The sequence below is a fragment of the Rhinoraja longicauda genome, chromosome 12 (assembly GCF_053455715.1).
Source record: "Rhinoraja longicauda isolate Sanriku21f chromosome 12, sRhiLon1.1, whole genome shotgun sequence".
NCBI lineage: Eukaryota > Metazoa > Chordata > Chondrichthyes > Rajiformes > Arhynchobatidae > Rhinoraja > Rhinoraja longicauda.
Genome location: NC_135964.1, coordinates 9,577,603 through 9,865,960, shown reverse-complemented (window position 1 = coordinate 9,865,960; position 288,358 = coordinate 9,577,603). Strand labels below are relative to the sequence as shown.

Sequence of the window (288,358 nt, the reverse complement as noted above, 5' to 3'; positions counted from 1 at the left end):
AAAAAAAAAGAAGAAGGCTATAGTGGTCACTTGACATACACAGATCAGGAGGACGGGCCCAACGGGCACACTTGGAGAGTAAGAGTGGGGCTGGGGGAGGAGAGAATGGGGGGTGTGGGGACGGGCCCAACGGGCCCTCCCCAACGGGCACACTTGGAGAGTAAGAGTGGGGCTGGGGGAGGAGAGAATGGGGGGTGTGGGGACGGGCCCAACGGGCCCTCTTTTCTAGTATAATACTAAAACTCTGCGTTCGTATGTAGGGATGTATGTGTGTATGTACGGAAGATTCCGAAGTTTAACTTACAAACCCTACTCCTCCAAGACGGTACACCAAAGCGCTACGATTTTTGTACCGCCGTATTCACCATTAACCTGGGCAACTATTGTAAGTACTTTCGTTCAAATTGAAGCTACCTTTTTAAAGCTAGAGAGATATTAAAGTTTACATTTTCATTTCTAACCCTTTTCTTCAAGGGGCTACATTTGTTTCCAAAAGTTTCCAGAAAAGGATTTAGTTTTCAGCAAGGATTTAGTTTTCAGCTTGTGACGGCTACATTGTTTCGAAAAGCTTCCAAGAAGTCTTTTTTGTTATTGCAAGTCAAGTCAAGTCAAGTCAAGTCAGTTTTATTTGTATAGCACATTTAAAAACAACCCACGTTGACCAAAGTGCTGCACATCTGATTAGGAAAAAAAAAACAGACATCTGATTAGGAAAAAAAAAAAAAAAAGAAGGCTATAGTGGTCACTTGACATACACAGATCAGGAGGACGGGCCCAACGGGCACACTTGGAGAGTAAGAGTGGGGCTGGGGGAGGAGAGAATGGGGGGTGTGGGGACGGGCCCAACGGGCCCTCTTTTCTAGTCTATCTATATAATACTAAAACTCTGCGTTCGTATGTAGGGATGTATGTGTGTATGTACGGAAGTTTAACTTACAAACCCTACTCCTCAAGACGGTACACCAAAGCGCTACGATTTTTGTACCGCCGTATTCACAATTAACCTGGGCAACTATTGTAAGTACTTTCGTTCAAATTGAAGCTACCTTTTTAAAGCTAGAGAGATATTAAAGTTTAAATTTTCATTTCTAACCCTTTTCTTCAAGGGGCTACATTTGTTTCCAAAAGTTTCCAGAAAAGGATTTAGTTTTCAGCAAGGATTTAGTTTTCAGCTTGTGACGGCTACATTGTTTCGAAAAGCTTCCAAGAAGTCTTTTTTGTTATTGCAAGTCAAGTCAAGTCAAGTCAAGTCACTTTTATTTGTATAGCACATTTAAAAACAACCCACGTTGACCAAAGTACTGCACATCTGATTAGGAAAAAAAAAAAAAAACATCTTGGAGAGTAAGAGTGGGGCTGGGGGAGGAGAGAATGGGGGGTGTGGGGACGGGCCCAACGGGCCCTCCCCAACGGGCACACTTGGAGAGTAAGGGTGGGGCTGGGGGAGGAGAGAATGGGGGGTGTGGGGACGGGCCCAACGCACATTTAAAAACAACCCACGTTGACCAAAGTGCTGCACATCTGATTAGGAAAAAAAAAAAAAACATCTGATTAGGAAAAAAAAAAAAAAAAGAAGGCTATAGTGGTCACTTGACATACACAGATCAGGAGGACGGGCCCAACGGGCACACTTGGAGAGTAAGAGTGGGGCTGGGGGAGGAGAGAATGGGGGGGTGTGGGGACGGGCCCAACGGGCCCTCTTTTCTAGTATAATACTAAAACTCTGCGTTCGTATGTAGGGATGTATGTGTGTATGTACGGAAGTTTAACTTACAAACCCTACTCCTCCAAGACGGTACACCAAAGCGCTACGATTTTTGTACCGCCGTATTCACAATTAACCTGGGCAACTATTGTAAGTACTTTCGTTCAAATTGAAGCTACCTTTTTAAAGCTAGAGAGATATTAAAGTTTAAATTTTCATTTCTAACCCTTTTCTTCAAGGGGCTACATTTGTTTCCAAAAGTTTCCAGAAAAGGATTTAGTTTTCAGCAAGGATTTAGTTTTCAGCTTGTGACGGCTACATTGTTTCGAAAAGCTTCCAAGAAGTCTTTTTTGTTATTGCAAGTCAAGTCAAGTCAAGTCAAGTCACTTTTATTTGTATAGCACATTTAAAAACAACCCACGTTGACCAAAGTACTGCACATCTGATTAGGAAAAAAAAAAAAAAAAAACATCTTGGAGAGTAAGAGTGGGGCTGGGGGAGGAGAGAATGGGGGGTGTGGGGACGGGCCCAACGGGCCCTCCCCAACGGGCACACTTGGAGAGTAAGGGTGGGGGCTGGGGGAGGAGAGAATGGGGGGTGTGGGGACGGGCCCAACGGGCCCTCTTTTCTAGTATAATACTAAAACTCTGCGTTCGTATGTATGTATGTATGTGTGTATGTACGGAAGTTAACTTACAAACCCTACTCCTCCAAGACGGTACACACCAAAGCGCAACGATTTTTGTACCGCCGTATTCACCATTAACCTGGGCAACTATTGTAAGTACTTTCGTTCAAATTGAAGCTACCTTTTTAAAGCTAGAGAGATATTAAACTTTAAATTTTCATTTCTAACCCTTTTCTTGAAGGGGCTACATTTGTTTCCAAAAGTTTCCAGAAAAGGATTTAGTTTTCAGCAAGGATTTAGTTTTCAGCTTGTGACGGCTACATTGTTTCAAAAAGCTTCCAAGAAGTCTTTTTTGTTATTGCAAGTCAAGTCAAGTCAAGTCAGTTTTATTTGTATAGCACATTTAAAAACAACCCACGTTGACCAAAGTGCTGCACATCTGATTAGGAAAAAACAAACAAACATCTGATTAGGAAAAAAAAAGAAAAAAAGAAGGCTATAGTGGTCACTTGACATACACAGATCAGGAGGACGGGCCCAACGGGCACACTTGGAGAGTAAGAGTGGGGCTGGGGGAGGAGAGAATGGGGGGTGTGGGGACGGGCCCAACGGGCCCTCTTTTCTAGTATACTATTAAAACTCAGATCTTGTTTATAAATTTTTTTGGGGTTTGACCTGAATATATCGTATATTTATATGTAACAGCGATTGCAGCAAAACGGCGGACCGTAGCACGACGGTTTTTGCACCGCCTCAATCGCCAATCTCGCGCTCTCTCGGCCGTGATATTTTCATTTAATTTGGTCGCGTGTTTTTTAAGTTACAGAGGTTTTAAAGCGCTGCCCCCCCCCCCCATTTTTCAGGGGGGCGCTGCGGTGCAGATTTAGTTTTCAGCTTGTGGCTTGTGACGGCTACATTTGTTTCCAAAAGTTTCCAGAAAAGGATTTAGTTTTCAGCTTGTGACGGCTACATTGTTTCGAAAAGCTTCCAAGTAGTCTTTTTTGTTATTGCAAGTCAAGTCAAGTCAAGTCAAGTCAGTTTTATTTGTATAGCACATTTAAAAACAACCCACGTTGACCAAAGTGCTGCACATCTGATTAGGAAAAGAAAAAAAAAGACAGTTATAGTGGTCACTTGACAGACAGAAAAGGATTTAGTTTTCAGCTTGTGACGGCTACATTGTTTCGAAAAGTTTCCAGAAAAGCTCTGATTGTTTTGTTATTGCAAGTCAAGTCAAGTCAAGTCAAGTCAATTATATTTGTATAGCGCATTTAAAAACAACCCATGTTGACCAAAGTGCTGCACATCTGATTAGGAAAAAAAAAAAAAAAAGAAGGCTATAGTGGTCACTTGACATACACAGATCAGGAGGACGGGCCCAACGGGCACACTTGGAGAGTAAGAGTGGGGCTGGGGGAGGAGAGAATGGGGGGTGTGGGGACGGGCCCAACGGGCCCTCTTTTCTAGTCTATATACTATTAAAACTCAGATCTTGTGAATTTATATATATATATTTTTTGGGTTTGACCTGAATATATCGTATATTTATACGTAACAGCGATTGCAGCAAAACGGCGGACCGTAGCACGACGGTTTTCGCATCGCCTCAATCCCCAATCTCGCGCTCGCTCGGCCGTGATATTTTCATTTACTTTGGTCGCGTATTTTTTCAGTTTCAAAGGTTTTAAAGCGCTGCCCCCCCCCCCCCCTTTTTCAGGGGGGCGCTGCGGTGCGGATTTAGTCTTCAGCCTGTGATGACACAATGCCCCTGTGAGATGAGCTCGAGCTGACCCCCCTTCCCCCCCCTTCAGTGTGTGATGTCACAATGGACAAGCAGCTGCTATTGGGTGTCTACTCTTTACAAATTTACATCTTTTTATTTTTAACCTTTTTTTTCAAGGTCTTCAGCTTGTGGCGTCACAATGCTTGTGTGAGATGGGTTCAACATTGTTGCGAAAAGCAGCTGATTGTTTTTTAAAGTTGTGTTTTTTATTGCAAGTCACTTAACATACACAGATCAGCATGGGGCCCCTATGCTCGTGGGCCACCGGGGCAAGTGGGGAGGGGGACAACAGGGGTCGTTGCAGAGGGGGCTTGGTGGTTTGGGACCCCGTCCCCCTTCCCCCCTCAACCCCTTCCTCCCCCTTCCTTCATCCCCACTCCCTCCCCCCCCTCCCCAACTCCCTCCCCACTCCCCCCCCCCCTCCCTCCACCCTTCCACCCTCCCTCCCCCCCCTTCCGGTTACAATGGAAACCCTACGGGGACGGACCCAAAGGGGAAAGAGGGGTACTGCGAAAAGGGGTGGTCCCCCTCCCTCCACCTTCCCCCCTCCCCTCCCTCCTCCCTCCCCCCCACTCCCCTCCCGGTTACAATGGAAATCCTACGGGGACGGGCCCAACGGGGAAAGAGGGGTACTGGGAAAAGGGGAGGTCCCCCTCCCTCCCCGTTCCCCCCTCCCTCACCCTCCCCCCCTACCCACCTCCCTCCCCTCTCCCTCCCCCTCCCCCCCTTCCCCCCTCCACCCCCCTCCCCTCCCTCCCCCTCCCCTCCTCCCTCCACACATCCCTCCTCCCTCCCTCCCTCCCCCTTCCCTCCCTCCCCTCCCGGTTACAATGGAAACCCTATGAGGACGGGCCCAACGGGGAAAGAGGGGTACTGGGAAAAGGGGAGGTCCCCCTCCCTCCCCTCCACCCCACCCTCCCCCTCCCCCCTACCCCTCTCCCTCCCCCCTTCCCCCCTCCCTCCCCCTCCCCTCCTCCCTCCACACCTCCCTCCTCCCTCCCTCACCCTTCCCCCCCTCCCCCTCCCCTCCTCCATCCACACTTCCCTCCTCCCTCCCTCCCCCTTCCCTCCCTCCCCTCCTCCCGGTTACAATGGAAACCCTACGAAGACGGGCCCAACGGGGAAAGAGGGGTACTGGGAAAAGGGGAGGTCCCCATCCCTCCCCCCTTCCGCCCCTCCCCTCCCCCCTCCCTCCCCCCCTACCCGCCTCCCTCCCCTCTCCCTCCCCTCTCCCCCCTTCCCCCCCTCACCCCCCCTCCTTCCCCTCCTCCCTCCACACCTCCCTCCTCCCTCCCTCCCTCCCCCTTCCCTCCCTCCCCTCCTCCCGGTTACAATGGAAACCCTACGAGGACGGGCCCAACGGGGAAAGAGGGGTACTGGGAAAAGGGGAGGTCCTCCTCCCTCCCCCTTCCCCCCTCCCCTCCCCCTCCCTCTCCCCCTATCCCTCTCCCTCCCCCTCCCCCCCTTCCCCCCTCCCCTCCCCCCTCCCTCCCCCCCTACCCGCCTCCCTCCCCTCTCCCTCCCCTCTCCCCCCTTCCACCCCTCACCCCCCCTCCTTCCCCTCCTCCCTCCACACCTCCCTCCTCCCTCCCTCCCCTTCCCTCCCTCCCCTCCTCCCGGTTACAATGGAAACCCTACGAGGACGGGCCCAATGGGGAAAGAGGGGTACTGGGAAAAGGGGAGGTCCCCCTCCCTCCCCCTCCCTCCCCCCTCCCCTCCCCTCCCCCCCTCCCCCCTCCCTCTCTCCCCCCTCCCTCCCCCACCCCCCCTCCCTCCCCCTACCCCCCCTCCCTCCCCTCTCCCTCCCCCTTCCCCCCTCCCCTCCCCCCTTCCCCCCTCCCCTCCCCCCCTCTCCCCTCCTCCCTCCCTCCCCTTCCCTCCCCCCCACTCCCCTCCCGGTTACAATGGAAACCCTACGAGGACGGGCCCAACGGGCACACTCGTGCTAGTATACTATTAAAACTCAGATCTTGTGTAAATTTTTGGGAATGACCTGAACCGTACGTAACATCGATTGCGGAAAAAAGGCGAACCGTAGCGCCACGGTTTTCGCACCGCCTCAATCGCCAATCTCGCGCTCGCTCGGCCGTGATATTTTCACTTAATTTGGTCGCGTATTTTTTAAGTTACAGAGGTTTTAAAGCGCTGCCCCCCCCCCCTTTTCAGGGGGGCGCTGCGGTGCGGATTTAGTCTTCAGCGTGTGATGTCACAATGCCCCTGTGAGATGAGCTCGAGCTGACCCCCCTTCCCCCCCCCTTCAGCGTGTGATGTCACAATGGACAAGCAGCTGCTATTGGGTGTCTACTCTTTACAAATTTACATCTTTTTATTTTTAACCTTTTTTTTCAAGGTCTTCAGCTTGTGACGTCACAATGCTTGTGTGAGATGGGTTCAACATTGTTGCGAAAAGCAGCTGATTGTTTTTTAAAGTTGTGTTTTTTATTGCAAGTCACTTAACATACACAGATCAGCATGGGGCCCCTATGCTCGTGGGCCACCGGGGCAAGTGGGGAGGCGGACAACAGGGGTCGTTGCAGAGGGGGCTTGGTGGTTTGGGACCCCGTCCCCCTTCCCCCCTCAACCCCTTCCTCCCCCTTCCTTCATCCCCACTCCCTCCCCCCCTCCCCAACTCCCTCCCCACTCCCCCCCCCCTCCCTCCACCCTTCCACCCTCCCTCCCCCCCTTCCGGTTACAATGGAAACCCTACGGGGACGGACCCAAAGGGGAAAGAGGGGTACTGGGAAAAGGGGTGGTCCCCCTCCCTCCACCTTCCCCCCTCCCCTCCCCCCTCCCTCCCCTTCCCTCCACCTCCCCTCTTCCCCCCTCCCCCCCTTCCCCTCCCACCCCCTCCCCTCCCACCCCTCCATCCCCCTCCCCTCCTCCATCCCTCCCCCCACTTCCCCACCTCCCGGTTACAATGGAAACCCTACGAGGACGGGCCCAACGGGGAAAGAGGGGTACTGGGAAAAGGGGAGGTCCCCCTCCCGCCTCCCTTCCCCCCTCCCTCCCCTCTCCCTCCACCTCCCCCTCTTCCCCCCTCCCCTTCACCCCTCCCCTCCCCCTTCCCTCCCCTCCTCCCTCCACACCTCCCTCCTCCCTCCCTCCCCCCTCCCTCCCCGCCTCCCGGTTACAATGGAAACCCTACGAGGACGGGCCCAACGGGGAAGAGGGGTACTGGGAAAACGGGTGGTCCCCCTCCCTCCCCCCTTCCCCCTCCCTCCCCCCTCCCTCCACCTCCCCCCCCTTCCCCCCTCCCCTCCCCCCCTTCCCTCCCCTCCTCCCTCCACACCTCCCTCCCTCCCCCCACCCTCCCCGCCTCCCGGTTACAATGGAAACCCTACGACGATGGGCCCAACGGGGAAAGAGGGGTACTGGGAAAACGGGTGGTCCCCCTCCCTCCCCCCTTCCCCCCTCCCTACCCCCTCCCTCCCCTCTCCCTCCTCCTTCCCCCTTCCCCCCTCCCCCTCCCCTCCACCCTCCACACCTCCCTCCTCCCTTCCCTCCCCCCACTCCCCTCCCGGTTACAATGGAAACCTTACGAGGACGGGCACAACGGGGAAAGAGGGGTACTGGGAAAAGGGGAGGTCCCCCTCCCTCCCCCTTCCACCCTCCCTCCCTCCCCCCTTCCCCCCACCCCTCCCCCTCTCCCTCCCCCCTCCCTCCACCTCCCCCCCTTCCCCCTCCCCCTCCCTCTCCTCCCCTCCTCCCTCCACAACTCCCTCTTCCCTCCCTCCCCCCTCCCTCCCTGCCTCACGGTTACAATGGAAACCCTACGAGGACGGGCCCAACGGGGAAAGGGGTGTGCTGGGGAAAGGGGGGGGAGAGTAAGAGTGTATCTGGGGGAGAGAGAATGGGGGGGTCTGAGAATGGGGACTGGGGAGGGGGACAACAGGGGGCTTGGTGGTTTGGGAAAGAAGAGTACTGGGAAAAGGGGAGGTACCCCTCCCTCCCCACTCTCCTCCCTCCCTCATCCCTCCCTCCCTCCCATCCCAGCAGCGCTGACCGCCGGGAGGTGTAGTCGCCGTCGCCTCTCCCGCTGTTTGATTTCATTTATAACAAAGACATTTATTTAAAATGAGGAATGTGATTTTCATTAAGTTTGATTTTATTTATTTAAAAAAAGCTGATGCTCTATAGATAAGTTTATTTCCTTTTCAACAAAGAACGCTGTTTATTTTAAAGTAAAATAGACCCTCCCCCCCACCCCCCTCCCTCCCCTCTCCCTCCCCCTCCCCCCTTCCCCCTCCCCTCCCCCCTCCACTCCACCCTCCCCTCCCCCCCTCCCTCCCACTTCCCTCCCTCCCATCCTCCCGGTTACAATGGAAACCCTACGAGGACGGGCCCAACGGGCACACTCGTGCTAGTATAATACTAAAACTCAGATCTTGTGTATATTTTTGAGAATGACCTGAACCGTACGTAACATCGATTGCAGAAAAAAGGCGGACCGTAGCGCGACGATTTTTGCACCGCCTCAATCGCCAATCTCGCGCTCGCTCGGCCGTGATATTTTCATTTACTTTGGTCGCGTGATTTTTAAGTTACAGAGGTTTTAAAGCGCTGCCCCCCCCCCCTTTTCAGGGGGGCGCTGCAGTGCAGATTTGGTCTTCAGCTTGTGACGGCTACATTGTTTCCAACATTGTTTCGAAAAGTTTCCAGGATTGTTTTAAAGTGCTGTTTTTTGTTATTGCAAGTCAAGTCAAGTCAAGTCAAGTCAAGTCAAGTCAATTATATTTGTATAGCACATTTAAAAACAACCCACGTTGACCAAAGTGCTGCACATCTGATTAGGAAATATAGTGGTCACTTGACATACACAGATCAGGAGGACGGGCCCAACGGGTAAGAGTGGGGCTGGGGGAGGAGAGAATGGGGGGTGTGGGGACGGGCCCAACGGGCCCGCTTTGAACGGGCACACTTGTTCTAGTCTATCTATCTATATATTACTAAAACTCAGATCTTGTGTTATATATATATATATGCGCGTAACAGCGGTTTCTCTGATTTCGTCAAAACGGTGAACCGTAGCGCCACGATTTTTGCACCGCCTTAATCACCACGCGGTTATCTGCTGCAAAATTGTTTTTTATTTAATTCGGTCGCATGTTTTTTAAGTTACAGAGGTTTTAAAGCGCTCCCCCCCCCCCCTAAATTATAGGGGGCGCTGCGGTGCAGATTTAGTTTTCAGCTTGTGGCTTGTGACGGCTACATTTGTTTCGAAAAATTTCCAGAAAAGGATTTAGTTTTCAGCTTGGGCCGGCTACATTGTTTCGAAAAGTTTCCAGAAAAGCACTGATTGTTTTGTTATTGCAAGTCAAGTCAAGTCAAGTCAATTATATTTGTATAGCACATTTAAAAACAACCCATGTTGACCAAAGTGCTGCACATCTGATTAGGAAAAAAAAAAAAAAGAAGGTTATAGTGCTCACTTGACATACACAGATCAGGAGGACGGGCCCAACGGGCACACTTGGAGAGTAAGAGTGGGGCTGGGGGAGGAGAGAATGGGGGGTGTGGGGACGGGCCCAACGGGCCCGCTTTGAACGGGCACACTTGTTCTAGTATACTACTAAAACTCAGATCTTGTGTGCGTTTTATTTATATGTATGTATATTTGATTTCGCCGATTTCTCAAAAACGGTACACCGTAGCGCCACGATTTTTGCACACCATTAATCACCACTCGGACAGCTGCTGGAAAATGATGTTTTTATTTAATTCGGTCGCGTATTTTTTGACTTACAGAGGTTTTAAAGCGCTGCCCCCCCTTTTGAGGTTTCCATAGGTGGCGCTGCGGTGCGGCTGTGCTCAGTACGCATGCGCGGAATCTCCTCACTGTACTCAGCACGCATGCGCGGCATCTCCTCACTCGCACCAAAAAAATGGACGCCGTTAGCGGCGCCAGCCCGCGATCACCGGCTCACCTCTCATCTCTCCCCTTGCTTCTCTCCTCTCTCCCACACCCGGGAGAACATCTCCCCGCTATCCCCCCCCCCCCCCGGGCCTTTGAATGATGCGATCTCCCGCACCCCCCTCCCCCCCCCCCGGGCCTTTAACTGATGCTAAGAGTGTGTCTGCGGGAGAGAAAGGTGTGAGGTCAAAAAACTCGCCAAACCCCCCTCCTACTGATTTATTGAAGGCTTTCAGCGTGGCACCTCTCCTCTCTCCCCTTGCTTCTCTCCTCTCTCCCAAAATGATGCTAAGAGTATGTCTGGGGGAGAGAAAATGGGGGGGGGGACTGAGAATGGGGACCGGGGAGTGGGACTCCGCCCAAGGGGAGGGTGTGGGGAGAGTAAGAGTGGGGCTGGGGGAGGAGAAAATGGGGGGTGTGGGGACGGGCCCAACGGGCCCGCTTTGAACGGGCACACTTGTTCTAGTATATTACTAAAACTCTCATCTTGCATTCGTACATATGTTGGTTTACATGTCAGTTTGATCCCGAAATACAGCCACAACAGCGCAACAATTGTAGGCCCACCCGACTCAGCATTCGCCTGCGGTCTCGATAAAATTAAGTTTTGTAACATTTTAAAAGCAATGACCTTAATAAACTTTTTAAAAAGCGCTCCCCCACGCCCCGCCGGGAGGACCAGCATCCGTCCCAGCGTGCCCCGTGCCTGACCTTCCTCCCATGGTGCAGCGCGGCGGCAGAGGGTCAAAAAAGATGGCCGTCTCCGTCGAGCTGCCGCTGCAGGAGAGGTTTGCACCCAACAGGTCCACGGCTGATGAAATGGGCGCCTGGGGCTGGGGTGAGTGGCTCCCTCTCCCCTCTCCTCTCTCCCCCTCGCCTGCCCATGGCCCCGGGGTAGACTCCCCAGCCGGCAACGGGTCGTCAGTTGGGGGAGGGTTGCCGGGCCCGTGGGAGGGGTTTAGACCCAATGGGGGTTGCCGAGAGGTTTGGACCCGATGGGTCCACGCCCGTCTAGTGTTCTATAGATTCAGGATCAGTTCCTGTGGATTGGAGGTTAGCAAATGTTATCCCACTTTTTAAGAAAGGAGGGAGAGAGAAAACGGGTGATTATAGACCAGTTAGTCTGACATCAGTGGTGGGGAAGATGCTGGAGTCAATTATAAAAGACGAAATTGCTGAGCATTTGGATAGCAGTAACAGGATCATTCCGAGTCAGTATGGATTTACGAAGGGGAAATCATGCTTGACAAATCTACTGGAATTTTTTGAGGATGTAACTTGGAAAATTGACAGGGGAGAGTCAGTGGATGTGGTGTACCTCGACTTTCAGAAAGCCTTCGACAAGGTCCCACATAGGAGATTAGTGGGGAAAATTAGAGCACATGGTATTGGGGGTAGGGTACTGACATGGATAGAAAATTGGTTGACAGACAGAAAGCAAAGAGTGGGGATAAATGGGTCCCTTTCGGAATGGCAGGCAGTGACCAGTGGGGTACCGCAAGGTTCGGTGCTGGGACCCCAGCTATTTACGATATACATTAATGACTTAGATGAAGGGATTAAAAGTACCATTAGCAAATTTGCAGATGATACTAAGCTGGGGGGTAGTGTGAATTGTGAGGAAGATGCAATAAGGCTGCAGGGTGACTTGGACAGGTTATGTGAGTGGGCAGATACATGGCAGATGCAGTTTAATGTAGATAAGTGTGAGGTTATTCACTTTGGAAGTAAGAATAGAAAGGCAGATTATTATCTGAATGGTGTTAAGTTAGGAAGAGGGGATGTTCAACGAGATCTGGGTGTCCTAGTGCATCAGTCACTGAAAGGAAGCATGCAGGTACAGCAGGCAGTGAAGAAAGCCAATGGAATGTTGGCCTTCATAACAAGAGGAGTTGAGTATAGGAGCAAAGAGGTCCATCTATAGTTGTACCGGGCCCTGGTGAGACCGCACCTGGAGTACTGTGTGCAGTTTTGGTCTCCAAATTTGAGGAAGGATATTCTTGCTATTGAGGGCGTGCAGCGTAGGTTCACTAGGTTAATTCCCGGAATGGCGGGACTGTCGTATGTTGAAAGGCTGGAGCAATTAGGCTTGTATACACTGGAATTTAGAAGGATGAGGGGATCTTATTGAAACATATAAGATAATTAGGGGATTGGACACATTAGAGGCAGGAAACATGTTCCCAATGTTGGGGGAGTCCAGAACCAGGGGCCACAGTTTAAGAATAAGGGGTAGGCCATTTAGAACGGAGATGAGGAAGAACTTTTTCAGTCAGAGAGTGGTGAAGGTGTGGAATTCTCTGCCTCAGAAGGCAGTGGAGGCCAGTTCGTTGGATGTTTTCAAGAGAGAGCTGGATAGAGCTCTTAAGAATAGCGGAATGAGGGGGTATGGGGAGAAGGCAGGAACGGGGTACTGATTGAGAGTGATCAGCCATGATCGCATTGAATGGCGGTGCTGGCTCGAAGGGCTGAATGGCCTACTCCTGCACCTATTGTCTATTGTCTATTGTCATCCATGTACGCCCTGATTGGAGGAAGACGCAGCCCACTCTTCAAGCGTTCCCCTCCAACTACCCATCGTGATGCTCGAATGATTAGCTCCATTGCCATGGTAAACATCAGAGGAGAGATGGTACAGCCCGCCATTATGCCTATCTCAAGGTGCTGCCAGGCGGTGGTGTTAACCTGTGTTGTGATGCAGAACTGGAGGTCCTGGAAGTAAGCTTTTACCAGCTTTGTGGTGACCTCTGGGACCTGGAAGAAGTTAAAAGCTGCCCAAAGAGTCTCATGGGGCACCGAACCAAAGGCATTGGCAAGATCTAAGAAAACCACTTGCAGATCTCTCTTTTCTTTCTTGGCAGTTTGTATCTGGTGCCAGATGACGTCTGCATGTTCCAGACATCCTGAGAAACCACATACCCCTGCTTTCTGCACTGACGTGTCAATGAAGTTGTTGCTCAGCAAAAACGCTGAGATTCTTTGGGCCACAACACCAAAGAAGATCTTTCCTTCTACATTCAGAAGGCTGATCTGGCGGAATTGGCTAATGGTTGAGGAGTTCTTTTTTTGGGAATTAGGATCACTCCTGCCCTTCGCCAAGAGAGTCTCTAGAGAGTCTCTAGAGCAAGACTGACAAATGTGGGTTCCTTGAAGACAGAAACAGGTGAATTTATGATGGGCAACAAGGAAATGGCAGATGAGTTGATTCTGTCTTCACTAAGGAAGACAAACAATCTCCCAGATGTACTAGTGGACAGAGGTCCTCGGGTAACGGAGGAACTGAAGGAAATTCACATTGGTCAGGAAATGGTGTTGGATAGACTGATGTGACTTACGGATGATAAATCCCCAGGGCCTGATGGAGATGTGGATTGCAATGGAATGACACAGCTGACGATTGTCCAAGGAGCGGGGAGGGGGGGGGGGTTTCCTCTTGTAGCTGGTGATTTCTTGCAAGCCCTTTCAAACTGAAGTCATTAGCTGAGAACTTGCTCCTCAGTTTCTCAGCATTCCTTTCCTTGGCAGCGCCGATTCCTCTTCTCGGCTTGTACTTGGCCTGCCTGTACAGGTCTGTATCCCTGCTCCTGTAGGCCTCATCTTTTGACTGGCGGAGCTGTCTGACTTTTGCTGTGAATCAGAGCTTGTTGTTGAACCAGATCTGGGTCTTCGTGGGAATGAAACTGTCCTCGCTGACATAGGATGTCACAGTGTGTGTACTCATCGAGGCTTGTGGTTGCTTCCCTGAACATATTCCAATCAGTGCAGTCAAAGCAGGACTGTAGTTTTTCAATGCCCTCACTTGTCCACCTTTTCGTTGTTCTGACCACAGGTTTAGCAGATTTTAGTTTCTGCCTGCAGGTCGGAATAAGGTGAACTAAACAATGATCGGAGAGACCCAGAGCTGCACGAGGAACAGAGCGATATGCGTTCTTGATTGAAGTGTAGCAATGATCAAGTGTCCTCTCCCCTCTGATGGGGCAGGTAACATGAAGTTCATGCACCTATCTCTGCCTATCCTTCCTTTAAGACTGACTCATCATAACCTCCAATTTCACATGAGCCATTTGCTGACCTCCTGCTCTGGTTACCACCCAGTGGCATTCTAGTGTAAACCCTGTTGAGCAGCATTAGCAAACCTCCCTGCAAGAATGTCAGTGCCCCGCCAATTCAGGTGCAACACCTCCATCTTGTGTAGATCACCTCTGCCCCAGAAGAAATGGTCCAAAAATCTGAATCTCTGTCCCCTGCACCATCTCCTCAGCCACACATTCATCTCCTCTATTTTATTGTTCCTACCCTCACTAGCACGTGGCACCAGTAGCAATGCAGAGAGCACTACCTCAAAGTCCTGCATTTTAACCTTTTGCCCAACTCCCTAAATTCACTCCGCTGGACCTCATCCCTTTTCCTACCCATGTAATTTGTGCTGACATGCAAAACAATTGGCTGCTCCCCTCCCTCTTGAGAATATTCTGCAGCCCTCTGGGATATCCAGGACCTTGGCATCAGGGAGGCAATAGACCATCCTGGAGTCCTGTTTGTTGCCACAGAATTCTCTGTCTGTCCCACTAACTATTGAGTCTCCTATCATTATTGCCCCGCCCGACTTCTCCCTACCAATAGACAATAGGTGCAGGAGTAGGCCATTCGGCCCTTCGAGCCAGCACCGCCATTCAATGTGATCGTGGCTGATCATTCACAATCAGTACCCCGTTCCTGCCTTCTCCCCTTACCCCCTGACTCCGCTATCTTTAAGAGCTCTATCTAGCTCTCTCTGGAAAGCAGCCAGAGAATTGGCCTCCACTGCCTTCTGAGACAGAGAATTCCACAGATAATCTACCTGCTCTGCCTCAGAGCCAGGCCTGGTGCCACAGACCTGACTGCTGCTGCTCTCCCCTAAACAGTCATCCCTCCCAACAGCACCCAAAACTGATTCAGATTTTTGGACCATTTCTTCTGGGGCAGAGGTGATCTACACAAGAGGGAGGTGTTGCACCTGAATTGGCGGGGCACTGACATTCTTGCAGGGAGGTTTGCTAGTGCTGCTCAACAGGGTTTACACTAGAATGCCACTGGGTATACCTGTTTTGCAGGGGAGTGACCTCATTGAGTAACCCGTACACCCTTGCTTTTCACATTGCCAATATTGTGAAATGCACAAGCTACCAGATAAAATGCACAGGCTACCAGGTAAAATACACAAGCTACCTTTGAGTATAGCAGTAACAAGGTTCTTCTGCATTTGTACAGGACTCTGGTGAGACCACATCTTGAGTATTGTGTGCAGTTTTGGTCTCCTAATTTAAGGAAGGACATTCTTGCTATCGGGGCAGTGCAGGGATTTTTCTCTGCTCGGCGGGGGCTTCAATGTCGAGAGCCATGACAGCGGCAGCGTCTTCGCCCGCCCCAGATCGCGGGGCTGGGGTCAGCCCGCTGCGGACCTTTCGCCGTCCGATGCGGCCTGGAACGTGGCAACGGCACCAGCCTGACCGCGGGAGAAGACGGCAGGGGAAGGGAAAAGAAATTCTGGCCTTCCATCACAGTGAGGAGGGGACTGGAGGAGACTCACTGTGATGCATGTTTCTTTTTTTTCTTTTTTTGTGTTGGTTGAGGTTGTGTAATTTGCTTATTTTACTGCTTTTACTGTTGGACTGGGTGACTACATTTCATCCAAAAAACTTGTTTTTTGGATGACAAATAAAGATATCCTGAATCCTGAGTAGGTTCACGAGGTTAATCCCCGGGATAGCGGGACTGTCATATGAGTAAAGATTGGAAAGACTGGGCTTGTATTCACTGGAATTTAGAAGGATGAGAGGGGATCTTATAGAAATGTATAAAATTCTAAAAGGACTGAACAAGCTAGATGCAGGAAAAATGTTCCCAATGTTGGGGGAGTCTAGAACCAGGGGCAACAGTCTAAGAATAAAGGGGAGGCCATTTAAAACTGAGATGAGAAAAAACTTTTTCAACCAGAGAGTTGTGAAGGCAGCAGAGGCCAATTCACTGGATGAATTTAAAAGAGAGTTAGATAGAGCTCTAGGGGATAGCGTAATGAAGGTATATGGGGAGAAGGCAGGCACGGGTTACTGATTGTGGATGATCAGGCATGATCACAATGAATGGTGGTGCTAGCTCGAAGGGCCAAATGGCCTACTGCACCTATTTTCTATGTTTCTCTGTAAAATGCACAAGCTACCAGGTGAAATGCACAAGCTACCAGGTAAAATGGGGAGCTGGACAATTGTGAGGCAATCTGAAAATCTGTGGCAAATTGTTCTGGTAGGGCGTTTGAAATCAGTAGCTGCACAGGTTTGTTGTAGGAGTCAAAACTGGGTAGAGTGCTAGGTTAATCAGGAAATGGCAATAGAGAAAGGAAGGACTTTGAAAGAAATCAAGAAAAAAATTGCCAATATGCGATCAACATTCAGAGAAATTAATTAATTTCATGTCAATGTCCAATGAGAAAGATTATGTTGCATTCTTAACAGCACTTGATTTTTCTTTTTCTCAGAGAGTGGTGATTTTTCTATCTTGGATCAAATGTTAGCAGGATCAGGAAGGCAAAAATCCATATACAAATAATTATATATAGATTCTAGACAGAATAGTGCTAGAAGGGACAAAAACATATTTTGAAATGGTTTGCTGAACACCTCCACTCAGTCCGCCTAAACCTGCCTGATCTCCCGGTTGCCAAACTTTAATTCCCCTTCCCATTCCCACACTAACCTTTCTGTCCTGGGCCCCCTCCATTGTCAGAGTGAGGCCCAGCGCAAATTGGAGGAACAACACCTCATATTTTGCTTGGGTAGCTTACACCCCAGTGGTATGAATATTGACTTCTCTAACCAAGTAATCCTTGCCTTCCCTCTCTCTCCATCCCTCCCCCCATCCCAGTTCTCTGATTTGTCTGACTGTTCTCGTTTACATGTTTGCTCTGTTTGATTTATTGTTACCTTCTCCTAGCTAACAATGATCTATTCTACATTTTCCTTGATTTGCATCCTCTTTGATTCGTTTTCACACCTTACACTTCCTTATCTCTGTATCTCCCTCTCCCCTGACTCAGTCTGAAGAAGAGTCTCGACCCAAAATATCACCCATTCCTTCTCTCCTGAGAAGCTGCCTGAACCGCTGAGTTACTCCAGCATTTTGTGTCTAATTTCAATTTAAACAAGCATCTGCAGTTCCTTCCTACAACATTTCATCTACTTCTTTAGAAGGCTTAGGAAGTTCTGCATGTCCCCAACAACCCAAGCTGACTTCTACCAATGCGCCGTAGAAAGCATTTTATCAGGATGCATCATGGCATGGTCCAGCCAAAATGACAAAAAACTGCAGAGAGTTGTGGACATAGCTCAGACCATCACGCAAACCAACCTCCCTTCCTTTGACTCCATTTATACCTTATGCTGCCTCGGCAAAGCCAGCAGCATAATCAAGGACCAGTTTCAACCTGGTCACTTTTCTCCCCTCTCCCATCAGGTACAGAAGTTTGAAAACGCATACCTCCAGATTCAGGGACGGTTTCTTCCCAGGTGTTATCAGGCAACTGAATCATCCTATCACCAGTTAGAGTGCAGTCCTGAATCTCTCATTTACCTCATTGGAAATCTTCAAACTAACTTTAATCAGATTTTATTGGACTTAATCTTACACTAAATGTTATATCCTTGATCCTGCATCTGCAGACTATGGACGGTTAATTGTCATAAGATCATAAGTGATAAGAGTAGAATTAGGCCATTTGGCCCATCAAGTTTACTCCGCCATTCAATCATGGCTGATCAATCTCTCCTTCCTAACCCCATTCTCCTGCCTTCTCCCCATAACTCCTGACACCGATACGAATCAATGTTTGTTTTTTTTTTTCTTTTTGTTTTTTTTCCATATTTCAGATACAGCACGGAAACAGGCCTTTTCGGCCCACCAAGTCCGCGCCGCCCAGCGATCCCCGCACATTAACACTATCCTACACACACTAGGGACAATTTTTACATTTACCCAGTCAAATTAACCTACATACCTGTACGTCTTTGGAGTGTGGGAGGAAACCGAAGATCTCGGAGAAAACCCACGCAGGTCACGGGGAGAACGTACAAACTCTTTACAGTACAGCACCCGTAGTCAGGATCGAACCTGAGTCTCCGGCGCTGCATTCGCTGTAAAGCAGCAACTCTACCGTTGCGCCACCGTGCCGCCCTTGTATTGATTGTAATCATGTTTAGTCTTTTCGCTGATTGGAGAGCATGCAACGAAAAGCTTTTCACTGCACCTCAGCACGCGTGACAATCTATATACTAAAACTCTCGTTTGTTTGTTTGTTCCTGAACTACAGCCAAAACGGTACATGATAGCGCGACAATTTTAGGCCCATCTTACCGTCGTCCCTTTGGTGCTAATGGAAGAAGTTTCATTGAAATTGGTGTTATATTTTTAAAGTTATTCACATTTTAAAGTTTAAATCTGTCTCCGAGGGAGGGAGGGAGGGAGGGAAGGGGAGGAGGGAGGATAAGGGGGGGTTGAGGGGGATGGAGTGGGGAGGGGAGGGGAAGGGGGGGAGGGGAACAGGGGTAGGGGAGGGGAAGCGGGAGGGAGGAAGGGAGGAGGGGGGAGGAGAGGGTGCTGCACCAATGCAGGAGAGGCTTGGGCCCAAAGGGTCCACATGGTCTAGTAATAAACTAAATTAAACTAAACTATATAATATATAACACATATAATTACAGCTTTAACAATTTGCAATGATAAGTATATCTTTTGACTTTTCTTGGAATTAGCTTACAGCTAAAATTAGAAATAAATTACTTCTCATTTATCGGAAAGATAAATTTTCTCAACGAAAGTGAAGTTTAAATAAAGGACACCACCCTCCTGTGTTGATAGTGAAAAACTGTAATATTGTGGCAATAAATTAAGTAGATTTGCATCACAATGATTCATTAACAATGCATTCAGGAGTCCCAGTAAGATACTGACGAATTTTTCCTGCCATCATTTTTTTCTTTGCAATACATTAAGATTTGATTCAGTCCATAATTATAATTAGACGTGGTAGACTTTAACTATATTTACAATAGAACGCAGCAAAAATCATATTTTGCCCAATCTAATTCAAGTATAGTTAAAGAAAAATTATGGTATTTCGTGCTGAAATGTATGCTTATAACTCCTTTTTTTTGCCCTACAACTCCTTGAAAGTGGTGTCACAGGTAGATCAATAAATTGAGCTTCATCAGTTAGGGTATTGAGTATAGAAGTGGGAATGTTATGCTACAGTTGTAAAAGACATTGATGATGAGTATTCTATTCATTTCTGGTCATCCTGCTCTAGGAAGGATGTTGGTCAGCCAGAAAGAGTGCAGAGAAAATATAGAAGAATGTGGACACGAATGAACTATGGACTTGAGGGTGTAAGCTACAGGCAGAGGTTAGGACTTGAGGTTATAAGCTATAGAGAGAGGTTAGGACTTGAGGGTCTAAGGTGTAGGGAGAAGTTAGGACTTAAGGGAGAACTATAGGGAGAGGTAAGGCAGGCTAGGACTTGATCACTTTAATTGCAGGAGGCTCAGGGGTAATTTTATAAAGGTGGGTAAGGTTATGGGGGGAATAGATAGGGGCACATAATCTTTTACCCAGAGTAAGGGAATCAAGAACCAAAGCACATAGGTTTAAGATGAGAGGGGAAAGAGTTAATATGAACCTGGGTGGCAACTTTTTCACACGGAGGATGGTGGGTGTTTGAATTGAGCTGCCAGAAGGGGTAGTTGAGATCGGTGCTGTATAAACATTATTTTTTTCTTCTTTTGTTTTCAGAGATGCAGCTTCGTCCCACCGAGTCCACGCCAACCATTGATCACCTGCACATTAGGTCCATGTTATCCCACTTTCGCATTCTCCACACTAAGAGCAATTTACAGAAGCCAATTAACGACAAGCCTGCACATCTTTGGAATGTGGCAGGAAACTGGAGCACCCAGAGAAAGCCCACATGGTCACGGGGAGAACATACAAGCTCCGCACAGACAGCGCCCTTTGTCAGGATCCAACCTGGGTCTCTAGCGCAGCAAGGCAACAGCTCTCCAGCAACACCACTGCGCCGCCGGGGAAAACATTTGGATAGGAACATGGATAGGAAAGGTTTAAAGAGAGATGGAACAAATACGGGCAGGTGGGACTCTTCTATATTCAAAAGGCAAACCAAAATGTATTAATGTAATATTATATAATAAAAGCTTTTGTAAGAAGCCAAATTTCTTTTCAAATTTCAAATTTCGAGACCCTTCTTCAGACCCGAAACATCACCCATTCCTTGTTCTCCAGAGATGCTGCCTGTCCCGCTGAGTTACTCCAGCATCTTGTGTCTACCTTCGGTTTAAACCAACACCTGCAGTTCCTTCCGACGCATTTATTTTCAATATGTTATATACAGATATCGAAGCGAACAAGGGACTGCCAATATCATATTATTCGAAGTGACTTTAATAGTTGTCCATCTTGTTACATTCTCTTGAATGATGCAACAACGTATATAAACTTTGTTCACAACTATTCCTGTTTAGACTATCATAAATAATATGAACTAACATTTTATTTTCAAATGAAATGATTGTTTATTAGAGAATTGTTGACTAGAGAATTGAATACTTCGGGAGGTCAAATGTAAGGGGAAAGTTATGGCGAGTCCGGAAACTTGTTCTTTGTGGAAGAAGTTTATTGCGACAGCAATATTCGCATACAAAGGTTTAACAACAAGATAACGGACAACCATCAAAAACTCACTGTCTTCTTCGAAGACGTCTCCGAACTAACTCTTTTCGGGCGCCAAAAGCGCACATGACAACGCTGTCCAATCAGCGATGTCGCTCTCTGGACCAATCCCTACGGTCGCGCCCACACGTGACCTTGCTGGCCAATCTGAGGGTTCGACGACCAGGACCACTCTCTATGGTCGCTACATGACCCCCCCCCCAGAACCCGAGGTACGGAACCTAGCAGGGAGCCGGATTTCGCGACCATAACGAGTAAGGAGAGGGGCCGCCTGAACCACAGGAGCCGGAGATTCCGGACTTGGAGGAACAGCCGGAGCGGGGGGTCCTGGACTGATCGGAACTGACGGAGGCCGGCCTCTCCTAGGGGGTTGGCCGACCAGGACAGGTTGGTCCGGATCCAAGTGTGCAGGTTTAAGCCTGGACACCGAGACGAGCTCACTCCTGCCGCCCACGTCTAAGGTGAAGGTAACCGTCCCCTTACGCAAAACCCGGAACGGCCCTTCATAGACCCTCTGCAACGGGGCACGATGGGAATCCTTTCGCAAAAACACAAACTCACAGTCCTTCAGGGAAGGCGGTTCATGTACCATGGGACACCCATGACGTGAAGTCGGAACTGGGGCCAGGGAACCCACCCGTGCCCGGAGCGATGCTAAGACTGATGGGACTGGAGGCAGCTGGTCTGAGGGGTCCGGAAACAAATCCCCGGGTACTCGAAGTGGCGAGCCATACACTAGCTCCGCGGACGAAGCACCGAGATCTTGCTTAGGAGCCGTCTGGATGCCCAGAAGGACCCAGGGGAGTTGGTCTACCCAGTCCGGGCCGTCAAGCCTCGCACTGAGGGCGGCCTTGAGTTGACGGTGGAACTTCTCCACAAGCCCATTCGCCTGGGGGTGGTATGCTGTAGTGTGTTGTAACCGGGAACCGTACAGCTCAGCTAGCGTGGTCCAGAGGGACGAAGTGAACTGCGGCCCCCTGTCGGTGGTAATAACCGCCGGAACCCCGAAACGTGCTCCCAATTGAGAGCCAAAGTCCTGGCACAAGAGGCTGCCGAGGTATCGGACAATGGGAAAGCCTCTGGCCACCGGGTGAACCGATCCACCACCGTGAGGAGATGGGTGTAGCCCTGGGAGGAAGGCAAGAGCCCGACTAAATCCACGTGAATGTGGAAAAAACTAACTGCTGGGACCTCAAACTCCTGTACGGGGGGCTGGACATGGCGCTGGACTTTAGCGGTCTGGCAGGGAACGCAGGAACGTGCCCAACCAGCTACCTGTTTACGTAGGCCATGCCAGACAAACCGAGCGGCTACTAACGCAGAGGTGGAGCGGATGGACGGGTGCGCCAGCCCGTGAATGGCATCGAAAACCCGGCGCTGAAGGGAGGGTGGCACTACCGGCCTGGGACGGGAAAGGGAAACATCACACCAGACTTTTGTGCCTTCCGACCCGCAGGCTACCTGAGCCAACTTCAACCCCGAAGTGGTGGACTGGTATGCCGAGGCGGTATCCGCCAGAAGCTGTGCCTCCGCAAGCTCCTGGGGATCCACCTCGCAGTCCACCGCCGAAATGGGGGAACAAGCAGGTCTAGACAGGGCGTCAGCAACGGCATTAAGCTTACCCGCAACATGACGGACATCGGTGGTAAATTCGGAGATGGCAGTCAGGTGCCGCTGCTGGCGGGTCGACCATGGGTCAGACAATTTGAAAAATGCAAATGTTAATGGTTTATGGTCCGTAAAGGCCACAAATAGGCGGCCCTCAAGGAAATACCTGAAATGACGAACAGCTAAATAGAGGGCCAGAAGCTCTCGGTCAAATGCGCTATACTTCAGCTCAGCCGAATTCAGTTGCCGGCTGAAAAACGCCAAGGGCTGCCAACGGCCACCGACCTGCTGCTCCAAAACCCCACCCACCGCCACGTCAGACGCATCAACCGTCAGGGCCGTGGGGTCGGAGGGGCTCGGGTGGACCAACATGGTGGCGTCTGCCAAGGCTGCCTTAGCTGCTGTAAAAGCCGACTCTGCGGCCGGGGACCATATCAACTCTACCGGTTTACCCGCAAGGCACTGGAAGAGCGGACGCATGACTCGCGCAGCTGCCGGAACGAACCTATGGTAGAAGTTAACCATACCTATGAACTCCTGCAGCCCTTTCACTGTGGTGGGCCTGGGAAATGCCCGGATAGCCTCCACCTTCTCGGGCAAAGGGGTGGCGCCGGCAGGGGTGATTCTGTGCCCTAAAAAATCAAGAGAAGGGAGGCCGAATTGACACTTGGAGGGTTGGATAATGAGCCCGTGGTCTTGGAGCCGCTGGAACACAGTCCGCAAGTGGACCTGGTGTTCCTGCACTGAGGGACTGGCGACCAGGATGTCGTCTAAATAAATAAACACAAAGGGTAAACCCCGACCCACACGGTCCATCAGTCGCTGGAAAGCCTGTGCCGCGTTCTTTAAACCGAAAGGCATGCGCAACCATTCGAACAACCCGAACGGAGTAATCGTGGCAGTTTTCTGTATGTCCTCCGGCCGCACCGGAATCTGGTGGTATCCTCGCACCAAATCGATTTTGGAGAACACCACCGCCCCTTCCAGCCCAGACGAAAAGTCCTGCAGGTGCGGTATGGGGTAGCGATCAGCCGTGGTGACAGCATTGAGACGCCAATAATCGCCACATGGTCTCCACCCCCCAGATGCCTTGGAGACCATATGCAACGGCGAGGCCCATGGGCTGTCGGACTGACGGACAATGCCCATTTCCTCCATCTTCCTAAATTCCGCCCGTGCCACCACCAGTTTGTCTGGCGGTAGTCTCCTGGCCCGAGCGAAAACGGGAGGGCCCTCGGTGCGAATGTGGTGGACCACGCCATGCTTGGCCGAAGGGGCGTCAAAACGTTGGATGAGCAGCTCTGGAAACTCCGCCAGGACCTCAGCATACGAGTCAGGGGCCGCGACGACGGCCTGGACAGTAGGGCTGAGCGGGGAGGCGATTGTCGGAGCGACAGTCTCCTCGCTGGCGGAGGGTCGGAGGTCGTTACCGCGGACATCAGGGACCAGTGAAAAGGCCCAGAGAAAATCTGCGCCTAGGATCGCTTGTCTGACGTCTGCTATAATGAATGGCCATTCATACGCGCGGAGGCCTAACACAAGGGACATCTTCCGCGTACCGAACGTGCGGATGGGGCTGCCATTAACCGCAATGAGGGTAGGACCTGTCTTACCCGATCTGGTCTCAAGGTCGGTCGGCGGCACTATACTGACAATGGCTCCCATGTCCACTAAAAATTCTGTGTCCGTTAATCGATCTCGGACGTAGAGGCGTCGGTTCTGGCCAATCGCAACTGCCCCTATGTACGATCGGCCGAGGCATTTCCCGCGAAAGTACAAGGTGAGCGGCAGTTGCGGGATTCTCTACCCCATCGTAGATGATAATAGCACCAGCCGCGCTTGTGTGGATCTTTTTGGCGGGCTTTTGGAGGACTGGCGGGAGACGCAGCGCCATCTTGATGTCGCTGTGGCGTGGTCACTGATGTCGAGACCTTGTTGATCGAACCACTTCCCTTCGATTTGGCCGCTATGAGCGCATCAGCTTTTTCTGCATATGCTTCTGGGTCCTTAAAAGAACAATCCGTGAGCAGGTCGGACATCTTCGGGAAGCTTCTCTCGGAATGCCTGCTCGAACATGAGGCAATCCGTATGTTCACCGGCTAGCATCATCATCTCGGCCATGAGAACGGACGGCAGTCGATCTCCGAGATCCGGTAGGTGCAGAAGTTTTTTGGCGCGATCATGCCTATGGAACCCGAAGGTTCATAGTAACAGTGCCTTCATGGCCTCGTACTTGCTTTCCGCAGGAGGATTTACGATGAACCGCATCACTCGTGTGGTCGTCTCCGGTGATAGAGCGCTGACGAGGTAGTAATACTTCGTCGCGTCTGTCGATATGTTTCTTAAATGAAATTGGGCTTCGGTGTGGACAAACCAAGATTGTGGTTGATGTGTCCAAAACGACGGAAGGTGAACGCTTACTGCGTTTAACTCCGGTGTGCCAGGCGCAGCATCCAGGGGCGTCGTGTTCGTTCATGGTCGGTGATCGCCCAGATCACGTCGGGGTCACCAATATGGCGAGTCCGGAAACTTGTTCTTTGTGGAAGAAGTTTATTGCGACAGCAATATTCGCATACAAAGGTTTAACAACAAGATAACGGACAACCATCAAAAACTCACTGTCTTCTTCGAAGACGTCTCCGAACTAACTCTTTTCGGGCGCCAAAAGCGCACATGACAACGCTGTCCAATCAGCGATGTCGCTCTCTGGACCAATCCCTACGGTCGCGCCCACACGTGACCTTGCTGGCCAATCTGAGGGTTCGACGACCAGGACCATTCTCTATGGTCGCTACAAAGTATATAATTAATGGCAAGTGTGCATGAGAGAGCAAGGGTGTATGAGAGTGCAAGCAAGAGCGTATGAGAGTGGTTATGTGTTTATATGTGTGTGTGCGCATGTGAGAAAGAGTATGTGTGCTCGAGAGCTTGTGTGTGACAGACAGAAAGTGTGTATAGATGTGCAAATGGGAGCAAGTGTGTGTGATAGTGTGAGTTGGAAAGAGAGAGTGGTTTTGTGTGTGTGCATATGTATGTGTGTGAGAGAGTGCCCATGTGAGCTTGTGTGTATGTAAATATGTGCACAGTGAGAATGTGTGTTGGAGAAAGTGAGTGTGTAATACTGTAGATTGATTAGTAGGACTAGATGTTACAATCCCTAAGGTTTGCACTACAATTGACTGGTGTTGTTCTTGGGGGTGACCACTAGGTAATGTTGCTACCATTCAGACACATCTTCAGTTGTGTACCTCAACGTCACTGGGTGTTTTGGCCTTTTATCACAAGACACCCTCAGTCGAGGCAGGCCCACCGCAGGGTGATCAGACCTGGGTGTGTGTCTTATGGTTAGCCTCAAGATGGTCATGTGGCAGCCCAGACAGTATCTTTTCTTTTCAGCCACAGCCAGTGACTGCTCCGTTTGGCGGCATTTGCAAATGGGAGCAAGTGTGTGTGATAGAGTGTGAGTTGGAAAGAGAGAGTGGTTTTGTGTGTGTGCATATGTATGTGTGTGAGAGAGAGTGCCCATGTGAGCTAGTGTGTATGTAAATATGTGCACAGTGAGAATGTGTGTTGGAGAAAGTGAGTGTGTAATACTGTATGTTAATATATGAATAAGCTGGCTCTATTCAGGATTGGGAACAGAATGTTGATAGAATGCCATAACCAGAAGCAGATGGACTGGGCAAACCCAAGGAAATGGGCAGGGCACATTATTTTGTATGTTTGGTATTTGTTTGTTTTGTATGTCTATTTATAAATGTCAACCAATTTATTATTATTATTTGCTTTTGATGGAAATGATTGGCCTATTGGGCGGCACGGTGACACAGCCGTAGAGTTGCTGTCTTACAGCGCCAGAGACCCGGGTTCGATCCTGACTACGGGTGCTTGTCTGCAGGGAGTTTGTACGTTCTCCCCGTGACCTGCGTGGGTTTTCTCCGAGAACTTCGGTTTCCTCCCACACTCCAAAGTACAGGTTTGTAGGTGAATTGGCTTGGTGTAAATATAAATTGTCCTGAGTGTGTGGAGGATAGTGTTAGCGCGCGGGGATCGCTGGTCAGCACGGACTCGGTGGGACAAAGGGCCTGTTTCCACACTGTATCTCTAAACTAAACTAAACTGTTATAATACTATATGCTATTTAACTATTTTTAATCACGATCATCCAGGTATTTCCAGATACGTTTATAATTTGAACAGCAAATATTTCTCAATAGGATCCTGTCACAGATAGTTATTTAGTAATAAGATGATTGGTTTGGTATGAATGATCGCTGATCCTTGGAATTTCAATAGGATTTATTGAAATCTAAAAGTAGTTTGCACTGAATGGCAAAGTATTTTAGCGATGCTACATAGAGGCGCTTGGCATTAATAACTGAGTACTTGCTCTCCCAATGGGTAGCTTTGAAAATCTCTGTAGCTTTGGAATTTGGGGGAATTAGCATTGGGTGTACGGAACGAGCTGTCAGAGGAGGAAGTTGAGGCAGGGACTATCCCAACCTTTAAGAAACAGTTAGACAGGTACATGGATAGGACAGGTTTTGAAGGATATGGGCCAAACGCAGGCAAGTGGGACTAGTGTGGCTAGGACATATTGGTCGGTGTGGGCAAGTTGGGCCAAAGGGCCTGTTTCCATGCTGTATCACTCTATGATTCTATGACTAAGTATTCAAAATGACAAATCATTATCTCCAAAGTGTTCTCCAACTACTTGCCCACCTATGTTCCCTAAGATGAGGACCAATGCTGCCCCTTCTCTTGTTGAACAAACTGCAGCTGGAGGCACTCAGCAGTTCAAAAGTATCTCCTCGATTTTACTTTAAAAATTCTATTCCACCTGAGCCTTTCACACTAAAATGGTCCCAGTCAAGAGTGGAGAAATCCCTTGCCACTATAATTCTATCACTCTTATATTTCACAGTGCATAACTATCCATGCGTCTGCTCCACCATTTCATGCTGACTGCTAGGAGGACCGTAATATCACCTCAACAATGTCATTGTGGGTGTGTTGGGCCAAAGGGCCTGTTTCCACGTTGTATCTCTCTATGACTCTGTGACTAGGAGAATAGAAGGCCGTGATTACCTATTCTGTCATTCAATTAGATCTTGGCTTCAGTTCTACTTTCCTGCTTGATCCCTCTCAACTTTGATTCCACTACTATTTATCCCAGTCTTGAATATGCTTAACAAATTGTCCAGAGAAGAGAATTGTAAAGATTCATCATAGACTGAGGGAATGAATTCCTCATCTCTGTCTGAGGATGGCCACATTTTATTCTGGAATAGTGTCACCCTTCAGTCCAAAGTGAGGAGTAATTGTCTCTTAGTGTCTACCCCCTCAGAATCTTATACATCGGTTGGATCATGAAGGTAAGTTGTTGGGCAACATCCTTCTATGAACTATTGCGGTGGGACTCTGTGCATTGATCAAGAAGCTAAAATAAAATGGCTAACTGTAACCTGGATTGCCCTGCTCTCTTCTAAGAGGAGCACAATATAAACATATAGTCAAGGAAGGAGAGAGAAAGAAGGAAAAGTATTTTGATGGAAATTTTGAAAATGCTTATTGGTTTGTGAATTGCAATCCTTTTGAGTTCAGGAGCAATTTGTGAATGGTTCAAACAACGCAGTCGCACACTCCTCCTCGCTTAATCAAGCTGTCAGAGACTATTAAGCTCCAAACGTTCTTCTGTGCTGCTTCAGCCTCATTGCTAAAGACCTCACCGAGCTCCCGTCACTGTCAAATTGCTTCTGGCAGCCTTCATTCATCAAATAAATAGGTTGTGAGGTATTTCATTACTAAATAATGCATCTTGTGACACAAGGTGGTAGTCATGCATTGTTCAGAAATAGCCTGGGTTAACTCATCTACTGCTGTAGCTGGAGGCTGCTGGATTCTGAATCTCATAAAATTAGATACTTAATCATTAAAACATGTGTTCAAAACAGTTTAGGCAATGTATTTACACAGCCTAATACCCGATAGTTGATTATTATTTTCATTGATAGAATGACGTTATGTAGTTTTCAACACGCAAATGGTGATGGGAATAGAAATTAAAGAAAACTTGGGGAGAGCAAGCAGGGAAAGGAAACAAAAGATTGGGAATGCAATAGGACAGCAAAAAGAAGAGGCAGATTTTTCATGCGTAGTTTTTAAGAACTGGAAAATTAACAGCTCAGAAAACGCGAATGAAAAAGATAGAGGTAGAAAGGGAAAGGTAGAGCAAAGACTATTTCAATCACGGAAAGGGAATTAATTAATTGATTTATGCTTATTTTATGAATACAGATTACGGACAAATTTGGCATAGTCAAGTCAAGGCTAGTCAAAAAGTGTTTAATTGTCATATCCACTGACAATGAAATTCTTACGTCCAGCTGCTTTACTGAAGCATTAGAGCTTTACTGAACGACAGCAAACTGCTGGAGTCCCTGATGACTACAGGCAGGGGAATTATGCCCAGACGGCCTTAGATAACTGGAGCTATGGCTGGATGACCTGAGGGATCGTCCAGGCGAAGGAGAGCTTCATAGATAGGAGTTGGAGCGAGATGGTCACTGTGAACAGAAACATAGAAAATAGATGCAGGAGGAGGCCATTTGGCCCTTCGAGCCAGCACAGCCATTCATTGTGATCATGGCTGATCATCCACAATCAGTAACCTGTGCCTGCCTTCTCCCCATATCCCTTGATTCCACTCGCCCCCTAGAGCTCTATCTAACTCTCTTTTAAATTCAACCAGTGAATTGGCCTCCACTGTCTTCTGTGCCAGAGAGTTCCACAAATTTACAACTCTGGGTGAAAAAGTTTCTTCTTACCTCAGTTTTAAATGGCCTCCCCTTTATTCTCAGACTGTGGCCCCTGGTTCTGGACTCCCCTAACATTGGGGACATTTTTCCTGCATCTAGTTTGTCCAGTCCTTTTATAATTTTATACGTCTCTATAAGATTCCCTCTCATCCTTCTAAACTCCAGTGAATACAAGCCCAGTCTTTCCAATCTTTCCTCATATGACAGTCCCTCCATCCCAGGGATTAACCTCGTGAACCAATGCTGCACTGCCTCAATAGCAAGGATGTCCTTCCTCAAATTAGGAGACCAAAACTGCACACAATACTCCCGGTGTGGTCTCACCAGGGCCCTGTACAACTGTAGAAGGACCTCTTTGCTCCTATACTCAAATCCTCTCGTTATGAAGGCCAACATGCCATTAGCGTTCTTCACTGCCTGCTGGACCTGCACGCTTACTTTCAGAAGAGAGGAGATTGGTGGCCGCAGGAAAGGGAATAGGCAGAAAGTGTAAGTGATCACTGTGGCCACTCCCCTTCAAAACAACAACATCCTTTTGGAAACTGTTGAGAGTTATGGGATGGGCAGGAGTCAGGGATGGGCAGCTGAGAGTCAGGGATGGGCAGCAGGAGCTCAGGTCTGTTACAGCAGGTCTGGGCTCTGTGACACCGTGAGGAAGGGTAATTTCAGACCTAGCCCTCATGATAGATTTCTTAGCTAGGGGGACAGATAGGAGATTCCACGGCTGCAATCCAGGATGATATGTTGCCCGCCTGGTGCCAGGGTCCCGGATGTCACAAAGCAGCTGCGCGACATTCTCAAGGGGGAGGGGGAGCAGCCGGAAGTCATTGTGCAAGGTGGTATAAATGGCATGGGTAGGAAAAAGGATGAGGTCCTGCAAAATCATTGTGGGGAGTTAGGCAAAGGTTAAAAAGCAGGGCCTCCAGGGTAGTGATCTCTGGATTACACCTGGTGCCACGTGCTAGTGAGGGTAGGAACAGGAAGAGAGGACAGGTGAAAGCATGGCCGACGGGTTGGTGCAGGGGGCAGGGATTCAGATTGTTAGACCATTTGGATCTCTTCGAGGGGAGAGGGCACCTGTACAAGAGGGGTGGGTTGCACCTGAACTGAAGGGGAAACAATTTCCTGGCAGGCAGGTTTGTTAATGCCATTTTGGTGGGTTTAAACGGGATTGGCAGGGAGCCAGGATCCAATGCAGGACTGAGGCAGCTGAGAGGCTGTAAGTCAGTATGGAAGGCGATGAAAGAAACTTCAGTGGACAGGATAAGCACGGGCATGGCAGGGAGCGAGGAAAGACTGCTGGATTGAACCACTTTCATGCTTTAGCCTAATTCAGCATTATGGATGGACTGGGCAAACAGATATGATTCACATAGAGCACGTTTGAGGGCTTGCATATTTTGGTAGCAAAGTACCACAAACATATTTGGAAAGATCAGAAGTATTCAAAAATTATTTGGAAAAATTTGGGGGAAGAAAACCTTATATTAAGGGACGAGGGATTGCTTTATAGATAGGGTAGTTGGAACTTGTAAAGTGATTTAGTTTAGTTTAATTTATTATTATGTGTACTGGAAGTACCTGCTCAATCTTCCTAATGACTTGTATACTTTAAATCTGTCACGACTGCTGCGTCCGACATTGAAATTTCTGCTATTGGGATTATCTATTATTTCCTGCATTTATTGTCAACAGCAAGAAATAGCATGCCATTTTCTGTGGATCAGTGGCAATTATTTATATGTATAGCCAGAGGCAATTTAAATAATATGTAGGAAAGAACTGCAGATGCTGGTTTAAATCGAAGGTAGACACAAAATGCTGTAGTAACTCAGCGGGCCAGGCAGCATCTCCGGAGTGAAGGAATGGGTGACGTTTCGGGTCGAGACCCTTCTTCAGACTTATGTCATGGGAGGGGGCGGGGACAAAGATAGAATGTTGTCAGAGACAATAAGACTGGTGGGAGAACTGGGGAAGGGATAGAGAGGGACTGGTGTGTAAACTAACCAAGCGAAATATGAGGTGCCGTTCCTCCAATTTGCGCTGAGCCTCAATCTGAGAATGGAGGAGGCCCAGGACAGAAAGGTCAGATTGGAAATGGGAGGGGGAGTTGAAGTGCTGAGCCACCGGGAGATCAGGTTGGTTAAGACGGACTGAGCGGAGGTGTTCAGCGAAACGATCGCCGAGCCTGCACTTGGTCTCGCCAATGTAGCGAAGTTGACACCTGAAACAGCAGAAACAGCAGATGAGGTTGGAGGAGGAGCAAGTGAACCTCTGCCTCACCTGGAAAGATTGTTTGGGTCCTTGGATGGAGTTGAGGGGGGAGGTAAAGGGACAGGTGTTGCATCTCCTGCGGTTGCAGGGGAAAGTACCTGGGGAGGGGGTGGTTTGGGTGGGAAGGAACGAGTTGACCAGGGAGTGGTGGGAAGGGACGAGTTGACCAAGGAGTCATTGTCCATTGTCAGAGTGAGGCCCAGCACAAATTGGAGGTACAGCACCTCCTATTTTGCTTGGGTAGTTTACACCCCAGCAGTATGAACATTAACTTTTCTAAGTTCAGATATCCCTTGCTTTCCCTCTCTATCCCCTCCCTCTTCCCAGTTCTCCCACTAGACTTACTGTCTCCGACTACATTCTATCTTTGTCCCGCCCCCTCCCCTGACATCAGTCTGAAGAAGGATCTTGACCCGAAACGTCACCCATTCCTTTGGTCCAGAGATGCTGCCTGACCCGCTGATTTACTCCAGCATTTTGTCTACCGGCAATTTAAATAATGTCAATTAAGACTGGTGGTTTGGTATATGTCTCTAAAGAGCACAGATAAATTTATACATACAAAAATTGAAGCATGCTTCAGGTGTACAGGTTCTTTAATCACTTGATTATAAGAAATGGAGTCTTGTCCCAAGAAATGTAAGATAGCACTGAACAATATGTAAAATACTTAAAACATTCTTCCTTCTAATGAACTGCTGCCGATGCATCTCAGAGCTAGATTACATTAGATTGGTTAGATTAGATTAGTTTACAACCAGGATGCAATGAAATTCCTTGTTTGCATTAAGCTCCACAGAGTAAACAGTTGGGGTAGCGCAGTGGTAGAGCTACTGCCTTACAGCACCAGAGACCCGGATTCGATCCTGACTACGGGTCTGAACGCTGTTTGCATATTTACCCTGTGACCCGCGTGGGTTTTCTCCGCAGCCATAAAACACAAAATACATGCAACATGAAATAAAAGTGGCGAGTGAAAAGGAATGGGGATGTGCAAAGATTGGCAGTGGGGGGGGGGGGAGGGGAGTCAGTTTACCCCACGACAGAAGGGGGAGGAGTTGTACATTTTCAGAGCCACATGGAAGAAGGATCTCCTGTGGCGTTCTGTGCTGCATCTGTTGAGGTTTGGGAGAATCCACATGGACCTGCTGTCCCTGAAGAAGGGTCTCGACCCGAAACAACACCTATTCCTTCTCTCCAGAGATGCTGCCTGTCCCGCTGAGTTATTCCAGCATTTTGTGCTCGTCTAAGGACGTGCTGAACCTCCCTGGAAATCTAAAAGTAAAGACAACAATGTGCTCTCAGGCCACCAGATTATTGTGAAGGCATAAGTCTAGGTTGCTGTTGATTTGGATGCCTTGGAACTTGAAGCTGTCAGCCATCTCTGCAGAAGCTGTTTTCGAGTCACGCAGTGTATAAACAGGTCATCTGGCCCTACTTTCCCATGCCACAAAAATCAAACACTAGTCCTAGCTGCCTGCATTTGGCCCAAAGCTTCCTGTAGCTAATATCTGCTAATCCAGGCATCATACTGGATTAGTACAGACCACACCCATAGTCAGAATTGAATCTGGGTCTCTGGCACTGTCAGGCAGCACGTTTACCACTTTGCTGCCCATACAATCGGCTGGGCTTGTTTTCCTTAGAGTGCAGGTGGCTGATGGTGACCTGACTGTGGGATACAACATTCTGAGGGGCATAAACAAGGTAGATAATGAGGTATTTGTAACTACAGAGCCCATTGTGGGGTAAGAAGTAGGGGAATGCGAAGGCATTTAAGATTTATTTTTTCGAAGTGTGGTAAAAATCTGGAATAAATTGCTGGAGAGGACAGTGAGGCAGATACTCATAACATTTCAAGGCTGTCTAGACAAGCCCATTGCAGCGGCTTTTATTACATTTGGCCATTGATGAAACTATAAATTTCTTATGAAGGATGGAGTCTGGGAATAGGCCAAAGTTACTGACTTTGCACTGAATAGCCTTGCCTATTTTTTGATTTCATTAATACATTTTGTACAGTTTGGGACTTCATAGTCTCATTACATTAGCATCTTCTTGCTGATGGAGATTTAATTTGATGGAATCAGAGACAAACTGAAGACTTTATTTATGTAGTAAATATTACTTATGCTAATGGCATGAACATCATGGAAAGAGATCCAGACAGGCTTTTATTTTGTCCTGAATTTGTTTTCCTTGAAGTTATTGGTTTAGTAATGAAATAGACAAAGAATGCATTCCACCAATTTAACGGAATAAATTATTTCAGGCAATGAACACTGCAGTACATTCATACATTAAGATTTACATCAGCATGTTGAATTATATCATTGAAGTGAGCACTCCAGTGCTCACCACAATATTCAACCTCTCCTTGGCCAAGTCCGTGGTCCCTGCATGCTTCAAAAGATCCATCATTGTACCGGTGCCAAAGAATGCCTCTCCAGCGTGTTTAAATGACTACCGACCGGTTGTCATGAAATGCTTCGAGAGGCTAATCAAGAAGCACATCTGTGCCCTCCTTCCTCGCAACATGGACCCACTACAGTTCGCATACCGTCCGAACAGGTCCACGGATGATGTGGTCTCCCAGGTTCTGCACACCGCTCTCTCTCATCTGGACAGCCAGGGGGGCTTTGTGAGGATGCTGTTCATTGACTTTAGTTCAGCTTTCAACACAATAGTCCCCAGCAGACAGGCTGAGAAGCTGTTGGAACTGGGGCTTAGCACCCCTCTGTGTGCCTGGGTCCTGGACTTTCTCACCGTAAGGCCCCAAGTGGTCAGGATGGGGGAACACACATCTAGCTCCCTCACCCTGAACATAGGATCCCCCCAGGGCTGCATCCTTAGCCCCCTACTGTACTCCCTGTACACACATGACTGTGGGGCCAGGTTCAGCTCAAACTCCATCATCAAGTTTGCTGATGACACTGTGGTGGTGGGCCGGATCTCTGACAACGATGAGAAGGCCTACCGGGAGGAGGTGGCTGATCTGGCACTCTGGTGTCAGGACAATAGCCTCCTCTTGAATGTCACTAAAACTAAGGAGCTGATTGTGGACTTTAGAAGGGCTCAACATCCAAGGACGTACATGCCACTGGAGATAAATGGGTCTACTGTGGATAGGGTGAGCAGTTTTAAATACTTGGGAGTCCGCATCACAGAGGATCTGACATGGGCAACGCACATTGCCGCACTGGTGGGTAAGGCAAAGCAGCGCCTTTACCACCTTAGACAGCTGAGGAAATTCAGAGTGTCTCTGAGGATCCTTCATTGCTTCTACTCTGGGGCTGTAGAGAGCATCCTGTCCGGCAACATTACAGTCTGGTTTGGGAACAGCTCTGCCCAGGACAGGGTGGCCCTGCAGAGAGTAGTGCGTTCGGCAGAACGCACCATGGGAACTACACTCGCCCCCCTGTAGGACCTATACATCAGGAGGTGCAGATCCAGAGCAAGCAAGATTATGAGGCACCCCTGCCACTCCAGTAACGGACTGTTCCAGATGCTACGGTCAGGCAAATGCCTCCGCTGTCACGCTGTGAAAACGGAGAGGATGAGACGGAGTTTCTTCCCACAGGCCATCAGGACTGTCAACTTTTATAACTCCAGGGACTACATTTTGTCTTCTCCATATTAACTTTATTAACTTTATTTATATACTGTAGCTGTAATTCTTTTTTGTGCACAATCCGCAGGCATTGCCACTTTCATTTCACTGCACATCGTGCATGTGTATGTGACAAATAAACTTGACTTGACTTGACTTGACTTTAGGTTTACACTCAAACACTATTTAGGCAAATGGTACCATAACAACATTTAAAAGACATTTGCTGGACTCAAAAAGCTGGCGTAGCTCAGCGGGACAGGCAACATCTCTGGAGAAGGAAAGGGTGATGTTTTGGTTACTTCAGCTTTTTGTGTCCATCTTCAGTTTGCAGTTACTTCCTACACATTGAAAAAACATTTGGACTGCTACATGGATTGGAAATGTTTAGAGGGATATGGACCAAATGCAGGCAGGTGGGACTAGCATAGATAGGGCACCTCGGTTGACATGGACAAGTTGGGGCAAAGGGTCTGTTTCCGTGTAGTATGACACTTTGATCCTATGATTATAAATTCAACCAGGGAGAAGAGAAAGGCTGGAAATATGAGGTATTTCAGTGAGCGTATTGGTGATATAATCTCTTCCTGATGCATATCCTTCCTACCTGTTCGGAAAATTAAGCCTGGTGCAGAAGAAAAATAATTTAAATAATTTAAAGTACTTTGTAAAATTGAAAATAAACTATTTATATGTACATGATTAAAAATAAAATAGTTGTGAATATAGAAGGAAGCAACAATCTCTCCGTTGAAAATGTATTTTTTTCAAAATATTTAATTATCAATGGACATTAAAGTGAAAGACTGTTGTATAGGTCATTGAATTTCATGCCTTCTTAAGAGTCTTCATGAGGTGAAAAAATTGACAACTGCCATTATAAATTGAACTGTTATTTATTTTTTACCTTGCTGTAAATCAGCTCAAAATACTTAAGAACTGGTACAAATCTTTCCTAAAAGGTAACGTGCCAATAGCAATAATTTTTCAGAGGACAAACATATGTGTAATTACTCACAGTTGCTGGCTTGCATGTATGAAGGGGGCACGTTGGTTAAAGGAGAGGAAAAGAGCAGAGGCATTTTCGGCTCCTCAGTGGAAAGCCAAAACCAGACGTTCAATGGTTCAATGATTCAATGGCTTCTTTATTGTCAGGTGTACCGGGTAGAGTGAAAGACATTTGTTGCAGACACCTCAGCAAGACTGTCCCCATATATAGGCACAATCACACCTGTCAGTACATTACGCACAGAGCAGCCCACTGAGTCCATATGCAAGAGGTACCATTGTGGCACCATTTTACAGTCCCATCTGCAGCTGCCACAAAGGGCCATTGTAGCCGTTGCCTCCATTCCGGTCGTCCCGCGATCCGATGGCCCTCTGCACGTCTGGCCCTCTCCAGCCCTCGTTCCCCCAGGGGAGGTGTCTCCAGCAGCCGAACTCGAGGGCGCGGAAGGTAAGACTCACCGGCCCCTTTGTCCAGCGACCGTCGCCGTCTCCCTCCACCTCCTCTCCAATTCCCAGTCCACGGGGTGAGCAGGGGCCAGGCTCGAAGGGCTTCCCTCTCCGAGTGAGCCGGGCCTGTGGTTGGGATGCAGCCGTGACTCGCCAGGCTGCTGGGTCGCGCCCCAAGCTGCTGCAGGGCCTCCAGCGGTCCTCTCCACTGCGGTTCACAGACTCCCCAGCCGCCTGCCACTTTTGCGGGCGGGAAGAGTCTGTTTAACATATACATGGAGTGTGTGAGGCTGCAGCCCCTGTTCCAATATCTAATGGGGCTGCTCCTTGCCTTCTGGCTGAACTTCACACCCACCATCCTCATCTTTGGACACCCTGTGTGTAGGGGAGAGGGTAGGGCTGAAGATGTCCTGGTTGGGTTGCTCCTGGGCTTGGCCAAGCTGGCCATCTGCGAGTCACGGCGCCAGGCGGGAAGAGGGATCTGCCCGAGCCAGTTGCCTGCCCCTTTTCTGGAGTTAAGTCCGTGCCCGGGTGGTTTTAGAGAGGGACCATGTGCTGTCCACGGGCACCCTGGGGGATTTCCGGGACCGCTGGGCACCACAGGGGTTGGAATGTATCCTTAATAAGGACTGGGAAATGGTTATTTAATATTCAGAATTTAAGAATATTTGTTTTACTTTGTATTATGGTGGCGGGTTTGTTTGTATTGTTTTGTATTGTGCATATCATTTTTGTAAATAATTGATTAAAATTATTTTTGGGTTAAAAAAAAACCTGTCGAGGCCCCAGGCTGCTGCAGGGCCTCCAGCGGCCCACTCCACTGTCGAGGCCCTGCACTGCTCCTCTCAGCTGCTCCACCTACCGACCCTCTGGTCTGACTCCCTCATCTCTAGTCCATGGGGGTGATCAGAGGCCGAGCTCGGCGGCAACCTCTTCGGGCTGGTTTTCGTTGCCGCGGCAGCGAGCCAGGCCTGTTGTCAGTGGCTGAGTGGCTGCAGCCATGGCCCATCAGGAAGCGACCTCCTTTGGGAAGTGGACGCACAGCAGAGGCTCTGACATGGTAGGATGCCTGGACATCATTAGAATTAAGCCAGTTAGCTGACCAAGCAAAATGAGGTTCTAGACATAGCAGGTCCAATAACTTTGGGTTAACAAACTTCAGGTCACCATGTCCCCTTTTCCCCACCAATGTCTCCAGCCCAGTAACCAGGTGAGTCAACACAAATACTCTTTGGGAAAGACTGCAATCTGAACTGCTGCCATCACTGGACACTAAGACCTGAGACCTGTGCCACACATGAATGGCATTTATGTTTCATACATAAGATGTATTTTTTGATTGATCTATGAATGAAATACTATGAATGTAGAGACTGGACGATACTGTGAACATAAAACTATGTATTGTATACGAAGGAACTGCAGATGCTGGTTTAAACCAAAGATAGACACAAAGATAGTCTGAAGATGGGTCTCGACCCAAAACACCATCTATTCCTTCTCTCCAGAGATGCTGTCTGACCCGCTGAGTTATTCCAGCGTTTTGTGTCTTTAAAGCTATGTATTCTTTTGCATTTCTTCTACATACTTTATGAACAATGTTATTTTTTAAATAAAAAGGCCAGGTATGTTTAATTTCCTGGAGAAATGCATTCACATGCAAAAGAGTGGTACACACACCCTGATATACATTGATGGCACCGAAGTAGAGATGGTTGAAATCTTCAAATTCCTAGGAGTAAATATCACCAGCAACTTGTCCTGGACCGGACACATTGAAGAAATGGTCAAGAAACTACACCAACACCTCTACTTCATTAGAAGGCTTAGGATGTTTGGTACGTTCCCAAAACTCTCACCAACTTCTACAGAGGCACCGTAGAAAGCATTTTATCGGGATGCATCACAACATTGTTTGGGAACAGCTCCATCCAAGACCGCAAAGAAATTGCAGAGAATTGGGGACACAGCCGAGATCATCACGCAAACCAACCTTCCTTCCATTGACTGCATTTATATCTCACGCTGCCTCGGCAAGGCCAGCAGCATAATCAAGGACGGGTCACACTTCCTCTTCTCCCCTCTCCATCAGGGTAAGAGGGACAGAGGTGTGAAAACGCATGCTTTCAGACTCAGGGACAGTTTCTTCCCAGCTGTTATCAGGCAACTGAATCATTCTATCACCAACTAGAGAGCGGTCATGACCTACCTCATTGGAGACCCATGGACTATCGTTAATCAGACTTTACGGGACTTTATCTTGCACTAAACACTATTCCTTTATGCTGTACAGTACACTGTGGACGGCGTGACTGTAATCATATATAGTCTTTCTGTTGACTGAATAGCACACAACAAAAAGTTTTTCACTGTACCTCAGTACACGTGATAATGAACTAAACTGAACTAAAACTAAATTAAACTAAACTAGACTAAACTCTATCCATTAAAAAATAAGCTCGGCCAAGATATTCTGCAGAACAGCAGGCCAGTTAGTTTGGTCTTGTGGTAGTATGGGTTGGTTATATAGTGATCTGCTCTTTTTCGACCAGAAGCATGATGGTAGGCAGAGAATTTCCGGACCATTATCTCTTCAACTGTACACTCACTCTTCCCCTCCGGCAGCTTATTTGCCTCCACCCTTTGCAGAATGAACATTGACTGTGAGAGGAGTGTCATCAATTTCAAGTTTTGCAAAATAATGCAAACAATAAATAAATATCAACTCTTCCTTAGCTTAGGACACAACATTGCGATAAAAATCAATGGACACAAAATGCTGGATTAACGCAGCGGGATAGGCAGCATCTCTGGAGAGAAGGATGTTTCGGGTCGAAATCCAGAAATCCCAAAATCCCAAAACGTCCCCCATTCCTTCTCTCCAGAGATACTGCCTGCCCCGCTGAGTTACTCTAGCATTTTGTGCCTATCTTCGGCGTAAACCACAATCTGCAAAATGAATGGCTCTGGGATAAATGAATACAACCAGGCCTCTGGTTAGGCAAGAACTTTGAGTGTTATCATTGGTATTAGGATTTAGTGCTTCACTTCACAAGGAAACATGACAACAATGAAATCCTTGTGCCTTCAGATAAACAACACAGGTTTGACATTAACATTTCGCAATATGTGTGTGCAGCTTCTGTGAATAAATAATACTGTGACTGCTCTGATCTTGTATGTTTATCAGTGAAGTAAAAGATTGAGATGATTTCATTGAAGTAAAGGGTTGAGAACAGCAAGCATTGAGGGCAAAACATGTCATGTGCTTTGTTTTTAGATCTGTGTGAATGAATATAACTTCCCACAATATACTGTTTTATTCTAATGCTCTTCTTTCCCTGGGGCACATATTACCCATAGTTGTGTGACTGAGCAGAGGACAGACTCGGACTATGTTCCGTTATGTATTCTGAAAGGCAGTGTGACAGAATAGATCACGTTGTGCTGTAAAGGCTGCATTCGAGGGCATGCATATTAACAGACCACCTATCTATAAACAGGCTCTTGTAGCGACCATAGAGAATGGTCCAGGTCGTCGAACCCTCGGATTGGCCAGCGAGGTCACGTGGGAACGCGACCATGGGGATTGGTCCAGGGAACGACATCGCTGATTGGCCAGCGATGTCAGGTGCGCGTTTGGCGCCCGTTTTAGTCAGTTCAGCGAAGTCTTCAAGGACAGTAAGTTTGTATTGGTTGTCCTGTACCTTGTTGTTTAACTCTGTATTCGTGTATTGCGGCTGCAATAAACTTTGTCTACAACCAACAAGTTTCGGACTCGCCATATTGGTGACCCCGACGTGATCTGGACGATCACCAACTGAGCAGGAACCCGACGCCTCGTTGACGATGAGCGAGCAGGGCACACCGGAGTCAAGCGCGGCGGGCGTCCATCTTCCGTTATTTTGGACGTACGCACCGCAAGCTTGGTTTATCCACGCCGAGGCTCAATTCCATATAAAGAAGGTGTCGGACGAATCCACAAAGTACTTCTACCTCGTCAGCGCTCTATCGCCGGACACAACCAAGCGCGTGATGCGGTTCATCGTAAATTCACCTGCGGAAGACAAGTACGAGGCCATGAAGAAGGTATTACTGCGAACCTTCGGGTTTAATAAGCATGGTGGTGCGGCAAAACTTCTGCACCTACCGGATCTTGGAGACCAACTGCCTTCCGTCCTCATGGCCGAAATGATGATGCTAGCTGGTGAGCATACGGATTGCCCGATGTTTGAACAGGCATTCCGCGAGAAACTTCCCGAGGATGTCCGACTGCTGCTCACGGATTGTTCTTTTAAGGACCCCGAAGCATATGCAGCGAAAGCGGACGCGCTCATAGCGGCAAAAAACAAGGCAAGTGGTTCAATCAACAAAGTCTCGACATCGGTGACCACGCCACAGCGACGGCAAGATGGCGCCACGTCTCCTGCCAATTCTTCGAAAGCCCGCCAAAATGATCCGCACAAGCGCGGCTGGTGCTATTATCACCTACGATGGGGTAACGAATCCCGCAACTGTCGTTTGCCTTGTACCTTCGCGGGAAATGCCTCAGCCGATCGTACATAGGGGCAGTTACGATTGGCCAGAACCGGCGCCTCTATGTCCATGATCGATTCACGGACACAGAATTTTTGGTAGACACGGGAGCCATCGTCAGCATAGTGCCGCCGACCGACCTCGAAACCAGATCGGGTAAGACAGGTCCCACCCTCATCGCGGTTAATGGCAGCCCAATTCGCACTTTCGGTACACGGAAGATGTCCCTTGTGTTAGGCCTCCGCACGTACGAATGGCCATTCATCATAGCCGACGTCAAGCAAGCGATCCTGGGCGCAGATTTTCTCTGGGCTTTTTCACTGGTTCCTGATGTCCGCGGTAACGACCTCCGACCCTCTGCCGAAGATGAGCACGTCGCTCCGACAATCGCCTCCTCGCCCAGCCCTACTGTCCAGACCTTCGTCGCGGCCCCCGACTCGTATGCTGCGATTCTGGCAGAGTTCCCAGAGCTGCTCGTCCAACGTTTTGACGCACCTTCGGCTAAGCACGGTGTGGTCCATCACATCCGCACCGAAGGCCCTCCCGTTTTCGCTCGGGCCAGGAGACTACCGCCAGATAAACTGGTGGTGGCAAGGGCGGAGTTCAGGAAGATGGAGGAAATGGGAATTGTCCGTCAGTCTGACAGCCCGTGGGCCTCGCCGTTACACATGGTCTCCAAGGCATCTGGGGGGTGGAGGCCATGTGGCGATTATCGGCGTCTCAATGCTGTCACCACGGCTGATCGCTACCCCATACCGCACTTACAGGACTTTTCATCTGGGCTGGAAGGAGCGGTGGTGTTTTCCAAAATCGTTTTGGTGCGAGGATACCATCAGATTCCGGTGCGACCGGAGGACATACAGAAAACTGCAACTATTACTCCGTTCGGGTTGTTTGAATGGTTGCGTATGCCTTTCGGTTTAAAGAACGCGGCACAGGCTTTCCAGCGACTGATGGACCGCGTGGGCCGGGGTTTACCCTTTTTGTTTATTTATTTGGACGACATCCTGGTCGCCAGCCCCTCAGTGCAGGAACACCAGGTCCATTTGCGGACCGTGTTCCAGCGGCTCCAAGACCACGGGCTCATTATCCAACCCTCCAAATGTCAATTCGGCCTGCCTGCTCTCGATTTTCTAGGGCACAGAATTACTCCTGCCGGCGCCGCCCCTTTGCCCGAGAAGGTAGAGGCTATCCGGGCTTTTCCCAGGCCCACCACAGTAAAAGGGCTGCAGGAGTTCGTAGGCATGGTTAATTTCTACCATAGATTTGTTCCGGCAGCGGCGCGAGTCCTGCGCCCGCTTTTCCAATGCCTTGCGGGGAATCCGGTAGAGTTGTTGTGGTCCCCGACTGCAGAGTCGGCTTTTACAGCAGCTAAGGCAGCCTTGGCAGACGCCACCATGTTGGTCCATCCGAGCCCCTCCGCCCCCACGGCCCTGACGGTTGACGCCTCTGACGTGGCGGTGGGCGGGGTTCTGGAGCAGCAGGTCGGTGGCCGTTGGCAGCCTTTAGCGTTTTTCAGCCGGCAACTAAATTCGGCCGAGATGAAATATAGCGCGTTTGACCGAGAGCTTCTAGCTCTCTATTTAGCTGTCCGTCATTTCAGGTACTTCCTCGAGGGCCGCCCATTTGTGGCATTTACGGACCACAAGCCATTAACATTTGCTTTTTTGAAATTGTCTGACCCATGGTCGGCCCGCCAGCAGCGGCATCTGACTGCTATCTCCGAATTTACCACAGATGTCCGTCATGTCGCGGGTAAGCTTAATGCCGTTGCTGACGCCCTGTCTAGACCTGCTTTTCCCCCTATTTCGGCGGTGGACTGCGAAGTGGATCCCCAGGAGCTTGCGGAGGCACAGCTCCTAGCGGATACCGTTTCGGCTTACCGGTCCACCACTTCGGGATTGAAGTTGGCCCAGGTAGCTTGTGGGTCGGAGGGCACGAAAGTCTGGTGCGATGTTTCTCTTCCTCGTCCCAGGCCGGTAGTACCGCCCTCCCTTCAGCGCCGGGTTTTCGATGCCATTCATGGGCTGGCGCACCCGTCCATCCGCTCCACCTCTGCCTTGGTAGCAGCGAGGTTTGTCTGGCATGGCCTGCGGAAACAGGTAGCGGGGAGGGCACGTTCCTGCGTGCCCTGTCAGACCGCTAAAGTCCAGCGCCACGTCCAGCCCCCCGTACAGGATTTCGAGGTCCCGGCTTGTCGTTTTTTCCACATCCACGTGGATTTGGTCGGGCCTTTGCCTTCCTCCCGGGGCTACACCCACCTCCTCACGGTGGTGGATCGGTTCACCCGGTGGCCAGAGGCTTTCCCATTGTTTGATATCTCGTCAGCGTCTTGTGCTAGGACTTTGGCCCTTCATTGGGTAGCTCGTTTCGGGGTCCCGGCAGTTATTACAACTGACAGAGGGCCACAGTTCACTTCGTCCCTCTGGGCCGCGCTGGCGGAACTGTACGGGTCCAAGTTACAACCCACAACTGCATATCACCCCCAGGCAAATGGACTCATAGAAAGGTTCCACCGCCAACTTAAGGCGTCCCTCAGTGCAAGGCTTGAAGGCCCGGACTGGGTAGACCAACTCCCTTGGGTTCTTTTGGGCATCCGGACTGCTCCTAAGCCAGATCTCGGTGCGTCGTCCGCAGAGCTAGTATATGGCTCGACACTTTGAGTACCCGGAGATCTGTTTCCGGACCCTTCAGCCCTGCTCCCTACAGTCCCATCAGCGTTAGCATCTCTCCGGGAACGGGTGGGCTCCCTGGCTCCAGTGCCGACTTCACGTCATGGGTGTCCCATGGTACATGAACCGTCTTCCCTGAAGGACTGTGAGTTTGTTTTTCTGCGTAAAGATGCCCATCGCGCCCCGTTGCAGAAGGTCTATCAAGGGCCGTTCCGGGTTTTACGTAAGGGAACGGCTACTTTCACCTTAGACATGGGCGGCAAGAGTGAACTCGTCTCGGTGTCCCGGCTCAAACCTGCCCATTTGGACCCGGATCAACCAGTCCTGGTCGGTCAAACCCCTAGGAGAGGCCGACCTCCGTTAGTTCCGCCCAGTCCAGAAACCCCCGTTCCGACAGTTCCTCCAGGACCCCCCGTTTCGGCAGTTCCTCCAGAACCCCCCGTGCCGGTAGTTCCTCCAGAACCTCTCGTTCCGGCTGTTCCTCCAAGTCCGGAACCTCCGGCTCCTGTGGTTCAGGCTGTCCCTCTCCGTACTCGTTATGGTCGCGAAATCCGGCTCCCAGCTAGGTTCCGCACCTCGGGTTCTGGGGGGGGGGTCATGTAGCGACCATAGAGAATGGTCCAGGTCGTCGAACCCTCGGATTGGCCAGCGAGGTCACGTGGGAACGCGACCATGGGGATTGGTCCAGGGAACGACATCGCTGATTGGCCAGCGATGTCAGGTGCGCGTTTGGCGCCCGTTTTAGTCAGTTCGGCGAAGTCTTCAAGGAAGACAGTAAGTTTGTATTGGTTGTCCTGTACCTTGTTGTTTAACTCTGTATTCGTGTATTGCGGCTGCAATAAACTTCGTCTACAACCAACAAGTTTCGGACTCGCCATACTCTTGTCTTAAGTGACATTATTATTAATGGACTATAAATCTACCTCCCCAGTCGCTCCAGTTTCTTTCTCTTCTCTAATTCAGGAATGGTTGTTTCTTATCTCATAAGCTGTTTCAAATGCAGTAAATAAATGTGCTTGCTTATATCTGAGCAAATGGCCTGGTCTTCTTGTTAATGCCACATTCAATACTCATCAAGTACAATGGAACTGCAAGTCTGCTAAGTTTCAAATATCCAGAGACTTGAATGCCCAAAAGAGATGTGGCAGTGGTGGCTTGTTTAGTGGCAGTGCATTCCTCATTGTGGTGACATTTACATTTACAACTATTGACTCCATTATGTTAGCAATGCATTTGAGTGAAGAGTGAAGGCATCACGTCACGGTGGCTCAGCGGTAGAGTTGCTGCCTTACAAGCGTTTGCAGTGCCGGAGACCCAGGTACGATCCCGACTACGGGCGCTGTCTGTACGGAATTTGTACGTTCTCCCCTTGACCGCGTGGGTTTTCTTCGAGATCTTCGGTTTCCTCCCACACTCCAAAGACGTACAGGTATGTAGTCAAATTGGCTTGGTAAATGTAAAAATTGTTCCTAGTGTGTGTATATGGTAGTGTTAATATGCAGGGATCGCTGGTCGCCGCGGACCCGGTGGGCCGAAGGGCCTGTTTTCATGCTGTATCTCTAAACTAAACTAAACTAAACTAAACTAAACTAAACTAAACTAAACTAAACTAAACTAAACTAAATAGGAGAGTCCATGAATGTAGCAGGGAGCTGACAAATATGATCCTAACCATCAAATAAAACTAGCCCTCCAAACACTGAAGAAGGGTCTCGACCCGAAATGTCACCCATTCCTTCTCTCTAGAGATGCTGCCTGTCCTGCTGAGTTACTCCAGCATTTTGTGCCTATCTTTGGTTTAAACCAGCATCTGCAGTTGCTTCCTACACATTAAAATCAGCCTGTGCCTTATCTACCAACCGCAGCAAGATCCCAGCAAAAGTCATGATATCTCTTTCAGTTTTCCTGTTGGTTATCTTTAAACCTGGCTCCTGGACATCGAGTTTCTTCCTGCAAGTCATTAATGTATGTTGGAAAGGTCCATCCAGTTTTTTGACACCACTACACTACACTTGTGCACTGCTGTTTGGAGACTGACTGAAGACTCAATATGAATTTGAGCAGCCCATCTGATCTGAAACTTGAATATGGATTTCAACAAGGCACTCGACAAGGTTCCAAATGGTAGACTTAAGTGCCTGCAACGTGAAACAACGCATCAAAGGGAGATTCTGTATGTAAGGAGCAGATGAATCTTTGTTCAGGGAGCAACCTGCTCCCAGCCATTGCTCTATTTGACCCTCTTAAATAAAGTCTTGGCCACCTTGCCCGATCTTTGTGATGTGTTTTAAAGTTTTCTTTAACACTGCTCCAGGACTGCCGGGGGATGGGAAATGAAGCTCCGCTGTCTCTGTAAAAGGTCCAGCCACTCTTCACCCTTCCCACCCTTCCCACCCTTCCCACCCAGAAGCAAAGTGTGATTCATGGTGGACATGTTCAACCCACATATGCCGCTCGTGGATGGTCTCATCTTCTTGGCCCATTACAGTGAGGGAGCAGGAAGTTGTTCAGACATACGGGTGGCACGGTGGCGCAGCGGTAAGTTGCTGCCTTACAGCGCTTGCAGCACCAGAGACCCGTGTTCGATCGCGAACATGGGCGCTGTCTGTACAGAGTTTGTACGTTCTCCCTGTGACCACGAGGGTTTTCTCAGAGATCTCCGGTTTCCTCCCACACTCCAGAGACGTACAAGTTTGTAGGTTAATTGGCTTGGTACATGTGTAAATTGTCCCTAGTGGGTGTAGGATAGTGTTAATGTGTGCGGGGATCGCTGGTCGGCACGGACCCGGTGGACCGAAGGGTGTGTTTCCATGCTGTATCTCTAAGCTAAACTAAAAATACAGGATCTGTTTGGGATCTGGACCAGCAAGCTTCAGGTCAAGATAAAGCTGAGTCTGGATGACAAAAGAGTCATCATCCACCCCTTCGATGTTTGCTCTCGGAGGGAACATATGGTACAACGTGCAGGCAGGACAGCCCAGGGCGTGATATAACGGCAACAAAACCGGACATGTTGGGGCCAAATGCAGCATTGTCATCCGCAAGAACAACAAGCAAGAAGGCCACCAGACCGAGAACTGCAAGGAAATCAAGTGTTGCAGCCTGTGCAGGGAAGCAGACCATATCTACAGGGCCTGCCCCAAATGAGCCGGCACCTATGTGCAGGCAATAAGAGGTGCAGTTGGCAACAACAGCCCAAGGAATGTGATGCACCCCCTAGAGATGCTGGAAGACACCAAGTAAAGTAGGAGTGAGGATAGGCTGACCACTCCAGCCATGTACCTCCAGCCTGCTCGAGACTGTTGACAGTGCATGTTGGCGAGCCATGAACTCCAAGAAAATAGTGGAGATAAAACTGGCATCACTAAAACCCACTGTGCGATGAGTCAATGCGTTGCAGTACCTTCGACTTTGCGTGGCCACACCTCTGCAGCTGCTGCATGTACTTGCCACGGACTGTCGACATGGCTGCGGGGCAATAACTGTCCAGTTTGGAGTGTGTCTGCTCGTGGTGGATATAATGCACTGTAACACTTCGCTCCGGCAGATCAATGAGTGTGCCTCGCCCAAGAGGAGCGGATAGCTGGCGTCCTCCAGTAGTTTCACCACTGCTAGAGATGTCTCGGCTGGTCATTCTGGCTGGTTACTTTGACAGTATTATTGATGTGGCTGGACTGATCATAAAGCCAAAGCAGACACAAGAAGCTGGAGTAACTCAGCGGGACAGGCAGCATCTCTGGAGAGAAGGAATGGGCGATGTTTCGTCACCCATTCCGTCTGTCCAGAGATGCTGCCTGTTCTGCTGAGTTACTTCAGCTTTTTGTGTCTATCTTCAGTTTAAACTAACATCTGAAGTTCCTTCCTACACATAAAGCCAAAGCACGTGGGCTCCAAGTGTCATTACCTGTATCTGTGTCCAGTGTTGTTAAGCAACACATCAGTCTGCTGGACATTGCCAGACTACCTATCCTTTGTAGTCCAGACGAGCACCTTTGACCACAGGCTCATTAGGCAGTGGTCAGCACTGAACATCCTCCCAACACTGCAGGACAAGGTACTGATGGATCCTGTGGGATTTTTCCATGAGCAGACTGCCCAGATTGTCCATTTAAATGCTTCATGGCCAGAACTCACCAACAAGCACCAGGACCTATATTGTCAAGCTTGAAAGGGTTCAGAAAAGATTTTCGAGGATGTTGCCAGGTCTAGAGGGTTCGAGCTATAAGGACAGGTTGAGTAGGCTAGGTCTCTATTCCATGGAGCGTAGGAGGATGAGGGGAGATCTTATAGAGGTATACAAAATCATGTGAGGAATAGATCGGGTAGATGCACAGAGTCTTATGCCCAGAGTAGGAGAATCGAGGACCAGAGGACATAGGTTCAAGGTGAAGGGGAAAAGATTTAATTGGAATCTGAGGGGTAATCTTTTCACACAGAGGGTGGGGGTGTCTGGAGCAAGCTGCCAGAGGAGGTAGTTGAGGCTGGGACTATCCCATTGTTTAAGAAACAGTTAGATGGGTACATGGATAGGACAGGTTTGGAGGGATATGGACCAAGCGCAGGCAAGTGGGACTAGTGTAGCTGGGACATTGTTGGCCAGTTTGGGCAAGTTGGGCCGAAGGGCCTGTTTCCACACTATATCACTCTATGACTCTATGACTCTATGACCTTGCTTGGCTGGCAAAGAGTTGTGCCCTCACAATCCAATCCTTCCTGTACCCAACGGAGTCCCACACCCAATGCCCGCTGCCGTCAGACGATTGGCAGTGCGAGGAAACAGTTGCCCACCTCAATGGTCAGGAGGAAGATGCAATGGTCTTGTCACGGTTCAGTTTCAGTTTAGTTTATTGTCACATCTACCGAGGAACAGTGCAAAGCTTTCGTTGCGTGCAAACCAGTCAGTGGAAAGACAATACATGATTACAATCGAGCCATTCACAGTGTACAGATACATGATAAGGGAATAACGTTTAGTGCAAGCTAAAGCAAGCAAAGTCCGACCGAAGAGTGCGAGAGTCATCAATGAGGTAGATAATGGTTCTGGACTGCCCTCTAGTTGTGGTAGGATGATTCATGGAAGATAGACACAAAATGCTGGAGTGTCTATGCTCAGCGGGACAGGCAGCATCTCTGGAATGAAGGAATGGGTGACGTTTTGGGTGGAGACCCTTCTTCTGAGTTGGGGGAGAGGGAGACATAGAGAAATGGAAGGGTAATGTGCGTAAATGACAGATCAAAACAGACAATGCTCAAGGAAATGTAGAGTGGTTGATTGTTGGCCGAGGGGAAGGTGACAACGAGGCACACAATCAGTAAAATTAATCAGGAGAGTGAAACTAGTTGGATAATTAGGGTGGGGAGGAATGGAGAGAGAGGGAAAGCAAGGGTTACTTGAAGTTAGAGAAGTCAATATTCATACCGCTGGGGTTGTAAGCTGCCCAAATGAAATATAAGGTGCATTTCACGCGCCGGAGGTACCTCGGCAAGCTGCAGCCTAAAGGCCCTGTCCCAGTTAGGCGTGTTTTAAGGCGACTGCCGGCGACTGTCATAGTCGTAGCAGGTCGCCGAAAAAATCGCCGACTGGATCCCCCTTAGGACTACGTCTATGTCAAGCTACAACAACCTACCACCTAGTCGACGGCAAGCTACGGCAAGCTACCGACAACCGGCGACCCAATTGTCGCAAGTAGAATGTCCACCTACGACCGCACCTACAACAACCTACCACCTCAGAGACGTCAACCTCCGACAACCGAAGTCAATCTAAGTCCACCCGCAACAAGCTACGACAAGCTATGACCCTGAAGACTGAAGACGACTGAAGACAATTCACGTTTCACCCACTTTCCCTATAAAAGAGGATGTACAGTAGGGTTTCCAATCATTCTGCATCGTGACTATTTGAAAGTGATGCCATGAGAAACTACTCTGAAATACAATAACCTCATACATCAATTTTCCGTCAAAATGTCAAGAATTTCCTTTGTTGATATTCAAACAAAAAAATTTTTAAATGTTGATAAGAGCATACAACAGTGCATACAAAAATATTGTAATAAACTTCAATAAATTTCAATAAACTTCGAACTTCAAACTTTAAAATTCAAACTTTAAACAGAATACAAGTGCAAAAACATACAAAACCTAACATCATTTATGGACACATTACACTGATGGACGATCAGATCAAGTCCACACTTGGAATTCGCCAAAGTCAGTACCGGCGACAACCTACATCACCTGGCGACAACCTATGACAGCGCCCACGTCAGGAGACGTCAAGCTACGCTCATTGGCTTGCCTGCTGCGGACCGGGACTTGCCCGTAGTGCCGGCTCGCCCACCGCGGGCCATGCGCTCGGCCTTGAGCCACCAGCGCCAATGGGACCAATGCCGCCGGGAGTGAAGAGGGACCCGCGAGCAACCGCCCAGAGTGAGATGGGCCATCGAGGGCAAGCGGGACCGTCAAGAGCAAGGGGGGGGGGGGGAGGACCCTTGCCACTGAGAGCTAGGGGGGCTGCCGAGATTGAAGGGGGGGTCCCGGCAAAGGGGCTGGCTGCTGTCACGTGCGGCGGCAGGCCTGGGTCACTGCTGCGAGGGAAGACAAGTCTGCTCGATGAACTTTATGTGACTTCGTCGGCGCCAGAAATGCGGCGACCAGAACTGTGCCAATAATGTTTTAATGATTAATTGAATCATTGATTCAAAAACCAGAATAGGTTAAGAAAGGAGTGAAAGCATTCGTTTCTGAGGTATTTTTTCTCATTTTGCGACTTGGTTTTCAACAGCAGGGGGCGACACTGTGGCGCAGCAGTAGAGTTGCTGCCTTACAGTGCCAGAGACACGAGTTCGATCCTGACTACAGCTGCAGTCTGTATGGAGTTTGTACGTTCACCCCGTGATCTGCGTGAGTTTTCTCTTGGATCTCCGGTTTCGTCCCACACTCCAAAGACGTACAGGTTGGTAGGATAATTGGCTTGGTATAATTGTAAGTTCTCTCTTGTGTGTATAGGATAGTGTTAGTGTATGGGGATCGCTGGTTGGCGTGGACTCGGTGTGCCAATGGGCCTGTTTTCCTGCCATATCTCTATCTCTAAACTAGCACTCAGTGCCCAGAGTAAATGACTAAAATAATATTTCTTTTTCGAGTCTGTCATTTCATATTATCAGAGAATCTCATTCATTAAATAATGTACCAACATGCAAATCTTGATTAAAAATATTCTTAACTCGACATTTATTTGTTCCATATCCATTGACAATCCTACCTATTGATCTGTATCCTTCATCTTATAGTGATGAGCCACAATCTTATGGTGCAAAAGTGCCCCCAGATTTTCCTATGTGTAAAAAGATTGAATTTAACTCTAAATTTTGGATTTTCTTGTTTTATTCTTGGTTCGTCCAGCAGAAACAAAAACAATTGTTCTGCTATGTAGCCTGAAGAACACTTGCAGCATTATTTTATCACCATGATCATGTCATTCCTCATTCTTGTGTACTCAAGGGAACTTCTCATTCCCTTTCACGCCTCACGGTCCCATAATCACTCAGCCAGCCTCGGCGATCATTTCGCTGACCTCCTATATATCGACGAGACCAAGCGCAGGCTCGGCGATCGTTTCGCTGACCTCCTATATATCGACGAGACCAAGCGCAGGCTCGGCGATCGTTTTGCTGAACACCCCCGCTGAGATGTGAGCTGAGGTGTGAGATGTGAGCGAAACCTACCTGATCTCCCGGTTGCTAAACACTAACTCCCCCTCCCATTCCCACACCGACCTTTCTGTCCTGGGCCTCCTCCACTGACAGGGTGAGGCCCAGCGCGAATTGGGGGAACAGCACCTCATATTTCGCTTGGGCAGCTTACACCCCAGCGGTATGAATATTGACTTCTATAACTTCAAGTGACCCTTGCTGTCCCTCTCTCTCCATCCCTCCCCCTTCCCGGTTCTCTGACCGGTTTGACTGTCCCCAAATACATTTTATCTCTGTTTACTTTGCTGTTACCTTCTCCTAGCTAACAATGATCTATTCGACATTTTCCTTCATCTCATCCCCTTTGATGTCTCGTTCTCACACTTCCTTATATCCGTGTCTCTCTCTCTCCTGACGTTCAGTCTGAAGAAGGGTCTCGACCTGAAATGTCACCCATTCCGTCTCGCCAGAGATGCTGCCTGTCCCATTGAGTTATTCCAGCATTTTGTCTCTATCTTCAAAGAAACCAAATGCAGACTGGGTGACTGATTTGCAGAGCATTTTTGTTCAGACCATAGGAAGGACCTTGAACTGCCAGTTTCCTGTCACTTTACTTCTCCATCCCATTCTGATCTTTAGTGTAGGAAAATAACTGCAGATGCTGGTTTAAATCGAAGGAAGACACAAAATGCTGGAGTAACTCAGCGGGTCAGGCAGCATTTCAGCAGAGAAGGAATGGATGACGTTTCGGGTCAAGACCCTTCTTCAGACTGATGTCAGGGGAGGGGGTGGGACAAAGACAGAATGTAGTAGGAGACAGAAAGACTTGTGGGGGAACTGGGAAGGGGGAGGGGGAAGAGAGGGACAGAGGAAGTTAGAGAAGTCAATGTTCATACCGCTGGGCTGTTAGCTGCCCAAGCCAAATATGAGATGCTGTTTCTCCAATTTGCGCTGGGTCTCACTATGACAATGGAGGAGGCCCATGACAGAAAGGTCAGACTGGGAGTGGGAGGGGGAGTTGAAGTGCTGAGCCACCGGGAGATCAGGTTGGTTAACTGAGCGTAGGAGTTGAGCGAAACGATCGCCGAGCCTGCGTTTGGTCTCGCCGAAGTAGAGAAGTTGACATGTGGAACAGCGGATACAATAGATGAGGTTGGAGGAGGTGCAGGTGAACCTCTGCCTCACCTGGAAAGACTGTTTGGGTCCTTGCTGCTTGTAGCTTCCTTGCTTCTCCAACCAGGGCCCATTTCAAGCACGAGAAACAGTGCCTCACTTTTGCTGGGCCACGATGAATCCTTTGGGATTCAAGATCAAATCCGACAATTTCATGTAACCCAATTCCTTTGTTTGTGCCGCTTCTGCAGTAGTTTATCCATTTGTAATATTGCCTTATTTATTCTTCCCTCCACACTGACATTGCCTGACTTCCTGGGCACATCTTCGGTTCTGTCCTGCATTTCACCATTTTTATGTGTTGTTAGTTTCCTTTCTAATTTCACTGATCAATCTATCAACCAGATGGATCCATGAAAAGCCTACCACCATGACAATACCATCCCATCAGAAGTATTTCCTTTGTCACCTCCCTCACCCTCACTGAAAACTAAAACGAATTTTAGATTTTAGATCTAGAGATACAGCGCAGAAACAGGCCCTTCGGCCCACCGGGTCCGTGCCGCCCAGCGATCCCCGCACATTAACACTATCCTACACCCACTAGGGACAATTTTTAAAAAACATTTTTTGCCCAGCCAATTAACCGACAAACCTTTGGAGTGTGGGAGGAAACCGAAGATCTCCGAGAAAACCCACGCAGGTCACGGGGAGAACGTACAAACTCCGTACAGTGCAGCACCCGTAGTCAGGATTGAACCTGAGTCTCCGGCGCTGCATTCGCTGTAAAGCAGCAACCCTACCGCTGCGCCACCGTATATACATTCTCTTTTCCCTGACCATTCCAACCTGAACTGTTTACTCTGTTCTCTTTCCACTGATGTTGCCTAAGTGTTTCCAGCCTATTCTGGATTTACTTTAGCTAGTTCAGAGCCTCAGAGATCATCGTAATCTGTCGGAGAGCAGATTGCTAAAACGTTACAACTTCCCCAAAGTCCCTGAGAACAGTGGGATCTATCTCGGTGCGGGCAGGGGCCTGAGCTTGCACTGCAGATGCCCAAGCCTCCAGTGGGACACTGCAAGGTCAGGTGGAATGGAAGGGGCAACACCAACTACTTCACAAGTTTTCAAATGGTACGAGCCAATGCTTCCATCTCATAGAGGATGGGCTGCCAGATCTGATGGTGACATATGGTGATGCATGGCTAGTGCTGGGATCATCCATGCTCCTATCATTTCATGCAGGCTTCATTGCACACCTCACTCCCATAACCTATTCCTGATGGTTTTCCAGTATATCCTCAGGTGTACATCAGGCGTCCATGATCTGCATTTATAGATCAATAGACAATAGACAATACCCAATAGGTGCAGGAGGAGGCCATTCGGCCCTTCGAGCCAGCACCGCCATTCAATGTGATCATGGCTGATCATTCTCAATCAGTACCCCGTTCCTGCCTTCTCCCCATACCCCCTGACTCCGCTATCCTTAAGAGCTCTATCCAGCTCTCTCTTGAATGCATTCAGAGAATTGGCCTCCACTGCCTTCTGAGGCAGAGAATTCCACAGATTCACAACTCTCTGACTGAAAAAGTTTTTCCTCATCCCCGTTCTAAATGGCCTACCCCTTATTCTTAAACTGTGGCCCCTTGTTCTGGACTCCCCCAACATTGGGAACATGTTTCCTGCCTCTAACGTGTCCAACCCCTTAATAATCTTATACGTTTCGATAAGATCCCCTCTCATCCTTCTAAATTCCAGACAGCAAGAAAAGGCGATGGGCTGTTCAGAAGTCACTGAGTCTATTGAAGCCCATTTAGTCATGGTCTACACTTTCTCTTACAGGGAGTTAACATTTGTTTCCCCCACTTTGGGGCGGCATGGTGGCGCAGTGGTGTATGGTGGCCTTACAGCGCCAAAGACCCGGGTTTGATCCTGACGAGGGGTTCTTGCATTATGGTGTATGGTGCTGTATGGTGTTTGTACGTTGTCCTCATGACCTGTGTGGATTTTCTCCATGATCTTTGGTTTCCTCCGAGTCCAGGTTTGTAGGTTAATTTTCATGGTAAAATTGTAAATTGTCCCTAGTATGTGTAGGATAGTGTTCGTGTGCGGGGATCGCTGGTCGGCGCGGACTCGGTGGGCCCAAGGGCCTGTTTCCGCGCCGTATCTCGAAACAAAACCAAACTAAACTAAATTAAACTTTCCCGTGTCTTTCAGTCTGAAGAAGGGTCTCGACCCAAAATGTTACCTGTTCCTCTCTCCAGAAATGCTTCCTGTCCCACTGAGTTACTTCAGCATTCTGTGTCTATCTTAAATTAAGCTAAACGCTGGTCTGCTGACACCACCTTTGGCGTTGTGCCATCCTGTCCTACAAGGGAGAGAGAAGCATGTTTGCAAGCGCCAGACTATACATCTGCATTAAGTAACCTTCAATGATAAATTACTGGTTAGTTCTGTTCATGTTGGTGAGTTTGTCCACTGAGCAACATCTCTGGGCATTTAATGGATTTGACTACAGTTGGAACAAGACAGTCAGATCCATGGGACTGCCCTAATTTCATTTGTGTTCACAATGTCCTCTCTTACTGCCACTTCAGCCTGTGCCAGGAGAACATCCTGGCTCTCCGAGGGGGATCTCTCCAGTTTTCCACCTCGTTGATCAAAGCCTCCAGGGCTGCACCAGTAAAGCATGCTACCAGCTTGCACCTGCCACCTTCCCCAGCAGCCGGCAAAGCTCTCTGGCATAACTCCCATTGCTTGTTGCAGTTACAATGCGCCTCTACTTTCATCGGCGTCAACAGGACTTAAATAGCACCAATGTACTTAATCTAGACCAGGAGACTCGCCAAACTGGAGCATTGCAGATATTCTGAGGCAATCGGTGGCATGTTTGGTGCTTATGGGTTTTGATGTCGTGAGATTAAACACACAGCATGGATTTTGTTTGAAGCCTTCCACTGAGGAGAATGGGCTTGGACTCGTCAGATGTTAGGGGCCTTTGCAGGACCACTGCAAAGACCAAACAATGACTGTCTCTGGCAGAAACGTTTCTCTTTGCCTGCACATTGCACCTGCAACCTGCACATACATTTCTTTGAACAGTAGAGAATCTCTTGCATTATTCTTTGCCAAGTGACACTGCAGTCAATCTTAGTATTAACTCAGTATAAGACCACGTACATTAAAAACACATCATTTTCCATGCGGTGCTTTTCAAGTGGGATTGGGGTGCAATTCTGGTAGTGGAATGATCTACATGGTAGTGTGATCAGGTCCTGATGGACAGCAAGCTTGAATTCACAGAGGGCCCTGGACACATTGCAAGTGTGAAGCCCAGCTTACATTTTCCAATATATTCTAACTTATTCTTCTGGTTCTAGTCACAAGCTCAAAACCTGCAACATGGCGGAGCAGACAGACGACGAAGAAGGGTCTCGACCCGAAACGTCACCCATTCCTTCTCTCCAGAGATGCTGCCTGTCCCGCTGAGTTACTCCAGCATTTTGTGTCTATCTTCGGAGCAGACAGACAACTCGACGCTCAATTGGCACAGTGGATCAGGTTTGGGGCACATAGAAACAAAATGTTTTCAGTTTCATTTGGAAATGAAAAAATCATTCAGCTTTACTGCTAAGGCCAAAGAGCCAAAGAACCATCATCATTATGGGCCCAAAATCTTCAACTCAATAATTTGGATGGCTGATTGACCATTAAGTCAGAATCATAAAGTCATACAGCATGAAAACAGGCCCTTCTATCCTGCCTACCCATGCTGCCAAAGATGCCCCATCTACACTTGTTCCACATGCCTTTATTAGGTCCATATCCCTCTAAACCTTTCCTGTCCATGTACCTATCCAAATATCTTTTAAATGTTTTTATAAATGGAACACAGCTACCAGCCCTGGAAGGCATCTACAACACACGATGCCTCAGAAAAGCCACCAGTATTCACAAAGACTCTTCACACCCCTGCAACAGTCTGTTTGAACTTCTACCATCGGGCAGACGATACAAGGCCTTCTACGCCCGCACCTCCAGACTCAGGAACAGCTTCATCCCCAGGGCCATAGCTGCTATGAACCGGTCCTGCTGAGCCGGATGGTCACATCGCACAGTGAACCGGCACATATCTACTTGCACTTTATTCTGTTTTAAAACTGTTTCTAATTTGTTTCATTGGGTTGTTTAAATTAATACTGATTAGCTAATTGATTTATTGCATCGTATGGGAGGCGCATTCCCAATCTCGTTGTACCCCTGTACAATGACAATAAAGATATATTGTATTGTATTGTAATACCTTCCACCTCTGGCAGCTCATTCCATATCCTCGCCCTGGCAGCCCAATCATCCAAGTCACCAAGATCTTGCTGCAATGTTTGAGAACTGGCACAGTGGTAGAGTTGTTGCATAACAGCATCAGAGACCTGGGTTCAGTCCTGACTCAGGGTGCTGCCTGTACAGAGTTTGCAATCTCTCTGTGACCATGTGGGTTTGGTCTAGGTGCTGCGGTTTCCTCCCACATTCCAAAGACGTGCAGGGTTGTAAATGAATTGGCTTCTGTAAATTGCCCCCAGTGTGTCGGATGTAAGACTAGGATAACAAAGAACCAGTGTATGGGTGATCATTGGTTGGCGCGGACATGGTGGGCAGATGGGCCTGCTTCCATGCTGTATCTCTAAACTAAACTAAACTGAACATCATAGAGTCGTAAAGTCAGGCAGCGTGGAAACAGACTCTTCCGAGGTGCAAAGGGACTTGGGAATGCTGGTGCAGGATTAACCAGAAAGTTAATTCAAATCGGTAGTAAGGAAGGCAAACACAATACGAGCAGTTATTTTGAGAGGATTAGAATAGAGAATGATTCCAGGAATGAGTGGGTTAACATATGATAACACATAGAGGCACTGGGCCTGTACTCGCTGGAGTTTAGAAGGATGAGGGGGACCTCATTGAAACTTCCTAAATAGTGAAAGGCCTGGATAGAATGGATGTGGAGAGGATGTTTCTACTAGTGGGAGAGTCTAGGGCCAATGGTCATAGTCTCAGAGTTAAAGAACATTCCTTTAGGAAGGAGATGAGGAGGAATTGTCAGGGGGTGGTGAATATGTGGATTTCATTGCCACAGAAGGCTGTGGAGGCCGTCAATTGATATTTTTAAGGCAGAGATAGATAGATTCTTGATTAATAAGGGTGTCAGGGATTATGGTGAGAAGGCAGGAGAATGGGGTTAAGAGGGAAAGATAGATCAGCCATGATTGAATGGCATTGTAGACTTGATGGGCAGAATGGCCTAATTCTGCTCCTCTCACTTATGCCCTTATGAACTTGCCCACATCAACAAACATGTTCCATCTACACTGGTCCCACCTGCCTGCATTTGGCCCATATCCTTCTCAACCTATCCGATCCATGTACCTGTCTAAATGTTTCTTAAACATTGGCATAGTACCTTCCTCAAGTACCTCCTCCGGCAGCTTGTTCTACACACTCACCACTCTTTGTGTGAAAATGTTACCTGTCGGGATCCTATTAAATCTTTTCCCCCTCATCTTAAACCTATGTCCTCTGTTTCTCAATTCCCCTACTCTGAGCAAGAGGCTCTGCATCTACCGATGTATTCCTCTCATGAATTTGTACACCTCTCTAAGATGAGTCCTCATCCTCCTGCGCTCCATATAATACAGTCCACCCCTGCTCAAATTCTCCCTATAGCTCAGGCCCTCAAGTCCTGGCAACATCCTTGTAAATTTTCTCTGCACCCTTTCTAGTTTGACAACATCTTTCTTGTAACATGGTGCCCAAAACTGGACACAATACTTTAAATGCATCTTAAATAGCTGCAGCATGACCAACCAACTTCTACACTCAACACTCTGACTGAAGGACAATGTGCCAAAAGCTTTTTGGACCACCCTATCTATCTGTGACATCACGTGCAACGAACTATGTACCTGCACTCCTAGACCCCCCTGCTCTACAACACTCCCCAGAGGCCTACCATTCACTGTGTAGGTCCTGCCCATGTTAGATTTTCCAAAATGCAACACCTCACATTTCTCTGTATTAAATTCCATCAACCATTTCTCAGCCCACTTGCCCAACTGATCAAGATCCTGCTGCAATTTTTGCCAATCATCTTCACTATCTACAATACAACTGGGTGGCGCTGTACATGGGCAGCCTCGCCAACAGCCTGTCTCGCCCCTTTCTTCTTTTGACGTTTTTAGTCTACATTTCGTTTATGTGGGGGTGGGAGGGGGGTTGGGGGAAACTGTTTTTTAATCTCTTCCCTTGAAGGAGATGCGACCTTTTCCGTATCGTATCTCCGGCCTTAACATCGTGGAGCTGGCGGTCCCTTTGTTAAGGATCGACCGCCCCGATCGCGGGAGCCTCGATCGCCCCGATGCGGAGGCTTCGATTGCCGACTGCGGGAGCTTCGATCTTCTCGACTGCGGATGTTTCAATTGCACCGACCGCGGGAGAAAAGGAGGAAAGAAGGTACAAGTTATTTGCCTTCCGTCACAGTGGGGAATGGATATAGATCTGAACAGATTGTCGAAAAACAAGATGGACGTGCTGCCTGCGCTGGTGAGGACGGAGGGAGTGCGGTGAGTGCAGTGATCTCAGAGTTTGGGGGACATCGCGCCATGAGGACATCTCGGAGTCTTCAGACCCGAAGAAATCTGAATTTGGGATCATACAAAATCTTCTTCAGTCTGAAGAAGGGTCCCGACCCAAAACGTCACCTATTCCTTTTCTCCAGATTTGCTGTTTGACCCGCTGAGTTACTCCAACTTCTTGTGTCTATCCAATGTCTCTAGTACTTATTTGAAACCAACACATATTTCCCTCAGTTCCTCATTCACTTGGTATTTCTGGCAGGTTTTCTGTGTCTTCCATGAAGACAGGTGCAAGGTGGGTATTTAATTTATCTAGCATGTCTTTATTTCCCATTTAAAATTCTCTAGTCTCTTGCTGTAAAGGACCCACATTCCCCCTCAACAATCTTTTTCACTTTGCAGAAATTTATAAGCTCTTGCAGTTTGCTTTTATATCTTCTGGCAATGATCACTCATATTCCTTCTACCCCCTTCCTATCTATTTTGTGGCCCTCCTTTGACATTCAAATAAAGAAATATTAGAAGCAGAATAAAATATTCTGACATGAAATGCACTATAAACTGAGGATGAATTTCTAAGTACTAATGTTTAATAGTTCAGTATAGATAGAAGCTGTATGGGAAAAATAAATCACTACTCTCTCCGTTCAATAAAATATCACAACTTCTTAAATAATTCCCTCTTTTTCCACTCACCAATACATTATGCTGCTTGTATTATATTGGAGAACCACAAACATTTTATATCAGAGGCAGATTAAACAAGGAATAAGTTAGAAGAGTTTAATATTCTTTGACACAATAACCAATCTAAATGCTACTTGTTTCTCCTATACTAACATAAAAAGCTACAGTGTTAAGATCTATACATTGATAGACTGAGCTACACTATTTAGGAAACAACAATCTTATTAAATATACATTAGTGCAAGTTGCACAACATGGAATCTACAGTTTGGTACCTTGAAATGCAGGTGAAGCAAGCAACAGAATCTTTTAAAGTCATGGGGATCTTCCTAGATATTCAAATAATAAGTGATTACAATCTGACTTTGTGCCATTAAATAAATCACATGACATGAAACATAGTTTTAATATCTTAGTTCAATTATTAATTTTCTTTCTGGTGTGAAAAATATTAAAATGTTCCACTAGAATATCAAAGTATTAATTTTGTTTTCATACATATAAATGTAGAAAGAATGCTTAAAATCACAAAATGGGCCTGGTGACCACTAATGTCTACAAGGAATGGAATGCAGCTCAGTTGGATATTGTTTTAATATAAAGGCAGTGGTTTTCTGTAAAATTTTGGTCCGCTCTTGATTCATTGTACTGGAAGCATTGTAAACATACCAATCTTTGAAAAAAAAGTGATATCTTGTTACCATTGCATATCCATAAAAACTACCACTCCTTAAAAATACCAATCAACCTTCTACTTGCTTTCTTCTCCTGGACCCACTTCCTCTATTCCTCTTCCCTCTCCCCACCCATCCCTCCACCCCCTCCCACCCCCCCCCCCCCCAAACCTCTGTCCACTAAGGTCATACAGGCTCAGTTATCTGAGTCTTCCAGAATTGGCAATGGGCAAGTTTACAGAGAAAAATAATTCCGTCAAGGGCAGACATTGGAAGAAGACGTCTCGAAGGTTAATGCAGTACATTACGCCCTTATTTTAGTATTTTAAAGTTTTGCATTCTATTGCTATCCCAACTGAATGCAAACATTAAGCGTTTCTTCATTCTGCGTTAGTCATTTTATTGAGAGACAGTGAATAAAGATTATTTAGCACAACTTGGTCACGCAAAGTCCCGGCGAGGACAAGCCTTCTGCCTACTGCCTACTACTGATGGACATCTTCATGTCGTATAATTTTGTACGTAATCCAGTAAAAGATGTTAAAAATGAGGAACGCCAAAGGGAAGGCAGCACGGGACATCATGTCAATCTTTTTTGCTCTGTCGACGAACTTCTTCCTGACGGCTTCTGCATCCGTGGGCGGCGGTGGTGGGGGAGATGGAGCGACAGTTGTGACAGTACTGCCATCCTTGACTTGAAGGCAATGACCCACCCCGTATCCACTGAAGTTAAAGCGACTCTCCAGAACCAAATCGTCATCCTGTGAGAGAGAAGAGAAGATGAAAAAGGACAGTCCAAGAAGACGTTGGCAGGTCATGAATAAAGCTCACTGCAAACTTCTCAAAGACAATTAGGAATTGTTCACCTTGCCAACGATGTGCAAATCTTCAAAAACAAATTAATGTTAAAAAGTCTGAAAAGTTACAACCTGATTTAGATAAATTCACCATTACGTTTGCCCAGCCAAAGTTATTTAGGCAAAATCATCTTAATCTACTTTATGGATAAAGACAGGGTTTGCCGATGTTAAGATACTAAATTTAGGCAAGACCAATGTCCCCTTATTCTTAAACTGTGGCCCCTTGATCTGGACTCCCCCAACATTGAGAACATGTTTCCTGCCTCTAACGTGTCCAACCCCCTTAATAATTTTATACGTTTCAATAAGATCTCCTCTCATCCTTCTAAATTCCAGTGTATACAAGCCTAGTCGCTCCAGTCTTTCAACATATGACAGTCCCGCCATTCCGGGAATTAACCTAGTAAACCTACGTTGCACGCCCTCAATAGCAAGAATATCCTTCCTCAAATTTGGAGACCAAAACTGCACACAGTACTCCAGGTGCGGTCTCACTAGGGCCCTGTACAACTGCAGAAGGACCTCTTTGCTCCTGTACTCAACTCCTCTTGTTATGAGGAATTAGGAATTGTTGACCTTGCCAACGATGTGCAAATCTTCAGAAACAAATTAATGTTAAAAAATCTGAAAAGGTACAACCTGATTTAGATAAATTCACCATTACGTTTGCCCTGCCAAAGTTATTTAGGCAAAATCATCTTAATCTACTTTATGGATAAAGTCAGGGTGTGCCGATGTTAAGATACTAAATTTAGGCAAGACCAATGTTGATGGTATTAGACAGGAACGTGCTAAAGTTGATTAGAGTAGATTGTTTGCAGGTAAAAGACGTCTGGAAAGTGGGATGCTTTTAAAAGGGTGATGTCAAGAGGCAAGGCAGGTGGGAATAATGACGAGAGAAATTGAGGTTCTGGTCAGGAAAAAGAAGAAGGCATGGGCCAGATACAGGCAGCAGGGAGCAAGTGTATCGGTGGAGGAGCTTTGGGAACTGAGGAGCAGACTTAGGAAGGAAATCAGCCAGGCAAAAAGAGGGCAGGAGGTAGCTCCGGCAGGTAATATAAAGAGAAATCGCAAGAGATTTTATATATACATTAAGGGAAAGAGTCTCCTTAAGGGAGAGAGAATAGGACCCACTCAGAAACCAAAGCGGTCATCTCCACGAGGAGCCACAGGAGATGAGCAAGGTCCCCCATGAGTGTTTTTACCATGGAGAAAGACATGAAGACTGGGAAACTTGGAATGGTTAAGGGAGACACATAGAGGGCAGTATTACTGTTGAGGGGACGCTGGATGTCCTAAGGCATATGAAAGTAAATACATCTCCTAGGCCTGATCAGATATATCCAAGGTATTTATTCACAAAATGCTGGAGTAACTCAGCAAGTCAGGCAGCATCTCAGGAGAGAAGGAATGGGCGACGTTTCGGGTCGAGACCCTTCTTCAGTCTGAAGAAGGGTCTCGACCCGAAACGTCGCCCATTCCTTCTCTCCTGAGATGCTGCCTGACCTGCTGAGTTACTCCAGCATTTTGTGAATAAATACCTTCGATTTGTACCAGCATCTGCAGTTATTTTCTTACACCAGATATATCCAAGGATACTGTGGGAAGCTACACAAGAAATTGCAGGAGCCCTGGCTGAGATTTATAAATTATTATTAGACGCTGGTGAGATGCCGGAAGACAGGAGGGTGGCTAATGTTGTGCCTCTATTTAAGAAAGGCTGCATGCAAAAGCTTGGGAACTAGAGCCCAGTGAGCCTTACATCTGGGAGATGTAAGATTAATGGAGAGGATTCTGAAGGATAAGATGAATGTGCATTTGGATAGACCTGGGCAGATAAGGGAGAGTCAGTATGGTTTTCTACGTGGGAGATCGTGTCGTACCAATCTGAATGCGTTTTTTGAAGAAATATCCAAAAAGGTCAATGAGGGCAAAGCTACAGACATGAACTTCAGCAAGACACTTAATAAGGTTCCACATGGTAGGTTGTTCTGGGTGGTTAGATCGCATGGGATACAGGGAGAGCTAGTGGACTGTATTGAGAATTGGCTTCATGGAGGGAAGCATAGGGTGATGGTAGAAGATTTTTTTTCAAACTGTAGGCCTTTGGGTAGATAGCGACTCAAAGGCCTAGTAGATAGCGAAGATGGTTGAGAGCATTGGAAATTGCTCAATGCATTATAAAATCTCATTGTCATCAGGATAGATTTCAGGCTTGTTTAGAACAGAGAAAACCCTTATACAGATAACCAGAGTGTTTAACGAAATCATAACCTAAATGATGTGCTGGATATTGTTTAGCAACAGTGACAACCAAATCTGAATGTGCAGGGCAGATGCACAGAAAATTGTAGTGCAGTATGAAAAAACTAGAAAACCTGATCCTCAAATCATATGGATATCCTGGGTGAGCTACTGAAGGGCCAGACTCGTGGAAGCTTTCCAGAGTATTGGGTATTCTTTTAATACCCGAGGAATTCCGGAATGGAAAGGAATGTTTCTTTTTGAGCAAAGCTTTAAATTGCCTTCTGTCAGACTTTTGCCTTGGAAACAATCCCAATGACAATTCACCAAAAGTGTGGGAAAATACATGCCATACCAAGTAGGTTTCTGAAACAGAGTCTGAAGAAGGGTCTCGACCCGAAACATCACCCATTCCTTCTCCCCAGAGATGCTGCCTGTCCTGCTGAGTTACTCCAGCATTTTGTGTCCATCTTAGGTTTCCGAATGGTTACTTTAGAGGACATAAAGGCGTATGTGAAATATGTGCAGTGTAATATTGAGTGAACTTGCATGGTTTCAGCATGGTAGGAGCCTAGGTAGCCAGCTGTGCCAACATCTGCACAGTAATCTGCTGCTTCTTGGTAGCTTGCATTCACATCGACTATTCAAATATTTTAATATGCCTGTAATGCTCCCAAAGAGATATACTTAGAATATATAACATATTTGTTAATTGGTTTATTGTTCAATAAAAAAATAAAATGGTTGTAGGTGGTGAGAAATGTACTGGAAATGATCTCCTGAGGTAAGTGATGAAGTGGGAGAAATTCTTGCCATCTGGAGATTACAATTCCAAGCAAGTAATTTAACTACCACTGGCTTACTCGTGTCACTCTTGTGATGATAGCCTTATTGAATCATGTAGCTCATGTCAAGTTTGATGCATTTGCCAGTAAATACTCTGGACTGCAAAATGATTTTTTTTTTCTGTGAGAATAAAAATTGAATGAGATAAGAAATGTTCAACTGGTAATACTAATGTTAAGATTTTCAAATTCATGTTTACTGCATCTCAATTATACAAAGGTAGGAGAATTAACCTTGCTTCCAGGTCAAATCGCAACTTTGACTATGACTGCTAACTAGGTGAGAGTCTGAAGTTGATTTGTAGTTCCTCCGTGACTAATAACAAATAGTCAGTGTGGACAAAGTCACAAGTCTGTGTATGATCAAGCACAATGAAGCTGCAGACCTTTCTTCACCAGATCCCTAATAACCACAGAGGAAGGCAACTCCTGATCGATAAGACTCAGCTACTATAGAACATCTCTCTATATCTCTCGTTTCCGTTTCCCCTGACTCTCAGTCTGAAGAAGGGTCTCGACCCGAAATGTCATCTATTCCTTTTCTCCAGAGATGCTGACTGACCCGTTGAGTTACCCCGGCTTTTTGTCTCTACTAGAGAAGATCCATAGGTCAGAGAAGTAAATAGAAGCAAGATAACTACCTAAGTCAAATGTTATTACTGTATGAAGTGCAACTCCAATGTCTCACAATGCGTGAGGATTATATTCCTGCCAACGTATAATTGGAAGTGGTGTGAATGGTTTATAATAATCATTTAAGTCGAAGCACATCTTACTAACACAAGATCTGGGCAATTTTTCTGATATTCTGCCTGTGCTTTATGGATCACTATAGCCAAATGTTATTAAGAGAGTCACAAGTTTGTGGCCTTGATTCTGAGTTTAAAAGTCAGTATTGCCTGTTTTGTATCTGCCAGTTTTGTGGCAGATGCTCTGTGAAATCTGAATGCGATCAATGCTACAGACGTGGAGAGCCTGCTACATAAGTGCACCATGTCCATTTACAGCAGACCTGAAGGATGTGCGCTGCATCAAAATCCGCTTGAGATCCAAAAATGAATAATTGGAAGAGAGTGATCAGAAGCGTGAGCAGGTGTCCTTGAACTAAGTCACGCAAACCATCAACAACCCCCTGGCACTAGTTTATGGTGATTTACAACTCTACCCTTTAAGTTAAAATGGTGAAGGACACCATGAGAAATGGAGACGGAGTATAGCAGCATATCATGCCTTGTGTTTTCTACAATGAATGGTCGTGTGGTTAATTCAGATTCCAACTTCCAATTCCAGCTATGCACCTCCCCCAGAATTTAGGCAAGTTTAAGTAACTTTTAACATTTTAACATCTGAATTTTGAGGATGGAAAGCTATCCCCCATCATTGATGATGGAGTCACTGGGTTAAGGTGCCTCATTGAGGGAAGGATGGGGGATGGTGATGAAAGTGAGAGGGAGCAGAACATGAGGACAACGCAAAGGGTCAGTGCTCGGCACATTCACAGCCAAATGATATTTATGGTTTCTTATGAGTCCCTCGTTTTCAACCAGCATTTCATTTTGCAACGTTATCTCCAAAAAGAAGGATCCCGAAAAGGGCAACAATCCTCCTGTTGCTGCAACATGGATAGTAACAACCAAAGACTACAACTTAGATTGATTTCACAAAATGCTGGAGTAACTCAGCAGGTCAGGCAGCATCTCAGGAGAGAAGGAATGGGTGACGTTTCAGGTCGAGACCCTTCCTCAGATGCTGCCTGACCTGCTGAGTTACTCCAGCATTTTGTGAAATAAATACCTTCAATTTGTACCAGCATCTGCAGTTATTTTCTTACACAACCTGGATTGAGTTGATGTCGGAAACTTCTAAGGTAGACACAAAATGCTGGGATAACTCAGTGGGACAGGCAGCATCTCTGGAGAGAAGGAATGGGCGACGTTTCGGGTCAAGACCCTTCTTCCCAACTCTTACATCACAGCGGGTCAGACAGCAACCCTGGAGGACATTAATGTGTGATGTTTTGGGTTGAATCCATTCTGATTGCAGAAGGGGGTTGACATGGGGGTGTGACAGAGCCTGGCAAGTGATAGGTGGATAACGGTGAGAAGGGAGAGATAGATCAGCCATGATTGAATGGCGGAGTAGACTTGATGGGCCGAGTGGCCTAATTCTGCTCCCCTCCCTTATGAACATGGTGACAGGGGTTTTGGTTGGCGGGTGTGAGGACAAAAACTAGAGGTGAAAAGAAAACAGAAGGGTAACAAATGAAGACAAAAAGGAGACAAGGTGACAAATCGGAGTCAAATGAGGAGAAGCAGAGTGTATGAGAAATAAAATGTAAAGCCAGAGGGAGAGATATATAAGTGGAAAGGGATGGGGAGGAGATAGTGAGGGAAATGGGTGCGCACCAGGGTGGTGGTGGGGGGAGGGCAAGAAATAGAGGGGGAAAGAAAAGATGTGTGTAACCTAAAATTGGAGAGTTCAATGATCATACCGTTAGGTTGTAAGCTACCAAGCGGAATATGAGGTGATGGTCCTCCAGCTTGTGTCTGGCCCCAGGACCGCCCCAACTCAGTATACACACATTCCCCCTAGTATCTCCCACATGCCCAGTCCCCTCCGTCCCACACTCCTCACCAATCCCCGAGTCCCCATTTCCATTTTAAGTCTTCATTTCCATTTTATCCCCCACATTTTCCTTCCTCCCAGCTATTCCCTTCCACTGATATTTTGGTTTTACATTTCACTCTTCCTCCTCTTCCTTATCTGACATCCATTTCACCTCCAGTCTTTGTCACTTCCTCCACTTATCTGCCAATCATCCCCCTCATCTGTATCTACCTGACATTTGCCAGTCTTTGTCCCGCCCCCACCTCTCTTTCCAGCTTTCTCCCCCCCTCCCCCCACTCCATTTAATCTGAAGAAGCATCCCAACTCTAATCACTGTTTGTCCATTTCCTCCATAGTTACTGCCCGTCCCGCTGAGTTTCGCCAGTACTTTGCACTTCCTTGTTTACAGATGTTGTTTGACTTATTGAATATATCTAGCAATTTCTACTTGAATTACAGATTTCGAGCTGCTGGAGTTTTCTTGCTTTTAGTTACCTAGAAGTTTGTAGAGACCATGGCTGGAGTGTTTTGTCTCAAGTTGATGAAACCAGGAAGGATATTCTTGCGTAGGAATGAATCACAGATGTTGATTTACGCCGAAGACAGACACAAAATGCTGGAGTAACTCAGCGGGACTGGCAACATCTCTGGAGAGAAGGAATGGGTGACGTTTCAGGTCGAGACCCTTCTTCAGACTGAGAGTCAGGGGAGAGGGAGACACAGAGATAAGGAAGGGTAAAGTGTGACTACGAGAGATCAAAGTGGATGAAGCTCAAGGAAAATGTAGAATAGATCATTGTTAGCTGGGGGAAGGTGACAACGAAGCATACACAGATAAAATTTAATCAGGAGAGTAATTAGAATAGAGATCATTAGGGTTTACTAGATTGATTTCTGGAATGAGAGGACTGACTAATGAGGCATTCAGTAAAATAGGCCCATGTTCCCTGGTCTTTAGACTTTAGACTTTAGAGTTTTGACTTTAGAAATACAGCGCAGAAACAGGCCTTTCAGCCCACTGACTAGCGATCACCCCGTACACTAACACTATCCTACACACACTAAGGACAATTTACAATTTTACCAAAACCAATTAACCTACAGACCTGTACGTCCTTGGAGTGTGGGAAGAAACCGGAGCATCAGAAAACCCATCCGGTCGCGTGGAAAACGTACAAACTCCATACAGACAGCAGCCGCAGTCAGGATTGAACCCGGGTCTCTGGCACTGTAAGGCAGCAACTCTACCTCTGCACCACTGTGCCGCCCATATTGTTTTGTAATTCCCAGAGGGCAATTGCAGGGAGGTTGTCGGCTGTCGGCTGTGACTGGATTGTACACAACTGGGGTCACAGCCTCAGGGTTTGGTCTGAGGTGTAAAAAACCTCTCAACTAAATAAGTTGTGAAGCTATACAATTCTTTGTTCTACAGGGTCTGAAGAATGGTCCCAACCCGAAATATCACCTACCCATGTTCTCCAGAGATGCTGCCTGACCCGCTGAGCTCCTTGTGTCTGCAGTTCCTTTTTGTCACATTTCTTCAACTGTGTTGCATTGTGTTTGCATGGTAAACAACAGATTGATAGGTTTGGCACAATGCTAGTCAAGACATATCAGTACAGGAAGAGAAAATATAGATGAAGAAGCTCATCTGTGATCTTAATGAACATATAGCAGGGTCTTGGTGGCTGTTCCTGTTCCGACAGATTATATTTTTATGAAGTACATGTACTGTGAATATTCTTTGAGTTGTAAGGCCAGTGATATAGAACAAATGAATGAAAGACATGCAAAACAGTAACGATGATAAAAGGAACAGGCCATTGATAGCTGTTTGCTCGGTGAGAACGAGAAGCTGGTGCCACTTGGGTGGGGGAGGGATGGAGAGAGAGGGAATGCAAGGGTTACTTGAAGTTTGAGAAATCAATGTTCATACCACTGGGTTGTAAGCTGCCCAAGCGAAATATGAGATGCTGTTCCTCCAATTTGCATTTGGCCTCACTCTGACAATGGAGGAGGCCTAGGACAGAAAGGTCAGTGTGGGAATGGGAAGGGGAATTGAAGTGATTGGCAACCAGGAGATCAGGTTGGTCCAGGCGGACTGAGCAAAGGTGTTCAGCGAAACGATTGCCCAGTCTACGTTTGGTCTCACTGATGTATAAGGGTCCACATCTTGAACAACGGATACAGTAGATGAGGTTGGAGGAGGAAGGAGGAACCTCTGCCTAACCTGAAAGGACTGCCGGGGTACAAGTTCAGTCGTGTTTGTAGGCCCCAGCATTATCCCAGGGAGATCCCAGGAAGGATATTCTTGCTATTGAGGGCATGCAGCATAGGTTTACTAGGATAATTCCCGGAATGGCGGGACTGTCATATGTTGAAAGACTGGAGCGACTAGGCTTGTATACACTGGAATTTAGAAGGATGAGAGGGGATCTTATCGAAACATATAAGATTATTAAGGGGTTGGACACGTTAGAGGCAGGAAACAAGTTCCCAATGTTGGGGGAGTCCAGAACCAGGGGCCACAGTTTAAGAATAAGGGGTAGGCCATTTAGAACGGAGATGAGGAAAAACATTTTCAGTCAGACAGTTGTAAATCTGTGGAATTCACTGCCTCAGAAGGCAGTGGAGGCCAATTCTCTGAATGCATTCGAGAGCTAGATAGAGCTCTTAAGGATAGCGGAGTCAGGGGGTATGGGGAGAAGGCAGGAACGGGTTCCTGATTGAGAATGATCAGCCATGATCACATTGAATGGCAGTGCTGGCTCGAAGGGCCGAATGGCCTCCTCCTGCACCTATTGTCTATTGTCTATTTCCTCTCAGCTCCTGTGCCAGGTCACACCTGCGGCAACTTCTGCATCCCCACTGATTTCAAAGCAGGCAAAGGATCAGGAAGCAACAGAGAACTTGTCTATAATTATTCTAATGCTTTATTTATTTATGCTTTGGGATTTCTTTGTTCACTTCTAAGTTTTTAACTTTAAAAAATCAAATCCGTTCAAAAATTCCTTACTTCAGTATAAATAGGTTAAACTGGTTCTTGATGTCAGAAACATTTACTTAGTTTAAAACCTGTTACAGCTTTTGCAGCCAGGAAAGTCCCGTCCCCAGCTTAGCCAGCTGTCAAAAATGAGCTCTCTGTAAGCTGGGGGGTTTTCTACGGATGAAGCCTCCTGATGCACTGCATATAGTCCAGCCTCTGCAGAAACCATGTGTCTGGACTCTAGGTATGAAAGGCCAGCACATAGACACTCATATTGAAATAAATGACTGTCCCCCTTTTTTGTGCTTCATTTGGGAACCGGACCAGCAGTTCAATAAATATATATTAAAAATAAAAGGCAAAATGGAAAAAAAAGTAGCACTTTAAAATCATAATCATTCGAAATAATAATGTGGAACCTTAGGATGATGCTAAATTTACACCATGCATTTAATTGCTTGCAGTTGTACTGTATGTATCTCACATACCCATTATGTATTCCACACTCTGCATGATTGATCAGTAATTCTGATAGTTTAGAAGTATTAATTAGCCTTGAGACTAATTCAGGAATTAGAAATGCATTTTCTACTTGCTCAAGGTTATTAAATACACCAAAGTGCACAAATGCATTTTAAACAAAGGCAATTAATTCTTAAAGGATGTGCAACGAGGAGAAATTAATGTGCGTGAAGAACCCAGGGCAGAATGACACTAGACTTTACTTAATAGACAAGAATTTGAAAAGGAGGATTGAAAAGATCAAACAAATGTATGTTTTCAAGCAGGAAGTCATATTTATGCCTATTTTTGCCACAAAGTGCTGATTAACTTCTAACAAAGGAATATATATCAGTATATGTATATACTGCAAGTAAGAATTTCATTGTTCTATCTGGGACACATGACAATAAAACATTCTTGACTATACTGGGAAAGCAAGTTTATAGAGAAATCCTGTTGCTTACAAAATGTACTCAGATCAGAAAGTTATCTTTCAGATTTAAGCCCCTAGACTTTTCAGTGAAGACTCCACTTCGCTTGGCAATTTTAGTTGTTATTTACATAGAACATAGAATGCAGACCAATACAACACACAAACAGGCCGCTCGGCCCACAAAACCTGTGCTGAACACAATGCCAAGACCAGCTCTTATCTGCCCGCACATAATCCATATTTCACCATTCCCGCATCTCCGTGTAAATATCCAAAGTCTCTAGAAGTCCATTATCATATCGAAACCTCTACCACCATCTCTGGCAGCGTTCTTCACTCACTAGTCACCCTCTATGTAAAAAGCCTTGCCCCACACATCTCCTTCCAATTGTGCCCTTCTCAGCTTAAAGCTGCGCCCTCTAGTATATGATATGCCCACCCTGGGGGAAAGGTTCATAAGAAGCAGATCCAGGCCATTCGGCCCATCAAAACCCCGCCATTCACTCGTGGCTGATCTATCTTTCCCTCTTAACCCCATTCTCCTGCCTTCTCCCTATAACCCCTGACACCCGCACTCACCCCGTTCTTGCGTCTCATAATTGTTTATACCTCTATCAGCTCTCCTCTCAAGCTCCAGTGTTCCAGAGAAAACAATCCAAGTCTGTCCAACCTCTCCTTGTATTTACTACCCTCTAATCCAAGCCTCATTCTGATAAACCTCCTCTGCCCCCTTTCCTTTTAACGGGGCGATGAGAACTGCACACAGTACAAAAGCAGGAATGTCGGTGTTAGGAAAACTGCTGGAATCTTTAATGAAGGGAGCAATAGGCCTTGAAAAGAACAACAGGATTGAGCGGTGCAACATGAGAGCTAAGTCTGACTAATCTGCTGGCATTCTTTCTCTTTCCATCCTCTTGCAACATGAAACTGGGCAGCACAGTGGCGCAGCAGTAGAGTTGCTGCCTTACAGTGCTTTCAGTGCCAGAGACCCGGGTTCGATCCTGACTACGGGTGCTGTCTGAACAGAGTTTGTACGCTCTCCCTGTGTCCTGCGTGGGTTTTCTCCGAGATCTTCGGTTTCCCCCCACACTCCAAAGACGTGCAGGTTTGTAGGTTAATTGGCTTAGTATAAAAATGTAAATTGTCCTTAATGTGTGTAGATAGCGTTACCATGCGGGGATCACTGGTTGGCACGGTCGCGGTGGGCTGAGATAGCTGGTATCTTTCTGAACTCGACTCACACCTTTTCTCTCTTTCCCAGTTCTGACAAAGGGTCATGGACCTGAAACGTTGACTGCTTCTCTCTGCACATATGTTGCCCACCCTGCCCAATGTTTCTAGCATTTTCTGTTTTTATTTCAGATGTTCAGCATCTGCGAGGTGTTTTCTTTATGTTTCTGTTTTTTAAGCTTCAGGTGGCCAACTCCATCTCCTAACCTCTTTTGTTCCAACGAGACTCAATTAGAATTTCACTATTTGAAGGCTTTTAAAAAAACCAGGTTTTAATAGACAATAGAAAATAGACAATTAGGTGCAGGAGTAGGCCATTCGGCCCTTCGAGCCTGCACCGCCATTCACCGTGATCATAGCTGATCATCCACAATCATTACCCCATTCCTGCCTTCTCCCCATATCCCTTGACTCCGCTATCATTAAGATAACTCACTCTTGAAAGCATCCAGGGAATTGGCCTCCACTGCCTTCTGAGGCAGAGAGTTCCAGGTGGCCAATTCTTGCAACTAATTTTTATATTATAGTGAGAATGTTATATATTTCTCAGATCTCACTTTTAACAGGAAAATGTGGCTGCTTTGTAAAGAGCCTTTGAATATGAGGGTTACCAGAATGCTACCTGCATTAGAGGATATTAGTTAAAGGAAGAAGTAGGAACAAACTTACCTGATCTCCCGGTTACCAAACATTTTAATTCTCCTGCCCATTCCCACACAGACCTTTCTGTCCTAGGTCTCCTCCATTGTCAGACTGAGGCCAAACGCAAATTGGAGGAACAGCACCTCATGTTTTGCGTGGGCAGCTTACAATCCAGTGATATGAATTTCTCTAACTTCAGGTAACCCTTGCATCCCCTCTCTCTCCGTCCCTCCCCCACCCAAGTCGTACTAACTGCAAAGCCGTCTTGTTGAGTCTCATTGTCTGTAACTCGTTTTCACCTAGCCCACAGCTAACAATGGCCTGTTACCTTTATCATCGTTACTTTTTCATTCACATCTTTCATTCATTTGTTCTATGTCCCTTTATCGCCGTCTATATCTCTCGTTTCCCTCGCCCCTGACTCTCAGTCTGAAGAAAGATCTTGACTCGAAACGTCACTCATTCCTTTTCTCCAGAGATGCTAACGTCACCCATTCCTGTTTCCAGAGATGCTGCCCGACCCGCTGAGTTACTCCAGCTTTTTGTGTCTATCTTCGGTTTAAACCGGCATCTGCAGTTCCTTCCAACACATTCCTGAGCAAACTTAGATTGTCTTCTCTGGAGCATTGGAGGTTGAAGAGAGACATGATAGGGGTATAAAACGTATGTGAGGCATCGAGTAGACAGAACAGGGTGGAACTGTCAAAGAATAGATGGCAGCCATATGATCTGATAACGAAAATTGAAAGGAAACGTGTGAGGCAAGTATTTTTACACAGAGAGTCGTGGGTGCCTGCAACGTTTTGCATGGGAGGTGGAAGCTGATACAATAGTGGCATTTAAGAGGTTTTGAGAGAGGCGCATGGATATGCAGGGGAGTGGAGGGATATGGATCACCCTTGGTCAGAGGAGATTAGTTTACCTTGGAATCATATTTGGCACAGACACTGTTGGCCAAAGGGCTGTCCTTGTGCTATATACTCTGTTCTAAGTCACTCAAGGGACAGGTTTGGCCCTCTATTTCTGATAACACTCCACACACAAGATCACAAAGACGTACTGGTATGTAGGTTAATTGGCTGGGTAAATGTAAAAATTGTCCCTAGTGGGTGTAGGATAGTGTTAATGTGCGGGGATCGCTGGGCGGCACGGACTTGGAGGGCCGAAAAGGCCTGTTTCCGGCTGTACATATATGATATGATGATGATATGATATCATCACATTTCCCCCACAAAGCACCTCGCTGCTTTTGCTGGAAAGTCGAGTTGCGAAGCAATATTGTGTGTTGGTTCAGTGCTTCACGGAGCACCTTCTCATTTGTGAATGCACTGGATGGCGAGCACAGCTCGCTTCCTTAGTTGCGGCACCAACTGCCCTCTGCAGGCCCTTTATCCCCCACTCCAGACTTCATTGTTGCAAAGACCAGAGCACAGACTTACCAGAATGATGACTGGGGTAGAAAATGCCACAAAGGCAAGTGGTGTATTGTTGGGAGAACTGCAGGGTTTATGATGACTAGCATAGTTAACATAGGACATAGAACAATATAGCACAGGAATAGGCCATTCAGCCCTCAATGTCTGTGCAAAAGATGGTGCCAAGATCAACCCTTATATGCCTTCATATAATCCATATTCCTCTATTTCCTGCATATCCATATGCTAATCCAAAGTCTCTTTAACTGCATTATCGTATCTGTCCCCACCACTGCCCTTGGCAGTGCGTTACAGGCACTCACGGCACTCTGTGTAAAAAAACTTGCCCTGCACATCTCCTTTAAACTTTGCCCCTCACACCTCACACGCCCTTTAGTATTTGATATTTCCAACCCGGGAGAATGATTTCTGACTATCTGCCCTATCCATGCCTCTCATAATTTTCTAAACTTCTGTCATGTCTTCCTGCAACCTCGGCATTCCAGGAGAAACATTCCACGTCTGTCCAACCTCGAGCTGATTCTCCCTAATCCAGGCAACGTTCTGATAAACCTGCAGACTTGCCAAAGCCTCCACATCCTTCCTATGATACGGTGACCAAAACTGCACGCAATAGTGCAAGAGCACACTGGGCGGCACGGTGGCGCAGCGGTAGAGCTGCTGCCTTGCACACTTGCAGCGCCAGAGACCCTGGTTCGATCCCGACTATGGGTGCTGTCTGTACGGAGTTTGCACGTTCTCCCTGTGACCACGTGGGTTTTCTCTGGGTGCTCCGGTTTCCTCCCACATCCCAAAAACATGCAGGTTTGTAGGTGTGTAAGTTATCACGAGTGTGTATGATATAACTATTGCACAGTTTATTGTTGGCCGGCACAGACTCAGTGGGCTGAAGGGCCTGTGTTCATGCTGTTTCTCGAAAGTCTAAAGTAAAGTCTAAAGAGACGTCTCTCTGGGGAGTCTTGGAGCATGGCCCTACAGAAGTGGTGTCAGATGGTGGGAGTGCAGGAAACTCCAAAAATCTACCCCGACTAAGGCTCAATTGGAAATCTGAAAACTGACATTGATAAATTTAAGCTGAGGAATGGTATTTGGAATCGAAGTGGCTATATGGCATTAGCTGCCAAACAGCTGTGAAATTATTGCACAGTACAAGGAGTTGAATGGCCTGCTCCTGTTGCTACTGTATATTCTAATGCATTGAGAGTACTGAACGCTTTCACCTTATGGCCTGGTCAAAGTTATCCAGGCAGGAGAAGGCCACGTTTACGTGCTTCAATTATAGTGCTGAAGTGGGTGGATGGCACCGCAGTCAATCTTTGTTGACAGAGTTATTGATTTAATCTAATCAGTGCAGTACTTAATGAACCAGTTGTCTGCCACTGCATAATCCACCTTGAACTAAAGTTGTTGTCGAGTTACTGGTCTTTTGAATGGGGATATGTTTGTATTGCACACCTCACACATTGCAAACCTGACGGAGGAGCATTTGTTCATCTCCGTGTCTGGTTTTGGATGCTGGGCCACGTTTCGGGTCGACGGATATCGAGGCACTGAGCAACGGGGTGTGGGGTGGACTTTTGGAACAATGCAACTTCACTGAATTTGAAACTGTTCCAACCTCAGCAAATAACCAAGGCTGTAACAGCAAGTCATCCTCGGGCAACATGGATTTATACAGTCAACACCTGATCAACTATTTAGCCTGTAAGAAAAAACAAGGTGCTGGCGTAACTCAGTGGGTCGGACAGCATATCCGCATGGATGGGTGATGAGACAGGTCAGGACCCTTCTTCACACTATTTCTAAAGTAGTCTGTAAATTATAAGTGAGTGGTGTTGCATTTTTGAGAAGTCAAACCAGGGCAGCACCTTCACCAAGAATGGCTGGTCCGTGGTGAATATTATGGAGCAGTGGGATCGAGGAGTACAGGTACTATTCTCCTTGAGAGTGGCATCAGCGGTAGATAGGATGGTCAAGAAGGCATGCGGTACATTGGGCGTGATCAATCAGGCTTTTGAGTACAGAAGTAGGGATAGAAACATAGAAACATAGAAAATAGGTGCAGGAGTAGGCCATTCGGCCCTTCGAGCCTGCACCACCATTCAATATGATCATGGCTGATCATCCAACTCAGTATCCCGTACCTGCCTTCTCTCCATACCCCCTGATCCCTTTAGCCACAAGGGCCACATCTAACTCCCTCTTAAATATAGCCAATGAACTGGCCTCAACTACCTTCTGCTGTGGCAGAGAATTCCACAGATTCACCACTCTCTGTGTGAAAAAAAAGTTCTCATCTCGGTCCTAAAAGACTTCCCCCTTATCCTTAAACTGTGACCCCTTGTTCTGGACTTCCCCAACATCGGGAACAATTTTCCTGCATCTAGCCTGTCCAACCCCTTAAGAATGTTGTAAGTTTCTATAAGATATTTGTAGAACATAGAATAGAACAACCCAGGAGCGGGCCCTCCCGCTAACAATGTTTGTGCCAAACATGATGCCAAGTTAAAATGATCTCAGCTGCCAGTAGACGAAGCTTCATATCTATTCCCTATGCTTCCATGTGCCTATCCAAAAGCCTCTTTAACACCACTATCGTATCTGCCTCCACCACCATCTTTGGCAATGTGCTCCAGGTCCCAACCACTCTCTGTGTAAAGAGCTTACCCCACACATCTCCATTAAACTCCCCCCCCCCCCCCCTCATCTTATAGCATTGGAGTTCTAGCGTTGGAGTTTGCATGTTCTCCCTGTGACTGCATGAATTTCCTTTGGGTGCTCCAGTTACGTCCCACATCCCAAAGTCGTGGTGGTTTGTATGTTAATTGGCCTCTGGAAATTGCGCCTAATGTGTGGGGAGTGGTTGCGAAAAAAGCACTACCTGCCCCTCCACCTATCTTTGTACCATCTGCAAACTTGTCCACAATGCCTTCAACCCCCTCATCTAATTGATTTGATGGCCTTTTCAAGTGAGACCGATATCATTGTTTGCCCTGCACAGATGACTAATAACTGTTGATGGATTGTTTGATTGAATTGATTGAAACTTGCAGTTCGGAAAAAGGTCCTTCGGCTCACCGAGTTCACGTCAAGTATCACACTGGTTCTGTGTTGTCCTTTTTAAACTACCTTCAATCCCCCACCGTTGATATACAACGTGAAGAGTAGTGACCTCAGGACAGACCCCTGCAGAACGCCCAGGTAGTCACTGTCAGACAACCAGAAAAAGCCCCCTTTATTGCCACTCTTTGCCTACTGCCATCCAGCCAACCTGGATGCTATAATCATGCTAGAATCTTCCTTCTGATACCCCATTTCCATGTGGCATCTCTAAAGATAATTCATAAAGCTACAATAGGAATGAGACTTAAATGAGCAAGAGATTATGTTGAGAAATATTTGTTGAAAATGAAATAATCTTCCCAATAATTCCCCCTGAAGACTCTCGGGAGAAGAACCACAATGATCAAATCCATGAATTCCATCACAACTAGTATAGGTGTGGGAAAGAACTGCGGATGCTGGTTTAAATCGAAGACAGGCACAAAATGCTGGAGTAACTCAGCGGGACAGGCAGCATCTCTGTCGAGACCCTTCTTCAGTCTGATATATAGCAATTTCTTCAGCTTATTACGAGAAGAATTAACATACTCCACGAGGAAAATAAATTTTCCTATTCCTCTGCTGACAGGGATGAAGATTGTTTCAACTGACTAACTGGTGCAGAAGTGAATAATACTCTCCAGCTTCACGAAAACTGGAGACATGAGGTATAGATTGAGATAAGTAAATCATGTTCATAAGTGTTAGGAGCAGAATTAGGCCATTCGGCCCATCAAGTCTACTCCGCCATTCAATCATGGCTGATCTATCTCTTCCTCCTAACCCCATTCTTCTGCCTTCTCCCCATAGCCCTTGACACCCGTACTAAATCTTTGGAGGCCTTAATGCAATCAAAGAAGCTAAATCAACAGAGCAGAATTATCAGAGCAGGGAAACTATGAAAAGTATCAGTGTTGTTAAGCAGAAGAAGCAAAAGCATATTTCAGAAATCTGTTGAAATGTTGCAATCGTTTTTTTTTTTAAATGCTCGCAGGGATAATTTATTTTCATAATGATATTGTAAACAAATGCAAATCATCCTGTTATACATAGCAACCAGAAGAAACCTTCAAAATCGCGCGTAGCAACAAAGAGATTCTCCTGATGCATGTGGGAAATGGGGATATCTTTGTAATGCACAGAGTGAATTGTCCTGTCGCACAGAGTGATTTGGCAAATCTTCCTGATGCACATCTGTGGTGATCTTCCGGTTGCACATGGCAACTGGAAGAAATGTACATGGGAATTGGGGGATAATCTTTCAGATGCACACGGGATTCAGGGCAAATCTTCTTCATGCACTAGCAAATGGGGCAAGCTTTCCAATTCACATGGGAATGTGGAAACTCTACATGATGTGCACTGTAACTGGGGAAATCTTCCTGATGGGCAGCACGGTGGCGCAGCGGTAGAGTTGCTGCCTTACAGCGCTTGGAGCACCGGAGACCCGGGTTCGACCCCGACTCCAGGTGCAGTCTGCAAGGAGTTTGTACGTTCTCCCCGTGACCACGTGGGTTTTCTCTGAGATCTTTGGTTTCCTCCCACACTCTAAAGACGTCCAGGTTTGTATGTTAATTGGCTTGGTATAATTGTAAATTGTCCCCATTGTGTGTAGGGTGATGTTAGTGTGCGGGGATCGCTGGTCGGCGTGGACTAGGTGGGCCGAAGGGCCTGTTTACGCGCTGTATCTCTAAACTAAACTAAAAATGTACATGGGAATTGGGAGAAATCTTCCCCATACGCATGGCTACTCTGTGGCCTGCTCAGGCAACTCTCCTTTAAGTTTCACCGAAGCAGGCCTCATAAGTGATAGGAGCAGAATAAGGCCAATTGGCCCATCAAGTCTACTCCGCTATTCAATCATGGCTGATCTATCTCTCCCTCTGCACCCCATCCTCCTGCCTTCTCCCCATAACCCCTGACACCCATACTAATCAAGATTCTATCTATCTCTGCCCTAAAAATACCCATTGACTTGGCCTCCACAGCCTCATACTCATTTTCAACATTTGTTCCTGTGTGAATGACATGTCCTGCTATCCACGCAAAAATAAATTTTGCAAACGCTGTATCTAATTGTGTCTGTATTCTGTTGAATGAATGCAAATGTCCTGGAAGCAATTTGATGACCTTCATATAATACAAAGTCCCCCATTGGATTCAGTAATCAGTTTTCTATCTCACTGTATTGCGTCGAGCATGTAACTTCGTTATAGGATATTAAGAAATTACTCATAATCATAAGGAAATGTGAATAAAATAATGTTTATAAACAGTCGCACAGACCAAATTTAGATCTTAAGATAAAAGAAAGGATGAAAGAAAGACATGTCTTTTTAGTGAAGAAATTCTAAAATCAAGTGCTCCCTGCATGATGAGAATGGTGTATGATAATTGAGTGTAGAGAGGCCTACACCTAATTCAGGGTTTCATTGTCCATTTCTGCATTAGATTCTGGACCAGGAATCTGAAGAAGGGTCTCAACCCGAAACATCACCCATTCCTTCTCTCCAAAGTTTCTCTCTGAATCAGACTGAGAGTATAAGTGTATAAGAGTATAGAGTATAAGTATAAGGCGCCCCATCTAAAGAAGGGTCTCGACCCGAAATGTCACCCTTTCCTTCTCTCCAGAGATGCTGCCTGTCCCGCTGAATTACTCCAGCATTTTGTGTCTGTCTTCACATTAAATCACAAAAGTTATCCTCCAGTGTCTGTTCATGCTTTTTAAAATCTCTCAGATGTGTGTGACGTTCAATGTGTGTCTTTAAAAGGTAATTCAGCGGTCTTAGAGGGTGGTTCTGCACACCGCTCTCTCTCATCTTGACAGCCAGGGGGGCTATGTGAGGATGCTGTTCATTGATTTTAGTTCAGCTTTCAACACAATAGTCCCCACCAGACTGGCTGAGAAGCTGCTGGAACTGGGGCTTAGCACCCCTCTGTGTGCCTGGGTACTGGACTTTCTCACTGCCAGGCCCCAAGTGGTCAAGATGGGGAGACATACTTCTAACCCCCTCACCCTGAACACAGGATCCCCCCAGGGCTGCGTCCTTAGCCCCCTACTGTACTCCCTGTACACACATGACTGTGGGGCCAGGTTCAGCTCCAACTCCATCATCAAGTTTGCTGATGACACTGTGGTGGTGGGCCGGATCTCCAACAACGATGAGAAGGCCTACCGGGAGGAGATGGCTGATCTGGCACTCTGGTGTCAGGACAATAGCCTCCTCTTGAATGTCACAAAAACTAAGGAGCTGATTGTGGACTTTAGAAGGGCTCAACATCCGAGGACGTACACGCCACTGGAGATAGATGGGTCTATTGTGGATAGGGTGAGCAGCTTTAAATACCTGGGAGTCCACATCACAGAGGATCTGACATGGACAACACACATTGCCGTACTGGTGAGTAAGGCAAGGCAGCGTCTTTACCACCTCAGACAGCTGAGGAAATTCAGAGTCTCTCTGAGGATCCTTCAGTGCTTCTACTCTGGGGCTGTAGAAAGCATCTTGTCCGGCAACATCACAATCTGGTTTGGGAACAGCTCTGCCCAGGACAGGAAGGCTCTGCGGAGAGTAGTGCGTTCGTCCGAACACATTATGGGAACTACACTCGCCCCCCTGCAGGACCTATACATCAGGAGGTGCAGATCCAGAGCCAGCAACATTATGGGGGACACCTGCCACCCCAGCAACGGACTGTTCCAGCTGCTACGGTCAGGCAAACGCCTCCGCTGTCACGCTGTTAAAACAGAGAGGATGAGACAGTTTCTTCCCACAGGCCATCAGGACTGTTAACTCTCATATCACCAGGGACTAATTTAATTTACTGTATTAATTTATTTTTTGTGTTAAAAATTTTTTTTTCTATTCTATTTTGTAGTTTAGCACAATCCGCAGGCATTGCCACTTTCATTTCACTGCACATCTTGTATATGTATGTTGCAAATAAACTTGACTTGACTTGACTTGGTGAGTGTCTGGAACACGCTGCCCGGGGTGGTGGAAGGAGATATACTAGTGGCATTTGAAAGACCTTTTGGATAGTCATATGCATATACAGGGTACGGAGGTATATGGGAAATATGCAGGTAGATAAATGGTCTTGGCATCATGTTCAGCAGAGACATTGTGTGCTGCATTGTTCTATGTTCTAATAAGTGTTGTTACGTAGTTTATTGGCAGAAGAAGCCATTTTAATATGTGGTGTTAATAGTAAAGATGAAATGTTCAAATGATTGTTAGTTTGCTGGAATGGCTGCACAACCATAAAAATACCGAACTAATTTGTTTTTGTTTCTGTTTAGTTTAGAGATACAGCCCTTCGGCCCACCGAGTCCATACCAACCAGCGATCCCCGCTCACTAACACTAGTTCTACACACACCAGGGAGAATTTTCAATTATACCAAGTCAATTAACCTGCAAACCAGTACATTTTTGGAGTGTGGGAGGAAACCGGAGATCCCAGAGAAAACCCAAGCAGGTCATGGGGAGAACGCACAAACTCCGTGCAGACAGCACCCGTAGTCAGGATCGAACCCGGGTCTCTGGCATTTTAAGGCAGCAACTCTACCGCTGCACCACCTACCCAGAAGCCAATACTAACAGAAGATAGACACAGAAAGCTGGAGTAACTTAACGGGTCAGACAGCATCTCTGGAGAAAAGGAATAGGTGATGTTTTGGGCCGAGACCCTTCCGACATGTGGGTTCAGTTCTGGAATTTAAATAAAAACACTGAATTGTTGCAAAATTCACCAGGCTCACGAATGTCTTCCAGTAGAGGACTCCTGCCGTCCTTACCCAGTCTGGCCTACATGTAACTCTGGACTAACATGGTCGATACCCAACTCTTTCCCCCTAGAAATAGCCAAGCAAGTCACTCAGTGATACTGTGACAACTATATTACTGTCGGGCTCAGCATCACCTTAATGATGGACAATAAATACTGGCCTTGTGAGTTATGTCCACATCCTGCAAAACATATATAAAGGTAAAAAGAAATTCATCAGTTACTCCTCACTGACCTTATTTGGTCTTCTCTGTTTTCTCCTCAGGCGCAGAAACTCTTTGTGTTGGCGTGAGACAAAGTTTACACCAGCATATTCCAACAAGGCAGAAAACACAAAGAGAAGACACACTGCCATCCATATATCTATGGCTTTGACATATGAAACCTAGACAAAACATAATATGACTTTAGGATAAAAGAATTTAATTATTATTTAAGATTGATAATTAAATTTGACATTCCTTTATTTAAATCATTTTTTTAAAATCCACGTATTTAAATCAGATATTGTCCTTACTTTTACACTTTGGAGGATAAACTAGGACAATATACTTGCATACATTTGAAAGTAAAAGGCCAACAATGAATACAGTTACAAACTATTATTATAGCACAAGCTTCTCTCTGAATCAGATTTAGAGTGTAAATGTATAAGAGTATAGAGTATAAGTATAAGCCGCCCCATCTAAAGAAGGGTCTCGACCCGAAATGTCACCCTTTCTTTCTCTCCAGAGATGCTGCCTGTCCCGCTGAGTTACTCCGGCATTTTGATTCTATCTTCGGTTTAAACCAGCATCTGCAGTTCCTTCCTACTCAGACCAGTAAAGTTAGGTTCCAGTGCGTGTCTCTGAACATGGTCAAATGAAGGCAAAGTGAGGAGCCGGTTGACAACACTGATCCAAAATACAGCCGCATTCGTCAGCTGCTAACAACCATCTGTGATCTTTGAATACCCGCCATGGCAACAAACCATTCCAAAGGCCTCCCTGAGCTTTAGCTGGGCACAGCGACAAGCATTGCTGCTCTACAGCGCCAAGGATCCAGGTTCAATCCTAACATTGTATACTATCTACGCAGAGGTTTCATGTTCATGCTGTGATGGTGAGCTTCCCGGATGCCTCTGCTTCCCTCCCACATCCCAGGGGTGGCACAGTTAGTTGAGCTGCTGCTTCAAAGTACAAAGGATCGTGGTTTGAGCCTGAACTCTTGTGCTATCTGTGTGAGGTTTGCACATTTTCCTCATGGCTGCATGGGTTTCATCCGCATGGTCCCTTGCACATCACCAACATGCGTAATTGGTAGGTTAAACAACCACTATGAATTGCCTCTAGCAAATGGGTGAGAGGGGAGTTTGCGGAGATTAAAATAGGATTCGTGTGGAATTAGTGTGATGGTTGGTTGGAATTGGCATGGACTCGATGAACTGAAAGGCCTGTTTCTGCACTGTAGAACTGTGGCTGTTTATGAACTCCGTGACAACAGAGAAAGAACTGAGTTTCAACATCATCAGACCGACATCAGACAGCTTAGGTCACTTTGGAAATATTGTGCAGCGTCCCAAAAGAAGACAGTTCATTTGCTAAAAACAACATGGAGTGATAGAGTCATACAGCTTGCAAACAGGCCCTTCGGCCCAACTTGCCCACACTGACCAACATGTCCGTCTACACTAGCACCACCTGTCTGCGTTTGGCCCATTTCCCTCTAAACCTGTCCTATCCATGTACCCGTCTAGCCTCAACTACCTCCTCTGGCAGTTTGTTCCATATATCCACCAGCCTTTCTGTGAAAAAGGTACCACTCAGTTACATCTTTCCTCCTTCACCATATACCTATATCCTCTGGTTCTTGATTCCCCTGTTCTGTGCAGGAGACTCTGTGCATCTACCCAATTTATTCTTCTCATGATTTTATACACCTCTGCAAGATCACCCCTCATCCTCCTGTGCTCTAAGGAATAGAGTCCCAGGCTGTTCAACCTCTCCCTACAACTCAGGTTCTTGAGTGCTGGCAACATCCTTGTAAATCTTCTCTGTACCCTTCCCAACTTGACACCATCTTTCCTGTAACATGGTGCCCAGAACTGAACACGATACTCAAAATGTGGCTTCACCAGCGTTTTATATAACTGCAACATGACCTCCAACTTCTATACTCAATACTCTGACAGACGAAGGCTAACAGCACCCATAGTTGGGATCGAACCTGGGCCTCTGGCGCTGCTAGTACTGTAAGGCAGCAACTCTACCGCTGCGCCACCGTGCCGCTGTGGCGCCTTGGGGCAGTGTCATCTATAAAATGACCCTTCTAAAATACAGTATGACAGAAATGTAGCTGAGAAACCTCACCCCATACATTAGTCACTTCATTTTATCACATTAATTATGGTCTTTCCCTCCTTTACAAAGAAGGGACAACAGGAAACTTTGAAGCCAAGACTGATAAAATTAAAGTGGGCAAGGATATTAAGCAATCTAGAATCAAGGCATATATAAGAAGATAACTGCAGATGCTGGTACAAATCGAAGGTTTTTATTCACAAAATGCTGGAGTAACTCAGCAGGTCAGGCAGCATCTTGGGAGAGAAGGAATGGGTGACATTTCGGGTCGAGACCCTTCTTCGGACTCAAGAATCAAGGCAGCCGGGGTTGTTAAGGTGCACACCCACTTTGATCTGATTGAAATACAGATCATACTCAAGAGATTAATCTTCAACAATAGAAATTGAGGAGGTGGAGAGGCCGAACAACAGGCACCGATCTACACAGACATTTTCAACCAGTCCCTGCAAACCTGCACTGTCCCTGCCTGCTTCAAAGTCACTATTGTCCCTGTACCCAAAAAGACAAGGATCACTGGCCTTAATGACTACAGGCCTGTCGCACTGACCTCTGTAGTCATGAAGACCTTTGAAAGACGTGCTGGCCCAGCTGAAAAACATCACAAACCCCCTGCTGGACCCTCTGCAGTTTGCATATAGGGCCAATAGATGACGCAGTCAACCTAGGCCTGCACTTCATCCTCCAGCATCTCGACCACCAGGAGATCTATGCAAGGATTCTGTTTGTGGACTTTATCTCTGCATTTAACACCATTGTGCCAGAGCTACTACACTCCAAACCCTCCCAGTTGACTGCCTGATATCATTGCATTCAAGGATAAATGAGCTCATATATCAAGCAAAATATAATGTATATTCACAAATATTTAAATGTTGACTGTTTCTTGTTAATTTCTATTAAAAATACTTCACAGAGCCTTGGGAATTATCCAATAACCTGCTGATTCAGGGGTTAATAGATTCTCCTTTTTAGGCAGTCCTTCAGGATTGAGGATGACTTGCTTCACCCTGGGTCTGTGAGTCTTGAAGATAGACACAAAAAGTGGGAGTAACTCAGCGGGTCAGACAGCATTTCTGGAGAAAAGGTGACAGGTGACATTTCAGGCCAAGACCCTTCTTCTAAAGAAGGGTCTCGACCGGAAACGTCACCTATTCCTTTTCTCCAGAGTTGCTGGAGAAACTCCGTGAGTTATGTGCTTTGTGTCTATCTTCGGTTTAAACCATCATCTGCAGTTCCTTCCTACACATTTTGTGAGTATTGAGATGGGTAATGAGGCCGATGTGCTAAGAGCAGACGTCCACAAGAGGTCATGAGGTGCCTGCTGGAGTGAGTGTGTGGTAGTGTGCTGCCTGTCCCTTGGATGGAATAATAATAATAATAATAATAATAATAATAATAATAATAATAATAATAATAATAATAATAATAATAATAATAATAATAATAATAATAATAATAATAATAATTATTATTATTATTATTATTATTATAATTATAATTATAATATTATAATATATTATATTATTATATTATTATAAATTATATATAATATATAATAATGTTATTATATTATATTATTATTAATTATATAAATAATAATAATAATATAATAATATTATTAATAATATATTATATTATATATTATATTATATATTATTATAATATATTATACTATATATTATTATAATAATAATAATAATAATAATAATAATAATAATAATATATCCCTTTATTTGTCCCACACCAGGGAAATATACTTCCAACGCATGGACCGGAAGTCCTCCACATCATCCAAAATGGTCGACGGGAGTCAGTGAGTATGTTGCCATTTTTTTCAAACAGACTTTGAGCACATCCTTGAATCTGTCCATCTAGTCATCGCAATCACAAGGGGAATATACAGGGTGAATGCAGAGTATTTTATCCAGAGAAAGGGAATCAAGAGCCAGAGGACCAGTGGAGTTCCGCAGGGATCCGTGCTGGGACCTCTGCTGATGGTGACATGACTCGAACGTAAAATGTGGATGAGTTGGTGAGATCGATGTTGGAGGAATTGCTGGTGGTGTGGAAGGCGGTCAAAAGATTCTGTGGTATGTCGACCCACTGCAGAAGTGGGCGGGGAATGGCAAATGGAGTTTAATCCGAGCAAGTGTGAGCTATTGCACTTTGAGAGGTTGAATGTACACAGTTAATGGCGAGACCATTAGCAGCATTAATGTACAGAGGGACCTTGGAGTAAAAGTTCATAGCTCACTGAAGTAGATAGGGTGGTAAAGAAGGCCTATGGTATGCTTGCCTTCATTGCTAGGGGCATTGAGTATCAGAGGAAGTCATGATGCAGCTTCATAAGACTTTGGTTAGGTCGTATTTGAATTATTGCCTTCAGTTCTGGCCATTATAGAAAGATGTGGAGGCTTTGGAGAGGATGCAGAGGAGGTTTACCAGAATAATGCCTGGATTAGAGGGTTTCAGTTGTAAGGAGGGGTTGGATAAGCTTAGATTGTTTTCTGTGGAATTTCGGAGGTTGAACAGAGACTTGATCGAAGTATATGGAAGGCATAGATAGGGTGTACAGTCAGAACCCTTTCCCCAGAGTGGAGCTGTCCAACACCAGACAGAATAGCTAGAAGGTGAGAGGTGAGAAAGGCATTTGGGCAGGTACATTAGGAATATACGCCAAATGCAGGCTGGTGGGATTGGGGAGATGGGGCATCTTGGTCAACGTGGACAAGTAGGGCTGAGGTGCCTGTTTTCGTTCTCTATGGCTCTATGATCCTGATCTTTTCGTGTGACAGGTGGAATAGAGTGTGTGTTTTGTGAGTCTGATGTCAGGTGTGCAAATAAAGTGGCCCGAGCCAAAGTAGCTCACTGAGTGTAATTAGGAATTCAGTATTGGATATGTTAGCCTGCAAGAGAATTTGCCAATATTTCTAGTGAATTTGGTATCGCAGTTTAGTTTAGTTTACCTTAGTTTAGAGATACAGTGTGGAAACAGGCCCTTTGGCCCACCGAGTCCACGCCGACCAGCGATCCCCGCACACTAACATTATCCTATACACATTAGGGACAATTTACACATACACCAAGCTAATTAACCGACAAACCTTTACGTCTTTGGAGTGTGGGAGGAAACCGAAGATCTTGGAGAAAACCCACGAGGTCACGGGGAGAACGTACAAACTCCGTACAGACAAGCACCCGCAGTAGGGATCGAACCCGGGTCTCCGGCGCTGCAAGCGCTGCAAGGCAGCAACTCTACCGCTGCGCCACCGTGGCCACAGTGACAGAGTTGGGGGTACCTTTCCAGTATTAACGAAAGCCAATGCTTTGATAGACCTGCCAACACTGTCTCCCCACATGTTTGTCAATTCAAGCAGTTCTTACACCATGACCAGATGGTTAATAGCAAGTGTTCCCAAAAAGTCACATCCTATCAGTATGGCAGAGCCCATCTCCATGGTAACAGCATGCAGCTTCAGAGATCAATTAAAAGTGGACAACATGGCTCAAAGGCTCCAGACGTTTACTTGAAGTGCAGAACAGACAAAATTATTTTTAAAACAAGAAACAGCATGAAAAATTAAAGCAAAGCAGAATCAGTGGTGGAAAATAGAGTGAATGATGGTTTAAGAACATAAGGAATGAATATGAGCAGGGACAAGATATAGGAGCAATATTCTGTAATGTTATGACTGTTCATTTTCATGTCTATTATCTACGCCCCCTGATTCCCTTGATATTCAAAAAATGATCAGACTCAGCCTTAACAATCTTCAGTAACTGGGCATCCATGGTTCTCACAAGTATACGAAGGCATAGGTTTGTGACCAAATCACTTCTCGGCTCAGTTTTATTTATCCCGAGTCAATGCCCCCATTTCTAAATTTTCTGGCCTCAGGAAGCAGCCGTTTCCACTACGTCCTCAATTCTTTCCTTGTAGAAGAAACCCCTCATCACAGCAGTCAACCAAATGAACCTACAATGCACTGACTCATGATAGTGTACCACCTTCATGCAGAAAGAACAGAATGGCATACAGTTCACCAAAACTCTAATGAGGGGCCGTAGACTTTAAACAGAGTGCTTTCCCCAAGATGGAAATAAATCATTGGACACCAGTCACATTTATCTCAGGTTATAGAGTCATAGCATCAAAGAGTCGTACAGCGTTGCCTTCGACCCAACTTGCCCAACATGTCCCAGCTACACTAGTCCCACCTGCCTGTGTTTGCCCATATCCCTCCAAACCTGTCCTATGTCTATGTCTAACTGTTTCTTAAACGTTGGGATGGTCCCTGCCTCAACTACCTCCTCTGGCAGCTTCTTCCTTGCACCCACCACCCTTTGTGTGAAAACGTCACCCCTCAGATTCCTATTAAATCTTTTCCCCTTCACTTTAGTCGTTGGAGACGTGAAGCACACACGCGGGTTGCCTGATGGACTCTGTAAAATTAGTAACATAGCCCCCATGTTTAAAGATGGTGACAGAACCAATGTGTTTGGCTTTATTTCCTTTCCATGTAAAAGGAAGGAATAAATTGAAGCATTGCATCTGCATAAAAAATATACAAGTATGGTCGGGGAGATCAGGCCCAGCCAATATCATCCACTACCTGGAGAGGGGGTCATCACAGGTGAAATGTGGGAAGTCAAATGACAATTTACATTGAGGCTTCCAAGTGGATGTTAATAATATGTAGGAAAGAACTGCAGATGCTGGTTTAAACTGTAGACACAAAAAGTTGGAGTAACTCAGCGGGTCAGGCAGCATCTCTGGAGAGAAGGAATGGGTGACGTTTTGGGTCGAGACCCTTCTTCAGATGTTAATAACAGTTGAGTGGGGATGGCCTCTGATTAAACCAAACCCAGAATTAAGTAAATCTAGTGAATGAATAAGTCATCAGTTCAGGATGGAAACCAATTATTTTTCACAAGTTAGATTGAGTACAATCGCTGAGAGTAGTACAACTGGAACATGCTCTTGTGTCTATGGCTGAGAAATACAGTTTCTGAATGCAGTTTATCTTGAGTAACGAGACTGGGAATGGAATTAGCAATAAAAACATGAGCTCTCTCAGTGAGGCACAAAATCTAATTGTGAGCATATTTTGAAATGTTTCCACTGTGTTCAAGTCCCCAACTTACAATGGGGTTACATTCCGATAAACCCATCGCGAACCGGAAAGATCGTACGTCGAAATGCATTTAATTCACCTGATCAGGTGGCTGGAAGCGAGCTACAAGTCGTTGCATTGCCCAGCATTTGTAAAGTCGAAATATCGTTAGTCGAAGCATCGCAAGCTGAGGAGCACTTGTATATTATAGGCCTGAGTTCTTCATGTTACCAATCACACTAGTGTCTTAATTTTGCATTGAATTTCATGCAAGTGGTGATGTTACCCATGGGAGTCATTAATGTCAGAACATGATGCTAAATTAAACTAACATGCAAGCTTTGCCTGAATGTGATCTCATCCCTCCATTTTCTGTACATCCATGAGCCTATCTCAAAGCCTCTATCCTACCTGCTTCCACCACCACCCAGAGCAGTACGTTCCAGCCACACACCTGTATAAAAAACTGTATTAAAAAACTTGCCCGCACATCTCCTTTAAACGTTTCCACTCTGGCCCTAAATATATGTCTTAAGATCATGTGATAGCAGCAGAATTAGGCCATTCGACCCATCAAGTCTTTTCTGCCATTCAATCATGGCTGATCTATCTCTCCCTCCTAACCCCATTCTCTTGCCTTCTCCCCATAACCCCTGACACCTGTACTAATCAGGAATCTATCTATCTCTGTCTTAAAAATATCCATTGAATCGGCCTCCACAGCCTTCTGTGGCAAAGAATTCCACAGATTCACCACCATCTGACTAAAGAAATTCATCAAGAAACGTCCTTTAATTCTGAGGCAATGGCATCTGGTCCTTGACTCTCCCACTAGTGGAAACATCCTCTCCATATCCACCCTATCCAAGCCTTTCACTATTTGGTACGTTTCAATGAAGTTTCAATACATCCTCTAGTCTTTCACATTTCCATTGTGGGAAAAAAAATTCTGACTCTCTACCCTATCTATGCATCTTATAACTTTATACACTTCTCTAAGGTCTCTGCACATCCACTGACCACAATTCAAGTTTGTCCACCTTTCCTTATGTCTAATTCCCTCCAATCCAGGCAAGTAAACCACTTTCCAAAGCCATTATATCCTTCCTGCAAATGGCCGACCAGAACTGCACACAATGCTCCAAATGCAGCTTGATCAGTGAAGCCGCATTTGGTGTAGTGTAGAAAATGCTGAAAGTGGTGAATTTTACATGATTTACATGATGCATACGAGGATATTTATTTTGAATTTTAAAGGCTCTATTATTATTATTATTATTATCCATGTAAAACTTAGTTGCAACTTCAATAAACAAACAACTACAGTTCACAATAAGAGACGTAATTACGTAAAAAAGGAACAGTTTAGGGGGATATGGGCCAAATGCAGGCAAATGGGACTAGCTTAAATGGAAAGTCTTGTTTGGCAGGATGAGTTGAACCAAACGGCCTGTTTCTGTGCCATATGACTCTATCTCCCAAAATGGCACTAATCCAGCAGTTACAGAATAATGAAAGGCATCAATAGAGTGGATGTGGAGAGGATGTTTCCACTGGTGGGAGAGTCTAGGACCAGAGGTCATAGCCTCAGAATTAAGGGGCGCTCTTAGAAAGGAGGTGAGGAGGAACTTCTTTAGTCAGAGGGTAGTTAATCTGTGGAATTCATTACCACAGAGGGCTGTGGAGGCCAGGTCAGTGGGTATTTTTAAGGCAGGAGTAGACAATTTGTTTATTAGAACGGATGTCAAAGTTTATGGGGAGAGGCAGGAAAATGGGATTAGGAGGGAGAGATCAGCCATGGTTGAATGGCAGAGTAGACCCGATGGGCCGAGTGGCCTAATTCTACTCCTATAACTTGTGAACTTGTTATTTAGTGTGTCACAATTGATGGGAATCCAATTTCAACCAATGTAATATTATTAAACGAAATCATGAAAATATTTTACAATAAAATGTGAGAGTAGATCCAATGAACAAATTTAAATTTTCCAACAATAGGAAATCTGACTTCAGAAGAGTAAAGAAATGCATGGAATAAACCTACGCACAAGGTAGCCGGGATAACAGCAAAGGTTGGCATCATTGAAGATACAATTAAGTGCTCGGAGGGGTTTTAATCACATATTCGAATGGATGAGTTTAGCTAAGCTGAAGAGCCTTTCTCAATCACGACTGTTTTTCACTCACTCTCTTTCTCTCTCTCTGATACAAAATCAAATTAATACCAGCGGTCATTTGAAAATGTCAAAATCTCAAAATAATTAGGTTTTTTTGAGGGCAAGAGGACTGGCTATGAAACATTCATATAGTCATCGAGTCATACAGTGTGGAAATGGGCCCTTCAGCACATCTTGCTCATGCTGACCAACATGCCCCATCTACACTAATCCCCACCTGCCTGTGTTTGGCCCAAATCCTTCTAAATCTGTCCTATCCATGAACCTGTCCAAATGTTTATTAACCTTTGTGATTGTACCTGCCTCAACTACCTCCTCTGGCAGCTCATTCCATATATTCAACACCCTTTGTATGAAAAAGTTGTTATTAAATCTTTCCCCTCTCCCCTTAAATCCATGTCCCTGGTTCTTGATTCCCCTACTCTGGATAAAAGATTCCACCTGTACTGTAAATATGTATTGATTCTGTTAAATGTATTCCCCTCATTGCATAGACATATTTATGTCTAATTGTTATAGAACACTAGATGGGTGTGCACCTGCTGGGTGGAAACCTCTCCTGCGGCCGTCCTGGGGGCACGGCAACCCCCGTTGGGTGGAAACCTTCCTGCGGGCCCAGCAACCCTACCTATCCGTGGAGCAATTGGCGGGTGGGGAGTGTATCCCGGGGCCGCGGGTGGGCAGGGAAGCGTAGAGTGAGCCACTTACGTCGGCCCCGGGCGGCCTTCTCGTCGGCCAGAGCGAGCCGTGGACCCGAAACCTGTCCTACAGCGGTCAGCAGCGAAGAGCGGTGATGGCCATGTTGTTGGACCCTGTTGGGCCCTCTGCCGCTGCATTGCACCATGGGAGGGTCAAGCGCGGGGCATGCCGGGACAGGCGCCGGTACTCCCGCTGGTCCTCCCGGCGGGGCAGGGGGAGGGGGGGGGGGGGGCGGGGAGGAGCGCATTTGTTAAGGTTTCTGAAGTAAATTGTTTTTAAAAAGTAACAAAAGTTTTTTTATTGAGTCCGCGGGGGAATGGCGAGTAGGGTGGGCCTAAAATTGTGGCGCTGTTGTGTACGATTTTTTTCCGGATGAAAACTGCACATACGGGACAAACGTACAAACGGGGGAACAAATGTACAGTGGAAGGGAACAAACAAGATGAGTGTTTTAGTAATATATAGATACATAGATAAAACAGTGCAGCACAGGAGCAGACCCTTCAGTCCAAAATTTCTATGCCGCACATAATGTCAAGACCATCTCATATCTACCTGTACATAACGCATATCCCGTCATTCCCTATGTATATTCCAACAAATCATTCGCCAACATTTCCGTCACCTACAACGGGACCCCACCACTGGCCACAACTTCCCATCCCCTCCCCTTTCTCCGTTCCACAGAGACCGTACCCTCCGTAACTCCCTGGTCCACTCGTCCCTTCCTACCCAAACCACCCCATCCCCGGGCACTTTCCCCTGCAACCGCAGGAGATGCAACACCTGTCCCTTTACCTCCCCTCTCAACTCCATCCAAGGACCCAAACAGTTTTTCCAGGTGAGACAAAGATTCACCTGCACCTCCTCCAACCTCATCTATTGCATCCGCTGCTCTAGATGTCAACTTCTTTACATCGGCAAAACCAAACGCAGGCTCGGCGATCGCTTCGCTCAACACCTTCGCTCAGTCCGCCTTAACCAACCTGATCTCCCGGTGGCTGAGCACTTCAACTCCTCCTCCCACTCCCAGTCTGACCTTTCTGTCATGGGCCTCCTCCAGTGCCCTAGTGAGGCCCACCGAAAATTGGAGAAACAGCACCTCATATTTCGCCTGGGCAGCTTGCAGCCCAGCGGTATGAACATTGACTTCTCCAACTTTAGATAGTTCCTCTGTCCCTCTCTTCCCCTCCCCCTTCCCAGATCTCCCACTGTCTTCCTGTCTCCACCTATATCCTTCCTTTGTCCCGCCCCCCCTGACATCAGTCTGAAGAAGGGTCTCGACCCGAAACGTCACCCATTCCTTCTCTCCTGAGATGCTGCCTGACCTGCTGCGTTACTCCTGCATTTTGTGAATAAATACCTTCGATTTGTACCAGCATCTGCAGTTATTTTCTTACACCGTCATTCCCTACATATACATATGCATATCCAAAGGTCTTTTAAATGCCACTAACGCATCTGCTTCACCCACCACCCCTGGCAGCATGTTCCAGGCACTCACCAACTCAACAAGTTTTTTTGTGTAAAAGACTTGCCCCACGAATCTCCTTTAAATTTTGCCCCTCTCACCTGAAGGATATGCCCTCTAGAATTTGAATTTTCCATCCTGGGAAAAGGATTCTGCCTGTCTACCATATATATGCCTCTCATAATTGATATACTTCTATCAGGTCTCTTCGCCACCTCCGGCATTCCAGGAAAAACAAGTCTGTCCAACCTCCACCTGTAGCTGATACCCCCTAATCCAGGCTTCATTCTGGTAAACCTCCTCTACACCCTTCCCAATGCTTCCACATCCTTCCTGCAATGGGGCGACCAAAGTTGCACACAATACTTCAATGCGGCCTAGCCAAAGTCCTATAAGGCAGCATCGTGACTTCCTGACTCTTATACTCAATGCGCTGACCAATGAAAGCACGCGCACCATATGCCTTCTTTACCACTCTATCTATTGGTGTTTCCACTTTCAGGGAGTTATGGACTTGGACCCCAAGACCCCTTTATACATATTTAAATATATATGTATATTCTAGTGTTGATACAAAGTGCTGGGGTAACATGGACAGGTGATGTTTCGGGCTGGGTCCCTTCTTCAGACCCATGTTCTCCAGAGATGCTTCCCGAACCTTTGAGTTACCCCAGAACTTTGCATCTTTTTTTTGTAAATCAGCATCTGGAGTTCGTCGCATCTCTATTCAAACGTTATTGTTTCATTGTCCACAGTTGGGTGGGTTTACGTAGTTTAGTTTCGTTTATTAGACAATAGACAATAGACAATAGACAATAGGTGCAGGAGTAGGCCATTCAGCCCTTCGAGCCAGCACCGCCATTCAATGCGATCATGGCTGATCACTCTCAATCAGTACCCCGTTCCTGCCTTCTCCCCATACCCGCTCACTCCGCTATCCTTAAGAGCTCTATCCAGCTCTCTCTTGAAAGCATCCAACGAACTGGCCTCCACTGCCTTCTGAGGCAGAGAATTCCACACCTTCACCACTCTCAGACTGAAAAAGTTCTTCCTCATCTCCGTTCTAAATGGCCTACCCCTTATTCTTAAACTGTGGCCCCTTGTTCTGGACTCCCCCAACATTGGGAACATGTTTCCTGCCTCTAATGTGTCCAATCCCCTAATTATCTTATATGTTTCAATAAGATCCCCCCTCATCCTTCTAAATTCCAGTGTATACAAGCCCAATCGCTCCAGCCTTTCAACATACGACAGTCCCGCCATTCCGGGAATTAACCTAGTGAACCTACGCTGCATGCCCTCCAAAGCAAGAATATCCTCCCTCAAATTTGGAGACCAAAACTGCACACAGTACTCCAGGTGCGGTCTCACCAGGGCCCGGTACAACTGTAGAAGGACCTCTTTGCTCCTATACTCAACTCCTCTTGTTATGAAGGCCAACATTCCATTGGCTTTCTTCACTGCCTGCTGTACCTGCATGCTTCCTTTCATTGACTGATGCACTAGGACACCCAGATCTCGTTGAACTCCCCCTCCTCCTAACTTATCGTCACTTGTACCGAGGTAGCATGAAAAGTTTGTGTAAGCAGGCTATCAAGCTATCCACAGGGCACAGTTAAAGGATAAAGAGTATAACATTTAGTACAAGATGTGTAAGCAACGCTGCTGTTGAACTAAGGATTTAAGAGTGGACTGATTGTGATGGATGTTAACAGATTTTCTTCTGGGCCTAGCTGCAGCACCATCTTTGGAGATTCCCCCCCAAAATTTTTCAAGTAGGGTGTCAAAGCAGTATCTCCTGTAGGGATTGATGGTTTGGGGAGATGCAATCTCTCCCACAGAAATAGATTGCAAAGCTATTTCTAATGCTTGTAATGTGCCCATATCATCAGTGATGCACAGGTAGCAACTTTCTCATCATCTTCTGCATAACCTGGTGCTCTGTACAATATTTTTAATAAGTCCATTACAATGTATTTGTGGGATGGATTTTTTCATTAAAATCTGGATTGAACCATTAGCCGCTGTGAGGATTCATTTAAAACAGTGAAAACTATGAATTCTTTAGTCAGAGGGTGGTGAGTCTGTGGAATTCTTTGCCACAGAAGGCTGTGGAGGCGCAATCAGTGGATATATTTAAGGCAGAGATAGATAGATTCTTGTTTAGTACTAGTGTCAGGGGTTTTGGGGAGAAGGCAGGAGAATGGGATGAGGAGGGAGAGATAGAACAGCCATGATTGAATTCTACTCCTCTAACATGAGCTTATGAAGTTTCCAACAGTTTAATTGTCAAGCTCCTCAAATGACTTGATTATATTCAATATATTCAAATTTTAAATCATAATAATATTTGACAGTTACTCAACATGAAATCTTCGCTGCACATTTGGAATATTGTAGTTTTACACAATGGGGATTGTTCATCAATAAGCTTTTGTCAGAATTTCATTCAATTATTTCATGAATGCAACCCAGAAATTATCTGGAGACCTTTACACAATACAGTTCCTTCCTGGTTCTGGGATACGAGTTAAAGTTGGAGAAACTGATACACAGTTCTATTAAACTGTACAGAAATAGAGCCATAAAGCAGGCTATTTGTCTCAACTAATCCAAGTCATAATTTTTCACAACTCAAACTTTTTCCACTCTTTCCGTACCTACTAGCAAAACTATCTATTCTCTCCCCTGCTAAAATTCATTCAGCATCAGCATGATTCGCCTTAGATGCTTGCCCAGAGTAGGTGAATCGAGGACCAGAGGACATAGGTTTAAGGTGAAGGGGAAAAGATTTAATCAGAATCTGAGGGGGTAACGTTTTCACACAAAGGGTGGTGGGTGTATGGAACAAGCTGCCGGATGAGGAAGCTGAGGTTGGGACTATCCCAATGTTTCAGAAACAGTTAGACAGGAACATGGATAGGATAGATTTGGAGGGATATGGGCCAAATGCAAGCAGGGGGGACTAGTGTAGCTGGGACATGTTGGCCGGTGTTGGCAAATAGGTCCGAAGGACCTGTTTCCACGCTGTATGACTCTCTGACTCTATGACTCTACTCATTCAATGTGGTAGCAAGTACCACCATCTTAATGCAATCTGGTTAAAACTATTTCTTCTGAATTCCCTGTCGGATTTTATTGTGATCATTTTATGTTGATAGTCTTTGGTTTTGCTTTTCCTCACAAGCTATGAACACTTTCCACACGCCTTCTCCATCTAAACCTTTCATACGTTTAAAGGGCCTGGGCCACTTAGGCGATTTTAAGGCGACTGTCGCCGGCAGTTCGCCGGGGTGTCGCGGGCATGATCGTGAGGAGTCTTCAAAGAATCGTAGTGGATCTCAGCGCGTCGCTGAGAAATTAACCGGATTGAAATTTCACGGCGACAGCTGGCTTGTCGCCAGGTATCGTTGCTTATTGCGGGTGCTGTGGCATGCTGTCCCCAGGTTTGCTAGGTTGTTTTAGATGCATTTAGAAGCACGTAATATTAAATTAAGTAAAGTCATTTGAAGATACCATAAAATACTTGTGTCTAATCAATTTATTTACCATCAGGACATTTGACAGGTAGATTGTAGGCAACAGTTTGACGGTCAGGTAAGCGTGGGAATTTTGCGATGTTTATGGCCATCAGCGATTACTTTCAAAGTAGGTTCCCAACCCAGATATGCAACCCAGAAACCAGATATGCATCTCCCGTACATTTTCATAGAATGCCCACACTCCGCACAAAAATCCATTTAACCACGTTTAAAATTAAATTTCTTCATACTGATATCAGTAAACTGGAAGTCAATCCAGTTTATGCCTTGTAACCGTGAAGCTTGGTTTTCATGTAACCCGGGCAAGGTGTTATATTTCAAAACTCTCACGTAATTACAGACTTGTCAGTGATTTCAGCGAAAATTAAGACGCCGGAGAAGCATTGATAAGCGTGGGAATTTAGCGATGTTTCTGAAGACGGTGTAATCTCTTAGCCAGGTGCTAGTTTCACAAAAAAAGTAACTTGTATCGACCTGACTCGGCATTGTCGTGGTCATTGTCGTAGGGTAAAAGAAAATGTTGACGATCTGCTACGACTTTGACAGTCGCCAGCAGTCCCCTATTAAATCGCCTAAGTGGGACAGGCCCTTAAAGAAATAATTTAGGTTATCCTTCAACTTTCTCTCTACTGGAGAAATGAGGCTCAGTGCTCCTGTTACACATTCTCATTTTAAAATACGACCACCACATCCTCAAGAAGGACCACTGTTACAGCGAATACAGTGCTACAGGTCTCCATTGTGTCCATGGTAGATGATGAGGCTGGAAAGGAATGTGTAGGAAGGAACTGCAGATGCTGGTTTAATCCGAAGATAGACACAAAAGGCTGGAGTAAATCAATGGGACAGGCAGCATCTCTGAAGAAAAGGCATACGGCTTAGGGGTGGAGGTGACGGGCAGGGGCAGCAGCAGCAGCAGCTTTAGTGAGAGTGAAGATGGGTCCCGGCCGGAAAAAACAAAACACATCCATGTTCTCCACAGATGCTGCTGACCTGCTGTTCTAGAGTCATACAGCGTGGAAACAGGCCCTTCGACCCAACTTGCCCATGTTGACCAACATGCCCCCCTACACTAGTCCCACCTGCCTACGTTGGGCCCTTATCCTTCACTACCTTCACAATCCTTCCTGAACCTATCCTATCCATGCTAAATTAATCCAGGACTTTTTCTTTCACTGCAAGAGTATCTCAGCAACTAAATGCCAGAAAGGAACACTCAATATTGTGGCAAAGAAGGGATATGCTTGCCTTCATTGGTTGGTGCATTGGGCATAAAAGTCTGGAACTCGTGATACAGCTTTATAGGACTTTGGTTAGGCCACTATTGGAGTATTGCGTGCAGCTCCAGTGGCCCCGATACATGAACGCTGTGGAAGCATTTAGAAAGGATCCAAAAAAGGTTTTCCAGAGTGAAGCCAAGAATAGAGGTGTCAGCTATAAGGAGAGATTGGAACAGAAACGTCACCCATTCCTTCTCTCCAGAGATGCTGACTGTCCTGCTGAGTTACTCCAGCATTTTGTGTCTATCTTTAAATCGACTTGGATTGTTTTCTATGGAATGCGGAAGTTTGAGGGGAGACCTGATAGAAGTATATACAATAATAATAATAATAATAATAATAATAATAATAATAATAATAATAAATTGTATTTGTCATATGTAGGTTGGCACAGGGTCAACAGTACAATGAAATGTATTTGACAAGACAACGGGTCACCTCAGTAGTAATATTCCAAGGATAAATAAGATTAAAACATGACATTAGTGAGGTAAAAAGACAATATTAAAAATAGGTAAAAAGACAATATTAAAAATAATCAACATATATGATTTATATATATGAATTATGAGAGGCAAAGATACGGTAGATAGTCAGAGCCTTTTTCTCTAGTTGGAAATGTCAAATAATAAATAGCATATCTTTAAGGTGAGAGGGGCAAAATTTAAAGGAGGCGTGCGGGAGAGGTTTTGTCCCAGAGAGTTGTGGGTGCCTGCAATGTGCTGCCAGGAATGGTGGCAGAGGCAGATATGATAGTGCCGTTTAAGAGACTTCTAGATAGGTGCATGGATATGCAGGGAGTGCAGAGATATGGTCGATGTGCAGGCAGATGAGTTTAGAGTATCTTGGCATCATGTTTGGCAAAGACTTTGTAGGCCAGAGGACCCTGTGCTGTGCTATGTTTATTTTTGGTTGCCGGTGGAAATATGCTTCATGCAAACAATATCGCCATTTGGTGCATGCTTCACAATAAGAAATCATCGTATTGGTAATGTTGAACAGCATACGGTGAATGCCTGGTCCTATATTTTAATCGGATGTGGGTTGCAGCAAATAGAATCTAATCCAGATGAAGACTAAATTAGACTGAGTTGCGATAAGAAGCATGAGATGATTTCCCCCAAATTCCAAAATCTATTCAGATATTAAGTGAGATTCCATTCGAAATCTCATCCCAGGCGTCTGACATGAAACTGATCGATAAAGGAAAGTGCTCCTCCATGAATAGGAAACATCTCCTTTGCTGTACAGCAGGGTCATTCAATGTAAGAGCATCTCATCAATAACCTATCTATACAAATGAAGTCTGAAGAAAGGTCTCGACCCAAAACGTCACCTATTCCTTTTCTCCAGAGATGCTGCCTGACCCGCTGAGATACTCCAGCTTTTTGTGTCTATCTTCCATACAAATAATAGTGTTGGTCACTAGTGAAGGTAAAACTTAAAAAATAATATCCCAAGCAATAAATCTTCTCATTTGACAAGCTTTTTCCATTCATTAGAATTGTAAGTCTTTTGCAGGAATTGGGAGAATAAAATAATTAGCATTAATTTATCCGTCCCAAAATTGATTTACACTTGAAATATAATCATTGTTGCTCTGTAAGAAACTCGACAACCAACGAGGCAAGGTCCTATAAAATGATTATTATCAATTAATCTATAAGAAAATAACTGCAGATGCTGGTACAAATCGAAGGTGTTTATTCACAAAGAAGGGTCTCGACCCGAAACGTCACCCATTCCTTCTCTCCCAAGATGCTGCCTGACCTGCTGAGTTACTCCAGCATTTTGTGAATAAATACCTTTGATTATCAATTAATCGATTCTATTGATAAGCCTTGAGGTATTATGGTCAGCCAAGGTGAACATCTGAACTCATCATGAACTATATCATTTGATCTGTAATGTCTGGCAAAGGCCTTCAGCCCAACTTGCCCAAGCCGACCAACATGCCCCTGCTACACTAGCCCCATCTGCCTGTGTTTGGCCTTTATCCCTCTTGGTTGCACCAACATGCCATCTGATGGTGTGGCATTCCTTCAACGTTGCACTGAATTCTTAGACTAAAAGATTGCATCTGCAGGAGCACACTTGCCACCCACAATCTACTGACTCAGAGTGAGAGGGATACTAAGTGGTTTATTTGACGTGGTGAAATAGGCTTGTCATGTATTGTGGCACTCAAGCTCAGCAGTGTGGCTCATAGTGAGCAATTATCTGAATGCAGGTTTCCGCCAGAGCTGTGCCACCAAAACCATCCATCAATCGTACACAACTCAAGATTTATCATTCATTAACTAATTGTTTTCCCTGTCAGCAAACTGTAGTTAGTGTGGGTTGCTGAATGTTACTACATGGGGCCTCCCTGCCTTCGTCGTTTCTTTTCTGAGGGTTTTCAGCAGCTCAGACAAAGGCGCAGCGGTAGAGCTACTGTCTTACAGCGCCAGAGCTCCAGGTACCATCCTGACTATGGCTGCAGGTAAAGAAGGGATATGCTTGCCTTCATTGGTTTCACAAAATGCTGGAGTAACTCAGCAGGTCAGGCAGCATCTCAGGAGAGAAGGAATGGGTGACGTTTCTGGTCGAGACCATTCTTCAGGCTGAAGAAGGGTCTCGACCCGAAACGTCACCCATTCCTTCTCTCCTGAGATGCTGCCTGACCTGCTGAGTTACTCCAGCATTTTGTGAATAAATGCCTTCATTGGCTGGTGCATTGGGCATAAAAGTCTGGAACTCGTGATACAGCTTTATAGGACTTTGGTTAGGCCACTGTTGGAGTATTGCGTGCAGCTCCAGTGGCCCCGATACATGAATGCTGTGGAAGCATTTAGAAAGGATCCAAAATCTTATCGAAACGTATAAGATTATGGAGATCTTATCGAAACGTATAAGATTATTAAGGGGTTGGACACGTTAGAGGCAGGAAACATGTTCCCAATGTTGGGGGAGTCCAGAACAAGGGGCCACAGTTTAAGAATAAGGGGTAAGCCATTTAGAACTGAGATGAGGAAAAACATTTTCAGTCAGAGAGTTGTGAATCTGTGGAATTCTCTGCCTCAGAAGGCAGTGGAGGCCAATTCTCTGAATGCATTCAAGAGAGAGCTGGATAGAGCTCTTAAGGATAGCGGAGTCAGGGGGTATGGGGAGAAGGCAGGAACGGGGTACTGATTGAGAATGATCAGCCATGATCACATTGAATGGCGGTGCTGGCTCGAAGGGCCGAATGGCCTCCTCCTGCACCTATTGTCTATTGTCTATTGTCAAAAAAGGTTTATGGAGGTTACAAAAAAAGGGTACAAAAAAAGGATTACGGTACAAAAAGGCTACGGAGTTTGTACGTTCTCCCTGTGACCTGCATGGGTTTTCTCCGAGCTCTTTTGTTTCCCCCCAAACTCAAAAGACGTATAGGTTTGTAGGTTATTTGGCTTGGTCTAAATGTAAAAATTGTCCCTAGTGTGTGTAGGGTAGTGTTAATATACAGGGATCATTGGTTAATGCGGACTCAGTGGGCTGAAGGGTGCGCGCTGTATCTCTAAACTAAACTAAACTAAAAAGTTGCAACCTCCACAGTGGTGCAACAGTGACACTCACTCCACCCACTGCATCTTTATTTCATCAGACGCACACTTTTGAAAGTGAGACGTACTCATGCTTGGAGAGGCATGACATTGTTGCAAATGAAATCCCTTGCAACTCTGCATTACAAGCCTTTAATAGTATGGCTTAGGCCCACTCACCCGCAATTTGGCATGCCCCAGTGTTGTAAACTCTTGCTTGGGAAGCTAAAGAATACAAAAGTATCTGGGTGACTCATGAATAAGTTAGCATTTTGCCAGACAGAAAGAAGAGACTTAAAATTCAAAGGTCTAAACTAAAGTGTCCAATGCACTTAGAAATGGTAACTCTGAAAAGCGTGTTGAACCATTGATTTGAGAGAGAAATGCACATTGTAGCAATTCTTTCTTTCCATTGTACATACAGTATAGTCAGTGAGTCAGAGTCGTAAAGCACAGAAACAGGCCATGTGGCTCAACCTATCCATGCTGACCAAGATGCCCCATCTAAGCTAATTAGTTTGCCCACATTTGGCCCATATCCCTCTAAACGTTCCAATCCATGTACCTGTCCAATTGTCTTTCAAATGTTGCTATTGTGCCTGCCTCTGGCTGCTCATTCCATATGCCCATCACCCTTTCTGTGATGAAAATTGCCCCCGAAGATCCTGTTAAATCTTTCTCCTCTCACTTTAAACCTATATCCTTTGGTTCTTGATTCCCCTAACCGGATAAAAATACTTATGGCTCAGTAGCAGAGCAGCACCTCACAGAGCTGACGACAGACATCATCCACTTGAAAGGACGATGACCCAATTTCACTTCCCTTGTGACAGCCACACTGAGATCAGATTGTTCTGCCAGCTCTATGTTCAGAGTCAAAGACTCAAGAGTCATGCAGCGTGGAAACAGGCCCTTCGGCCCAACTTGCCTATGCTGACCAACATGCCCGTCTACACTCGTCCCACCTGCCTGCATTTGGTCCATAACCCTCTAAATCTATCCTATCCATGTACCAGTCCAAATGTTTCTTAAATGTTACGATAGTCCCTGCCTCAACCAATTCCTCCAGCAGCTCGTTTCATACACCCACCACCTTTTGTGCAAAAAAGTTACCCCTCATGTTCCTATTAAATCTTGCCCCCCTCACCGTAAACCTGCGTCCTTTTGTTCTTGATTCCCCAACTCTGGGCAAATGACTTTGTGCATTCACCCGATCTGTTCCTCTCATGATTCTGGCCACCTCTACAAGATTACAATTATTACAGAAGCCAATTAACCTACAAACCTGTATGTCTTTGGAGTGTGGGATGAAACCGGAGATCCCGGAGAAATCCCACAAAGTCACGGGGAGAACGTATAAAATCATCCATCATCCTCCTGCATTCCAAGTAATAAAGTAATCAAGTCCTAGCCTGCTCAACCTTTCCCTATAGCTCAGTCCCTCGAGTCCTGGCAACGTTCTCGTAAATCTCTCCACCTTGACAGACACAAAAAGCTGGAGAAACTCAGCAGGTCAGGCAGCATCTCTGGAGAAAAGAAATAGGTGACGTTTTGGGTCGAGATCCTTCTTCAGACCTTTCCAGCTTGACAACATAATTCCTGGAACATGGCAACCAAAACTGTACACAATACTCTAAATGTGGCCTCACCGACGTCTTATCCTACTGTAACATGACCTCCCAACTTCTATACTCAATACTCTGAATGATGAAGGCCAATATGCTAAAAGGCCAACATTACTGTTCTGAAAGTGGCTTGAGAATTGTTGAATGAGATAGCAGTGTGTAGAATGTACATGATTGAGTTTCATGAAGTGGTTCCTGTTAATTGAGTACTATCTATTAATCAGGACTATTAGAGACAGAAGATCTACATGAGGAAAAAGAACAACAAATCTCTGGTGGTTTGCTTAATGTTAAAATAGATTATTCTATAAAGGAGCCTCCATTAAGAGTTGATACAGTGCTGCATGTGAGGCTGCTAAACAAGATGCAAGCCCACGCTATGAGATGGAGGATACGAGCATGGATAGAGTGTTGGATGAATGGAAGATGGCAAAGAGTGGGAATCAAGGAGGATTTTTGTGCTCGGCTGCTGGTGACTACTGGAGTTCTGCAGGGGTCAGTGATGGTTCTGCTACGTTTCACATTGCACATTAATGTTTTGGATGATGGAATTGATGGCTTTGTGGCCAAGTTTGTGAATGATATGAAGGCTGATAGTGTAGACAAAGCAGAAGTCTGCAGAAGGACTTAGAAAGGCTGGGAGAGTGGGCAAGGACGTGGCAGATGCAATACAACGTAGTGAAGTGTGCAGTTTGGTAGCAGGAATAAAGGCATATTCTATTTTCTAAACGGGGAAAGGATTCAGAAATCGGAGGTGTAAAGGGACTTGGGAGTGCTGGTATAGGATTCCCAAAAGGTCTGAAGAAGGGTCTCGACCCGAAACGTCACCCATTCCTTCTCTCCAGAGATGCTGCCCGTCCCGTTGCGTTACTCCAGCATTTTGTGTCCACCTTCGATTTAATCCAGCATCTGCAGTTCTTTCCTACACAGGTTAGTTTGCAAGTTGAGTTGGTCGTAAGGGAGGCAAATGCAATATTAGCATTCATTTTCAGAGGGTTAGAGTATAAAAGCAGGGATCTAATGCTGTGGCTTATAAGGCACTGGCCAGACTGCATTTGAAGTAATGTGAGAAGTCTTGGGCCCTATATCTGAGGAAGGATGTGCTGGTGTTGGAGAGGGCCCAGAGGAGGTTTACGAGGATGATCCCAGGGATAATTAGGTTAACATATATGGAGCGTTTGACGGCTCTGGGCCTTTGACTCCTCACTGGCGTTTAGAAGGATGGTAGAGGACCTCTTGTAACCTAACGAATAATGAAAGGCTTGGATAGAGTGGATGTGGAGAGGATGTTTCCACTAGTGGGAGAGTCTAGAACCAGAGGGCACAGTCTCAAAATAAAAGGACGTACCTTTAGAAAGGAGATGAGGAGGAATTTCTCTAGCCAGAGGGTGGTGAATCTGTGGAATTCATTGCCATGGACGGCTGTGGAGGCCAAGTCTTTGGTATTTTTAAAATGGAGATTAGAAAAATAGAAACATAGAAAATAGGTGCAGGAGGAGGCCATTCGGCCCTTCGAGCTAGCATCGCCATTCATTGTGATCATGGCTGATCATCCACAATCAGTAACCCGTGCCTGCCTTCTCCACATATCTCTTGATTCCACTAGCCCCTCGAGCTCTATCTAACTCTCTTAACTTATTATGGGATTGAACACGCTAGAGGCAGGAAACATATTCCCAATGTTAGGGGAGTCCAGAACCAGGGGCCACAGTTTAAGAATAAGGGATAGGCCGTTTAGAACGGAGATAAAGAAAAACTTTTCCACTCAGAGAGTTGTAAATCTGTGGAATTCTCTGCCTCAGAAGACATTGGAGGCCGATTCTCTGGATGTTTTCAAGAGAGAGTTAGATAGAGCTCTTAATGATATCGGACTCAGGGGGTATGGGGAGAGGGCAGAAGCGGGGTACTGATTGTGAATGATCAGCCATGATCACATTGAATGGCAGTGCTGGCTTGAAGGGCCGAATGGCCTCCTCCTGCACCTATTTTCTATTGTCTTTTAAATGCATCCAGTGAATTGGTCTCCACTGGATGAAAAAGTTTCTTCTCACCTCAGTTTTAAATGGCCTCCCCTTTATTCTTAGACTGTGGCCCCTGGTTTTGGAAGGGGCTCTGGCCCCTGATCCCTGGTCCCTGAGATGAACAGGTTCTTGATTAATAAGGATGTCAACAGTCACAGGGAGAAGGCAGGAGAATACGATTGAGAGGGAAAGGTAAATCAGCCATGATTGAATGGCAGAGTAGACTCGATGGGCCTAATGGAATAATTCTGCTCCTCTGACTTATTAAATTACGACTTTATGAACATGCTGGATTTTTGTCAGTGCTGCACAACTGGAACATCTGTCTTGAGAACGATTCCAATTTTCTCCGCACTCCGCAAAGAGCAATATAATCCTCACTGGAAATGAAACAATAATAATTCTGGCTCACAGTAATGCTCAGATCCATAATGTGTTTAGTGATATGTTAACTGCTTCAAAATTGTTGATCTGTTTTTAATTAAGAAAAATCTTCCCGAACCATGTTTGATTAATGTTTTTAATATTTGTTGAATATTGCTAGCATGGGGAAAGAATATTATTGCAATGCTAAGAATAGCATCAGAAGTTTCGTAATGACATTTCTCCTGTTGCCTTTATTACATGCCTCATATTTTATGTCCTATTCTGCGGTTTTAATTGCCTTGTGTTCTTGGGTTTTTATATAAGCTACGCATTTCACTTTGTCGTGAAAAGCCAGGCTTCTCAATGAATCTGAAGGATGTTGATGAGGTCTAAATTATAACACAAGTATCAGTACATATTCATGCTTAAACCTTGGTTAGAGAACCAGCTGATTGGAATCTAAAATGGTGCCATCGGTAGCAACAATTTAAAGGTTTCGTTAAAACACTCGATTCAAAAGAAGCAACCCTTTGACGATGAAAGGCTTCTGAACAATTCTGACGTGAACTGTGAGCCCATTTTTGATCCAGCGAAAAATTTTGAAGGAGTGTATCACACATTCATTGTGCACGTAAAAAATTAAGAGTAAATGTTTTTGGATGGTTGTTACTTATGCAAAACAAAACAAAATCAAAGATCCTCACTGGCTGATCGCAGAAGGAATCACACAGAGGCTTGTGGCGTTGTGAGGCAGCATTTCTACGAGCTAAAACACAAATATGTTTTATCAGTGCCTGCATCTATATGCTTTGCTGCAGAGATCACTAAATATCCTGCTTGATTGTCCTCTCCGCCTGAGATAAAGTGTCTACCCTACCCTGGTGGAAGTCAGTCAAGCAGCACCAAAATTAAACCCTAGTTCAATTACGTTCTGGTATGGTGAAGCACAAAACAAAGAAACGAGTCAAAATGGATGATTCATTGTTTTCTTTCTCCAACATTGGTGAAGCCTGATCTATTTCCCGGGGGGAAAAAAGTAGTTTCATTACATGTAGGAAAGAACTGCAGATGCTGGTTAACACCGGAAGATAGACACTAAATGCTGGAGTAGCTCAGCGAGACAGGCAGCGTCTCAGGAGAGAAGGAATGGGTGAAGTTTCGGGTCGAGACCCTTCTTCAGACTGAAGAACGTAATCCATTCCTTCTCTCCAGAGATGCTGTCTGTCCCGTTGTGTTACTCCAGCATTTTGTGTCTATTTGTTGTTTTTATTATTACAGATTTTAAGGCAAGTGAAAAAGCAATGTAACCTTCCTCCGCAAAATAACTCTTTCACATAATTTGACATTTTACCAAACGCACTCACCAACCCATCAACAATTACTTCAAAATCATTTATATATGTTACAATAGTGAAGGTCGCTGCACAGGACCTTCCAGACCTCCACTGTTCACAGCCCTCCAGCTAGAATATCTTCCTTTTACCACATCACAATCTTCTGTAAATAAACCATTTTTTAATCTACGTGCCCAAGACACAGTGAATCCCATCTATCTTAATCTTCTGGATCTTGTGGGACCTTCTCAGAAGCCTTACTGAAACCTGTTTACCGGCACGGTAGCACAGCGGTAGAGTTGCTGCTTTACAGCGAATGCAGCGCCGGAGACTCAGGTTCGATCCTGACTACGGGTGCTGCACTGTAAGGAGTTTGTACGTTCTCCCCGTGACCTGCGTGGGTTTTCTCCGAGATCTTCGGTTTCCTCCCACACTCCAAAGACGTACAGGTATGTAGGTTAATTGACTGGGTAAATGTAAAAATTGTCCCTAGTGGGTGTAGGATAGTGTTAATGTGCGGGGATCGTTGGGCGGCGCGGACTTGGTGGGCCGAAAAGGCCTGTTTCCGCGCTGTATATATATGATATGATATGATAACATCCGCCACCCTACCTTCATCAATCTCCTTCATCACCTCCTCAAAAAACTCAATCAAAATAGTAAGGCATCACCTGCCATGTACAAAGCCATGTTGGCTGTCCTTAATAGGCCCATTCTCTTCCAAATGGTAGTAAATCCCATCTCAAAGAATTATCTCCAATAGTTTCCCTACCACTGACGTGAGCTAATCGGCCTATAGTTCCCTCGACTATGTCTTGCTGCTGGAACCCGATAGGCCAGGACGAGAGAGTGAGGCCGATGATCTGCGCAACTCCCCCGCACTTAAATCCAAGTCAAGCGCAAGTCGTGACTTCAACCTCGGCAGGCGGAGATCCCAATCAGCGGTCGAAATAATAAGATTGAAAGTGAAGTCATGGTCCTCTTCGAACCCGAAGGACAAACAACATCAACAACAACAACAACAACAAGTTCCCTGGATTCTCTCTGCTTCCTTTCTTAAAGGAATAAACAACATTGGCCACTCTCCAGTCCTTTGGGACCTGGCCTGTGGCTACAGAAGAAACAAAGATCCTCGTCAATGCCCCTGCAATCTCCTCTCTTGCCTGCCTCAATAACCTGGGATAGATCCCATCAGGTCCTGGGGACTTATCCACCTTGATGCTTTTCAAGAGCTTCAGCACCACCTCCATCTTGATCTCAAACTGGACAAACTGGACTCCACTCTGATCTTGCTGTCCTCCAAGTCCTTCTCCTTGGTGAATACAGACTCGAAGTATTCAATTAGCACCTCCCCAAGATCCAAGGATAGATACCGTCCTTTATCCATGAGTGGTCCTACCTTCTCCCTGGTTACTCTCTTGTTTGTAACATAGCTGTAAAAAGCCTCGCGATTTTCCTTACTCTGTCTTGCCAAAAGACAAGACGGATTAAGGCAGTTTGGCCGATCTAATCGCCTGCTTGAGTTCTTTCCTACTTGCTTTATATTCCTCACAAGCCCTGTCTGATGTCACCTTCTTAAACCTAACATAGGCTTCCTATTTCTTTCAGCCCAAGTATACAACCCCTTTGGTCATCCATGGTCCCCTTACTATGCCATCCTTATTAATCACATTTTCAGATTTATGGAATAACAATGAATACACATGCAACGTGGCATTTTCACGCACACTGCTGAAATTTGTTCAAATTCTTTTGTGTTGCATTCTCAAATAGAATGGCATTGCATTCTGATAAATCATCCAATTGCAATGTGGGAAAGCATGGCATTGCATTCTGTTAAAGGAGGTTAATTGGCCTCTGTAAAATTGTAAATTGTCCCCAGTGTGTAGGATAGAACTAGTGTATGGGCGATCGCTGGTCGGCTTGGACTCGATGGGCCGAAGGGCCTGTTTCCTAAGCTGCATATCTAAAGTCTAAAGTCAGGGTTGCATTCTGATGTAGCAAGAGTTCTTCAATGAGCCATCACACAAACCAATCCCCCTTCTATTGACTTCATTTGTACCTCTCGCTGCCTCAGCAAGCTTAATCAAGGATGAGTCATACCCTGGCTATTCCCTCTTCTCCCCTCTCCCATCGGGCAATAGGTATAGAAGCGTGAAAATGCACACCTCCAGATTCAGGGACAGTTTCTTCCCAGCTGTTATCAGGCAACTGAACCATCCTATCACAACCAGAGAGCAGTGCTGAACTACTATCTACCTCTTTGATGTCCCTTGGATATCCTTGACTTTGCTGGCTTTACCTTGCACTAAACGTTATTCCCTTATCATGTTTCTAAACACGGTGAATGGATTGATTGTAATCTTGTATTTATTCATAAAATGCTGGAGTAACTCAGCAGGTCAGGCAGCATCTCGGGAGAGAAGGAATGGGTGACGTTTCGGGTCGAGACCCTTCTTCAGACTGATGTCAGGGGGGCAGGACAAAGGAAGGATATAGGTGGAGACAGGAAGATAGAGGGAGATCTGGGAAGGAGGAGGGGAAGGGAGGGACAGAGGAACTATCTAAAGTTGGAGAAGTCGATGTTCATACCACTGGGCTGCAAACTGCCCAGGCGAAATATGAGGTGCTGTTCCTCCAAATTGTAATCTTGTATTGTCTTTCTGCTGACTGGATAGCACGCAAACAAAAAACTTTTCACTGTACTTCGGTACACGTGACATGTAAGAATACTATTGCAAATTGGTTAGTGACGAGAAGATTTGAATTTCCAGGTGGGAAATTCTAATCTAGATCTTGAATTTACTGGTCGATGAGATGTTAGGTTGATGAAAATGCAGGAGTGACAGTATCTCACCTTTGGAAGTGAAGCTCGTGAGCCAGAGCTCTGGGTAGTCATCGTCAGTACTGTGGTGATGCCGAGAGCAACTCTTGCTGGAGCTGCGTCCATGTTAATCCAAAATGAGACCCAGGACAGTATGACAATCAGCAGACTTGGAATGTACATCTGGATTAGGTAGTAACCCATCTGCCTTTCCAAATGGAACTTAACTTCGATGCAGGTAAATTTTCCTGTTAAAGAAGAATTTAGCGTAAGACAGCAGTTGCATATTTTCTTCAAGACTTAATAATCAAATAAGAGAAAGAAAGCATGAACACTCTGTAAGTCAGCAACAGTAATTGAGAGAGAATTGAGCTAATGTTTTTGTTATGACACATTTTCATCAGTACAACTGATGTATAGAATATCTAATGTATCGAATATCTTTCAGATTTACAACTCCACAATAGTATCGATGTTCCAAATGCATTAAGGTTTTCACATCATGTTTTTAATTGGAATTCAATGCAGATGCTTGGAGCAATTAGGCTTGTATACACTGGAATTTAGAAGGATGAGGGGGGATCTTATTGAAACATATAAGATAATTAGGGGATTGGACACATTAGAGGCAGGAAACATGTTCCCAATGTTGGGGGAGTCCAGAACAAGGGGCCACAGTTTAAGAATAAGGGGTCGGCCATTTAGAACGGAGATGAGGAAGAACTTTTTCAGTCAGAGAGTGGTGAAGGTGTGGAATTCTCTGCCTCAGAAGGCAGTGGAGGCCAGTTCGTTGGATGCTTTCAAGAGAGAGCTGGATAGAGCTTTTAAGGATAGCGGAGTGAGGGGGTATGGGGAGAAGGCAGGAATGGGGTACTGATTGAGAATGATCAGCCATGATCGCATTGAATGGCGGTGCTGGCTCGAAGGGCTGAATGGCCTACTCCTGCACCTATTGTCTATTGTCTATTGTCTATTGAGCCATTGAGAGGAACAGCGTGGAAACAGGCCCCTTCAGCCCACCCAAGTCTATGTTGATTATCAACCACCCTTTTGTGTTAATCTGTATTGATCCCATTATATTTATTTGTCCTACTTTCTCATCCATACAACCCAGATTCGACTACTTCCCTGCATACTAGCGACATACTAGCGACATACTAGCGACATACTAGCGACATATTAGCGACATACTAGCGACATACTAGTGACAACAGGGCGGCACGGTGGCGCAGCGGTAGAGTTGCTGCCTTAGAGCAAAATGCAGCGCCGGAGACTCAGGTTCGATCCTGACTATGGGCGCCGTCTGTACGGAGTTTGTACGTTCTCCCCGTGACCTGCGTGGGTTTTCTCCGAGATCTTCGGTTTCCTCCCACACTCCAAAGACGTACAGGTATGTAGGTTAATTGACTGGGTAAATGTAAAAATTGTCCCTAGTGTGTGTAGGATAGTGTTAATGTGCGGGGATCACTGGGCGGCGCGGACTTGGTGGGCCGAAGGGCCTGTTTCCGTGCTGTATCTCAGCCAATTAACCTACCTTCAGAGAAGTATCTAAAATGTTGATAGGCATAGATACGGTGGACATATCCAACACTAGAACACATAGCTTTAAGGTGAGAGGGGTAAATTTTAATGGAGATGTTGTGGAGCAAGTTTTTGTTTACACACAGTGGTGGGGGCATGGAACACATTGGCAGGGGTGGTGTTGGAGGCAAATACGATAGAGGCGTTTAAGAGCCTTTTGGATAGGTATGTGGAAATGCTGAGAATAGAGGAATATGGATCATGTACAGTTGGATAAGATAAGACCAGGCATCATGTTCAGCACAAACATTGTGGGCCGAAGGGCCCGTTCGTGTGCTGTACCCATTCATTGTTCTATGTTCTTAGTTTTAGTTTAGTTTAGTTTAGAGCTACAGCATGGAAACAGGCCCTTCGGTCCACTGAGTCCATGTTGACCAGCATTCATCCTGTACACTAGCATTATCCTACACACTAGTGACAATTTATAATTTTACCAAAACCAATTGACCGACAAACCTGCACGTCTTTGGAGTGTGGGAGGAAACCGGACAAAACCCATGCAGTCATAGGGAGAACGTACAAACTCCGTACAGACAGCACCCACAGTCAGGATCGAACCCGGGTCTCTGGCGCTGTAAGGCAGCAGCTCTACCGTTGTGCTATTGCGCTCCCCCAGTACAAACCTGCTTGTCTGTGGGATATGGGCGGAAACCAGAGAACCTGGGGAAATCCAACGTGATCTCAGGTAGAAAGTGTAATCTTTACACGTCCAGCACCCGAGGTCAGGATTAAACCTGGATCTCCGGTGTTATGAGGCAGCATTTCTACTAGCTATGCCACTGAGCTGTTCTCAGTTGTGGATCTCTGTGTGAAATGAATTGAAGTTATCCTAACAAATGTTGCAGTGCACCATATTTTCAGGCAAAGTATGACATTATTTGATATGAATTTGCACATTATATTTCAGAAATAAGAACAAAAATTACTGGAAATACTCAGCTGGTCAGGCAGTCTCTGGAGAGGGAGAAACCGAGTTAATGTTTCGGCTCAATGACCAAAAAGGACATTGGCCTGAAACGGCAACACACACACGCAGGCACGCACGGGTGCACGGGTGCACGCACGCACGCACGCACGCACGCACGCACGCACGCACACACGCACACACGCACACACGCACACACACACACACACACACACACACACACACACACACACACACACACACCCCTTTGCATTTCATGGTAATTATCTTCACAGTCCATACACCTATTTAAGTGTCATCAACAAACTTGCTAATCATGCCTTATAAATTTGCATCCAAATTGTTGATAGAGATGATAAACAACAATGGGTCCAGCATTGATTCTTGAGGCATACAGAGTACATATATTCACCTTCTCTCATCAATCTTCTGGAGATTCTTCTTCAAAGAAACTAATTCAACTAATTCAAAAAAACTAATTCAAGGTTGAGTCATGATCTCCCATGCACAAAAGAATGCTGATTATTCCTAATCAAATCCGATGTTTCCAAATACATGTATATCTTATCCCTCAGAATCCTGTCCAGTACCTTTTCTACCACAGATGTAGAAACATAGAATTGAGGATACTGGTTAATACACAAAAGGACACAAACTGCTGGAATAACTCTGCAGGTCAGACAGCATCTCTGGCAACATGAGTAGGTGACGTTTCGGGTCTGAAGAAGGGTCCCATCCTGAAACTTCACATACACATGTTCTCCAGAGATGTGTAGGAAAATAACTGCAGATGCTGGTACAAATCAAAGGTATCACAAAATGCTGGAGTAACTCAGCAGGTCAGGCATCATCTAGGAGAGAGGGAATGGGTGACGTTTCGGGTCGAGACCCTTCTTCAGACTGCCTGACCTGCTGAGTTACTCCAGCATTTTGTGATACCTTTATTCTCCAGAGATGTTGTCTTGCCCTGCTGAGTTACTCCAGGACTTTGTGTCATATCATATCATCATATCATATATATACAGCCGGAAACAGGTCTTTTCGGCCCACCAAGTCCGTGCCGCCCAGCGATCCCCGTACATTAACACTATCCTACACCCACTAGGGACAATTTTTACATTTACCCAGCCAATTAACCTACATACCTGTACGTCTTTGGAGTGTGGGAGGAAACCGAAGATCTCGGAGAAAACCCACGCAGGTCACGGGGAGAACGTACAAACTCCTTACAGTGCAGCACCCGTAGTCAGGATCGAACCTGAGTCTCTGGCGCTGCATTCGCTGTAAAGCAGCAACTCTACCGCTGCGCTACCTTGTCCTTTCTCCTATCGAACATGTTGGACTTACTTAAATAAATTCACAATATTAGCAACTCTCCAATGACTTCTGACACCTCACCTATCTCTAATAATGACAGGATCAGGATTCCTGCAATTTTTTTCTCTGGCTTCCCACAGTGACCTTGGATATATCTGAAGCAGCCCAAAAATGTATCTAGCTTAAGTCTTAGAACATCCAGCACCTTCTCGACTGTAATTTGAATAATCCTCAAGACATCACAATTAACTACCTCGTGTTCTCTGGTCTTCGTGGATGGGTCGACTGGGCTTATATTCACTGGAATTTTGAAGGATGAGAGGGGATCTTATAGAAACATATACAATTCTTAAGGGATTGGACAGGCTAGATGCAGGAAAAATGTTCCCGATGTTGGGGGAGTCCAGAACCAGGGTTCACAGTTTAAGAATAAGGGGTAGGACTGAGATGAGGAAAATCGTTTTCAGTCAGAGAGTTGTGAATCTGTGGAATTCTCTGCCACAGAAGGCAATGGAGGCCAATCCACTGGATGTATTCAAGAGAGAGTTGGATAGAGCTCTCAGGGCTAATGGAATCAAAGGATATGGGGAGAAAGAAGGATCATGGTACTGATTTTGGATGATCAGCCATGATTATATTGAATGGTGGTGCTGGTTTGAAGGGCCGAATGGCCTACACCTGCACCTATTTTTGATGTTTCTATGTTTCATGTTACATGTTCCAAGGTAAAAAATGAGAAGAAATATTCTTTGCAGATATTGTCCATCTTCTGTAGCATCTCAAGGCATTTTAGGGGGCAGCTCACTTTCACATTGTAGAGAAAAGTGCCCAAAGCCAGGTAAAATGAGTTTCTATCACTGCTGAATAGAGGAGACTTGTCAACCAGCTGCCAGAGGAGGTAGTTGAGGCAGGGACTCTCCCAACATTTAATAAACAGTTAGATGGATAGGTCAGGTTTGGATGATATGGACCAAACGCAGGCAGGTGGGACTAGTGTAACTGGGACATGTTGGCCGGCGTGGGCAAGTTGGGCCAAAGGGCCTGTTTCCACACTGTATCACTCTATGACTCTAACTGTTACCCAATAATTAATATGGTGTCCACAGTGTGGTATACAAACATGATTATTAAGCCAGACAACAACCAAACCTATTCTTCATAAAAGTGCAATTAGATGAAAACCCCTGAAAGAGATAAACATGACTTGAAATTGCAGGTGGAGAGAAAGATGGGGAATCAGAGGCTTGTGGAGTGAGTTCCAGAAATTAGGATCTGAAAATAGTTAAGGTCATGGTTGTGGATTGAGAGGCACAATATGTGCATGAGGCCATAAACTGGAAAGTTGGTCTCTGGAGAGCTACATGATGTTGCTGAGGTATAGAATCATAGGATACATCACAGAAACAGGCCCTTCGGCCTCAATTCATACATGCTGATCAAGATGCTCCATCTAAGCTAGTCTAATTTGCCTTCATTTGGTCTTTGTCCCTCTAAACCTTTCCTGTCCCTGTAAAACTTTCCTGTCCATCGATCATATGGACAACAAAGTTGTAAAGTGATTTCAACATGAGGATGAGCTTTAAATAAACTTTACAACTGAGATGTTAATGGAATGGGCATTGACCCAAGATAGACACGAAATGCTGGAGTAACTCAGAGGAACAGGCAGCATCTCTGGATAGAAGGGATGGGTAACGTTTCAGGTCGAGACCTTTCTTCAGACTGGACCCAAGTTGGTACAAACAGATGTAAAGGGTTTGCAGGTCCTGTTGAGGGCCAGGATATCTGATGGGGAAACAGCCTCGGATATAGGCACAACGTTTGTTATCATAAGGTGGAGGATGAGAAAGTGGAGCAATAAACTCTTCATGGGGTCCTGCAACCTCAAAGGGATGTTCATGGGTTGCCCAGGAGAGACATAGAGCCAGAGGGTGGGGAAGCAAGACTAACTGTGGAGGAAGTAGGTGGCTTTTGTGATGGGGAATCCAGCACATAGTTTGCAAATTAGTAAGGAAGTGAAATATAACATCATAATGCGAAGGGAGGAACTGCAGATGCAGGTTTACACCGAAGATAGATACAAAATACTGAAGTAGCTCAGCGGGACAGGCAGCATCTCTGGTGAGAAGGAATGGGTGATGTTTTGGGTCGAGACCTTTCTTGAGACAGGGAGGCAAACAATCAATATTCCTCTCAGCCAACAATGAACCATTCTACGTTTCCTTACCATCAGCTGCTTTGATCTGTCGTTTTCACACCTTTCCCTTCTCTAGACTACCTCTCCCCGACTCTCAGTCTGAAGAAGGGTGTCGATCCAAAACGTCACCCATTGCTTCTCTCCAGAGATGCTGCGTGTCCCGCTGAGTTACTCCAGCATTTTGTGTTTAAGTATAAAATAATAATGTCTTAACAGGTCAGTGTTATGATTTTACTAAATGCCAAATTAAAACTTTATATTTGCACATTTCATATCAACACTCTTGATGGGTGGCACGGTGGCGCAGCGATAGAGCTGCTGCCTTTCCTTACAGCGCTTGCAGCACCAGAGACCCGGGTTCAATCCTGACTACAGGTGATGTCTGTACGGAGTTTGTACGTTCTCCCCGTAACCACGTGGGTTTTCGCCGAGATCTTCATTTTCCTCCCACACTCCAAAGACGTACAAGTTTGTAGGTTAATTGGCTTGGTATAAGTTTAAATTGTCCCTAGTGTGTGTAGGATAGTGTTAATGTGCGAGGATCACTGGTCGGTGCGGACTCGGTGGGCCGAAGTGCCTGTTTCTGCTCTGTATCTCAAAACTAAACTAAACTCAGCTCTTCATAGTATTACAATGTGATCTTTTAGTAATACAATATAACAAGCTCAACCAATTATACATCTGAATACAGAATAATTCAAAAGTTAATTCTCAGGTACAGATAGTTAATTATTCAGGTGCAAGACCAATCATTTTGATTTTTTTACATGATTGCACAATTCATCCAGTAGACTTAGAAATTACCTCTCAGAACCACAGAACACAATTGTATTCTTTACACAGGTCTCAGAGGTCTCTGGAGATCAGGCTGAATGACTCACAGCTGCTTTTGTAAACTGGATAGCCTGTATTTTTAATCTGTAATTAAGCTGCAAATACATGATATTGAATCATTGCGGCTGTTCAGATTATTAGTCTCAAAATTGCTTTTGGTTCAAAGGCTGACTGTGGATTGCCAGAAATTACAGAATTCTAATTCTCAAGCCTGGAGATGGTTTGATTCTGCCACAGAGGCAAATTGCACTCTAAAAGCGCAACATAGTGAGTCAAACATTGGAGCAACATTAACAAAGCCCGGATGCTGAGCACCTCCGCTCAGTCCGCCTGAATCTACGTGATCTCTTGGTTGCTAAACACTTTAATTCCCCCTCTCATTCTGACCTTTCTGTCCTGGGCCTCCTCCATTGTCAGAGTGAGGCCCAGCGCAAATTGGAGGAACAGCACCTCATATTTCACTTGGGTAGCTCACACCCCAGTGACATGAATATTGCCTTCTCTAATTTCAAGTAACCCTTGCTTTCCCTCTCTCTCCATCCCTCCCCCTTCCCAGTTCTCTGACCAGTCTTACTCTCCGACTACATTTTATCTCCGTTTGCTTTGTTGTTGCCTTCTCCCATCTAACAATGATCTAATCTACATTTTCCTGGATCTCCATTCCCTTTGCCCTGCTTTCATATCTTCACACTTCCATATCTCTTGTCTCCCTCTCCCCTGACTCTCAGTCAGAAGGGGCTCGACCCAAAACGTCACCCATTCCATCTCTCCAGAGATGCTGCCTGACCCGCTGAGTTACTCCAGCATTTTGTGTCTATCTTTGGTTTAAAACAGCATCAGTAGTTCCTTCATACACATTTTTGATAAACCCGTCTCTTATCTGGTATTACCTGAGTGAGGTTAATTAGAAATAAAAGGCTAGCCAGCCCAGGATTGCCCAAAGTGCAATGATTACCAGTGTTGAAATTCTATCGGCAACCAGATGTAAGTGATACCAGCAGTAGTACTCTGAAACCCATTACATATACTCCAAAAAACATAAGATACAAATATCCATGGAAAGCATGTACTGTACTCAGAGGTGAAAATAAGATGGTGTAGGCTGGGGTAACATCTCAATTGGGCGGCACGTTGGCGCAGCAGTAGAGTTGCTGCCTTACAATGCTTGCAGGGCCAGAGACCCGGGTTCGATCCTGACTACGGGTGCTGTCTGCACAGAGTTTGTACTTTCTCCCCATAACCGCGTGGGTTTTAAACAGATACATAGACAATAGGTGCAGGAGTAGGCCATTCGGCTCTTCCAGCCAGCACCATCATTCAATGTGATCATGGCTGATTATCCACAATCAGTACCCCGTTCCTGCCTACTCCCCATACCCCTTGATTCCGCTAGCCCAAAGAGCTCCATCTAACTCTCTTTTGAATGCATCCAGTGAATCGGTTTCCACTGCCTTCTGAGGCAGAGAATTCCACAAATTCATAACTCTGTGTGAAAATGTTTTTCCTCATCTCAGTTCCAAATGGCCTACCCCTTATTCTTAAACCGTGGCCCCTGGTTCTGGACTTCCCCAACATCGGGAACATGTTTCCCGCATGTAGTGTGCCCAATCCCTTAATGATTTTATATGTTTCTATACAATCCCCTCTCGTCCTTCTAAATTCCAGTGAACACAAACCCAGTCCCTCCATTCTTTCATCATATGACAGTACAGCCATCTCAGGAATTAACCTCATGAACCTACGCTGCACTCCCTCAATAGCAAGAATGCCTTCCTCAAATTAGGAGAGCAAAACTGCACACAATACTCCAGGTGTGGTCTCACCAGGGCCCTGAACAACTCCAGAAGGACCTCTTTGCTCCTATACTCAACTCCTCTCGTTATGAAGGCCAACATGCCATTGGCTTTCTTCACTGCCTACTGTACCTGCATGCTTACTTTCTGTGACTGAAGTACTAGGATACCCAGGTCTCATTGTACGTCCCCTGTTCCTAACCTGACACCATTCAGATAGTAATCTGCTTTCCCGTTCTTGCCACCAGTGGATAACCTCACACTTATCCACATTATACTGCATCTGCCCACTCACCCAACCTGTCCAAGTCACCCTACACCCTCACAGCATTTTCCTCACAGTTCACACTGCCACCCAGCTTTGTGCCATCTGCAAATTTGCTAATGTTACTTTTTATTCCTTCATCTAAAGCATGAACGTATATCGTAAACAGCTGCGGTCCCTGCACTGAGCCTTGCGGCACCCCACTAGTCACTGCCTGCCATTCTGAAAGGGACCCGTTAATTCCTACTCTTTGCTTCCTGTCTACCAACCAATTTTCTATCCATGTCAATACCCTACCCCCAATACCATGTGCTCTAATTTTGCCCACTAATCCCCTGTGTGGGACCTTATCAAAGGCTTTCTGAAAGTCCAGGTACATTACATCCACTGGCTCTCCCTTGTCCATTTTTCTTGTTACATCCTCAAAAAAAATCCATTCCTTCTCTCCAGAGATGCTGCCTGTCCCGCTGAGTTACTCCAGCATTAGATGTTTTACAGTGTTTTGCTTTCCTCTATGGCCCTTTGATATTACTAGAGCAAACACAAAAGGGGTTAATTATATGAATTGTTAATGCCTTTTAAGGTGCAGGTACCATTTTCTAGTGGGTAGGAAGGAACTGCAGATGCTGGTTTAAACAGAAGGTAGACACAAAAAGCTGGACTAACTCAGCGGGTCAGGCAGCATCTCTGGAAAAAAGGAATAGATGACGTTTCGGGCCAAGACTCTTTTTCAGGCTGTTCTAGTATTCAACAAGACAAAAGCACTTAGGATTCAAACATTTATCAGGCCACATTTTGAACCTCAGATCATCTACCAGGGATAGGAGGTTTCTGACAGCTGCTGCCAGGAGTGATTTTACTGCTATTCCCACAGTCCAAGTGCACTGACTCAAGTCTACGCTGCCTGGGCTGATGGTAGTGGGGATAATCTGATCACACCAGAAGCAAAGGATTCCACTGCAAGATTGACTTCTGTGGAGAGCTCGACACCTGGCAGAATCAGAGCAGGATTGATGAGAGGTGATTTGGAAAGTCAGCAAATTGGTTTAGGCACTGCACTAGACCATCGAAATGGAAAAGGTCGCTGGAAGAGTTGCTATTTAGGGAGCAACTACTAATCAGTCTTTGGAATACCTGCTTCAACGTAGATCCTGAAATAAGTAACCCAGCAGCTTACACCCCCCCAAGCCTATCTGTAAGAGAATAACTGCAAATGCTGGTACAAATCGAAGGTATCACAAAATGCTGGAGTAACTCAACGGGTCAGGCAGCATCTCTGGAGAGAAGGAATGAGTGACGTCTCGACCCAAAACGTCACCCATTCCTTCTCTCCAGAGATGCTGCCTGACCCGTTGAGTTACTCCAGCATTTTGTGAAGCCTATCTGTAAAGTACAAGTCAGGAGTGTGGTGACCTACTCCCCAGATTGACTGGGTGAGTGCATCTTCAACCATATGATGGAAGTTTAATACCATTTGAAGAAATACAGTCCACTTGATTGCCATCCAATCAAGCCTCCGAAACATTCATGGCCTTCAACATCAACAGCCAGACATAAAAACAGATTTTTTCCCGCGAGTAGTAGCTCTGCTCAATAACCTAAAGTCTGTAGTCTCTTTTTGCTCTGGTTTATTGCACTCACATGTTTAGACCGCTATGATGTATTTTTAATGCTTTAATGTTTTATGCTTTATTCTTAATTGTTTACTGCATGTTCGTGTTGTTACCTGCGAGCGGAGCACCAAGGCACATTCCTTGTATGTGTACATACTTGGCCAAGAAACTTATTCATTCATTCATTCATTCATTCATTCATTCATTCATTCATTCATTCATATACTCTGCTTGCAGTATTCACCATTCAAATGGCTCATTGCAGCGCCTAGCCTTGTTTCTTCCATGTCTCTTGCCAAAGCCTTCTATTTCTACTGGCTGGAAGAGCAAAGGGTGCATGTAAGTGGAAACATCACCATCAGATCTCGCAATCCAGATCTTGACCTATTTTTGCCCAATAAAATGCTTTAAATGAGAATACCAGCACTGTTGAAAAGTGTTACAGAAGAGCTTCCTCTGGCCTCTCACTATGCTCCACCATTCATTGTCGAGCTAGAAATCAGCAATGACCTTGTCTAATGGTGGTGTAAGAAAATAACTGCAGATGCTGGTACAAATCGAAGGTATTTATTTCACAAAATGCTGGAGTAACTCAGCAGGTCAGGCAGCATCTCAGGAGAGAAGGAATGGGTGATGTTTTGGGGCGAGACCCTTCTTCAGACTGATGTCAGGGGGGCGGGACAAAGGTGTTAAAGGCCTCAGGGACTGAAAGATTTATTCATGTTCCCATTTTAAAAAATGTCTATCATTTGGGTGGCACGCTGGGTGGCACGCTGGGTGGCTCGCTGGGTGGCTCGCTGGGTGGCTCGCTGGCACAGTGGTAGAGCTGCTGCCTCAGCGCCAGAGACCAGTGTTCGATCCTGACTACGGGTGCTGTCTGTATGGAGTTTGCACGTTCTCACCGTGGCCTGCGTGGGTTTTCTCTGAGGTAGAAGCATAGAAACATAGAAAATAGGTGCAGGATAAGGCCGTTGGCCCTTCGAGCCAGCACCGCCATTCATTGTGATCATGGCTGATCATCCACAATCAGTAACCTGTGCCCAACCTCTTCCTCGAGATCTTCTGTTTCCTCCCGCACTCCAAAGACGTACAGGTATGTAGGTTAATTGGCTTGGTAAATGTAAAAAATTGTCCCTAGTATGTGTAGGATAGTGTCAATGTGCAGGGATCGCTGGTCGGCGCAGACCCGGTGGGCCGAAAGGGCCTGTTTCCGCGCTGTATCTCTAAACTAAACCACATGGTTGGTGACTTTTTGCCCAACGATTTGCCAGCTGAAGGGGGACAATGATGCAATAAACCTGAACACCGGGTAAGCTCTACGTTACCGTCATACAAAACATTGGCGAGGCCGCACTTGGAGTATTGTGTTCAGTCTTGATCAGCCTGCCTTAAGAAGGATGTTGTTAAGCTGGAAAGAGTGTGGAGAAGATTTTCATGGATGATGCAAGGAATTGAAGGGCTGAACTTTCGTGAGAGGGGGCAGGCCAGGACTCGATTCCTAGGAGCGCGGGAGGATGAGGGTGATCTTATAGTGGTGTATAAGGTCATGAGGGGAATAGATAGGGTAGATTCACATAGTATTTTACCCACAGTAGGGGTATCAAGTATCACAGGACACGTGCATAAGGTGAGCGGGAAAAGGCTTCAAAGGAATCTGAGGGACAACTTCTTCACATCGAGGGTGGTGGGTGTATGAAATGAGGTGCTGGAGGAGGTGCTTGAGGCAGGTACTATAACAACATTTACATTTGGACCAGTACATGTATAGAAAGTATATAGAGGTATATTGGCCAAACGTGGGTAGGTGGGCCTAGTGTAGACTGGGCACCTTGGTTGGCATGGGCTGGTTGAGTATAAGGGCCTGTTTCTATGCTGTCTGACTATATGGGCGGCACGGTGGCACAGCGGTAGAGTTGCTGCCTTACAACAAATGCAGCGCCGGAGACCCGGGTTCTATCCCGACTACGGGCGCTATCTGTACGGAGTTTGCACGTTTTCCCCGTGACTTGCGTGGGTTTTTTCCGAGATCTTCGGTTTCCTCCCACACTAAAGACGTGCACGTTTGGAGGTTAATTGGCTTGGTAAATGTAAAAATTGTCCCTGGTGTGTGTAGGATCGTGTTAATATGCGGGGATCACTGGTCGGCGCGGACCCAGTGGGACGAAGGGCCTGTTTCTGCGCTGTATCTGTAAACTAAACTAAACTATATGACACACAGTGGGCTGGGTGGACAATGGTGACCATCTAGGACTTTAATCATGACATCTGCTGCTATTCAGATCACAGCACCATTGATTTAATCTCCAGAACTAAAAGTTGTGCTGGATGACAGAGCTCGAATCATGGGTGAACAGTCTCAGTTGCCTTTACTCTTCCCCTCAGTCTGCTCCCTGCCAACTTTGCGCAGGGCCGCTGACGTGCAACGTCTCACCGTTTGCGCAGAACAGTCTGTTGGTCGCAACCAACACACTATTTGTAGAAATTTGCACCCGTTTTAGCGTTGCAGAACAGCAGAGATTGCAACCCTGTGCCCATTGAAAGCAGCAACCAGCTCATGAGAGGCATCTCACTGCCTAATGAGGGTATCAAACTGCACACTGGGTGTTGCTGTTCCTTGTGGACTGTAAATGTGTCCAGCGAGATGCTTATGGATCCCATGAATAAATAAATGAATTCCCAATGAACTCTAGTGGCATAACGGTGGAGTTGCTGCCTTACAGCGCCAGAGACCCGGGTTCAATCCTGACTACGGGTGCTGTCTGTACGGAGTTTGTACGTTCTCCCCGTGACCTGCGTGGGTTTTCTCCGTGTGCTCAGGTTTCCTCCCACACTTCAAAGACGTACAGGTTTGTTGGTTAATTGGCTTGGTTTAAGTGTAAATCGTCCCTCGTGTGTGTAGGTTAGTGTGCGGGGATCGCTGGTCGGCGCGGGTTCGATGGGCCGAGGGGCCTTTTTCCAGGCAGTATCTGTAAACTGCACTATACAGGGTATAACTGCCCTGCATCCATTACAAAAACATTGAAGCAAGGCTGGCTGGCGAAAATGTTACAAACTGGAAGATGGGTAGCTTGAATTTCAAGTTAAAAAACAAACTGCTGGAGGAAATAGGTGGATCAGGCAGCATCTGCGATAGGAAATGGACAGACTCCTTTCAAGTGGGAGAGCCATCAGCCTTTTGGCCACCAGAATCAATTTCTGTGTGCGCAGAGAGATCTCAATAAGGTTTCTAACCGCATGAGATGGACTGTCAGTGTCAGAGAGGAAATACCAGAGGCATTACAACAGAACTAGTGAGGAATCCTAAAGAAGCAGGCACCTCAAAACTGATGAAGCTCTCTGGTGGAAGGTTGTTTTTCGTACGGGCAGCCCATAACTCATGGTGTGCCTCAGGGTACGGTACCAGGCCTGGTGCTGTTTGTCATTGATAAGTTTGCAGATGACACTAAAGTCTTGTAGATAGCGAAGATGGTTGTCAAAAATAGCAGCAGGATCTCGTTTGGTTTGGCAGCTGGGCTCAGGAATTGTTTAATGGTGTTTAATACAAATAAGTGTGAGGTGATGCATTTTGCGGTCTAACCAGGGGAGAAACTACACAACTAATGGCAGGGCTCTGGGGAGTGTTGTAGAGCAGAGGGATCTAGGAGTACAGGTGCATAGTTCATTGAAAGTCACAGGTAGAGAGGGTGGTCAAGAAGGCTTTCAGCAAACCGGCCTTCATCAGTTAGAGTATGAAGCATAGACGCTGGGAGATTATGTTGTATAATCTGTATGTTGTATAAGATATCGGTGAGGCAACATCTGGAGTATTCTGTTCTGTTTTGATCACCTTGTTATAGGAAAGATGGTGTTGAGCCGGAAAGGGTGCAGAGAGGATTTGTGAGGATGTTGCCAGGACTCAGGGGCCTGGGCTACAGGGAGAGGTTGAGCAGGCTAGAGCTTTGTTCCTTGAAGCACAGGAGGATGAGAGGTGATAATATAGAGGTGTCTAATATCACGAGAGGAATGGATAGGGTAAATGTGTAATTAAATTAATGAATTAATAGGGAAATTAGTCTTTTACCAGAGAGGTAAATCAAGAGCTTGAGGACATAGGTTTAATGTGAGAGGAAAAAGTTTTAATAGGAATCTGAGGAGCATCTTATTTACCCAAAGGATGATAGGTATATGGAATGAGCTACCTGAGGAGGTAGTTGAGGCCGGTACCATTTCAGCATTTAAATATCATTCGGACATGTATATGGACAGGACAGGTTTAGAAGGATATGGGCCAAATGCAGGGACATGGGACTCCTGTAGATGGGGCATGTTGGTCAACATGGGCTAGTCGGGCCAACGGGCCTATTTCCACACTGTATTACTCTCTGACTGTCTTTCACCACGCTTCAGGAGGCCCTAAGTCCATTACCCAAGATCAGCAGTCCTGGAAAACAACATTAGCAGCAGCTGGCAGGAAGAGAAGTGGATGGAGATCAAATTTGCAACGCCAGCCCATCATCTCTAAACCTAGTGTGCATTACTGGCAACTAGCTGGTGACTTCAGGTGATTACCAATATACCCACTGGCTGGGAAGAAGGGTTGTGAATTGGTAGATGGACTCATCTCTCATTTTCCTGTCATCTCAGCTGGCACCACACAGAGAAATTCAAGCCAGGGAAATGACAGTAAACAATGTACAACATTATACATTCTGATTATTTTGGCCCTTACATTTACAGTTAATTAGACTCTAGCAGTGGTTGCTTTCTTTATTGCTGCATCCAAGACACTGGGCATGTTCAGAACTCTTGATGATGCATTTAAAGAGGACGTACAGGCTTTTAAAAATAGAAATGGAATGCCATCGCAGAGCAATAACAACACAAGCATGTGCTGAAGAAGAAAGAGAAAGAGGAAGAGACATTTATTCACAAAATGCTGGAGTAACTCAGCAGGTCGGGCAGCATTTCGGGAGAGAAGGAATGGGTGACGTTTCGGGTCGAGACCCTTCTTCAGACCCTTCTTCTTCTGAAGAAGGGTCTCGACCCGAAACGTCACCCATTCCTTCTCTCCCGAGATGCTGCCTGACCTGCTGAGTTACTCCAGCATTTTGTGAATAAATCGATTTGTACCAGCATCTGCAGTTATTTTCTTATACAAGAGGAAGAGACATTATTGAATGAATGCCCCAAAGATTAAAATGAATGGGCAGAAAATCATGACGTCACATCCTTCAAATCCCGAAGCATTCTCCATTTGCATGTGATGTCATGATTTTCTGCCCATTCATTTTAATCTTTGGGGCATTCATTCAATGCAGTTCGACACAAAATTCTGGAGTTACTCAGCGGGACACATTAAATGCCCCCATGCCCAAATACTGAATATGGTGGAAGTGTTCATTTGCAGAATCAATCTCAGTTATAACGTAGGCTCCTTGATTACATGACAAAAATACTTAATAAAGATGCATTTGCCAGATCCAGCGTGGACCAGATCATTATACAAGGAAGATTTTCTCGTTTTGAGAATACTAGTGTCAACATACTAAATGAACAAATGTATTATCCTACTTATCAAACGAGAAAGACCTTTACCATTGTTTTTGTGATTAAATTAGGCAACTCACTCAGGTTAATTCTTGCCCTTGCAAAGTAATTTCCAATTGGGAAATTCAACTGTGCCAATAATGAACTTGACCTACCCGTATTATAATGCTTCGTGCAATATCCTAGCTCCTTCTCATCCTTCAGAAGAAACTGTGGAAGGGTCAGACCATCTGCAACCTGCACGGCTCCGACTTCCAGCCACTCAAATATCAGATCGTTCATCGTGTACCCAACTGCAGGCCGTGACCAAAAGTATCAATTAGCGATCTTAAAAGATTAATTTACACTGATTAAAAAATGTTAAGAACCACGCGGACAAAGCTGGTCAGATGATCCGATAGGAATCGCTGAAGATAAAGATTCACTAACTGAATATTTACCTTTGATATACAATCGTGACATGTTCTCATGAGTCTGAGGCATGGAAGACGCCATTGGGAATGGTCAAAGATGCAGTGGAAATGGTAGGAGACAGATGTAGACCACCCTCTAATGGAGATGAAACGAAGCAGAATGTAGAGATAATGAATTAAATTGTCATTTTAATAGTGACGTTGAGAACTAGACAAAAGAGATTGACTGTAGCATGCTTGAATGGTGTAAGATTATAAAGGCAGCACACGAAACAACAGGTTTCTCGAGTTTTGAAACGTTGATCTTTCATTAGACATATGCATGCAATAACAATAACTGCACGATCTATCAAACTCAACATGACAACAAACTGCAGTAGATGGATTTGATGTAAAATATTAGTTAAAAGCTGGAATGGAATAGAGAAAATAAAGTCAACAATGCCAATGAAGCAATGCCAATGAAGAGGTATATCATTCACAGTTGTCATTAGACCAGGGATAACACAGACCGCAATAATTCCTGTAAATGTAATCTTGTTACTTACAGCTCTCCAACTGCATCGCGCATGTTTGCACATCCATGGGAAAGTTTTTCAGGTCCATTGGGCAGGATAATGTTAATGTCAGCCTGAGCAAAATAGGCAAATTGTTAGTGAATGCTTTTCACTCTGAGAGAATTAACAATGTCGCTGTTTAGACCTGGTGGGTCAACTGTTTTTGAATGGAAGCACAAGAAATTAAATATCCAAGTCCGAACCAAATAGTTAACTCTAAAAAGTTTTCCACCGAAGTGGAAGCTTAAGAAAACTGACTGCATGTCAACGAAAGGCCTTTAATGTTGCTGATTGAAGCTGTCTTCTGTGCTGGCAGGGCTCTCATCGTACGGAAGCAATTATTATTTGCGTCTAAGGAAAATTTCATCAACACCATGTATCAATGAAAAGATCAGCATTTTAATTCTACATCGAGTTTTATGGCAAAATGACTAATATTAGTATTTCACCTTCATGGCTTAGATCCAAAGCCCTGTCACGATGAAGGGGATGGTGTATGGAGGATGGATGAAGAACATTTTTAATTCAATTCAGTTTAGTTTAGTACCTCACATGTGCCGAGGTACAGTGAAAAGTTTTTGTTACGTGCTGTCCAGTCAGCAGAAGGACAATTCATGATTACAATCATGATTACAATCAAGACATTCACAGTGTACAGATACATGATAAGGGAATAACGTTTAGTGCAAGGTAAAGCCAGCAAAGTCCAATCAAGATAGTCCGAGGGTCACCAATGAGGTAGCTGGTAGTTCAGGACTTATCTCTGGTTGTGGTAGGCTGATTCAGTTGCCTGATAACAGCTGGGAAGAAACTGTTATCTGTATCTGGAGGTGTGCGTTTTCACACTTCTGTACCTTTTGCCTGATGGGAGAGGGGAGAAGTGACCAGTGTGTGCCTCGACCTTGGTTATGTTGCTGGCCTTGCCGAGGCAGCATGAGGTATAAATGGAGTCAATGGAAGGGAGGTTGGTTTGTGTGATGTTCTGGCCTGTGTCCACAATTCGCTGCAATTTCTTGCAGTCTTGGTTGGAGCTGTTCCCAAACCAAGCTGTGATGCATCCTGATAAAATACTTTCTGTGGCGCATCTGTAGACATTGGTGAGAGTTGTTGAGGACATGCCGAACTTCCTAAGCCTTCTAAGGAAGTAGTAGTGTTGGTGCGATTTGGTGTATTTTGCTGGATATTTTATACATTGGTGAAACGTAAAAACAAAGAACTGCAGATGCTGGTTTATACCAAAGATAAACAAAGTGCTGGAGTAATTCAGTGGCTCAGGCAGCATCTCAGGAGAAAAAGGGTGAGGTTTCAGGTTGGGATCCTTCTTCAGACTGAGATCAAAGGTGTTTGATTTCATTTAACAATGAGATGACATTGTACAGTAAATACCGGGTACTTAAAGAACTTTGCAGGTCTCTGGGGAAAGGAAAGACTAAGCATGCGTGGTGACAGTGCACCCAAACAAATAACACGTCCAGGGCTCACCAATGCACTTTAGCACAATTTCTACAGGATTTGCTGAAAATTGCAAATAGGTTACCACACTGTTCATTGTGGGAGAATGCAATTTTGCTGACAAAGGAAGCTATTGCCCATAGAGTCAAAGAGCCATGCAGCACAGAAACAGGCCATTTGGCCCAACCTGCTCACACCGACCAACATGCCTCATCTACACTAGTTCCGCCTGCCTGTGTTTATCCTTCTAAACCTATCCTATCCATGTACCTGACCAAATATTTTTTTGCCTGCCTCAACTATCTCCTCTGGCAGCTTGTTCCATGTACCTACTACCCTTTGTATAAAAAAGGTTCCGCTCAATTTCCCTTAAATCTATCCCTCTTCCCCTTAAACCTATGTCATCTGATTCTTGATTCCCCTACTCTGGACAAAAAACTATTTGCATTCACCCTGTCTATTCCTCTCATGATCCTATATATAACATCACCCCTCATCCTACTGTGCTCAACCTCTGCTTCCTTCCATGAAGCCAACTTTTTATCCAGTTGGCCAGCTCTCCTTGGATCCCATGCGATCTAACCTTCCAGAGCAGCCTCCATGCAGAACCTTGTCAAATGCCTTGTCGAAATCCATATATGCATCTACAGCTCTGCCCTCATCAACCTTTTTGGTCACATCTTCGCAAACATCAATCAGAGTCGTGAGACACGACCACCCAGGGACAAAACCATGCTGACTATCCCTAATCAGCCCTTGTCCATCTAAATGCATGTCTATCTTATCCCATAGAATACTCTCTCGATAACTTCCCGACCATAGATATTAGACTGACTGGCCTGTAGTATGCAGGCTTTTTACTGCAGCCCTTCTTAAATAGAGGCACAACATTTCCCACCCTCCTGTCTTCCAGCACCTCATCCGCATTTACTTATGACTCATAGATATTACCCAGGCCACCTGAAATGTCCTCTAGCTTCGTACAGTGTTCTTGGATATATCTGATCAGGCCCAGGAGATTTGTCTACCTTCATACACATCAAGACCTTCAGCAGCTCCTCGACCATAATACTGACTGCCCTCCAGACACTTCCATTGGCTGCCCCAAGTTCCCCAGTCCTCATGTCTTTCTCCACAGTACAAACAGAGGAGAAATACTCCACACACTGTGTGGAAATATCTCCACACAATGTTGACCACTTGTATTCCTGAGGGGCCCCACCCTTTCTCTGGTTACCCTTTTTCCCTGAAGGGAGGAATTGTGAGGAAAGGAAATGGCGTATTGGAACACAAATCTTGGGTGCACAGTGGCACAGTTGCTGCCTTAAAGCGCCAGAGACCCAGTTTCAATCGTGACAACAGAACACCCGTGAAACCACCCCATCCCCGGGCACTTTCCCCTGCAACCGGAGGAGATGCAACACCTGTCCCTTTACCTCCATCCAAGGACCCAAACAGTCTTTCCAGGTGAGACAGAGGTTCACCTGCACCCCCTTCAACCTCATCTATTGCATCCGCTGTTCTAGATGTCGACTTCTTTACATCGGCGAAACCAAACGCAGGCTCGGCGATCGCTTCGCTAAACACCTTCCCTTAGTCCACCTTAACCAACCTGATCTCCCGGTGGCTGAGCATGTCAACTCCCCCTCCCACTCCCAGTCTGACCTTTCTGTCATGGGCCTCCTCCAGTGCCACCGGAAATTGGAGGAACAGCACCTCATATTTCGCCTGGGCAGCTTGCAGCCCAGTGGTATGAACATTGACTTCACCAACTTTAGATAGTTCCTCTGTCCCTCTCTTCCCCTCCCCCTTCCCAGATCTCCCACTGTCCTCCTGTCTCCACCTATATCCTTCCTTTGTCCCAGCCCGCCTGACATCAGTCTGAAGAAGGGTCTCGACGCGAACCGTCACCCATTCCTTCTCTCCTGAGATGCTGCCTGACCTGCTGAGTTACTCCAGCATTTCGTGACAACAGGTGTTCTCTGCACAGTTTGTCGATTCCCCCTGTGACTGCATGTGTTTACTCCGGGTGCTCCGATTTCCTCACACATTCCAAAGACGTGCGGGTTCGTAGGTTAATAGTTTTCTATAAATTGTCCCTAGTGTGTCGGATAGAACAAGTATTGGGGTGATTGTTGGTCGGCACGGACTCAGTGGGCCAAACGGGCCTGTTTCCACACTGTATCTCTAAACTAAACAAAGTAACATAGTCCCTTTTAGTTGCCAATGAAGAAAGGCTTGCTGTGATTCCAAGGATGACAGCCTGATCCTAACAATAGGAGTGCCAAGCAATGCAAGTGCTCAAGCCTTTGTCATTCTACCATTCAGCTTCACGTCACAACCATTCGGAGAGATTTGTAAGCCCCAAAGGAACTGGGGTGATGGGGTGGGAGGTGTGGTTGATAGATTATGAATGAGCACAATGATAGGAAGATAGGTGGGCCTAAGTTGGAAGGGATCCTCTTGTGAACTTGGAGAAAATATTTTTTATCCTGGCTTCCCAAAGGCATGGGACCAAAAGAAAATGTTGGGAAGTTTTTTTAGAATACCAGCAGTGTTAGATTAGGAAAAGGGGAGGTGCAACGAGACCTGGGCGTGCTTGTACATCAGCCACTGAGAGTAAGCATGCAGGTACAGCAGGCAGTGAAGAAAGCTAATGGCATGTTGGCCTTCATAGCGAGGGAATTTGAGTACAGGAGCAAGGAGGTACTACTGCAGTTGTACAGGGCCATGGTGAGACCACACCTGGAGTATTGTGTGCAGTTTTGGTCTCCTAATTTGAGGAAGGACATTCATGCTATTGAGGGAGTGCAGCATAGGTTCACCAGGTTAATTCCCAGGATGGTGGGACTGACATATGATGATAGAATGGATCGACTGGGCTTATATTCACTGGAATTTAGAAGGATGAGAGGGGATCTTATAGAAACATATAAAATTCTTAACGGATTGGGCAGGCTAGATGCAGGAAAAATGTTCCGCATGTTGGGGGAGTCACAGTTTAAGAATAAGGGGTAGGCCATTTTGGACTGAGATGAAAAACTTTTTCACCCAGAGAGTTGTGAATTTGTGGAATTCTCTGCCACAGAAGGCAGGGGAGGCCAATTCACTGGATGTTTTCAAGAGAGAGTTAACTATAGCTCTTAGGGCTAATGGAATCAAGGGATATGGGGAGAAAGCAGGAACGGGGTATTGATTTTGGAAGATCAGCCATGATCATATTGAATGGCTCGAAGGGCCAAATGGCCTACTCCCGCACCTATTTTCTTTGTTTGTGTGTTTCTATGCTGTCTTTATTCGAAGATGATTCACCTTTCCTCTGCCTGGTAAACCTGGCAAAAAAGCCCTTGCCAGATGGTCTTTTCAAACACAGGGTCAAATTTACATTTAGCTCCCACCACACATCAGAACAAATAAAAAAAGACACAAAGCACTGGAGTAACTCACTGAGTCGGGAAGGATCTCTGGAGAACATGGATAGGTGATGTTTCAGGTCGGGACCCTTCTTCAGGCACATCTTTTTACCGGTGACCAGGCAACTCATTGAAGTACAAGGATATCCAAACCATAGTAAACAACTGCATACTTCAATGATCTTTCATGGAGTTGCTTGATCACTGGTATAAAGGCCCTTCTCAGTAATGTGAAGAGAGCAGAAACAATGCAACATGCTAATTTTAGGGATAACATCAACTCATTTAAAATTGGCCTGCACATTCTCCTGAGGCCATGTCAATTGGGATTTGTGAGCAAGCTCCAATCTACTGTGTTCCACTTCATTGCTGCAAATATCAGCTGGATGAGTTTACACTGGAGGAATTCAAGAAGAAAAGCCTCTTTTTTCCCTAGTTTATCAGAGCAAAGCTTCAACAATCCTGTTAGAACTGATGCACCAACTGCTTATATCTGACACGTTTTTGATTGTAATTGTTATTTACTTGTCCCACTCTCTGTGCTATTCGGTGCTAAATATTCTGGAAAAAAATATTTTTAAAAAATAGTAATATTTTTATGTACACTTGGTGGGACTTACGAGAAAGCACATCAAACCTGGAAGCAAACCTAAACACATTCAAAGGTGGTAATTATTCAATGAAAATATTGGCTGTTTTTCTTGTATTTTATTATCAGTTTCTGTTAGATTTTGCCGTAGCCTAAAATGTCTGAAAAAAGCCTGGTGATTTTTTGTTCCACAGCTACTGCTTCCTCATGTTGAAGGAGGAAATATTTAATAGGAACCTGAGGGGTAACATGTCTGCACAAAGGGTGGCGGGTGTATGGAACAAGCTGTCAGAGGAGGTAGTTGTGGCAGGAACTATCGCAATGTTTAAGAGGCATATAGACAGGTACATGGATAGGATGGGTTTATGGGGGGATATCGGCCAAATGCAGGCAGGTGGGGCTAGTGTAGGTGGGGCACGATGGTCAATGTGGGCAAGTTGGGCCGAAGGGCCTGTTTCCACACTGCATGACTCTATGTTGTTCCCTGTCTTAAGCATTTTGCATTGATATTCATTGAACGTGAAGTACCATTAATTTATACAAAGTTCGATTGACCATATCCTAACTCATGCCATCTCATGATCTAAGTCTCCAGTGCTAACATTTTACATCAGTTCTCATCTATGGTTTCACCCTGACTATACCTGTGACCGCCTTCACCTTCACTCCTTGAGCAATCTGTTTACCTACACCTCTGGCAAACTTCCACTTGCCCTGCCTCCCATTACAGAACATACAAGTTAGAAACACTCATGTTCTGAAGCCTGACCAGCCATGTGGTACCATGGCCGACCCATCTGTAACCTCAAGTCCACATTTGTGTCAACCTCAGTAAGCTCACACTCCTTTGCTTATCAAGCATGTATCCAATTCTGCTTCAGAAATCTCCAAGGATGTTGCTCCACCCTTTGAGGGTGAGAATTGCACAGATTCAAAACACTGAAACAAAAAACACACCTCATATTTACCTTGGATGGATGAACTCATATTTGCATAGTAAACCTTTGATTCTAGATTCACACACAAGAGAAAATATCCTCTCCGCATTCAGTATGTTACATGTTTGTACCACAACCAGAGAGCAGTCATGAACTACCATCAACCTCATGGTGGGACTGTCACATGTTGAAAGACTGGAGTGACTAGACTTGTACACACTGGAATTTAGAAGGACGAGAGGGGATCTTATTGAAACATATAAGATTATTAAGGGATTGGACACGCTAGAGGAAACATGTTCCCAATGTTGGGGGAGTCCAGAACCAGGGGCCATAGTTTAAGAATTAGGGGTAGGCTATTTAGAACGGAGATGAGGAAAAACTTTTTCAGTCAGAGAGATGTAAATCTGTGGAATTCTCTGCCTCAGAAGGCAGTGGAGGCCAATTCTCTGGATGCTTTCAAGAGCGAATTAGATAGAACTCTTAAGGATAGCAGAGTCAGGGGGTATGGGGAGAAGGCAGGAACGGGGTACTGATTGAGAATGATCAGCCATGATCACATTGAATGGCAGTGCTGGCTCGAAGGGCTGAATGGCCTACTCCTGCACCTATTGTCTATTGTCTATTGTCATTTGGACTATCCTTGATTGGACTTTGCTGGCTTTACCTTGCACTAAACGTTATTCCCTTATCATGTAATCTATACACTGTAAGTGGCTCGATTGTTTTTATTATCCTTTCGCTGACTGGTTAGCACGCAACAAAAGCTTTTCACTGTACATCGGTACACGTGACATTAAACTAAACTGTAAGACTGTAATGATGCCACATCAAACAAATCTCTTCTTCCTATCAATGATCCATATTCCCCCATTACCTGCATATTCATGTGGCTTTCTAAAAGCCACTGAAACAACACTATCATATCTGCTGGCATCACTGGCAATGCATTCTACACATCTACTTTTCTCTGTATAGAAAAACATTGCCCCACATATCTCCTTTCACCTTTCCCCTTTCACTGTGTCCTGTGGTATATGATAGACATAGAGCATGGAAGCAGGCCCTTCTGCCCACACTGACAAAGTTGGCCAACTGGGCTGGATCCATTTGGCTGTGTTTGGCCCTGTTAACCCTTCCTATCCATATCACTATCCAAATGTCGCAATTATATTCATTTCCATAACTTCCTCGGGCAGCTAATTTCAGATATGGATTACCCTCCGAGTGAAATGGCTGCCCCTGAGGTCGCACTTAAATCTCTCCCCTTGAAATGGACTTGCACTGTAGTTTTAGAATCCTCCACCCTGGGAAAAAGATAGTGGCCGTTCACATCATTTGTGCCCCTCATGATCTTGTGTACTTCAATAAGGTCACCCCACAACCTTCTACACTCCAAAGAAAACCATCTCTGCCTATCCAAGCCTGCTATAACTCAAGCCCGCTAGCCCAGGTAACATCATGGTGAATTCCTTCCAACAGATGGCGGACCAGAAATGTACGTAACAGTTTAGTTTAGTTCAGTTTAGTTTAGAGATGCAGCATAGAAACAGGCACTTCGGCCCATTGTGTCCACGTCAGCCAATGATCACACGTACACTTGTTCTATCCTACCTGCTGGGGACAATTTAAAAGCCAATTAACCTATAAACCTGTACGTCTTTGGAATGTGGGAGGAAACCGCAGCACCCAGGGAAAACCCACGAGGTCACAGAGAGAACGTGCAAACTCCACGCAGCCAGCACCCGTAGTCAGGATCGAACCTGGGTCTGTGCCTCTGTGAGGATCATGTCAAAAGGATTTTCACCACGGGAAGATGGCTCCGACTCTCTCTCTTCTGTATATCTCTCATAATTACACAAACATCTATCAGGTCTCCCCTTTGTCTCCTCCACACCTGAGAAGACAATCCATGTATGTCCAACAATAGACAATAGACAATAGACAATAGAAAATAGGTGCAGGAGAAGGCCATTCGGCCCTTCGATCCAGCACCGCCATTCAATGTGATCATGGCTGATCATTCTCAATCAGTACCCCGTTCCTGCCTTCTCCCCATACCCCCTGACTCCGCTATCCTTAAGAGCTCTATCTAGCTCTCTCTTGAATGTACCTCTCCAAACAGCCAATACTCACAAATCCAGGCATCCTGGTAAACTCTTCTGCGCCCTCACTAAAACCTCCCTTGTCTCCCTGCAATGTGGGCAAGCTGAACTGTGCACAATACTGCAAATGCAGCCAGGTCAGAGTTTTATAACCTTAATTAGCCCGTTAAATCTCTGAACTGTTTCTGGTCAATTAACACATTTATTTACATTGTAAATGACATAGCCCCATATTGTACACAGTGTTTCAGATGCGGTCTCAGTTCTTGAAGTTGCATTCCATTTTCCCTGCAGTAATTGCTAATATTCTGTTATCTATCCTAATTACTTGCTGTACATGAACGCTGGCCTCTTACAAATCATGCGTTTGGCTGCCCAATTGCCTCTGTATCTCAGAGCTCTGTGATCTCCCGCCATCTCGATAAAATATATATATTTTTTACTTTTGCTGACCAAAATAAATGATTTTACATATTCCCACATGGAACTGATGCTCTACAATGCTGAGAACTATGTTTTGTACTATATTTTCCCCTTCTCCCTATCTTCACCAGTGCATGTGATAGGAGCAGAATTAGGCCACTCGGCCCATCAAGTCTATTCCGTCATTCATGGCTGATCTATCTCTCCTTCCTCACTCCATTCTCCTGCCTTTTTTAAAAGTTTAGTTTAGAGATACAGCACGGAAACAGGCTCTTCGGCCCACCGGGTCTGCGCTGACCAACGATCCCCGCACACGAACACTATCCTACACCCACTAGGGACATTTGTTTTCATTTACCAAGCCAATTAACCTACAAACCTGTACGTCTTTCGAGTGTGGGAGGAAACTGAAAATCTCGGAGAAAACCCACGCAGGTCATGGGGAGAACAAACAAACTCCGCACAGACAGCACCTGTAGTGGGGATCGAACCTGGGTCTCCGGCGCTGCATTCGCTGTAAGGCAGCAAATCTACCGCTGCGCCACCATGACCGCCTTCTCCCCATAATCCCCGATACCCGTACTAATCAAGAATCTATCTATTGTACTTGAGCTTGAACTGATTGCATTTTCTATGTATAGTATATCTGATCTGTTTGCATAGCAAGCAAAGCAAAGGTTTTCACTGTACCTCAATATATGTGACAATAATCAACCTAAATTTAAACCATTATACTCCATGTGCCAGATCTATGCTTAAATTATGCCTATGCTTTTGCAGACTCCTTGAGTCTTCTTCACAATTTATGTTCCTACATCCTTGTTTCATCAGCAAGTTTAAGGTTTCAAAGGTTTCAAACGTCTTTTATTGTCACATGTACCAATTAAGGTTCAGTGAAATTCGAATTACCATACAGCCATATGAAAAGAAAAGCAACAAGACACACAACTATATAAAGGTTAACATAAACATCCACCACAGTGGATTCCACGTTCCTCACTGTGATGGAAGGCAAAATTTCCCAATCTTCTTCCCCTTTATTCTCCCGCTGTCGGGGCAGTCGAACCGTCCTTCAGGGCGGTCGAAGATCCTGCATCTGGCGGTCGCAGCCCCCTCGTCGGGGTGATCGAAATTCCCGCGTCGGGGCGGTCGGAACTCCCGCGGCTCTGAGTTCCTGAAGTCGGACTCTGACCAGAGACCGCGGGCTCCGTGATGTTAAGTCCGCAAGCACTCATGGTTGGAGCTCCGAGGTCGATCCCTGGAAAAGGGATTGTGGGCTCCACCATGTTAAAGTCCCGCAGGCTCCCCGCGGTGGTGCTCTCAAAGGTCGTTCTCCAGAAAAGGCCGCCAACGCCTCCATGTTAGGCCGCAGTACGGACGGATATACGATACGGGAAAAAAATCGCATCTCCGTCGAGGTAAGAGATTAAAAAAAGTTTCTCCCAATCCCCCCCCCCACGCTCCCCCCATAAAACAAGCTAAAGGACACTAAAAACATACATTTAACACATACAATTAAAACACAAAGAAGGAAAGGACAAACGGACTGGTGGCGAGGCAGCCATTTCTGGCGCCACACCTTCATCTAAAGCAAATTGTAGATTGTAAAAAGCTACGGCCCCAACATTGATTCCTGTGGCACACACAGTCATTGCATCGTGCCAACCGGAAGAGACCTCCTTATGTGTAGGAAGGAAATGCAGATAGTGGTTTAAACTGAAGATAGACACAAAAAGCTGGACTAACTCAGTGGGTCAGGCAGCATCTCTGGAGAAAAGGAATAGGTGATGTTTCGGGTCGAGACCCTTCTTCAGACCTTCTTATGTTCAGCCTTCAGTTGGCCAGGCCCTAAACTATTTATTTGCCTTCATAAAGCTTTCTCTGCGAAAGCCAGTCTTAACTCTTCCTGAATTTTCTGAAGTGCGCCAAAGCCAAAGGTTATTTGGCAACACTCATGCCATGTGTGGTTTGCTCTGTGTTACTGTGCTAAATACTATTGCAGAAGTTCTTGATATACCGTCCTGCTATTTTGCTAATGGAGGCTTATAAAATTCAAATTTTAAAAAAACCATCTATGAAAGACCTTTAATAAAAACAACTTTATTTTTCTTCTTTCTTCCCCTCCAACCTTAACTAATACCCAAATAAAACTCGATGAGTAGCAAGAGGCTTGTGGCATCTCACCCACGACCATTTCTTATATATACATTTAGAAAATGAGTGTTGGTCAGCCAGTTGGTCACAAGATACATTGTCCAATTTCTAGCTTGGTCACTTTCTTGCCAATTTGTTTTCAGCAGCTGTTAATGGATGGTCCCTTGGAATTGAACTCAATTGGATGAACTTGCTGGCCGTAGATTAAAGGAAGAGGCTGATCTGCATTGATCAGCACTGCCACATAATCCTCCGACATTTCCGCCACATCCAATGGGATCCCACCACTAGCCACATCTTCCCATCCCCACCCCTTTCCGCTTTCCATAGAGAGCATTCCCTCCGCAACTCCCTGGTTAACTCGTCCCTTCCCACCCAAACCACCCCCTCCGCAGGTACCTTCTCCAGCAACCGCAGGAGATGCAACACCTGTCCCTGTACCTCCACCCTCGACTCAGTCCAGGGACCCCGACAGTCTTTACGGGTGAGGCAGAGGTTCACTTGCACCTCCTCCAACCTCATCTGCTCCACTAGGGTGGTGAATCTGTGGAATCAGTTGGGGAAGTCCAGAACAAGGGGTCACAGTTTAAAGATAGTCTTTTAGGACCGAGATGAGAAAGTTTTTTTTCACACAGAGAGTGGTGAATCTGTGGAATTCTCTGTCCTAGAAGGTAGTTGCGGCCAGTTAATAGGCTATATTTAAGAGGGAGTTAGATGTGGCCCTTGTGGCTAAAGGGATCAGGGGGTATGGAGAGAAGGCAGGTATGGGATACTGAGTTGGATGATCAGCCATGATCATATTGAATGGCGGTGCAGGCTCAAAGGGCCGAATGGCCTACTCCTGCACCTATTTTCTATGTTTCTATGTTTCTATGAATTCTTTGCCACAGAAGGCTGTGGAAGCAAAGCCAGTGGATATATTTAAGGCAGTGATAGATAGATTCTTGATTAGTACAGGTGTCAGAGGTTATGGGGAGAAGGCAGAATTGGGTTAGGAAGGAGAGATGGATCAGCCATGATTGAATGGTAGAGAAGAATTGATGAGCGGAATGGCCTAATTCTTCTCCAATCACTTCTGATCTTATGCTCTTACTCTATCCATTGTTACAGGTGTCGACTCCTATATATCGGCGTGACCAAGCGTAGACTGGGCGATTGTTTCGTTGTACGCCTCCTCTCAGTCCGCCTAACGTGATCTCCCGGTTGCTAAACACTTTAACTCCCCCCCCCATTCCCACACTGACTTTTCTGTCCTGGTCCTTCTCCCTTATCAGAGTGAGGCCCAGCCCAAATTGGAGGAACAGCACCTCACATTTTGCTTGGGCAGCTTACACCTTCTATTGACTTCTCTAACTCCAAGTAACCCTTGCTTTCCCTCTCTCTCCATCCCTCCCCTGACCAGTCCGACTGTCCCCCGATTAAATTTTATCTCTGTATGCTTTGTTGTCACCTTCCCCTAGCTAACAATGATCTATTTGACTTGTTCCTTGGTCTCCATCCCTTTTGATGTCTCATTTTCACACATCACTCTTCCTTATCTCTGTGTCTCCCTTTCCGCTGACTCTCAGTCTGAAGAAAGGTCTCGACCCGAAACGTCACCCATTCCTTCTTTCCAGAGATACTGCCTGTCCCGCTGAGTTACTCCAGTATTTTGTGTCTATCTGCTCATGGATGTTCATGGATGCTGTACATGAAAATCAATCTGAAAGATATCTACATGTAAAACAGCACAACTTAACTATTTTGAATGCATGTAGACTCAATATTTGTTGGGCATCATTCAAAAGACAATTTCCTGTGACCATTCTCTATTTATTGACATTTGACAATGCATATATTGAATCAAAAACTGCACTATAAGTGGCTCTGAGATAGACGACTTTGTTCCAAATTAGACTGTCAAGAAAAAATATATATTTTTGCATCCCAATATGTGGTAAATGTTGGATAATGTTAAATGATGGAATATTTAAGGCTGAATTTGATCCTGAAGGTCTTTTTGAACAATCTTCCTAAATTTAATCCAGAGAAGTAAGTGCTCATTCCAGTATTAACATATTTTTTAATATTGATGTCAAGTGAAAATTTTCACACGGCACACAAAATGTGCCATAACTGAAACAAATGCAAAAGGTGGCTGAACTAAAGTGAACTAACTAAAAATGCATATCGCACAGACATTTATGTTCACAAGTTCAGAAGTGATAGGAGAAGAATTAGGCCATTCGGCCCATCAAGTCTATTCTGCCATTCAATCATGGCTGATCTATCTTTCCCTCTCGACCCCATTCCCCTGCCTTCTCCCCATAACCCCTGACACACGCACTATAACTCAGGTTTAACAGTAGCAAGATGTAAAAGAATTCACAAAGGCAGTAGAATATTTCACAACTCCAAGAGCAAGGATTTGCTTTTTGCTCTGATGGTTCTCAGTGAAACGAGGAGCAGGCAATGCTGAACTGAACTGAATACCAATGAATGCAAAAACTACGTTGAAGTCTTGGTTAGACCTTCATCAACAGAACACTCTCACCTTCAGCACTTCGCAATTCGATGCAAGTAATCCTTTAAAATGGGAAGTGTCTCATAATAAGCATTGATTCGTAGTTTAATGCAGTAATCTAGATATCAATGTGCTTTACGATCGTGGGCAGGTATGTCACTGGGAAATGTTATGCTTGGGATTTGTAGCTGTGTTTTTTATCATGGTCATTGACTTTGAAATAAAACCCATGCCCATAAAGAAACCAATATGAACAGATGTGTAATCTGGCAACACTCCAAAATGTAGGAATGCCTGCTACAAGTGAGATATTTAGTACCATGCAGAAGCCTCCATTATATATAAACTAGGTAAGAGCAAATGTCAATGACAACTACCTATGATTTTAATTCATTATAAATGATTACAGCCTTCAATTTTTGAAAGCCATTTGACATTCAGAGACTCAGATGCAATAACAATGGGAGGCAATGGATGCTCTTGCAATACCGTTTGTAAATACAGAGGTTTGTTAATGTCTCCATTATTAATTTAACGTAAATGGTGGCACACCGCAGACAACCAAATTGTTTTTATTAAGATAATGACCTTTCTCAATTCTGGGACCTATTTAACATAGTGACATTTAGAAATTTGATAGTGGTAGGCGTTTAATAGAAGAGTAATTTATTCACAAAATGCTGGAGTAACTCAACAGGTCAGGCACCATCTCAGGAGAGAAGGAATGGGTGACGTTTCGGGTCTTCAGTTTAGTTTATTGTCACGTGTACCGAGGTACAGTGAAAAGCTGTTGTTGCGTGCTAACCAGTTAGCAGAAACACAATACATAATTACAGTACATGAAGCATATAAAGTCATCGTGACTTATATGGTGCCATCAAGGATGCATATAATTTTGTAATAATTTGGGAAATAATTAATAGACAACAGGATATACTAATCTGGCTAGAATGTGATTTTGGAACTAGCAATAATGAAATGATCCAGTATGATTAATCCAGTATTGAAGGTTAATTATGTCTTCAATTAATTTACTAAAAGTATGCCAATAATGCATTTATCACTCATAGGTATATTTCTATGTTTACCATTGATACTTCAAACTTTAAATCATAAGATTCTGCTTATGAACACTTGTTGAAACAGCAAATGAGGGTGCCCTAATGTGAAACATTTCTCATGCGAGATTTTGCCCCTGTTTTGATGCTCTTCCATTCAGATCTAATCACCATGAACTACTTTGACATTCCATCGTTTATTGGTCGAGCAATAGCACCAGTCGTTGTCAGTGGCACTTCGCTAATTTTAATTAATTATAAGTGTTTGCTAGTATAAATTTTAATTGATATCTACAGACCTGAAGGTATTCACCACAAGGGAGAATGGCCATTACTGCACTCGCGTTTATGAAATTTCCTACTGCCTCTGAGAACTCTCTCATACCATGGAAACAAAAGAGTGCTTAGGAGAATGATGTGAAGACACATTGTTTTTAATTTCACTCCATCGTGGTTTAAAGCATGGACAAGGTGATAATTGCATACATAGGTCGGAATATTATCTATAGATAGAAAGATATACATATTATCTCTAGATAGAGTCGGAAGAAGGGTCTTGGTCTAAAATGTCACCCATTCCTTCTCTCCAGAGATGCTGCCTGTCCCACTGAGTTACTCCAGCATTTTGTGTCTATCTTCGGTTTAAATCAGCATCTGCAGTTCCTTCCTACAGAATATCATCACTCTATTCTGCTACAGGTCCAGCCATTTAGGTTTGTTAATTTGAGCAGCATGTGCTTCCACCAAAAACAAACTGGTTGCAATTAAATTTTCCAAAGTTCAGGCCTATACTGCAGTCATAATGCCTGTCACTGTTTTACCTTTGTCCAATTTATGGTCAACACTTCCTCAGGTCGTCTACTGACACAGGAAACGGTAGAAAGGCAATCAAAACTGTGCAGTACAAATCTGGTACTGCATTTGTTACTCCTAAAATCTTCCTCAGGGATTCTCAACCAACAGGTAAAGGTCATAAGGTCATAGGTGAAAGGAGCAGAATTAGGCCATTCAGCCCATCAAGTCCACTCCACCATTCAATCGCGGCTGATCTATCTCTCCCTCCTTACCCCATTCTCCTGTCTTCTCCCCATAATGCCTGACACCCCCACAGCTATCTCGACTACACTTCTTCTCACCCTGCTTCCTGCAAAGACTCTATCCCTTACTCTCAATTCCTCCGTCTACGCCGAATCTGCGCCCAAGAGGAGGTGTTCCATACTATAACATATGAGATGTCCTCATTGTTTAGGGAACGGGGATTACCCTCTCCCATCATAGATGAGGCCCTCACTTGTGTCTCCTCGGTACCCCGCAGCTCTGCCCTTGCTCCCCCTCCCCCTGGTTGCAACAGAGACAGAGTCCCCCTAGTCCTTACCTTCCACCCATCAGCCGTTGCATACAACACATAATCTTCCGAAACTCCCATGTTGTCTATGATGGGAGAGGGTAATCACCTCCAACAAGATCCCACCACAAGACACATTTTCCCATCTCCACACCTTTCCGCCTTCCTAGGCGTTCCCTCCGCAATTCCCTGGCTAACTCATCCCTTCCCACCCAAACCACTCCCTCCCCAGGTACCTTCCCCTGCAACCGCAGAAGATGCAACACCTGTCCCTATACCTCCTCCCTCGACTCTGTCCAGGGACCATGACAGTCCTTTCATGTGAGGCAGAGGTTCACTTGCACCTCCTCCAACCTCATCTACTGTATCCGTTGTTCAGATGTGGACTCATACATCGGCGAGACCAAAAGCAGACTGGGCGATCGTTTCATGGAACACCTTCACTTAGTCCGTGTGAATCAACCTGATCTCCCGGTTGCTGGACACTTTAATTCTCCTTCCCATTCCTACACTGACTTTTCTGTCCTTGGCCTCCTCCATTGTCAGAGTGAGGCTCAGGGCAAATTGGAGGAACAGCACCTCATATTTCGCTTGGGAAACTTACACCCCAGCGGTATGAACATTGACTTCTCTAACTTCAAATAGCTTTCCCTCTCTCTCCATCCCCTCCCCTTCCCAGTTCTTCCACCAATCTTACTGTCTCCGACCACATTCTGTCTTTGTCCCGCCCACTCCTCTGAGAAAGTGTCTCGACCCAAAAGGTCGCCCATTCCTTCTCTCCAGAGATGCTGCCTGTCCCTGCTGTTACTCCAGCATTTTGTGTCTACCTTTGATTTCTCTCACTTCAAGTAGCCCCGGCATTCCCTCTCTCTCAATAGATAGATAGGCGCAACTCAACAAATATGATGGGGCCTTCTGTCACCTGCTCACATGCCCCATTATCATATTCATCAAACCATCAGAAAATAACAGATCTTAAACAAAATAGTTTTGCTGGAAGATACTAAAAATTAAACGCCAGCAAGTGTGGTGAAAAGCAGAATCTCCCCCTTTAAAAGCTTAAACTTTCCTTCAGAGATGGCATTTGTGTTGCATTTTCAATTGGTGAGCTACCTGGAAGGAGTGCAATTAACTTGATCAAGTAGCAATTAATAAAGAAAGCACGCACAGCCGGCTGCAGGCCTCCTGTGCACATCACCAAGCAGACGGCGTGGCTTTTATCCACCACCACCTGAAGTGCTTTCCCTGCCAAAGTAAACCTCTCTGTATTCTTAAGATAGACGCAAAATGCTGGAGTAGCTCAGCGGGACAGAAGGAGTGGGTGACGTTTCGGATCGAGATTCTTCTTCAGACACCAGCATCTGCCGTTCCTTCTTGCACACCTCTCTGTATTCTTGTTAAAATGGGTGAACTGGGAACCAGTTGAATGACAGTTTCATTGTGCATCAGCTACTTCAAAGTTGAAAACTTTTTTCTATAATTATATCATTTAGGTTCTTTAAATCAACCTTGATTTTAACAATCATTGATTATCTTCTTCACCTCCTTCCTCCGTTTCCTAAAGACCTCACCTGTCACACTCCTTTCCAAATGCCGTAAACACACCTTCCTCATGACGTAGAAGGACTTGATTCTGCCCATCAAATCTATGCCAGCACCAAAGAGCGTTTCCATCCTCCCACTTAATTCCCTGAAAACCACTCGTATGCTCATCAACTCTCTTCATGATTCTCCAATCAACCACCGACATCTTAGTTTTTTTAGTATAAGAAAATAACTGCAGATGCTGGTACAAATCGAAGGTATTTATTCACAAAATGCTGGAGTAACTCAGCAGGTCAGGCAACATCTCGGGAGAGAAGGAATGGGTGACGTTTCGGGTCGAGACCCTTCTTCAGACTTAGTTTTTTTGTTTAGTTTAGTGATACAGCACGGAAACAGGCCCTTCGGCCCGCCGAGTCCGCACTGACCAGCGATGCCCGCACATTAAACACTATCCTATACACACTAGAGACAATTTACACTTACAACAAGCCCATTAACCTATAAACCTCTACGTCTTTGGAGTGTGGGATGAAACCGAAGATCTCGGAGAAAACCCCCGCAGGTCATGGGGAGAACGTACAAACTCCGTAGCAACTCTATCGCTGCACCACCGTACCGCCCATATCGGGAATCTCTGGAAGATTTTACAATAGCCAATTAACTGAGCAACAGATCCTTGGAATGTGGGAGGAAACGCGAGTGTCTGAGGGGAAAACCCATGCAGTCACAGGGAGAACTTGCAAACTGTACATAGACATCAGCAAAGGTCACAAAGATTAGTGGGAATGTCGGTATTGCACAGAAAGCAAAAATATTAGAGTCAAGCATGATCCCCCCCAAATAACCTTGAGAAGTTCGATGGGCAAAATATAATGCCCAAAATAAAGAGAAACAACAATTCTTAAAGATTGCTATTAAATTATGAAAATTTGATTTGTTTGGTCATTTGCACAATGGCACTGCACTAATCAAAATCAGAGCAAGTATTACTAGTTAAGTATACATTAAGTTTGCATTTCAACAGACCAATGGCCTGAGACATTCTTCTGACCAACTGTTAATGTGTAAACCCTGCTACAATTCATTGGTTGGACACACACAAATACCCCCAAATACTGGAGTCATTCAACAGGTCAGGCAGCATCCCTGGAGAACATGGATGGGTGGCATTTCAGGTTGAGACTCTTCTTCAGATCCTGGTCTCCTTGAGCAGTAGATCAGCTTACCAGGGGCGGCACGGTGGCACAGCGGTAGAGTTGCTGCCTTACAGTGCCAGAGACCCAGGTTCAATCCTGACTACGGGCGCTGTTGGTACGGAGTTTGCACGTTCTCCCCGTGAACTGCGTGGGTTTTCTCTGGGTTCTCCGGTTTCCTCCCACATTCCAAAGACGTACAGGTTTGTAGGTTAATTGGCTTGGAATAATTGTAAATTGTTCCTAGTGTGTGTAGGATAGTGGATGTGTGGGGGGATCGCTGATCTGTGTGACTACACAGCACAAGGGAACATATTTTTCCATTAATTGATGGAAGGATTAGATGGGAATCCAGAAAAACAATACTCAAGGAATTATAGTGGTCTGGAACTCACTGCTTGACAGGGTGCCTTCAGCAGAATTTAAAAAGCCCGAATGAGCTCATAAGAACCACAAATACAGGTTTATGAATTAATACTGACCGCACTGTAACTCCAAACCAGCTGTAAGAAGCAGGCGGCGTGTGGCTTGGTGAGAGTGAATGAACTTGGTGGACAAAAGAGGTGTAGGATGCAAGGTGCTTGTGAGGGCCAACTCACTTCTACACTTCCTTCGTGAGACACTCCAAATGGACCTCATTCAAGCTGTGATCAAATCTCACACCACTTGGACAACCGTGACCGGCTGTTGCTATGAATAGTTTTCCCCATTTATCCTTGTTAGTTGTAATTAAAACCCTGGCAAGGCTTTGAGGTTAATCCCTCCTTTCCAAATCTTAATTCATAGACCTGTATTTATGGTTCTTATGAGCTCATTCAGGCCCTTTTAATTCTGCAGAAGGCTTTCACCACCCTGTCAGGCAGTGAGTTTGAGACCACTAGAATTCCTTGAGTATTGTTTTTCTGGATTCCCATTTAATCCTTCCATCAATTAATGGAAAAATAAGTTCCCTTGGGTTGTGTAGTATATTCACTGCCAAGTTAAACGCCTTCTTTGACAGTCAGCACAAATGAACCCATAACCTTTAGCTTTTAGTTTATACATACAGCGTGGAAGCAGGCCCTTCGGCCCATCGAGTCCATGCTGATCAGCGATCCCCACACTTTAACAACATCCTATACACACACTAGGGACACCTTTTACAATATTACCAAGCCAATTAACCTACAAACCTGTAGGTCTTTGGAGTGTGAGGAGAAACCGGAGCTCCAGGGGAAAACCCACGCGGAGAACGGGCAAACTCCGTACCGACAGCACCCTTGGTCGGGATCGAACCCGGGTCTCTGGCGCTGTGAGGCAGCAACCCTCCGGCTGCGCCACCGTGCCGCCCTAATTCACCTGTCGTTCGGCAATCTTCAGGGTGGCAGCGGTCCCCACTGATATAGTTAACATCAGCAGCTAGTCAACATAAACGAACCCAACACACGGCAAAACATGAACGGAACTGAAGCATTCGCGGATGACCAACTCTTACCTTATACTGTACAAAACATTTCCGTTTTTAAAAATACGGAGCAGTTTGTTATCCGTTGTCACTTCATGGAAGTTGGCCCCTTTTTCATTGGCAAAGAACAGATCGGGCTTCCAAATGGAGTCCAACATGGAAGGGTCCAGGTCCAAGGAATCATCGGGATATTCGCTGTAGGCTAACCGTGGATCATTCCATGTCTGTCGCAGGAATATGTTCACCCTGTAGTCCTGAACAAATTCAAAATTATCTTAAAAGATGCGTTCACTCAACAGGCTTACATTTCCATTTGCTACATAAACTTTACGGCAAGCTCAGTTTGATTCAAGAATAAGCACAGTAAAGCCCAGCTTTCTAATGGAAAAGAATATTTTGGTTTCAGAGCTCCTAGCTACATCATCGGGCTTTGCTGCAATAGGCCTGGCCGAGGTGACTTCTCTGTGACAAGGAAATATGATTCCAACATCATTGAAGTGAATTACAGGAACAATTTAAGGACCCATACTGGCTGCATTCACTGTAGCCCCAATCCAACTCCATTCTTAAACACACTAATATCTAATAAAAATGTCATGCCATTTCAATCCTCTGCTTGAATTTAGCCTTGGTAAAGATAACTCTCAAGGACTAGGAGCTGCACATCATAGGATGGTTCTCAAGAATGGCAGGAATCCAGTGCGGTACATCAAGGGAGGCCTCTCAAGAAGCTTGTGGTGTACGTCAAAGGATGCCCAAAGGTCTTTGTGCTGCACAGCAATCTTAACCCTTGTCATACTGATCCTTCCATGGCTATGGGGGGTGGGGGTGGGTGGGTAATGGGGAGAAGGCAGGCACGGGGTACTGATTGTGAATGATCAGCCATGATCACATTGAACGGCGGTGCTGGTTCGAAGGGCCGAATGGCCTACTCCTGCACCTATTGTCTATTGTCTATTGTCTGGAAGAATTTCTATGTCTATGACATTTGTCTATGACATTTGTCTATGACATTTGTCTATGACATTTGTCTATGACATTTGTCTATGACATTTGTCTATGACATTTGTCTATGACATTTGGCTTTGCTGGAATAGGCCTGGCTGGGGTAGTTCTCTGTTGCAAGGAAATATCATTCCAGCATCATAAAGTATTACGGGAATAATTTAAGGGCCATACAGAGTGTACTCACTTTAGCAGCATTCCAACTGCCCAATGGTTCATGTTCTGCAAAATGTCCAGATGTTCGTTTTACCACTCTTCATCAATTCCCTTTATCTTTTTTTGCAAGCCATACTGAGAAATATTAAATCTGAGATACTTGGGCTTATTCGTGAAGTATTTGAGCTGATATTTTGACAAGGGGCAACTTCTGGTTCGAAACTACCACTTGAAACACACAACCCAATGTTTAGTTTATTTTAGTTTCAAGATACAGCGCGGAAACAGGCCCTTCGGCCTAGCTGAGTCCGCACTGACCAGCGACCCCCGCACATTAACACTATCCTACACACACTGGGGACAATTTTACACTTTTACATTTATGCCAAGCCAATTAACCTACAAGCCTGTACGTCTTTGGAGTGTGGGAGGAAACCGAAGATCTCGGAGAAAACCTACGCAGGTCACGGGGAGAACGTACAAACTCTGTACAGACAGCACCCGTAGTCGGGATCAAACCTGGGTCTCCGGCGCTGAGGCAGCAACTCTACAGCTGCGCCACCATGCAGCCAATGTGTTAGTTAATCAGATTAAATAGCTGGGCATTGTGAATGGTCTCTACTTAGTGATGGTGCTCATGGACACATGGATTAGGCGCATGGACACAGTATAAAAGGGTGGAGCTGACACTACACTATCATTTAATGGAGGCACTTAGTCGCTCATCAATTAAGTTTCCAATGTTTTAGTAGTGATCTAGTAAAGCAATTGAGCTGCTTCTGTTTGGAAAATAGAAAGGAGAACCTCTGAGCAATATGCATGTTTATATTGAAGGCAGATGAAAGGGAATTATGTTCAAACAATGCACCTCCTTTTCAAACGTACCAAATTCATTATTGCCTGGTTTATAATGCTATCTTTGGAATCAGACCCTCTCTGATTGTTATGTTCTTGTTGCTAACAGGGCACTTGTGAAAATACCAACATCATGCTTGCAATTCATTGTTTAAATGCAATTTATTTCCATCCTTTTTAAAAGTGATTTACAGTTTACCGCTATTTAACTGAAGTATTTAAGGGTTATTAATACATGGAGATTAATTACATGATATTTCTAAAATATATCTGACTTGTGGCTTTGTGCCACTTCTGTGAATATCCAGGCATAGACAATATTTTATATTTAATGGTACTTTTCTGCTGGAATTGACTCCAGCAATGGTCTGTCACCTAATCACTCAGACGACTGTACCATTAAACGTAAGACCTTTGGTAAGGAAGATTATATATTATGCTTCTTTGATGGCTGCCAAAGATTCAACATATTTAATCACAGCACAAAATTACATGAATCAAACTGGTGGCTTTTGAACAAACGTCAGGTTTTGATGAAGGACAAAATATTCTGTTTACTCTTTGTTAACAAGGATTTTGCTGAACATTACCAACTAAAGATCTATTTTTCTGTAAACAACTCTCTCAGCCATCACTTCTGGTGCATTGATTACCAACAGGTTAACATGGCAATCAGGTGTCGGGGTAATAAGGAGAAGGCAGGAGAATGAGGTTTAGAGGGAAAGATCAATCAGCCGTGATTGAACGGCGGAGAGGACTTGATGGGCCGAATGGCCTAATTCTGTTCCTATTACTTATGAACATATGAATTTATGTAATCCATTGAATTTAGTGAAACTATGAATATAGATTTTTTACACCTTATTTTCAAGTATTTATTGGTGCATATTGAATTGAAATAGCCATTTGACATGGTGAATGTGATGCTTATTGGAAGAGTTCAGTGCAACACATAGGGTTCTTGGAATAGTGTGCTTTGTATTTAACTGAATTATTCATTTGTTCTTATTTGAGAGTGGCATGGTGGCGCAGCGGTAGAGTTGCTGCCTTACAGCGTTTGCAGTGCTTGAGACCCGGGTTCAATCCCGACTACGGGTGCTGTCTGTACAGAGTTTGCACGTTCCCCCCGTGACCGCGTGGCTTTTCTCCGAGATCTTTGGTTTCCTCCCACACTCTAAAGGTACAGGTATGTAGGTAAATTGGCTTGGTAAATGGAAAAATTGTCCCTAGTGTTAATGTGCGGGGGTCGCTGGTCGGTACAGACTCGGTGGGCCGAAGGGCCTGTTTCTGCACTGTATCTCTAAACTAAACTAAACTAGCTCCCTCGTGTCCAGAATTACCTTCAATCCATCATTCGAATGTTCGAGAAACAGTAAGCTGATTAGACTCCCAGTGCTACATTATGGTGCTGACATTTTAATAAACTCTAAACTGATATAATGATATGACAATGTCACACAAAATTTGGAGATGCTTCGCTGTCTTTATGTTTTTAATTAGATTTGTTTAGGTTGGACTATTCAAGACATGATCATTTTAAGGTTCATTAAATAGCGGTCTCAGTGGCATTTTGTAGTCATATTGCATGGTTTCCTCTACACTACGAAAGAGCACACACATTCTCTACATAATGCCATGCTAATAAGGATATAACTAAGGCAAAAGAAGCAAATTCATTACAGTACATGCTTAATCAAGTCTTTCAGTGTCCTATCAAATCAGCTAATGTCTTTTATCAGGTCATTTATTACCTCTAATTATTTCCTATCCTTGGCGACCACCCATTCACTTCCTAAAGATGCCATCTCACTATTCATGGTAGCACTGGGTCATTTGGCACCATTCACCTCACCACTTTGCAGAGAAAAAAACAAATCTAGTTTAGTTGAGAGACATACGGCATGGACACACTGGCCTATTGAGTCCACATCGACCAGTGATCACCCATACACTGGTTCTCTAGTTTAGAGACCTACGGCATGGACACACTGGCCCATTGAGTCCACATCGACCAGTGATCATCCATACACTGGTTCTCTAGTTTAGAGACATACGGCATGGACACACTGGCCCATTGAGTCCACATTGACCAGTGATCATCCATACACTGGTTCTCTCCTACACACTCGGGACAATTTACCGAAGCCAATTAACCTACAAACCTGCACATCTTTTGGGATGGGGGAGGAAACTGGAGCACCCGGAGAAAACCCAGGTAGTCATGCGGAAAACGTACAAACTCCATATCGACTGCACCCATAGTCAGGATTGCCTCCAGGTCTCTGCCACTGTAAGGCAACAACTCTACCGCTGCGCCACTGTGCCATTCGAGTTAATATTTTGGTTTTAACATTGCAGGGGACTGGACACAAGCCAATTATTTTCATTCAAGTACGTTATTAATCTACAACTTTGCATGTGACAATCCACAATGGGAGTGTTATGAAAAAGAACCAATTAGTTCTGAACTCATCGATATTAAAACCTAAGCAGTTCAATAGCTTCCACTGACTACAAGGTTATTAAGTTAAGTACATGGGTGCCATCTCAACACACAGTGACCAAGAACTACAAACTAATTGGCAGAGACAAGGAACTGTAGATGCTGGTTTACAAATAGGACACAAAGTGCTGGAGTAACTCAGCAGGTCAGGGAGCATTGCTGGAGATCATGGATAGGTGACTGAAGACATCAGTCTGAAGAAGGGTCTCGACCCGAAATGGCACCTATTCCTTCACTCCGGGGCAGGGGTGGAAGGGGATGAGAAACCTGGGGGAGAGGAGAGGCAGGGCATGGGTAGACATAGGCAGATAGCTGGAGCAAAGGTCAGAGAGCAAAGGTCAGAGATTAAAACCTAAGGCGTGGGCCAAAAGGACTGAAGAGTTGTGAATTGTGAAGCCAGAGGGAGGATTGTGAATGGAGGGGGGGAGGGGGGAGTTAGTTTGTACTGAGTTGGCTCTCTTCTTCAGGAGAGCACTAATATGGTAACTAAGTAGAATAGTGGTGAATCAAAGAGGAGGCTTGAGGCAAACACACAAATCCGTTCTCCCAGGGTGGGAATGAACACCACAAGAGGGCAAAAGGGTATGGTGGAGTATAATGGAGATGTGAAAGGCATGTTTTTGCATTGAGAGTGGTGGCGCCAGGAACATAGTGTTGCTGTGGGTGGTGGTGGAGGCAGACATTGTGGTGGCGTTTAAGCTTTTAGATAGGAATATGGAATTGCAGAGAAGAGAGGGATATGGATCATGTGCAGACAGATGAGACCAGTTTTATTCAGCATCAAGTTCGGCAAAACATAGTGGGCCGAAGGGCCCGTTCCTGTGCGGCACTGGTTTATATTCTATGGTTTTTATATAAATACACGTTATTGGCATTTTTAAATATAATGCTAGGAATGTATTTGGATTAATTTCAGTTCTATTGTATTGCTGTCATATTTATGTTTTTAATTTAGTTTAGTTTAGTTTAGAGATACAGCACGGAAACAGGCCCTTCGGCCCACTGGGTCCGCGCCGCCCAGTGATCCCCGCACATTAACACTATCCTGCACACGCTAGGGACAATTTTTTACATTTACCAAGCCAATTAACCTACAAACCTGTACGCCTTTGGAGTGTGGGAGGAAGCCGAAGATCTCGGAGAAAACCCACGCAGGTCTCGGGGAGAACGTATAGACCGTACAGACAGCGCCCATAGTCGGGTTCGAACCCGGGTCTCTGGCGCTGCATTCGCTATAAGGCAGCAACTCTACCGCTGTGCCACCGTGACCACACAAAACAGATTACATTACTAATCACCACATTTTTGACAAGGAAGGAGACATTAATCTTTTCCTAGGTGAATAAAGTCACCATGATGAATGATCCTTTTACCTTTGTAACCGAACTTTTGATCAGATATTTCATTGCATTCCTGGATGACATTTCATTGTGGAGTCACAGATCATTTTTCTCACTTGACCTGCAGAGTTCAATTGAAACTCTATAGGCAATCCCATCCTAATGTCCTTTGAGCATTAAATCACAGCATTAAATTCTGGTGGTTCGATATCAATTGGAAACTCAACTCACAAAGTCTCCCAATAAGTTGAAGAAAGGTTACGCAGCAATTTAGAAAGTGTTTGGGAAGGAACTGCAGATGCTGGTTTACACTGAAGATAGACACAAAATACTGGAGTAACGCAGCGGGACAGGCAGCATCTCTGGAGGGAAGTAATGGGTGATATTTCGGGTTGAGACCCTTCTTCACACTGAGAGTCAGGGGAGAGGGGGGACTAGAGTTACCATTGTCTGCTTTGATCTGTCGTTTTCACACCTCACCCTTCCATATCTCTAGTCTCTCTATCCCCAGAATCTCAGTATGAAGAAGGGTCTCAAACCGAAACGTCACCCATTCCTTCTCTCCAGAGAAGATGCCTGTCCCGCTGAGTTACTCCAGCATTTTGTGTCTATTTAGATGGTGTTTACAGTGATAGATTGCTGGGAGAGTATTAAGTGTTTTATGTGAGGTGAAGAGTTTTATTGATGCTGCAAAAAACAAAAAATGTCTCTTTTTCAGTATTCAGTTAGCTGCAGAAAGCACTGCTGTTGTGCTGCATTAGCACAGCTCAAAATTAGCACGGTGGCGCAGCGGTAGAATTGCTGCCTTACGGTGAATGCAGCGCCGGAGACTCAGGTCGATCCTGACTACAGGTGCCGTCTGTACGGAGTTTGTACGTTCTCCCCGTGACCTGCGTGGGTTTTCTCCGAGAGCTTCGGTTTCCTCCCACACTCCAAAGACGTACAGGTATGTAGGTTAATTGACTGGGTAAATGTAAAAAAATTGTCCCTAGTGTGTGTAGGATAGATAGTGTTAATGTGCGGGGATCGCTGGGTGGCGCGGGACTCGGTGGGCTGAAGGGCCTGTTTCCGCGCTGTATCTCTAAATCTAAAAATCTAAAATCAAAGGAAAAAGTTTAACAAAAAAAATCCCAAATATTTACTATGTAGGTGTTTAAGGTTTTCTAAAATATAAAATAAGTGTTTTTTTAAAGTGCAGGTTACCTGTTAACAATTTTGCTGAGTTTTCTTTCTGTGCTCTCAAGGTCAATCAATTTGAAAAACAATTAAATGTAGTATTAATCATTTTACTTTCTTCGTAATGATAGTGAGTGCAAAATGTAACTTGCAAAGCACAGAATACAGCAAAACACATAAACATGAACTGCAATCACGCCGACCATCGATCACCCATTCACACTAGTCCAGTTTCTCATCCACTACCCACACACCAGAGGCAATTTACAGAGGCCAATTAACCTGCAAACCTGCACGTCTTTGGAGTGTGGGAGGAAACCGGAGCACCTTGGAGAAAACCCACGCAGTCACAGGGAGAACATGCAAACTCTGTACAGACAGCACCCTGAGTCAGGATTGAACCCGGGTCTCTAACGCTGTGAGGCAGCAACTCTACCACTTTGTCACTGTGATGCTTCCAAATGTGCTGCAAATGGTGTGTAGGCAGATTGAATGTAAGTAGTCAAAGCAATGAGAGGCAGAGAGTTCATTGAACGGCCGCTGGAAGACTTCAGTGGAGCTTTTCTATCAGTAAATACAGGGGACTGAATAATGAAGGTAATTGCATGTAAAGGAGTTTATTCAACAATAGTGTCTGCCTGAAAGAGCCAGACAGCTTGGAAGTAATCCCTCTGCAGTTGATCCACATAATGATGGAAAATGATTAACATTAATTACCTGGCCTTGACATTTGTCCTCAGTGAGTATGGACAATAGTCATTGTGATTATACAAGTGCAGGAAGGAACTGCAGATCCTGGTTTACACCGAAGACAGACACAAAATGCTGGAGTAACTCGACAGGACAGGCTGCATCTCTGGAGAGAAGGAATGGCTGACGTTTTGGGTCGCGACCCTTCTTCAGACTTTGAGTCAGGGGAGAGGGAGACCTGAGATAAGGAAGGGTAAGTTGATTGAGAGGAAAGGGTCTCAACCCGAAACGTCACCCATTCCTTCTCTCTCTCGAGATGCTAGCAGAGCTGGTTCTTACCCTCAACAACTTCTCCTTTGACTCCTCCCACTTCCTCCAAACCAGAGGCCTGCCTCTTTGTACACTGGCCCCATCCCCGAACTCTACCTCCGCTACATCGACGACTGCATTGGTGCTACCTCTTGCACCCATGCAGAACTCACTGACTTCATACACTTCACCTCCAATTTCCATCCTGCCCTTAAGTATACCTGGACTATCTCTGACATCTCCCTCCCGTTTCTGGACCTCACCATCTCCATCACAGGAGACAGACTAGTGACGGACATTTACTATGAACCCACTGACTCGCACAGCTATCTGGACTACACTTCTTCCCACCCGGTCCCCTGCTTCTTCCCACCCGGTCCCCTACTCCCAATTCCTCCGTCTACGCCGCATCTGCGCCCGGGATGAGGTGTTTCACACTAGGGCTTCTGAGATGTCCTCGTTCTTCAGAAAACGGGGCTTCCCCTCCTCCATTATAGATGAGGCTCTCACTAGGGTCTCTTCTACATCCCGCAGCTCCACTCTTGCTCCCCCTCCCCCCACTCGCAACAAGGACAGAATCCCCCTCGCTCTCACCTTCCACCCCACCAGTCAGCGGATCCAACATATCATCCACCAACATTTCCGTCACCTACAACGGGACCCCACCACTGGCCATATCTTCCCATCCCCTCCCCTCTCTGCGTACCGCAGAGACCGTTCCCTCCGTAACTCCCTGGTCCACTCGTCCCTTCCTACCCAAACCACCCCAACCCCTGGCACTTTCCCCTGCAACCGCACGAGATGCAACACCTGTCCCTTTACCTCCCCCCTCAACTCCATCCAAGGACCCAAACAGTCTTTCCAGGTGAGACAAAGGTTCACCTGCACCTCCTCCAACCTCATCTATTGCATCCGCTGCTCTAGATGCCAACTTATCTACATTGGCGAAACCAAGCGCAGGCTCGCCGATCGCTTCGCTGAACACCTGCGCTCGGTCCGCATTAACAAAACTGATCTCCCGGTGGCCGAGCACTTTAACTCCCCCTCCCATTCCCAGTCTGACCTTTCTGTCATGGGCCTCCTCCAGTGCCATAGTGAGGCCCACCGGAAATTGGAGGAACAGCACCTCATATTTCGCCTGGGCAGTTTGCAGCCCGGTGGTATGAATGTCGACTTCTCCAACTTTAGATAGCTCCTCTGTCCCTCCCTTCCCCTCCTCCTTCCCAGATCTCCCTCTATCTTCCTGTCTCCACCTATATCCTTCCTTTGTCCCGCCCCCCTGACATCAGTCTGAAGAAGGGTCTCGACCCGAAACGTCACCCATTCCTTCTCTCCCGAGATGCTGCCTGACCTGCTGAGTTACTCCAGCATTTTGTGAATAAATCTCTCGAGATGTTGCCTGTCCCACTGAGTTACTCAAGCATTTTGTGTCTATCTTTGGTGATTATACACATTTTTAACTGCCTGTTTTGAAGGCATGATGTCAATTGATAGTGGGATAGATTATTGGCATTGAGCAAATGTATGCCTTTACTGTTGATGACAGGGTGAGATTTGGCCGATAATGTGATCTGAACTGATTTTTTTACTGATAATAATAATGTATTATTTTACTATTTTTTTCGGATAATCCATTGAGGGAGTGTCATGGAAAAATAATCCTTGGGTTTAGACATGAAGCTGCACAGATCTCCTAATGGTCACGTTCATCACAAGCCACAAGTGTGCTACCTTGCATACTTTAGATGAGTCACAGTGCTCATGCCTGAGGTAGGCATTTGATGTGCAAATGAGACTCGAGCACCTGTCTGATCTCCTTCCCCACTGCAGGACAGATTTGCCCCTCTGGCTTTGAATTTTGCTGCCTGACAAATAATCAGAACATGAACGCTCCTGAATTTGGATAGGTTTTGTTAATGGAAGTGTAAGGTTTCAATGTCGGTCTCCTCGTGAAAATGCAACCTTAAGGGCCTAGAGAGGACTTACTGTCTGCTTCCTAGCAGAAGGAACCACAGCAAACGCCACATGGTCACAGTTCCTCAGGTATAAAGTTAAACATACTTGATGCTGCTCTGAGTGTAGCCTGCCCTCTCCATGATGAAAACGGAGCTTTGCACCTTTGTGCCGGCTACAGACGGTCACCTAAATCACACCATGGTGCCATCTTGGAGATGGTCAAACCAATCATTCAGATAATGAAGAGAGACACAAAATAACTCAGCGGGACAGGCAGCACCTCTGGAGAGAAGAAACGGGTGATGTTTTGGGTCGAGGCCCTTCTTCAGACTGTAGAAGAAGGTTCTGTAGAAGGGTCTCAACCTAAATTGTCACCCATGCCTTCTCTCCAGAGATGCTGCCTGTCCCACTGAGTTAATCCTGCATTTTGTGTCTATCTTTGATGTAAACCAGCATCTGCATAAGTTCATGCTCATGTGATAGGAGCAGAATAAGGCCATTTGGCCCATCGAGTCTACTCTGCCATTCAATCATGGCTGATCTATCCTTCCCTCTCAACCCCATTCTCCTGCCTTCTCCCCACAACCCCTGACACCCTTGCAGTTCCTTCCCACACATTGAGAAAAGGAATGTTTAGAGAAAGAAAAGCAAACTAAAACAATATTTTCTTTCAAACTTTTTAAATTGGTTCTATTGCCTTTAATTCATTTGCAGCTTGTGGCATCAATGACAAGGCTGGTATAGCTGGCATTTACTGTACATCTTTAATTGACTTAAAGTGGCTTATAGGACAATTTCAACAGGCAGTTAACACCCAGCCTCATTCATGGATCTATAAATAGTCAAGAGCAGGTTAAGTTTCCTCTTTGAGGATCACGTGAATCAAATATGCGCTGACAACAATCATGTAGTTCACTATCTCTGAGACTTGGTTTTAATTTACAATATTTTTAATTTCTTGAATTTTGGTCGTTTAGCTGCTGTGGATTGAACTTATGCAAGTAGTCCAGACTGATCCATAACTTAATCCCTGTTTTACTACATCAGTAAATAATTAGAAGCTCAATTCTGAAATTCTGTTCCCAATTTTGTTCAAAGGGGCAACACAGTGGGGAAACTAATGGAGCCACTGTTTCACAATGTTAGAGACCTGCTTTGTTTGTGTGAAGTTTGCACATTCTCCCTGCGACTGTGTGGGTTTCCTCCAGGTGCTCCAGTTTCCTCCCATGTCCCAAAAGCATACAGGTCCGTGGGTTAATTGGCCACTGAAATTTGCCCCTAGCATGTCGGTGAGAAGTAAAATCTGGAGGGAGTTTAGTTTAGTTTAGAGATACAGCGCGGAAACAGACCATTCGGCCCACCGAGTTTGTGCCGGCCAGCGATCCCTGTGCACTAGCACTACTCTACACACTAGGGCCAATTTTTACCAAAGCCAATCAACCTACAAACCTCTACATCTTTGGAATGTGCGAGGAAACCAGAGCAGCCGGAGAAAACCCATGCGGTCACAGGGAGAACGTACAAACTCCGTACAGACAGCACCCGTAGTCAGGATTGAACCCGGGTCTTTGGCGCTGTGAGGCAGTAGTTCAACTGCTGAGCCACCCACACATTGATGAGAATTTGGGGAGAAAAAGAAATGGGATCAAATGCAGGTCTGGTGTAAATGGGTTGGCATGGAATAAGTTGCCCGACGGGACTGTTTCCGTGTTGCACGTCTCCGTGAGTTAATGTGAAATAGAGCCATTAATGTTGCACCAGGAAGTCTATTAATCTTCAAGATAGACACAAAAAGCTGGAGTAAGTTAGCGGGTCAGACAGGTTCTCTGGAGAAAAGGAATAGGTGACGTTTTGGTTCGAGACCCTTTTTAATCACGTTAGAGTTAGTAAGTTTACAGAGCAGAACAATCAAAAGCAGGCTATTCAAGTCCATGTATCCTCTACTTTAAACAAATGAAAGAGACTGCAGATGCTGGAATCGAGCAAAAAAACAGAGGTGCTGGAAGAACTCAACTGGTCAGGCCACAACTGGTCAGGCCACAACTGGTCAGGCCACAACTGGTCAGGCCACAACTGGTCAGGCCACAACTGGTCAGGCCACAACTGGTCAGGCCACAACTGGTCAGGCCACAACTGGTCAGGCCACAACTGGTCAGGCCACAACTGGTCAGGCCACAACTTTTGGAGGGAATTGGACAGACGATGTTTTGGGTTGGAATTTTTCTTTAGACCCTCTTGTTCAGCATGATGTCTTACACAGGTGTTTTGGCCCTTTGGCGCAACCTGTCCCTGATGGCCAAGATGCTCATCTACGCTGGCCCCATGTGTGTGCATTTGACCCAAATCCATCTAAATCATTCCTGTCCATGCACTTGTTCAAATGGTCCATAAATGTTGTAATTGTACCTGCTGAAACAACTTCCTCTGCCAGTTTGTTCCATATACCCACCATATTTTGCGTGAAAAAGTTGCCCCTCAGGTTTGTATTAAATCTTTTCCCTCTCACTTTTAACCAATCCCCTCTAGTTCGTGGTTCCCTAATCCGTGGTAAAATACTACATACATTCACCTGATCTATGCCCCACATGATGTCATATACCTCTATGAGATCACCCCTCGGTCTTCTACACTTCGTGGAATAAAGTCCTCGCCTGCCCAACCCGTCCCATACCTCAGTCCCTCACCTCCTGGCAACACCCTTGTAAATCTTTTGTGCACTCTTTCCAGCTTAATGGCATCTTTCCAATAGCTGGGTGACTGAAACTGAACATAGTACTCAAAGTTTGACCTTACTAACGTCTGATACAACTGCTAGATAATGTCCTTATGTCTTTGGGCAATGCTTTTACTGATGAAGGTCAGCATGCCAAAGTCCTTCGTCACCAACCTATCCACTTGTGATGCCACTTTGAAGGAATTATGTACTTATTATGCACTTATCTACCACGAGTTAAAATTCTAAATTGGGACAAGGCCAACTTTGAAGGTAGAAGACAGGAACTCACTCAAGTTAATTGGAACAGGTTGTTTGAAGGGAAAGAGACATCAGGAAAGTGGGATGTTTTTAAATGTGTGCCAACAAGAGTCAAGGGCATGCTTGTTCCTATTAAGGTGAAGGGCAAGGCAGGGAATGAGGGCTCCCTAATTCTATCATAGATGAGGCCCTCACTAGGGTCTCCTCGATATCCCACAGCTCCACTGAGTCCCCCCAGTCCTCACCTTTCACCCCATCAGCTGTCACACGCAGCACATAATCCTCCGACATTTGTGCCACCTCCAACGGGATCCCAACACTAGTCACATCTTCCCATCTCCATTCCAATCCACCTTCTACAGAGACCATTCCCTCCACCACTCCCTGGTTAGCACGTCCCTTCCCACCCGAACCACCCCCTCTCCAGGTACCTTCCCCTGCAGCACTTCATATTGCACTTGAGCAGCAATATGAATATTGATTTCTCTAATTTCAAGTAACTCTTGCATTCCCTCTGTCTCCATCCCTCCCCCACCCCAGTCATCCTGCTAGTTTCAATGTTCGTATCCCTTCGTTATCACCTCGTCCACAGCCAACAATGGACCATTGTGGGCTCCACCTTTCCTGGGTCTTCAGTGCTGGCTCTGATTTGTTCTGAACCTTTTCATATGTCTGGTTTCCTTGACTCTCAGTCTGATGAAGGGTCTCGACCCGAAACATCACCTATTCTTTTTCGCCAGCGATGCTGCCTGACCTACTGAGTTACTCCAGCATTTTTGGTCTATCTTCGGTGTAAACCAGCGACTGCAGTTCCATCCTACACCTGTGGGAAACCCGCTCGGTTACAAGGAGAACGTGCAAACTCCACACAGACTGCACCCGAGTTCAGGATCGAACCTGTGTCCCCATCACTGTGAGACAGCAGCTCTACCAGCTGTGCTACCTTTCTAAGTATCTTCCAATTATTTAATCAGTTCTCCTCAGTCTTTGTAGTCTCTAAATAAAGTAACCTACTTACATGGTCTGGAGTAAGAAAAGTTATTTTGGATTGAAAATTAACACTGGAATTTCTCCAAAGTAACATAATTTTTTTTTGACTGTATGCCAAAACTGCAAATGATGTTTGGCACATCTGTGATATGACATATTTTTGTCCTTTTTCACATGGCTTGTGATGAAATGTGTCATTAGACTTTACCCTTCATCCTTCATTCCTTAGATCTACATGCAAATTTTCAGTGACAATGTATGACTTTAATTTAATTGGTGAAAAAATGAGTTCAGTTCAGTTTAGTTTATTGTTACGTGTACTGAGGTACAGTGAAAAGCTTTTGTTGCGTGCTAACCAGTCAACAGAAAGACAATACATGATTACAATTGAGCCATTCACAGTGTACAGGTACATGATAAGGGAATAACTTTTAGTGCAAGGTAAAGTCAGTAAAATCCAATCAAAGATAAATCGAGGGTCACCAATGAGGTAGATAGTAGTTCAGGACTGCTCTCTGGTTGTGGTAGGATGGTTCAGTTGCCTGATAACAGCTGGGAAGAAACTGCCCCTGAATCTGGAGGTGTGCGCTTTCTCACTTCTACACCTTTTGCCCAAAGGGAGAGGGGAGAATTTGGAGTGGCCAGGGTGCAACTCTCCCTTGATTATGCTGCTGGCCTTGCCGAGGCAGCATGAGGTATAAATGGAGTCAATGGAAGGGAGTCCCAAGGAAATGATTTCCATGTACCTCGACTCCATCCTATCCCTCTGGCCAATCTCTCCCGACCTATGTCCAAGATACCTCGCATGCCGTTCGTCTCTTTAATGACTTCTGCTTTCCGAGCCCCCACTCCCTCATCTTTACTATGCACGTTCAGTCACTCTACACCTCCATCCCCCACCAGGAAGGCCTTAAAGCCCTCCGTTACTTCCTCGACCGCAGAACCATCCAATTTCCCTCTTCTAACACTCTATTCCGACTAGCGGAGCTGGTCCTCACCCTCAACAACTTCTCCTTTGACTCCGCCCACTTCCTCCAAGTCCATGGCCTAGCTATGGGCATCCGCATGGGCCCCAGCTATGCCTGCCTCCTGCACCCATGCAGAACTCATGGACTTTATCAACGTCAACAGCTCAGTGGTATGAATATTGATTTCTCTCACTTCAGGTAGCCCCGGCATTCCTTCTCTCTCTCTGTCCCTCCCTCACCCAAGACGCACCAGCTTCTCATTCTCACCTGCCAAACAGCTTACAATGGCCTGTGTCCTTTATCATCGTTACTTTTTTGCATATCTTTCATTCATCGTTCTTTATCTCTCCACATCACCGTCTACATCTCTCTTTTCCCCTTATCTCTAACCAGTCTGAAGAAGGGTCTGGACCCGAAACATCGCACATTCCTTCTCGCCAGAGATGCTGCCTGTCCCGCTGAGTTACTCCAGCATTCTGTGTCTATCAAAGGAAGGGAGGTTGGTTTGTGTGATGGCATGGGCTGCTTCCAAAAAACTAAGAAAGTGGCCATTTTGGAATTGATAATGAAAGATACTGCTGAAATAAATACTGAAAATAAAGTGAATTGGTGCAACAACTGTTTATGTCTAATTGCAAATAGAGACTTTGTTTATTCATATAATTAGGATTTGGCAGTTCCTTTGATTCTGGAGACTCCGAAGGATCAGTGTTATGTATCACGTCAAATCTTTCCAATACATACATGGCTTGTGGATTCACTGGGCTCACTGATATCCCTTCCTGCTGCTAACAGCAGGTTTATATTATGTTTCCACCTAAAGATTCATGACATTAATGGGCACTTCAACGTCATTATCACAACTTATTTCCAGCAGTTAGCTGTTATGAATATTGGTACATTTTTTTAAACTATTGTTAACTCAACACCTTTATTGATAATTGGCAGTGTTCGGTATTCCAAAAACATTTTTTAAAGGTGCATAAGGTTCCACATGGTAGGCTGCTGTGAAATATTATATTGCATGGGATCCAAGGAGAGCTGGCCGACTGGATAGAGAATTGGCTTCATGGAAGGAAGCAGAGGGTGATGGCGGAAGGTTGTTTATCGGACTTTGGAGGCCTGTGACTAGTGGTGGTGCCTCAAGGATTGGAGCTGAGCCCATTGCTGTTTGTGGTTTATATCAATGATTTGGATGAAAATGTACAGGGCATGATTAGTAAGTTTGCAGATCACACCAATAAGGGTGGTTTCGTAGAGATGGCTCTCAAAAAATACACAGGATCTTGATCAGATTGGCAAGTGGCCCTAGGAATGGTTAATGGAGTTTAATACACATAAGTGCAAGGTGTGGATAGACACAAAATGCTGGAGGAACTCTGCGGGCAAGGCAGGATCTCTAGAGAAAAGGAATAGGTGACGTTTCGGATCTGGACCGCTCATCAGACTCTAAGTGCAAGTTGTTGCATTTTGGGAAGTCAAACCAGGGTAGGACCCTCACATTGAACGGCAGGGCTCTGGGGAGTGTTGTAGAGCAGAGGGATCTAGGAGTGCAGGTACATAGTTCCTTAAAAATGGCGTCACATGTAGATAGGGTGGTCCAGAAGGCTTTTGGCATGTTGGCCTTCAATGTATTGAATACAGAATTAGGGATGTTATGGTACGGTTATAGAAGACGTTGGTGAGGCCATATTTAGAGTATTGTGCTCAGTTTTGGTCACCATACTTTAGTAAAGATGTTGTTAAGCTGGAAAAAGTGCAGAGAAGACCTGCAAGTATGTTGCCAGGTCTTGATGGCGAGAGGTCTGGGCAGACTAGGACTTTATTCCATGGAGTGTAGGAGGATGAGTGGTGATGTTCCAGAGGAGTATAAATCATGAAGGTAGATGCACAGAGTGTTTTACCCAGAGTAGGGAATCAAAAATAAAGGTCCTTGGTTTAAGGTGAGAGGGAAAAGATTTAATAGGAACCTGAGGGGTAACTTTTTCACACAGATGACTGTATGTATATTGACTGAACTGCCAGAGGAGGTGGTTGAGGCAGGTGCTACAACAACATTTAAAATAAAATTTGGACAGGTACATGGATAGGAAAGGTTTATAGGGAGTGGGGCAGGTGGAACGAGCATAGATTGACTTCTTGGTAGGGATGGGCAAGTTGGGCCGATTAGCCCATTCCATTCTGTCTATGACTATGAAAGTTCAAATATTAATTTGTTATGTTATTGTATGTTATTGATGTTGTTAGAAAACGGATGATCATATCTCTGCTAAGGCACTAGTTACACCCTCCTTGGTCAGTCTTTTTGCCACGTGATTTTATAATTCTCCCCCTGATAGCGGGTGTCACCAGCAATGGCTGCCTCGCCAACAGTCTGCGTGTCCCTTCCTTCTTTGTTGTTTTTTTAGTATGTGTTAAATGTATGTTTTAGTGTTCTTTAGTTTGTTTTATGTGGGGACTGTGGGGGTTGGGGAAACTTTTTTAAAATCTCTTACCTCGACGGAAATGCGATTTTTTTCCACGTCGTATCTCCGTCCGCACTGAGGCCCAATATCGAGGAACTGGCGGCCTCTGCTGGGGACCAACTTCGGGACCTCCAAAGGCGGGAGCCTGTGGGCTTTAACATCGTGGAGCTCACAATCCCTGTTGGGGATCGACCTTGGAGCTCCAACTGAGGGAGCCTGCGTACTTTAACATCGTGGAGCTCGCGGCCCCTGGTTAGAGACCGACTTCGGGAGCTCCAAGCCGCAGGAGCTTCGATCGCCCCACGCGGGAGCTTCGATTGCCCAGACGCAGGAGCGTTGACCGCCCCGGCTTCGATCGCCCCGACGCAGGGGCTTCGATCACCGGCTGCGGGAGCTTCGATCGCCCCGACTGCGGATGGTTCGACTGGCCCGACCGCGGGAGAATATGTGGGAAGAATATTGGACTTTATTGCCTTCCATCACAGTGAGGAACGTGGGGAATCCACTGTGGTGGATGTTTATGTTAACTTCTATGTAGTTGTGTGTCTTGTTGCTTTTTTTTTGTATGGCTGTATGGTAATTCGAGTTTCACTGTACCTTAATTGGTACATGTGACAATAAAAGACCTTTGAACCATTGATATCCCATTTTAAGAGGAAAATCAGCACAAAAAACCCAGCCCACCATGTTTTAAAAGGGAAGCTTGACTTACCATATGCAGGTAATTGGAATTAATGCATTCAAATGTAAGAAAATAAAACAAGAAAATATAAATACCTCTGCACGCCTAACTTTGGAGAGCATGTAAATATGATTTTTAATTTGTAAAGCATGTAATTATTTAATTGTGTTTTTATATATGATGTAACTAGTAGCCTGTCTTGTGTAAATAGCATGTAAAGGCATGGTATGGTTTGGCAATTGACTGGGTAACAACTTAATTCCGTCTATTTGAATTCGAACCTGACTACTGTACGAAGTTTGTACGTTCTCCCTGTAATCATGTGGGTTTTCTCCGGGTGCTCCGGTTTCAATAGACAATAGACAACAGGTGCAGGAGGAGGCCATTCGGCCCTTCGAGCCAGCACCGCCATTCAATGTGATCATGGCTGAACATTCTCAATCAGTACCCCATTCCTGCCTTCTCCCCATACCCCCTGACTCCGCTATCCTTAAGAGCTCTATCTAGCTCTCTCTTGAATGCATTCAGAGAATTGGCCTCCACTGCCTTCTGAGGCAGAGAATTCCAGATTCACAACTCTCTGACTGAAAAAGTTTTTCCTCATCTCAGTTCTAAATGGCCTACCCCTTATTCTTAAACTGTGGCCCCTTGTTCTGTACACCCCCAACATTGGGAACATGTTTCCTGCCTCTAACGTGTCCAACCCCTTAATAATCTTATACGTTTCGATAAAATCTCCTCTCATCCTTCTAAATTCTAAATTCCTCCCACATTCCAAAGATGTGCGGGTTCATAGGTTAATTGGCTTCTGTAAATTGCCCCTAGAGTGTCGGATGGAACTAGTGTATGCATGCTTGTTGGTCGGCACGGACTCAGTGGGCTGAAGGGCCTCTTTCCTTGCTGCATCTCTAAACTCAAGTAAAGTCAACTAAACTTTCTATTTGATTCGATTACATTGGATTGTTTTACAATTTAAAAAAAAGGGGATTTACCTAAAAGGAACACAAGTATTGGTTAGAGTCTATATGCAGTTCCTTCCTACACAACTACAGGTTAATTGTGGACGGGTGATCCATTTATTCTTTAAAGTTGATTCCAATGCAAGAGAAGTGTAAAACAGGACCTGACCCACTCCCAGCTATTTATTCCATTAAGCAAGGTCAATATCATCCACAGAGAACCATGTAGCACAAATGATATCATTCGTCCCATTACTGCTATACAAGATTTTTGAAGAACTGTCCAAATAGCCCCATTTTTTTTAATAGACTTTTTTCAAGTACATATTCTTTCTATTCCTTTCCGATTATTTAGTAACATAACAAACAATTATTTTTTTTACAGCAGTGCTACATGTTTGTTAAACTGCTAACATTTTAAATTGCAGTAACAGAATGGTGAACATAATCAGTGAATGACAATAATTGAATTTGTTTCCATTAGCTCCCTGCTATTCCGCCTTAGAATTTCTTATTCAAGTTGTCTGCTATCTAAACTACATGGGACTTCACATGGATAGTTTGATTTTCTGAAGATAATTACTTTGGGAACAAACTACAAATCTCTTGCCGAATAACCTGCCATTTATTGTTATTCTTCCTTGGTTTCGAGTCCTCCTTATCATATCTGAAGAAGGGTCTCGACCTGAAACGTCACCCATTCCTTCTCTCCAGAGATGCTGCCTGTCCCGCTGAGTTACTCCAGCTTTTTGTATCTATCCTCCATATTGTGGATGATCAGCCATGATCACAATCAATGGCGGTGCTGGCTCGAAGGGCCAAATGGCCTCCTCCTGCACCTATTTTCTATGTTTCTATGTTTCTATCATTTGTTAAGATCATCCAGTCTGGATCCCTTCTTTACTTAGCCCATCGTTTTCTCTTTGCTTTCTCATCTCCAGTCACACCCTCCCAAAAAAACATCTTCCAGTGAGATCCTCCAAGCTGCTCACTCAACCTTATTTTCATGAAACCTGATCGTCCAAATTCTCTTCCTATGAGTGCCCCTACCTAGTCAAGATGCCTTATATTTTTTCCCATCTCACGGGCTCTATCCCTCCCTTTCACATTGGTGTTAACACCATTCTCCTCAGAAATTCAGACCACTGCTCATTATTTTTGAAAGCGCTGTCGTTTTTCAAATTCCCCAGCATTCGTTGCCTTATTATTCCAATCTGGTTTCCAGCGCTCCCACTACGTTGAAAACGTGTATTTGTAGCAAAATTGGTGACTATAGTGTTTAGCCACCATGTTTCCACGTATCTATGCTTTATTTTGTTTCTACAAGGAAAGATGTAGATTGGTTATTTCCTACTAACCAATTGTAGCGCTTGTTAGTAGTTGCTCCGCCCAATATGCGATATATATTACCAAGAGCTTGCTTACGTAGGGCAGTTGGAGTAGCTGTTAGTCACTGTGAAGTCTTGCAGATCTATGCTGTAAGTGGACTGTAATAAATGTGTGTTGCATTACGACGTGTGTACGACTCCACTCATTACAGTCACCTGCCTAGAAACTGGATGGCGTCTCTGTGTATCATGTGGCCAATGTAAGTGAACCATAATGAGAGATCAAGGATTTACTGTCAGTCTCCCGTGCTTTTCAATTTTCCTTATGAGCCCTCAATACATCTGACCTCAGCAGGTGGCATTCTCACCTCTGAGTCTCCAGGTGCTCCTTCAAGAACCTTGAGGACCAACACTGGGATAGGGTTTCCCACACGGATAGAGCGGCTAATTTTCAGATGAGATATTACACTAGGTCCCATCAGCTCAATGCAAAGTATTTCAGGCTGACTTCCTCGCCAAGTGCAAGGCTTGGATAGAGTGGATGTGTAGGGGATGTTTCCACTAGTGGGAGAGTCTAAGACTAGAGGTCATAGCTTCAGAATGAAAGGACGTTCCTTTAGGAAAGAGATGTGGAGGAATTTCTTTAGTCTGGGGTGTTGAATCTGGGGAATTCATTGCCACAGAAGGCTGTGGAGGCCGTCAATTGATATTCTTAAGGCAGAGATAGATACGTTCTCAATGAGTACAGATGTCAGGGGTTATGGGGAGAAGGCAGAAGAATGGGGTTAGGTGGGAGAGATAGATCAGCCATGATTGAATGGTGGATTAGACTTGATGGGCCGAATGGCCTAATTCTGCTCCTATCATTAATGACCTTATGACACAGGTATCTCTGCCTTCTTTTATTCCCTTGGATAGAAGAAGAGCTGGTTTACATCAACACTGGTCCAAAAGATGCAGAGTGTCACCAAAGGCAGGAGACTCAAACTTCTACCTTCCTCATAGGTTTTGATTGAATGCAACCATAAGCCGTGGCACAACAAGTGGATGGTCCCAGTCAATTGTGGGAGGGCATAGTATAAGTTTCCCTCACCTTCACCCACCCACCCCACCCCCATCTTCCCAAGCTCGGATTTGATTTAAACTGCTCGAGTTTAGTTTAGTTTAGAGACAGTACGGAAACAGGCCCTTCGGCCCACCGAGTCCGCACCGCCCAGCTATCCCTGCACACTAACAACTATCTTACACACACTAGGGACAATTTACATTAATACCAAACCAATTAACCTACAAACCTGTAGATCTTTGGAGTGCGGGAGGAAACCGAAGATCTCGGGGATAACCCATGCGATCACTGGGGGGAACTTACAAACTCCGTACAGACAGCACCCGTGGTCGGGATCGAACCCAAGTCCCTGGCGCTGCATCCGCTATAAAGCAGCCACCCTATGAGCCTCTATTTATTTTGGTGAAGTCCCTGAGTGATATGTAAGCCTTGTCGAGATGCTCGGAACTGGCTGCCCTCAACTGCACAAGACTTTCCCTCATCAGTCAGTGGCCTAACCATGTTTTGGGGCAGTTCGGCATGCAACACAATAGGTTTATAGACCTGAATTATGAAAGGCATTCTCTTTCCACTACTCTTGCCACATTGGCCATCAATATTTCCATAACTATTTATCCACTTCATGTTATTCATTCAACCTTGTATCATACTGGCAGGCCAGTCCGGCTCAGAGCAAATTATTGTTAAAATAAATTTCATCCCTCCTTTGCTACTCTTTGGCATTTGCCTTAAATCTCTGCACTCTAGTGACTGATTCACTTGCCAGTAGAAAGAGATTCTCCCTGATTAAAATCCTTCTGATGCTTTTTGTATGGACAAGCTTGTCATCACATGCTGACACAAAAGGACACAAAGTGCTGGAGTAACTCAGCAAATCAGGCAGCATCTCCGGAGAACATGACAGGCGACGTTTTGGGTCGAGACCCTTCTTCAGACTGATTGTGGGGGGGGGGATAGAAGGCAGGAAAGGGGAAGAGGCAGGACAAAGCATGGTAGGTAATCATTCGACATAGACAAGGGAGAGTATTGATATTCAAATGGTTGGAACAAAAGGCCAGAGATAAGAACAGAAGGGGTGAGACTGGTTTGAACAGTTGAGGATTGTGAAGCTAGAGGGAGGAAAATAGCGTGCGGGGGTGGTTTACATCAGAATCAGAATAAAACTTTATTGGCCCAGTGTGTACACATACAAGGAATTTGACTTGACGCTTTGCTCGCACATGGTAAAGACACGATATACTGCAGCAGACAATTAAAAATAAAACATGGTAATTTAAACATGTGGAAATAAAGAAGCAGAGTGAAAAGGGGTTGCAGACTTTTGGCTGTTGAGTAGAGCTACTGCTCGTGGGAAGAAGCTGTCTTTATGTTTGGTGGGGAGAAATAGGTGGGAGTTCAGGTGGACACAAGAGAGGGATGGGGGTTAGAGAGGAGAGGGTGGGGGAGGAAGGGGAATTCAAAGTACGTAACATTGAGTTGTAAGGTATCCAAGCAGAGGCCTACAGGATCTCCTGGTTGCTAAACATTTTAACTCCCCTTCCCGTTCCCACACGGGCCTTACTGTCCTGGGCCTCCTCCATTGTCAGAGTGAGGCCACACTGGAGGAACAGCACCTTGTATTCCACTTGGGCAGCTCACAACCCAATGGTATGAACATTGAATTCTCCAATTTTAGGTAACTTCCAACTAACCCCACACCCTCAAACCCCCTCTCTCCCCCTCCCTTCCCTCCCATGTGGCCTACCTGGACTCCTGCTTATTTCTCCTCTCCAATCCCCCCCCCACACACACACACACTTTTCTCCCTCTGGCTTCACATTCCACAGCTCTTCGAACCTCCAGAACCTTACATTCTCTATTCTCATCTTTGGCCTTTGTTACAACCATCAACCCCTCACCCCACCTTGCTATCACCATGCAAGCTTTGTGCTACCTCTCCCCTTTTCCAGCTTTCTTCTCCCCCCCCCCCCCCAAAATCAGCAGACGTGTCTCGACCCAAAACGTCGCCTATCCATGTTCTTCTAAGTTGCCGTCTGACCTGCTGAGTTACTCCAGCACTTTGTGTCCTTTTGTGTATCAGCATCTGCCAGCATCTGAAGTTCTTTGTTTCTGTGCCAGAAGCTTGCAAGTGTTAATGAAGACACCAAACAGTTAAACCACCAAACAATCTGGCCATCATTAATGAGGTTAGAAGACAATTTAAAATCTGTCACTTATCTGGGAAATGTCACAAATCATGCCTTTTTATTTAATTAAAAGCACGTGGGTGAAGCTGTCAGCCACTATGTTTAAAAAAAATTGAGCTGTAAAATAAATATTTCTCTGTTCATATCACAGGGAATTTCTCAAGTCTGTTATTCGGTGACAATATACAATAGCTGCTGGAAAGCCCACTGAAAACCAGTCTATCAGAAAATGGCATGCAGCAAGTAAAAGCATCATGAAAATAATAACATCAATCCAATTAGCTTCAGACTGCCATCAAGTTAGAAAAAAATCGCAGCCACATTGTATGAGACTTTCAATGAATGGTTTGCTCAAGTTTTCTTGAAAGCAGTGAGCACACAGTTAAAAATGCACCTGTAACAGAGCTAGCATCCGTGCACAGACATCCATTGAGAGCCATCTTGTAACTTAAGTGTCAAGGCAGAGTTTCTCAGGTACCAAAAGATCACTTGATAATTTTGTGCCATTTATGGAAGCTAACTGTTGCAATTCGCTAGCACCTGAAGGCAAATAGTTATAATGAGTTTGTCTTCACTATAAAGGAGCGTTCAATTAACGTTCTAACGACACAAAATGCTGGAGTAACTCAGCGGGGCAGGCAGCATCTCTGGAGCGAAGGAATGGGTGACGTTTCGGGTCGAGATCCTTCTTCAGACTGATGTCAGGGGAGAGGGAGATACAGGGATAAGGAAGTGTATAGATAAGGAAGTGTAAGGTGTGTGAAAACGGGAGAAAGGGAAATGAGATCAAGTAAAATAGATCATTGTTAGCTGGGAGAAGGTAACAGCAAAGCAGAGATAAAATGTAGTTAGACAGTCAGGCTGGTCGGAAAACTGGGAAGGGGGAGGGATAGAGAGAGAGGGAAAGCAAGGATTATTTGAAGTTAGAGAAGTCAATGTTCATACCATGTTCATACAATGTTCTAAGAGTGTGGAATGGCTAAACGATTATCTTTGCCCCAAATGCCAACCATCCACATTTTGTGTGACAACAAGCAACTCTGCTGTGCTGGTGAAACTCTACTTAATTTGCTGCCGACCAGCAGGTTAGGCTGCATCACCTGCCAACCGCCCTAATGAAAGCGTTAGGAAAGTAATAGGTTACTATTACCCGCTCACTCTCCATGTTAAAAATGGAGAGAAAAAATCACTGTTCGTAATGGTGTTTGGTGAAAAAATAAAATAAAATCAGCATGGAAATTAGTCTTTCAGCTCCCTGTTAAATTTATTCACGGTGCAGACGGAGATATCTCCTCTAGCCTGGAACCCACCCTCTTCCCATTCCTCCCCATCGCTAATTTAGAACAGGGATCGGTAACCACAACATCTTAAAACATGAAAAAAATCATTGTAGAATCCACCCAGCATTTCAAAGTCTCTAAATTCATTATGTGATAGTTTAACTTTGTTAAACACTACATTCCTAGTCTGTTGTTCTATATTATGGGAGTAGAAATCACATCACATTAGGGTATTGATTGAGTACCTTTCGTTGTTTAGCACAGGAATAGGTTTTTAGCAAGTGGAAGAGCAGTATTCTGCCAATCTAAAGTCCGCCAGAGGGCTGGATATTAGGAAGAGTTAGGTTCCACTGACCACAGGAAAGTGGGTATTTTGTTGCTCTCTGGAATTCTGTTCGTGCTGTGAAATTTACAGGGATGACACAATGGTTCAGTTTGAGAGCTGATGATTTATTGCTCCAGCAACTTTGGAACACAGGTTCAATCCTGACCTGCAGTTTGAAGTTTGCATCTTCTCTCTGTGGGTGTCTCCCAGGCCATTTCCCACATCTCAAAGATGGACTGTTGTAGGAAGGAACTGCAGGTGCTGGTTTACACTGAAGACAGAACCAAAATGCCGGAGTAAATCAGCGGGACAGGCAGCATCTCTGGGGAAAAGTAATGGGTGATGTTTTGGGTTGAGACCCTTCTTCAGACTTCAGATGTTCCAGGGTACAGGTGCTACAGGAGTGATAGAGGTGGGGGTAAAGGAAGAGGGGATGTCGTTTTAACATTGCCGGCGCAGCTCGGCTGCGGGACGTTTCAGTGCCCGGTGCGGCTCGGCCGCTGGACTTAACATCGCCCGGTGCGGCCGCGGGACGTTTCAGTGCCCGGTGCGGCTTGGCCGCTGGACTTAACATCGTCAGCGCTGTTCGGCCGCGGGACGTTTCAGTGCCCGGTGCGGCTCGGCCGCTGGACTTAACATCGCCCGGTGTGGCCGCGGGACGTTTCGGTGCCCGGGGCGGCTCGGCCGGGGGGCCTTCCATCCCCTTGCGGGGGCTGTGCGTGTCGTTTGCCTCGGTAGGGGTCGAGCTGTCTGTCCGTGGGTGCGGGGGGAGGAGAGGGGAAGTTTTGTTGCCTCCATCACAGTGAGGGGGTGTTTGGAGTCACTGTGATGGATGTTTGTGTTGGGGTCGGGTGTCCTGTGTTCTTTTCTTTTTTGCTGTATTTTGTGTGACTGCTGAAATTTCGCTCGGTGTTGTGCCGAGTGACAATAAAGTGTTGTTATGTTATGTTATGTTATGTTGATGGTTCCTTCTGTGAAGCTATGTAGGTGCAGCGGAGAAATTCTGTCTCCACCTATAACCTTCCTTTGTCCCGCCCCCCTGACATCAGTCTGAAGAAGGGTCTCGACCCGAAACGTCACTCAATCCTTCTCTCCTGAGATGCTGCCTGACTTGCTGAGTTACTCCAGCATTTTGTGAATAAATACCTTCGATTTGTACCAGCATCTGCAGTTATTTTCTTACAATAATAAAGGAATGATCATCTTGTTGGGAGTGTACTACAAGCCCACAAATAGTCAGGGGGAATTAGAAGGGCAAATATGTCAGGAGATTGTAGGCAGCTGTAAGACTAATAACATTGTCATAATAAGGGGTTTTAACTTTCCCAACATAGACTGGGACTGTCATAGTGCCAAGGGCTTAGATAGGGTGGGATTTGTAAAATGTTTACAGGAGATTTCCCACAGGCACAGGAAAAGGTTGTGGCTGTATACACTATCAACCCTACAATCATTTTATGGAATTTAAAAAGATATTTGGACAGGTACATGGATCGGAAAGGGTGAGATGGATATGGGGCAAATGAGGGCAGGTGGGACAAGTGTAGATGGGCATCTTGGTTGACATGGACACTTTGGACCAAAGGACCTGTTTCTGGGCTGTATGACTCTCAGTAGCAGAGGGGCACCTAAGAGGGACCGGAAAATATTAGAAGTGGCTACAGAATGAGATGCATTTGATGGGGTTGACACTCCATATTAAGTTGTAGTTGCATAATTGTTTACAGTTGACATGGTGAATACATTAAAGGATTAAATTGGGTTTGGGTATCATTACTAAATTTTAATTCAGGGGGAACATAACGTGTGTCACAAGGATGAAACACATTGGAAAACGACAAAGAAGGGGAGAAGGTGCAATGTGTTGAAAACTGAATTGTTTGAGAGGCTAAAACAATTACTCTCAGAACGTAGAGACAGTACTTCTATTTCACTGCAATCTTTTTCAAACTTATTTGTTAACTTTTTTCCATTTTTGTAATTCAAAAATGTGTAAATGAATATTCTGACCTGTTCATGAGCTGTATGTCAAACACTGGTTCAAAATAGCCTAGTCATCACTAGTCAATGGATAGGTCCAAATTCATTCAGATCTCATCAAAACAATTCAATTGCAGTCCGTTCATTATGAACAAATACATGTAACTAAACAATTTCACCAAAAACTGAGAATTTACTTTTCAAAATCTTAAATCATTCAGGAAGTTGGAAAGGGTACAGAGAAGATTTGCGAGGATGTTGCCAGGACTCGAGGGTCTGTGCGATAGGGAGACGTTGAGTAGGCTGAGACTTTGTTCCTTAGGGAGCAGGAGGATGAGGGGGTAATCTTTACGGGGTGTATAAAATCATGGGAGGAATAGTTCGAGGAGATGCACAGAGTCTCTTGCTCAGAGTAATGAATCGAGGACCAGAGGACATAGGTTTAAGGTGAAGGGGAAAAGATTTAATAGGAATCTGAGGGGTAACTTTTTCACACAAAGGCTAGTGGGTGTATGGAACAGGCTGCCAGAGGACGTAGTTGAGGCTGGGACTATCCCAACATTTAAGAAACAGTTAGACAAGAACATGGACAGGAGAAATTTGGAGGGATATGGACCAAATGTGGGCAGGTGGGACTAGTATAACTGGGACATGTTGGCCAGTTGGGACATGTTTCCATGCTGCATCACTCTAAGATGGATTTAGTGGTTTTGAATTCACCCAATACTTCAAATATAGTTTTGTTAAATTAAAGAGTAAGTCACACAAACAATTCTTTGCTCCAAATTGATGTGGAAAACATTCTTCTTTCTGATACCGACAGTGAACGTGGCTTTGAGATGGAGATGTAATTGTATACAATTTTATTTATTTCTTGTGCGCTTTTCTTTTGGTCACAGAAAGGTTTGCCCAAAGGAAGGTTTATTTTTCCCATCACCTCCAATACATTTTTCACTGTTTCGTGTTTCAAAATATGGTTCTCAGGAGTGTGTTTTCAGTGCTGCCTTTCCCTTATCTGACTGGAGCAGCGTAATTATTCAGAAGATAGACACAAAAAGCAGGAGTAACAGCGGGTTAGACAGCATCTCTGGAGAAAAGGAATAGGTGATGTTTTGGGTTGAGACCCTTCTTCAGACTAAGAGTCTGGGGAAAGGGAAACGAGAGATATAGACAGTGATGCAGAGAGATATAGAACAAATGAATGAAAGATATGCAAAAAAGTAACAATGATAAAGGAAAGAGGTCATTGTTAGCTGTGGGCTAGGTGAAAACGAGTTACAGACAATGAGACTTAACAAGACAACTCTAAAGCTGGTACAACAACTTTCGTGGGGGAGGGACGGAGAGAGAGGGGATGCAAGGATTACCTGAAGTTAGAGAAATCAATATTCATACCACTGGGTTGTAAGCTGCCCAAGCAAAATATGAGGTGCTGTTCCTCCAATTTGCATTTAGCCTCACTCTGACAATGGAGGAGGCTGAGGACAGAATGGTCAGTGTGGGAATGGGAAGGGGAGTTAAAGTGTTTGGCAACCGGAAGATTAGGTAGGCCCAGGTGGACTGAGCAAAGGTGTTCAGCGAAACAATCGCCCAACCTACCTTTGGTCTCGCCGATGTATAAGAGTAATAAGATGTATAAGGTAATTATGCAGTTGAATTCTCATTGAAAGTTGAAAATGGGTGGTTGGTACTCTTGTGTGATTACCAGGCCATCATTTGGGATATATTCTTGAAACAACCGAATGGGCTAAACATGAGATTTAATGTCTGTGAAATTTACAGATATTTCTCAGCTTCAACAACTGTAAACTGTTTCGATATTTGAAACAACAATTATTTAGCGTCCTGGAATTTATTTTCCTGCTGGGATGAACTTCAGTTACAGGTATTGGACAAATTTGCTCTTCTTTCCTATAATATAATTTCCAGGCTAGTTTTAAGTCAGTAGTTCCTTCGATTAACCGATTAATGTCACTGCATAAATAAGAGGTATGAGCCATTTATGTGTTTACACGTAATCATTTTTTTCTATTGTGATAGGCTTTCAAGATACAGTTCAACACAAATGTAATTAATAATTTTAGATGGTATTATTTTATTTAATCTTGGAATATAGTTGTCAGCAGCAAATAAGGTCATTCCAAGTTGCCCTTGGTTAGTGATGAGATATCTTCTTGTGCCAGTGCAATGTACAGAAGCCAAGTAGCTTTGTTTTGGAAATCCTCCCCTTCTAAAATCCAATTTTCTTAACTTCTAAAATTTGCATTGCAAATTAATGTAGGGCTTCCTAATTTGCATTGCAAATTAATGTAGGGCTTCCTAATTTGCATTGCAAATTAATGTAGGGCTTCCTAATTTGTTACCATGGGAATCCCTTGGTCTGTTATTTTAACGGAGGTGCTAATCAGTTGAAAATAAATTGCTGACCGTCTTCATTAAAATATGGCAGAAAGGAAATTAATTAGCTGAATGGTGCTGTTGTAAGGACAGGTTCATGCATTAATCTTCAAAAAGCATGATTTCAAAGACATTCAGGAATGTCCGCCCATTTACAATAAAGGCCCAAAAGATCCTGAAATGTTATGATGAAATAGGTGCATAATGTCATTTTTTAATCAGCCATGAAAACTTGGATATGAGTGAGTAACGCTTGATTTTACTTAATAACTAAATCTGCTCAAGTTTTAGTGCAAATTTGCAAACCCCCTTCAATACTATTTCCTGCCCGGATTGCGCGTTTCCTGTTAATAGACGCGTTTGAAGAAGAGGGGTGGGGCCCACTCGATATTTCTGGTGCTGTATATTGATGTCTGAAGTGATTAAAGAACTATCCCTCAGTGAGAGATACACTGTATCACCACGAGCAACACAAATAAAAATAAAACAGTAGTTTGTAAAATTGCTGCACCTATTGAACATAAAGTACAGTTTAATGGGTGCATACTTGAATTCTTATTCATTAAGAGGGATTTTGGATGGAGAGGTACCCTGAACCAACATCTGAAGATGTTGGGGGACGAGAAACTGATGAACGCAGTGGCAGACAAGTGGGCTCGCAGAAAGGAACGCAGCAACTTCAACAGACCAGAGACCACAAACAAATGTGTCCTTTGCAACAGAGACTGTCACTCCAGCATTGGTCTCTTCAGCCACAAGCGACGCTGCTCTAGCCGAGGTGTGGAGCAAGCAGCCAACTAGGATGCATCACCCATGGTCAGCCATGACCGAGGGGGGGGGGCCTAAGAAGAAGAGGGATTTTAGAAAGGAAGATTCGACAAGTTCTAGATTTTCCCTTGGTCTCCCAATGTTAATGCTGATTTTTGCCATTTTACACGAGTCTACATTTTGTAAGCCACAGAGTAATTTTTGGCAATGTGACTTTCTGGTTAAGTTGCAGGACTTTTCTTGCAGAAGTCTGGGGGCAGATCATGCACGCCAAGTGTTGGGAACTCTGGGATTCAGGGACCAGGGCACTGTGCTTGATTCTGGAGCACCCTGGAGTACGATGGCTTGGTACTGAGCACTTGCTAGTCAAAGCTCTGGTGGTAAGCTGACAAACTAAGCGATTCATTACAAGATGGCCTCATGTTCAGTCCCACTCACCATCGTCGTTTCTGCTATTGAACCAAAGCTGTTGATAAATATGTTGCATGTAACATTAACAGGAAGACCTGCAATTTGAACGATAAAACAAAAGAAAGAAAATTGACAAGCTGCTACTGGACAAGACATCAAGTTATTTGACAGTGGTCATCAGCACTTACCATTGTAGTTTCCGTGACAGAGCCAAAACTGTTGATAAAAATATTGCATGTAACGTTTACTGGAGGACCTGTGAAATGCAAGGACAATGTTGCAATACAAGTTGGAGCAGCGAAAGTACATGGGCAATGCCAATGATGCAATACTTTTTGATCAGTGATGAAACAAAACCAGACATTCCGTAACCCTGTCGGATAGAAATTTGTCTCGGGCACTTGTGAAGAAGGAATGGCATTAAAGGGGTTACTCATTTTATAGACTTTGAGGGAACTGAACAAAATACAAGTGGGAGTGTGTGTGTCCGTCCCTCCCCCCCCCCCCCCCCCCCACCCCGACTCCCAGGGGGGCATGGTGGGGGAAGGTAATAAAATTTCAGTTAAATGCATCACCACTCGTTCATCACCATCTCCAGAGACAAATGACTAACCCTGAACTTGCTGCATCTTTTTCTTACTTCACTCCACATTGCTTCATTATACACTTTTTTGTTGTTGTTTCTCTTCACTCCCACTTCACCACTCTTCAATTTTCTCCCCGTTCATTCTTGAAACACGGTTTAGTTTCGGGATACAGTGCGGAAACAAGGCCCTTCGGCCCACCGAGTCCGCGCCGACCACGATCACCTCCACATTAACACTATCCCATGCGCGCTAGGGACATTTTACACTTTTCCCAAGCCAATTAACCTACATACCTGCACGTCTTTGGGAGTGTGGGAGGAAACCGAAGATCTTGGAGAAAATCCACATGGAGTGTGGGATGGAACCCGGGTCTCCGGCGCTGCAAGTGCTGTAAGGCAGCAACTCTACCGCTGCGCCACCGTGCCGCCCTGTTCCGTGGTATTGGCCACAGTCTATCACATCTGCGTGATAGGGATGCCTCAAATGGGAAAGGGGTGTTGCCACAAGTGTCTTGCACTCCTGTGGCCACTTATACTCTCCACTGAATGTCATCAACGAGGATACTGATTTTATTGATTTTGATTCGGCAATTGGGAGTGGCAACACAGTGAGCAGTGTTTCTCCACTCAGATTGTATTGGAATATCCCCATTCCTGTGGCCAGTTCGGTGGAGATGGGAGAAGGTTGTTGAAGGGAGAAGCAACCCGGAACAAATTAGTGACTAAACGTGAGGCATTCAGGCCTGTGAGATGCAGCTTTAAACAAGCAACTGGCTCATCAAGGGAAGCTCCCTCTTTTTGCTTTGTGTTTTAAACAATTTGTACTCTTCATTTCATCGTCGATGCAATTATTCAGCCTAAAGGTCCAAAATGAATGAATTAAATGTTCAAACCAGGCAGAACACCAAGCAAAGCCTGGCAGAGGTAGCCAGCAGAATGTGAAGACAAGTAAGAAAAAATGGAACAAATACGTCATAAGATCGTCATAGCCTCCAGCAAGCCATGTTTGGAAAATGGGGCACAGAACTAACCAATGCCATTCTACGTCCCCTATTCCGAAACATGGACTGTTCTGTTTTCACTGAAGTATCGATATCAGCAACGCATCAGTCTCATACTTCAGTAGCATTCATCAGCTAGCCTTTTATTAACATACACTTGGCACATTACTGGTGAGATAATTAGCCGGTAAAACATGCACAAGCCTCTTACATTTCAACAGTATTATCTCTGCACTCCCAATTATGTGTGCAAGTGCATTAAATTGTTCAAACAGTAACATTGCAAATAATACTTTACACCAAACAGTCTATGGATGGTGTAAACAGCACAAAACCAGAGATCCAGCTTTCAGAATTAACAACTCAGAGCAATACATTTTTGCAGTCTTCCCAAACCTCATTTATTACGTACCACATGGTCACCTGTACAATGGCTTGCATCTGTCAACTATGTTTATCAAAGTGGCCATCCTGCTCATGAAGAACGGCTTCATGATAATCTTCACCCTTTGAGCCAGCTAGACTCACTGGAGGGAAATCAAGTTAACTGGCATGGTGTCTTTATTTACTATTTGAATTGTGCAAGTAATCTATTGTGAATATAAAAATGGAAAATGTTGGAAACACTAAGCAGGTCCCTGCGGACAGAGAAAAAGAGTTCAACATTTCAAATGGATGAAAGGTTAGAGAAACATTAATTTTCTCACTACATATACTGCCTGACCTGCTGAATGTTTCCAGCTTTTGCTAGTTTAGAATCATAGAAAGATACAATACAGAAACAAACCCTTCGGCCCACTGTTTGCAGCAACACATTTACACTAACCCTTCATTCATCCCACGGAAGAATTCTCCCCCATTTTATTGTCAACTCTTCCCAGTACTCACCTTCAAGCTGCTGGTAATTTACTGAGGCCCATTAAGCCTCCGACCTGCATATGTTTGGGATGTGTGGGAGGAATCTGCAGCATCATGAGGAAACTCAGTAACAGAAGGAATGTGCAACTCCACACTGATGGATCCTGAGGTAGGTATTGAACCAGAGTATCTGGTGCCGTGAGGCAGTGGTTCTATGAGGATGCACCACCGTGAAACACTTATTTCAGATTTCCACCTCCTGCAATACTTTACGTCTGGATGGTGTATATAGCTTGACCAAGGTACAAATGTACCAATCATGAATATGCCCAAAAGTGAACAGGATCATAAAATAGTTGCCGCAGGGATGATGACCCTTTAAATCCATACTACAGGACCATGTTAGAGGCTCCTTCCCAGTCCTCTACCCCCTATGAGAGTCATAGTCATACAGCTTGGAAACATGGAAACAGGCCCTTCGGCACAACAGGTCCACACCAGCCAACATGTCCCAGCTACATTAGTCCCACTTGCCCATGTTTGACCCATATCCCTCTAAACCTGTCCTATCCATGTACCTGCCAAACTGTCTCTTAAACGTTGCGATAGTCTCTGCCTCAACTACTTCCTCTGGCAGCTCGTTCCATACACCCACCACCCTATGTGTGAAAAAGTTGCCCTTCAGATTCCTATTAAATCTTTTCCCCTTCACCTCAAACCTATGTCCTCTGGTGCTTGATTCACCTACTCTGGGCAAAAGACTGTGCATCTACCCGATCTATTCCTCTCATGATTTTATACACTGGAAATAGTGCAGGAAAGATTTACAAGGATGTTGCCAGGGCTTGAGAGGTTAGGTTGGGCAGGCTATGATTTTATTCCTTCAAGAGCAGGAGGCTGTGGAGCGATCTTATATAGAGGTATATAAAATCATGAGTGGAATGGATAGGGCAAATGCACTGAACCTTTTTCCCAGGATAGGTGAATCAAGATGATGGAGGTATCAGGTGTGAGGGAAAGATTTAATAAGAACCTGAGACTCAACACTTTCACACAGAGGGTGATGAGTATATGGAAGAGCTGGCATAGTTGAAACAGGTACAATTGCAGTATTTAAAAGATATTTGGACAGGTTCCTGGATGGGCCTGTGGATGGGCTTGTTCAGAGGGACAATATGGACCAAACACAGGAAAATAGGACTAGCTTAGATGGGGCATCTTGGTTGGCATGGATGAGTTGAGCTGAAGGGTCTGTTTCCGTACTGTGTGACTCCGACTCTATAATATGTAGTCAAGACAGCAACCTCAGCCTTTAATTGGAAAGATGAAGGAGATCGTCATTGATATCAGGGAGTGGGGTGGAATACATGATACATGGCCCAAGTTGCATAAATGCTTTTGAAGTAAAGAAGGTTCAGAGGCTCAAATTCCTAGCTGTAAATAGCATAATCATTATGTTCTTGTCCAACCTAATTGACACCACTGCCATAAAAGCACACCAATATATCTACTTCCTCAGAGGACTAAGGAAATTCAATATATCTCCAATGACTCTTACGGTTTTCCCCAGCTGCATTTAAAGAATGTATCCGGATGGATCACAGCTTGGTTGGGCACTCACCCTGCCCAAGACTGCAGAAACAGCAGAGACTTGTGAACGCAGCCCAATCCAGCACGCAAACCAGCACATCCCCATTGATTCCACTGCACTTCACGCTGCCTCGGCAAAGCAGCCATCATAATCAAAGACCACTCACACCACAGTCATTCTCTCTTCTCCCCTCTCCTGTCAGGAAGAAGGTACAAAAGCTTGAAAGCACGTACTCCCGGGTTCAAGAACAGCTTCTTCCTTGCTATTATCATTGGTATTGAATGGACCTCTCATAAGCTAAGACAAAAGAAGACACAAAGTGCTGGCATAACTCAGCGGATTAGGCAGCATCACTGGAGAACATGGATAAGTGACGCTTTGGGTCGGGACAGCTTCTTCAGACTGATTGTTCGGGGGCGTGGGGTGGGTGGGATGAAACGTGAAAGAGAAGAGAGGCATGGCAAAGTCTGGTATGTAAATTGTTGGAAGGAACTGCAGATGCTGGTTTAAACCGAAGATAGACATAAAAAGCTGGAGTAACTCTGCGGGCCAGACAGCATCTCTGGAGAGAAGGAACAGGTGATGTTTTGGATCGAGACACTTCTTCAGACTAGGTATGTAATAGGTTGATATAGATGAGGGGGCGTTTGGATAGGGAGATGGTTGCACAAAGGCTAGAGATAAAAAGATAGCTGGTCTTAATCCAAATGTTGTCTGACCAGTGCTTTATAAAGACTCAGCATTACATCCTTGCTTTTTTATTCCAGACCTCTCAAAATTAATGTTAACATTGCATTTGCCTTCCTTACTCCCGATTCAACCTGCAAATGAACCTTTTGGGAATCCTGCACCAGCACCCCCAAGTCGCTTGGCACCTCTGATTTCTGAATCCTCTCCCCATTTAGAAAATAGTCCTTATTCCCACTACCAAAGTGCATGGCTCTTGCGCTGTCCAGGGGCACCCTGGAGGATTTCCGGGACCGCTGGGCACCGCGGGGGATTGGATGTATCCAGGATGGGGATTGTAATATAATTGTATAATAGTTTCAATTGGTATATTTGTTTGTATAGTATTCTGGCGGTGGGTTCTGGTTTGGTTTTATTGTATTGTATATATTATTTTAATATTTGAATAAATATTTTTTATTTTTTTTATTTTTAAAGTGCATGACTCCAGACTTTGCTGCGCTGTATTCTATCTGCCACAACTTTGCCCAGCCTCCCAACCTGCCAAAGTCCTTCTGCAGACTTTCTCCTTCCTCTACACTACCTGGCCCACCACCTGTCCTCATGTCGTCCTCAAACATGGCCACAAAGCCATCAAATTGCTTCATCCAAATCATTCATGTGCAAAGTGAAGAGTAGCGAAATACCGCTCGTCATCGGCAGCCAACCATAAAAAAAACCCATTTATTCCCACTATTTGACCTTGCATTCAGCCAACCTTCTATCCAAGCCAGCATCTTCCCTCTTATACAATGGGCTCTCACCTTGTTTAGCAGCCTCATGTGTGGCACCTCATCAAAGACCTTCTGAAAATTGTTGTGATATTGCTAGGACTACTTTGTTGGTCACAAGGACTACTTTGTATGCCTGTGTATATAAGTGATTGGGCGGCCACTCTGGATCAAGGTGGCCACGGAATAAACAGCCTGGAGTTGAGCTCCAGCAATGTAACCTTTTACACATGTGTACTTGTGGTCCTTCCAGAGTCACTAAAGGTACAACAGGTACCGGACTACGAAGTACAACAAAAATCCAAGTGAACAATATCCACTGACTCTCTTTTGTCTATCCTACTATTTACTTCCTCAAAGAATTCCAACAGATTTGTCAGGCCCCTTAGGAAAACCATGCTGACTTTCACCTTTTTTTATCATGTGCTTCTAAGTACTCGAAAACGTCATCCTCAGTTATGGACAATAAAATCTTAACTGAAGTCAGGCTAACTGGCCTATAGTTTCCCCTCTATTGTCTCCTTCTCTTGTTGAACTGCGGAGTAACATTTGCAATTTTCCAGTCCTGTGGAACCACTCGTGGCTCTAGTGATCCTTGAAAGATCGCTACTAATGCTTCCACAATCTCTAAAGCTACCTCTTTCACAACCCTGGGGTGTAGCCCATCTGATCCAGGTGATTTATCCACCTTCAGACCGTTCAGCTTCCCAAACACCTTTTCCCTAGTAATAGCAACTCCTCTAACTTATGGCCCCAGACTCTCTTGAATCCCTGGCACATTGCTGATGTCTTCCGCTGTGAAATCTGACACGAGAAACATATTAAATTCATCTGCCATTTCTTTATTCCCCATTCCTACTTCTCCAGCGTCATTTTCAAGTGGCCCAATGTTCACTCTTGCCTCTCATTTACTTGTTTCACATCTGAAGAAACTTGTGGTATCCACTTTTATATTATTGTCTAGATTACCATTCATCTTTTCTCCTCCAAGTGCCTTTTAAGTTGCCTTCTGTTGGTTTTTAAAACCTTCCCAATCCTGAAGGTTCCCATTAATCTTTGCAATATTACATGCCATTTATTTTAGTTTTATGCTGTCTTTGACTTCCTTTGTCAGCCACGGTTGCCGCATTCTCCCCTTAGAGTCTTCTTTCCTCTTTTGGATGAAAAGATCCTACATCTTCCGAATTACTCCCAGGGACTTCCACCATTGCTGCTCCACCATTATTCCTGCTAAGGCCCCTTTCCAGTCAACATTAGCCAGCTCCTCCCCCCATACCTGCGTCGTTACCTTCACTCAACTGTAACATTGACACATAATGCTGGAGTAACCCAGTGGGGCAGGCAGCATCTCTGCAGAGAAGGCCCTTCTTCACATCTGATTTCAACTTCTCCCTCTCAAACTGCAGGTTGAATTTTATCATACTATCTTCACTACCTCCTGGGAGTTCCTGTACCTCTGAAGTTAGTAGAATGAATTTTGTGGGCAGGGTGTATTGGCATCAGATGTGATTAGCAGTACTGCTTGGGGAGGAATTTCTCAGCAGATTATATATTTTAAAGAATTGATGTACTGTGCATGAGTAACATAAATGTGGGGGCATGGATCAATAATCACTCCAGGGCCCAGTATCCACAATTGTTATGGAGGCTAAAATGTGTAGGAAGGAACTGCAGATGTTTACACTGAAGATAGACACAAAAGGCCGGAGAATTCTCCAGCAGTAAGAAAATTCTCTTTCTTCAGAGAAGAAGGGCATCGACCCGAAACGTCACCCATTCCTTCTCTCCAGAGATGCCGCCTGTCCCCGCTGAGTTACTCCAGCATTTTGTGTCTATCTTCAGTGGCATGCAGGACTTTGGTATAAGTACAAGTTGTGATGGTCTGTTGCCTTTATGCTGCTATTGGCATTTGTTCTTCTCTAGTGCTGAACTCACGGGTTTCACTTCTTTCCAGATAGTTTACACAATTTCCTGCCTGAGAAAACCATGATTAAAAATTCCGCTTCCATCTTTAAATATCCATTACACATTTCACCCTAACCTGGGAACCCTTTCAAAAATGCAGCATTCAAAATTGATTTGTGAAGTCATCAAGTATTATCTGTGAAGAAAAAAATAAAAAGAACAAATACAAAATAACAACACTCTTGACAAAAATCATGCTTTCATTTACCAATTATTGTCCGCAATATCATTTTGTCAGTTCTAAAATACGATTGTACAAATGTAGTTTAATTTGCAGAAACAGAATGGAAACAGGCCCTTCGGCCCATTGAGTCCATACTGAACTACAATCACCCCTTCACACTAGTAGTGTGTTACCTCACTGCAATATAACAAGAATGATCAGATTTAGTTTAGTTTAGTTTAGAGATACAGCATGGAAACAGGCCCTTCGGCCCACCTAGTCCATACCGACAAGTGCTGTAAGGCAGCAACTCAACCGCTGTGCCACCGTGCCACCCTCAGATCAGAAGAGTTAATGAGCTTTGTAGATGTTGAGATGTTGAAATAATGAAACGTACGTGAATTGACCTTCAATTGTGTTATATCTTCACAAATATATTAAGATGCAATATGGTAAATCTCTAATAATTCGGCAACTTTGGAACTTCAGCATTGCCAGACTATCAGATTTTCTAGAAGAAGGGTCTTGACCCGAAACGTCACCCATTCCTTCTCTCCAGAGATGCTGCCTGTCCCGCTGAGTTACTCCAGCATTTTGTGATCTAACTTTAAACCAGCATCTACAGCTCTTTCCTACAGATTTTCTAGAGTATTGGATGTTATTCCGAATCATACCGCCCAAAAAAATTATTCCCTTTCTTTTGCTCTGTATATTTGCTTTTAAAGGGAGGAAATCAATGAAGCTTCTCGGGCCCTGAACGCATTACAATGACACTCTAATCTCAGTCACCGAGGCTGATGTCCAAAGTTCTTTCATGTGGTTGGACTCCCGGGAAGTGTCCAGACTCAATAGTGTACCTGTCACGCTCTTACAACCTGCACGGTTTGCAGGTTGAAACCTGACCCTCTGGCTGGAGTGTTGTGGGCATCTTCAACCTCCTACTAGTAAAGTCCGAGGTGTCCACCGGCTGGAAAAGGACGTTTCCTAGCTCTCTTAACTCCTACATTCAATTAGACTCATTTGCTTGCATCTGCGTTCTTTCTGATTAGTGTCATTTTGACGTTTTAATTCAACTGCCTGTGTGCACCAGCCCCGACCCAGGTAGAGACCGATGTCGGGAGCTCCAAACGACACAGAAAGTTTCGACCAGCCCCGACCCGGTCTGATTGCTCGGCGTGGGGGAGCTGAGATTCCCCCCCCCCCGATGCAGGAGCTCGATCGTCCCGATGCGGAGGGCCCAAACGCCGCCGCCTACGGGAGTAAGATTGTCCCGTCAACGGAAGGCTCGAGGCCCCCGACCGCGGGAGGACAAAGAAGGGAAGAGATTGAACTTTTTTTCGCCTTCCATCACAGTGAGGAATGTGGAGGAGTCACTGTGATGGATGTTCAAGTTTAAATGTATTTTGCGTGCTCTGTTGCTTTTTATTGGTATGACCGTAAGTCAAATGAAATTCCTCATATGTTGCAAAAGGTACTTGGCTAATAAAGTATGATTATGATTATGATTATGAATATGATGATTACGATTATGAACTGTAGAAGTAATTTGAGGCTGAACTAGGTTCAAGTGTGTTCTCAGTCTTCTCTTCACAGAAGGCTTTGTAGGCATATACTCTGAGGTAATGTGCAGGTTTGTTCTGTACTTCAGCAAGAAATTGGTTAAGTGATGATTCACCCTGAGCTTTGAATATCCCTGCATCCTTCTCAAGTGTGTCTTCAACTATCATGACTAACCACATCACACTGTTTTGAAATTGAATAGTGTGAAGAAAGAAGACCATGTTTGGCACTGCTCTGTGTCACGAAGATCACAAACAAGGTAAATCGTAAATGAGGGGCTATATCAGAAAGAAGCTTTGCAGATAAGCTATGGCATGTGGATAAAGACATCAAATCATCCTTCGTGCATCCTTCAGTGGAGGTGCATGAAACATGTTGAGGAACTGTCGATTAGTACCTGTCGTTTCCCTTTTCACAAACGTCTACATGTAGCCTTAGACAAGATGGACACAAAATGCCAGAGTAACTCAGCGGGTCAGGCAACATCTCTGTAGGGAAGGAATGGGTGACGTTTCGGGTTGAGACCCTTCTTCAGACTGAGAGTCGGGGGAGAGGGAAACACAGAGATAAGGAAGGGTAACATTTGAAAATGAGACATCAAAAGAGATGACGGGTGGAGATCAAGGAAAATGTAGAATCAATCATTGTTAGCGAGGAGATGGTGACAACCAAGCAAACAGACATAAAATGTAATCGGGGACAGTCAGACTGGTTGGAGAACTGGGAAGAATGATCACATCCATGACACCAAAATAATTTTTAACAGGTTATACCTTCAACTTTGGAAAATACTGCATTTGTTTAATCAATGCAATTTTGCTGCCAAATTGGTTGTTCCATTGTGTTTAGTATGTAGTTTAGCCAGTTATCTTTTCTCTCAAAATATTAATGTTATGTGAAGATAGGCACAAAATGCTGGAGTAACTCAGCAGGCCAGGCAGCATCTCTGGAGAAAAGGAGTAGGTGACGTTTTGGGTCGAGACCCTCAATAGTCAATAGTCAATTTATTTGTCACATACACATAAATGTGCAGTGAAATGAAAGATTACCCACAGTCCAACAATAAGACCAATAAAAATAAGCAATAAAAATATGCAATAACACACAATCATAAACCAACACCAAACAAAAAAGAAACATCCATCACAGTGAGTCTCCTCCAGTCACCTCCTCACTGTGATGGAAGGCCAGAATGTCTTTTCTCTTCCCCTGCCGTCTTCTCCCGCGGTCAGGCCTGAGAGTCAGGGGAGAGGGAGAGATCGACTCCTGATGTTATTTTTGCATCCACTCCATAACATGCTAAGTCCCATCTCAGTTCATACAATATGACACACGGAACACGGAAAGCATAATTTGCTGAACTTTTCTTGCATTCATCGTAAGCACACTTGCTTTTAGCTCCACGTCCAAATCGCATGCTTGTAAAGTGATGCAAAGCTATGATGCATCACAGCAGAATCTAGAGGAAGTTGTATGTAATAATGCACTACCCCTCGGAACAATCTTGGCATTTCAGGCTTTGGTCCATTGGTGATGACATCTACTTTTACATTGAAGATAGACACAAAATGCTGGAGTAACTCAGCGGGTCAGACAGCATCTCTGGAGAAAAGGAATGGGTGACGTTTCGGGTCGAGTTAACTTCTTCAGACTGAAAGTCAGCGAAAAGGGAATTGAGATATATAGACGGTGGTATAGAGAGATAAAGAACAAATGAATGAAAGATGTGCAAAAACGTTACGTTGATAAAGGAGACAGGCCATTGTTAGCTGTGGGCTAGGTGAAAACGAGTTCCAGACAATGAGACTCAAACAAGATGACTTTGAAGTTACTACAACAACTTGGGTTGGGGAGGGATGGAGAGAGAGAGGATGTAAGGGTTACTTGAAGTTGGAGAAATCAATATTCACACCGCTGGGTTATAAGCTGCCCAAGCGAAATATGGGATGCTGTTTCTTTTACATTCACTGGTTGCAGGCTGTTGGTGTCATCCTTCACAGATGGAGCATGTTGGTCGGCATGGGCAAATTGGGCTGAAGGGCCTGTTTCTATGTTGTTTGACTCTATGATTCGATTTTATCCATCGTGGCCTAGAGAATCTTGAGAGAAGACTTGAGTCCAGTACACAATCTTATGCTTGAGGAGAAACATCTGTGCATATTGTTATTCAATTATTTTTCAAACCACATCTGGAAATTCAGCGAAACACACAGTGCTGGAGTAACTCAATGGGTCAGGCAGCATCTGTGGAGGGAATAGGTAGGTGACATTTCAGGTCGGGATCTTCTTCAGACTGATTATAGTGGGGGGGTGAAAAATCGAAATAGATGGGGACTGGACAAAGCGTGGCAAGTGATAGGTGGGTACATTGGGGAGGGGGGTTGATTGGGCAGATGGGTGGGCAAAGGCTAGAGGTGAAAAAGAAGCAGAAAATGTGGCAGACAAGGAGAGAGGAAGCGTGAAATGAAAAAGCATTTGGGTGGAAGAGCAGGGAAAGGGGAAAAGGTGTTTGGACTGCTGGGAGAAAGTGGAGGATTGGGGGAGAGTGGTGGTGTTATTAAAATTGAATTCAATGTTTACACTGTTCAAGCTACAGGCAGAACAGGGTTGGGGTAATGTGAAGTTTGAGGCCATGGAGGGGGGAGTGGCGTAAGCTCTCCGACACATCCTCATACCTAACCTTTGACTATGATCCTACAGATGAGCACCAGGCCACAATCTCCCAGACCCTTGCCCATCTCATCACCTCTGCTGCTAATCTCCCCATCTCATGCTTCAGTCTTATATTTCCCCAATCCTGCATTGCCCAAAATTCACAACCAGGCCTGCCTTGTCAGACCCATTGTTTCTGCCTGCTCCTGCTCCTGCCCCACCAAACCCACCTCCAAATACCTTGGTTCTATCTTGCACCCCTTGTCCTGTCCCTTCCGACCTACATTTGAGACACCTCGCATGCTCCTCAACACTTGCAGGGAATTCCTTGTCGGGAAGCGGAGATCAAACAGAGTTTAATTCAGATAAACGTGTTAAATTTGTGTACAGGTGCTGGGGAGTGTTGTAGAACAGAAGGACAGTGGTTGCTATTGAGGGCGTGCAGCGTAGGTTTACTGGGTTAATTCCCGGAATGGCGGGACTGTCGTATGTTGAAAGACTGGAGCAGCTAGGCTTGTATACACTGGAATTTAGAAGGATGAGAGGGGATCTTATCGAAACATATAAGATTATTAAGGGGTTGGACACGTTAGAGGCAGGAAACATGTTCCCAATGTTGGGGGAGTCCAGAACCAGGGGCCACAGTTTAGGAATAAGGGGTAGGCCATTTAGAACGGAGATGAGGAAAAACTTTTTTAGTCAGAGAGTTGTAAATCTGTGGAATTCACTGCCTCAGAAGGCAGTGGAGGCCAAGTCTCTGAATGGATTCATGAGAGAGCTAGATAGAGCTCTTAAGGATAGCGGAGTCATGGGGTATGGGGAGAAGGCAGGAACGGGGTACTGATTGAGAATGATCAGCCATGATCACATTGAATGGCAGTGCTGGCTCGAAGGGCCGAATAGCCTACTCCTGCACCTATTGTCTATTGTCTATTGCAATAACAGACATCCTTGAAAGTGGCAGCTGTGGTGAAGACAGCGTATGGCATGGTTGCCTTCATCAGTTACAGTATCGAACATGGGTGTTGGTATTTCATATGTTGATCAGGTCACATTTGGAGTACAGCGTACAGTTCTGATTACTCCACTGTAGGAAGGATCTCATTAAACTGAAAAAGGTACAACAAAACACTGAAAGGTTTTAGTAATAAGAAGAGGTTGGGTTTACTAGGACTTTTTTCCTTGGACCATTGGCTGCTGCGAGATGACCTTATAGAGATTTATAAAATCATGAAAAGCATAGAAAGGATGAATAGCCATAGTTTACTCCATAGGGTCTCGGGCAGATGAGGAGAGGGAAAACTCTGATCTAAAACCTCCACTGTCTTGTGGCCATATCCAGTCATGGAAAAGACTCCAGGAGTAAACCCCAAGAAAAATCCGGAGTCGGAGTCCCTGAGGCTGTTGGTCGTTGTCTACAACCTCGTTCTGGCAGCTCCAGCGACAGTGCTGGTGCCAAACTGTAACGGCTCTGCTGTTCCTTTGGATCGATCAGCGACGTGGAGAGGGGGGACGTGCTGCACGGGCAACAGCCTGTCCTTCATATGACATCGCCCAGGCTTGCATCCGACCACACATCCACGCTGCCCCAGCCGAGGTTTGGAGCAAGCAGCCAACACCCAGGATGCATCACCCATGGTCAGCCATGGCCCAGGGGGCTGAAACTAGAGGACATAGATTCAAGGAGAGATTTAAAAGGGACCTGAGAGACAACCTTTTCACACAGAGCGTGGTACATTTAAGAAACAAGCAGCCAGAGGAGGTGATATAGGTGGGTTTCAGTTTTTTTTTGTTTATTATTGTCATGCACACCGAAGTACAATGAAAAGCTTTATTTTGCATGTTATCTAATCAGATCAGATAATACTATGTATGAAAATAATCAAGTCAAACACAAGTACAGTAGGACATGTACATGTAAGAAAATAACTGCACATGCTGGTACAAACCGAAGGTATTTATTTCACAAAATGCTGGGGTCAGGCAGCATCTCAGGAGAGAAGGAATGGGTGACGTTTCGTGTCAAGACCGTTCTTCAGACTGATGTCAGGGGGGCGGGACAAAGGAAGGATATAGGTGGAGACAGGAAGATAGAGGGAGAACTGGGAAGGGGGAGGCGAAGAGAGGGACAGAGGAACTATCTAAAGTTGGAGAAGTCAATGTTCATACCACTGGGCTGCAAGCTGCCCAAGCGAAATATGAGGTGCTGTTCCTCCAATTTCCGGTGGGCCTCACTATGGCACTGGAGGAGGCCCATGTCCCTGTCCATGTACACTTGGACAGGTACAAGGAGAGGAAGAATTTGAGAGAGATGGGCCAAGTGGAGGGATGGCCGATTAGCTCAGATAGGCAACTTGGTTGTGTTGGGAGGTTGGGCTAAAGGGTCTGTTTCTGTGCTTTACAGCTTTAGCACATATTAATTTGTGATAGTTTACTTTTTAGTTTAGAGATACAGCGCAGAAATAGGCCCTTCAGCCCACCGAGTCCGTGCTGACCGGCGATCCCCGCACATGAATACTATCCTACATACACCCGGGACAATTTACAATTATACCACGTCAATGAACCAATGAACCTGTATGTCTTTGGAGCGTGGGAGGAAACCGGAGATCCTGGAGTAAACCCAGGCAGCTCATGGGGAGAGCGTACAAACTCCATACACACAGCACCCGTAGTAAGGATCAAGCCTGGGTCTGTGGCACCACTGTGCTGCCCCAGCTTGGATGTGTGTCACAATGCAGGAGATAGTCTGTCATAAGGCTTCCATCTATCCTGATTTAAGTGCAGCACATTGCCACTGAATCTCCAGCAGAACCAGAGGCTATTCATAGAAAGTTGAACTCCAAAAAGCTACAATCTGTCTTCCAATTCCACTTTAAGTCGGATCCTTGCTCAGCGCCACAATGTATTAGTTAGGCCTGAAAGATAGGAGACTTGCCCCACAACTAAACTTGTCTTTCCAAAGATGCACCTTTTGCCCTGCACCGGGAACATCACTACGCTCCTGGCACTACCCTCACTGTGACCCAGATCAACAGAGGCTTCGGGCAAATAGAAGTTTTCCAGGTCCCACCTTCCCTTCACCATTTGCCGGGCGGTGGCACAGCGGTAGAGTTGCTGCCTTACAGCACCAGCGACCCGGGCTTGATCCCGACCATGGCTGCCTGCCTGTACGGAGTTTGTATGTTCTCTGTGTGGGTTTTCCCCGAGATCTTCGGTTTTCTCCCACACTCCAAAGACGTGCAGATTTGTAGGTTAATTGGCTTGTTACAAATATAAATAGTCCCTAGTGTGTGTAGGTAGGATGGTGTCAATGTGCGGGGATCGCTGGTCGGTGTGGACTCGGTGAGCCAAAGTGCCTGTTTCCAGTCTGTATCTCTAAACTGAACTGCCTGTCCCGCTGAGTTACTCCAGCATTTGTGTCTGTGTTGGGTTTAAACCACCATCTGCAGTTCCTTCCTACACACATGCTCTCTATTTAGCTAATAGTCTCTAATCCAGGACCCATTCGGGTAAACCTCCTCTGCATCTTTTCCAAAGCCTCCACATCCTTCTTCTATTGGAGCGACCAGAACTGCAAGCAATAATCTGAATTACACTCCAAACACATGCGTAATACGCCAAGTACTCCAAATTGTCATTTGCAAAGGGGTGTATATTTTTTTCTAAGTTGCAGTAACTCAACGAACAAACGGTGACATTGATGATTCATTATTATACTTACAATAGTTATTTTGCAACTAACCTAGACTCGGTTAATAGCAATCCGACACCTGAGCTGAAGTCTGAACTGCAGACCGAGTCCAGAGACCAGAGTCGGAAGAAGGGTCTCGACCTGAAACGTCACCCGTTCCTTCTCTCCAGAGATGCTGCCTGTCCCGCTGAGTTACTCCTGCAGTTTGTGTCTGGCCAGGGTGTAATCTAGGTCAAGTCCAGCCCCGGCATTATCATTATATCATGCTTTAAAATTTCGCAGCCTACTCTTTTCCAGGTTGTAATGTTGTGCATGGGCTGAGAAATACGTAGTTGATGTTTTTATGCCTGATGACTAATTTGAAGCAGAACCAACTCTTTGCACTCACGGTGTGTAATGGGAAGCTCAGTCATGAGTATGATGTGGCTACACAGAGAGCCTGCTGCAGAGATATCACAGCACGCAGGTCATGATTGAGATTGTCGGTACCTATGCATTAGCAGGCTTTGGCAATCACACAACAACCAGAAAACAAGACTTAACTGGAGCTACGATAGACACAAAATGCTGGAGTAACCCAACGGGACAGGCAGCATCTCCGGAAAGAAGGAATGGTTGACATTTCGAGTCGGAACCCGTCTTTAGATCTGTAATCAAAAATGTCACCTATTGCTTTTCTCCAGCGATGCTGCCTGACCTGCTGAATTACTATAACATTTTGTGTCTATCTTTGGTATAAACCAGCATCTGCAGTTCCTTCCCACACAGCTAAATTCCATCCCTTTGTTATCAAGGAACGGGAGACGTTTCTGGTCGAGATCCTTCTTCAGACTGAGAGTCAGGGGAGAGGGAGACACAGAGATATGGAAGGGTAAGGTGTGAAAACGAGATCTTAAATGGTACGAAGCTCAAGGAAAATTGTAGAATAGAGCATTGTTAGTTAGGGGAAGGTTACGACGAAGCCTACACAAATAAAAATTAATCATGAGAACTATAGCTAATCGTCTGCTGGAGCAGGTAAAAGATTCTTTACATTCTGAACCCACATCAATAGACAATAGACAATAGGTGTAGGAGTAGGCCATTTGGCCCTTCGAGCCAGCACCACCATTCGATGTGATCATGGCTGATCATTTTCAATCAGTACCCCGTTCCTGCCTTCTCCCCATACCTCCTGACTCTGCTATCCTTAAGAGCTCTATCTAGCTCTTTCTTGAATGCATTCAGAGAATTGGCCTCCACTGCCTTCTGAGGCAGAGAATTCCACAGATTCACAACTCTCTGACTGAAAAAGTTTTTCCTCGTCTCCGTTCTAAATGGCCTACCCCTTATTCTTAAACTGTGGCCCCTTGTTCTGTACTCCCCCAACATTGGGAAAATGTTTCCTGCCTCTTACGTGTCCAACCCCTTAATAATCTTATACGTTTCGATAAGATCCCCTCTCATCCTTCTAAATTCCAGTGTATACAAGCCTAGTCGCTCCAGTCTTTCAACATACGACAGTCCCGCCATTCCGGGAATTAGCCTAGTAAACCTACGCTGCACGCCCTCAACAGCAAGAATATCCTTCCTCTAATTTGGAGACCAAAACTGCACACAGTGCTCCAGGTGCGGTCTCACTAGGGCCCTGTACAACTGCAGAAGGACCTCTTTGCTCCTATACTCAACTCCTCTTGTTATGAAGGCCAACATTCCATTGGCTTTCTTCACTGCCTGCTGTACCTGCATGCTTCCTTTCAGTGACTGATGCACTAGGACACCCAGATCTCGTTGTACGTCCCCTTTTCCTAACTTGACACCATTCAGATAATAATCTGCCTTCCTATTCTTACCACCAAAGTGGATAACCTCACACTTATCCACATTAAACTGCATGTGCCATGCATCCGCCCACTCACACAACCTGTCCAAGTCATGGAGCAAATCATGGCATGTTCAGGGTAAGGCTGTTTAAGACTTCCCAGCATGGCAGGACTAATAGCACCTTTACATTTGTGCTTACAACGCACCAAGTCGTCATTATGTATAAACATATTGAAACAATGGGGAAAGCACACAATTCCTTGCATAAAATCAAACCCCGCACAAGAAATTGGTGAGGCTTCAATTTTTAATCTAAGTGCTTTGTGTAATTCCATTAGGGGCAATATAGAGCCAGCTAACTCATTGTTAATTGAGAGGCAGCAAGAACTTACCAGAATGTTATATGACAAAATGACATGCTTTTCATGTCTAGTAACCTGCTGCAATGTGGAAATCATAGAACATAGAACAGTACAGCACAGGAACATGCCCTTCAGCTCAGCCTCTACCACCTAAACACAATAAGTAATGCAGATATTGGAAAGCTTAAAGAATGCTGGAAATACTGACCAGCTCGGGCAGTATATGCGAAGGGAGGAAAACACAGTTAATGATTCAGATTAACGACTCTTCAACGGAACTGGAAAATAACTGTTTTAAAGTGAGGAAGTGGCGGAGAAGAGAAGGAATCCATTTGTCTGTGTGTCTGTGTGTCTCTATCTGTCTCTGTCACTACTTCTCCCACTCACCCTTTTACCTCATTCATCTATTAACATGATGCACCAAAATCAGAGTGCAGAGAAGATTTGCAAGGATGCTGTCCGGACTCGAGGGCCTGAGCTTCAGGGGAAGGTTGGGCAGGCTAGGATTTTATTCGGAGTGCAGGAAGCTGAGGGGCAATCTTATGAAAGTGTAATGCCATGAGGAGGGTAGATAGAATGATGGCGTAGAGTCTTTAACCCAGGGTAGGGGAATCAAATACTAGAAGACATAGGTTTAAGGTGAGAAGAACAAGATTTAATAGGAACCTGAGAGCAACTCTCACTGAGATGGTGGTGGGTATATTGAATGAGTTTCCAGAGGAGGTAGTTGAGGTAGGTATTATATCAGCATTTAAAAGACATTAGTACAGGTACTTGGATAGGAAATATTTAGGGGGATATGGGCATAAATGGCACTAGCTTGGATGGGTAGCTTGGTTGGACAGTTGGGCTGAAGGGCCTGTTTCCATGCTGTATGACTGTCTCTGTTGTGTCACCTGAACAACCTTTGTCTTCATCACTCCCATTCTTCTGTCCAGCATGCCCCCATCACCCACCCACCTGCCTCCCCTCACCTTTCTGCAACATAAAACACACTTGTTTTATCACTCCCCCAGTTTTGATGATCTTCGTTGACCTGAAATGAGAACTCAGCCCAAGTTTGATCCATACTCCTCTAAACTTCTCCTATCTGTGCACCTGTCCAAGTGCTGTGATAGTTACTGCCTCAATTACTGCCTCTGGCAGGTTCTGCATACCCACCACCCACAGACTGAAAAAGTTGACCCTCATGTTCATATTAGATCTTTCCCCTCTCACCTTAAACATATGTCCTCTTGTTTTTGATTCCCCTACACTATTTAGCCTACTCTGGCTCTGTGCATTCACCCTATCAATGGATGCATCACAACATGGTTTGAGAATAACTTCATCCAAGACAGCAAGAAATTGCAGAGAATTGTGGCCTTGCTGAGGCAGTGTGAGGTGTAAATGGAGTCAAATGGAGTCAAAGAAAGGTTGATTTGCGTGATGGTCTGGGCTGCATCCCCAATTCTCTGCAATTTCTTGCGGTCTTGAATGGGGCTGTTCCCAAACCATGATGTGATGCATCCCGATAAATTCCTTATTCCTTTGTGTCTTGTTCATTCAAGCACCTGGTCTATTTTGTGCAATTTTGTTATATTCACTTAAAGGAACAGATAGGGTCGATCGTGATTGATCTCTGCTGTGTATGAAAAAAACACGTCCCACATATATCTCCTTTAAACTTTGTCCCTCGTATCTTACAGCAACGACCTTTAGTCTTTGATATTTCCACCAAGGAATAAAGGTTCTGATTTTCTGCCCTATCTACGCCTCTCATGAGTTTATATACATCTGTCTGGTCTTCCCACAACCACCGGAATTCCAGAGAAAGCAACCCATTTTGCCCAACCTCTCCTTGTAGCTAATACCCGCTAATCCAGACATCATTCTAGTAAACCACTTCTGCACCCTCTCCAAAGCCTCGACATCCTTCTTGCAATGGGACACCAGAAATTCACCCAATACTCTAAATGCAGCTTAAACAAAGTCTTATTGAGCGGCATCAGGACTTCCTGACTCTTATACTCAATGCCCCTACCAATGAAGCTGAGCCACCCATATGCCTTCTTTACCACTCTATCTACTTCCGTTGCCACTTTCAGGGAGCTATGGATCTGGAGCCCAAGATCCTACTACACATCACTGAGTCTAGGCCCTCGCCATCAACTGTGTACCTTCCTCTCAACATTCGACCTCCCAAAGCAAACACCTATTTAAAGGGCAGCACAGTGGCGCAGCTGGTAGAGCTGCTGCCTCGCAGTGCCGGAGACCAGGTTCGATCCTGACCTTGGACCTGTCTGTGTGGAGTGAGTTCTGCGAATGAGTGAGTTCCCTCTATTTACTCATTCCTTCTCTCCTGAGATGCTGCCTGACCTGCTGAGTTACTCCAGCATTTTGTGAAATAAATACCTTCGATTTGTACCAGCATCTGCAGTTATTTTCTTACTCCATTTACTCCGGTTATTTCCCACATCCCAAAGACGTGCGGGTTTGTCGGTTAATTCGCCACTGTAAATTGCCCGTCACATGCAGGGAGTAGATGAGAAAGTGAGACTACAGAACGAATGAGAATAGATGGTCGACAAGGACTTGGTAGGCCAAATCTGTTTCCATGCTGTATCTCTAAAACTAAAACTACCTCACACCTGTTATGATTAAACCCCATCTATAATATCTCTGCCCATTTCTGGTGTTAATCCATATCCTGGTGTATAATTTGACAGCTGTCCTCATTGTGACCCCAGCAATCTTGGTGTCATCTGCAAACTTACTAACCAACCTGTTCACGTTTACATCCAAGTCTTTTATATATATCACATACAGCAGAGGTCCCAGCACAGATCCCTGTGCAACACCACTGGCCATAGACTTCCAACCTGAAAATTTTCCATCTCCCACAACTCTCTGTCTTCCATCAGTAAGCCAGTTCTGAATCCATACAACCAAGTCACTGTTAATCTCGTGCATCTTAATCTTCTTGATCAGCCTGCCACAGAGGACTTTATCAAATGTAGATCATAGACATAACACAAAACAGTACAACACATGAACAAGATACACCACAATGTTTGTGCCAAACATAATGCCAAGCTGAACTGATCCCTACACAGGATCCATATCCTCTATTCCCTGCACTTCCATATGCCCATCTAAAAGCTTAAACCTCTTAGACCAGCACGGTGGCGCAGCGGTAGAGTTGCTGCCTTGCAGCGCTCACAGCGCCCGAGACCCAGGTTCGATCCTGACTACGGGCGCTGTCTGCACGGAGTTTGTACGTTCTCCCCGTGACCTGCGTAGGTTTTCTCCAAGATCTTCGGTTTCCTCCCACACTCCAAAGATGTACAGGTTTGTAGGTTAATTGGCTTGGTATAAGTGTAAATTGTTCCTAGTTTGTGTAAGACAGTGTTAATGTGCAGGGATCACTGGTCGGCGCGGACTCAGTGGGCCAAAGGGTCTGTTTCCGCGCTGTATCTCTAAACTAAACTAAACTAAACTAAAAATCACTATCGTGACCGCTTTGGTTTCCAAGGGGCCTTATTTTCACTTTCATTACCCTTTTTCTCTCTTTGGTTATATCTCTTCCAATCTCTTTGGATTCTTCTTAATCTCATCTGCCAGAGCTATCTCATACCCACCTTTGCCCTCTTTCGCGTTTAAATTATGCTCCTCAATTCTCTCTATTCCTGGATACACTTAATCCCAGCTTCCTATACCTATCCCATGCCTCCTACTTCTTCCTGACCAGAGCCTCAATTTTGAGTGATTCCTTACTTTTACCTGTCTTGCCCTTCACTTGAACAGGAGCCAGAGATAAGGAAGTGTAAGGAGAACAAGACATCAGAGGGGGTGGAGATCAAACAAACAGAGATAAAATGTAATCAGGGACAGTCAGGCAGGTCGGAGAACTGGGAAGGGGGAGGGATGGAGAGAGAGGGAAAGCAAGAGTTATTTGGAGTTAGAAAAGTCAATATTCATACCACTGGGGTGCAAGCTGCCCAAGCGAAATATGAGGTGCTGTTCCTCCAATTTGTGCTGGGCCTCAGTGACAATGGAGAAAGCCCAGGACAGAAAGGTCAGTGTGGGGATGGGAGTCACACCTGTGTGTCTTGTTGTCACACCTTACACTTCCTTATCTCTGTATCTCTCCCTCCCCCTCCCTGACTCTCAGTCTGAAGAAGGGTCTCAACCCGAAACCACCCATTCCTTCTCTCCAGAGATGCTGCCTGTCCCGTTGAGTTACCCCAGCATTTTGTATCTACCAACAAGGTGATCGTCTTTACATTTCTCATCTCCAACCATAAATCACTGGCCGAACCTTCAGTAATGTCATCTCAGACTACTGGTGTGACGTTCTCTTGAATCACAAACCAATTGCTTCTTTTACACCCACCTCTAGCCTATAGCACTTGCACTCTGGTGTTTTAAGTTGACAGCCCTGTTCCACCCTTGGCTAGGTTTCCATAAGGGCGACAATATCTCACTCTCACCTACTTATCTATGCCCTGAGTAATTCCACCTTACCTGCCAGGCTTCTAACATTGAAATAAATGCAATTTTATCAACGGTCTTTCTCCAGTCCCTGCTATGCTCATGCTCATGCTCATGCTCATGCTCATGCATACCCTGTCTACTAACAGTGCTGTCATTGACTTCTATACTGACATCCAGCCTCCCACCTACTTCCCACCTGCTGCACTGGAATCCATTTCCCTGCAAATCTAGTTTTAACTAGTTTTAACCAGAGACCCGGGTTCGATCCCGACTGCGGGTGCTGTCCGTACGGAGTTTGTACGTTCTCCCCGTGACCTGCGTGGGTTTTCTCCGAGATCTTCCGTTTCCTCCCACACTCCAAAGATATACAGGTTTGTCAGTTAATTGGCTTGGTATAAAGGTAAATTGACCCTAGTTTGTGTTGGGTAGTGTTAATGCGCGCGGATCGCTGGGTCGGCACGGACTCGGTGGGCCGAAGGACCTGTTTCCGCACTGAATCTCTAAACTAAACTAAACCAAACCATCCCTCTTGTACAGATCTTCCCTGCCCCAGAAGAGATCCCACTGGTGCAAAATCTGATTTCCTGCCCCCTGCACTAACTCCGCAGTCACTAATTCCCATCCTATTTGCTAATCCCGCCCTCATTAGTATGTGGCACTACATCTAATCACTACTAGAGGTCCTGCTTTTTAACCTTTTACCTAACTGTATTCACTCTGCAGTCCCTCATCTCTTTTTAGCTTAGTTTAGTGGTACAACAGGGAAGCAGGCCCTTCAGCCCACTGAGTCCACACCCACCAACGATCACCCCCATACGCTACGTTCTATCGCACACACTAAGGACAATTTACAGAGGGCCAATTAACCCACAAACCTGCACATCTTTGGAATGTGGGAGGAACCCACACAGGCCACAGGGAGGACGTACAAACTCCGGAGAGACTGCACCGTACCAAAAGTTCATAAACGCTCAACGGCCACAATACATCAAGCCGTCATTACAGTACAATGGTGCAATCTTTATCTACAATGCTCTCGACCCCCCGTGGCGACCAGTGTCCACAGAAGGCCTCCAGAGTCCCCATGGACACGGCGTGTACCCTCTCCAGGGACGTAGGCCCGGAAGAGGGGCAGACAGCCGACTCTGGTGTGACCATTGACTGCCCGCTGCCTGGACCCGCGAATGGCCATCTTGGCCAGGCCCAGGAGCAAACCGACAGGGAGATCCCACCTTCCTGATTGGCCCTCCCCACTCCCTGCCCTGTGCCCAAACGCCAGGATCGTGGGACTAAGATGCAACCAAAACTTGAAGAGCAGCCATCTCTAGTGCATTAAGACCAAAGAACGTTCGCACAAAAAAAGCAGGCCTCACCTTACCCTGTCATCTCCCTGCTCACTCTGCTGGGCGAAGCTTCACGAGCCAAAGCACTTACCTTCAACCAAGAAACTTGCCCCTCAACAGACAGCCTGTTACGAGGCAGTGGCTCCCAGTACACCACTCCATTAGTGCCTGCCTTCCTTTCATAGGAGCAGCTCCACACAGACACTAACACTGCTTTTTGACTCTAGCCCACTGCCCTTCCTCTCAGTTGCTCACGTGAACGAAAGTAAAGATAGAAATAAAACATGAAGGGGAATTTAGAAACGCGGCAAGTGCAATAAATCAAAGCAAAACCAGGGGGGGGCATGGGATTTGTTGAGTTTAGAGAGACCGTATGGAAACAGACCATTCGGCCCACTGAGTCCATGCCAACCATTGATCACCCGTTCTCATTAGTTCTGAGGTTTCCCACTTTCTCAACCACTCGCTCCATATAATGGGCAATTGTACAGAGGCCAATTAGCCAACATACCCACACGTCTTTGGAATGGAGGAGGAAAACAGAGCACCCAAAGCAAACCTATGCAGTCAGAGGACAAACGTACAAACTCCACACAGACAGCACCCGAGGTCACGATTGAACCCACTTCTCGGTCCCTATGAGGCAGTAGCTCCACCAGCCGCAACACTGTGCTGTCCGTTGGGGAACGGAAATGCAGAAAAACAATACAATGACCGAATTAAAGGCATGGGATCCGAATGCTCACAACATTCACAACTAGATAAACAAACTTATTACACAAATAGAAGAAAATAACTGCAGATGCTGGTACAAATCGAAGGTATTTATTCACAAAATGCTGGAGTAACTCAGCAGGTCAGGCAGCATCTCAGGAGAGAAGGAATGGGCGACGTTTCGGGTCGAGACCCTTCTTCAGTCTGAAGAAGGGTCTCGACCCGAAACGTCGCCCATTCCTTCTCTCCTGAGACACAAATAGAAGTGAACAGATATGAATTATTTGCCATTATATCCCAGCTATTTCACATTTTGAAAGAGTGTGCTTGCCTGACTGCAGTTTGGCTGACTCAGTTTGGCTGATTCAGTCTGCCCCATGTCAGAAGGGGGAGGTGTTGTACAAGTTTGATAGCCACAGCGAAGAAGGAAAGAAGGTGATGCTTGGTAACCATGAGAAAGAACCAAGTAGGACATTCTGGAAGAGCTGACGGGGTGAGGGCAGTTGAAGTCATAAAGGCAAGGCAATGGTGTGGCTGGTTGGGCTGTTACCTCATAGTCCACAGACCCGGGTTCCATCCTGATCTCGAGTTCAGGGACAGTTTCTTCCCAGCTGTTATCAGGCAACTGAATCATCCTACCACAACCAGAGAGCAGTCCTGAACTACTATCTACCTCATTGGTGACCCTCGGACTATCCTTGTTCGAACTTTGCTGGCTTTACCTTTGCACTAAATGTTATTCCCTTATCATGTATCTGTACACTGTAAATGGGTCGATTGTAATCATGTATTGTCTTTCTACTGACTGGATAGCACGCAACAAAAGCTCTTTATATGAACATGGATGGCATGGTAATGACATTTTTTGTGTGGCCTGACAGGCTAACAATGGCATCAATAAAACTGCAAAGTCTCACCCCACTGGTCTGAAAAATACATCTTCCCCAAATCTCTTTTTCTTGGTAGTCATTCTTGCCACTTTTGTCTTCTAGCTCGCTGTTAATATCAGGAGACATTTCACTCTCTTCGAAAATCCACGCCAATAACTTACCCACCACTGATGCCAGGCTCACTGGTCTGTAGTTGCTAGGCTTTTATTTGCACCATTTTGTAAACAGAGGCACAATAGCCACTCTCCATTCTCCAGACTACATCTCTGCCAATTTCCCACAGTAGTCTAGAATACACTTGATCAGGTCCCAGCCATTTATCTACTTTTATTTGTCTTTAGACCTCATACATTGTGTGGACATTCTTCAAGATTTCATTATTAACTTTCCAGAGTTCCCTGGCACCCATGCCCTTTGCCACAGTCAATGCAGATGAGAAATATTCATTTAACCCCTCGCCCAACTCCTTTAGTTTGACACTTAGACAAGCTACTTCATCTTTAAATGGTTCTCCTCTCTCCCAAGCTGATCTTTTGCACTTCATCTACTGGCAGAATCTCATGAGACAGTCGCTCCCAATAGGCCGTTCAATTGGTGCCTGCCTTCCTTTCTATGGGGCAGACACCCTCAGACACTAACACTGCCTTTTGACTGTCCCACCGCCCTTCCTCTCAGCTGCTCAAGTGAAACTGACCCAGCACCACACTAACGCCTACATTTTAAATCTCTGATGTGGCTCCTTCTTTCACCTGCTCACTCAGAAGTGCAACCCTCTTGTACAGGTCACCTCTGCCCCTGAAGAAATCCAATGGTCCAAAGGGCTGAACCTCTCCCTCAAGCAGCAGCTCCTCATCCATGACCACAGTTTAGGGTCCTTCCGCTGCTGGACATGGGGGGCAGGGTGTGGTAGAGACGCCTCTCCAAATAAGGGATACTGTGTAAATTTCAATGTAAATTTGGAAATGAATACCTGTATTGAACGTGTAACCTCCGGAAATGTCGGATGGGGTTGTTAAAAAGAAGATGTTTTGTAAATATTTATTACTTGAATAAAGTATTTTTTGATATTAAAAAAAAGCTCCTCATCCATGTATTCATCTGCCCCAACTTTCTAATCAGACTCTCAGTGGTGCATAGCAGGGCGGAATGGAATACAGTAAAAAGAGAAATAAAACAGGAAGGGGAGTTTAGAAAAGTGGTAAGTGCAATAAATTAATGGGAAAACCAAAGAGGGCATGGGTTTGTTGAGTTTAGAGAGACAGCATGGAAACAGGCCATTCGGCCCACTGAGTCTACGCCAACCATTGATCACCCATTCTCATTAGTTCTGAGGTATACCACTTTCTCATCCACTCCCTCCACATAATGGGCAATTGTACAGAGGCCATGTAGCCTACATACCCATACATCGTTGGGATGGAGGAGGAAGCCAGAGCACCCAAAGCAAACCCATGCAGTCAGAGGACGAATGATCCGAATGCTCACAACATTCACAACTGGATAAACAAACTAATGACACGAATAGAAGTGAACATATGAATTAATTACTATTATGATCCCAGCTATTTCACGTTTTGAAAGAATGGGGAAAATAAATTTTAAAAAGGCGGCACTGGAGCGCAATTAATAAGGACGGAGGGAGATAAGTGTTGTGGTGAGAAATAATCTTGGTCAAACAAACCTTTTCACTGTACCTCGGTATACGTGACAATAATACGTGTCAGTCTGAAGAAGGGTCTCGACCCGAAACGTCACCCATTTCTTCTCTCCTGAGATGCTGCCTGACCTGCTGAGATACTCCAGCATTGTGTGACAATAATAAACCTACACTTAACCTAATGATGTAGAACTGGAATTCATTTGGGTCAAGTTAAGATTTAGAAAGAGTACAGAACGTCTTGGTAGAAGTTGTTGAAAGGTCATCAAATACTAATATTGGCATCACTCACGAAATTAGAAGTACATTTGATTGGGATAATGCAGTATTAATGAATGAATACTTTATGTTCACTTGTGACAAGGCGCACTGAAATTCTTTGCTTGCACTCCCAAGGTATGCAAATAGTTGCCACATAAAGGGCGCAGACAAAGCTACAAAGTAATCGTGAGGAGAATGTAACCTGCGAAGGACAAATCAAATCAAATCTGCAGCAATAAGGAGGAAGACATTAACAGAGTGTATATGAGATGATTTTCGAGATCAATACATTGACAAATTACTGTGGAAAATACTACTCTGGGTCTAATTTTGTGCTACGAGAACAGATAATTGATAATCATTGTAAAGAAGCCTTTGGGGGAAACGTAATCGTAATGTAATAGGATTGGATATTAGATTTTAAAGTGAAGTAGTTCAATGTAAATCAAGGTTCTTACATCTAAATAAAAGTAATTATGAAGGAGAGGACAGTCGACATGGATGAAGAGGGAAATTGAGTCTTTGGTCAAGAGTAAGAAGGAGTCATGGGGCAAGTATAGGCAACTGGGATCAAGTGTATCCCTGAAGGAGTTTCGAGAACAAAGGAGCAAGCTAAAAAAGGAAATCAGAAGGGCAAACAAGGGCCAGGAGATAGCTTTGGCAGAAACAATTATGGACAACCCCAAGAGATTTTATGTACACAAAGGGGAAAAGGGTAACTGGAGAGAGAGTGCGGCCTCTCAGGAATCACATCGATCACCTCTGCGTGAAGCCACATGATATGGGCAAGGTCCTCAATGAGTATTTCTCTGTTTTTACTGGGGAGAAAGACAGGAGGATGGAGGAACTTGCTGCAGTCAATGGAAATGGCTTGAGAGCAGTCAGTGTTACGGTCGAAGAGGTGCTGAAGGTACTATCGTGTATGAAGGTAGAAAAATCTCCCAGGCCAGATCAGATATATCCGAGGACATTGCGGGAAACTGGAGAGGTTTGAAGGCACAAAAAGTCAAACACAGACAAATGGTTCGTCTGAGAATCAGATGAGAAATTTAAAATAGTGCGAACTATGAGGATGAGGGTTATGAAAGGGAAATCGTGTTTGACTAATCTGCTGACGTTCTTGGAGTGAGACCTCAGCCATTGTCTGTGTCTCTGCTTCGGTCCTGGACTCCACGTGGAGGGGAAAAGAGAAGTTTCCAAACATTGCCCATGTGGTGATCATCCCAAAACACCGAAACACCGGCCAAAACATAAAGCCGTGCCATTTTGGACAAATAATTAAATAAAAAAAGAAGCTGATCCTAATAATTCTTTGAAACTATTTTAAAAGGTAATATAATTTCAGCTTCCTTTCAGATAGAACAGTACTGCACACTACTTGGGCGGAACATGATGTGGTGATACTAATCTCATTTGCCAGTACATGATCCATATCCCTCTATTCATGCATACTTTCATGCCTCTATCTAAAAGCATCTTAAATGCCATTATTGCACGACTCTAAAAATCTTCACCTGCACATCTCCATTAAACTTCCCCTCTCTCACCTTGTAGCTATGCCCTGATCCACCGGGTGGCGCCAGCAATGGCTGCCTCTCCACAGTCTGTCTGTCCCTTCCTTCTTTGTTGTTTTATTTAGTGTGTGGGCAAGGTCCTCAATGGGTTAAATGTATGTTTTAGTGTTCTTTAGTTTGTGTTATGCGGGGGGTGTGGGGTTTGCGGAAACTTTTTAAATCTCTTACCTCGACGACGATGCGATATTTTTCCGTATCGTATCCCCGTCTGCACTGCGGCCTAACATCGAGGAGTTGGCCGCCTTTGCTGGAGATCGACCGGGAGCTCCAACCGTGGGAGCCTCCAGGACTTAACATCATGGAGCGGGCGATCCCTCTCGGGATCCACCTCGGCGCTCCAACCATGGGAGCCTGCGGACTTTAATACCGTGGAGCTCGCGGTCCCTGGCGGGAGACCGACTTCGGGAGCCCCAAGCCGCAGGAGCTTCGACCGCCCCAACGCGGGAGCTTCGACCGCCACGACCCGGGGGTTTCGACCGCTGGGTGCAGGTGCATCGATCACCCCGATTGCGGATGGTTCGACTGCCCCGATCACAGGAGAATAAAGAGGGTAGAAGATTAGACTTTATTGCCTTCCATCACACTGGGGAACATGGGGAATCTGCTGTGGTGGATGTTTATGTTAATTTTTATGTAGTTCTGTGTCTTGTTGTTTTTTTTTGTATGGCTGTATGGTAATTCGAATATCACTGTACCTTAATTGGTACACGTGACAATAATAGGCCTTTGAAACCTTTGCAACCTCCGTTTCCCCGTAAGCGGTGACAAGCTTGCCGCCTCAGTGTCAGCCAGTCAAACTGGGTGAGACGTGTAGGAAGGAACTGCAGATGCTGGTTTACACCGAAGATAGATACAAAAATGCTGGAGTATCTCAGCGGGACAGGCAACATCTCTGGAGAGAAGGAATGGGTGACATTTCAGGTCGAGACCCTTCTTCAGTCCCGATACGTCACGTTTTCCTTCCATCCAGCGATGCTGCCTGTCCTGCTGAGTTACTGCAGCAGTTTGTGTCTCACCTGGATGAGACGTTTGCCACACACTGTGGCTAGATCCCCAATCTGGTCCATTAACTGAGACTTACTTTATTCAGTGGCTTGGTTTCAATTTGATAACTTAAATCTCCAGCAGCATCGCATACAGTTCAAAGATCAGAGGCAATGTTTGGTGGTAGATATTATGAATGAGGAACCCTGGGTGACGAGAGAAATTGAGGCTGGTCGGGAGTGTGGGGGATTGAGGAGCCTATGTAACAACCACATCAGGATGGCAGAAAGAGGTCATGAGATAGTTTTTAGATTTAGATTTAGATTTGGAGATACAGCACGGAAACAGGCCCTTCGGCCCACCGAGTCCGCGCCGCCCAGCGATCCCCGCACATTAACACTATCCTACACACACTAGGGACAATTTTTACATTTTACCCAGTCAATTAACCTACATACCTGTACGTCTTTGGAGTGTGGGAGGAAACCGAAGATCTCGGAGAAAACCCACGCAGGTCACGGGGAGAACATACAAACTCCGTACAGACGGCGCCCGTAGTCAGGATCGAACCTGAGTCTCCAGCGCTGCATTCGCTGTAAGGCAGCAACTCTATCGCTGCGCCACCATGCCACCTTCTAGCAGGTGAGGAGGTTAAGGAGAATCTAACAAGATTTTACAAATATATTAAGGGAACAAAAGATAACTAGAGAGGGGAGAGGGTAAATCTGCAGTAAATCTGCAGTAAAAACAGAAAATGTTGCAAATGCCCAACAGGTCAAGCATCATCTGTGAAGAGATAAACAAAGTCAACCTTTTCGGTTGACAGCCTGTGAACAAACATGCATTTCCACTTCCTGTATCTACATTGGGCCTATCATTGCTCTGCAAAACCCATGCAACTTTCTCCAATTTCTCAATGCTATGTGGTAGAATTATTTCCAAGAATCGTCTCTTCATCTCGCACCTTTGCTGTGGGGTGAAGTATAGTGGAGATCCCAAATACGCTGCGTCAACTTCCAGAGGGGCTGAGCTAGCAGACCAGGAAAACATCCCAGAAAATTCCCAGCGAAAGCAGACGATAGAAGAGAACTTCAGGCTGGGCAATCGTCTCCTTTAGATGTCGGAGGATTTTGTCATTTGTTTGACAATCCAAAAAAACGCTTTCCTTTTCTATTGAGTCTCCCATTCCATCGCAAGCCCACTTTCTCGGCAGAGTGTGTTTTCTGAATAAAACATAAGATATGAAAGAAATACTCCTTTCTCTATTGTACCTCAAAAGGAGCCATCTTCTGTGCTGCCAGATATTAGTTGCTTTGTAAAGAGGCATGTGTCTAGATTTGAGCTGCAGCCTTCAACCGGTTTAATAGCTTTGCCTTTTAAATTTCTCTCCAACTTTCTTTGTTTGCCTCCCACGCTTTCTGTGACTTCAGCCACCTACTGTTTGATTGACGTGTTGCTGCTTTAGTTTGTTCCATTTTACTAATTATCCCCATAATATCATACTTGCATCTGTCTCACTCCCTCAGTTTAGTTTGAGTACTTGGTTTTACACTCTATGGGAGATGGGTTTTACAGATATTTTTGCATTTGAATCAGAGGATGCTGAATTATTCAGGACTCTTGATTGCGTTCAATTTGATGATTTTAGCTGAGTTATGGCAAGAAGCAGAAGCACACTGTACCATTTAACATAAACTGGAAAGCATAAGTCATAAGGTCGTGTTGTGTGCCCAGCTCGGGCAGTATATGTGAAGGATGGAAAATAGAGTTATTGTTTCAGATCAATAACACTTCAACAGAAATGGAAAAGTGAAACAATAACTGCTTTAAGCTATAGAGTGGGGGAAAGGTAGAGAGAATAGAAGGATTAAATTCATAAGGTCATGTCATGTGATTGGAAAGAATTAGGCCATTCGGCCCATCAAGTCTATTGTGCCATTCAATCATGGCTGATCCATCTCTTCCTCCCAACCCCTTTCTCCTCCCCTCTCCCCATAACCCCTGACACCTGTACTAATCAAGAATCTATCTATCTCTGCCTTAAATATATCCATTGGCGTGGCCTCCACAGCCTTCTGTGGCAAAGAATTCCACAGATTCACCACCCTCTGACTAAAGAAATTCCTCCACATCTCCTTCCTAAAGGAATGTCCTTTAATTCTGAGGCTGTGACCTCTAGTCCTGGACTCTCCCACTAGTGGAAACATCCTCTCCACATCCACTCTATCCAAGCCTTTCACTATTCGATATGTTTCAATGAGGTCCCCGCCCTCATCCTTCTAAACTCCAGCGAGTACAGGCCCAGTGCCGACAAACGCTCATCTTAGGTTAACCCACTCATTCCTTGGATCATTCTTGTAAACTTCCTCTGGACCCTCTCCAGAGCCAGCACAACTTTCCTCTGACATGGCGCCCAAAATTTCTCACAATATTCCAAATGCGGCCTTACCAGCGCCCTCTAGAGCCTTTGCATTACACCCATCATCTTCATTTGTCATCTTCCTTTGTGCAAAGTATGATTCACCTCGTGTGTTTTTCTCTCTCTCAGATACTCATTAACAGCAATTTTACTTTGAACTCAATGAGTATTTTAATGGGAATCTGAGGGGTAACTTTTTCACACAAAGGGTGGTGGGTGTATGGAACGAGCTTCCAGAGGAGATACTTGAGGCAGGGACTAACGTTTAAGAAACAGTTAGACGGGTACATGGATAGGACAGGTTTGGAGGGATATGGGCCAAATGCAGGCAGGTGGGACATATTGGCCGGTGTGGGCAAGGTGGGCTGAAGGGCCTGTTACCACACTATCACTCTACGACCATTGATATCATTCTTAGCTAAAGACTGTCTTCACATCAAGAACTCTCATCTCTATAGTTTTCCTGGTCTTCTTATTCATGTTTGGATCAGAATGGCAATTAGACTGAAACAGTAATGCCAATGGAACTCCTGATCATCAGTCATACAATGGTTAACAATACTGTTGAAGGTACCTTCCATCACTGTGTTGAAGATTGAGGACAGATTGATGAGGCAGTAACTGGCTGGATTGGATTTGGCCTACTTTTGGTAGTCAGATCATACACATCGTCAGATGATACCAGCCTTGTAGCTTGGTTAGTGGTACATGGCCAGACGGCAGTTTTTGACTAAACATTATGCTGAAACCTTAGGAGATAATTGATATCAATAAGCAGGATATGTGACAATCAAAAATTAATTCAGGAACCTATTATGGCTTGATTAAAGATTATCATCCTCAGAGATGCTTTTCTATTTATAGAATACTCAAAAGTCTACTTAATGATTCTGTCAAGCAGTAAGAAAGTACATGATATTTTCCATAGCATGTTCAATAACTTAATTATGTTTAATCCATAACTCCCATTAAATATGTTGTTTAGTTTAGTTTAGTTTAATTTAGAGATACAGCATGGAAACAGGCCTTTCGGCCCACTGAGTCTGCACCGACCAGCGATCCCTGCACAATAACACTATCTGACACACACTACGGGCAATTAACAGATATACCAAGCCAATTAACCTTCGAACCTGTACGTCTTTGGAGTGTGAGAGGAAGCCAAAGATCTCAAAGAAAACCCACGGGGGGAGCGTACAAACATACATGGGCAGTTCTGGTCGCCCCATTACAAGAAGGATGTGGAGGCTTTGGAATGGTTGGGGGGGGGGAGGGCAGAGGAGGTTTGCCAGAATGATAGACACAAAATGCTGGAGTAACTCAGCACATCAAGCAGCATCTCTGGAGAGAATGGATAGGTTACGTTTTGAGTCGGAACCCTTCTTCAGACTGATATAGACAATAGACAATAGACAATAGGTGCAGGAGTAGGCCATTCGGCCCTTCGAGCCAGCACCGCCATTCAATGAGATCATGGCTGATCATTCTCAATCAGTATCCCGTTCCTGCTTTCTCCCCATACCCCCTGACTCCGCTATCCTTAAGAGCTCTATCTAGCTCTCTCTTGAACGTATTCAGAGAATTGGCCTCCACTGCCCTCTGAGGCAGAGAATTCCACGGTTGTAGGGGTGGAGGGGTACCTGGAAGCAAGAAAAGATCAGGACAAATCAGGGCTGGCAACAGATGACCTCAGGCAGGGAGGTTCCCAGATAGGCCAATTGTTGGCTCGGGATGGTGTGATCTCAAGACTGATACATTACTGCGAACCGTGGAACTGGTTAATCGACTTTTAGAGGGGGAAGGGGGAAGCAAGTGTGGGGAAACGAGTGGAGAGTCTATGTAGAGTGGAGTGGAGGTATGTAGAAGTTGCATAAAATTAGAGAATTCAACGTTCATACCGTTGCAAGCTACCCATGCAAAATATGAGGTGTTGTTCCTCCAAATTGCACTGGGCCTCACTCTGACAATGGAGGAGGTCAGTGTGGGAATGGGAAGAGGAGTTAAAACGGTCAGTAACCGGGAGATCCAGGAGGCTTTGGCAGACCTGGCGTAAGTGTCCAGGGAAATGTTCACCGAGTCTAGGCTTGAACTCGCCAATTGGGAACACCGGATGCAGTAATACTTCATTTACCAAAATGATGGCCTGGATATTCGTGGGTATTAGCTACCACGAGGATGGACAGACTTGGATTGTCTTCTCCAGAGCTCCGGAGGTTGTGAAGAGACCTGATAGAAATATTGAGGGGCATAGATAGAAAGTCAGAATCTTTTTCCCAGGATGGAAAAGTCAAATCGTAGAGGGCATAGCTTTAAGGTAAGAGGGGCAAATTTTAATGGAGATGTGCAGAGTAGGTTCTTCACACAGAGGGTGAAGAATGCCTGGAACATGCTGCCGGGGGTGGTGGCTGAAGCAGAAATGTTAATGGCATTTAAAAGATTTTTAGGATAGGCATATATCTGCCCAGGACAGGATGGCCCTGCAGAGAGTAGTGCGTTCGGCAGAACGCACCATGGGAACTACACTCGTCCCCCTGCAGGACCTATACATCAGGAGGTGCAGATCCAGAGCAAGCAAGATTATGAGGAACCCCTGCCACCCCAGTAACGGACTGTTCCAGATGCTACGGTCAGGCAAACGCCTCCGCTGTCACGCTGTGAAAACGGAGAGGATGAGACGGTTTCTTCCCACAGGCCATCAGGTCTGTCAACTTTTATAACTCCAGAGACTAAATTCTTGTCTACACTTTAGTAACTTATTAACTTTATTTATATGCTGTAACTGTAATTCTTTTTTGTGCACAATCCGCGGGCATTGCCACTTTCATTTCACTGCACATCGTGTATGTGTATGTGACAAATTAACTTGACTTGACTTGATATGCAGGCAATGGAAAAATATGGTTATGTGCAGGTAAATAAGTGATGGTCTTGGCACCATGTTTGGCACTGATATTGTGGACAGTAGGCCCTGTTCTTGTGCTGTACTGTTCTGTGTTCTATGTCCTGTGTTCTATTGCCAATTGTCACTTGGCATCAGCAGATACTTTCATTCAATCTGGACTTGAAAGAAATGATAAATAGAAGCAATAATGAATGCTTAAAAAGTAGCTTTTTACAAATCATGTATATTGCATTAATGAAGTGTAGATGGAAACATGTTAATAGTTTAGATTAGTTTAGTTTATCATCACGTGTACAGTGAAAAGCTTATGTTGTGCACTAACCAGTCAAAACGTGATCACAATCGAGCCATTTACAGTGTAGTGATACATAATGAGGGAACAACATTTAGTGCAGGGAAAAGCCAGCAAAGTCCGATCAAAGATAGTCAGCAGTGGGGTGGATAGTAGTTCAGCACTGCTCCCTGGTTGTGGTCGGATGATTCAGTTACCTGATGACAGCTGGGAAGAAACTGTCCCTGAATGCTGTTCTTGCCTAATCTCACCCACCTCAGCACCTGATTTCTGACCTTCTCCACCTTCATAACCTCCATGTTAATGATTAGGGACATGGAGCCAAGAGACCCAACTCAAACGTAATACAGATAAGCAATGATACACTGAGAGTGCATTGGCCTTATAATGCCATTTCTCTAATCAATGCCAGCTATCTCTGGCTTTAGTGGCATTATAATAATATTCAGAAGACATTTGGACAGGTACATGGATCGGAAAGCTTTAAAGGGATATGGTCAAAATGGAGGCAGGTGGGTCTATTGTAGATGGGGTATCTTGGTTGGCGTGGGCAAGTTTGCACTTCCTACCTGTGACCAAGTGGGTTTCCTGTGGATGCTCCGGTTCCTCCTACACCTCAAAGACGTGCGGGTTTGTAGATTGTAAATGACTTTTGGTGTGCAGGGAGTGGATGAGAAAGTGGGATAGCATAGAACGAGTGTGAACGTGTGATCGAGAGCTGGTGTGGACTCCGTGGGCCAAAGGGCCTGTTCCCAATCTGTACCTCTAAACTAAATTAATCTCCGAAAAGACTGAGAATTAAACCTGACATCAGTCTGGACTGTAAGGCTGAGGTACCGCAAGGTTTTCCCACTGATAAAAGAGACAATTGAGATTTGTCTTCTAGAACATGTTACATTTTGCAGGATGATTTAAAAGGTGCCCTATTGTTAAAAAGAGGAAAGAAAGCATTCAAATACATTTATTTTCTGCAACACATTGAGATCATCCCATTCTACCTTCATTATAATACAGGCTATTGATCCTCATAATTTAACTTTCACATATGCTATAATTCGAATGGATCTTCATTCCACCCACAAGGGCCAAAATTCCTTCTTGAGATGCAATGCTCATGCCTGAATCAATTAGACCACAAGCTATCTCAACACCTTTGTAAGGAAGGGCAAATTGGAATCACTGAGTCAGAGACTCACTAAGAGATAGAATACAGAAACAACCTTCTTGTCCCACCGAAGATCTTCATCCCACCGAGTCCATGTTGACCATCTAACATCTATGTTTACACCAGTCCTAATCTAACCCAATTTTTATTCCACTTCCATTCCAATCAACATCCTCCCAAATTCTACCTCTAATCTTTACTGGGGACATTTTTTATTTAGCAGAGATGAATTGGTCTAACAATCAACGAGGCTTTGGATGTGGGAGGAGGCCAGAACATCTGGAAGGAACCCACAAGGTCATAGGGAGAAGCTCTTCACTGACAATACTGGAGATCAGGATTGAACCTAGGCCATTGAAGCATTGAGGCAATAGTCTATGCACCACTCTACCACCCCATTAGCCAAGATTCCCATTCCTATAGGATATTAAGAGACATACAGCTGGATGTTGGATGATGGATTAGGATGGAATCAAGTCTGTCTAAGCTATTACTCAAAACCGAATGACTATTCAACAGTTAATATCAAACTTAGATCAGAAAACTAGATCTAGGTCAGTATGTAACTCGTAGAAGCATACAGCAGCCAAACATCAACCCACAACCAAAAGTGGGACACTTCTAAAATTGCCCCATGCACAAGAACAAAAAGGTTATCAAATACAGCTTTCATAGAAGTTGGAAATGAAAATCCAAAGCCTCGAAGTTGGATTTCACCTATTTTTGATGCACAAAGATGTTGTTACATTTACATAAAAGATGGAATAGTACAGCACAATAAATGGCCCTTTGGCCCACAAAATCTGTGCCGTACATGATGCCAAGATCAGCGTGGGGAGGCACGGTGGCGCAGCAGTAGAGTTGAAGTGCAGGAGACCCAGGTTCGATCCCAACAAATAATTTCCATGTACCTCAACTCCATCCTATCCCCTCAGGTCTAAACTCTCCCAACCTGTTTCCAAGATACCACACACGCCCTTCGTCTCTTTAATGACATCCCTTTTCTGGACCCCCACTCCCTCATCTTTACTATGGATGTCCAGTCACTCTACACTTCCATCCCCCACCAGAAAGGTCTTAAAACCCTCCGTTTAATCCTCGACCGCAGAACCATCCAATTTCCCGCTACCAACACTCTCCTTCACCTACTGTTAACAACTTCTCCTTCAACTCCTCTCACTTCCTCCAAATCAAAGGCACCCATATGGCCCCCAGCTATGCCTGCCTCTTTGTAGGGTACGTCAAACAATCCCTGTTCAAGGCGTACACTGGCCCTATCCCAGAATTGTATCTCCACTACATTGACGACTGCATCGGTGCTGCCTCCTGCACCCATGCAGAACTCACTGACTTCATTAACTTCACGACCAATTTCCTTCCTGCACTCAAATTCACTTGGACACCTCCGACACCTCCCTCTCCTTTCTTCATCTCACCATCTCCATCACAGGAGATAGACTATCAACTGACATCTATTATAAACCTACTAACTCCCACAACTATCTACAACACACTTCTTACCACCCTGCCTCCTGCAAAGGCTCTATCCCCTACTCCCAATTCCTTCGTCTACGCTGCATTTGTGCCCAAGATCAGGTGTTCCATACCAGGACATCCGAGCCGTCCTCATTCTTTGGTGAACGTGGGTTCCCCTCTTCCATCATAGATGAGGCCCTCACTCATGTCTCCTCGGTACCCCGCAGCTCCACTCTTGCTCCCCCTCCCCCCAGTCGCAACAGGGTCAGAGTCCCCCAAGTCCTCACCTTTCACCCCATCAACCGTCGCATACAGCATATCACCCTCCGAAATTTTCACCACCTCCAATGGGATCCCACCACTACTCACATCTTCCCATCTCCACACCTTTCTACTTTCCGCAGAGACCGTTCCCTCCGCAACTCCCATGTCCACTCGTCCCTTCCCACCCAAACCACCCCCTCCCCAGGTACCTTCCCCTCCAACCGCAGAAGATGCCACAACACCTGTCCCTTTACCTCCTCCCTCGACTCTGTCCAGGGACCCCAACAGTCCTTTCAGGTGAGGCAGAGGTTCACTTGCACCTCCTCTAACCTCATCTACTGTATCTGTTGTTCCAAAAGTGAACTCCTATATACCGGCGAAACCAAGTTCAGACTGGGCGATCGTTTCGCTGAACACCTTCGCTCAGTCCGTCCAAGTTGCTAAACACTCTAACTCTCCTTCCCGTTCCCACACTGACCTTTCCGTCCAAGGCCTCCTCCAGTTTTAGAGTGAGGCCAAACGCAAATTGGAGGAACAGCATCTCATTTTTCACTTGGGCAGAGGTATGAATATTGATTTCTCTGACTTCAAGTAACCCTTGTATCCCCTCTCTCTCCATCCTTTCCCCAACCTAGACATCTTTCTAGTTTCACTGTCATCCTGTTGAGTTTCACGGTCTGAATAACTCGTTATCATCTACCCCACAGCCAACAATGGACCATTGTGGGCACCACTGTTCCTTGACCATTGTTGCTTTTTACATATCTTTCATTCATTTGTTCTATGTGCCTTCTATATTTCTCGTTTCCCTTTCCCCCGACTCTCAGTCTGAAGCAGGGTCTCAACACGAAAAACATCACCTATTCCTTTCCCCCAGAGATGCTGCCTGACCCGCTGAGTTACTCCGGCTTTCTGTGTCTATCTTCCAAGTCCGTACAACCTCTCCCTGCAGCTAATATTCCCTAGTCCAGGTATCATTCTGGTAAACTTTCCAGGTGAGACAAAGGTTCACCTGCACCTCCTCCAACCTCATCTATTGCATCCGCTGCTCTAGATGTCAACTTATTTACATCGGCGAAACCAAGCGCCGGCTCGGCGATCGCTTCGCTCAACACCTGCGCTCGGTCCGCATTGACCAACCTGATCTCCCGGTGGCCGAGCACTTCAACTCCCCCTCCCATTCCCAGTCTGACCTTTCTGTCATGGGCCTCCTCCAGTGCCATAGTGAGGCCCACCGGAAATTGGAGGAACAGCACTCATATTTCGCCTGGGCATCTTGCAGCCCAGTGTTATGAACATCGACTTCTCCAACTTTAGATAGTTCCTCTGTCCCTCTCTTCCCTTCCTCCTTCCCAGATCTCCCTCTATCTTCCTGTCTCCACCTATATCCTTCCTTTGTCCCGCCCCCTGACATCAGTCTGAAGAAGGGTCTCGAGCCGAAACGTCACCCATTCCTTCTCTCCTGAGATGCTGCCTGACCTGCTGAGTTACTCCAGCATTTTGTGAATAAATACCTTTGATTCTGGTAAACTTGCTCTGCACCCTTACTAAAGCCTTCACATCCTTCCTGTTATTCAGTGACCCCAAACTGCATTCTAGGCTCCTAACGCAGTCTAATCAAAGTCTAATCAAGCTCCGTGTTAAAGTGGAATTTGGTCCCTGGATAAAATGATGATATTCGTCAAAAATGGTTCTTTTTAAATGCAAAGGTGGTTTGGACATGGAAATAGACAAGCTAAGTTCTCGGTGGAACCAAGTTCAATTCAATGCAACTGTTGTCACTTTGCTGTGTTTAGTAGTCAGGAAAAACGTACCAGCCCTGAAAGGCATATTTTATCCACATAAAATGATTATGGAATGGAATCCACAGAGTAATGGAGAATGAGGCTGCAGGTGACAAGGAGAGAGACCTACAGTTTCAGTTTTGTTTATTGTCACGTATACCGAGGTACAGTGAAAAGCTTTTACGTGCTAACCAGCCAGCAGAAAGACAGTACATGATTACAATCAAGCCAATGTAACAGATACGTGAGAAGGGAATAATGTTTAGTGCAACGTAAAGCCAGAAAAGTCCAATCAAAGATAGTCCGATAGTAACTCAGGACCACAGGTAGACAGAAAATGCTGGAGTAACTCAGCGGGACAGGCAGCATCTCTGGAGAGAAGAAATGTTTCAGGACCGCTCTCTGATTGCGGTGGGATGGTTCAGTTGTCCAATAATTGCTGGGATGTCTGAAGAATAGTCCCGACCAGAAACGTCACCCATTCCTTCTCTCCAGAGATGCTGCCTGACCTGCTGAGTTACCCCAGCATTTTGTGTCTATCTTCAGTGTAAACCAGCATCTGCAGGTCTTTCCTATACAGGGTTGATCTTTTGTCTGGCTTGGATGTTTAAAACGAGGAGTCACGGCCTCAGTGCAATGGGTCAGCCATTTTGACAGTAACATCGTCGATGCCTCTACCCAGCCTGGCTCTTAAGAATTTTTAATGCAGTTCAATTAAATCACTGTCCATTCTTCGAAGCAAGTGAGTAGTGGACCAATCATTTTTTATCTCACCGCATCTCCACTCTACTCCATCCCAGTACACTTCCCTTGCACGCCTTCGTTTGCCGACCTAATCTTCCTTTGCCACAACTGTACACAATGTTACAGCAATGGTCTCTCTATTCTGATTCATTCATAATTTATATTTATTTTTAAAGAGCAACGACACTTTTGTTCGCACCTAAAAAAACAACCCAATTAGCTGGAGGTAATCTCGCAGTGCCAGTCCCACATCTGAAGCTGACAAGGGCAGTTTGCAAAAACACTTCACTGCCTCAGGACCCAGCTCCCAGGGGTCACTGCAGCCGGCCATGTTTTCACACAGACGCATCCTTCTCTGACCTCACAGGTCTGCTCCCTTCATCTTTCCTCCCTCAAACACCAGACAAGCTTAGCTTTTCCTTCATTTCCAGCTGGTGCCCTTCGGATTGACCGCTTGGCCGGAGAAGTCGGGTCGGGTTGGTTTTCCATTTTACACCTGCTATCTCAAGGGGATCTGCTGATGGGAGGAGATCTCATCACTAATTAAAGCTTTGCCTTTAACGAACATCTCTCCAGGGCTGCAGTATTCACAGACCTCATTCAAAAAGCAATTTCTCAGATGAATTTTCTGAACGGCAATTGTTTGACGTGCCTCAACATTGGCAACCGCGTTGTGGAGATTGTGGTATGAATATTGATTTCTCTAACTGCAAGTAACCCCTGCATTCCCTCTCTCTCCATCCCTCCCCCACCCAAGTGGTACCAGCTTCAAAGTAGTCTTGTTGCCTCTCATTGTCTGTACTTGTTCTCACCTAACAAACTGCTAACAATGGCCTGTTTCCTTTATCAACGTTACTCTTTTGCATATCTTTCATTTCATTTGTTCTATATCTCTCTACATCACTATCTAAATATGTCTTGTTTCCCTTTCCCCTGACTCTCAGTCTGAAGAAGGATCTCGACATGAAATGTCACCTATTCCTTTTCTCCAGAGATGTTGTCTGGCCCGTTGAGTTATTTCAGCTTTTTGGGTCTATCTTTTATATTAACTAATCATGGTTATTCATTTTGGCAGAGGGGAAAATCCTGGCACATATTGGAGGAATTGCTTCATATTCCACCTCTACACATTTGATACAATACGATATAGAACTTTATTTATCCCAGGAGGGAAATTGGTCTGTGAGGGAAATTAGTCATAAAACACAACAAGATACATGAAACATGAAATTGAAGTGAGGAGTGGAAAGTCCAGGATTGGGGATGTGCAAAGATTGGGGAGGGGGGGAGGAGGGGGTGGGTGGGGGGGTCAGTCTACCCCACGACAGAAGGGGGAGGAGTTGTACAGTTTGATAGCCACAGGGAAGAAGGATCTCCTGTGGTGTTCTGTGCTGCATCTTGGTGGAACCAGTCTGTTGCTGAAGGTTCTCCTCAGGTTGACCAGTGAGTCATGGAGGGGGTGAGCTGTGTTGTCCAAGATGCTCCGCAGTTTGAGGAGCATCCTCCCCTCCATGACCACCTCCCATGAATCCAACTCCGCCCCCAGGATAGAGCCAGCCTTCCTGATGAGTTTGTTAATCCTGTTGGTGTCCGCGGCCTTCGCCCTGCTGCCCCAGCATTCGACAGCAAAGAAGATGGCACTGGCTACCACCAATTGGTAGAACATCTGCAGCATCTGGCTGCAGACATTGAAAGAGCAGAGCCTCCTCAAAAAGTACAGACGGCTCTGTCCCTTCTTGTACAGGGCTTCAGCGTTCCTGGAGCAGTCCAGCTTACTGTCCAGGTACACTCCAAGGTATTTGTACTCCCTGGTAAACTGCACATCCACACCCTTGATGATGACAGGGGACAGGGGTGTTCCTCTCCTCCTAAAGTTCCCTGCTTAGGTCCACTAATGATCGTAATGATGAGGTCTCTGGTAATGTGTGCTATGCACTTGCCCAGTTGATGCACTCATAATTCATATATTATAGTCAGAATTCATATATAAAAATTAACCAAAGCCTTAAGATAGCAGCAATGTAGAAGGTTGGTATTGGATTAACCCATTGCACCCACGAGTATATTCGGGTCAGAGTATACAAGTGAAAAGAAAATCTTGGCGGTGAACAGGTTAATGATACACTGCCCCATTTCCAATTGTTGATTTCTTTCCATTGTCATCAGGCAAAAATAGGAACCAAATACTTTCCTCTGTCACAAAGCCTATGGTTGTTCTCTCCCCACAGGCAGGGAGCCTTTGCAGGATTAGCCCACGTGTTCTCTAATCACTCAGCTCACAAAACAGCCCGACTTGGAGTGCAGCAGTCAGAGTGTGGCCTGTGCTGGGAGTGTGAATGAGAGTGTGGCAACAGGTGGGTATTCTACTTTCCTTACAGTTTTAATTCTGCAAGTAAAAGTAAGAACTTTAAATAGGAGTACTTTTGTGAAAAGTAGGAAAAAATCCTGAGTGTATTTAGTGACTTTCTTTAAATCAAAGCAGGGAGACGGCAGGGGAAGAGAAAATACATTCTGGCCTTCCATCACAGTGAGGAGGTGACTGGAGGAGACTCACTGTGATGGATGTTTCTTTTTTTGTTTTGTGTTGGTTTGTGATTGTGTGTGTAATTGCTTATTGTTGGACTGTGGGTGACGAAATCCCGTCCAAAAGACTTGTTTTTTTGGATGACAATAAAGGTAATTCTGATTCTGATTCTGAAAGGTAATTCAAAGGTCATCCATGGCAGGTGGACTCATAGAACAGTACAGGGAAAGGCACATAATGCTGGAGTAACTCAGCGGGTCAGGCAGCATCTCTGGAGAACATGGCATAGGTGACAGGTCCCGACCCGAAACGTCACCTATCCATGTTCTTCAGGGCTGCTGCCTGACCCGCTGAGTTACTCCAGCACTTTGTGTCTTTTGGTGGTAAACCAGCATCTGCAGTTCCTCGTCTCCACTCTGTAGAACAGGAATTGGTCCTGTAGTGTTTGTTCCATTCACGATGCCACATTATACAAATCTCTTCGGCCTCCATAATCCATATTATCCATATTATTACGCCTACGTGATCCATATGTCTCCATTTCCTGGCTATTCGTGCACTGATCTAAAAGCCCCCCTCATGCACTGTCGTATCTGCTTCCACCACAGATCCTGGCAGTGCATTCCAGGCACCTACCCTTCTCTAAGATCACATTACAGATGGTTCTGCCATTGCAGTTAAACGGGTGGAACAGAGAAATAAAAAAGGAATGGCTACCTTTGTTGGGAGTGTACTCTAGGCCCCAAATAGTTAACAGGAATTAAAAGAACAAACATGCTGGGGGGTTGCAGGCAACCTCAAGGTTGTCATAGTAGAGGATTTTAACTTTCCCAATATTGACCGGGGCTGCCATTGTTTAAAGGGGTCAATTTATGGAATAGTTGCAACAATGAATGAAAAGAGTATGGTAATATGTGTAAATTCAAGAAAATGTTCAAAAACATTATATTTGAAAGATACAAAATATGTGATCAGCACTGAGAAAGGAATGACATGACAGAAATTATGTTTCTTTTGATTAGATTTGTGTTTCTTTCTATGTTTTGTTTATCTGCTTCTGACTTATGACGTTGTGTTTTTTTAAATTATATTTTGTTTTATTGTTTTGTTTCACTGCTATTTTGGCTAGTTAGGGTAATGCTTTGTTAAGTATTAAGGGTAAGCACAATAAACTTTGGCTTCTGCCTACACCTTTTTTTTCGGTCAGAGTATGTCATGTGTGATTATATTGTTTTGTTTTTGATATAATGATTTTGTACTATTTAACTTTCACAATTGTATGGTCAATCTGTTGTATTGTATTGACCAGAAAAATAAATAAATAAAGAAATCACAAAAATATTGTTTTAGTTTCAGAGATACAGCGAGGAAACTGCCCCTTTGACCCACCGAGTCCACGTCGACAAGCGATCCCCGCACATTAACACTATCCTACACAAACTAGGGACAATTTTACATTCATACCCAGTCAATTAACCTACAAACCTGCACATCTTTGGAGTGTGGGAGGAAACCGAAGATCTCGGAGAAAACCCACGCAGTCACGGGGAGAACGTACAAACTCCATACAGACAGCACCCGAAGTCGGAATCGAACCCGGGTCTCTGGTGCTGTAAGCGCTGTAAGGCAGCAACTCTACCGCTGCGCCACCGTGCCACCCTTGTGTCAAGTGTTTAGGTGGCGTGAAATTTGTCAAATGTTTTCAGGAAACTTTCCTCAGCCAATACGTGGAGGGTCCCACAAGGGATAGTGCGAAATTGACCTCTTAGGAAATTAGGAAGGGCATGTCACTGAAGTGTTGGTGTTTTAGAACCTGCGGCCATAGTTCTATTACCTTTAAAATGTTTATGGATAAGGACAGGCCTGTCCACAATTTGAATTGGAGCAAAGCCAACACTGCTCATATTGGACAGGAACTTGGAAAAGTTGATTGGAGCAAGTTGTTTGTGGGCAAAGGGACATCCAGGAAGTGGGATGTTTTGAAGAGAGTGATGACAAAGATTAGAAGAATGCATGTTCTTGTTAGAGTGAAGGACAAGGCAGGTGGAACTAAGGAAGCTTGGATGACGAGAGAAATTGAGGTTCTGGTCAGGAAAAAAGGCGGCATGGATCAGGTAGCTGGGGTCACCTGTGTCACTGGAGAAGTTTTGGGGGACTGTGGAGCATACTTAAGAAGGAAATAAGGAGGACAAAAATGGGGCAAGAGAGTTCTAGCAGAAAAGGTTAAGGAGAATGCAAAAGTATTTTATAAGTACTTTGAAGGAAAGCAGGTAACTAGGGAAAGTATGTGGCCTCACGGAAACCAAAGTGGTCTTCTACAGCTGTGCAAGTTGTTGGTGAAGCGCATTTGGAGTATTGTGTACAATTGTGAGCACCCTCCGGTAGGATGGATGTTATAATGTTGCTAGAACTCGAGGGCCCTGAGCTATCGGGATAGATTGGGCAGGCCAAGACTTTATTCCTGCAGTACAGGTGAATGAGGTGGGATGTTATCGAGGTGTATAAGATCACGAGGGAAATCATGAAGATCATAGGGTGAATGCACAGAGTCTTTTACCCAGAATAGGGGAATCAAGAAATGGAGGACATAAGTTTAATGTGAGAGGGGAAAGATTGAATAAAACCCTGAGGGGCAACTTTTACAGAGGGTGGTGGATACATGGAACGAGCTGCCAGAGGAGCTAGTTGAGGCTGGTGCAATAAGAATGTTTTAAAATACATGGACATGTGCATGGATAGGAAAAGTTTAGAGGGAGACGGCTCAAATGCGGACAAATGGGATTAGCTTAGTTACGGCACTTGGGTTGGCGTGGATGAGTTGAGCTAATGTTGATGGGGAGGGTTAAAACTAATTTCCAGGCACATGAAGCACAAAGTAGATGTACATTTGGGCGATTAGTTCAGCCAAATATTGAAGGCAAATTGAGACAGTTCAGTAGGCAGTGCAAACACATCAGTGTAGAGACAGAAACAATAAAATCAATGCCACATTACTTTTATTTTAATGGATCCAAGGCAAATGAACCAAGAGCATTGATTAGCACAAGTCAGAATGATATCTTTGCTATCACAGGGACATGGTTGAGCAAAGGCAGGACTGATAACTCAGCATTTAGTATAGTTTAGAGATGCAGTGCAGAAACAGGCCCTTCCGCCCACTGAGTCCATATCGACTGGCGATCCTCGCACATTAACACTACCCTACACATACTGGGGACAATTTCACATTTACACCAAGCCAATTAACCTACAAGCATGTACATCTTTGGAGTGTGGGAGGAAACCGAAGATCTCGGAGAAAACCCACGCAGGTCAGGGGCGACCACACAAATTCCGTAAAAACAAGCACCCGTAGTCTGGATCAAACCCAGGTCTCTGGCACTGTAAGGCAATAGCTCTACCACTTCACCGTGCTGCCCTAGGGTATAAAATCTTAAGGCATGAGAGGGAATGGGGAGAGTGTGTAAAAGAGGAGGTGACATTGCAATATACTGCAGATGAAGAAGCCAATATTGCACTAATAACTAAGGAAAAAGGCCCTTCAAATGAGCCCAGATGTATAGAACTGTAGATCAGTGCATGTTCCTTTAACATAGTGACCTCACCACTACTAACCACTCCCCATTGTCTCTTGTATAATTGTAGCTTCCCCACCTCCAGCTCGCTCTCTAGTTCCAGTGATGACCACGGACAGCTAGGGCATAACATGTGTGTAGTGAAATTAATAAACAATATCCAGTAAAAGACTCTGTGTGCAAAGGACGTCTCTTTACATGGTGTCAGAGCGGTAGACTTGCGTCTCCTGTTTATCGGGTTTTTATTTTTAGCATTTGTTCGTCCCAGTTGTGTCCCATCCTTCCACTTTGCCATGGCTCCCTCGTGTCGTCGTCCGGACACGCTTGTTTTTGATGAGGACATAGTGCACCGCTGGACTGTCTTCCAGCGGGACTACGAGCACTATATAGCGATTGCCCATCCTGATGCAACTGCTGCGATAAAAGCTCACCTGCTCCTCAACCTGGCTGGTCCGGAGGCAATGGAACGCTATGCGTCGTTCGAATTCGTCCCTCCGGAGGACCGCAACGACCCGGTATGTCTCATGGCTAAGTTCACTGCCCTGTGCGATATACCCACCAATAACATTATCGAACGTTTCAACTTTTTCTCGCGGCGTCAGACTCCAGGGGAGCACGTTGACGCCTTCATTGCTTCCTTAAGACATATGGCTCGGCGGTGCCGCCTTCAAACGATTACACCCGACGAGATGATCAGGGACGTCCTGGTCAACGGTCTCCTAAACTCTAAGCTGCGGGATGAGCTCCTGATGAAGCCTGACCTGTCGCTAACGGACGCCATACATGCCGCACGCATGGCCTCTGCTGTTGGCTCAGTATCTCGGCCGGCGCCCCAGGACATAAATTTCACCGGCCGCCGGCGATTGAATGACCCGCAGACCAGGGTCACCCCCTCCGCGCCCACTATGGTCACCCCTCGCAGATGCCCAAACTGCAACTTCTCGTCACACAGGTATAACGTTTGCCCAGCGCAGGGCAAAACTTGTAATTCCTGCGGGAGGCAGAACCATTTTTCTGCAGCTTGTCGTTCTCGTGGGAGACCTGTCCCTGCTCCTAGAAGGAGTCTAAACAACCTTGCGACCGATGATAGCGCAACCGGTTCCCGGTACCAACATGAGGAACTCCATGGCTCAGATACGACTTCCTCCCATGGAGACTCTATGCTGTTTTCGCTTTTGGGTGCACCTGCATTGATAACGGATCCATCCGTGCATGTTACAGTCAATGGACACTCCTTCCCTGCCAAGGTCGATACTGGGGCTTTTGCAAATGTTATGTCTGTGGGCCTCTTCGAGCAGATAAGCTCGGGGGAGAGGGTTACTCCTGACAACTCCCGCCTCCATGCCTATGGGGGAGGCGTTCTGATTGCCGTGGGAAAGGCAACGGTTATCTGTACTGTTCTGGAGACCTCTCGGCCCCTCACGTTCCTCCTGCTAGCATCTGACAACGTCACCCTGCTGGGCGCCCGTGCATGCCAGGACTTTGGTTTGGTCTCATTCCACCGCGACATCCACCTGGTGCAGGCCCCCATGGACCCCCTGATCGAGTACCCTGACCGATTTGATGACGTCCTGGGGAAGCTGCCCTGTGCCTACAAGATCGTTGTGGACCCGGGGGTCGACCCAGTGGTCAGACCGGCCCACCGTGTGTCTTTTGCCATGAAGGGCCGCGTGGAGTCCACACTACGTGGCATGGTGGACATGGGCATCCTCAAGGAGGTGAGTGCCCCCACCCAGTGGGTCTCCACCATGGTGGTCGCTGCCAAGAAGGACGCGAGCGAGATCAGGATCTGCATCAACCCCAAGGACCTGAACCTGGCTATTAAACGCCCGCACTACCCCATGCGGACGGTGGAGGACGTCGCGGCACAGGTCGGTCCAGCCACAGTTTTCTCGGTCCTGGATGCCAAGAGCTCCTTTTGGCAGATCCCGCTGGATGCACGTTCCTCCTTCCTGACCACCTTCAGCACACCGTTCGGCAGGTTCCGTTTCCTCCGCATGCCTTTTGGGATCAACTCGGCAAGCGAGGTTTTTCAGCGTACGATGGAGCAGCTGTTTGCTGGGTTGCCGTGCGCCATCATTGTGGATGACATCCTGGTGTACGGGAGGGACGTCGCTGAGCATGACCGACACCTCCGCCAAGTCCTGGACAAGGCTCGTGAGATCAACCTCAAGCTTAATCGAAGGAAGTGTCGGTTCCGCGTTGAGGAAGTCACCTACGTCGGCCACGTTTTCACGGCGGGGGGCCTGAAGCCAGACCCCGAGAAGACGGCGGCGATCACCAAAATGCCCGCTCCCACTGACGTGCCCGGCCTGCAGCGCTTCCTGGGCATGGTCAACTACTTGGGTAAGTTCATACCCGACCTCAGCGAACTGAGTGCCCCCCTGAGGGAGCTGACCAAGAAGGACAATGCCTGGGTCTGGCTCCCGCACCACCAATCGGCCTTCGTGGCCCTGAGGTCCAGACTCGCACGGACCCCCACTTTGCAGTTCTTCGACCTGAACAGGCCAATCGTCCTCACCTGCGATGCATCTCGGTTCGGCCTTGGTGCTGCCTGCCTGCAGCTCTACGACGACCGACAGCTGCCCGTCTCCTATGCCTCTCGCACAATGACCCCTGCTGAACAGCGCTACGCCCAGATAGAAAAGGAGCTCCTTGCCGTGGTGTTCGCGTGCTCCAAATTCAGAGACTACGTTCTTGGAAAAACTTTCACCATCGAAACTGACCACCAGCCGCTGGTCTCTATTTTAAACAAGCCCATCCACGCAGCCTCGTCCCGCTTGCAGCGAATGATGCTGCAGCTGCAGCGTTTCACATTCAAAATCGTGTACCGCAAAGGCAAGGAGATGTTCGTGGCAGACACTTTGTCCCGTGCCCCACTACCTTCCACTTCCCGCCATCCGTACGAATCGGCTGACCTGATGGTGTTGAACGTCAACATCGTTCCATCTTGGCAGATGCAGTCACTGGTCACACACACTGCCGCTGATCCGAACCTTCAACAGCTTGAGGGCGTCATCCGCCGTGGCTGGCCTGAACGACGGTCTTCCCTGCCGGCTGGTGCCGTGCCCTACTTCCTGGTTCGGGATGAACTGGTGCTGCACGCGGGCGTGGTGGTGAAGGGTCACAAGGTTGTGGTGCCGGCCGCGCTGCGAGATCACTACTTCCAGACTGCCCACAACGGACACCCAGGGGTGGAGGCCACGTTATCCCAGGCCCAAGCACAGTTTTACTGGCCTGGCATGGTCAAGGACATCCGGGACAGGGTCTCCGCCTGCGCTGCCTGCAACAGCCTATTACCTCATCAGCAGCGCCAGCCTCTCCTGCAGCAGCCGGCTCCCGAGTTGCCGTGGATGGCTGTTGCCGCTGATATTTTCGAGTGGCGTGGCAAACACTACCTGGTCCTGGTGGACTCCTACTCCAGCTGGTTCGAGGTGGACCTGCTGCCGTCCCTCACGTCTGCTGCCGTCATCGGGAAGCTTCGCCGCCACTTCTCTACCTATGGTTCCCCGGCATCCCTCCAGTCCGACAACGGCAGCCAGTTTACCAGCGCGGAGTTTGCTGCTTTCGCCACCCGGTGGAACTTTCGCCACATCACCAGCAGCCCCGAGTACCCGCAAAGCAATGGACTTGCAGAGCGCGCTGTCCGCAGCGCTAAGGAACTGATGGAACGTTGCCGGCTTGACAGTTCGGACTTGTACCTTGCCCTCCTCAACCTCCGCAACATCTCCCGGGACCCCGCGCTCGGTTCCCCTGCCCAGCGCCTCATGTCCCGCACCACTAGACCCCCTATCCCCGTCTCCCAGCAATCCCTGCAACCCACGGCTCGGAGCCCTGCCGCTGTCAGGGAGCGCTTCACTGAAAAGCAGCTCATTCAGAAGCGCTCCTTTGACAAATCGTCCCGTCCCCTTCCACCTCTGTTCGCTGGCCAGGTTGTCCGGATGGAGTCCACCTCCGGTCACCACCGGCTGGCCGTGGTCGTCGGCAATGCTGACTCTCCACGGTCGTACCTGGTCAACTACGAGGGCACCGTGTATCGTCGTACCCGCCAGCACCTGATGCTGGTAAACGAGCCTGCACCGCCTCCCGCGGTCCCGTATTCACCTCCCGTCCAGTCCCCGGTGCCTGATGTGCCTCCTGCTCCGGTACATCCGCAGTCGCCCCAGCCCCCTTCCCCTCCCTCGCCTGCGCGTGTATCGCTTCCCAGTCCTCCTCCTTCCCCTGGTTCCCCAGCCTCTGTACCCGCACCCGTCCATGCTGTTCCTTCGACCGGAGGGGATGGTGGGTTGCGCACCCGCTCTGGGAGAGTGGTCAGGCCGCCTGTCCGGTACGGTGTGTACGAGTAGTCTGTGTTGTGCTGCATTCTATCTGCTCCCTGCTTGTAGTTTGAGCCTAGCGCATGAGCCGTGGTCACTTTTGTTTCCAAGAGGAAGGATGTAGATCAGTGCATGTTCCTTTAACATAGTGACCTCACCACTACTAACCACTCCCCATTGTCTCTTGTATAATTGTAGCTTCCCCACCTCCAGCTCGCTCTCTAGTTCCAGTGATGACCACGGACAGCTAGGGCATAACATGTGTGTAGTGAAATTAATAAACAATATCCAGTAAAAGACTCTGTGTGCAAAGGACGTCTCTTTACAAGAACCAAGGAACAAATGGGAGTAATGACATTGTTGAGGTGATATTACGGTCCTCCAAGCAGTCAGCATGAAATGGTGGGGCAGACGCATGGATAGTTCACGGTGAAATATAAGAGTGATAGAATTATCGTGGCAAGGGATTTCTCCACTATTGACTGGGACCATTTTAGTGTGAAAGGCTCAGAAGGAATAGAATTTTTAAAGTGAATCGAGGAGAGACTTTTGAACTGCTGAGTGCCCCCAGCAGCAGTTTGTTCAACAAGAGAAGGGGCAGTATTGGTCCTCATCTTCGGGAACGTAGGTGGGCAAGTAGTGGGAGAACACTTTGGAGATAATGAAAATGTTTCTCATTTTGAGTACTTAGTCATAGAATCATAGAGTGATACAGCATGGAAACAGTTCCTTTGGCCCAACTTGCCCACACCGGCCAACATGCCTCAGCTACACTAGTCCCACCTGCCTGTGTTTAGCCCATATCCCTCCAAACCTGTCCTAATCCATGTACCTGTCCAACTGTTTCTTAAACGTTGCAAAGTCAATAGACAATAGACAATAGGTGCAGGAGGAGGCCATTCGGCCCTTCGAGCCAGCACCACCATTCAATGTGATCATGGCTGATCATTCTCAATCAGTACCCCGTTCCTGCCTTCTCCCCATACCCCCTGACTCCGCTATCCTTAAGAGCTCTATCTAGCTCTCTCTTGAATGCATTCAGAGAATTGGCCTCCACTGCCTTCTGAGGCAGAGAATTCCACAGATTTACAACTCTCTGACTGAAAAAGTTTTTCCTCATCTCAGTTCTAAATGGCCTACCCCTTATTCTTAAACTGTGGCCCTTTGTTCTGGACTCCCCCAACATTGGGAACATGTTTCCTGCCTCTAACGTATCCAACCCCTTAATAATCTTATACGTTTCAATAAGATCTCCTCTCACCCTTCTAAATTCCAGTGTATACAAGCCTAGTCGATCCAGTCTTTCAACATACGACAGTCCCGCCATTCTGGGAATTAACCTAGTAAACCTATGTTGCACGCCCTCAATAGCAAGAATATCCTTCCTCAAATTTGGAGAGCAAAACTGCACACAGTACTCCAGATGCGGTCTCACTAGGGCCCTGTACAACTGCAGAAGGACCTCTTTGCTCCTATACTCAACTCCTCTTGTTATGAAGGCCAACATTCATTGGCTTTCTTCACTGCCTGCCGTACCTGCATGCTTCCTTTCAGTGACTGATGCACTAGGACACCCAGATCTCGTTGTACGTCCCCTTTTCCTAACTTGACACCATTCAGATAATACTCTGCCTTCCTATTCTTACCACCAAAGTGGATAACCTCACACTTATCCACATTAAACTGCATCTGCCATGCATCCGCCCACTCACACAACCTGTCCAAGTCACCCTGCAACCTCATAGCATCTTCCTCACAGTTCACACCACCACCCAGCTTTGTATCATCTGCAAATTTGCTAATGGTACTTTTAATCCCTTCATCCAAGTCATTAATGTATATTGTAAATAGCTGCGGTCCCAGCCTCAACTACCTCCTCTGCCAGCTCGTTCCATACACCCACCACCCTTTGTGTAAGAAAGTTACCCTTCAGATTCCTATTATAGAAAGTGATAATGGATGAGGACAGCCCATAAATTGGGGTGTTGGACTCAGGAAAGGCCGATATCTGTATCATAAGGAAGTGTCTGCCACTAGTCAACTGTGCACAGGTACTTGCATTTAAGACTACAATATGTACATTTGAAATTGTGAGTGTTCAGAGTCAATATGTTCACCTCAGGGGGAATGGAAATAACAGCTAGCACAGGGAATCCCAGGTGACAAGGATTATGGCAGGGTTCTGGGAAGTGTTGTGGAGCAGAGGGATCTAGGAGTGCAGGTACAGAGTTCCCTGAAAGTTGCATCGCAGCTAGATACGATGTTCAAGAGGCCTTTGAGACATTGACCTTCATCAGTCAGGGTATTGAGTATAAAAGGTGAGATATAGTCATAGAGTCATAGAGCATGGAAAAAAGGCCTTTCAGTCCAACTTGCCCATGCCAACCAAGATGCCCCATCTACACAAGTTCTACTTGCCTCCCTTTGGCCCATATCTCTCTAAACCTTTCCTATCCATGTACCTGTCCAAATGCCCTTTAAATATTGTTATAGTACCTTCCTCAACCACCTCCTCTGGCTGCCCCCTTTATATTCTTACCACTCTTTTTGTGAAAAGGTTGTCTGTCAGGCTCCTAATAAATCTTTCCCCTCTTACCTTAAACCTACGTCCCCTGGTTCTTGTTTCCCCTGATCTGGGTGAAAGACTGCATTTACTCTATTTATTCTCGTCACTTCTATGAGATCACCCCACATCCTCCGGTGCTCCAAGGGACAAAGTTCTAGCCGGCCCGACCTCTCCCTATAGCTCAGGCCCTCAAGTCCTGGCAACATCCCTGTGTATCTTCAACACAGTCTTTCCAGTTCAACAACATCCCTTCTGCAGCAGGGTGACCAAAACGGAACACAATACTCCAAATGCAGCCTCACCCGCGAACAACTGTAACATAACATCCCAACCTCTACACTCAGTACTCTAACTGATGAAGACCGATGTACCAAAAGCCTTCTTAATCAACCTACATTAACGCCACATTCAAGGGATCATGTAGATTTAAGATTTAGATTTAAGATTTAGAGATACAGCGCGGAAACAGGCCCTTCGGCCCACCGAGTCCACGCCGCCCAGCGATCCCCGCACATTAACACTATCCTACACACACTAGGGGCAATTTTTACATTTACCCAGTCAATTAACCTACATACCTGTACGTCTTTGGAGTGTGGGAGGAAACCGAAGATCTCGGAGAAAACCCACGCAGGTCACGGGGAGAAAGTACAAACTCCGTACAGACGGCGCCCGCAGTCAGGATCGAACCTGAGTCTCCGGCGCTACATTCGCTGTAAGGCAGCAACTCTACCTCTGCGCCACCGTGCCGTTCCTGCACTCCTAGATCCGTCTGCTCTTCAACACTCCCTAGGGCCCTGCCGTCTATTGAAAAGTTCCTACCCTGGTTTGACTTTCCAAAAGGCAACACCTTGCACGTAACTACTTTAAAGTTCATCAACCATTCTTCAGCCCAACTGATCGAGATACTGCCATAATTTTTAATAACTGTCTTTGCTACCTGCGATACCACCCACTTTAGTGTCGTCTGCAAGCTTGCTAATCATGCCATACATTCTCATCCAATTCATTGATATAAACCACAGACAGCAATACAGTACAAAATATTGCCAAGGCCGCATTTGCAGTGTGGTGTTCAGTTTCGTTCCCCTTGCTATGGGAAGGATGTTGTTAAGCTGACAAAGAGTGCAGAGATGACCTACAGGCATGTTGCCAGGACCTGAGGGCCTGAACTATGGGGAGAGGTTGGGTAGGTGAGGAGTTTATTCCTTGGAGCGCAGGAGGTGGTAGGGTAATTATATAAAGGTGTATAAGCTCATGAGAGGAATAAATAGAGTGAATGCAGAGAATCTTTTACCCAGAGTACGGGAAGCAAGAACCAGAGAATAGACACAATATGCTGGAGTAACTCAGCGGGTCAGGCAGCATCTCTGGAGAGAAGGAATGGATGACCTTTCAGGTCGAGATCCTTCTTCCGAATGATGTCAGGGGAGGGGGTGGGACAAATGTAGAATGTAGTCGGAGACAGTAAGACTAGTGGGAGAACTGGGAAGGGGGAGGGGGACAGAGAGGGAAAGCAAGGGCAATCTGAAGTTAGAGAAGTCAATGTTCATACCGCTGGGGTGTAAACTACCCAACCAAAATATGAGATGCTGTTCCTCCAATTTGCGCTGGGCCTCACTCTGACGATGGAAGAGGCCCAGTACAGAAAGGTCAGATTGGGAATGGGAGGGGCAGTTGAAGTGCTGAGCCACCGAGAGATCAAGTAGGTTAAGATGGACTGAGCGGAGGTGTTCAGTGAAACGATCGCCGAGCCTGCGCTTGGTCTCGCCGATGTAGAGATGGTCTCGCCGATGTTGGGTAGTTTACACCCCAGCGGTATGAACATTAACTTCTCTAACCAGATAGCCCTTGCTTTCCCTCTCTATCCCCCCCCCCTCCCCAGTTCTCCCACTAGTTTTACTGTCTCCGACTACATCCGATCTTTGTCCCGCCCCCTCCCCTGACATCAGTCTGAAGAAAGGTCTCGACCCGAAAAGTCACCCATTCCTTCTCTCCAGAGATGCTGCCTGACCTGCTGAGTTACTCCAGCATTTTGTGTCTGCCTTTGATTTAAACCAGGATCCGCAGTCCTTTTCTGCACAAGTACCAGAGGTCATAGGTTTAAGGAAAGAGTGGACGGATTTAATAGAAACCTGAGGGGCAAACTTTTCACACAAAGGGTAGTGGGTGTATTGAACAAGCTGGCAGAGGAGATAATAGAAGCAGGTACAATAACAACATTTAAAATAATTTGGCCAGGTACATGGATAAGAAAGGTTTAGAGGGATACTAGACCAAGTGGACCAGTTGGGCCCAAACCTCTCCTGCATTGGTGCAGCAGCACCCCTCCCTCCCACCTCTCCCCCCCCCCCCCCCCCTCCCTCCCTAGGAAATAGATTTAAACTTTAAAATGTGAATAACTTTAAAAATATAACACCGATTTCAATAAAACTACTTGCTTTACCATTAAAGTGATGACGGCGAGTAAGGTGGGCCTAAAATTGTCAAGCTATCGTGTACCGTTTTGGCTGTAGTTCGATCACAAATAAACAAACAAACAAGAGTTTTAGTATATAGATGGGCCAAATATGGGACCAGTGTAGCTGGGAAATCTTTGTCAGCATTTGTCAAGTTGGGCTGATGGGCCTGTTTCCATGTTATATGAATATATGAATCTTATATGTTATATGAATTTACACTGATGAGCCAAAACATCATGACCACCTGCCTAATATGCTGTTGGTCCTCCGTGTGCCGCCAAAACAGCGCCGACCCACCGAGGCGTGGACTGTACAAGACCCCTGAAGGTGTCCTGTGGTATCTGGCACCAAAACATTAGCAGCAGATCCTTCAAGTCCTGTAAGTTGCGAGGTGGAGCCGCCGTGGATCGGACTTGCCGATCCAGCACATCCCACAGATGCTCCATCGGAATGAGATCTGGAGAATTTGGAGGCCAGGGCAACACCATGAACACTTCATCATGTTCCTCAAACCATTCCCCAACAATGTGTGCAGAGTGGCAGGGCGCATTATCCTGCTGAAAGAGGCCACTGCCATCAGGGAATACCATCGCCATGAAGGGGTGTACCTGGTCTGCAACGATGTTTAGGTAGGTGACACGTGTCAAACTGACGTCCACATGAATGGCCGGACCCAGGGCTTCCCAGCAGAACATTGCCCAGAGCATCACACTCCCTCCACCGGCTTGTCGTCTTCCCACAGTGCATCCTGGTGCCATCACTTCCCCAGGTAAACGGTGCACACGTACACGGCCATCCACGTGATCTAAAAGAAAACGGGACTCATCGGACCAGGTGACCTTCTTCCACTGCGCCAAGGTCCAGTTCCGACGCTCGCATGCCCAATGTAGGCGCTTTCGACGGTGGACAGGGGTCATCATGGGCACTCTGACTGGTCTGCGGCTACATAGCCCCATACGCAGCAGGGTGCGATGCACTATGTATTGTGACACATTCCTCCCGTGACCACCATTAACATTTTCTGTGACTTGTGCCACAGTCGACCTTCTGTCGGTTCGGACCAGACGGGATAGCCTTTGTTGCCCTCGCGTATCGATGAGCCTTGGCCGCCCAACACCCTGTCGCCGGTTTGTGGTTTGTCCCTCCTCGGACCACTGTCGGTAGGTGCTCACCACTGCTGACCTGGAGCACCCTACAAGCCTTGCCATTTCAGAGATACTCTGACCCAGTCGTCTGGCCATAACAATTTGGCCCTTGTCAAAGTCGCTCGGGTCTTTACTCCTGCCCATTTCTCCTGCAACCAACACATCAACTTCAAGAACTGACTGTTCACTTGCTGCCTAATATATCCCACCCCTTGACATGTGCCACTGTAACAAGATAATCAATGTTATTCACTTAACCTGTCAGTGGTCATAATGTTTTGGCTTATCGATGTATGACTCTATGACATCTGCTTCCTTAGAAAGGCTTAGGAAGTTCAGCATATCACCAACAACCCTCACCAACTTCTACAGATGTGCCGTAGAAAGCATTTTATCAGGATGCCTCACAGCTTGGTTTGGGAACAGCTCCATCCAAGACCCCAAGAAATTGCCGTGAATTATGAATGCAGCCCAGACCATCACGCAAACCAACCTCCCTTCCATTGACTCCATTTGTACCTCACGCTGCCTTGGCAAGGCCAGCAGTATAATCAACGACAAGTCTCACCCTGGCCACTCCCTCTTCTCCCCTCCCCCATCAGGCAAAAGGTATAGAAATGTAAAAACACACACCTCCAGATTCAGGAACAGTTTGCTATTAGGCAACTGAATCATGCTACCACAACAAGATAGCAGTGCTGAACTACTATCTACCTCTTTGGTGATCCTCAAACTTTCCTTGATCAGATTTTGCTGACTTTATCTTGCACTAAATGTTATTTCCCTATCATGTATCTATACACTGTAATGGCTCCATTGTAACCGTGTATGGTCTTTCTGCAGACTGGTTAGCACGCCACAAAAGCTTTTCACTGCACCTCTGTACATGTGACAATAAACTAAACTGTAGACTGTATTTTAGAACACACTGCCTGAGTGGGAAATGGAAGCCTCTACTCTCATAACATATCAATAGCATGTAGACTCACACTTTAATTGCCATGGCAGAGGAGGCTATAAATTAAGAATTATTGTAGAGAGTAAATTGTTGGTCAACATGAATATTATGGGTTAAAAATCCTACTTGACTATGCTCCAAGACGATGACTTTGCAACAATAATTCACCTACTATAATTCTGTGAATCAGCCCAAAATGTGGACCTCCAAACTGGCATCACTATACTAATTGGGCTAAAGAAATATTAACCGCTAATATGAAACACCATTAGTAGGCATTAAACAAGACACCTTTGATCTTTTCTTCCTTCTATCTCGACAGTCTTTTAAATCTCAAGTCCGATGTCACCTAATCTCCATTTTGTGATTAAGCCAATCTCATTCACTCTTTTCTACCGTAATAATATCATAAATGGAAGATGTACAAATAGTAGTGAATAAAAGCTGAACAATGTCATGTACATTCGATCAATTTGTTTATCAGTTTGTCAGTTTAGTTCACTTACCGAGGTACAGTGAAAAGTTTTCACCAATTTGGATGGACCTCTTGGAAAATAAGGGATGAGTCTGACTCCCCCCAAAAAAATAGCAGTTGAGCAAAACTTTAAACAATTTTGCTTTGGCTTGCATTGGTTTCTTCCAAGACAGATGAGAGCAAACAGCATTAATAAATGCATCATTTATGATATTATTATTGCAACATAATCTCTAATACAACAATCTTACTGGTAGGCTTCATTGTAGAGCAACAGCATACCAATGTATTGAATCTTTTTAACTATTTTCAGCAAGTACTTTACTACAATGTTCTTCTTTACCCATGCATTTCCTTAATTGACACAATATGTGTTGTAGTAACGGGGGAAATTCATGTTGAAGAAGCGTACAATAGTAGGTGACTCAATGAGGCTCGCATGCACTATTGTCAAGTTACGTCACTGAAAAAGCAACTTCAATGCGTGTTTCCTTGTCATCCAGAGTAACCATGACCAAGTATGTAATTATACGTTCTCTCTCCCTTAATCAACGTGGTAAAATGGTGAGGGAAAGAACTGCAGATGCTGGTTTAAATCGAAGGTAGACACCTGGTGAGTGAATAGAATGGTGAGTAGGGCAACAATGAGCAACAAACGAGAAGGTAAATAGATGAATTTATCTTTTTAGGATAGAAAGAAAGATAGATAGATAAATAGATACAGTAGATAGATAGATGATAGATGATAGACAGACAGACAGATACTTTATTGTCACATGTACCGTGAAGGTACAGTCATGTAAATAGATGAATTTATCCTTTTAGGATAGATAGATAGATACATAGATAGATTGATGCAGTAGATAGATAGATGATAGAAAGACAGACAAACAGACAGATACTTTATTGTCACATGTACCGTGTAGTCATGTAAATAGATGAATTTATCCTTTTAGGATAGATAGATAGATACATAGATAGATTGATACAGTAGATAGATAGATGATAGATGATAGATAGACAGACAGATAGACAGATACTTTATTGCCACATGTACCGTGAAGGTACAGTCAAATTCTTTGTTTTTGAATATACAGTACACAACAAGGCGCAGATTTACATCGGCGAAACCAAGCGCAGGCTCGGCGATCGCTTCGCTGAACACCTGCGCTCGGTCCGCATTAACAAAACTGATCTCCCGGTGGCCGAGCACTTTAACTCCCCCTCCCATTCCCAGTCTGACCTTTCTGTCATGGGCCTCCTCCAGTGCCATAGTGAGGCCCGCCGGAAGTTGGAGGAGCAGCACCTCATATTTCGCCTGGGCAGTTTGCAGCCCGGTGGTATGAACGTCGACTTCTCCAACTTTAGATAGTTCCTCTGTCCCTCTCTTCCCCTCCTCCTTCCCAGATCTCCCTCTATCTTCCTGTCTCCACCTATATCCTTCCTTTGTCCCAGCCCCCCTGACATCAGTCTGAAGAAGGGTCTCGACCCGAAACGTCACCCATTCCTTCTCTCCCGAGATGCTGCCTGACCTGCTGAGTTACTCCAGCATTTTGTGAATAAATCGATTTGTACCAGCATCTGCAGTTATTTTCTTATAAGGCGCAGACAAAGTTACAAAGTACCCTTCAACATTGTTGGTAAATAATATTGAAAGCAGGGCCCTATCCAGCAAACCTGATGGTAATGAACTGAAGGAGATGTTAATCAATTACAAGATGCCACTGAGGCTGAATGCTATCTTCTCTATTCTAGTGTCGTTTTATTGAATAATCTTGGAAGGAAGTAGTCTTAGTGGACTCAGACATAAGCAAATACAACTGATCCATATCAAGCAAAGCTAATAGCAACCATGAAAGCTGGCAGCAAATTGAACAATGGAGTACAGAGTGAGTAATGGGTATGGTTCTCATCATTGGTAAACATCTGAGAAATTCTAAATACTGAAGCAGTTCAGAGAACAACCATACACTTAATGCCCCAGAGGTCCAGGTAATCAGGAAAGACTGGAGAAACAATGGATTTTTAAACAGGAAAGAAGGTGACTGAGAATTGATTGTAAAGATTTAAATATAGACGAATGTTGAGGCACAGAGATAACGAATACAAAAATATCTTAAATTCAGCTGTGGGGGTAGATTCAGGCAGCATAACTTCAAACATGAAAGATATTTTCAGTAAATAGATGGGAAGAAATTATACTGCACAATAGCACGAATAAACTTCAGGTCACTCAAGGAATAATATTGCAGCAGGAAGAAAATTATTATAAGCAATTTGTGCAGGACTGGAATCAGAAAAGAGCGACGCTGCCTAGTTGTACAAGAGAAAGAATATTAGACAATAGACAATAGGTGCAGGAGGAGGCCATTCGGCCCTTCGAGCCAGCACCACCATTCAATGTGATCATGGCTGATCATTCTCAATCAGTACCCCGTTCCTGCCTTCTCCCCATACCCCCTGACTCCGCTATCCTTAAGAGCTCTATCTAGCTCTCTCTTGAATGCATTCAGAGAATTGGCCTCCGCTGCCTTCTGAGGCAGAGAATTCCACAGATTCACAACTCTCTGACTGAAAACGTTTTTCCTCATCTCAGTTTTAAATGGCCTACCCCTTATTCTTAAACCGTGGCCCCTTGTTCTGGACTCCCCCAACATTGGGAACATGTTTCCTGCCTCTAACGTGTCCAACCCTTAATAATCTTATACGTTTCAATAAGATCTCCTCTCATCCTTCTAAATTCCAGTGTATACAAGGCTAGTCTCTCCAGTCTTTCAACATATGACAGTCCTGCCATTCCGGGAATTAACCTAGTAAACCTACGCTGCACGCCCTCAATAGCAAGAATATCCTTCCTCAAATTTGGAGACCAAAACTGCACACAGTACTCCAGGTGCGGTCTCACTAGGGCCCTGTACAACTGCAGAAGGACCACTTTGCTCCTATACTCAACTCCTCTTGTTATGAAGGACAACATTCCATTGGCTTTCTTCACTGCCTGCTGTACCTGCATGCTTCCTTTCGGTGACTGATGCACTAGGACACCCAGATCTCGTTGTACGTCCCCTGTTCCTAACTTGACACCATTCAGATAATACTCTTCCTTCCTATTCTTATCACCAAAGTGGATAACCTCACACTTATCCACATTAAACTGCATCTGCCATGCATCCGCCCACTCACACAACCTGTCCAAGTCACCCTGCAACCTCATAGCATCTTCCTCACAGTTCACACTACCACCCAGCTTTGTATCATCTGCAAATTTGCTAATGGTACTTTTAACCCCTTCATCCAAGTCATTAATGTATATTGTAAATAGCTGCGGTCCCAGCACCGAGTCTTGCGGTACCCCACTAGTCACTGCCTGCCATTCTGAACGGGACCCATTTATCCCCACTCTTTGCTTTCTGTCTGTCAACCAATTTTCTATCCATGTCAGTACCCTACCCCCAATACCATGTGCTCTAATTTTGCCCACTAATCTCCTATGTGGAACCTTGTCAAAGGCTTTCTGAAAGTCAAGGTACACCACATCCACCGGCTCTCCCTTGTCAATTTTCCTAGTTACATCCTCAAAGAATTCCCCTTCGTAAATCCATGCTGACTCGGAACAATCCTGTTACTGCTATCCAAATGCTCCGCAATTTCGTCTTTTACAATTGACTCCAGCATCTTCCCCACCACTGATGTCAGACTAACTGGTCTATAATTTCCCGTTTTCTCTCTCCCTCCTTTCTTAAAACATGGGACAACATTAGCTACCCTCCAATCCACAGGAACTGATCCCGAATCTATGATCACCAATGCGTCCACAATTTCTAGCGCCACCTCCTTAAGTACCCTGGGATGCAGACCATCAGGCCCTGGGGATTTATCAGCCTTCAGTCCCATCAGTCTACCCAACACCATTTCCTGCCTAATGTGGATTTCCTTCAGTTCCTCCGTCACCCTAGGGTCTCTGGATGTTACTTTACTCAGCCATATCAGCAATAGAAGGAAATTTAAAGGGAAATATCGAGGGATTTTTTTAGCCATTGTGTCTTAGCTAAGGTCTGCTTCAGTGCTGTGACAAGACAGTGAACATGACACAACCACAGAGATGTCAGAAAATAGATATGGTTAAGTGAGGCCACAATGTATTCAAAGGACTGAGGATTGTTAAAGGAGGCTTGAGGGAATCAACAAATACGACCAATTATTTTGCATGCAAAATTTCCAGAACAACTCTAGAAATTACAAAAGAATGACGAATTAAGATAGGCAGAAATAACCTGAGGAAGGGTTCTGATCCGAAGCATCATCTATGCATGTTCTCAGCGGATGCTGCTTGACCCGCTGAGTTACTCCAGCACTTTGGGTCTTTTTTTGGTAAATCAGCATCTGCAGTTCCTCTTCTCCACATATTGGCAGAATTACCAAGTTACTTTGGAATTGCCAAAGACAGATGGGTAAATTAGTAATTAGTTCCTTTATAAAAATTAGTAATTAGGTCCTTTGTTTGGATTATCCAAAATACTTGAAGTTTTCAGTTTCCACCGTCTTAGCCGAAACTGGATCCTGGCATGCAGCATGATGAATCAGAGGTGTTGAGGATGGGAGCAGAGATTGCACAGTTCTGTAGTTTAGTTTAGTTTTAATTTAGCTTAGTTTATTGTCACGTGTGCCGAGGAACAGTGAAAAGCTTTTAGTTGCGTGCTATCCAGTCAGCGGAAAGACAATACACAATCACAGTCGAGCCATTTGCAGTGTACATGATAAGGGAATAACATTTGGTGCAAGGTAAAGACAGTAACATCTGATCAAGGAGAGTCCGAGGGCCACCAATGAGATAGATAGTAGTTCAGGACTGCAATGAGATAGATAGTAGTTCTGGTTGAGGTATCCAGTAATGAAGCAGAAATTAATCAAATTGGAGTCATAATGATAGATTTTTATTTTAGTGTCTGATTACAAAGCATCACCTGACTATGACACAGAAATATGTAGATATTATGATCTACAAAGATTTTGTTCCAATTTTCAGTGGAAAACTGATGCCAGTTATGCCTGGATTCTAAATACAAAACTTTACCATGTAATGTCGGATATTTACAATATATCAAGGAGGTATTCAGACTAATTAACCTGGTGCATTAGTAATGGGTATCAATATTGTGCCATTTCCCCACCTATTTTCCAGGTGATTCAATATTCTTTTAGATTCAAACAATGTTGTACTAACACTAAAGGCAATTCTGATTTTCCATGACTGTTTCTAGGTTCTACACATTCATGTTACCATGGTCATCTTTACAACATCTTTCTGTATTCTCTTTCTTAAACTTATTCATTTGAAGGCTGAGGGCATCACCGACAAAGTTGGCATTTATTGCTCATCTTTAATTACCCTTGGGAAGGTATGGTCAGCATAATTTTTTGCTCACAGCGTTACTGGGTATGGAGCATCTTGATTTAAATCTATTGATGCTGCGATGCTCATAAACTGGTGTAAGGAAATCATATGTCCCTCGATCATGATAACTCATTAATGGATTGGATTTACAGTTTGGGTGTGCACAAGCTGCCAGCATGTCATGTGCAAAGAGATGGTGTGTCAATTGGAGGGGAATCTGTGGGTGGTGGTGTTCTCATGCATGTCTTAGTGCATATTGGTGGCAGTTTTTAAAAAAAATCTAAAATATTTATTCAAATATTAAAATAATATATACAATACAATAAAACCAAAACAGAACCCACCACCAGAATACTATACAAATATACCAATTGAAACTATTCTACAATTATATTACAATCCCCATCCTGGATACATCCAATCCCCGCGGTGCCCAGCGGTCCCGGAAATCCCCCAGGGTGCCCGTGGACAGCGCATAGTCCCTCTCCAACACCACCCGGGCGCGGATGTAACCCCGGAAAAGGGGTAGGCAGCTGGCTCGGGCAGAGCCCTCTTCCGCCTGGCGCCGTGAGTCGCGGATGGCCAGCTTGGCCAGGCCCAGGAGCAGGGATTGCAGTTTGGGAGGCATAGCCAAGATGATGCAAATAACAGCCATGCATTTCCTTTTAGGGACCATGGAACATCGACCAGAGAACAGTGCCGCACAGAAATGGACCCTTAGGCCACAATGTTTGTGCCGAACATGATGCCTAGTTAAATAAATCTCACCTGCGTACATGATCCATATCCCTCATTTCTCTGTACTTCCACCATCTCTTAAATCCCACTATCATACCTGACTTTAAGCTTGCGCCCTTTTCAGGACGGACAATGACAGTGATGTATCATTTGAAACACGGATGATGGATACGGAAGGAGGAGGATGAATTTCTTAAATTAATCTCCTTGAGTTAATTTATATATTTTAAATCACCTCGTGCCTCATCAAGATTTTGAACAATTCTGTCATAGCTTTTCTTACCATTTCTTATTCTAATAAAATGGGCAACTTTAACCCTTTCCACCTCGAAGAGGTGGAGCAGTTAAAATCAGTTTAAATTCACCAATGTAAACCGCACATAGATTGACAGGCTACAATATTAAATGCACAATAGGTCTCTAAGCAGCTCCTTCGAATAGATAGATCAAACTCATAGTGTCTCATCCCGATTCAACAATATGGACCAGAACAGAAAGGTCGTTGGAGGAACAGAATCTCATATTTTGCTTGGGCAGCTTACAACCCAACGGTATGAATATTGACTTCTCTAACTTCAAATAACCCTTGCTCTCCCTCTCTCTCCATCCCTCCATCCCTCCCCTATCCTCGATCTCCGACCAGTCTGACTGTCCTCCTGATTTAATTTCATCTTTGTATGCTTCATTGTCACCTTCCCCTGGCTAACAATGGTCTATACTAAATTTTCCGTGATATACATCCCCTTTGATGTCGTGTTTTCACACCTTACCATTCCATATCCGTGTGTCTCCCACTCCCGTGACTCTCAGTCTAAAGAAGTGTCTTGACCTGAAATGTCACCCATTCCTTCTACCCAGAGATGCTGCCGGTCCCGCTGAGTTACTCCAGCATTTAGTGTCTATTTTTGGTGTAAACCGGTATCTGCAGTTCCTTCCTACACAGAAAAGTAGTTGTCTGACAAGCCAGTAGAGGCAGATTTCAAGGTGCCCAAATTGTCTTGTTGTGGTATCATTCCTCCTTTGGGCTTCATAAGAAAAATTCAGACCAGATTGGACTGCAAGATGTCTTCGAATTTCCTTCTCTATGACTCAACGAAGTGGAGGGGGCCATTCCTTCATTTCTTGAGGAGATCCTGTCAACCACCAGCCTCATTGCCCACCAGCCCACTGCTGCTCCTACCAAGTTATCACAGGCAATAGAACGTGTGGGATGTGCCTGAGGTCAGGGTCTCAACTTCCCGCACCCCACCCACTATGTTTCTCTTGCTGCTAAGGTGGTGCAGCGGTAGAGTTGCTGCCTTACAGTTCTTGCAGTGCCAGAGATCCGGTTTCGATCCTAACTACGGATGCTGTCTGTATGGAGTTTGTACGTTCTCCCTGTGACCACGTGGGTTTCCTCCGAGATCTTCGGTTTCCTCCCACGCTCCAAAGACGTACAGGTTTGTAAGTTGATTGGCTTGGTATAAGTATAAAAATTGTCCCTAGTGGGTGTAGGATAGTGTTAATGTGCGGGGATCGCTGGTCGGTGCAGACTCGGTGGGCCGAAGGGCCTGTTTCCGCGGAGCATCTCTAAACTAAACCAGAATTGGGATCGTATGTTTGCCACTTCAGCAATATCCTGCAGATTTCCATCCAATGTTAAAATGAAGTCCTACATCTTTTATGCTCTCCTCACCGCTGAGGACATCTTAGTAAACTTCTCCGCTAGGCCCCTTGCCTACTTAAATTAGGGTGGACTAACATTGACCTAGAATGAGAGATTTTCTGTGTTAATTTTCTCAGCATGTTCCATGGACCACACTGGGAACCAATGGATCCAGCCCATAACTTCAAAACTCAGGGTCCCAACATGAAACATCACTGAGGATAGACACAAAATGCTGGAGGAAATCATGGGGACAGGCAGCACCTCTGGATAGAAGGAATGGGTGACGTTTCGGTCGCATCACCCATTCCTTCTCTCCAGAGATGCTGCCTGTCCAGCATTTTGTCTCTATCTATGGTGTAAACCAGCATCTGCAGTTCCTTCCTGAAACATCATCCATCTATTCCTTCCACAGTTGCTGCCTGATCTACTGAGTTCCTCCAGCCTTTTTTTTCCAGCCTCCGTTTTTGCAAATCAATCATATTAATACTTGAATAATCATGAACTATGAATGTGTAATTTCCTTCTACGATAAGAATGGAAGATTTTTCTTAACCTATGAAACGTGAATTAACTGGTTAATTATTCATTTTACCAATGAATCTTTGTATTTGCAGTCTATGGGTCTGATTTACAAAGCTAAGATTCATTTTAGGGTTTTGAAATGTTAATCATGGTTTTATTACACTTTTAAAATTTATATTTCAGAACATTAAGTCTATTCTTTAAATTCTTTAAAGTTTGATCCTTTAGGGAATATGTACCTAGTTTTCCTTCAAGGCATTATTTTGTCTGAATCAGGTTTTATCCAAAATCTCCCTTCATCTACTAACCTTTAACTTCTCTTATTTCTCGGATGTCTTTAAATATTAACATCCAAACGTGTCCCTTTGCTCGAGTCCAAATAATATAAGAGCTGTGTGACCCCTGGAGGAATTCAATATCTCTCCAGTCAGAAAATATACTTTCTAATACCCATCTAATTATGCAGTTAACAATATTCTCATTAACACAATATGCCTTGAATTCGTCACAATCCTACTTTAGGTCATGTGCAAGGAGAAAATCACAAGAATTATAAAGGGAAAACTGACTTCTTAATCCATAAACATTGCATTCCTTGGTCTGTAAATTCTATTATATTTTCAAAATCTTTTGTTGGAATTGATGGATGTAATTTTTATCCAATTTCATGGAAAGTACAACAGAGGTTCCTTTGCCCGATAGATTCATAATGGTGTTTATGGTTCTCATAAACTTCATATTACCCTTGTTCATTTAATTCTGTCAGCAACATCGTCTATTTCTTTCTATATCATATGCTTAGTAAATGTTAATTTGACTATTACTAATTCTCGCAAAGTGCACCATTTTGAATGTTATTTTGTCCATCGTTACCCAATTTAGTTTATTCTTTCTTTCTTGTATCAAAACATGAGTTCAATAGGTTTTTTAGCTGTATGACTTTTATATCAAGGCTGATTTATAGACTACGGCAGGACCTTCAAATACTACCTCTGATTTTGTCCCTGTATTCCAGAATACAATTCATCAAAGCCTAGTGTCTTTTACATTGAGTGATCCAGGAGCATTTTTAAGACCTTCCTTCTTATCTAGAATGACATTTTCCTCCAGATCTTGCTCTTGAATACTTTGTTTATACAACCTTATGATTTTGAATAAATATAGAAAAATCACCCTGTCCGTCTACTCCACCTTTGTTCAATGGGAAGATTTTCTTCTTAATTTATAGTTGATCTCACCATTGTGCTAACTGTTTTTTTGCTTTATCTTTTTATATTGCCTACAACCGTCTTTTTGGATCTGCTTAGCATGTATTTTGCTATTTCTTTGCTTACTACTTATGGTTATTATTTGGAAATTGTACTACATATGTCTTAGATTTAAATATCATCTCAATGTTTATCATTCATCCAAGGAATTTCACCTTCGCTGTGCCTTCTCTATTTCTGAGAAAATACAACTTGCTTTACAGTTTTATTTCAAACATACCCACTATCCTGGATGTTGCCAGGACTAGAGGGTGTGAGCTATAGGGAGAGGTTGAGTAGGCTGGGTCTCTATTCCATGGAGCGCAGGAGGATGAGGGGGGAACTTATAGAGGTGTACAAAATCATGAGAGGACTAGATTGGGTAGATGCACAGAGTCTCTTGCCCAGAGTCGGGGAATCGAGGACCAGAGGACATACCGTAGGTTCAAGGTGAAGGGAAAAGATTTAAAATAAATCCGTGGGGTAACCTTTTCACACACAGGGTGGTGGGTGTATGGAACAAGCTGCCAGAGGAGGTAGTTGAGGCTGGGACTAACCCATTGTTTAAGAAACAGTTAGACAGGTCCATGGATAGGGCAGGTTTGGAGGGATATGGACCAAACATAGGGAAGTGGGACCAGTGTAGCTGGGACATGTTGGCTGAAATGGGCAAGTTGGGCCGAAGGGCCTGTTTCCACACTGTATTGTTCTATGACTCTGTGACTATCCATCCAAGGCACATTTTGCAATAGACAATAGACAATAGGTGCAGGAGGAGGCCATTTGGCCCTTTGAGCCAGCACCACCATTCAATGTGATCATGGCTGATCATTCTCAATCAGTACCCCGTTCCTGTTTCTCCCCATACCCCCTGACTCCACTATCCTTAAGAGCTCCATCTAGCTCTCTCTTGAATGCATTCTGAGAATTGGCCTTCACTGCCTTCTGAGGCAAAGAATTCCACAGATTTACAACTCTCTGACTGAAAACGTTTTTCCTCATCTCCGTTCTAAATGGCCTACCCCTTATTCTTAAACTGTGGCCCCTGGTTCTCGACTCCCCCAACATTGGGAACATGTTTCCTGCCTCTAACGTGTCCACCCCCTTAATAATCTTATATGTATCGATAAGATCCCCGCTCATCCGTCTAAATTCTAGTTTATACAAGCCTAGTCGCTCCAGTCTTTCAACATATGACAGTCCCGCCATTCCGGGAATTAACCTAGTAAACCTACACTGCACGCCCTCAATAGCAAGAATATCCTTCCTCAAATCTGCAGACCAAAACTGCACACAGTACTCCAGGTGCGGTCTCACTAGGGCCCTGTACAACTGCAGAAGGACCTCTTTACTACTATACTCAACTCCTCTTGTTATGAAGGCCAACATTCCATTGGCTTTCTTCACTGCCTGCTGTACCTGCATGCTTCCTTTCAGTGACTGATGCACTAGGACACCCAGATCTCGTTGTACGTCCCCTTTTCCTAACTTGACATCATTCAGATAATAATCTGCCTTCCTATTCTTACCACCAAAGTGGATAACCTCACACTTATCCACATTAAACTGCATCTGCCATGCATCTGCCATGCAGCTGCCCACTCACACAACCTGTCCAAGTCACCCTGCAACCTCATAGCATCTTCCTCACAGCTCACACTACCACCCAGCTTTGTAACATCTGCAAATTTGCTAATGGTACTTTTAATCCCTTCATCCAAGTCATTAATGTATATTGTAAATAGCTGCGGTCCCAGCACCGAGCCTTGCGGTACCCCACTAGTCACTGCCAGCCATCTGAAAGGGACCCATTTATCCCCGCTCTTTGCTTTCTGCCTGTCAACCAATTTTCTATCCATGTCAGTACCCTACCCCAATACCATGTGCTCTAATTTTGCCCACTAATCTCCTATGTGGGACCTTGTCGAAGGCTTTCTGAAAGTCGAGGTACACCACATCCACCGGCTCTCCCCAGTCAATTTTCCTAGTTACATCCTCGAAATATTCCAGAAGATTAGTCAAGCATGATTTCCCTTTCATAAATCCATGCTGACTCGGAACGATCCTGTTACTGCTATCCAAATGCTCCACAATTTCATCTTTTATAATTGTCTCCAGCATCTTCCCCACCACTGATATCAGACTAACTGGTCTATAATTTCCCGTTTTCTCTCTCCCGCCTTTCTTAAAAAGTGGGATAACATTAGCTAACCTCCAATCCACAAGAACTGATCCTGAATCTATAGAACATTGGAAAATGATCACCAATGCATCCACAATTTCTAGAGCTACCTCCTTAAGTACCCTAGGATGCAGACCATCAGGCCCTGGGGATTTAGTCCCATCAGTCTACCCAACACCGTTTCCTGCCTAATGTGTATTTCCTTCAGTTCCTCTGTCACCTTAGGATCTCTGGCCACTAGAACATCTGGGAGATTGTTTGTTTCTTCCTTAGTGAAGACAGATCCAAAGTACCGGTTCAACTCGTCTGCCATTTCCTTGTTCCCCATAATAAATTCCCCTGCTCCTGTCTTCAAGGGACCCACATTTGCCTTGACTATTTTTTCCCTCTTCACATACCTAAAAAAGCTTTTACTATACGCCTTTATATTATTGGCTAGCTTACCGTTGGTACCTCATCTTTTCTCCCCGTATTGCCTTTTTAGTTATCTTCTGTTGATCTTTTAAAGAGTCCCAATCCTCTGGCTTCCCACTCTTCTTTGCTATGTTATACTTCTTCTCTTTTATTTTTATGCTGTCCTTGATTTCCCTTGTCAGCCACAGGTGCCTCTTACTCCCCTTAGAATCTTTCCTCCTCTTTGGGATAAATTGATCCTGCAACTTCTGCATTATTCCCAGGAATACCTGCCATTGCTGTTCCACCATCTTCCCTGCTAGGGCCTCCTTCCAGTCAAACCTGGCCAGCTCCTGCTTCATGCCTCTGTAATCCCCTTTGCTATACTGTAATACTGACAGTTCTGATTTCCCTTCTCCCTCTCAATTTGTAGAGTAAAACATCATATTGTGATCACTGCCTCCTAATGGCTCTTTTACCTTGAGTTCCCTCAATGATTATCTAATTTAGCTATGTTATTCCTGTGCTTGCCTCTTGAAAGGCTTGATGCTTTCAAGAGAGAGCTAGATAGAGCTCTTAAAGATAGCAGAGTCAGGGGGTATGGGGAGAAGGCAGGAACGGGGTATTGATTGAGAATGATCAGCCATGATCACATTGAATAGTGGTACTGGCTCGAAGGGCCAAATGGCCTACTCCTGCACCTAATGTATTTTGTCTATTGTCTATTGAAAGCTTCTTTTGTTCCAGTCAAACAACTTCACCCACAACTTGCTTTTCTTTTGTATTTTAAGTCTGAAATGATTTACATTATGATTTATATTCTCTTGTTGCTTTTTCCTATTATATTACTTCTTGTTCACTTTCATTTTGAGTAACTAGATTCTGAACTGCCTCCTTTTTTTAAACTAAAGGGATACTGATCCAGAAGTATCCTTAACACAATCAAAAATCCCCCCTCCTTCCCAATATACTGTACATCACCTTTACCAGCCTATCTTCATTAAATTAAACTCCTCCATTAATATCACTAATATTTACATAATTTGCTCTACCTATCTTGGAACCTCCTATGTTTCTATTGCTTGGTGGTCTATAATAAACGTGATTCGTTAACAATGATATTTGGTGCTTTAATTGTAGGCAAATACATTCATATTTTGTGCTTGCATCTATGGATTTTATAACCATTTTTCCATTATAAAATGAATGAGTCTGAAGAAGGGTCTCGACCCGAAATGTCACCCATTCCTTCTCTCCAGAGATATTGCCTGTCCCGCTGAGTTACTCCAGCTTTTTGTGTCTACCTTTGATTTAAACCAGCATCTGCAGTTCTTTCCTACACATAAAATTAATATACTTTCGCCTCCAAAATTTTCGTGCCATATTTTTGGAAAATTACAACACCATGTGTTCGATTGTAATATTTAAAAGAGTCACATAGTAAAATTGGGGTTTTACACTACAATAGTAACTATATATATCTGATATGTAAAGGTATCTGTATGTTATTTCAAAAGTGTGGTGTACAGAGACACACTACTTACTATAAGAGCCATAGAAACATACAGCGTAGAAACAGGCCCTTCAGCCCAACTTGCACATGCTGACCAGCATGTCCCATCTGCACTAGTCCCACCTGCCTGTGTTTGGGCCATATCCCTCTAAACCTATCTTATCCTTAAACCTACCTCTCCAAATGTTTTTTAAACATTTTAAACACTGCCTCAACTATGCCTTCCAGCAGTTTGTTCCATATACCTACCACAATTTGTGTAAAAAGTTGCCCCTCGGGTTCATAATAAATCTTTACCCCTCACCTTAAACCTATGTCCTCTGGTTCTTGATTTCCCTATACTGGGTAAATGACTGAATTCACCCTATCCATTCCTCTCAAGATCTTATACACCTCTATAAGATCACCCCCTCATCCTCCTGTGCTCTGGACAGGTTTATTAACATGTTTTATTGATTATAGGTACTGTAAATAGAACATTTGCACAAAATTCAAGAAAAATAAAGCTTAATAATATGAAGACAAACTTTTCAGTTCTTTGTGTGAATACGATACCTTACACCATAAGATTGATGGAATTATCTGAATGTATCGGCTCTTATTTGGCACTTCACTCGTTCATAGATCATATTCAGTTGATAGATTCATAGAGTCATACAGTGATACAGTGTGGAAACAGGCCCTTCTGTGCAACTTGCCCACACCGGCCAACATGTCCTAGCTACACTAGTCCCACCTGCCAGCATTTGGTCCATATCCCTCCAAACCTGTCCTATCCATGTACTTGTCTAACTCTTTCTTAAATGCTGGGATAGTCCCAGCCTCAATTATCTCCTCTGGTAGCTTGTTGTTCCATACACCCACCACCCTTTGTGTGAAAAAGTTACCCCTCAGATTCCAAATAAATCGTTTCCCCTTCACCTAAGATCTATGTCTGGTCCTTGATTCACCTACTCTGGCAAGAGACTCTGTGCATCTACCTGATCTATTCCTCTCATGATCTTATACTTCACTATAAGATCATCCCTCATCCTCCTGTGCTCCAAGGAATAGAGTCCCATCCTACTCAACCTCTCCCTATAGCTCAGTCCCTCTAGAACTGGCAACATCCTCATAAATCCCTTTCCAGCTTAACACCAACTTTCCTATAACATGGTGCCCAGAACTGAACATAATACTCTAAATGCGACCTCACCAACGCTTTATACAACTGCAACGTGACCTCCCAACTTCTATACTCAATTCTCTGACTCATGAAGACCAATGTGCCAAAAGCCTTTTTGACCACCCTATACACCTGCGACTCTGCCTTCAAGGAACAATGAACGTGCACTCCTAGATCCCTCTGCTTTACAACACAACCCAGAGCCCTACCATTCACTGTGTACGTTCTTCCCATGTTAGACTTTCCAAAATGCCAAACAACTCACATTTCTCAGTATTAAATTCCATCAACCATTCCTCAGCCCACCTGGCCAACCGATCAAGATCCTGCTGCAATCTTTCACATCCATCTTCACTATCTGCAAAACCGCCCACATTTGTATCATCAGCAAACTTGCTAATCTTGCCATGTATGTTCTCATCCAAATTATTGATATAAATGACAAACAGTAACGGGCCCAGCACTGTACCCTGCGGCACCCCGCTCGTCACAGGCCTCCAGTCCAGGCCAGTGATATGAATAGGCTGCGAGCTGCACTGTGGCAACTCACCGAGATTAAGTTTCACAGCACTTCTCAACTCTCTCACTAATGGCAGCATGCCATGGGAATCCACCTCTTCCAAAGTTCCATTCCGAGTCACACAGCATCCAGGAAATGCACAATGCCCTCTTTGTTACCTGTGGGTTTAAATCCCAAGTCTTCCTCCTTACATCCTTGTGGAGCGTGTTTATCACATAGACTGCAGGGACTCAAGAAGGCGTCTCGATAACTCCTCATGGGAAAAAATGTGACTTGGTAATAATTCCGCAGCTTTCCAGTGATGTCCTCATCTCATTGAGTAGCAAAAATAAAAATCACTTTTGCAGATGGAGGAGGGGGTTGGGGTGTGGTATGGGGTTGGTAAATACAATCCTATCCACATCCACAGAGCTGCTGCAGAAATGGCCAACAGCATCGAGTTCCCCAGTGTTCAGATCACCAACAACGTAACCTGCTCCTTCCCTTCACACTGATGCGGTGATCAAGAAGGCACACCAGCCTATTGATTTTCTTAGGCGTTTGAGAAGACTTCGCATGTCCACAAGCATTCTTTATAACTTCTGCAGGTGTGTTATATGAAATATTCTGACAGGATGCATCTCAGCCTGGTATGGTATCTACTCCCTTCCACGCCACACTCCACAGCATTCAATAAGCATTGCATGCAAGTCATCCAATCTGGTTAATCCGGGTGTAGCTTCGGACACCAAGCATTCAATTAGAGGTTATTGGCATTCTTCAGATTTTTCCCATTAAATGCTCCTTATTTCAGTCCTACGTGAACCTGCAGCGAATGTACATTTAGTATTTCACCTTAGGCTGGTTGATATCTTCGGTTTAAAAAAAGATATCGTTGTACCAGTAACATATATGTTGTTATATTACTAAATGCTTCAAATCCTTCTCTTCAGTGATGCTGCCTGTCCCGCTGAGTTACTCCAGCATTTTGTGTCTACCTTCGGTGTAAACCGGCATCTGCAGTTCCTTCCTACACGTGACTTAATGCGTCTGATCCTTAGATGCTGATAATCTCCATTACTTGTAGTTATGCATCATAGGTCTCCGTGAAGACGGTCTTCATAGGTCTTCTTCAGTCTGAAGAAGGGTCTCGACCCGAAACGTCACCCATTCCTTCTCTCCCGAGATGCTGCCTGACCTGCTGAGTTACTCCAGCATTTTGTGAATAAATACCTTCGATTTGTACCAGCATCTGCAGTTATCTTCTTATAGGTCTTCGTGATCTGTACAGTGGCATCATGCATTTCAATTGAATTTCAAATCATTTGGGTTCTGTGATTTTATAGATGAGGGACTAGAAATAAGGAGCATTAAATGTGAAAAAGCACGAAGGACGCCAATAATCTCTAATTGAATGAATGCTTGGTGTCCAGGTACGTGACCCAAAGGTTGATTGGGCTGATTAACCAGATCAGTTGACTTACATTGGGCGCTGAAATATTGGGAGCGTCATCAATATTTATCAGTTGGAGTACTAAACGTAAACATTCACATGTTCCTTTACAAACGGACTGTCTGTAACTCAAATGATCAACATGTTCCAACTGGGATTTATTTCCCTTCGTCCATATATTTATGTTTGGTGTTGGGAATAAGAACAAACGGTGTGTGTTAATAGACATCTATTTTACCTCGCGTTACGTAACTCGGGGGAAATAGCATACCAGTTTTTTCTTTTTCTTTTTGTAAAGCAAATATTATGTCAACATTAGAAAGGGGGCGGAACCAGCACATACACGTATTTATTTTTCTCCTCAAAAGCGCTGGCTTCATTAGTTGATTCGGGGCATGCTGTTTTGAAGGAAGCTATGACAGATAACGCCAACGTGCCAGGGAAACGGACACTGCCATCCAAATGACAAATTCGCGTTTGTACATCTGTGATATCCCAAATCGAATTGGACTGGCGTTGACAAAGTGAAGTCGCTGCACTTCGCCCGAAGTTGGCAACAGGGGGTCTTCCAAAGTCGTCACCCCCCCCCCCAAAAAAAACTGCCACGCTATATCCCCTCTGACACATGTAATTCCATGGCAAATTGTAAATGCGAGGTTCCAGAACTGATTTAGACAATAGGCAGGTTGTGCTACTTGCTGCGCCGATATTGAGTGTCCCCTTTTTTACCTTTAAAATTCGGTCTGATTCGGGCGTCGTATCCTGACGTCCTTCCCATCAGTTTATCCAGGAAATCCGAGGGGGACATGGTCTGCGAGCCCGGTTTGGCTGAAGACCTGGAATCATGTTCCTTGGAGAGGGCTAACCTGAAGAACACATGACCGACCCGGCGTTAGGCAGATCTGCGCTTTCAGATACACAACATTATGCCGGGTTGTGCAAATAACAAGGCATCCCGTTTGAACGGAAATATTTTGGGGCTTCTCCCGGTATCAAATAAAGGACCAATACGCCCAGCAAAAGTGCCCCCAGCCTGATTCTCATTTCAATTGCACATGCGTTTTCCATAAAGCCCATGCGTTGAAAATTAATGTCAAAGGCAGATTTCACAGGAAGATACACACATCAGTCATATTTTAATCTACACACGTTTCGTTCTGCTGAGAGTCGTATTACCAGAGCTGTTGAATGCAATCGGAATGCATAAAAAGTCATACGGATTTCCATCAACAGAGCTTCCCAACGTAAACCCCCCCCCCCCCCCCCTCCCCACACAATTGAATTATTAATACTGGTGCTATTCGTTTATAGCGAGATATATGAGGATATTTTATGGGTTAATCTATTATTTGTGGATATTCGGAACAATCAACCAGTTTATGTCGAACCATCAAGAAAGCAAATGCAATTGCGTGGCTACATTTCCAAATATTTACGATCATCTGGAGATACTGAAACTGCACAGCTCCGGGCTCAATATACAATGGAATTTCAAGAACTTTCGCTAAACACAGCGTACTGGTGAATAAGAGGGGTAGTTGTCGCCCCTCCGCTAAAGGACAACAAATAAGGGGTGGGGGGAGTGGGAGGGGGGGTTTACGTTCAGGCACCCCCACGTTTCAGACTACAACTTCCAGCGTGTGTGCCATATCGGGCTTCGATCGGTCACAAGCCATTCCACGCAGGCTGGGAGATACTTTGTTACTCCGATGCACGCCCAGAGAGAGTACCAGTATACATTGGAAGTCTTCTCTCCGCGCTATGCTATTCCCCATTGCTCGAGTCGCCACAAACGTGAGCACAAGGCAAAGGAGAGCAAACGCAAGGCTCTCCTCGCGTCTCCCCTGTTAAATGCCGACCATACCTGAAGTTGCTGGTTTCCAGGAAGCATGCGAACACTGTTGTCAGGATTTTCACAACTGGTCGATTCATTCCGCCAAACTCTTATCTCTCTGTTCTGTCTGTCTGTCTGATATCGAGCGCAGTGTTCTAGGAATAACGTCTCTCCCCACCCCTCCCCACCCCACCCCCTTCTTCAAAAAAACACACTGGGCAGATCGTGTGGGGAAGTCAGATCCAGCGCTTTCCACCCAAACAGTCGGCGAATGAGACGCGGGCGGAGGGAAGACAACGCAGGACATCAGTCCTCAGTAACATCGTGCGCCAGGAGACTTGGAGACCGCGCTGTTGCTGTGGGGAGTGAGGAGCGTCAGAATGGCATCTTTACCCAAAGCCCCTCCGTAAACACGACGTCAGGAATCAAACTTCATGTTGAGGGAAGCGGTTGAGATTTGGCTCCCCTCCGGGAAGCGCCGGCACCATATTCGCTGGGGTTGAGGAGGGTGGGAGGGTGGGAGGGGAAGTGGGGATAGAGGGCGGCTCAAGTCAGTGAAGAGCCGACCAGCCACCAGAGCTTGAACACAGCCGCTGCATTTCAGCACTTGGACAGCTCCCGGGCTCGCAGCTACCACATCACGCATGTCTACTAAGCCTCCATGTGGAGACGTGACCGGCTTGCTAAGGAGCTCCAAGTCATCAGATGGATGGAGAAGTCGGATACACGTCCATGCGATCGAGGATTAGCAATGCGAAGTCATGTAGAATCTCTTTCATCATTCTCATTCTGCTGACTGTAAATGGCTGGTGCTATTATGTTTCAGGACATACTTGTAGACCATACAATGTGCCTCCGATTCAAAGGAATCAGTGCCCATGTTGGGAAACCACGACCTCATAACTGATTGGTTAGCCTGGCATTTTTTTCCCAGCTGCTTTGTTGCCCACCTGTTAATACAAAGTTGTTCCATTCTCATTCTTATGGATTTCTGCTTTACTCTTCGCTGCCCAATATGTTTGCCCAGATTCTAACAGACCAGGAATATAAACTCCGAGTGAACAGCGGAATATTAAGAAACGATTTGGTTATAGATAGGAATAAGATGGCTAGATCTGGTACTTTTTAAGCACCTTTGTTTACAAATAGAACGTTCACCCAATAAGACAGACACAAAGGGCTGGAGTACCTCAGGCAGCATCTCCGGGGAGAAGGAATGGGTGACATTTCGGGTCGAGACCCTTCATCGGACAGAGGGCTCTATCTTCGGTTTATATAATATAAGAAAATAACTGCAGATGCTGGTACAAATCGAAGGTATTTATTCACAAAATGCTGGAGTAACTCAGCAGGTCAGGCAGTCTATCTTCGGTTTAAACCAACATCTGCAGTTCCTTCCTACACAAGTTCACCTAATGGTGTTACAGATGGCCCTGTTAACGTCGAAATGAACTGTTCGGTTACTTTATTTTCTGCCCTCCCGCAGTTGTGCTGAATGAAATCTGTACATGTTGCTGTTAGAACAATCGGAATGTGATTATGGTCGATATTCCTTCGTGTACCATTCCATTCAATTGCTTCGATTATTGTAATTGGCTTTCGTAAACCAAATCGTAAACTAAAAAAAGAGTTTACAATGTAGGAAACGTTTATCTTTGGCTTGCCCGGCATGTTTCCATTGCTATTGCCCCCGAAGCAGTTGTAAACTGCATGTGTGGGAAGGAACTGCAGATGCTGGTTTAAACCGAAGATGGACACAAAAAGCCTGGAGTAACTCAGCTGAACTGAAGAAGGGTCTCGACCCGAAACGTCACCCATCCTTTCTCCCCAGAGATACTGGCTGACCCGCTGAGTTACTCCAGCATTGTGTATCTATCTTCGATATAAACTGCATGTTGACCGCGCCGATTAAGGGTCCAACCTCCTGTGGAAACCAAGGCATTTTGCAGTTACGTCTCATTGAATGTGTCTGCTCATTGTCCAGCAGGAGTGTCGCAAGTTCACTTGGAAGCTTAATGTGTTTACTAGAAACGACAAGCCAAGCGGACTGACTGAAGACCATTTCAATTATTGAAATCGAGCAACTCAATTATAATAATAATACATGTTATTTGTCATATGTAGGTTGGCACAGGGTTAACTGTACAATGAAATGTATTTGACAAGACAACGGGTCACCTCAGCAGTAATATTCCAAGGATAAATAAGATTTTAAAAATGACATTAGTAAGGTAAAAAGACAATATTAAAAATAGGTAAAAAGACAATATTAAAAATAATCAACATATATGATGTGAAATGTGTTTATGAGTTCAGAAGCCTGATGGCCTGATGGTAGACACTGTTCTTAAGTCTGGTGGTACATGCAGCCATACTCCTGTATCATCTGCCTGACGGTAACAAGGAGAACAGCCTGCGTGCTGGGTGGCTGTGGTCCTTGATGATGCTGCGTGCCTTCCGCAGGCACCGCCGGTAGAAAATGTCCTGAATGGCCGGGAGACAGTTGCCAGTGATGTGCTGTGCCGTCTTCACCACTCTCTGTAGTGATTTGTGGCTGTGGGCAGAACAGTTCCCGTACCAGACTGTAATGCAGCCCGTCAGCAGGCTCTCGATGGTGCATCTGTAGAAGTTTGTGAGGATGCTGGTGTTCATGCCAAACTTCCTCAGTCTTCTCAGGGAAAAGAACCGCTGGTGGGCCTTCTTTGTTATTGTGTCCGTGTGCAGTGTCCAGGAAAGGTCCTCAGTGATGTGCACACCGAGGAACTTAAAGCTGCTGACCCTTTCAACCTCAGCATCACCGATGTGGATGGGGAGGTGTCCAGTCCCCCGCTGTCTCCTGTAGTCCACGATCATCTCTTTAGTTTTGCCGACATTGAGAGAGAGGTTATTTTCCTGGCACCAGCTGTTTAGTGCCTTTACCTCCTCTGTAGGCCGTCTCATTGTTGTCTGTGATGAAGCCCAAGATGGTCGTGTCGTCAGCAAACTTTAGGATGCTGTTTGAGCTGTGCTTAGCAGTACAGTCGAGCGTGAACAGGGAGTACAGGAGTGGACTGAGCACACAGCCCTGTGGTGTGCCTGTGTTGAGGATCAGTGAGGAAGAGGTGTGGCTGCCAATTCTCACCACCTGGGGCCTGCCCGTCAGGAAATCGAATATCCATCCGCAGATGGAGGTCTCCATGATTGCAGATGTGCAATTATGCATTGCACATACTTAATAAGTTCTAGTGTGGCTGGTTTGTGATTTCATAAGCTAATGACAAGAGAGAGAATAGAAATTTAAAAATAGAATTTAAGAATTGATTGACGAAGAAATTTTACCCAGTGGGACTTATTGTTTTCTTGGAACAACTTATACAATACAAAATCTGTTTTATAGAATCTATCTTCCTTTCCATATTTTATAGGATATAATATTCTACATATAGAATATCCAATATATTTTATATATTCTACATATTTTATGGGATATATTTCCCCTTCCATATTTTATAGGATATAATATCCTACATGTAGAATACCTGATATATTTTATATATTCTATGTATTTTATGGGATATATCTTCTCTTCCATGTTTATATAGGATATATCCTACACATAGAATATCTGATATATATTACATGTTCTATATATTTTATGGGCTATATCTTCCCTTCCATATTTTATAGGATATAATATCCCATATATAGAATATCCAATATATGTTATATATTCTATATATTTTATGGGATATATCTTCCCTTCCATATTTTATAGAAATATCCTACATATAGAATATCCGATATATTTCATATATTCTATATATTTTATGGGATATATCTTCCCTTCCATATTTTCAAAAAACTTCCGAAAAACATATCTTCTGGCCTCCATCCATTGATGTGCACCTGGTGCCCACGCCATCAAAATTTCTAATTGTCTGTTTTGATTTCTTCCGGATGAGCCGAATATTGAAAAGTATTCTAGTATTGAGTTTATCGGCCTTCTTGGCCTTCAGTTACCAACTTTCTTGTCATTAATTCTGAGACTTCGCCAACTGCAACAATTAATTCGCTCCCCATATGGCTGCCGTGCCCCCATATTGCTTTGTAATGCCCACATTTATAGCAGGGATTCCTCTTATATCAGTGACGATGCGTTGCTAGTTCGCCATTAATTGTCAGTCACTTTGTGAACGAGCTCATGAAAGATGACACAAAATGGGAACTCGCTTGAAAGGCCTAGCTTCCTGGCTATTCTCCCCCTCAAATACGAATCATTCAACGCACTGCCCTTAGACCACCTTTTGTACAAGGTTTCTGACCAGGATGACCAGCTCCCACACAACAAGGTTCTTGGTCTGATTCATTGTTACCATCATTCTTGCCTCCCCTGATATAAGGATACACAGTTACCCCATCTACATCCTTCAGCAGTGTGAGACACTTATGCACACTTAATGTTTTTACTCCTTTTACTCCTTTGAGGATGCAAATGACTCAGTGTTATTTCCAGATTTTAATTACTGATAGCCAGCCTGTCATGGTGGCACAGCGGTAGAGTTGCTGCCTTACAGCGCCACGGTTTGATCCTGACTATGGGTGCTGTCTATATGGAGTTTGTACGTTCTCCCCGTGATCTATGTTAGTTTTCTCATGGATCTCCGGTTTCCACCCACATTCCAAAGACGTACAGGTCTGTAGGTTAATTAGCTTGGTATAATTGTAAATTGTCCCTCGTGTGTGTAGAAAGCACTAATCTGCATGGATCGCTGGTCGGCGCGGTCTAGGTGGGCTGAAGGGCCAGTTTCTGCACTGTATCTCTAAACAAAGCTATGACAGGACTGAATTGGGTGAATAAAGACCTTCCATGAGTGGCAGAGTTGTCACAGAGGCGGCGTGTACCTTCCTTCCTCAGGATTTCTCCTCTGACATTACTCTTTTCTCCACAAGGCTTTGTCTTGTCTTGGTGCCTGACTGTCCAGCAGGTATCTAACAACTACATGGCACATCTGGAGGTTTTCAGGTCCAAGCCCTTGGGGAGGACCTCGTGATTGGTCATCTCCAGACCTCAACATGAGCGCATGCAGTCTTCTGACATCTTTGTTGAAATCATTGGGAGTGCATTCCAAGAATAAGAGGACTAGTAAACATCTTCAGCAAAGGTGTAGTGATCAGTCACAACTGGATTGATGCACTGAGCAACTCTCTCAAGGACGTGTGACATACCGGAGAAAAAGAGTCTGGAGTCATAGAGACATGCAGCATTGCCTTTGGCCCAACTTATCTAGGCCAAACAAGATGGCCCATCTAAAACAGCCCAATTTATCCATGTTCGGCCTATATCCTTCCAAACCTTTCCTGGGGGCAACTTTTCATACTGGATGGGCAAGGTCCTCAATGAATTGTGGCACAGCAGTTTTAACACACTGGGAATCCAGGTTCCATTCTGACTTCGGGCACTTGTCTGTACCGAGTTTTGTACATTCTCCCCGTGACCCACGCAGGTTTTCCCCGGGGAGCTCTGATTTCCACTCACACTCCAAAGACGTACAGATATGTAGGTTCATTGGCGTGGTATAATTGTAAATTGACTCTAGTGGGTGTAGGACAGTGTGTTAATGTGCGGGGATCGCTGGTTGGCGCGAACTCGGTAGGCCGAAGGGCCTGTTTCTGCATTGTATCTCCAATCTAAACTAAACTCATCTGTTTTTGTCATAGAGAAAGATATGAAAACAGGAAATTTCCTTGAAGGAGCAGTAGCTAATAGGAACCTGAGGAACAACTTTTCATGGGTATGGGTGCATTATCCTGTGGGTATATGGAATGAGACGGGTTTGATTCTGACTATGGATGCTGTCTGTACAGTTTTTTACATTCTCCCGGTGACTACGTGGGTTTTCTCCGGGTGCTCCGGTTTCCTCCCACATTCCAAAACCATGCAGGTTAATTAGCTTCTGTCAATTGTCTTGAGTGTGTAAGATGGAACTAGTGTAGGGGTGATCACTGGTTGATGTAGATTCGGTGGGCTGATGGGCCTGTTTCCACGTTATATCTCTAAACTAAATTAAAACTAAAAAATATATAGGTTTGCAAAATGAGCTAAATACTGGCAAATGGGACTAGGCTTGGATGGGGCATCTTGATCGGCATAGACAGAATGGGCTGAAGGGCCTGTTTCCATGCTGTACGGCACTCTGACCAGGAAACTTGGCACAGTTAATAGAGATATCTGGAGGACAGTCTGTATTACAGTCAAGGAGGTGCTGGAATTCCTAAGATGTATGAAGATCGATAAATCTCCCAAGTCTCAACAAATATATTCAAGAACACTGTGGGAAACTAGAGGAGAAATTGCAGGAGTCCTGACTGAGATATACAAATCATTGTTAGATGTAGGTGAGATAACGGAGGACCGAGTGATGTCCAATGTTGTGCCTCTAAAGAAGGGCTGCAAAGAAAGTCCTGCCAACTACAGTCCTGTAATCCTCACATTTGTGGTAGGAACGTCACTGGATATAATTCTGTGGGATAGAGATACATGTGCTCATTGATCCTCCCGGTGCCACATGGCTGTGATTATATCTAAGATGCTCAGGTATGCTTGGCAGAGGACTTGCGTCATCAGCCATGTTTGCAAGAAGAGGTGCTTGTCCACTATTAGTCATCCCCCTAATGTTCTTACAAGGATGGATTAGTGGAGAGATTAATACATATCGCAGGATGAGTATGTTATGATGGCTAGCTTCCAAAAGAATATAGGTTTACTTCAATGGTACTTTATAGTTCAGTGGTACTACATTGTCATGTGTATCTAAGTACAGTGAAATTATTTTTTTTGCATGTAGTTTAGCTTAGTTTAGAGATACAGCGTGGAATCAGGCCCTTCGGCCCACCGATTCTGCATCGACCTGCGAACCCCGCATATTAACACTATTCTACACACATCGACAATTTACAATTATACCAAGCCAATTAGCCTACAAACCTGTGCGTCTTCCGAGTGTGGGAGGAAACCGAAGATCCCGGAGAAAGCCCACGCGGACATGGGGAGAACGTACAAACTCCGTACAGACAAGCACCCATGGTTGGGATCAAACCCAGGTCTCCAGCGCTGCAACTGCTAAGGCAACAACTCTACTGCTGCACCACCATGCAGTTCAGTGACAATCCTGCTATACATTATGCACAATCATACCAAATATAACAGTATACTTGACCCTTCTGTGGAGAGCACACGACCAGAGAGAAATGTATCAATGAAACAAGAAGATGGTGGGACCAGGCAGTATTTTTTCAGTTGAATGCAAATCAGATAGCATTATTTCAGAAACTAATATTTTTGCATTTAGCAATAGACAATTTTAAACGTGATTTAGTGATGAGCCTTGCTTTTAGGAGGAGGAGTTATCTTTGAGCTGATCGCTCCACATGGCGTGAGGTTGTCCAGGAAGCCATTAGGAGGGCGCATGTTAGGAGGAACTTGCCTGCTGTAGAGAGGAGGGCTGGCGGAAAGAAATGGGCTTCTACAACCCCAGCGGCCCATTATCTGTTCCCATTTTACCTTGGCTTTTACAAGGCTTTACCTTGTACTAAACGTTATTCCCTTATCATGTATCTCTACACTGTAAATGGATTGATTGTAATCATGCATTGTCTTTCTGCTGACTGGATAGCACGCAACAAAAAGCTTTTCACTGTACCTCGGTACACATGACAATAAACTAAACTGAACTTCGGCAAAGACTGTCACTGGAGAATTGGGCTGGTCAGCCACAGCAGACATTGCCAACACGTGCAAAGACCCTGGAGACATCACCGTGGCACAGAAGCATGGTCTTTCAAGACTGAGAGCTGCCAACGAATATCTTTGATATCTATTGTTCCCCTAAACCTTCCACCAATTGGTATTTTTTCACTGCATGCCTGAATTCCTGAATTTGTTGGAGATTAGTTTATCAGGACTGATTGCTGTGATTGGTCATCAACTCCACTGGTGCGCTGCGCAACGCTCAAGAGGAAAGAGGACAAATGGGAAAGATACATTTTCTTGTCCAACTGTTCCAATCTCTCCATATGTGGGAAAGAACTGCAGATGCTGGTTTAAATCGAAGATAGACACAAAATGCTGGAGTAACTCAGCGGTACAGGCAGCATCTCTGGAGAGAAGGAGTGGGTGACGTTTCGGGACGAGACCCTTCTTCAAACTTCTTCTTCGACCCGAAAAGTCACCCATTGCTTCTCTCCAGAGATGCTGCCTGTCCCGCTGAGTTACTCCAGCATTTTGTGTCTATCTCCATATGTGGATGGAGTAATAACTTTTCCAGTTGCCAAAAATGTTTTGGCCAGGCTCCACGCGCATTGGTACTTTGCAAGTGCAATCCAGACTGCCCTGCACAGAAGGAAATCCAAGCAATGCTGAAGGTATTTATTTCACAAAATGCTGGAGTAACTCAGCAGGTCAGGCAGCATCTCAGTGCTGAGTCTAATGTCCAGGAGTATGTGGATGAGTTATGGTGTTGAAGGCAGAGCTATATTCAATAAATGGGAGTCTGATGGATTGGTCTTGTTATCCAGATGTTTCAGTGTGTGGTTCGGGAGATGGCGTCTGCCATGGACTTGTTGCGGTGATAGGTAAATCGCACCGGATCAAGGCTTTTTCAGAGGCTGGGGTTGATGCCTTCAGCAACGGATTGGTTCCACCAAGATGCAGCACAGAACGCCACAGGAGATCCCTTTTTCTGTGGCTATCAAACTGTACAAACTCCTCCCCCTTCTGTTGTGGGGTAGACTGAGACTTACTCCCCCCACTCCCCCCCCCCCCCCCCAATCTTTGCACATCCCCAATCCTGGACTTTACACTCATGACTTTAATTTCCATGTTTCATGTATCTTGTGTTTTATGACGTTTGGCAGACCAATTTCCCTCCTGGGATAAACAAGGTTCTATCGTATTGTATTGTATCGTATGTGCATGATGACCATTCTCTCACAGCTCGTCATGAATGATGGATGTCAGAGCCACCAGATAGTAGTTATTACCTTGTTTGTCTTTGGTACTGGGGTGAGAATGGTCTTCTTAAAGCAGGTGGAAACAGACTGGAATAGGGAGAGGATACTCCTACCAGCTGATTCACACAGGTTCAGAGAAAATAGCCGGGGCTCTACACGGGCCAATTCCTTTTTATGGGTTCACTCTCAAGAGGCCAATCTGACTTCTGCAATGGTGAACAAGGCTGTTTAAATTCTGAAGTGAATTGCCCGCACAACCATGCTGGAAAGTCCTAGCACATAGATTAATCAAGTCCTTGATCCTGTGCGTGCATCCCAGTCAAATCTAAGAAAGCTGCCGTTATGTTGCTCCACTGACATTATGTTCGAAATGAGCAGACAATGCTTTGAATTCGTTGGAGAGGTCATCAGGTCAAAAGTGATAGGAGTAGAATTAGGCCATTCGGCCCATCAAGTCTACTCCGCCATTCAATCATGGCTGATCTATCTCTCCCTCCTAACCCCATTCTCCAGCCTTCTCCCCATAAGCCCTGACACCAGCAATTGTGCCTTACTTTGCTTGTAGCTGGGAACAGCATGCAAGCCTTGCCACACAGTTTATCACAGCTTTGATACGGCCATGAGATTGGCTTTGCACCTTTAATTTTGTCAACGTTAGGGCTGTAATTTAGAGACAATTATTTGTCTCTGATATTTTAAAAGTTTACAGTGGATATAAATGATATAAAATTATGAAAAATATCTTACAAAATACGTAATTTAAAGCTGAATAAAACACTAAGAATTGGTTTGGAAAGGTACAATACCATCTTGAGGTGTTGTGTGCCTCCCTCTGGTGGTCGGATGATGACACAAAATAAAATGGCTTTGTGCAGAGAAAGTACACAGTTAAAGTTCAGTTTAGTTTAGAGATACAGCGCGGAAACAGGTCCTTCGGCCTGCCGAGTTCACACCGACCAGAGATCCCCGCACATTAACACTAAACTGTACACACTAGGGACAATTTAACAATTTTATCAAAGCCAATTAACCTACAAACCTGTACGTCTTTGGAGTGTGGGAGGAAACTGGAGCTCCTGAGGGAAACCCATGCAGGTCACGGGAAGAACGTACAAACTTCATACAGAGAGCACCAGTAGTCAGGATCGAACCCAGGTCTCTGGCGCTGTACGGCAGCAACTCTACCATTGCGGAACCGTGCGGACCATGAGTCTTGTTATCACTTCACTTGCAGTGGAGGCCAATTCTCTGAATGCATTCAAGAGAGAGCTAGATAGAGCTCTTAAGGATAGCGGAGTCAGGGGGTATAGGGAGAAGGCAGGAACGGGGTACTGATTGAGAATGATCAGCCATGATCACATTGAATGGCGGTGCTGGCTCGAAGGGCCGAATGGCCTACTCCTGCACCTATTGTCTATTGTCTATTGTCATATACTGAGAAGGGCTGTTATGATAATTGGTGACAAAAGTTGAAAGCAGATTTGCCTGAAATGTTGCAAAAGTAAGTGTTGCTTGCCTTTTGTGAGATTTGCGATGTTTCTTTTCTCCAGAGCAGCATAGTTGGCAGCACCGAAATGGGTTAACTGATTACAGCATTCTGTGCATGCATTAGTTATGCCTTAACATAATATCAGTCACAATAACCTCAAATGGTACTTTACCATTTTTCAATTATTTAAGTGCATCGTGGATTGAATACATAGAATATTTTGAACATATTTTTGCTTAAAATTACATTGCGGAAGGGAAATACAGGTCTGTTTTGCTTGAATTTGTATTGCACAAGACACAGCTGATAAAAAAAACTTTCCTTCAGCTAAATCAGCAGACGAGATTTTTGAAGTTACTTAAACTATAACCAGTGTCCACCTTCAACCCTATTGTTCAACAATATAATTTAACAGTCGGAATCCCCATCCAGGTGTAACTAGTATCGCAGCTTTGAAATAGCAATGAAACTCTGTAGGTCTAGACCCATATCTGAGGAAAGATGTGCCGGCTCTGGATAGGGTCCAGTGGAGGTTTACAAGAACGATCCCAAGAATGAGTGGGTTAACATATGATGAGCGTTTGACGGCACTGGGCCTGTACTCGCTGGAGTTTAGAAGAATGAGGGGGAACCTCATTGAAACATACAGAATAGGCATGGATAGAGTGGATGTGGAGAGGATGTTTCCACTGGTGGGAGAGTCTAGGACTGGAGGTCATAGCTGTAGAATTAAAGGATGTTCCTTTCGGAAGGAGATGAGGGGGAATTTATTTCGTCAAAGTGTGGTAAATCTGTGGAATTCTTTGCCACAGAAAGCTGTTGAGGCCAAGTCACTGGATATTTTTAAGGCAGAGATAGATAGATTCTTGATTAGCACGGGTGTCAGGGGTTATGGGGAGAAGGCAGGAGAATGGGGTTAGGAGGAAGAGATAGTTCAGCCATGATTGAATGGCAGAGCACACTTGATGGGCCAAATGGCCTAATTCTGGCCTAATTCAGCTCCTATCACTTATGACCTTATGACCCAAAACATCACCCATTCCTTCTCTCCAGAGATGCTGCCTGTCCCACTGAGTTACTCCAGCATTTTGTGCGTATCTTTGGTGTAAACCAGCATCTGCAGTTCCTTCCTACACACTCTGTGGGTTTATAATGGATGTTTGGGGCTGGCCTATCTCATGAGATGCAGAAGAACGGATATAGAAAGGAAAAAGGAGAGTCATAGATGGATCATGAGAACAGGGTGTAAGGAATTGAAATTGTAAAGTTTTATATATGAGTGGATGGTGAGAATTTCCACAAAGGTGGCTCTGAAATTGTTGATGTGATCCTTTATGGTTTCCTCCAATTGACAACACAACGAAAAATGGATATGGAGAAAGAAAGCACATTTCAATTGTTGAGTTGTAAGGCAAAACAAATGAAACTGCAGATGCTGGAATATGAAACAAAACAAATGCTAGAGGAACACAGAGGGTGGTGGGTATATGGAATTAGCTGCCAGAGGAGATAGTCGAGGCAGATACGATAACAACATTTGTAAGGCATTTGGACAGGTACATGGATGGGAAAGGTTAGAGTGATATGGGCCAAAGGTGGGTGAGTAGGAATAGCGTAGATGAGGCATCTTGGTTGGCATGGACAAGTTGGGCCGAAAGGCCTGGTTCCATGATGTACGACTCCATGACACTAACTTTTCCAGTCAAGAAGCATTTGAGGAAAGAGAAAAAGTAAAATATAGACACAAAAAGCTCAACGGGTCACGCAACATCTCTGGAGAAAAGGAGTAGGTGATGTCCAGGGTCGAGTCCCTTCTTCAGACTGAGAGTCAGGGGAAAGGGAAATTAGAGATATAGATGGTATAATGAGAGAGATATAATGGTGATATAGAGGGACTATGGTGGGGGAGGGACAGAGAGAGAGGGGATGCAAGAGTTACTTGAAGTTAGAGAAATCAGTATTCATACCGTGGGGTCCAACTTCAAGTAACCTCTCTCTCTCCATCCCTTCCCCACCCTAGTCATCGTACTAGTTTCACTGTCATCCTGTTGAGTTTCACTGTCTGTATAACTCGTTATCATCTACCCCACAGCCAACAATGGACCATTGTTTCCTTGATCATCGTTGCTTTTTGCATATCTTTCATTCATTTGTTCTTTATCTCTCTTTATATCGTTGTCTTTATCTCTTGTTTCCCTTTCCACTGACTCTCAGTCTGAAGAAAGGTCTCGATCCGAAACGTCACCTATTCCTTTTCTCCAGAGTGGCTGCATGACCTGCTGAGTCACTCCAGCTTTTTGTGTCTATCTTCGGTCGGAACCAGCATCTGCAGTTCATTCCTGCACGAGAGACAAGCTGAATTCGGGGGGGGGGGGGGGGGGGGGGTGGGGGGAGGGGGGAGGGGCGAAGGCAATCAGTGGAACAAGGGGTATGTATGTATGTTATTGGCTGAAACGATGACAGTCATTGAATAGGCAGCTGATGATGCTTCCCCCTGCTGAGTTCCTCCAGCGGATTGTTCTTTGGCTAGATGCGGGAAGATTGTTCCCGATGTTGGGGGAGTCCAGAACCAGGGGTCACAGCTTAAGGATAAGGGGGAAGTCTTTTAGGACCGAGATGAGAAAACATTTCTTCACACAGAGAGTGGTGAGTCTGTGGAATTCTCTGCCACAGAAGGTAGTTGAGGCCAGTTCATTGGCTATATTTAAGAGGGAGTTAGATGTGGCCCTTGTGGCTAAAGGGATCAGGGGGTATGGAGAGAAGGCAGGTACAGGTTACTGAGCTGGATGATCAGCCATGATCATATTGAATGGCGGTGCAGGCTCGAAGGGCCAAATGACCTACTCCTGCACCTATTTTCTATGTTTCTATGTTTCTATGTTTGCACTAAATTTCAGCATCTTCCATTTTACAACTCCACTGCAAAGTCTCTTCAAAGTATCTTTGAAGATGTTTTCCTCTTCTCTCTGATGGAAGTTCTGTGATGCTCTCTCACTGCTCCTCCACTCTGTAGTTTCTACCGCATTCCTACTCTTCAATCACAGTCCCACCAGTACTCACTTCTACAGCCACGTCTTCATTCTCACATATGCTCCTTAACCTCCTCCAGCAGTTTATGTTTCGCTTGGAAAAAACAGTTAAGCTCCTTTCTCTGTGAAACGTGTTCCTGATGCGAATTATGTTTTTTTTTAGTTTCGTTTAGAGATACAGTGCGGAAACAGGCCATTCAGCCCACCGAGTTCGCTCCAACCAGCGATCCCTGCACATTAACACTCGGGATAATTTACACATACACCAAGCCAATTAATCCTGCAAACCTGTTCGTCTTTGGGGTGTGGGAAGAAACCAAAGATCTCGGAGAAAACCCACATATGTCACGGGGAGCGCGTGCAAACTCCATACGGACAGCACCCGTAGTCGGGATTGCACCTGGGTCTCGGACGCTGCAAGCGCTGTAAGGCAGCAGATCGACTGCTGCGCCACTGTGGGTGCCCCATGCTGTATGGTCTGGCTCTCTAGGCTGCACTGAGTCAATCAGCATAGACTGATCAAAGAAAACAAAACATGGGTGAAGAATGGCAGGCACAAATGGCCAGTTTGGAGGCGAGACTATACTGTAAACAGCGAATGCAGTCGACTACACCAAAAGTGCAAGTAAGGCGTACAGGTATGTAGGTTAATTGGCTGGGTAAATGTAAAAATTGTCCCTAGTGGGTGTAGGATAGTGTTAATGTACGGGGATCACTGGGCGGCACGGACTTGGAGGGCCGAAAAGGCCTGTTTCCGGCTGTATATATATGATATGATATGATAAATCACTGCTTTACCTGGAATTATTATTTGGATGGACTCAAAATGCTGGAGTAACTCAGCGGGATAGGCAGCATCTCTGGAGACAATAGACAATAGGTGCAGGAGGAGGCCATTCGACCCTTCGAGCCAGCACCGCCATTCAATGTGATCATGGCTGATCATTCACAATCAGTACCCCGTTCCTGCCTTCTCTCCATACCCCCTGACTCCGCTATCTTTAAGAGCTCTATCGAGCTCTCTCTTGAAAGCATCCAGAGAATTGGCCTCCACTGCCTTCTGAGGCAGAGAATTCCACAGATTTACAACTCTCTGACTGAAAATGTTTTTCCTTATCTCCGTTCTAAATGACCTACCCCTTATTCTTAAACTGTGGCCCCTGGTTCTGGACTCACCCAACATTGGGAACATGTTTCCTGCCTCTAACGTGTCCAATCCCTTCATAATCTTATATGTTTCAATAAGATCTCCTCTCATCCTAAATTCCAGCATATGCAAGCCTAGTCGCTCCAGTCTTTCAACATACGACAGTCCCGCCATTCCGGGAATTAACCTGGTGAACCTACGCTGCACGCCCTCAATAGCAAGAATATCCTTCCTCAAATTTGGAGACCAAAACTGCACACAGTACTCCAGGTGCGGTCTCACTAGGGCCCTGTACAACTGCAGAAGGACCTCTTTGCTCCTATACTCAACTCCTCTTGTCATAAAGGAATGGTTGACGTTTTTAGAGTGTGGGAGGAAACCGAAGATCTCCGTCAAACTCCGTACACACAAGCACCTGTGGTCTTGACCCGAAATGTCACCCATTTCTTCTACAGAGATGCTGCCTGTCCCACTGAGTTACTCCAGCAGATTGTGTCTCTCTTTGTGTGTAAAGCAGCATCTGCAGTTTCTTCCTACACAAGATTATTTGGATGCCTGGATGGTGGGAAGAGAATGGTCAGGTGTTGCATCTCCTCTAGCTGCATGGAATGATGTTATGGGATGAGGATTGGCAGGTGGGTGACTGCAGTAGGTCAGACCAGAGCGGGACACAAGGTGAATAGCCCATGTGAAATGTGGAAAGGTGGGGACAAAGGAACATGCAACTATTGGTGGGGCCAAGTTGGAATTTATAGAAATTGCAAAGGATGGCACATTGAATACGAAGGCTGGTGGTGTGGATGGTGAGTATCAGGGGAATTCTACCTTTCTTCTAACCCAAGGGTGGCACGGTGGTACAGCAGTAGAGTTGCTGCCTTTCAGCGCCTGCAGCGCCAGAGACCCGGGTTCGATCCCGACCATGGGTGCTGTCTGTACAGAGTTTGTACGTTCTCCCCGTGACTGTGTGGGTTTCATCCCACACTCCAAAGATGTACAGGTTTGTAGGTTATTTGGCTTGGTATATATTTTAAAAAGTAAAATGTCCCTAGTGTGTGTAGGATAGTGATAATGTGTGGGGATCGCAGGTCGGTGAGGACTCGGTGGGCTGAAGGGCCTGTTCCACGCTGTATCTCTAAACTAAACTAAACTAAACCGAGGGAAATACGACAAGACGAGATGTGTGGCAAATTGAGCTCATGCAGTTGGGAGGAGGTGGCTGAAGGGACACCACATTACAAGTATAACTGTGAGTTCTGTTTTCATCTGATGGCTGCATACCCTGAATGTGCCATTGGTATGAAACTGAAGCTTTGTACATAATTCCAAGTGACTCTGTTCTCGCAGTTTCTAAAATGGTAAAAAATCAATTGTCCCACCCAATACAATCACCGGAAAGATAAATGGTCTTGATCTCCTTTTGTGCTGTCCCTGTTTTGCAGAGGAGTGGAGCTGGGAGTAATGGCAGACCAGGATCAGAGCTTTGTGAATAAAATGCTGTCGCTTTGTGAATAGTGTTGTTCTGTTATGACATTTAGTGGCAGTGGGAAACACTTATGCGTTCAGTGCAAATTCCCATGAAACACGTGTCTTGTAAGAAAATGGTGGCAAACATTTTGAACATAATATTCTGAAGAAGGGTCTCGACCTGAAACATCAACCATTCCTTTTTCTACAGAGCTGCTGCCTGTCCCACTGTGTTAATCCAGCATTTTGTGTCTATCTTTGATGTCAACCTGCATCTGCACATAATATTCCGTCTATTGAGAGAATAACAAATGATGCATTGCAATGAATATTTAAACAACTTTGTGTAGGCCAGATTGCTGTCAGTTGTTGCACCTCTCCATTTATGTTGAATGCCAATAATCCAAATCCAAATTTGAACATTCAAATTAACAGTGAGCTACCACACAAAATTAAATTTAATGCTGGAAATTGGCACTAATCTGTACAAACTGTGGGCTTCTATTCAGTAAGGTGGCACATCCATGTTCTATATTTGGTGGCTTACTGCCAAAATAAATAGTCACCAGACTTTAGATGCACATTACAGCTTGTAAGAAGATTTGATCTGGGTTTTATGCTCGAGAGTCTTAAAGTGGTTAGTTATTAAAGAAGATCTCATTGTTACATTTTGGGATTTTCTGACCACAGATAGATTTGGAAAAACACGACATATTAATATAAAATGCTTCCATGCAGGTTTGAGGGCAGTACGGTGGCGCAGCGGTAGAGTTACTGCCTTACAGCGTTTACAGCGCCGGAGACCCGGGTACAATCCCGACTACGGGTGCTGTCTGTACAGAGTTTGACAGAGATCTTCAGTTTCCTCCCTCACTCCAAAGAAGTACAGGTGTGTAGGTTAATTGGCTTGGTATAAGTGTAAATTGTCCCTAGTGGGTGTTGGATAGTGTTAATGTGCGGGGATCGCTGGTCGACGCGGACTCACTGGGCCAAAGGTCCTGTTTCCGCGCTGAATCTCTAAACTAAACTGAACTAACCTAAACTAAACTAAACTAAACTAAACTAAACTAAACTAAACTGAACTAACCTAAACTAAAGGTAATTGGGATGACTGATGGCTACTGGAATTATTTCTCTAAGACTGGAGGAGAGGTCCACACCTCTGATTAACAAGTCAGGCAACTAGACAGAGAGAAAAATGTGTACTGCTTGCGATGCCCGAATAGAGAGTCCAGGGACATACGGGCACCTTTTCTGTGCAGCAGCTAGGAGAAAGATTCTGATGGTTAACATCGAATGGGTGGCTATGTTTGTCATTTTAAAGAGCATCATACTCCAGAATTGGATTCGTTGCTGAATGAAGCCAACCAACCACCTGAAAAGCCAAACACAAAAGGCTGGAGTAACTTAGCGGGTCGGACGGCATCTCTGGAGAAGAGGAACAGGTAACGTTTTGGGATGAGACCCTTCTTTAGACTGAGAGTCAGGGGAAAGGGAAATGAGAGATATAGACAGTGATGTAGAGAGATGTAGAACAAATGAATGAAAGAGATGCAAAACTGTGACGATGTTAAGGGTCATTGTTAGCTGTGGGCTAGGTGAAAACGGGTTACAGACAACGAGACTCAACAAGACGACTTTAAAACTAGTACAACGACTTGGGTGGGAGAGGGACAGAGAGAGAGGGGATGCAAGGGTTACTTGAAGTTAGAGAAATCAAGATTCCTACGCTGGGTTGTAAGCTGCCCAAGCGGAATATGGGGCATGTGAAGCGAAAAGACTAGGCTGACAAGAAGGCTTCACATTTTTTTTTTCTAGAAAGATCTGATGAAAGGTTTAACAAACCTGTACATTGTCTCTGTTTTTCTTTCCCCACAGAAGTGTTTGGAGCAGTTCCCGTTTTTTATTTCGGTTTTCTTGCATCTGCAGCATTTTGATTTTGATTTTTTTTTTCTCTTTCACCACACAACAGTTGAAAACGGCTCATGACTCCCGCTTCCAGCACTGAAAAATGCTATTCCTGCACCACACCACCACCATCAAACACAAAGAGCCATCTACTTACGTACACTTCTTTTGCAGTGCCCTCATTGCTGTCCATTGACAGTAGTATATTTTTACCAGGTGGCACCGATGAAACAAAATGTTACTTTGATTACTCCTTTCTCATGTTATAGTTCAGATGCTTGCTTTGCATTCAACAATTATCCAGTCACACTTACAATTTGCTTCTTTATATTATCATATCATATCATATCATATATATACAGCCGGAAACAGGCCTTTTCGGCCCTCCAAGTCCGTGCCGCCCAGCGATCCCCGTACATTAACACTATCCTACACCCACTAGGGACAATCTCTACATTTACCCAGCCAATTAACCTACATACCTGTACGTCTTTGGAGTGTGGGAGGAAACATTTGTCAGCTATATAACCACTTCATGAAGAAGCCACCCACTTAGGTGCTCTGTTTCAATGACCACCTCAATAACTCTCTCCCGATACCAAAAACAAATGAATAAACTCTGTAATCACAGGCTCTGAAAAAAACAAGCTCATCCAGAAGGCTAGCTCCATCCTGGGGGTGGAGTTGGATTCATGGGAGGTGGCCTTGGAGGGCAGGATGCTCCTCAAACTGCGGAGCATCTTGGACAATACAGCTCACCCCCTCCATGACACACTGGTCAACCTGAGGAGAACCTTCAGCAACAGACTGGTTCCACCAAGATGCCGCACAGAACACCACAGGAGATCCTTCTTCCCTGTGGCTATCAAACTGTACAACTCCTCCCCCTTCTGTCGTGGGGTAGACTGACTCCCCCCCCCCCCTTCCCTTCCCCCCCAACGTTTGCACATCCCTCATCTTGGACTTTTCCACTCGATGATTTAATTTCATGGTCTGTGCAACATTACATATGTGCTGTGCAATAACCGGTCACTTAAATGTTGTTATTGTTATAATGCACGTGACACTTTCAATGCCTTGTCCCCATATCTTTTGACTGATGGCAGACCTCTGGGATAAATAACGTGGTATCGTATCGTATCGTATCATTAAATGGAATAAAAATGCTCAGCAGGTCAAGCAGCACCATGTAAGAAATATTTCAGATGCTGTTCTCTCAACTCCAAAGACGTACAAGTTTGTAGGTTAATTGGCTGGGCAAATGTAAAAATTGTCCCTAGTGGGTGTAGGAAAGTGTAGTGTGCCTGGATCGCTGGGTGGCGCGGACCCGGTGGGTCGAAGGGCCTGTTTCTGCGCTGTATCTCTAAATCAAATCAAACTCTGCCCCTTAGTCCTTTTTGGAAAATATCGTTCAAAACACTTGAAAGCATAGAAAGACCAGGCAAGCTCTCAGCAGCACGGCACACACAAACCAAGGTGGGCAGGATCTTCATTAAACAGAATGATGCCAGCAGCTGGCATTCTTTTCGTTGTCGACAATAATCCTTCGTTCTTCTGCTTATTCCACTTATTCTGGATTTTCTCTGTGACTGTCAGTCAGGTTCCCTCGAAAAGATCAGAACAGGATGACTTTGACAAAATGTCCTTTTGTTTGACTTTGCTATGATACAGCCAGTCTTTGGTTTGATTTTCCACAACTTAATTGAGTTAGTTTAGTTCAGTTTAGTTTATTGTCACGTGTACCGAGGTACAGTGAAAAGCTTATGTTGCGTGCTAACCAGTCAGCGGAAAGACAATACATGTTTACAATCGAACCATTTACAGTGTACAGATACATGATAAGGGAAGTGCAAGGTAAAGCCAGCAAAGTCCGACCAAGGATAGTCTGAGGGTCATCAAAGAGGTAGATAGTAGCTCAGCTCTGCTCTCTGGTTGTGGTTTTGAAGCTGGCATTCTGTTAAGGTCTGTCCCTCACTTGTCAGGTAGATCGAGGCCAGGCTACATAGAATTAATTTTCTTCAGGGAGTTGTTGTTCCAGCAAAAGCTCCAAGTGTTTTTTAGTTGAAGACTCTCCCTCAGTGAATTCTTCGATTTGAGTTGCAATCCTGGTGTGGCAAGACCTTTCCCTGCAATACCAAACGGAGGGAGCAGAGGTAGCAAAAATGGCACCGTGCTATTGGATTTGCACTGATATGTAGAGGAACCAAGCTTTATACAACTGTCCACCAAAATAGAAAAGTGCCAAAGCAAAGAACGGGCGGTCACGGTGGCGCAGCGGTAGAGTTGCTGCCTTGCAGCGAATGCAGCGCCGGAGACCAGGGTTTGATCCTAACTACGGGCGTCGTCTGTACGGAGTTTGTACGTTCTCCCCGTGACCTGCGTGGGTTTTCTCCGAGATCTTCGGTTTCCTCCCACACTCCAAAGACGTACAGGTTCGCAGGTTAATTGGCTTGGTAAATGTAAAAATTGTTCCTAGTGGGTGTAGGATAGTGTTAATGTGCGGGGATCGCTGGTCGGCGCGGACCTATTTGGGCTGAAGGGCCTGTTTCTGCACTGTATCTCTAAACTAAACTAAGCTAAGAAAACAGACCCAACATTGTGCTCTGAAAAAAGGAAATGAACCATTGTGGCATCTGGATTGACAATGACTGCACCGACACTCCCCGTAGGGTGAACTCACGTGATATGGTTTATTTATAGTGAATGACAATAGCAGTGAGGGCACGGGTCCACATGGGGGTACAGACCCTTGTCGTCAGTGTGCATGTAAGGGGCTCGAACTCGACCTTGGCCCCGCAGCTCACTCTTGATCTCAAAGGAGGAGGCATGGCAATCTCAGGCATGTCCCTGCAATTCACCCTTATCTCATCAGCCTTGCCCCGGCAGCTCAATCCTCATCTCAAAGATGGAGGGATGGTGATTGCAGGCTTGTCCCTGCAATTCACTTGTTGCCTCGAAAGACGAGGCGCTGGCCAGTCTCAGGCTTATCCCTGTGACTCATCCGGGGCCTGAAGTGGTCTCGGCCTTGTCCTGGCAGCTCAATCTTTGCTCTGAAGTGGAGGTACTGGCCATCACAGATCTGCCCCTGTTGCTCAGTCTTTGCCTTGAAGAGGAGGCACTGGCAATCTTAGGCTTTTCACAGCCACTCGGTCTCGGCTTCAAAGGGGGCGCTGATGATCTGAGCTTGTCCTGGCACAATCTATCACAGCGTCACAGATTTTCTACCTCGTAATCTTTTGCCAATTTCTTTAAGTCTCCGTCCTCTGATTCTCTCCTTGAAAATAGTTTCGGCTCTCCCTTTTATAACAAGAGCAAATCCAGCCTCTCCAGGGTCCTCACAGCGCAGAGGATTCTCATCCCTTACACGATTCTGGTAAATCTCTTCCGAATCCTTTGCATGGGCTTGAAATCCTCCTTAAATCCCCAACCATGATGCAACCTTCTGTATCAAACCAAAGAGATGACACCATTCACAGCACGTAGCATGTTTAGGAAGCAAATCCTAAAGAAATCGTATGAATTAATCAGAAACATATAGACAGAAGGTGAATGGATAACCCTGGATTGTGGTAGTAACATCTTTACATGATCACACTTACAGTGCCCTTTTCTTGGTAGATCGATCAGACTATAAATAAATGAGTTACAGAACGATACAAATGTTTTCATTCCAAAAAAAGAGTGGCCACGGTGGCGCAGCGGTAAAATTGCGCCTTACAGCGCTGTAGCGCCAGAGACCCGGGTTCCATCCCGACTACGGTTACTGTCTGTACGGAGTTTGTACGTTCTCCCCGTGACCGTGTGGGTTTTCTCCAAGATCTTTAGTTTCCTCCCACACTCCAAAGACGTACAGGTTATGTAGGTTAATTGGCTTAGTGTATGTGTAAATTGTCCCCAGTGTGTGTATCGTGGGGGATCGCTGATCGGTGCGGTCTCGGTTTCCTCGCTGTATCTCCAAACTAAACTAAGCCAAAAAGTGTAGGACAACATGTAAAGCTGTTCTGATCAATATCTTTAATTTGAGTCGGCAAGACGATTGGCTTTACAGAGATATTTCATCGCCACTCTTAAAGTATAATCAAGTGAGACATGGGGAAAAAAGCAAAATTCTGGAGGTCCCGTTGTCTAGATGCCAACCGTGGGCCTGTGTTGCCTGATTTCACCTAAGTTGAATGGAATATCTAAAATATGGGGAAGGAAAGGAAGGAAAGAAATAATAAAAGTTCTGCCTTAAGAGAATGTATTTATTCACAAAATGCTGGAGTAACTCAGCAGGTCAGGCAGCATCTCGGGAGAGAAGGAATGGGTGACGTTTCGGGTCGAGACCCTTCTTCAGACTGAGTTACTCCAGCATTTGGTGAATAAATACCTTCGATTTGTACCAGCATCTGCAGTTATTTTCTTATATGCCTTAAGAGAAAGCTGGTCTATCTTAATGCACCCGCTCATGAATCAGGAACAGGTCTTCCTCTGCTAATTATAGTTTAGTTTAGAGATACAGCGTAGAAACAGGCTCTTCGGCCCACCAAGTCCGCACCGACCAGCGATCCCCGCACACTAACGCTATTCTACACACACTAGGGTCAATTTACTTTTATACCAAGCCAATCAGCCTACAAACCTCTACATCTTTGAAGTATGGGAAGAAACCGAAGAACTCGGAGAAAACCCACGCAGGTCACGGGGAGAACATATAAACTCTGTACAGATATGTATCGGTAGTCAGGATCGAACCCGGGTCCCTGGTGCTGTAAGACAGCAAATCTACCGCTGGGCCACCGTGCAGCACTAAATGAAGCTAATGAATAGATCTGGAAATATATATAATAGACCTTAAGGGTGTGTAGCTGGAAAAGGTGCAGATAAATTTTACAAGGACGTTGCAAGGACTCGAGGTCCTGAGCTTTCATGAGAAATTGAGCAGGCAAGATCTCTATTCCTTGGAGGGCAGGAGGATGAGGGGTGATCTTATAGAGGTGTATGAAATCATGAGAGGAATAGATCAGGTAGAAGCTCAGAGTCTCTTGCCCAGAGTAGGGGAATTGAGGACTAGAGGACATAGGTTTAGGTTGAGGGGAGAAAGATTTAATAAGGTCCTGAGGGGTAACCTTCTCACGCAAAGTATGGTGGTTGTATGGAATGAGCTGCTGGTGGAGGTAGTTGAGGAAGGGACTATCGCAACATCTAAGAAAAATTTAGACAGATACATGGATAAGAAAGGTAGAGATAGGACAAACCTGGCAGGTGGAACAAGTGTAGATGGGTCATCTTGGTTGGAATGGGCAAGTTGGGCCAAAGGGCCTGTTTCCATGCTGTATGACTATATGACTGTTAAACCTACTGATGTAAAGGTGGAGACTCAAGCAGTTAAATCATTTACCCATGCTCAGTGGTGGAAACATGAGTGGAGAGACCCCGAATGAGAAGAATATACAAAATATTTCAACACCAGGGAGAGTGGTATTAACATCAGCCTCATCAGGTTTTTGAGTTCATTCTTCTTTTTGCCCCTCCATGGGGAACAGGCAAGACTTTCATCCAGTCTATCTTAGTTTAGTTTAGTTTAGTGTTCGGAAGGACTGATAACACCTGTATGGGATCACAAAGTGTGTGTGCAGCCACAGAAAGTACCTGTGGGGTTATCATTCATTCATTCTTTCATTTCATTCATTCATTCATTCATTCATTCATTCATTCATTCATCCATTCATTCATTCATTCATCCATTCATTCATCCCTTCCTTCCTTCCTTCCTTCCTTCCTTCCTTCCTTCCTTCCTTCCTTCCTTCCTTCCTTCCTTCCTTCCTTCCTTCCTTCCTTCCTTCCTTCCTTCCTTCCTTCCTTCCTTCCTTCCTTCCTTCCTTCCTTCCTTCCTTCCTCCCTCCCTCCCTCCCTCCCTCCCTCCCTCCCTCCCTCCCTCCCTCCCTCCCTCTCTCCCTCCCTCCCTCCTTCCCTTCTTCCTTCCTTCCCTCCTTGTGTTGCTTTCACAAGGTTTCTGTGTGCTCCTTCTCCAACTTGACTGATCGTGGGTCAGCTATTCCCAATAGTCAGGGCGGATCTTACATATTTTCAGAGGCTTTTCGCATATCATCTCTTGGCAGTGTTCTACCACTAATGCAACTTGTAAAACATTGGAAAGTAACAGGCAAAATATTGCATTTACAGGAGAGTGCTAAGCATTCTAGTTAAAAGCTGAATATAATGCTGGAGGTTTGTAGGTTGATTGGCCTCTGTAAATTGTTGCCAAGTGTGTCGGGAATAGATTATAGAGTAGGATAACCGAGAACGAGTGTGAATGGGTGGTCGTTGGTCGGCCTGGACTCAGTGGATCGAAGGGCCCATTTCCGTGCTGTATCTCTGAACTAAAACAGTGAAATTGAAAACAAGATATCGCTGCCTCAGGCATGGTGCGATTCTGTGGTATTAATAACTTGAGGAGAACTCCTTTAGTGTCCAGAGTAACGGTTGCATCTTGGGCCTGGTAGGTGATGCCATGCTTGAAAGTCATGCCAGCTCTGCCCCATTTACACATGGTGCTCCAACAATGCAGCTCACTTGTATCCACGGGAATTGCTCGGCAGAACTGCACCAAAGTGTGGCAAATGGAAATTGATACCGGAATGACAACAGGAAAGGGACAATTTTAGATTTTCTAAATCATCTTTTTACAATATAGCTTCGTCGGTTGGATTGATAGGCCCAGTAGTAAGATCCTGCTCAAACGTGGGCAGGTAGGACCAGTGTAGATCAGGCATCGTTGTCGGCATGGGCAAGTTGGGCCAAAGGCCTGTTTGCGTGCTGCATGAGTCTATGAGTCTAATGTGCTTTGAGAGGTCCCGAAGATATGAAAAACCTTCATATGAATGTACAACAGCTAGTCTCTCTTTGCATGACAAGACACACTCCTCTGTATAGTTTATTTTAGTTTAGTTTAGTTTATTGTCACGTGTCCCGAGGTACAGTGAAAAGCTTTCGTTGCGGGCTATCCAGTCAGCGGAAAGACAATAAATGAGTACAATCAAGCCATTTACAGTGTAATAGAGATTTAAGAGTGTGGAGCAATTGTAATATGTGATTGTAGATCTGCTTCTGTGGCTAGCACGCAAATAGTCGCCTGGGTTGGGCGCCATCTTGGAAGCAAGTGATAAGGATCTGGCCTTAGAAACTTGATCAAGTTGGAGGAGAGTTTGACATTGGATGCCACCTGGGTTTCTGCCATTACCAACCAACTCCGCAGTGGCATATCCATGTGGAATATCAGCATAGGATTAGGCATAAAATCATGATTGTGCTTGGCCTTGAAGTCCATAATCAAAGTTATTAAATCCATCAAGATGTCATCAATTGCTGAGAATTAGATAAAGACCTGCCATCAAACCTGGAATCTCATTCGTTAATAAGGCCCAAGTATTTTTCAGGAAACTCCCTGAAGTCTATATGAGACATTGTTACTCCCTGAAGTATATATAACATTAATACTCCCTGAAATATATATGAGACATTATTACTTCCTGAAGTATATATAACATTAATACTCCCTGAAATATATATGAGACATCATTACTCCCTGAAGTATATATGAGACAGTATTACTCCCTGAAGTATATATGAGACATCATTACTCCCTGAAGTATACAGTATACTGTATGAGACATTATTACTCCCTGAAGTTTATATGAGCCATTATTACTCCCTGAAGTATATATGAGCCAATATTACTCCCTGAGACATTATTGATGTTTTACTACAAATCTAGTATGTCTGTGAAGAGCTTCTCTTGTTGGAGAGCAGGGTGGAATGTCAGACCAACAATGTTGTAACAGACAGACACAAAGTGCTGGAGTAACTCAGCGGGTGAGACCACATCTCCAGAGAAAAAGGATAGGTGATGTTTCGGGTCGAGATCCGACCCGAAACGTCATATACCCCCTACCTATCCTTTTTCTCCCGAGATGTTGCCTGACCCACTGAGTTATTCCAACACTCTGTGTCTATCTTCGGTATAAACCAGCATCTGCAGTTCTGTGTTTCTAAGGGTTGTCACTGTGTTTATGAACTCCACTAACTTTTAACAAAGATTCCCTGGAGAAAATATAAGATCATAAAACTGCTCAGTATATTTGTCACTAAAGCTGTCCAGAGATGTTGTTACTATTGTTGCTGCATCCATATTTGATATTAAGTCTCATATTATTTATTAATAAAGTTTTGTGGATCTAATCAGATTGTCATATGGAAGTATGGCCTAACATTGTGACATTGAATTATTTGACATGTGACATTTGCATCTCCCTGGAGCCCAGTCATTGCGTGTCCATGCATATTATGATTTGCCACGTTCTATTGTGAAATGGTGGTGCCAAAAGGAGTGATGCCTGACTATCCTTGTTTGATGATGTGACCACGTAACAACATTAAAATGAAATTGGACCTGACACCTCCGCTGGCACGCTAGCTTTTGCTGACAAGTGAGGAGAAACATCTTGCAACGGAGCAGAATTTGTGGCAAATAATTAAGTATCCAGATGATCTTTGAGCTTAGACATGAATTGCACTATCCAAGCTGTTGCTGCTGCTGGCAACGAGCACTAGTCACCTGAAGCCAGTGTTTTGAACTGACGTTGAAGGAAGAATGAAGTCATGATGAAACGCACTCGATTTTTGCCTGAATGTCAATAACATTTTCTTGATAGATTATTTTGAGAATTTGAAGGATAATGACATTGATGTTTGAGCTCTAAACCTGCTTTTCTAAGTACCCCATGGGTTAAAATCATTCAGTACACATTAGCACACTGACATATTGACACCTTCTGTTGACATTGATCGTGTCATCAAGAGCTTCAGTTTACTTAAAATCAATGGGCCAATAATTTTTTGAACTAAAATTGGCTCAGCGATTTTTTGTAAAAGCCTTGGGGTATTACTATTCTAATACCATATAGTTCATTTAGCAAGAGATTAAAAGGCTGAGTTAATTACATTCTTCAGGTTACACTTCAGCTAAGCGAGAAAAATATTGAAGCAACATATAAACAACTGAATTGAATACGTACTTTGGAAATGGGATTTAAAAGGTAGGTCATAGAGTCACAGAGTCTTACAGCATGGAAACCAGTCCGTCGGCCCAACTTGCCCACACCGGCCAACATGTCTCATCTCCTCTAGTCCCACCCACACGCGTTTGGCCCATATCCCTCTAAACCTGTTTTATCCATGTGCAGGTGAGGATAGAAAATGAGAACTAAGCTCATCACTCATGTTAACGTACATTCCTGCTGTGCTCCCATTTATTGGTTCATTGTTTTATTCCCCTTGCCGAATAACAGGTTACAACGGAAGCAAGTGTAAGTTATTTGCCATCTATCTATCTGCACCCTATCTGAATCTATCTACGTTCAACAATATGTTGCTGAAGACCATTATGACGCTGACATGGGAGTTACGTTGCAGCCCCTGCCAACCAGGGAGATCCCAGATTTGGTCACTATCATTTCACCGTAATAACAACAAATGAGGAGTGAAAAGCCCGGGGTTTCTCCTGATCTCACAGAGGTTGTGGTGGGAACTGTAAGGCTGTCCTGACAAATTTGCCAAGTATTACAAATGTCACTGTTTCTCAGTGGGAAGAGAAGTTTGTTTAGAGATACGGCATGGAAACAGGCCTTTCGTCCCACAGAGTCCATGCCAACCAGAGATTACATAGAAACATAGAAAATAGGTGCAGAAGTAGGCCATTCGGCCCTTCGAGCCTGCACCGCCATTCAATATGATCATGGCTGATCATCCAACTCAGTATCCCGTACCTGCCTTCTCTCCATACCCCCTGATCCCTTTAGCCACAAGGGCCACATCTAACTCCCTCTTAAATATAGCCAATGAACTGGCCTCAACTACCTTCTGTGGCAGAGAATTCCACAGATTCACCACTCTCTGTGTGAAAAAAAAGTTCTCATCTCGGTCCTAAAAGACTTCCCCCTTATCCTTAAACTGTGACCCCTTGTTCTGGACTTCCCCAACATTGGGAACAATCTTCCTGCATCTAGCCTGTTCAACCCCTTAAGAATTTTGTAAGTTTCTATAAGATCCCCCCTCAATCTTCTAAATTCCAGCGAGTACAAGCCGAGTCTATCCAGTCTTTCTTCATATGAAAGTCCTGCCATCCCAGGAATCAATCTGGTGAACCTTCTCTGTACTCCCTCTATGGCAAGAATGTCTTTCCTCAGATTAGGAGACCAAAACTGTACGCAGGTATTACCCATTCACACTAGTTCCGTGTTTGTCGCTACCCATCACACCTGTACACACTTTATGTTCTATGCTTTTAAGTCCAGACCAAGTCCAGGGCGGCACGGTGGCGCAGCGGTAGAGTTGCTGCCTCACAGCACTTGCAGCGCCGGAAACCCGGGTACAATCCCGACTATGGGCGCTGTCTGTTTGGAGTTTGTACGTTCTCCCTGCGACTGAGTGGATTTTCTCAGAGATCTTTGGTTTTCTCCCACACTCCAAAGACGTAGGATTTGTAGGATAATTAGCTTTCCATAAATGTAAATTGTCCCTCTTGTGTGTAGGATAATTTTAATGTGCGGATATCGCTGGTCAGTGCAGACTCGGTGGGCCGAAGGGCCTGTTTCCGCGCAGTATCTCTAAACTAAACTAATCCAGAGAGAAACTAGATTTCAAAGGGAAAACTAATGCTTCAGGATTCTCTATTACTCTCCACTAAACTGACATCTATGCTGTTATACCCAGTAATTTTGTGGTCCTGTTAAAAGTTCATACATCGAAGGCTTAAACGAATGATCCAATGTGCTTACATTTATAATAGAGTTTAAAGATCATCAAGGGAATTGGGAAAATTAAATTCAGCTAACTTAGTATATCGGGAATAAAAAGATGATATCAATACAGTAAACCCTCGCTGTAACAGACCATAGGAGGTGAACGGTGTCCGTTATTGCTGAATGTCCACTATAACAGAGTAAGGTATTATCATTGTATGTAGTTGAAACAAAGAAGTGTAAATGATGGTTAATACACATGAGGGCACAAAGTGCTGGAGTAACCCAGTGGGTCTGGCAGCATCGCTGGGGAACATGGATAGGTCCACGTGTTTTAAAAAGCAGGTCCACGTGTTTTAAAAATTGGTGCAAAGCCAACTTTAAGGTATGGGACAGGAACTTGCAAAAGTTGATCTGAGTAGGTTGTTTTCAGGCAAATAGACATCCAGCAAGTGGGATGCTTTTAAAAGTGTTATAACGAGAGTTCAGCTCTGCATGTTCCTGAAGGGCGAGGCAGGTAGGAGTAAGGAACCCTGAATGATGAGAGAAATTGAGGCTCTGATCCAGAAAAGAAGATGATGTGGGTCAGGTATAGGCTGCAAGGATCAAGTGTAGCCCTGGAGGAGTACAAGAGATTGATGCACACACATAAAGAGGAAATCAGAAGGGCAAATAAGGGGCAAGAAATAGCCCTGGCAGATAAGATTAAGGAGAATTCAAAGAGATTTTAGAAGTAAATTTAGGGAAAAAGGATAATTAAAGATTCAAGATTCAATTTATTGTCACATGTACCAATTAAGTTTTGGTCTCCAAATTTGAGGAAGGATATTCTTGCTATTGGGGGCGTGCAGCGTAGGTTCACTAGGTTAATTCCCGGAATGGCGGGACTGTCGTATGTTGAAAGACTGGAGCAATTAGGCTTGTATACACTGGAATTTAGAAGGATGAGGGGGGATCTTATTGAAACATATAAGATAATTAGGGGATTGGACACATTAGAGGCAGGAAACATGTTCCCAATGTTGGGGGAGTCCAGAACAAGGGGCCACAGTTTAAGAATAAGGGGTAGGCCATTTAGAATGGAGATGAGGAAGAACTTTTTCAGTCAGAGAGTGGTGAAGGTGTGGAATTCTCTGTCTCAGAAGGCAGTGGAGGCCAGTTCGTTGGATGCTTTCAAGAGAGAGCTGGATAGAGCTCTTAAGGATAGCGGAGTGAGGGGGTATGGGGAGAAGGCAGGAACGGGGTACTGATTGAGAGTGATCAGCCATGATCGCATTGAATGGCGGTGCTGGCTCGAAGGGCTGAATGGCCTACTCCTGCACCTATTGTCTATTGTCTATTGTCTATAAGGTACAGTGGAATTTGAGTTACCAACTAACTAAAAAGTTACAAGACTCACAGTGGCCCTGTTTGGTCTATGTGCAAACTGAAGAGGGTCCAAGGTGTCAGGGAGAGAGGAGCAGATGTGAGTTTTGACTAGTCGCTCGAAGGACTTCATGATGACTGATGTCAGTGCGACAGGACGGTAGTCATTTAAACAGGAGGTTACTGGTTTCTTTGGAACAGGAACAATGATGGATGCTTTGAAGGAGGTAGGAACCACAGACTGACTCGGAGAGAGGTTGAAGATGTTGGTGAACACCTCTGCCAGTTGATATATGTTGAGCCATACTAACTAAACAGTAACAAGGCACACGGCCACATAAAATAAAATTTAACACAGACATCCACCACAGCAGATTCCACATTCCTCACTGTAATGGAAGGCGAAACAAAGTTAAATCTCTTCCCTTCTTTGTTTGAGAATAGGTGTTTAGAAACCAAAGAGGTCTGGAGCCACAAGAGATGGACAAGCTCCTTAGATTCTATAGACTATTGAAGACTTTTAGGGCGGCACGGTGGCGCAGCGGTAGAGTTGCTGCCTTACAGCGCTTGCAGCGCCAGAGACCCGGGTTCGATCCCGACTACGGGTTCTCCCCGTGACCTGCGTGGATTTACTCCGCGATCTTCGGTTTCCGCCCACACTCCAAAGACGTACAGATATGTAGGTTAATTGGCTTGGTGTATGTGTAAATTGTCCCCAGTGTGTGTAGGAGAGTGTTAATATGCGGGGATCGCTGGTCGGTGTGGACTCGGTGAGCCGAAGGGCCTGTGTCCGTGCTCTATGTCTCAATAGAGGGCTCAGGGCTCCGTGGCCCTGTTTGGTCTATGTGCAAACTGAAGAGGGTCCAAGGTGTCAGGGAGAGAGGAGCAGATGTGAGTTTTGACTAGTCGCTCGAAGGACTTCATGATGACTGATGTCAGTGCGACAGGACGGTAGTCATTTAAACAGGAGGTTGCTGGTTTCTTTGGAACAGGAACGATGATGGATGCTTTGAAGGAGGTGGGAACCACAGAGTGACTCAGAGAGAGGTTAGAGATGTTGGTGAACACCTCTGCCAGTTGATATATGTTGATTATTTTGAATATTGTCTTTTTACCTATTTTTAATATTGTCTTTTTACCTTACTAATGTCAATTTTTTAATCTTATTTATCCTTGGAATATTACTGCTGAGGTGACCCGTTGTCTTGTCAAATACATTTCATTGTACAGTTGACCCTGTGCCAACCCACATATGACAAATAAAATGTATTATTATTATTAAACTAAACTAAACTAAACCATAGAAGGATGCAGTCTATATGAATTTCAGCAAGGTCTGAGATAAGGTTCCACATGTCGGCTGCTCTGGAAGGTTAGATCACATTGTATCCGAGGAGAGCTAGCTAACTGAATACAGAATTGGCTTCATGCTAGGGTGTGGCAGACTGTGGCAGTGGAAGGTTGTTTTTCACACTGGTGGCCTTTAACTAGTGCTGTGTCTCAGGGATTTGTGCTGCACCCAATGGTCTTTGTCATCTATGGCAGCGATTTGGATGAGAATGCACATGGCATGATTAGTGATTTTGCAGGTGACTCAAAAACGAGGGCAGAAGGGGCAGTTGAGCTGGCCAATATCCAGCCTGGAGGCGGAGCGCAGCAGGGAAGTTGCAGGATTCACTCCGTGAGAGGCAAAGCAGTCAGTAATAACAAGGGAAGATCGGCTGAAGAATGGTCTCGACCCGAAACGTCACCCATTCCTTCTCTCCAGAGATGCTGCCTGTCCCGCTGAGTTACTCCAGCATTTTGTGTCCACCTTCGATTTAAACCAGCATCTGCAGTTCCTTCCTACCCAAGATAGACACAAAAAGCTGGAGTAACTCAGCGGGACAGGCAGCATCTCTGGAGAGAAGGAATGGATGATGTTTCGGGTCGAGACTCTTCTTCAGTCCTTCTTTTGTTCCTTGTCTCCAGAGATGCTGTCTGTGCCGATGAGTTACTCCAGCTTTTTGTGCCTATCTTTGGTTTGAACCAGCATCTGCAGTTCCTTCCAACACAATGATAAAAAGAGAATGTGCAATATAGCGGAGTGACCTACTGGGTGAGGCTGTGTGTTGAGGTGAAGTGTTGTGATTGAGGGTAGGTGTTGAGGCTAAGGCTCGGGAGACCCGAGAAGCAAGAATCCCAGATGACAAACAAGCTGAAGGGCTGAGTCCCCTCTAACACTCCCTTTGCCTCTATCCCCCTGCCTGCCTCACTTGCAGTCACATCTTCTTCCTGATCTGTGACCATGTTGGAAGCAGTTACTTTGGCTGGGGTACCTGCTTCCAGAAACACAACATCCAGGTAATTCTCCCGGTCCCTGATGTGCCGGGGTGTTTGAAGCT

The 288,358-nt window shown here is 45.3% G+C and overlaps 1 protein-coding gene across 10 annotated transcripts; it reads right to left on the bottom strand.

Moving 5' to 3' along the window:
• Positions 1-60,735: 60,735 nt before the first annotated feature.
• On the bottom strand, positions 60,736-256,420 carry glra2 (glycine receptor, alpha 2). 10 transcript variants are annotated; one of them, XM_078408988.1, is made up of 10 exons: positions 255,834-256,417; positions 254,699-254,835; positions 178,745-178,772; positions 178,584-178,611; positions 147,818-148,041; positions 127,617-127,699; positions 126,811-126,948; positions 110,638-110,852; positions 82,485-82,634; positions 60,736-61,331 (listed from the first exon to the last, which is right to left on the bottom strand). In XM_078408988.1, exons 1-10 carry the CDS (start codon positions 255,899-255,901, stop codon positions 61,056-61,058), a joined length of 1,347 nt encoding a protein of 448 aa, XP_078265114.1. In that variant the 5' UTR covers positions 255,902-256,417; the 3' UTR covers positions 60,736-61,055. The 10 variants fall into 10 exon arrangements, with proteins under 10 accessions (XP_078265114.1, XP_078265112.1, XP_078265113.1 ...); XM_078408986.1 differs by lacking the exon at positions 178,584-178,611 and having other exon boundaries at positions 178,745-178,812; positions 255,834-256,416; XM_078408987.1 differs by lacking the exon at positions 178,745-178,772 and having other exon boundaries at positions 178,584-178,651; positions 255,834-256,415.
• Between the last annotated feature and the right edge of the window lie 31,938 nt (positions 256,421-288,358).

Coding starts and splice junctions, on each gene's coding strand:
- glra2 (XM_078408986.1), bottom strand. CDS start 255,901: ATGAATCGACCAGTTGTGAAAATCCTGACAACAGTGTTCGCATGCTTC. Junction 127,700..147,817: donor AATGTTTTGTACAGTATAAG/GTAAGAGTTGGT, acceptor TATTTTGCTCAG/GCTGACATTAACATTATCCT. Junction 82,635..110,637: donor CACGAGCTTCACTTCCAAAG/GTGAGATACTGT, acceptor TGTTTTGTCTAG/GTTTCATATGTCAAAGCCAT.